Here is a 236,647-nt window from a genome sequence, read left to right as displayed (position 1 = left end):
GTTGCTAAAGGGCAAATAGTGGGTATTCTGCCAGTCATGGTAAATGTTTACTATGTGGTCGGAGGAGCGGCGCTCCCTATTTTTTTTCTAATTGAGAATATACGGAGCTGGTAAAAATATTTCTGAAAAATTACCTCAGTGTGCCCAACTAGGCAGGATATAGGCCTATGTTTTGATTGAAACAAAAATTGGCCTAAAAGAAAGACTAATAGTTTGTTAACACCATAAGCTGTAGACCTTTCCTGAAGTCATATGTCAAATCGCCCACTAGTGGCCTCATGGGTGGAATGTTTTTTTATTATTATTTTTTTACAGAATTTCATCATTAATAAACATTTAAAAAATTAAATGCCTTTGTGGTTCCAAACTTCTTCCATTTAAGAATGATGGAGGACACTGGGTTCTTGGGGACCTTCAATGCTGCAGAAATGTTTTGGTACCCTTCCCCAGATTTGTGCCTCGACATAATCCTGTTTCGGCGCTCTACCGGCAATTCCTTCAACCTGATGGCTTGTTTTTTTCTTTGACATGCACTGTCAACTGTGGGACCTTAAATAGACAGGTGTGTGCCTTTCCAAATGATGTCCAATCAATTAAATTTACCACAGGTGGACTCCAATCCAGTTGTAGAAACATCTCAAGGATGATCAATGGAAGCAGGATGCAACTGAGCTCAATTTCGAGTCTCATTGTAAAGGGTCTGAGAATACTTATGTAAATAAGGTATGTTTTTTATGTTTTTGTACATTTTCTAAAAATTCTAAAAACCTGTTCTCCTTTGTCATTATTGGGTATTGTGTGTAAATTGATGAGGAGTTTGTTTTATTTCATCCATTTTAGAATAAGACTATAACATAACAAAATGTGGAAAAGGGGAAGGGGTCTGAATACTTTCCGAATATACAGTATATAAAGTTTAATATTGGGATGCAAACTCTAAATTGAATACATTTTAACTCTATATCTGACATGATAAATGTGTCTACTTTTTTAAAGCTCATAACCGTGTGTGAAGTGTATACCTTTGTTTCAAAGTACATATGTTTAAGACTACCAATAAACACTCTGTGTGACCCTGATTTAGCCCACTGAAGTAAAATATCTAAATGCATATTCCCATGAAACTGACTGAGATCAAATGATTGGCATGCAGTTTGGACATTTCACCGGAAAAATTTAAAGAAATATATTTCATGAATAACCATGTGCTCCGGATTAAAAATATACATCTTTCTTCTGACAATACAGTTGAAGTCAGAAGTTTACACCTTAGCCAAATACAAATTCCCTGTCTGAGGTCAGTTAGGATCACCACTTTATTTTAAGAATGTGAAATGTCAGAATAATAGTAGAGAGTGATTTATTTCAGATTTGATTTCTTTCATCACATTCCCAGTGGGTCAGAAGTTTACATACACTCAATTGGTAAAATTGCCTTTGAATTGTTTAACTTGGGTCAAACATTTTGGGTAGCCTTCCACAAGCTTCCCACAATAAGTTGGGGGAATTTTGGCCCATTCCTCCTGACAGAGCTGGTGTAACTGAGTCATGTTTGTAGGCCACCTTGCTCTCACATGCTTTTTCAGTTCTGCCCACAAATTCTCTATAGGATTGAGGTCAGGGCTTTGTGATGGCCACTCCAATACCTTGACTTTGTTGTCCATAAGCCATTTTGACACAACTTTGGAAGTATGCTCGGGGTAATTGTCCATTTGGAAGACCCATTTGCGACCAAGCTTTAACTTCCTTACTGATGTTTTGAGATGTTGCTTCAATATATCCACATAATTTTCCTACCTCATGAAGCCATCTATTTTGTGAAGTGCAGCAGTCCCTCCTGCAGCAAAGCAGCCCCACAACATGATGCTGTCACCCCCATGCTTCACGGTTGGGATGGTGATCTTCGGCTTGCAAGCCTCCCCCTTTTTCCTCCAAACATAACGATGGTCATTATGGCCAAACTGTTCTAGTTTTGTTTCATCAGACATGAGGACATTTCTCCAAAAAGTACGATCTTTGTTCCCATGTGCAGTTGCAAACCGTAGTCTGGCTTTTTTAGGGCGGTTTTGGAGCAGTGGCTTCTTCCTTGCTGAGCAGCCTTTCAGGTTATGTCGATATAGGACTAGTTTTACTGTGGATATAGGTACTTTGGTACTTGTTTCCTTCAGTATATTCACAAGGTCCTTTGCTGTTGTTCTGGGATTGATTTGCACTTTTCACACCAAAGTACGTTCATCTCTAGGAGACAGAACGTGTCTCCTTCCTGAGCGTTATGACGGCTGCGTGGTCCCATGGTGTTTATACTTGAATACTATTGTTTGTACAGATGAACGTGGTACCTTCAGGCATTTGCAAATTGCTCCCAAGGATGAACCAGACTTGTGGAGGTCAACAATTTTTTTTTTGAGGTCTAGACTGATTTATTTTGATTCTCCCATGACGTCAAGCAAAGAGGCACTGAAATAAATCCACAGGTGCCCTTCCAATTAACTCAACTGATGTCAATTAGCCTATCAGAAGCTTCTAAAGCCATGACATAATTTTCTGGAATTTTCCAAGATGTTTAAAAGGCACAGTCAACTTAGTGTATGTAAACCTCTGACCCACTGGAATTGTAATACGGTGAATTATAAGTGAAATAATCTGTCTGTAAACAATTGTTGAAAAAATAACTTGTGTCATGCACAAAGTAGATGTTCTGACTTGCCAAAACTATAGTTTGTTAAAAATACATTTATGGAGTGGTTGAAAAACAAGTTTTTATGACTCCAACCTAAGTGTATGTAAACTTCAGACTTCAACTGTATGTGTGGGCATATGAAAACTTTGCAATTGGAGGCTGCATTTTATGCATAGGCTTATTCTACAATGATATTCAATAGGCTGCATCCATCAGTACAAACTTTGATTGAGAAATGACATCATAAAAAAAGTGTGCTCTACTTAGGCTCATTTAGCTATTTGACCCCTGTATTGTATCCCCCCAAAATATATTGAAATGCGGTGAAATGAATGGAATAACACATAAATGGTAAAACCGACAGTCAAAAAATGTATTGTAATGAATAAGATTTTGAAATGTCTGTTCTATATCAAGAAAATATATGAAAGCTCAGGAAATATTTCCATTTTTTGGACACATATTTAACCCCTATTTTTGTTTGCACAAAACTACCTCCATAATTTTTTAAAACAGGTTACTTTCAGACGAGTCACGTGATGTAGAGCAAAATGGAGAAAACCATTGTTGTTCATGAGTCTCCCCTTTCCATAGTGGGGTTTGTAGCCCAAACAGTTTGGACGCTACAGGCGTGTACACAACATAAAATAGATCATATATGTATTTAAGATTAGATCTGATGAATCATGTATCGATTTGTTACATTGCTGGCGTATGGGCTTCCTGACTACCAAGCTCTTATGTGATGATGCTCGGCATATATTCATCAACATCACATACATTACACAAATAACTCTGGATTTATTCTAGCCTCAGAAGCACAGGCTTGACTCCCATTTTGAGCTGAGCATTGTAATAATGAGTAATGACCACTAATGGGTGCTCTACACAGTGGAGTTCAGAGGTACTGGAAACCACCAGACCTTTCAGTAGGATAATCAGTAGGATGATACTTTGGTTGTTAGTTTAATGCAACAACAGTAATTCACTGCACACTGTTTCATTTGTTTGAAATGCAGAGGAAAGAGAGCATTTTAATTGGGACCCTTCTGAAAAATGCCCTTCCATACTAATGGCGTATGTTATTTAACACCATGGTAGAACAATAGATACATTGGAGACAACAGAAGAAAGACATTGATATCTGAGGTAAGACACATCAATAAGGAAAAGATCCTCACAGGGTGGAGATACTGGGAAATCATTGTCTGTTTCCTTGTGTAGCAAAGCATACGGTCACAAACAGCAAACAGTTATCAAGGCACATCATGTGTCAGTTGTTTTACAATGTTATATTATGGGAATTAGAAAGAAGAGCGGAGTTGATGACTGAGTTCGTTTGACTGAATGTTTTATTTTGTGGGAAAAATCAAGAGCATTTCCTTGCTTTAGCACAGCTGTCTTTAGACAGTTTGTTTGACAGGAAATGGTACATTGGACTGAAAATGAAACTGTGTGGTCAGCGAATGGTTAGACTCATAATGATTATCAAACAGCATAAAATCCTTGAGGTACTGTAAATAACTGCATTAATATGAGCAATACTAAAACTGTGGCTGAAATCACTCATTTGCTTTCTGGAGTTTCATGGTGAGCATGGAGTTGAACTGGTTTTTCAATATCATCCCCCAACATGGGACATCTCTGCATAAACATGTCATTATCTCTGTATTATACATAGTAAAGGTACAGCACATACAGCAAGTAAATGTGGTATAAGCAGTGGCGACCCATCATCCAGGGCAGGAGGGGGCAGAGCCCCACCTGTTTTGAGCCCCACCTGTTAAGCAATTAAAAACTTTTTTTGTCATTCATTCATTCATGTCACAGAGTAAATAAAGCAGCCTACAAACATGGTTTGTTTCTTGAGTAAGGCAGCTCCAAAATGCAAGTATTTCAGCCTAGCTCAGTGCTTTCTGTGGTGGAGGGGCAGCCAGAGGAATATACAAAGCGTAGGCATTGACAATGTTCTCTAGTTGCGCCGTGATTGGTTCAGTGTTCTGTCACTCATGGGGACACTACGTCGCTGCGGAATCTACAGGGAGAGCTAGGCAGTTCTAGCCCCCTTGGGTGCTGCCATAGATTTACATTAGAAGTGCCCATCCAAGAAGGCTCAAGGTCATTGGCCACAGATAAAATTCTGTTAAATCATGTTATAGCTTTGATTGAACTGATGTTACGTTCAAAATCTTAGCTAGTTGCTAGACAAGCAGTTATCATCATGAATCACTTCGACAATGTACGGTCAAATCCTTTTCATATGAAGATAAATTATAGATAAAAGGTATCGGTGCTAAACGGCCATTGGACATAAACAATATACAGCAAGTCGGAAATCGCAAATTCAACGAGTGGTTGGGAAGGAATCAGTGGCTAACTGCAAGTGTTGCAAAGCAATCCCTATTTTGCTTCCCCTGCCTGCTATTCAGTGGACAGGGTGTATGGTCCAAGTCTGGGTTTAAGGATTTAAAACATCTGTCTGAAATTGTGTCTTTTCCAAGCTTAAAAGGATAAACATTCACTTGCAACACCATGGGCCAGAAAAGGTTGAATACATTGGCCATGCTGTCAATCCAGCATGACTTCTGCCGCATTCAAAACAACTGGAAACTCGGAACTGGGAAATCTCAGACTTCAGTGAGTTCAAGACAACTGGAAACTTAGAAAAAAAACATGCTCAAATTGGGAAAACACGTTCTGAACGGTCATCCAACTCAGAATTCCAAGCCGGGAACTAGAGTTCCGACCTGAAGATCACTGAAGTCATGATTCAACCTCGTTTTTTTTCAGTGTTGCCAGTTGTCTTGAAAGCACCTTTGATTACAACATTTTCCCACAAGAAGGAACACCGTGCCACCTTCCTGTTCAAGTGAGCATAGCACAACAATCAATGGTGAGTCCAAAAACATCATGTATGCTTCTGCAGAAATGAGCTCATGTGCTTTTCTTCACGAGGAGGGGATACTATATAATGTTTTTCGGTCTGTAAACGCTGTTTGCCTGTGACTGGCTCTTCCCATTCAAATATTTGTTTTCAACAAAAAAAGTTGATATTGCAAGGGTCATTTTGTTTGCACTGTCAGTGTGTCGGTATATTGTCTATGATTGTATTTTCCTTCCTTTTTAGACCACATAGCCTAGCATTTGAAGTATTTTATTTGGCCTAACTGCATGTCTCGCACGGTCTGAATTTCTGTTGGTGTCCATTTTGAAAGTGCTGAACTGAAAGGCTTACCTCGTCGCAGCTCGTTTGCTTGCACTTAGAATGAAGTGTTAATGATAAGAACAAACATTATGAGTTTACTGAACATCGATGTCATAATGTTTGTGTATGGTTCAAAATTCAACACTCATGTTGGAGTTCGTTACTATTAGAAGGACAATGAGGTTCTTATCGACTTACGCAAATCCACAAGGGGTGAGTAGACACCACATTTGTTTAAGAAAGTCAGCCATATCAGCTAAGTTTTTAAAAAGTCAGTAAATGGGGCTGAATGAACTGTTTCGCTGCCAGAAGAGGCTGCACTGATAGCCAGGTGTGGTAAGGATTCACTCCATGGTGCAGAAGCAAAGCTCTGCTGTCGGGACAGCTTTATGTAGGCCATAACCGTTTGTGGGCACCGTTTGTCACCGTTATAGTGCAATTAATGTATTGTTTAGTGTTGTGTATCATTGTGGCTTTGCTGGCATGCATTAAAAAAAATTGTGGCATTTGCCCCACCAAGATTTACATGCTAAAATCGCCACTGGGTATAAGCACAATTATCAGTGGTTTGTTGTTATCAAAACAAATGTGAAATGTGTTAACATAGAAACGTAAAACATGTCCCTTGAGGTATCAGTAAATGTAACATGATTCAACTTTATCTGACAGAGTCAATGTGAGTGTACGTGCGTGCATGAGTCCTTTTGTGCTCTCAGTCCTTCGCACACAGTTTACAGTCTCAATGAGGAGCTTCAGCACAGTCCTGACAAGCTCCTTCTCTACGACCTCCTGGAGCAGGTCATCTGTGTGACCCTCTGACAGTTTATCCCCAGGGCCAGTTGAAGCTGCTAGACACTAAAAGGGGTCCAGGTCCCATCTCTGCTGAGCCAGGAGGGTGTTAGTGCTTGGGATGCTGGGATCCCCGGGCCTCCCTGTGAGCAGAAAGATAAAGCAGGGTATAGTTTACAATAGTTTATATTCTGTTCCATTCCATGTTGCAAGAGATATTTTGCTGTACCTACTACAGTTATCACTTACTAAGTAGTAACTGGATTTGTCAGTGTCTCGTATTTACTGTCAAAGGCAGTTTGGGACTTTCCTGAGTCTAACTCGTTTTAACACGCAGTCTTAAAATACTATGCAATACCGTAAAGATATAACCAAAAGATTGTTAGGGAACTATTCTAAATATAAGGAATGACTAGTCCTATATTGAGAAACCACCCACATGACTTTACAACACGTAAAATCCCCCTGACACAAAAAGAGAAAGCGTGTCTGTGGGGGTGTTTTCACACGTAGCAGTTCGGATGGGTTTAGAATGTGCGCACACATGTTCTCACATGCTAAGTCAGTGTCACAAGATCATGAGTCAGAAAAACACCATCTCATTGATTCTTCTGGTCTCAACAGCATCTCTACACCTTTAGAGGTTACAGTACATCCTCTAGTCTCTCTCTCAGCAACCAACAAACAGTGGAAACTCTTTGTAGTAAACCTGAGACAGAAATGTGTGCAAATCAAGTAAGAACAACAGAAAAGTTACCTCTCTGTCTGCAATAGCCAAAGATGGCAGCAGCAATGACCATGGCCACTGTCAGTGATGTGCCCAATGCAATAGAAAGGGTGTCACATTTACTATGCATTGCTGGTGGTAGGTCTATTTCATCTGTGAAGAAAAAAGATTGAGAGGCTAACAATGTTATTTTGCATCATCAAACAAATATATTTGGCTGATCTAACACATAATACATAACAAGAAGTTGCAAATGGTCTCAGTGAGAAGTTCAAAACACAAACAAACATTTTGGAAATAACCCGATATTACACCAGACAGGCCGGTGCGAACAGAACTTCCCCAAATCTTAACCAACAGTGAAATGTGAAATTTGGTTTTCATGGAAAGATGGATGCTCTTTATCTCCACCATCTCCATTGCCATCTTTAAAGCCTTTTCTCTCCCGCGTTGACGTAGAACTCCTACAAATGTGTTTTGTTGAATGGAAGGGTAAATATTACGCTTTGACACCATGATCATTGAGGAATGCACCCATTTATAGCACCTTTTAAATCAACAACACATCTACACTCAACGGTAAAATAAATAAATAGTGTAGGCCTCACCATAACCTCCTAGTTTCCATTACCTTGTGCAGTCAGTACAATGTCACGGAGTCTCATTTCTAGGGTATCGGTGTCAAGCAAGAGGTGTGAGGCCAGACATTGCAAAGTGAAAATAAAAACAGGAGTTAACACATTTTGACAGGTACCTACATAAGGACTTGATAACACATTTATAAGCAGTGCATAAGCAGCTTATTCATGTGTTATGTATGAGTTATGAATGTGTTATGAAGTCCTTATTGAGGTACCCTTCAAATAAAGGGTTATCAAACGTGATCAAAATTCACGTCATACCTGGGATGTCAAACCTGGCTGATGGACCCTTTGGAACTTCCCCTTCCTCCATCAAGGCACAGGTGTAGTTGTTTTTGTCAGAGGATTTCACTGTTATCGTGCTGGTGACTTGGAACAGCTGGTCTGGAGTTCTAACAGTGGTGTCATTGGACTTTATGTTCCCGAGACTCCTGTCTTTCCAGGTCATAGTGGCCAGAGGATAGCCCTCAGACTCACAGACCAGCTCTACCTCATCTCCCCGACGTCTCTTCATGCTTTTAACAATAGTTTTATAGGAGGCTAAAAGATAGATGATCGTAAAAACTTTACTATGCAACAACATGAACATAGTGTAATTACAGCATTACTACTTAGTTTTACGAGCAACTTAAAGTGTTACCACAATTATTTTAAAAGTTCCTTAAATGTTTCTTACTCAATACTGAAAGACTGGAAATTAGAATTAGCCTAGAGTAATGTTCTGTTACACTGACAGATTCACGACTGACCTTTAACAGTCAAAGTTGTCTGTTTGTAATCAGCTCCCGCCATTTCCACGAGGCATTGGTAGGTCCCAGAGTCATTGATCCTCAGCATGGACACCTCTAGCTTGGCCCACCCATTGGTCATCTCTTCTGTCACCAATCGTACCCTGCCACGGTACTGGGGATTCTGGGAAGTGAGGTCTTCCTGTCTGTTCTCCAGCCTGTACACCTCCACAACTGGAGGAGGCCAGATGCGATGCCATATCACTGACAAGTCTGGGACCTGGCCCCCAGGTTGGAACCTGCAACCCATGGTGACTACACCGCGGAACTCTGCCACGTGGAATGGACTGTCCACCTCCACTGTGAACAAGGCTGTGTGGAAAGAGAGAACGAGAGATGTGTGTGTGTGTGTGGGGGGTGGGGGTGGGGTTCTATGAACTAAACAAACAAAAAACTTTAAAAATGTGGCCCTGAGTCTCTATTGTATTGTATTTTATTAAGTACTTAAAAACATCAATAACATACCTGCAAGAGTGGGCCATAAGATTACTTGTAAAACCAAAAGAAAGGCCTGCTCCATTCTAACTAGAGAAGAGAGAAAACATTTGAAATGTTGCAACCACAACCTTTTGTAAGTGGAATTATGAGTCAGTCTATTTAAATAGAACACACCAAAATGACTGTACAGATGTCGGACCTTAATTGGAGCCAGTTTGTTACAGCAGGAAAATAATCCTGCAGCAACAGGAAATGTGAAGTATTATGTGGATTGTAATGAATGGACATTTTTGTAGGGGTTGACACATTTTTCATTAGGGCAAATAAAGTCTGAAATTTCAAAGTGGAAATTAAACTTTAGAAGCCTTTAAAAAACTGAAATACACTACAAGTTTTCATTTCCTGCTGAGCAGGAAAATGCTCAGCAACAAGAGTGATCGAATGAAGATCCTACATCTTTATAAGGCTGGTCTGAGCTTGTTCTCTAGCGAGTCAGCAACTGGTGATCCAAAGGAAAAAGAACATGGGCCTACAGTGCATTCAGAAAGTATTCAGACCACTTGACTTTTCCACATTTTGTTACGTTACAGCTTTATTCTAAAATGGATTAAATTGTTTTTTTCCCTCATCAATCTATACACAATACCCCATAATGACAAACATCCCCACAGCATGATGCTGCCAACACCATGCTTTACTGTAGGGAGGGTGCCAGGTTCCTTCCAGACGTGATGCTTGGCATTGGTTTCATCAGACCAGAGAATCTTGTTTCTCATTGTCTGAGTCTTTTAGGTGCCTTTTGGCAAACTCCAAGTGGGCTGTCATGTGCCTTCCGTCTGGCCACTCTACCATAAAGGCCTGATTGACAAAGGAACTCTGGAGCTCTGTCAGAGTGACCATCGGGTTCTTGGTCACCTCCCTGACCAAGGCTCTTCTCCCCGATTTGCTCAGTTTGTCAGGGCAACCAACTCTACGAAGAGTCTTGATGGTTCCAAACTTCTTCCATTTAAGGATGATGGAGGCCACTGTGTTCTTGGGGACCTTCAATGCAGCAGACATTTTTTGGTACCCTTCCCCGGATCTATGCCTCGACACGATCCAGTCTCGGAGCTCTACGGACAATTCCTTCAACCTCATGGCTTGGGTTTTTGCTCTTACATGCATTGTCAACTTTGGGAACTTATGTAGACTGGTGTGTGCCTTTCCAAATCATGTCCAATCAATTTAATTTTCCACAGGTGGACTCCAATCAAGTTGTCGAAACATTTTAAGGATGATCAATGGAAACAGGATACACCTGAGCTCAATTTCAAGTCTCATAGCAAAGGATCTGAATACTTAAGTAAATAAGGTATCTGTTTTTTATTTTTTAACATTTCTAAAAACCTGTGTTCACTTTGTCATTATGGGGTATTGTGTGTAGATTGATGAGGAAAATGGGTATTTAATCAATTTTAGAATAAGGCTATAACGTAACAACATTTGTAAAAAGTCAAGGGGTCTGAATACTTTTTGAATACACTATATGTATGAATCTCTTGTTATGTTGCAAACATTTAATGCACAGTCTTCATTCGAACTTTACAGACAACCAAATGATTAGACCATACTGGTATGAGTCAGCATGCCCGCACACACACACTTGGTCAAGAATAGAGGATGAAAACAAATGGAACACATCAGGCTTAGTGAATTGCATAAATTCAACTTTTAAATCAATACAATAAACCCACGTTCAAAAATATGTTGGGGTGTGCTGACATTCTAATTGTTATTTGTCCAATGATTTATTCTGCCTTTTGCGTGAACATATAATAAAACAATTGATAAAAAAAATATTATATATATATATATATAAAATCTGGATAAGAGATATAGTCGATTTGAAGACTATATCACAGCACAATAATATACCATGGAAAATATATATGTAGAAAAACATGAAAAAGATTTGTGCAGAGCAGAGGGGATATTGAAACTTAACAATAGTATTTCTGTATTTAACCTGAGAATTGTGGATTTGGGAACGCCTTTGAGTAAAAGTCATCAAAAAATGTAATGGATTTAAAAAAAAAAGATACTAGACCATTATTACCCTACTTGCATACACTTAAAGATAACTTTAGAAGCATCTCAAGAAACTGCATAATCTACCACCACCTTTTAAAATAAAAGCAATTAAGCCAAATATGTTGGCATATAAACGAAATGAAGTTCAGCACTCACTAAATGCAGTACATGCAGTCTTCTACCTTAATAGAAGTATTTCTTGTTCCTTCAGAGGCTCTTTCATAATCATATCACAGCTGTAACATATATTGTTATGTAGAGCAGTATTTATATTCCTATCTACTTCCCGTACTGTAATTCTCCTCCCCCCAAGCCATGCAGTTTCCTGATAGTGACTGTGCATGTGAAATGCCTTCACTTTGGCTGGACACAAAGTTGGCGAGTTGCCTAGTAGTTGCTATGATCAAATCCCTTATTTCCTTTACAAGGAAAAATTCTGAATTTACAGTGATGGGGCAAGCCCAGCAGTCTACTATGAATAGCCTGAACAGGAAGTGAGCCAAAATAACCTATTGCAAAGGAACACCCGCCCAGACAATTTCGTTGTTTATTGCCAAAGTTACTAATTAACCTAACCTAAACTACAATATCCATACCGACCCTCCCTTTACAAATAAATCCTAATTGTATGAGACTGGAGATACATTTTCCTTGATATAAAACAGTAACGTCTCAGCTCTCTGGTCACCATAGCAACACCCACCCATAGCACGCGCTCCAGCAGGTATATCTCACTGGTCAACCCCAAAGCCAATTCCTCCTTTGGCCGCCTTTCCTTCCAGTTCTCTGCTGCCAATGACTGGAACAAACTGCAAAAATCACTGAAGCTGGAGACCCATATCTCCCACACTAGCTGTCAGAGCAGCTCACAGATCACTGCACCTGTACATAGCCCATCTGTAAACAGCCCATCCAACTACCTCATCCCCATACTGTATTTATTTACTTATCTTGCTCCTTTGCACCCCAGTATCTCTACTTGCACATTAATCTTCTGCACATCTACCATTCCAGTGTCTAATTGCTATATTGTAATTACTTCGCCAACATGGCCTATTTATTGCATTACCTCCCTTATCTTACCTCAATTGCACTCACTGTATATATTTAATTTTTTTCTACTGTACTATTGACTGTGTTTGTTTATTCCATGTGTTACTGTGTTTTTGTATGTGTCGAACTGCTGTGCTTTATCTTGGCCAGGTCGCAGTTGTACAGTGCCTTGCGAAAGTATTCGGCCCCCTTGAACTTTGCGACCTTTCGCCACATTTCAGGCTTCAAAACATAAAGATAGAAAACTGTATTTTTTTGTGAAGAATCAACAAGTGGGACACAATCATGAAGTGGAACGACATTTATTGGATATTTCAAACTCTAACAAATCAAAACTGAAAAATTGGGCGTGCAAAATTATTCAGCCCCCTTAAGTTAATACTTTGTAGCGCCACCTTTTGCTGCGATTACAGCTGTAAGTCGCTTGGGGTATGTCTCTATCAGTTTTGCACATCGAGAGACTGACATTTTTTCCCATTCCTCCTTGCAAAACAGCTCGAGCTCAGTGAGGTTGGATGGAGAGCATTTGTGAACAGCAGTTTTCAGTTCTTTCCACAGATTCTCGATTGGATTCAGGTCTGGACTTTGACAAGGCCATTCTAACACCTGGATATGTTTATTTTTGAACCATTCCATTGTAGATTTTGCTTTATGTTTTGGATCATTGTCTTGTTGGAAGACAAATCTCCGTGTCAGGTCTTTTGCAGGTTTTCTTCCAGAATGGTCCTGTATTTGGCTCCATCCATCTTCCCATCAATTTTAACCATCTTCCCTGTCCCTGCTGAAGAAAAGCAGGCCCAAACCATGATGCTGCCACCACCATGTTTGACAGTGGGGATGGTGTGTTCAGGGTGATGAGCTGTGTTGCTTTTACGCCAAACATAACGTTTTGCATTGTTGCCAAAAAAGTTCCATTTTGGTTTCATCTGACCAGAGCACCTTCTTCCACATGTTTGGTGTGTCTCCCAGGTGGCTTGTGGCAAACTTTAAACAACACTTTTTATGGATATCTTTAAGAAATGGCTTTCTTCTTGCCACTCTTCCATAAAGGCCAGATTTGTGCAATATACGACTGATTGTTGTCCTATGGACAGAGTCTCCCACCTCAGCTGTAGATCTCTGCAGTTCATCCAGAGTGATCATGGGCCTCTTGGCTGCATCTCTGATCAGTCTTCTCCTTGTATGAGCTGAAAGTTTAGAGGGACGGCCAGGTCTTGGTAGATTTGCAGTGGTCTGATACTCCTTCCATTTCAATATTATCGCTTGCACAGTGCTCCTTGGGATGTTTAAAGCTTGGGAAATCTTTTGTATCCAAATCCGGCTTTAAACTTCTTCACAACAGTATCTCGGACCTGCCTGGTGTGTTCCTTGTTCTTCATGATGCTCTCTGCGCTTTTAACGGACCTCTGAGACTATCACAGTGCAGGTGCATTTATACGGAGACTTGATTACACACAGGTGGATTGTATTTATCATCATTAGTCATTTAGGTCAACATTGGATCATTCAGAGATCCTCACTGAACTTCTGGAGAGAGTTTGCTGCACTGAAAGTAAAGGGGCTGAATAATTTTGCACGCCCAATTTTTCAGTTTTTGATTTGTTAAAAAAGTTTGAAATATCCAATAAATGTCGTTCCACTTCATGATTGTGTCCCACTTGTTGTTGATTCTTCACAAAAAAATACAGTTTTATATCTTTATGTTTGAAGCCTGAAATGTGGCAAAAGGTCGCAAAGTTCAAGGGGGCCGAATACTTTTGCAAGGCACTGTAAATGAGAACTTGTTCTCAACTAGCCTACATTGTTAAATAAAGGTGAAATTAAAAAATAAAACGTAAATCATAAATGAATAAAATACACTGCTCAAAAAAATAAAGGGAACACTAAAATAACACATCCTAGATCTGAATGAATGAAATATTCTTATTAAATACTTTTTTCTTTACAATGTTGAATGTGCTGACAACAAAATCACACAAAAATGATCAATGGAAATCAAATTTATCAACCCATGGAGGTCTGAATTTGGAGTCACACTCAAAATTAAAGTGGAAAACCACACTACAGGCTGATCCAACTTTGATGTAATGTCCTTAAAACAAGTCAAAATGAGGCTCAGTAGTGTGTGTGGCCTCCACGTGCCTGTATGACCTCCCTACAATGCCTGGGCATGCTCCTGATGAGGTGGCGGATGGTCTCCTGAGGGATCTCCTCCCAGACCTGGACTAAAGCATCCGCCAACTCCTGGACAGTCTGTGGATGGACAGTTGGTGGATGGAGCGAGACATGATGTCCCAGATGTGCTCAATTGGATTCAGGTCTGGGGAACGGGCGGGCCAGTCCATAGCATCAATGCCTTCCTCTTGCAGGAACTGCTGACGCACTCCAGCCACATGAGGTCTAGCATTGTCTTGCATTAGGAGGAACCCAGGGCCAACCGCACCAGCATATGGTCTCACAAGGGGTCTGAGGATCTCATCTCGGTACCTAATGGCAGTCAGGCTACCTCTGGCGAGCACATGGAGGGCTGTGCGGCCCCCCAAAGAAATGCCACCCCACACCATGACTGACCCACCGCCAAACCGGTCATGCTGGAGGATGTTGCAGGCAGCAGAACGTTCTCCACGGCGTCTCCAGACTCTCACGTCTGTCACATGTGCTCAGTGTGAATCTCCTTTCATCTGTGACGAGCACAGGGCGCCAGTGGCGAATTTGCCAATCTTAGTATTCTCTGGCAAATGCCAAACGTCCTGCACAGTGTTGGGCTGTAAGCACAACCCCCACCTGTGGACGTCGGGCCCTCATACCACCCTCATGGAGTCTATTTCTGACCGTTTGAGCAGACACATGCACATTTGTGGCCTGCTGGAGGTCATTTTGCAGGGCTCTGGCAGTGCTCCTCCTTGCACAAAGGCGGAGGTAGCGGTCCTGCTGCTGGGTTGTTGCCCTCCTACGGCCTCCTCCACGTCTCCTGATGTACTGGCCTGTCTCCTGGTAGCGCCTCCATGCTCTGGACACTACGCTAACAGACACAGCAAACCTTCTTGCCACAGCTCGCATTGATATGCCATCCTGGATGAGCTGCACTACCTGAACCACATGTGTGGGTTGTAGACTCCGTCTCATGCTACCACTAGATTGAAAGCACCGCCAGCATTCAAAAGTGACCAGAACATCAGCCAGGAAGCATAGGAACTGAGAAGTGGTCTGTGGTCCCCACCTGCAGAACCACTCCTTTATTGGGGGTGTCTTGCTAATTGCCTATAATTTCAACCTGTTGTCTATTCCATTTGCACAACAGCATGTGAAATGTATTGTCAGTGTTGCTTCCTAAGTGGACAGTTTGATTTCACAGAAGTGTGATTGACTTGGAGTTACATTGTGTTGTTTAAGTGTTCACCTTCATTTTTTTGAGCAGTGTATAATAGAATCTTTACTAGTGGGCGCCATTTCCTCAACCAAAGCTATCTGACTAGCCCTATGAACCTTCCTCTATAGGAGGGCCCTGTTCTTATTATACCTCAGGTGGGCCGTATCAAGCTATCTGCTTTAGTTTTTAGATGATCGATCTCTGTCAAGGGAGGAGCTGTTATTTATATATTGTGTATATGTATTTGAAAACATTTGTTTGTTGGCAGTGTCAATTCTTGCACACTTTTTCAAATTACTGTATGTGGCTGGACAGGCAAACGCCGCTGAGTATTAACCTGTAAACCAATCAAAACTCGTTTACTATCCCCGGTACTATCAAAGACAGTACAGTAAGAAGATGGACAGAAACGTCATTGACAGAAAAACTTTTAATAGTTGCCTCTCGTTGTGTTGTTGTTCTCCGGTGGCTAGCAAGCCAGTTAAAATGGTCCCTTTCCTAAATTAGCTATGTATAGGACAAGTAGTGTAAATCTAATACAGTCATCAAGGCGTAACCCACTGATTTCATTCATACTGCCAAATATGAAATTACACATTATCCCAACAGTAGGATGAATGCAGTGCAGCCTACCTCAGACTGTCAGGATGTTCATTTTCTCGCTCACAAGCTACATTGATGATTTATTTGATAAATTCTTGTCTCTCACTATCTATTCAGCTCTCCTGTGTCCCGCTCCCAGAGATCAACCAAGTGCTATTCACCAAGCATGGGCTGATTCACTCACCTGTGAGGAGAACCATCCTACTGCAGTTTGAACTAGCCTTGCAGTCACTATTTAGGTATTAGGATCAATAAAATGATTCTCAATCTACACACAATACCCCATAATTACAAAGCAAAAACAGGTTTAGACATTTTTGCAAATGTATTAAAAAAAAACAGATACCTTATAAGTGTTCAGATCCTTTGCTATGAGACTCAAAAGAAATTGAGCTCAAGTGCATCCTGTTCCCATTGATCATCATTAAGATGTTTCTGCAACTCAATTAGAGTCCACCTGTTGAAAATTCAATTGATTGGACATGATTTGGAAAGGCACATACAAGGCCCCACAGTTGACAGTCCATGTCAGAACAAAAACCAAGCCATGAGGTCGAAGGAATTGTCCATGGAGCGCCGAGACAGGATTGTGTCGAGACACAGATCTGGGGAAAAGTGTGAATAAATGTCTGCAGCATTGAAGGTCCCCAAGAACACAGTGGCCTTCATCATTCTTAAATAGAAGAAGTTTGGAACAACCAAGACTCTTCCTAGAGCTGGCCACCTGGCAAAACAGAGCAATCTGGGGAGAAAGGTCTTGGTCAGGGAGGTGACCAAGAACCCAATGGTCACTCTGACAGAACTCCAGAGTTCCCCTGTGGAAATGGGAGAACCTTCCAGAAGGACAACCATCTCTGCAGCACTCCACCAATCAGGTCTTTCTGGTAGAGTGGCCAGGCGGAAGCCCCCCTAAGTAAAAGGCACCATGACAGCCCACTTGGAGTTTGCCAAAAGGCACCTAAAGACTCTCAGACCATGAAAAACAAGATTCTCTGGTCTGATGAAACCAAGATGGGACTCTTTGGGCTGAATACCAAGCGTCACATCTGTAGGAAATCTGGCACCATCCATACAGTGAAGCATGGTGGCGGCAGCATAATGCTGTGGGATGTTTTTCAGCGGCAGGGAGTGTGAGACTAGTCAGGATCGAGGGAAAGATGAACGGAGCAAAGTACAGAGAGATCCTTGATGAGAACCTGCTCCAGAGTACTCAGGACCTCAGACAGAAGTTAAGGTTCACCTTCCGACAGGACAATGACACAAAGAACACTGCCAAGACAATGCAGGAGTGGCTTCGGGACAAGTCACAATGTCCTTGAGTGGCCCAGCCAGAGCCCGGACTTGAACCCAATCGAACATCTCGAGAGAGACCTGAAAATAGCTATGCAGCATTGCTCCCCATCCAACCTGACAGAGCTTGAGAGGATCTGCTTTGAAGAATGGTAGAAACTCCCCAAATACAGGTGTACCAAGCTTGTAGCGTAATACCCAAGAAGACTCACGGCTCTAATCGCTGCCAAAGGTGCTTAAGCAAAGTATTGAGCAAAGGGTCTGAATACTTATGAAAATGTGATTCGTTTTTTATTTGTAATACATTTGCAAAACTGTCTTAACCTATTTTTGCTTTGTCATTGTGGAGTATTGTGTGTAGATGGATGGGGAAAAACAATGTTTTAATCAATTTTTGTACAAGGCTGTAATGTAACAAAATGCGGAAAAAGTAAAGGGGTCTGAATACATTCCGAATGCACTGTACCTTGATTGCTAGGTTACATTATATTTAGATACTTAAAATACTGCCTGAGACACCTTTTGCTATTTGTCTCCGTACTCAAATGTATATGCATGTCTATTACATTATAGAACGGTTTGTTTGGATCCTGGATGCTGATTGGATGAGGATCGTTCCAAGCCTTGCTGTAACAGACAAACCTATGCCTGCTAACAGTTCCATCTAAAAATGAACACTGCACCTCCATTAGAATATCATGTTCATGTTGCTGTCCGAATCTTCTCTTGTATTTATCTCAACTCGCACATTATTTCTCCTTGCTTCTAGCCTAGCATTTTGTTCGGTACAGCAGGGGTTAATATAGGCCCTGCTGTCTGCCTGTCTGACCTCAAACAATGTTTCAATTTCAATCTCTGTAGTACCATAAATACGTGACAACTTTTTTCGCATCAACGTTATTATCATGGACATATCCAAGTAAATGCCAAGAGAAAAAAAGTTCAAACAAACGAAAATGTAGCTAGTGTACTGTCATTTCAGGTTCAATGTTTGACGTGACAGTTAGCCGAAGTTGGTTAACTAGCTAGCAAGTGACATAAACAAGTGACGAACACTTATTTTGAATAGCAACCACAGAACAATGAGCCAGACATTTCACCGGGTGTATAAATATGAAGCATTTGGTTGGCGTTTCCACTCACTATCATATTTGGTGATGAGAGAAAGCCCAGTGGCCGGCAGCGGGAGAATATGCCAAAAGATGGATTTTGGCCGATATTCTGCAATTTTATCTCCAAACAGTTTTCTGTTTCCAAAACTATAATCTGTAACACAGTGGACAGCGTTTTGTAGACTTTACCCAGTTTCTAAAAATGGCGTTGTTTAGGAGCGCAAGGGCGAATTGAATTATTGCATACGCGCACTTCACAGAGTAGGCGAACCGGAGTGGAGATATTCAAATTGATGCTAGAACCCGCCAATAGGATCTCGCTAGGCTACCTGCCGCCCCATATTGGGCAGCTGCTATTTGAGAACTCATCTGGTTTAGGAATCAAACTCTGGTTATTTTATTGTAAGGCCCATTGTATAATTCTACAACTGTTTTTAGAGAAGTTTGTATTGCAAGGTATACTTTGTGTTCTGGGCTCCCGAGTGGCGCAGCAGTCTAAGGCACTGCATCTCAGTGCTAGATGCTTCAATACAGACCTTGGTTCGATTCCAGGCTGTATTTTACAACCGGCCGTGATTGGGAGTCCCATGGGGTTGAGCACAATTGGCCCAGTGTCGTTAGGGTTTGGCCGGAGTAGGAGTAGTAAATATTAATTGGTTCTTAATTCTTTCTGGTTAAAAATGTGTACAGTAAACTATGCCATATGTATTGGCGCATATGCAGCTGTCATTTTTAAACCTCCATTCTAGCCTACATGACACACACACATCGTTCTATCTACATGCTTTTATTTGGGTTTCTATGCAAAGTATATCATTCAATGTTTCTTTAAGCCTGCAGCTAGTTACTTGAAATAAGACAAAACATGATTAAAAATGTGAATTCACTGACAAGAGAGAGAGCTAGTTAATGAAATACAATACAACATTGACATGTACAATAGCTGGCTAGTCAAACTACCATTGTCTAGCTTCATATACATTGGCTAAATGAAGTTACCGCTTCATACGATCCAAGGCAATTCATATTGCATGATGAATATTTCAAGTGCACTCGAAAACAGATACAGTGGCAAGAAGAAGTATGTGAACCCCTTTGTAATTACCTGGATTTCTGCATAAATTGGTCATAAAATTGGATCTGATCTTCATCAATAACAATCATATTTTATGCAAAAAGCGATGCATCATGTTGCCTTCTCCTCCCTCCCCACGTTCGTGCTTTTGCCCGGTTCAATTCCGGACAGCATAAAATAAGTCCCTCAATGTCAAAATTCTGACCAATGAGTGAGACGCCTGTGTGTTGTGGGCAGCGCATGCTTGCTTGCTTCCGTGAACATGCCAATTGAACTTGGGAAAAGGAAACTTTAGCGGAGCAGCACACATGAATCATAACTAACTAGCTAAATACATTTATAGAATAGCGACATAAAATAAAAGGTATGTTTTTCACTGCCACAGTGAATCGACGTGGCTTTTCAAGACCGCATGCAATAATTTCAAATGTGGAAATGTTTGCCTTAAAGCGCCAACTACTACTAGTAGCTAGCTGACTTTGCTAGCTAATAATGATTCAATGCACCACTAGCTAGCCGCTTACTGTAAGCAGGCGTCGAGTGTCACACGTTTATTAACAGTTTTAGCTAGCTATAAATTTAACAAACGTATTTTTGCACCCATGGAATGTCATTCATTGAGCAGTGCTCTATAGCTACATATATTGTTTAGCTAGCAGCAGTTGCTACCATAGAAATCCTCATTGTTTTGTTGGTGGCCCAGCCACCTACAGTAGAATGCACATCTTGCTTTAATAGGGCCCTGAGTTTTTCCAGGCCAGGATAAACCCAGAGCCCTGACCCTTGCTTTATCTCATAGCATGTGGCTTCATTTTATTATCTAAACCAGCACCATGGGTTTTATGCTGTCTAAATCTATGGACCAGAACTTCAAGAAGCAGCAGGAGTTCATGCTGCACAACGCACGGCTCCAGGTGAGATGCTTATACATAGCCTACCAAAGATTCCAATGAATTTCCCCATGTGAGAGGATAATACACTTGTACAGATTATACACAGGAGTCTGAATCATCTCTACTGACATGCCGGTCATACGTACCAGTAAAAATGTTAACATTACAATTATGGTCATTATTTAGAGAATATTTACATTATCTAAGATGTTAAGTCATCCTATGTATGTTTTCTACTTCTGGGAGGCAGTGCCGCCGCACATAGCAGTAAATACAGCCAACAAAAATAGCCTATGATGCTACACGTGTTGTAAATAGGAATTTGTTCTTAACGGACTTTCGTAGGTAAATAAAGGTAATTTAAAAATGTACTTGTCAATTAGACCAGTGGTTCCCAAAATGGGGGCTTGGGTGTCTCCCCCTACCCCTCCCTCCTGAAGTTTGAGAACCCCTGAATTAGACTACCTCACCAGTTGGAAGCCAAGGAGATGATTTTAGTTACCGTTATGTAGGCCGATGAATTGAGAAACATTTGATATGCATGGGGCCTATAAGAAGTGTGGTTCCAGGGCTTTTCAAAATAAGGTAATTATATAAAATGTCTGATTACATTCCCATGGCCTCAACATTAGACTTACCTGAAATGGGGATATAGCAGTTTATAATCAATTTAATGTTTGATGTGTTATTAAGTTAATTGATTTGACGTCATAGGCTACTCAACCACTTACCACTGATTGCCCCCTATTGCAGTGGTTCTCAAACCTCTCCTCGGGGCCCCCAGAAGATTCACAATTTTGTTGTAGCCCTGAACTAGCTCACTTGATTCACTTACACACTACCCAAATGCGTCGTGAGCGCTGCAAAATACATTTACACATACATGTTGTTCGATCATTGCACCCACACTGCTCGTGTGTGCCAATGAGCGTCTGCATTGCCAAGCAACTAGAAGTCTATCGCGATGCAAGTCCTGCCTTTCCCATCTCCTCATTGGCTTTTAGAAGCATATACCCACGTGCCATCTCCTCATTGGTTATACCCACGTGGGTGATTGAAAGATGAACTGAGGTCAGTCGTTTGTGGTAATACACCTTGTTACATACAAAATTGATATGCGTCCAGTTTGGGCATGGTGTTAGTCAAGGGCTTGATGTTTAGTTGACAAGTTGAATCAGCTGTGTTAGCTTTAAAATTGATCAAATGCATGGAACAGGTGCGGGTCCCCAGGAGAAGTTTGAGAACCACTGCCTTATTGATGTTAGAAAAGTGTAAATGGCTCAAAGTGCTTACACCCCTGGTCTGTTATGTCTTCACGAATGCAAAAGCCATTACAAAGATTCATATATAAACCTATACAATTTGTGGACATTATATATTTATGTATCTTGGAGGGAAGGTATAGACGTTTCAGGTGTGCCTGCCTACCCAGTGGGTAAAACTGGTTGAAATGACGTCATTACAACGGTTGTAATGGCATCTTCTCAACCAGTTTTGCCAGGTTTCTGGTTGTAAAGATGTATTTTAAACGAGTTTTGCCCACTGAGTAGCACACATTTTATTTGTGCTCAGTAGTTTCCCCTAGATTCTAGAATATCACAGCAACCGCAGTCTCTAAGATGAAGTGAGGTGCTTCCATCCTCTCGGGGCTAGTTTAAGCAGGTTGTAAAACAACGATTTTATTGCAATCGTTAGAGATGGCTTTTTGCAACAAGTTAAAAAGCTTTTTCCCTCCATTTTGTGGAAGAATACATTTTGCATTTTTGCCTGCGAGGCCATTAGCACCTGTGATCATTGTTTGTAGCAGAACAATGTCATTATCAGTGCCCATAGGTGGTGACAAACTTATTAACGCCAGGCATCATCGTTGTAAAAATACATACTGTAAAACACGCATTGTGTTATGTGCCTAATGCAATTTTTATTTTTATTTTTTACATTCTTAAAGGTAATGTGAGGACAGAATCACCTAGAAATAGAACATTACTGTACTGTAGCCATCTCCTTGTCGATGTAAATTACTATCTGACACTTGGTAATGAATGGAATCGACCTGGCAATTTTAAAAGTATAGCTGGTGTATCTAGCATATGTCTTCTCCCTCTCTCCTGCATTAAGATGTCAAACCTACGTCACTGCTCATTGTAGTAGAATCTCAAAAACGTTTTATGTTATTGTCCATGATTTAATTATTAAATGGTCATTTTTTATGGTGTGTCGTGCATGATTGAAGGCTATGACATTTTTATTCATCATTATCAAAATATGGGAAAAATAGCCCTCAAATTATAGGGGTGTGTGTGTGGCCTGATGTTATGAGGAAGGTGGAACAGCATTGAATCTAGATGATTATTGCTCATAATTTAGTATTTGAAGACAGTCATTCACACCCGTCACTGTCTGGTCTTTCACAAAGCTCAAATTGTTTCCCTGCGTATGACGATAAAACCTTATCACCATCAAAGTTATCTCCTAACTAGGCTCAACACACTAAAAATAAAAGTTGCTTTAGAAACTTGTCTTAATTATTTGAGATGGTCTCTCTTGTTTGCGTTTGGTTTAATGCTCAGTCAAGAACATCCCTCCACACAGCCTTTAGGAAATGTCAGTGAACTTCCACCACCAATGTGCCGGGCAGCACATTGGTGGTGGATTAGGTGAGTTTCAACCTATGTAAAGCGCTAGGAGTACCTCAGTTGGTAGAAAAGCGCTATATAAATCCAATCAACTATTTATTATTAGGATGCCATTTGGGACACCTTCACTGGATTACTTTCTACTCTGTGACCCGGCCCAGTGAGAGGCCTCCTGACTGGATGGAGGAGGTGATCTATTCGGGCTGGAACTACCAACGAGCTCCACCCTTCTCACGTCACAACACCTCCATCTCCCTCCATGCTCTATTCAGCAGCACTCCGTTAATGACACTCGGGCAATCAGGCAGACATGATACTTCCAGCTTCTTGAGGACACAATGGCTTTCAAGATTGAGTGGTCATGTAACTTCTTCACAATGGGTTGTGTGACTCTAAAATCAATTGAGTAATGACTAATGAGTCTCAAATTGAGCCAATCAGTCTCACTCTCTCGTCATTCAGATCACCACATGAGAAAGAGTGGACGAAACGTCTGTTTGCAGAAATGTAAAGCTTTATGTTTTTATGAAATTCCATTTGGAATCTAACAGTTGTCTGGACTAGATTAAGCCTAGTCCTACACTAAAAATAACTTTCAATGGCGATCGCCGTTGAGCTTGTTTTTTAACCATTCCTAAATGTTCAGACAATGTCAGTGATATTTTTTTTTGTCATTATATGTCCTTTACCATGTCTAGTGCTCTGTCAATTCTGGCCCACTTACCGTTCCAATATTCAATGTTGCCACAAATGACCCAAAAAATATAAATTGTCATAATTGATGTCCTTTTTACAGTGGGGTCTGAAATTGACACCCTTGATAGAAATGAGCAAAACTGTATAACATAAAAATTCTAATACAGAGCTTTATTGTATGCTCAAATGTTTTACAATTCTATTTTATGCTAATACAATTGGTCAGAGAAAGAGATTTTGTTAAAGTAATATATGTTTAACCCCTGTTTTCAATACATTTCAATGCCTCACCACGCGAGGATAACGGCACAGCCTTTTTCTAAAATGTTTTATGACATGGGAGTCATTCCACCTCAAAAAGCACAAGAGGATTTTGACACCATCTGATTGTTCTGAAATTGTTTCTGTAGTTAGAAACAGATAAGATTAGCGTTCCTGAAACATTATTTTGTTGAAATATTATTTGATCTTTGAGAAAATAAGCTAATAGACTCCACCCAAATTGGCCATTTGTAATTTATAGGATTCATATAATCTTCAATAAATATAGTACCTAACATCCGATTTGGACCATAATTCTTCTTAACAATGAGTAAGACATGAGGAATCCAATAACATTTTAAAAAGCCACCCACTGATCCCACTTCAACAACCAGAATACAGTATCAGTTCTCTGTCTGACAAGTAGTTTGGAGCTGCTGCTTGGAGTATTGCTTCAACCTTTTGTAATGTACTCCCTGTGAATCTGGTGATGTTTTTTTCCACTGTTCAGAGAAATTAGCCATTGAAGTTGATTTCATTATTTACCATACATTTGTGTGAAAGTACCAAGTTTTGCCCACTAGATGCTGCTGTTCCTGATATTTATTTCCATTTTGCTGGTCTTTTGTGTTTATAAATAGATCACATTTTATTTAACCAATAGCTTTTGTTAATGGTGAAAATAAATTGTGCTGTCAACCTCACAATTCAAGCTAGTCCTCCATGATAGCAATTCAGTTTTCAGTTTAATTTGCCTCCAGGAATCAGACCCTCTGTGTGTGTGTGTGTGGTTTATTCCCTTTAAAAAAGCTATGGATTGCCTCCCAAGTGGCGCAGCGGTCTAATGCATTGCATCAGTGTTGCAGCATCACTACAGCCTGGGGTTAGGGGAGGGTTTGGCCGGGGGGGCTTTACTTGGCTCATCGTGCTCTAGCGACTCCTTGTGTCATGCCGGTGCGCCTGCAGGCTGACTTCGGTCGTCAGTTGAGCGGTGTTTCCTCCGACACATTGGTGCGGCTGGCTTCCGGGTTAAGCGAGAGGGTTTTAAGAAGCACGGCTTGGCGGGTCAGGTTTTGGAGGACGCATAACTCGACCTTCGCCTCTCCCAAGCCCATTGGGGAGTTGCAGCAATGAGACAAGATTGTGATCATGAAATTGGAGAGAAAAGGGGGGTATAAAATAAAACATGGCCAGATTCACAGGATATACATTACCAAGGATGAAGGAGCAATATTCAAAACCACATATTTATACTACTTGTCAAACAGAGAACTGAGACTGTATAGTGGTTGTTGGGGTGTGGGTGGGTCTGTGGATGGCTTTTGACCATTTTATTGGATACTCATTGTTAGGAAGAATGATGGTCCAAATCGGATGTTAAGTACTCTATTTATTAAAGATCATATGAATTAAAATGGCCAATTTCAGTGTAATCAATTAGCTTAATTTAGAGATCAAATACAATTTCAATAAAATGTTTCAGGAATGCTAATCTTATCTGTTTCTAACTACAGACACTATCTGAGATGGTTGGTGTCATGGCTTGTTGAAATGAGATGGAACAACCCATGGAGAACACATTGGGAGGGATCTTTATACTTAGCAACCAGACATACTTTGGGTTGTAATTTTTGCTGTCTGCTGCTGGAAAACTTCCTTTTGCGCCATAATGCAGCCAGTTTTGCCTGCTCAGTTCTGCTGCTTAACAAAACTTATTTTTTACTGAGTGTAATGTCAATGTCATTGCAACCAGTTTTGCCCACTCTTAGCTCTGACAAAGTGTATTTCTGACCTTCCTGCCCGACCCCAGATGGAGAGACAGATCCTGATGCAGAATCAGATGAGAGAGAGACAGATGGCCATGCAGATAGCCTGGTCCAGGGAGTTCATCAAATACTACGGCACCTTCTTCAGCCTGGCCGCACTAGGTCTCACCATCGGGTGGGTTCTCCGTAGTGTTAACTAGGCCAGTAGGCCTACAACATGTTTGTTCACATTAAGTCTGTGCTTCAATAGTTATAGATAGGACATGGATGAGGCCATTTCGATTCATAAATATTTGTATTAAGCTGGCACTTTATTTTAACTGTACGTCAGTGTCACACTATTGGCATAAGCATGACATGACAAATGACATCTTGACTTATTACTTATGTCGTTATGATGTACAGTTCAAATGAAGTGTTAATAGATGGTTTGATTCTCAGAAACGTACAACGGCGCACTGCTGCTGCCACAGCTTGCAGACCCGAGTTGCTGCATTTCCTACATGTTAGGTGTGAGAGGCTCACTGATCTAAAGGGTCAGGGGGTAACTGAATGATGTGAAGTGCAGTGGCCTTTAAAGCAACAACACTGTTTTATTTACAGCTGTGTCAAGGCTGTGTTGTATGCAGTTCATGACCTGTTATTCACATGCAGGTTGATGTAGATGGCAGATATGTTCTTTGTCAAAACACACGAGTCATATACAATGCCGCCTATCATGTTGTGTAAAGCAATATAATTTGTTTGAGCATATCAATGATTGTTCTAAGTATTTGTTGATCTGTCTTTGGCCATCATCAACGTAAAAGGCATTGCATCGTCAATCCGACGTCTGCAGTGGCCGTACAGCATTTATTGCAATACGGCCACTGCAGAAGTCAGTGCATTCATTCTTCTTGCGCTTCACAGAGCAGAGCTGTTGTCAAGGAAGTGAGTTTGTGTGTATGCAGGCTTTAAGCCTTGGCCAATGTTGATAATGTCAGCTAAACTGTGTGCCCCCTCGTTGCAAAAATGAACATCTAGTGGTTTGAGAAAATGGCGGCGATAGATGGGGAAGCCATACTTCTAGCCCCTAGGCAACTTTGCAGTATGTTTTTTTTAAATGTATTATTTCTTACATTATTAGCCCAGATTTTTTTTTGTGTTATTACATACAGCCTGGAAGAACTTTTGGATATCAGCGTGGCGGTAACTCACTAGCATCCCGAATCAGATCCTTTGTTCGCATCCCCCAAGGCAATTTAACTTATTCCAGAGGCTGACCCAAAACACCGCCGGCGGAGAAGAGGTATTAGGAGTGGACTTCCAGTCCGACTCAGGAGGTGCACACATCATCCACCGCTTCCGAGTATATTATTATTCCCCCTTAAGCCGATACAACGATGACCTTCGAACTTCACTGGACTTTATGCAAACTGGAAACCACAAATTCTGAGGCTGAAAGCAAATTAGAGGAAAATGCTACCAAATTTCTATCAACACATTGACTGTAGTACTCGCGCTGCTAAAACATTGGACCACTGCTACTCCATCTTCCGGGATGCCTACAAGGCGCTCCCCCTGGCAAATCTGATTACGACTCCATTTTGCTCCTCCCTTCCTTATAGGCATAAACTCAAACCGGAAGTACCTGTGCTAAGGACTGTTCAACACTGGTCTGACCAATCGGAATCCATGCTTGATGATTGTTTTGATCACGCGGACTGAGAAATGTTCCGGGTAGCCTCCGAGAATAACTTTGACGAATACACTGATACGGTGACTGATATCATCAGGAAGTGTATAGGAAATGTTGTACCCACTGTGACTATTAAAACCTAGCCGAATCAATAAACTGTGGAAAGATAGCAGCATTCGAGCAAAACAAAGCATGAACCACCGCATTTAACCATGGTAAGGTGACTGGGAATATGGCCGAATACAAACAGTAGTTATTCCCCTCCGTAAGGCAATCAAAACAGGCAAAATGTCAGTATAGTCAAAGTGGAGTCGCAATCCAACGGCTCAGACACGAGACGTATGTGGCAGGGTCTACAGACAATCATAGACTACGAAGGGAAAACCAGCCACACCGCGGACACTGACGTCTTGCTTCCAGACAAGCTAAACACCTTCGCCCGCTTTGAGGATAACAGAATGCCACCGACACGGCCCGCTGCCAAGGACTGTGGGCTCTCTTTCTCCGTGGCTGACGTGAGTGAGACATTTTAAGTTTGTTAACCCTCGCAAGGCTCCCGGCCCAGACGGCATCCCTAGCCGCTTCCTCAGAGCATGCGCAGACCAGCTGGCTGGAGTGTTTACAGACATAATGCTGCTGTCCCCAAATGCTTCAAGATGGCCACCATTGTTCCTGTATCCAAGAAAGCAGTTAACTGATTAAAATAACTATCAGTGCTACTATCAGTAGCACTCACTTTTGTCATCATGAAGTGCTGTTTAGGGTATCTATCGTCAGCTATGCTAGTGATGACAGTGATAATGATCAAAATATACAGTTGGAGTCATTAAAACTCGTTTAACAACTCCACAAATTTCTTGTTAACAAACTATAGTTTTGGCAAGTCTGTTTGGACATCTACTTTATGCATTACACAAGTAATTTTTCCAACAATTGTTTACAGACAGATTATTTCACTTATAATTCACTGTATCACAAGTCCAGTGGGTCAGAAGTTTACATACACTAAGTTGACTGTGCCTTTTAAACAGCTTGGAAAATTATGTCATGGATTTAGAAACTTCTGATACGCTAACTGACATCATTTGAGTCAATTGGAGGTGTACCTGTAGATGTATTTCAAGGCCTACCTTCAAACTCAGTGCCTCTTTGCTTGACATCATGGGAAAATCAAAAGACATCTGCCAAGACCTAGTAGACCTCCAAGTCTGGTTCGTCTTTGGGAGCAATTTCCAAGTGCCTGAAGGTACCACGTTCATTTGTACGAACAATTGTACACAAGTATAAACTCCATGGGACCACTCAGCCATCATACCGCTCAGTGCAAATCAATCCCAGAACAACAGCAAAGGACCTTGTGAAGATAATGGAGGAAACGGGTACAAAAGTATCTACAGTGGGGCAAAAAAGTATTTAGTCAGCCACGCAAGTTCTCCCACTTAAAAAGATGAGGCCTGTAATTTATCATAGGTACACTTCAACTATGACAGACAAAATTAGGGGGAAAAAATCCAGAAAATCACATTGTAGGATTTTTTATGAATTTATTTGCAAATTATGGTGGAAAATAAGTATTTGGTCACCTACAAACAAGCAAGATTTCTGGCTCTCACAGACCTGTAACTTCTTTAAGAGGCTCCTCTGTCCTCCGCTCGTTACCTGTTAATATAATGGCACCTGTTTGAATTTGTTATCAGTATAAAAGACACCTGTCCACAACCTCAAACAGTCACACTCCAAACTCCACTATGGCCAAGACCAAAGAGCTGTCAAAGGACACCAGAAACAAAATTGTAGACCTGCAAGTGGGAGAACTTGCACAATTGGTGGCTGACTAAATACTTGTTTTGCCCCACTGTATATCCACAGTAAAATTTGTCCTATATCGACGCTCAGCAAGGAAGAAGCCACTGCTCCAAAATGTGAAAAAGCCAGACTACGGTTTGCAACTGCACATGGGGACAAAGATAGTACTTTTTGGGGAAATGTCCTCTGGTCTGATGAAACAAAAATTGAACTGTTTGGCCACAATGACCATCGTTATGTTTAGAGGAAAAAGGGGAGGCTTACAAGCCGAAGAACACCATCCCAACCGTGAAGATTGGGGGTGGCAGCATCATGTTGTGGGGGTGCTTTGCTGCAGGAGGGACTGGTGCAGTAAACCAAATAGATAGCATCATGAGACAGAAAATTACGTGGATATATTGAAGCAACATCTCAAGATATCAGTCAGGAAGTTAAAGCTTGGTCGCAAATGGGTCTTCCAAATAGACAATGACCACCACAAGCATACTTCAAAAGTTGTGGCAAAATGGCAACAAAGTCAAGGTATTGGAGTGGCCATCACGAAGCCCTGACCTCAATCCTATAGACAATTTGTGGGCAAAACTGAACAAGCGTGTGCGAGCAAGGAGGCCTACAAACCTGACTCAGTTACACCAGCTCTGTCAGGAGGAACGGGCCAAAATTCACCTAACTTGTTGTGGAAAGCTACCAGAAACATTTGACCCAAGTTAAACAATTTAAAGGCAATGCTACCAAATACTAATTGAGTGTATGTAAACTTCTGACCCACTGGGAATGTGAATTAAGAAATAAAAGCTGAAATAAATCACTCTACTATTAGTCTGACATTTCACATTCTTAAAATAAAGTGGTGATCCTAACTGACCTAAGAGAGGGAATTTTTACTAGGATTAAATGTCAGGAATTGTGGAGTTCAAATGTACTTGGCTAAGGTGTATGTAAACTTCCGACTTCAACTCTACAAGCCCTTAACCTACAATACAGATCAAATAATTCAAGGCCAATTTAACCAGCATGGCTACCACAGCATTCTGCAGCGATACCTCATTCCAAGTGGTTTGCGCTTGGTGGGACTATCATTTGTTTTTCAACAGGACAATGACCCAACACACCTCCAGACTGTGTAAGGGCTATTTGACCAAGAAGGAGAGTGATGGATTGCTGCATCAGATGACCTGGCCTCCACAATCCCCTGACCTCAACTAAATTGAGATGGTTTGGGATAAGTCGGACCGCAGAGTGAAGGAAAAGTAGCTAACAAGTGCTCAGCATATGTGGGAACTCGTTCAAGACTGTTGGAAATGCATTCCAGGTGAAGTTGGTTGAGAGCATGCCAAGAGTGTGCAAGAAGTTCATCAAGGCAAAGGGTGGCTATTTGAAGAATCTTACCCTCCCTAAATGCTTGAAGAAAAAAGTGACCCTCCCCTGTACCCAAAATAATAATAAAAACATAACGTGGATGGCCGAGAGTATGCCTACTGTTTACCCTCACTCCTAGGACAGATCATAGCCACTGATCATCCCTAAAGCCAACACCTCATTTGGCCGCCTTTCCTTCCAGTTCTCTGCTGCCTGTGACTGGAACGAGTTGCAAAAATAGCTGAAGTTGGAGACTTATCTCCCTCACCAACTTCAAACATCTGCTATCTGAGCAGCTAACCGATCGCTGCAGCTGTACATAGTCCATCGGTAAATAGCCCACCCAATTTACCTACCTCATCCCCATACTCTTTTTATTTATTTACTTTTCTGTTCTTTTGCACACCAGTATCTCTACCTGCACATGACCATCTGATCATTTATCACTCCAGTGTTAATCTGCAAAATTGTAATTATTCGCCTACCTCCTCATGCTTTTTGCACACAATGTATATACTCTTTTTTTCTACTGTGTTATTGACTTGTTTATTGTTTACTCCATGTGTAACTCTGTGTTGTTGTCTGTTCACACTGCTATGCTTTATCTTGGCCAGGTCAGTTGTAAATGAGAACTTGTTCTCAACTAGCCTACTTGGTTAAATAAAGGTGAAATTAAAAAGATATGCAGTTTAGTAAGCATTACAAGTAGCCAGAAGGTTGTGGATTCGCAGACCACCGCAGACAAATGCAGGGGTGAAAAGTCCAAAGAAAAAAACTAATTTTATAAACGCATTTCATGCAATTCTAGGTCATTTTACATGACTAGAAGCAAGCAGACTCTTTTTAATACCACAACAGAGCACAAGTGAGCGCATGCTACAACACCGGAGATTTCTATACAGGCAATTGTTTAAAATGAGGATAGTCTTAAGCTTGGAACAGTGCTAAAGTTGTCTATCAACTGTAAAGATGTAGTGCAACAGAACCAGTTACAACTGAAGTATCTGATTATCAATGAATTTGCGAAAAAGCCATTAGTTTTTTTAACATAGCGGCCACATATAATCCAGTAGGCCTATATGCGCTTGTAACTTAACTATCCTTTTTTAAATAATCGATTTTATTCCATGATATTGTTGTGTTGCGTGTGATAAGGGTATGGGAGTATAAGAGCATATGCTAGGCTAAATTAACAAACTAGGCATGCATAGCTCACCGCATAATCCTCAAACCAAAGACTGTCCAAACTTGTTTCTAAAAGTGAATTCAAAAAGGCACTGTATAGCCTAGTAAGCATTTTTCATTTCATTATTATTTAATTCTAAGTAATAATTTTGTAAAATGTATTTTAATACAGTCTAAATATGAAATGTATAGGGATGCTGTTGTGTTGTCGAAATGCTGAGCGTTCCTTCTAGCCTGTAGTGCAGGGGTGTCAAACTCATTCCACCGAGGGCTGGTTGTCTGCAGGTTTTTTTTTCTCTCTCCCCCACTTAATTAAGACTTATACAACCAGGTGAGGGGAGTTCCTTACTAATTAGTGACCTAGTGGAGCGAAAACCCGCAGACACTCCGTGGAATGAGTTTGACACGTGCTGTAGTGTCACAAATGCTTCACAATTTCTTAAAATGGCAGGCAATAGCCTCGAAATAATAATATAGCCTAAATAATTAGGCTACCTGGCTTGCTCCTGACTGATTTAGAGTTTAGTATGTTGTTTAATAGCCTGTTGAAATGTTGGACATCAATTGAGTGACAAAATCACACATTACTTCCAAAGCAAAGTGCATTTTTTGTCTTCTCGGCTATAGAAGGTTGCTGCGCAGCCTCTGAATGTCAAACCAAAGATGTCCCATATGCATCGGAGTCTGGCATTTTGCCGCTTGCTTCTAGCATAAAGCATTGCATACTAAGGTGTTATAGATCACTTTATATAATCAGGTCCATAAATGTTTTTTCTACAAGCTAACAAGGGTTAGGCCTATGCTTTTAGCCATTTTCTTGAACAAAACCACAATACCCTCACAATTCGAGCCCTGGTTTTAACTTAAACACACCAAGCCCTTCACTGACACTGATATTTAAGGAGTGCATGGTGGCTGAAGGAATTTGCTGACAAAATCTACGGATAGTGGACTATAATTTTGTCTGTCAAACATTTAATTTCAAGTCAAATTAAAATGACAACTGTTTAAACTAAGGCCTGCCTCGAATTAGCCTACTTTCAGCACACATGCGCTGTCCGGCTTCGCGGCTACCGCTCCATAGTAATGTAAGTTACTCAACTATTGCTTATTGCGAGGTCAGTAACTGATAAATAGCTTCATTATGGGCAATGTTTTTATTCAAATCAATTATAGCAGTAGCAAGCTTACCTCCGGTCCTCCTCATTTTCGGCCTCTCAAACTGAACAGGACATCAGTTGGCCTAGTCCGCAGGCACAGGTATTGCATTTCTGGGACAAATAAAATAAAATAAATTCCGGGAGACACGTTTGAGACTCGCCTGCTGAAGTGCCACCGGACACAGCACAGCTATTGGTTAGGCAGCACAAAAGGGTTTACATCAGCAAGAGCAGGGCAGGCCAGGGCTTATAATTGGGTTAGCCTATCCATTGCAGTGTGTAATGCAATGTAGCCTAGTTTAGTATACACCATACCAGCAGCACAAAAACTTGAAGTACATTATCTTAGAAATATAACTTTGCCATGTGCTTCTCCAAGCATGCTCTTTGTATAGCCTAGGCCTATTGTACAGGCTTTGGATCATTTGATTGAGATCACACTAGGAGCACTTGATATTGCGTGCCCAGTAGAGAATTAGGGATGGGGGGCAATATCGGGCACACATCGAGATATAATAAGCAACTCATTCTCAAACACTGAGCAATATGACATTTAATCTATTACAAATTAAATTACCCTCTGGACTAAATAAATTATACTAAACCCTCCCCCATTTTCCCCCGGGTAACAATTGGGTAAATTTCGACCGCTCCCAAACTGCCATTGGTAATAAGAACAGTGACTGTGTTTGTTCACAGAAACATGTAGGGAGCCAGCACATGGAGACTTGCAAGATGTGATGAAGTCCAGACTGACTTGATACTGATGTCTTTGAATGGAGAGACCTGGCACTCGGCATAAACATTTTACTAGACAACTTTTACTTGTATCGTCTTCTTTTATTATTGAATTGAATGGTATCAGTCAAAATGGGGAGGGAGAAACCCTGTGTATTCTGCACCAGGATCATGGAACTCCTGTTGTATATGGGACACCACCCAGGAAGGTATGACCACTGACATGTTGGCCAAGGTGGCCCCATTACCACCAGACAAAATGACGATAAGCACATTATCTGTATCGGCTGGGAATGACAAAGGTGCACATTGTTATATTAGCATGACACTGCTTCTATGGTATGATGTAAAAGGTTGCTTATACTACATGAACCTGTTACATTTGAAAGTTATCAGAAAAACAGTTCAGAATATCTAGATAAGTTCGGCAATTGCATTCTTCTCGTATTACTCTGTAGGCTACTGGCCTATTCAAAGTTTTCTCCGGCATCTCACCATACATCTAGCCTGTAGTTATTGAACTCAACCCGCAGGAGATATATTTGTTTTGATTGAGTGTAGGGAAACAGCTGCGGGCAAGGTTCTGACAGATGGGTGTCTTGGTGGTGGAAAGGACACACCCACATCAAACCACACCCCTAAGCCAACTCACGTTTGGCTTCTGTCATGGCCTGCCAGCATTTCTTGAGGAGCAAGCCAAAAAACGTAGCCCGGCGGGTGCAGTTCCCTTTTAATTGTTAGTTTATCTCTGTGACAGTCTAATGTTCCACTATCTCCCACTCTTGCAGTGCCATTAAGAAGAAGAAGCCTGTTCTCTTTGCCCCTGTCGTGCCTCTCAGTTTTGTCCTGGCCTATCAGATGGACATGGCGTATGGAACGCTAATCTACCGAATGAGGGGTAAGTACTTCTCCCTCTAGAATGTGCACAGACAGCTGACCCAAAACATATTTTGAAAACTCATATTTTATTTTCATTGTCCTTTCACCGTGGATGCGTAACCAGGTCAATGCAGTACAGCTCAGCTCGGTAATGTGAAAGGGGTATTTTAGCTCACAATCACATCTGTTAGTGATTTCACCGAGACAGGGTTGTCAATCACCTAATTTCAGGATAAAAAAATCACCTTAAGAAGAAAAAGACAGATCTTGCTTTGATTTGTGCGACTTCTCTCTGTCAAACTTCAAACATTCTGGGACATTGGTTATTGGGTTCCATGCTCATTAGGTATGGAGAAAGCCATTTGGATACCCAGGGCTGCTTTTAAAGTCACTTCCGAAAGCTTCACTGCTTCACAAAAATACTTGGGTTTGATTTTCTTTCAGCCAACCAGAAACCTTCCAAGGCATATCCACCCTCAGATAAATTGAAAGATACATTAAATGTGGGAAAACCAAATTCTTGCTGTAGTCAGTTACTACAGTATAGGGTAGATGTGATTTCAACAATACCCACAGCAGACCACCACAGTTTGATATCAGTGTCTTGGATGAAAGCAATAACCTAATTTCTGTGATCTGAAAAGAAAATGAACAATAAAGTATTCTTTGCTTTGCTTGATGTCACTTCCTGCCTGTGTGGGTCCCCAGGAGAGGCGGAGAGCATCATGGTCTCAGAACACGACCGATTGGACCTTCCACACGGTGTGCCCAACTTTGAGAGCATTGAGAAGGCAAGAAGAGCCAAGACCGCCCTCGGCTCCCTCTTTGAGAAATGACACTGTCATGATGGGTGTGTTGTCCAGCGTCACACCCCTCTGATCTCCACCCCTGGAAGTGAGTGAGTGATGCTCCTCGGTCCCTAAGATCAACGTTCATCAGGTCTTCACATGCTATCGAAATGATCGGAAACTCTGTAAATACAAGTACCTAGTTAGATATTTTAGCGTTTCTGATCATTCCGATAGCACATGAATACGAAATTACACAGCCAGCCATGCACATAGGACACTTATTGGGCTGACCTAGGAATGACTGTTGTGATCAAAATCTGCCTTGTTTTAGAATTATCTACACCAGTGGTGTTCAGATATATAGTTAATGGAAAATGGGTTTGTTTCATTTTAGCCTTAGAATTTGTGGCCACATTAAAATGGACTTCAAATGCCTAAGATGTATGGTAAGCAGTCACTACTCAACCCTGCACTACTGTCAAAAGTTTGTAAACGTTGTGTAAAAGAAGTCGACACTACTAATAAAATATTATTGTCTGTACGCAGGACCATGTGGATATTTCTCATGACAAAGTTTACTTTCTGGAATAGAAAAAAATCATATCAATTTCCACTATCACAGTACCGGTCATCATTTACTGCAGATGAAGATTTGATTGGAAGCAGTCGAGTGTATAGCTCTGAGCTGTTTCCAAACACCAAATCTGAACAGTGACATTTCACTGTAATTCTGCTACATAAAAGGACTTATACCCAGAATATGTATATATAAAAAAACAAACATGAATTCATTAATTATTATGTATCTAAAGTGTGTCTGGAATCCTTTTCTACACATTCTTTGTGTGTGAGAGAGAGAGCATGCACACGCGGCTAGGGAAGTAGGGGTTCTGAGCGTGTTGCAGCACCCCCTGATGAATCAGAATTTCAAGTTGTACAAAAAAAACAATTGTGGGGGGGATATATATATTTTTTCTTACAAAAGTAGTGCACTAGGACTTTACTAATCGTGTATGAGAGTACCAAAAAATGTAAGCACCCCCACCCCTAAACTTCTTCCAGGGCCACTCTTGCAAGCCTGTGTGCAATTGTTGGGAGTTGTTATCAGGCGGAGGTGGATGGAGTGTAGAGTAATATGACTCACACCCAGGATGGTAATGGTGTGGGGTTAGTGACTATAAAAGATGGACCAGTAGCAAACAGACCACAAGAAGAATCACGGGATAGTGAGAGGTACCTAATGACATCCTATTGAAGTCTACATTGACAAGAGAACGTGGACTCACTGAACAGCATAGCATCTCAGAACACACCTGCACCAGGACCACACACACTGTAGGGTAACTTTAGTTCATCTCTCTCACAAGGAAACCAGCTCTAAACTGAAAATGCTACCAAAGCTTTCCTTTGTCATCCTTGTGTGTGTTGGTACTTTGTCAATGTGTACAAGCACTCAAAGCCTATCGCGAGACAATGGGATGAAACTGTGCGGCAGAGAGTTCATAAGAGCCGTTATCTTCACGTGCGGCGGGTCCCGTTGGAAACGGTCCTTAGATGAAGATTTGGGTAAGTATCTACATCTAAGGTTATTCATGCAAACACTTGTCGATGATGTTGAACTGGTCAAACTTGTACTTTTCTCCGCAGCTGCAGTAAGACGTATTGTGTAAATCTCATGTGACTTGGGCACCGCATTAAATCGTGTTGGTGGGCCTACTCAAGTCTTATTTTCGATTTTAAAAGATACAACAAGCTATGGTCTAAAAATCCAAATTTGCAGTCTAGGTTTTTGAAAGAAAGGCGCATCTATTCAATCAAGATTTTGGTACATTTGGTCAATTCTGTCCCAGAGAACGATGGAGAGACGTTTCAGCGTGATAGTGATAGCCTACTTCAGAACCACCGACAGTTTATTGGTTGGAGAATTAGAAAATAGTGAGCGCTGCTTTTTCCTCTGTAGAAATATGGTTCCCCTTTGGACTGATTACTGAGAAGTATACTAATTGAAACGCAATCAACATTATTTTGTAATTTTCTATGTAAAAGTTGTTAAGAGCGCTTTCAATTATTAGTACGGTGGACCTGCAATGTACTCTGCACGGTTTCTGACCGTGATAGCTGTCCGTGCAGTAACCTCTGATTTTTAAAAAAGAACCCAGCATTTTGGGGGTTTTTCACTGTCATTGTATGCATTAAAGTGTAGATTTAAAAATAATAATGAGTGTCTCACCAGTCTCGTTTATACCTGGCTCTAAAATACTCTTGTTCTCTTGTTCACATTCTGATTGTGCCGATAGACAATCAAAATATTAATTGTGAACTGATTTTGATAAGATCTTTCTGACCACCTCCGGAGGTAGCCAAGACGCATATAGTAAGGATATACTCGAAGTGTAAACAAATCCTGACAACAAAAGCATAGCCTATAAATGTGGCCAATTTCACGGTTGTCCCGCCCTCATAAAATACATCACACCGGCCAGTCGAGGTAGTAAGTATGGACAACGACAGGTTACCTCTACAAATCCTCCAGAATTAAGATCATGGTCTTCAATAGAAACCAAGTGCCTTCTGGCACTGTGGTCGGATGCCATAGTCCAATCGGAATTAGATAACACGTATAGAAAGACATTTACGAAGATATCGTTCCGAATACACGAAAAAGGGTTCACATGTCCACTGCCAGCGCAACATAAAATATTTGAAAACATCTTAAAGGTCAATAGTAGCAGGAATGGGATAACCCAGAGCCCATTTTTATTTGGAGCTGGATGCAGTATTGTGGCCATCCCATGATCCCACCGTTCATTCTGGACAGCGCTGTGGATGATGGGAGATGCTGACCGTTTAATTAACATTTTTGTATTGTGGGCTGTATTCGAACCGCATCTCGGAAACGCAGCTTTGCAGCGTGGTTGAAATGTAAATTTATGTTCCCGCTTTAGCAGTAGACTTTACTTATATCGGTTCATTATGAAATTACCTTTACATTTATAGGCTATAGCGGAATATTGTAACTCTTCATCGTTACAGATTGAACAGAGCCCTAATTAATGTTGCTATTATCAGATATTAAAAAAGTGGTATTTATACTGAACGAAAATAAACTCAACATGCAACAAAACGATTTGATTGAGTTTTCTTTAAATTATTAAATTAGGCCCTAATGATGTATTTCACATAACTGGGCAGGGGCGCAGCCATGGGTGGGCCTGGGAGATCATAGGCCCACACAAAAGGGCTTTATTACAGACAGGGGGCAGGTGTCCACATACCTTTGGTCATGTAATGTACCTTGCCATACACTTGTCAGGCACTGGCACTGTGCTCTTCTACTGCGACTCCATCACATCATCCCCAACACATTTGTAGTAGGCCTATATCAGTCTATCAACCCTCGATGAGTGAAAGTGACTGTTTCGGAATTAACACTGATCAATGATTTGGAAGGAACCACAGTCATTCTCCCAGCATGTTACATTTCTGTTCCTTTGGGAGAACTGTTTAGGTCTAGTATAGGCTAAGGCAAAATCTTTATATAATTCTGTGAATCTCTGAGCATTTTCCAGACTAATAGCTAGCAATAAAGTGCAGAAGATGTCCAAACTGATTCGTAAAGGCGCATAGCTTTCTGTAAGCATGAGCGAGGCCACTTCCACAATTACAAATAATTTGGAATAAAAAAAAAAGTGCATGAGCTGATGAGGTTATCGGGACAGTGTTAAGCCCAGTATTAAATTGTTGGGTAACAAAAGTAGGCCGTAATTATGTGAGTATAACTATTGAGTATAAAAGTATGCTTTTTTTCCTGTTGATTTACACAGCTTGTGTCATAAGGGAAGGTCCCAAGGCAGGTTGGATTAGTTTGCATACAGGGAGGGATGAGGGAATTTGGTCACAATGAAGAGGCAGTCGGCAGATAGGAGACATTTTAAAACCTTCTATAGAAGCAACAATACTTGATCAGATAGTTATCGGCTCATCTTGATTCGATGATGACAACCAAAAGGTGTACTCACCCCTACTGACTGTCCCTCCTCCCCCTCCCTATGCTCTGACCTCTTCCAGATCGCTCCCATAGTGATGTCCGAGAGGGCGAGGACAGCAGACTCAACTGGCCTCATGGTCTGGACCAGGCCGCAGTAGCAGACCACCCTCTCCAGCTCTCCTCCTCATCCCCCACCTCCCTGGCTGAACTCCTCTCACTCCTGGGTGGAGTGGGATACCATAGGGGGTCCGCGGCCAACCTTGACCCCAGTGAAGAGCTCCAGAATCATGCATCGGTGTTGGGAGGAGTGGGGGGAGCCAGAGAGCTGGCCAGGAGCCCAAGCATCAATTGGCAACGCCGCAACAGGCGAAAGAGCAACTTTTCCTTGGGCGTAGCTGGCATGTGCTGCAACCAGGGTTGCACTAAGAATGACATTGGGCGTCTGTGCTGAGACTGGGGCAGTGGGCAACAGGATGGTGGAGGTAGAGCTGCCCTAGCCTGGGTTTATCATCTGACCACACACCTCTCTGTGTTATTGGAGTGTGGGTGAAAGGTTAGCTGTTTTCTTTTAACAGTGTTTGACTAGGTTGTTGATGAGAGAAATTTCAACACAGGCTGGCTCAGGGGTTCCCAAACTCGGTCCTCAGGACCCCAAGGAGTGCACGTTTGGGTTTTACCCTAGCACTACACAGCTAATTCAAATAATCATCAAGCTTGGATCATTCAAAATCAGCTGTGTAGTGGTTAGGGCAAAAAACTAAATGTGCACTCCTTGGGGTCCCGAGGACCAGGTTTGGGAAACGCCGGGCTAGCTGTTTAAATGGCTTCGTACGCTTTTCTGTATAATGTGCAAGGCAAATAGTTTGCAATTGCAGTTTGCATGTGTTATTGCTCAAATGTTGTTTCATCATTAAATGAATTACTGAAGCAAGAGCACTTCCCTGAGAAATACAATTGTTTGAATGACTTAAAATGCATCCCCACCAAGAATACCCCATTGAAATACTGTGAACATATGTTAAGTGTATGTAAATGTGCAACTCATTGAACATCAATATAAAGTCTATTTTGGAAATCACGTCTCATCCACTAAATGGAAAAGCAAAAAAATGTGCTCGCTATATAATTACACATGGGTATTTATTAGGTTCATCAAAAATAAATAATTTCATGTCTGCATTCGACCTGGGGTAAAACCACATTGTTAGCCATTACGCCATGGTAACAGTCAGGCATTAAGGAAAAATAAGCTCTTAGCTCCCCCCCCCCTCTACTACTCTCCTGGTTTACCATGGAAACAATAACAGTTAGCTGGTGGCCCAGACCTGCAGCTAGTTGTGCTAAGCCAGCCATGAGGACAGGAGGATCCAGACACAATAACGGTTATTGCAATGACTACCATACCTCCACAGAACATTACTCTTACTATCACCACCACTACCAAGGTGTACCCAAGAGGGATTTCACACAGCTACTCACACAGCTACAGGGACTCACTGGTTTACGAGGATCCTACCCCATTTAGCCTAAAAGCAATAACAACACATCACCACAGTTTTCTCCGTGGGAGACCATTCCTTGACTGTAGAACTACTACACCTGAGTAATTGACAAGTCACCAGTCAGAGCCTTAAATAGATACAAGTTTCTCTGCGGTGTGTGCGCGTCCATGTGTGCGATTACTTTTCAATACATTTCAAAACAAGTATTTAGAGCATCTTAATTTGAAAGAACAAGTAGTTGAATTTTGGAATGTATTTGGAAAGATTTGCATGTATTTACAACGACTTAAAATACATATCATATGAAAGACTGTTTTCAAATAAATATTTTAATTATTTGGTGTGAATGTAGTTAAGTTTAGTTTGAAATCAAAGCTATGCAGGTCTCATTAAATCGCAATATGCAGCCCATACTTTACATTGGTGTCTCATGATAGAGGGACAAGATGCCATGTTATGTTTTAAAAACCATTTCTAAAAGCTCGTTGGACACGGAGCAGCAAAGTATTTGAAAAGGGGTTCAAATAGCGTTCCAGGAAAGTTTTGAATAAGTAATCGTTTTGTTCTGTGTATTTTGAAATAACAGACACTCAAATACACATGTATTTGAACCCAGGTCTGATGTGCAAATTGCCATGTGTATAAGTGACCTTTTTTGAGGGCTGACGGTGTGGATGGAGATGAAAGAGCCACTTTCACCAACGTTCCACTCAAGAGGATGAATACAACCAAATAAAATGCCCGTTAAACTTTTGTCTCTCACAAATAAATAAAACATGCCACTAAAGCAATAAAATCAATTTCTGACCAGTTTTGCAATAACATACCCTTTAATACTGTACAACTGCTTTGATATAAAATAGCTGATATTTTACAATCAATTTAGCCTAAGCATTATAACTCAAATGCTCGCAAACAGGTAAACACTGGCCTGTATAAAACAATTAAATAAATACATGTTAAAACCCTTTCCTCGCCATGATCATAGATTATCACTTGTTTTTTTGAATGAAAAATAACAAATATGTTCACTCAAAACACTTTAAACTTCGAAGTTTTGACATTGACATCATCTACGACAGTCAGCACGGCTGCCATGACAACCTAAAATAAAAAGGAAGACAGACAACCTAAATATACTGACAGACAAAACAGTCTCGTCCATGTTCTTATACGTACTACTGATCCGGCAGAAGTGCATATTCATATTCCAGTGGAGGTCAGCAGGTCAGATGACGGCACATTAACACAATGTGGATTACCGTGGCAAAGAGAAAAGTGGTTTGACATAATCCACTTGAGTTGAGGAGGGAGGCAGATGGAACAGTCTTAACGTCTTTACTAAATGCACGTCTTCTGCATTGCGATCCTTGACCTGTTTCTGTGCTGCCATTAGCATATACAACAGCTGAGTGTGTTCTGCCTGTGCTGGAGTCTGAAAACATCACAGAATGGAGAAAAGACAACAGCAAAGTAAGAGCATGTGGTAATTTCCCTTCCCCAAATCAGTGGAAAAAATGGTCTAGGTTCACACACAAAGACAGACTTCAATATTGTCTTTTTGCGATTTCTCCCAGAATGCCATTGGTAATCCTCCCCGTTTGCTCCTCCTATCTGCTCCAGAAGACTGTTGGCTCAAGTGACTCCATTGTTGTAGTCTTTGAGAGTTAAGGCGTCGTCAGGGTTGTATTGATTAGGGCACACCGTAGCAAAACGTTTTACAATGGAAAATGAGCGTTTCTTACTGGACAAGGTGATCATGTGGGCTGGGCCAGGTCACCTCCAGTAGAGCCCTCCAGGAAGGGTTCCTCAGCCCTCTTCACTGTCCCGGAACGTGTCCACACTCTGGGCTAACTTCTTGAAGGTGGGCCGCAGACCTGGGTCACCATTCCAGCACTCTGTCATCATGTTGTGGATCTGAGGAATAAATAGATACATTTGACAATTTAAAACGCAATACAAGCATACAAGTGGATAATGCACTTAAAATCATTGAGGATGACGCACAAAAGTCCTCTTTAATAAATGGTTAAAAAAATGTAACATTGTAGGTACAAGCTACACAGTAGACGTAGCCTACTAGGCAGAATTGGGTTACACATACAGTATAACATAACAAAACAAAAAAGGACAGGACGACATTGTCATAGCCACAGAGCAGGACTCCCTCAGCAGATCAGCGATCTCTGGCTCCTAAACAGAGTTAGATGATGGTGATGTCAGTTGATGCCATAGAAATATAATGACGCAATTGGCTTGCGGCCCTGATGTCGTCCACAGCTCAGCCTCTCTGTAGCCTGGAATTCGTATTCCACCACAACTAACGTGTAGCACCCACTTGGGTGCTGCTACAGCGCAGAAAAAAGCCCACAACACATCAGTCCAGAGCAGCAGTCCTCCTCGCTACGAGCTCGCTGCCATTTCCATACTGCAGTCAGGTCACCACTGATCCAGAAACAGCCGGTGTTGAAATGCATCTTTTAAAACGCAAATATTAGCCAGCTAGCTAAACCTGACAAGTCATCCTGCCATCAGTCCTGCAACTCCATGGGTGAAAACAACCAGATATATCCAATCAACAACTCAATTACTAATCAAAAACTAAAAAGAGTATAAAAAAAATATTTAAAAAAAACAGCTAAAAACATCAAATATGTAAAACATTTACAGAGCTCTCCGTTTAGGCTGCCTTACAATTTTGTTTAGATGGCAATCAGATATACACAAGACACAGAAACAGACAGAGACAGACGGTCAGCCTCACCTCCTCAGGACAGCCCTGGGGAGCAGGGAGTCTGTATCCTCTCTTCAGGAGATCAATGAGGTGATACACTATCATCTGACCCTGCTTGTCACGGCCCATCTTATCCATGAACACCTGGGGGGGGAGTAAGAGCTAGGTTAATTACAGCAGTTTAAGGATGGTAGGTAAACTAATCAAATTAGCTCATTTCAATTAACCATATACAGAGACACCACATGGTACAAGATATAGTCTTTAATGGTCATAATGACGACAAGTCTTAATCAAGCTCTTTGCACTTTTGTACAAGTTGGCAGTATCAAAAGAGAGAACGGTTGAGGGAGACAGTTGAGAAAAGTGATGAGAGAAGAAGAATGACCGTGTGAGGTAGAAGAGGAAAACTAAAAAGAGGTACAGAGACGTACGGCTGGAGGACTGCAGTCCTTGTCGCTGTGGGTGTACAGCTCGTATAGGACCACTCCAAAGCTCCACACGTCAGAGCCCACTGAAAACTTGCTCTCAGTCAGCGACTCGGGGGCATACCTTCAACACAACGAAGCAACATGAACTTACAAATGCAAATAAGCATACACACAAATGAGCTTACAAATATATATAAAACATACACACAGCGGTGATATAAAAAGCACAAAAAAAAGAGACCCTTTAAAAAGGGGTTATAAGTAAAATATACAGTCAATCAGTCAATAGTTTCCACAACATTAATAAACAGTCAATCCTTTTTTTCAAATTGTAGGATTGGTATTTTGGTGCTTGCCAATTAGTGAGCTCAATTGTGACTAACTTCATTAATAAAAGTAACAATCGACTACTGTCTTAACCACAATTCTCCCACTGCCTGTTAAAGAAGTTGCAGTATTATTTCTCACCAGAAGATGGGGCTCTCTCCCGGCTCTCTGACAGTGTAGTAGTCCTTGTCCTGAGGCAGGACCTTGGTGAGCCCAAAGTCTCCTATCTTCACCCTCAGCTCACTCTCTACCAGGATGTTACGGGTGGCCAGGTCTCTGTGGATGTAGCGCTTGGTCGCCAGGTAGTCCATGCCCTGCAGGAGCACACAAGTAGAGTTCAGTGAGTTCCTGTGAAGTCATAAAAATGACAGTCCACAGTAACAAACACCAGTCTCCTGATGAGCAAGGGGCCGCCTGCATTCAATTTAATCAAGTAGTAGAAACAGAGTTTAACAACATTTTTGTCAGTTCTTCTCCATTGGTTTTAATGGAAAATTGCTCTTCGCTGCAAAAGTTTGCTGGACATCGCAGCAGTAAATGGGGAGGGCAGGACTTGAAAAAAGGTCAATCGTCTTTCTCAAGTATTTGCACAGTATTACAATGTACTGTGCTGTAACAGTCCTGTACCTTGCAGATCTGTGAGGCGTAGAGCAGGAGTTTCTTGTAGTCGAAGCGATCCTTGTTCTTGACGAGGTAGTCTCTCAGACTGCCGTAGGGGAGGTACTCCATGATCAGATGCAGGTTCCTCCGACCTAGGATATGGTTAGAATTGAATAAACAGCACAGCAGTCAGATGCATAGCACTACAACACTTTAGCTTGCACTCATTTCCAGTGATTGAAAGTTCTTGTTATGATGGTCATGTACCGTACAAAGCTGGGACATAGTAGCATGATTCATCTCAACAGTTGAATATTCAAGGAACAATGACCCGAGAGAAGATTGTGGTCATCACACTTTGAAAAACATACTGATCTCACCAGCGCTGTAGCACACTCCCTTGTACTTGACGATGTTATCATGCTGGAGGGACTTGAGGATCTCGATCTCCCGTTCAAAGTCTCGGAGGTGTTCGGCTGTGCTGTGCTGCAGCTTCTTGACTGCCACCACCTCCCCTGTGTTGTCGAGCAGAGGATCGTACCTACACATCTCCACACTGCCAAAGTTACCCTGAGAGAGAGAGAGAGAGAGAGAGAGAGAGAGAGACAGACAGACAGACAGACAGAAAGAGGGAGAAAGAGAGACAGTGTGAGTTATTCATCTCGGTTAACCCAGAACTTAACCCTTGTGTAGTCTTAAACATTCTGTACACTCCACTTGTCCAAAAGTTCAAAAATTACATGCCTTCACTAGACCCCTAAAATAAAGCAGCTTAATTGAATTTTAAACCCCAAATCTATTTAGCATGAAGAAAAAAACCTGTCATTCATCAAACTTTGTGAATATCTGGGTTTTCCCTCTTCACAATGCAGAAAGTAGAAGAAATGTGCAGAAAGTAGTTTTGAATGCATTTTATTGAAGGGAAAAAGTATTTTTTGGCAACATAGTGATATATTCTTATATACTGTACAATGAGGAATTCAACTACAAAATACTATTCTTCTCCCATTTTTTGAACCATTGTCCACACCCACAAGGTGCATAAACAACAATAAGAAAATAAGATAATAGATACAAAACAAAAACGTGAAGAACATAAATCAATCAACTTTAATTAGCACATGCAGGACAGTATGCAAGTGTGTGTGCATGGACTTTGCAGATATATTTCTCACATGTGCAGCACATAGTATTTGTTTTACAGTCCTTCTTTGGGGGCTGAATTGGCATCTCCTCCACTTGCCTGCCCCAGCTGCAGCCTCAGGTTGATCAGGACCAGATTCAGCCCCCTGAACAGCTTTCACAAGCGCTGCTGTGCGAGGGAGGCGCTCTTTTCTTTGAATGTGTGTGGTTACAAGTGCCTTTCCCAGCTGCTCCAGGAACACCCTCCTCTTGTTCCGCTTATCAGGCATCCAGGTAGGGTTGATCTTGTTCCCATATCACAAAGACATTGTACGATGACACATCAATGACGTTATAGAAGATGACCAGGGGCCAGCGGGCAGTCATCCTCCTGCAGCTGTAAATTCCAATCACCTTGTCCAGGTTGTCCACACCTCCTTTGTGGTTGTAGTTCCGGATGATGGCTGGCTTCCTGTCCTCACGATCACTGATCTCAGCCGTTTTGTGCAGTGTGCTCAAGAGGACCACATTCTTGTTCCTCTTTGGGAGGTAAGAAACTAGAGTGGCGGTGGAGGTGAAGGCAAACTTTGATGAGAAGGCCTCTCTCCCCCTTGTTGCGAGGAGTGCAGGAGGGAGCTCATCAGGCTTGTTCTTCTAACTGTGCCAACCATGGTGATCTTCCTCTTCAGGAGCTGCTGGCTGAGTTCATAAGAAGTAAAGAAATTGTCACATGTGACATTGTGCCCCCTCAGTCCATCTGTCACATCAAGCACAACCTGGTTCTTCTCCGGGCCTCCTCTGGTCCGCTTCCCTGTGTCATATAAATCAATGATATTACAGCAATACATAATAGAATTAACAGTGAAAATCACTTACATTAGAGAAATAAAAATTGAACCTCTGAATGGTACCAGTTGCTTATCCACTGTTACTTCAGGCCCAGGGTTGTAGACATATGGCAGACGCTCCACCCACTTCTCCCAGACCTCTCTTATTGCCGCCAGTTTGTCTCTCGCACGTCTTGCAGGTCTTAACTCACGGTGATCAAATCGTAGCCTTCTTGAGAAAGTGTGAAAGACTTTCAGTGGCATTGCGGCACGGAAAAAATCACCCTTCCACTCTCTGCATCCCAGAGACTACATGTAGCCTCGCCTCGGGACCTATACACACCCGCTAAGATTAGCAGCCCTATGTAGGCACGCAGGTCAAACTCATCCTTTCCCAGTTGTCTTGACACTTACAGAAACCCTCCAAATTTGTCATCTCCAGGAAGATTTTTCCAATGGCTGGTGTGATGCACATGTAGAATGTTGAGGCGATGTCCTGGGCATGGTCAACTGCATGTCTTGTGGGCCCTGGGGTCATCCTTATGACATGTTGTGTTGCCATCCTGCCCTGGTTGTCATGTGGTGACAAGGACCATGTTATTTAGCTGTTCTTTGACAAAAAAAACTGTCTCTTTCAGCTTGTGTGGATTTCTTCTTCATCTGAAGATTATGTATCTGCTCTGGGTTGTATTCTTCCGCATCTTCTTCTTCAGATACCTCCTCCTCTTCTAAATCACTGTTCTCCTGTTCCTCCTGGACATCTGAAAAAATCTGATCTATGACCTGTTGGGCACTGAAACGTGCCCTCATGGCTTCAGTTTTGTCTGAGTTCAATCAGTAGCACACAATCTCAATTTCTCATTGTGTGTGTGTGTGTGTGTGTGTGTGTGTGTGTCTGATTTTTGTGGTGTGTAATTGATGTTATAACTGCCGGGTCAAAAATGACCCTGAGACAATCTTTATACCCTGGTGGTGTACAGCTTTCATGGAAATATGAACAAAGACAATGTTTCACTTTTTTCTAATGTTGGGGTCAGTCTAGGAAAAGTCAACAAATTTCAAGTTGAAAAAATATAATTTAGGTGGTTCTCTCTGCTATTAAACATAGTGGCGGGTCACTTTTGACTCGTAGACAACACAAGGGTTAAGTCTTGTGTAATTGGTCAGATTTTCTGGGTCCATATTGGTTAAGAGAAGGATTGGGAACCAGAAGGAAGAAGCTCTACCCTCTCTCTTTGCAAGTTACGGGCAAGTCTATGGGCTCAAATGTCCCCTCCCCTTCCGAAATTCTAAAGTTGCTAACACTACAAAAGAGAGGAAAAACTACAAAAGAGGGAAAAAACTACAAAAGAGGGAAAAAACTACAAAAGAGGGAAAAAACTACAAAAGAGGGAAAAAACTACAACCACAGACGGTGCATAAACTAGCATAATGGAGAGAGAGAGAGAGAGAGAGAGAGAGAGAGAGAGAGAGAGAGAGAGAGAGAGAGAGAGAGAGAGAGAGAGAGAGAGAGAGAGAGAGAGAGAGAGAGAGAGAGAGAGAGAGAGAGAGAGAGAGAGAGAGAGAGAGAGAGAGAGAGAGAGAGAGAGAGAGAGAGAGAGAGAGAGAGAGAGAGAGAGAGAGAGAGAGAGAGAGAGAGAGAGAGAGAGAGAGAGAGAGAGAGAGAGAGAGAGAGAGAGAGAGAGAGAGAGAGAGAGAGAGAGAGAGAGAGAGAGAGAGAGAGAGAGAGAGAGAGAGAGAGAGAGAGAGAGAGAGAGAGAGAGAGAGAGAGAGAGAGAGAGAGAGAGAGAGAGAGAGAGAGAGAGAGAGAGAGAGTGTGTGTGTGTGTGTGTGTGTAGCTGCACGCATCTAACCTTCCCCAGCTGCTTGAGGAAGATGAGATGTCTCTCTTCAAACAGAGCGGGCTCCTGGTTCTCAAAAGTCCCTGGGAACCCAAACCCTCTGGTCCTGTTGGGCACCATGTCACTCTCCACCAGCAACTCATAGTCTGAAACAGGAGACAGGACGGAACACAATCAATCCACGAGACCTTCTGTAAATCAACTAAACAACAATAATAATATGCTACCCAAAATGACCCATTGCCTATATTCAGTATAAGTAGTCCACTCGAGAATCGAAACCACACCCCTAATGTTGCCAGCACCATGGTTCAACACGCTGAGCCATTGGAACATCATCAGGTTTTAGTAAAATGACTAGAATGACATCTTTGTCTGTCGGCAGAGCAGTAGAAAGATGAGGGCTACTGACCAGGAGTGAAGAGGCTGTTGAGGTCTCTGATGACAGCTCTGAAGGAAGGTCTGTTGGAGGGCTCATAGTCCATACAGCTGTTGATGAGATTGGCCAGCTCTGTCCACTTCGGAGCAGGCAGCTGGTGGCGGTCCTCATAGAACAGGCATTTCTACAGAGGGAGATAATAAAGATCAGAGCGAGTACACAATGTTGGCATTATATAGTATCCACGATGTCCCTTCTCCTTGCCCTCATAGAACAGGTATTTCTAGCAAGGAAAATACATTGTGCCAAAACATGTTGGTTTCAATAATAGATTTGATTCATTATACACATTTTCAGAAGACCACAAACTATGGCCCTCAAAACATAACACAACAGAGGAACGAAACCCTACACAGCTCAAACGCTTTTCATTTCCTGCCTTTTATTTGACTTCCTGCTTGTGAACTACCTTGATATTTGGGTGTAATTTACAGTGTGCTATACAAACAACGCTACAGAAACAGGAGATAGGCTCCTGTCCTATGGGCCATTCTGGCTCGGACATGACTTTCAAACTAAATGAACTATTTATTATTGCTGTGATTAATATGAATTGCCCAACAACAACACTTCCCCCAGTCTTTACCTTGGAGCAGTCCAGTGTGCTGAGTGGTTTGTCTCCTCCACTACAGATCTCCCACAGGGTTGTGCCGAAGGCCCACTTATCCGTGGCCAGAGTCAGGTGTCTAGGCACCTCTATACACTCTGGAGGCACCCAGGGGATACGCTCCACCAAGACTAGAGGTTATAAAGAAGAAGTATGAGTTTCCCTGTGACAATGGACTATACAGTAGTCAGCTTTAACCTACCGTTCTTCAGGTGAGGGTTGAGAGGGAGCGAGGAGTGGGTTGAGAATCAATCGGAGAGAGAAGAACTGTATAAGTTCAGGGATATTTATTTTTCTTTCGTTTTTATCATTGCCGCTGCAATAGCCACAGAAATAGCCGACATTACTTAAAGAAAAGCGCTTTGAAAAATGTCTGGAGTTTCTACCTTTGCATGCTTTCTGCATGGTTATACCCCTTTTTTGATATATTTCCTAGTATCTCCTCTTGGTGGAGGAGAGAGGAGGGGTGGCAAAGAGAGGAGTGTCCTCTAACAACGCAGTATTTGTTTCCTTTGAAATATTTCATACGTGGTGAATACCTTGCGTCAACACCGCCTGAGGAAGACTTGTTTGGTTCTAAATGCCCTGTAAATGCACTGTAAAGAACATGCATAAGTTCAGTAAAGTATCATTTCTTAGTAATAACTGATACAAGAGCTGGTGCCCACCATCTTTGGGCAGGACAGTGATGCTTATTCCAGGGTCACTCAGTTTGATGAAGGGAGGGTTCCCAGTCTTCTTGTCCTCCTCTCGGATCAACAGGACGTTCTTGGCACACACGTTTCCATGGATCAGGTTCTTATCCTCCTGTTACACACAGAATATGACAGACTGCAAATAAAAGTAATACCATTACGGTGCCACACACACACACACACTTGTATTTTATATGTTGCATTGGACAGAGAGGAGAGAGAAAGTGGGAAAGATAGAAGCGTGCATCACATACAGTAGACCAGGGTTTCCTAAACTCGGTCCTCGGGATCTTAAGGGGTGCACGTTTCGATTTTTTGCCCTAGCACTACACAGCTGATTGAAATAGTCAACTAATCATGAAGCTTCACAGTGGACTGTAGGTCAGATTCGAACCCATGTCAACTCTGGTATGGGTGTTGTAGGCAGCGGCACTGACTGCTAGACCACCCAGGTCACATAGCGGACACTGAGCCGAAGCGATTTACAGTGATTGCATACATTTAGTGTGTGTGTGAACCCTGGAGGTTCTTCTAGGAGATGAAGATTAGGGTCTTACTAGGTCATTGTTTGCACCTATGTGGTGTATGTGGCAATGAAACTTCTTAAATGTGTTACTGTATAACTGATTGGATTGGTCGTACCAGGTAATGCATAGCCCAGGCTAGCTGCTTGGCCACCTCTAGCTTCCAGGTGATGTTCACAGAGCTCTTATTCTTCTTCAGGTATGTATCCAGGGAGCCAAGCTTCACATACTCCTGAACCATCATGTCTGAAAAGCAACGGATTATAATTCAACAATCACAGCTGTACTACCGCAGCACAATACAGTGATACGTGCCAAATTGTACAAAAAGGGGACTTCAAACTGCCATAGAACTCCATGTTGCCGCGATGAGGGCAAGCCATTTCCAAGCTTCTAATGGTTAATAAGGACTGTTGGGTAAAAGCATCCAATCTCCATCTCTATCTACCCACAGGGATGCTGGCCCATGTTGACTCCAATGCTTCCCACAGTTGTGTCAAGTTGGTTGGATGGTGGACCATTAACACACACGGGAAACTGTTGATGGTGGAAAAACCTAGCAGCGTTAAACCTCTTGACTCAAACCGGTGCGCCTGGTACCTACTACCATACACCATTCAAAGGCCCATTCACCCTCTGAATTGCACACATACACAATCCACGTCTCAAATGTCTCAAGGCTTAAAACACCTTCTTTAACCTGTCTCCTCCCCTTCATCTATACTGATTGAAGTGGAGTTAACAAGTGACATCAATAAGGATATCGATTTCACCTGGTCGGTCGACGTCATGGAAAGAGCACGTGTTCTTAATGTTTTGTAGAGTCATGGCCAAAAGTTGAGAGAATGACACAAATATTAATTTTCAAAGTTTGCTGCCTCAATGTCTTTAGATATTTTTGTCAGATGTTACTATGGAATACTGAAGTATAATTACAAGCATTTCATAAGTGTCAAAGGCACTTTTATTGACAATTACATGAAGTTGATGCAGAGAGACAATATTTGCAGTGTTGACCCTCTTTTTCAAGACCTCTGCAATCCGCCCTGGTATGCAGTCAATTAACTTCTGGGCCACATCCTGACTTATGGCAGCCCATTCTTGCATAATCAATATTTGGAGTTTGTCAGAATTTGTGGGTTTTTGTTTGTCCACCCGCCTCTTGAGGATTGACCACAAGTTCTCAGTGGGATTAAAGTCTGGGGAGTTACCTGTTTTGTTCCCCGACCCACTTAGTTATCACTTTTGCCTTATGACAAGGTGCTCCATCATGCTGGAAAAGACATTGTTCGTCACCAAACTGTTCCTGGATGGTTGGGAGAAGTTGCTCTCGGAGGATGTGTTGGTACCATTCTTTATTGATGGCTGTGTTCTTAGGCAAAGTTGTGAGTGAGCCCACTCCCTTGACTGAGAAGCAACCCCACACATGAATGGTCTCAGGATGCTTTACTGATGGCATGACACAGGACTGATTGTAGCGCTCACCTTGTCTTCTCCGGACAAGCTTTTTTCCGGATGTCCCAAACAATCGGAAAGGGGATTCATCAAAGAAAATGACTTTACCCCAGTCCTCAGCAGTCCAATCTCTGTACCTTTTGCAGAATATCAGTCTGCCCCTGATGTTTTTCCTGGAGAGAAGTGGCTTCTTTGCTGCCCTTCTTGACACTAGGCCATCCTCCAAAAGTCTTCGCCTCGCTGTGCGTGCAGATGCACTCACACCTGCCTGCTGCCATTCCTGAGCAAGCTCTGTACTGGTGGTGCCCCGATCCCGCAGCTGAATCAACTTTAGGAGATGGTCCTGGTGCTTGCTGGACTTTCTTGGGCGCCCTGAAGCCTTCTTCACAACAATTGAACCGCTCTCCTTGAAGTTCTTGATGATCCGATAAATGGTTGATTTAGGTGCAATCTTACTGGCAGCAATATCCTTGCCTGTGAAGCCCTTTTTGTGCAAAGCAATGATGACAGCACGTGTTTCCTTGCAGGTAACCATGGTTGACAGAGGAAGAACAATGATTCCAAGCACCACCCTCCTTTTGAAGATTACAGTCTGTTATTCAAACTCAATCAGCATGACAGAGTGATCTCCAGCCTTGTCCTCGTCAACACTCACACCTGTGTTTTAACGAGAGGGTCACTGACATGATGTCAGCTGGTCCTTTTGTGGCAGCGCTTAAATGCAGTGGAAATGTTTTGGGGGGATTCAGTTCATTTGCATGGCAAAGAGGGACTTTGGAATTAATTGCAATTCATCTGATCACTCTTCATAACATTCTGGAGTATATGAAAATTGCCATCATACAAACTGAGGCAGCAGACTTTGTGAACATTTATATTTGTGTCATTCTCAAAACTTTTGGCCACGACTGTACACTCAGTTTATAGTGCCCTACAGACACTTATTGTACACCTTGTATATGTGGAAGGGTTTCTTATGCCACAGAATGTGGAAAAGGCCATCCTTTCTATCCTTAGGTTTTAAGTATTAATGTCACATGCCCAAGTACAGTGAAATGCCTTTCTTTCAAGCACTAAACCCAACAATGCAGTAATCAATAACAATGTAATACTAAAAATAACATAAGGTAGGTGTTCTTAATGGTTTGTACACACCGTGTATAGAGCAAGGCCTGCTTTATATGCTGTGCCAGCACTTGATGTATTAGCTGCCTGCTCCAGTCATTACATCATAGGATTAACCCAGGGCATCAGTCTATTCAGTAGTCACAGGTCACAGCTACTGTAAGCCTTTTAGTCCAGGCAGACAGTGTGGTGACCAATGCTGGCCCTGATGCTAACCCACAGTGAACACGGACCATGTGGCCAGGGTCATGTTCATTAGGCACCAAATGGAAGAAAACTGAAAAAAAGGGAGGGACTACCTGGACTTGTCCAATAAAAAAAACACCTTTTCGTGTTCTGTTACGTGCCTTAATGAACATGACCCCGTTGTGTTCAATCCTGCCTCAGCAGGACTCCATTAGAAAAACACCCTTATCCCATCATAATAGACACCTTCACTGATCCTCAGACAGATGACACTGACTGCAGAGACAGACATAGGTCAACAGTGTTGTAGAGAGGGCAGGGAAGTAGGGAGAGTTCAGGGGCTATGGTTGGGAGGGAGAGGTAGGCTATCAGAGGAAATGGCGGGAGGAACAGAATGTCTGAATTGTGGGATGTCACTTACTTTCCTCCCCGCAGACACACACGCCATAGTTGAGGAGCATGTGCTTATGGGACAGCTGGCTCATCATACTGGCGGCTTCAAAGAACGACTGGTGAGAGACACAATTGAAAATGCAAACATAGCAAATTAACAAATTCCATTTGCAAAACAAAATTTTCCGGTCCCTTTCAACAGTGGTAGGAAAAGTACACAATTGTCATACTTGAGTAAAGGTAAAGATTCCTTAATAGAAAATGACTCAAGTAAAAGTCGGCCAGTAAAATACTACTTGAGTAAAAGTCTAAAAGTATTTGGTTTGAAATATATCAAAAGTAAATGGAATTGCTCAAATATACTTAAGTACCAAAAGAAAAATTCAAAATAATTTTCTTTTTTTCTTTAGCCAGGGCCACACTCAGACATAATTTGCTAAATGAAGCATGTGTGTGTTAGTGAGTCCATCAGATCAGAGGCAGTGGGGATGACCTGGGATGTTCTCTTGATAAGTGTGTAAATTGGACAATTTTCCTGTCCAAGTGTAACGAGTACTTTTGCGTGTCGGGGAAAATGAACTGAGTAAAAAGTCCTTTATTTTCTTTAGGAATGTAATGAAGTAAAAGTAGGCAAAAATATTATTAGTAAAGTACAGATACCAAAAAACTACGTACAGTTGAAGTCGGAAGTTTACATACACCTTAGCCAAATACATTTAAACTCAGTTTTTCACAATTCCTGACATTTAATCCTAACTTCCTGTCTCAGGCCTCCCGGGTGGCGCAGTGGTTAAGGGCGCTGTACTGCAGCGCCAGCTGTGCCATCAGAGTCCCTGGGTTCGTGCCCAGGCTCTGTCATTACCGGCCGCGACCGGGAGGTCCGTGGGGCGACACACAATTGGCCTAGCGTCGCCCGGGTTAGGGAGGGCTTGGTCGGTAGGGGTGTCCTTGTCTCATCGCGCATCAGCGACTCCTGTGGCGGGCCGGGCGCAGTGTGCGCTAACCAAGGTGGCCAGGTGCACGGTGTTTCCTCCGACACATTGGTGCGGCTGGCTTCCGGGTTGGATGCGCGCTGTGTTAAGAAGCAGTGCGGCTTGGTTGGGTTGTGTATCGGAGGACGCATGACTTTCAACCTTCGTCTCTCCCGAACCCGTACGGGAGTTGTAGCGATGAGACAAGATAGTAGCTACTACAATAATTGGATACCACGAAATTCAACAACAACAAAAAATATAAATAAAAAATCCCCGTCTTAGGTCAGTTAGGATCACCACTTTATTTTAAGAATGTGAAATGTCAGAATAATAGTAGAGAGAATGATTTGTTTCAGCTTTTATTTATTTCATCACATTTATTTCATTCCAAACAATTGTTGGAAAAATGACGTGTGTCATGCACAAAGTAGATGTCCTAACCGACTTGCCAAAACTATAGATTGTTGTTAACAAAAAATTTGTGGAATTGTTGAAAAACGAGTTTTAAATGACTCCAACCTAAGTGTATGTAAACTTCCGACTTCAACTGTAAGTAGTACTTTAAAGTATTTTTTACTTCAGTACTTTACACCACTGCTTTCAAAAATGGATGCAGACTTGTATTCAAGTCAAATCAAGACTAGCTCCTGAACATTACAGCTCTCTTAGGGTCATATCCTAACTTGGATTTGGATTGAAAGAGTTTTCACTTTTTCATGCATTGATTTCAATCAAAGACTAAGTTAAGATGAATCTCTTACTGATGTGAGAGTCATTTTCTTAACTAACCTCGGAGTAGTTGCGATGGGCCTTGTCCAGGATCTTGACAATGACATCCATCTGGTGAATCTCTCCATAGTCCCCAAGCTCCTTCCTCACGCCACAGAAGATCTTAGTGAATGTTCCCTGACCCAGACTATCTTTCTGTAACACACAGGGAACACAATCAATTCCCTGGTGGATAAGTGGCAGGTCTGTTACTACCCCCAACCTACACAATAATCGCCTCTTCAGAAGTATTTTTTGTACGTGTGTGTGTGTTTGTACAGAACCCAGTGGCCTCTGCTCTCAACCTAATTGACCAGAGCGATTCATTTTTAGTAATGAGTGAGGAGGAATACGGATAGGTAGAAAAATAGTGTTTGAGAGAGGTATCTTACGATGACAAGGTCCTCCTTGCGTATCTTGTGGAACACCATCTGGCTAATGTGTCTGTGGAGGGAGGGGGAGAGCGGTACCTCAGCACCCTGGTTACCCCTGCAGACCAACAGGTTAGACTTGTCTGCAGAAAGATGGGACAGAGATGAAGATGTAGAGTTAGGGGTATATAAAGAGATTGTCTTTGTCTCCCCCGTAACTCCTTAAGTAACCTGTGAATATAGTGTAGAACGCAACTAGTGGGTTACATACATTTTGTTATTGTATGTGAGTCAAGACCGGGAGGGGGACAAGAGGTCAGAGACCGAGCCAAGACCAGAAAAATGCAAGTCCAATTCAAGACTAAATGTCACCAGTCACATTTTGACTTAATGGGTGGGACCGTTTTTACAAAAACGTATGGAAACAGGTCACTGCGCAACAGCGAACAGTAGTTTTCCCACAGTCTAGCTAGCTTTTGTTGTTGGCTAGTTTGCAGCGGTTGCAGCAGGTATCAAAGACGATGTTGTTGCTAATTTGTTAGCTTCTTCCTTTCAAGAATAACTTTGAACAAGAAGTTCCAAATTATCATCATCTGGTGAGCGGAACTGTGTTTTGTATTGCAGCGCTTGCTGTTAGCCATCTCTTTGAAAATAACTTCTGTGCCTTAACCATTGTTGCATTCAAAGTGGAACCGACAGCATTTTAGCAACATGAAATCTTATTAGAATCGGTTCATATAAATCGCACTTTAGAAAGTATTCAGTATTTAGGGTCGTTGCCCTGATGGAAGGTGAACCTTCTCCCCAGTCCGAGGTCCTGAGTGCTCTGGAGTAGGTTTTCATCAAGGATCTCTCTGTACTTTGCTGCATTCATCCTTTCCTCGATCCGTGTGTCACGTCTCCTTTTGAAGGATAGTGCATTATTTGTTTATTAAACTCCTGTGAGAATATAGATCGAGAGTCAAGTGTGGCTGGAGAGCGAGCCCAAACGTTTCCCCAAATTGCTAACATTGGTCAATGAAATCAAGTAGGACAGTTTATGTTATTGTTATAAACACAAAAACACAGCTATGACCCATTGTTGCTCCTTATCCCCTGACCTCTCACCTTTGTCCTTTGGCGGGCAGCACTTGGTGAACTTGAAGATGTATCCGTCAGAGCGCAGCGCCTCCTTCTGGTAGCAGTGGAGCAGCTCCCTTAGAGAGCTGAAGCTCTTCTTAGCCCCAGAGAGGACGTACTCTCCCTGGTCTGTCTTCACTATCTGGCAGTGCTTAAACTCCACCAGGCTGTCACTCTGCTTCAGAGAAGAGAGGGGGAACAGGTTAAAGACAGATACACACAGAGACAGACATACACTTTTGACAGTAAGGTTATATAATGTACACATGAGGAGAAAGGCTACCATAAGTCTGTTCTGGACTAAACATGAATAGTTTTAGTTTTAAAGTTAGAGCAGTTGGTCAGGGGACTCTGGGGCCACTCAATCCATCAGGTCACACAGCACCAGTATCATGCATTGTACTCACCCCCACTACAAAGGTCAGGAAGTATTTGTTGTAGTCCTTAGGGCTGCTGCGGAGGATGTACAGACCCTTATGATTCCCAGACCGTCGCAGCTTACTGGTCGCAAACTCCACCCTGAGGACAGAGATGGAGAGGACAGATGGGTTCAGTCATGGTTGAGTGTGAGCGTGAGCGTACGCACACACACTTGACTTACGAAACCGGGCCGTGACAGTAGCTCTGAATGGCCTCCAGCAGCTTAGGGGGCGCCGTCTCTTTACACAGGTAGTGGTGGGAGTCTGCTATGAGCCGGTAGTAGCCATCCACCAAGGACACAAAGGACAGAGCCTCGGACAGGGAACGGAACTCCAGCTCCTGTGTAGTAGGGGAGAGAGAGAGAGAGCGAGAGCGAGAGAGAGGAGAGAGACAGTTTAAAGAAGATGGAGGAAAAGAGAGGGTTGGGTCAGTACTCTGACATGCTTTTCTACGGAAAAGGCCTCGTTGTTCCTTTGTGCCAGATATGAACCAGCAACCTGACAAGGCCGACGTAATTAATCTGGTCAACACTAGGGCTGTTTGTGGTAACCGTATTTACCACCACACTGGGTAGCTGCAGGAACAGGTTTGGAGAGCCCGTGGCATACAACGTTTGGGCGAAATATCAACTGTCCCGCAACGTGAGGCTTCATGCTCCTCGAACAGTGGTTGATGTGTGGAGTGAAATAACTGGAGTAGCCTACCCAGCATGACTGAAAAAAATACAAATAAACTTCTTTTTTTTTTTTAACTGTGGAAAAGCAGCCTCCATTCACTGTCTCAGTATGTGTAGACCATGTATCTGATGCTGTCTGGACAAAAGGAGTATAGCATGTCATACTTTTTTCTGTCCAGACAGCTTCCGACACATGGGCTACATATAGTAAGAGAGGGGCTCTGTTTCGCTCGCTAGTTTCAGCAGAGAGGAAGAGGCGAAGCGAGAGGGTTCCCTCTTGCAAAAATCTTCCCTGAATAAGCCCAATGCGTTTCTATGGGCATACTGTAATATGCACACCTAAGATTGTCGCCTGCACTCCTGCCTTTGGGACGACGACTCACATTGCTAGGGTGGAGACATGCGTATTTCATCATTATATACAGATCTCTGGTTTCAGCCACTTTCGAATTAGAAAGGGAAGTTGGCGGGTGCATAGTGCACTGTTCAGATGCGGACTTCCCCTAAAGTAAATTGACGTATTCTATAATTACTCCTGTCTAAATAAAATCATTCCAAATACTTTATCAGAGAGCTTGACTTAGCCACAGAGGATCATAATCTTCTTTGAAACAAAATAGCTGTGGGTTGTTTTAAAAATCACAAGCTCATAGGCCTATGCCTATTTTGGAAGCTCACAATTTGGGCAGCGCATGTGGCAATAGGCCTAGCTGATTATTGTGTTTGCGGCTGTCAGTGAAAAGCATCTAAAATGTGTTTAGATAATGTGTCTTGAGTATAATTTTTTAAAAATTAGACAAATATATGGCCTTCCCTCTCCAGAATGCAAGCACTCGGCTCTCCAGAATATGCTTCGCTCTCTCCCGCCTATTCTTGCACATTCATTGTTTCATTGTGTGAATTGTTTTCCCTTTGATTGTTTATTCAAGGCTGTTGGGTTGACGGTTTCATTAATCGCAATAATTAATCGATATTAAATAAAGAGATGATTGTTTGAAGAAATGACGTCTCTCTCAGTACTGAATTTCCAAGACACCCGTAGGCCTAGTAAATTTCCCCGTTAATCCCCGTCATTTGGTTACATTCATTTATGTTATTGCATGTACTACAGTAATTTACCGTTCTCATTCCCAGAGAGGAAACGTTGAATGCAGAGTTCACCACCTGCTACACTTGTGAGAAACAAGTTTTGGTTAATTTCATAACCATCATTTTTTTCATTGCCTTTTGTTTGGAGTGCCCCATGTGAGCAATGAGCATGTGTGTGGTTTCTCTGCGCCTGAGCACGCCAACCTGCTCAGTTGATACATAGTTGCACTTCACTAGCGATAGCTCAAGACAGGTCAGAATGAAAGGGAGGCAAACAGGAGGAGTAGAAAGATTCATGTGATTGAAAGAATCTAGATTTTAATCTGGAGATTTCCTGTTTTTATTTGTCAGCTTTAGGCCGATGTATTTGACTTAGTTGACGACGGAAGTTATAGGCCTACTGCTGCATTGTAGGCTCTCTTGAGTTTCACGCCCTAATTCCTTTAGCCGCGTATCAATGTGTCCATATGGCAAAGACTGATTGCTCCTGCATTAGTTGAATTTGAACTTTTAGATTTATATCATTTTAATTCAGATTATGATTAACCACGTGACAATAATGTTGAGAAACAATGATATTATTGAAATGAAATTGTTCCACGGAAATGTTTCCACTAATTATGACTGGCACACAGATACAGTAGGTAGAAATGTTAGGAGAAATTGTAAGCTTTCCTAAACTTGAAACTCACGCGCTGCTTATGGTCTTCATTATGACACCCAATAACAAAATTAACACACACAAAAGGTCCCGTGGGGGAAAAAAAAAAAAGAGTCCCTCTTATAGAATCAAATGCCGCCCAAATGATTTGTTCTGGTGCAGGCCCTGGAAAAGTCCGACGGGCGAAAATATGATCACTTGATGATCACAGCGTGTGCAGCCTGAGACAAAGAACAGAGCGCAACTTGTTTTGGCTACTTTCTCAAACGCATCAATAGCCTATAGTTGCACTATGCAGCCCATTTACGTTCTGATTTGTAAGACATTCTAAGACTTGTAAACATTCACAACTAAAGTCGATAGCCTATAGGACCGGTTTCAAATGATCACTTTTATGCTCAACATAGCCGCTTCGGAATGGGAAAAATATCCTTCACATTTTATCTCGCCAACCTCAATTCTATTCTTCTTACTATACAATCATAGATTTGGCACGGGACATAAGCATATCATGTCTGCTAAATGAACAAGCCTACAGCCTATGAGATGGCGCATAGCAAGATAACATACAGTAGGCCAACTCATATCCTGTTCTTCTGAAACACATTTTCTTTATATTACGTTATACGTTATTACGTTATATTATATTATTTATTGTGATGGTATATATTACATTGATTTATTAGAAAGTTTTCAATATGTAAATGTTCCAAGTGCGCAGATGAGCAGCTTGTATGCATGGAGGCCTGGAGATGCTGAATGTGTTTGTTAGTTAACGGTAAATTACCGTAAATTACCGTAAGATGATAACTGGCTGACAAAATGTAATGACCACCACAGTCCTAGTCAACACCCACAAGGCTGTGTGGCTCAACGGTATTCCAGGGCACAGCTGGAAGGGATATTCACGGTCATTTTCAACCTCTCCTTGTGCCAGTCTGTAATCCCCATGTTTCAAGATGACCACCATCATTCCTGGTCCCAAGAACTCTTAAGGCTTCATGCCACAATGACTACCGCCCTGCAGAACTCACATCTGTAATCATGAAGTGCTTAAAGAGGCTGATTATGGCACACATCAACACCCTCATCCCAGACACCCTAGAGCCACTCCAATTTGCAACCCCCCCGCAACGGATCAATAGACGACACAATCTCAATTGCACTTCACACGGCCCTAACCCACCTAGAAAAGAGGAACACCTATGTGAGAACGCTGTTCATTAACCACAGCTCAGCGATGAACATTATTGTCCCTTCCAAGCTCGCCACCAAGCTTAGGACACCGGAACACCTCCCTCTGCAACTGGATCCTGGACTTCCTGGCGGGCAGATCCCAGGTGGTGAGGGTAGGCAACGTTACCTCCGCCACGCTGACCCAAGAAACTCTTCCACACATACAAGGTGTACAAGTGGCTGTAGGGTAATAAACAGCAAAAAACGTCCTCTCACTGTCAACTGCGTTTATTTTAAGCAAACTTAACACGTGTAAATATGTGTGTGAACATAACAAGATTCAACAACTGAGACAAACTGATCAAGTTCCACAGACATGTGACTAAGAGAGATGGAACAATGTGTCCCTGAACAAAACCAAAAGTAACAGTCATTGCAGCTGGTGTCCACACCAGATACTAAGTACTGCAGTGCATCTCCTCCTCATGGACTGCACCAGATTTGCCGGTTCTTGCTGTGAGATGTTACCCCACTCTTCCACCAAGGAATGGCCCTAGCCCTCACCCTCTGATCCAACAGGTCCCAGAGGTGCTCAATGGGATTGATATCTGGGCTCTTCGCTGGCCATGGCAGAACACTGACATTCCTGTCTTGCAGGAAATCACGCACAGAACGAGCAGTATGGCTGGTGGCATTGTCATGCTGCAGGGTCATGTCAGGATGAGCCTGCAGGAAGGGTACCACATGAGGAAGGAGGATGTCTTCCCTGTAATGCACAGCGTTGAGATTTCCTGCAATGACAACAAGCTCAGTCCGATGATGCTGTGACACGCCACCCCAGACCATGACGAACCCTCCACCTCCAAATCGATCCTGCTCCAGAGTACAGGCCTCGGTGTAACGCTCATTCCTTCAACGATAAATGCGAATCCGACCATCACCCCTGGTGAGACAAGACAGTGACTCGTCAGTGAAGAGCACTTTTTGCCAGTCCTGTCTGGTCCAGCGACGGTGGATTTGTTCCCGTAGGCGACGTTGTTGCCGGTGATGTAAGGCAGGTCCTCACCAGACAACAGGCCTACAAGCCCTCAGTCCAGCTTCTCTTAGCCTATTGCGGACAGTCTGAACACTGATGGGGGGATTGTGCTTTCCTGGTGTAACTCGGGCAGTTGTTGTTGCCATCCTGTACCTGACCAGCAGGTGTGATGTTCGGATGTACCGATCCTGTGCAGGTGTTGTTACACGTGGTCTGCCACTGCGAGGACGATCAGCTGTCCTGTCTCTCTGTAGCACTGTCTAAGGGGTCTCACAGTACGGGCATTGCAATTTATTGCTCTGGCCACATCTGCAGTCCTCATGCCACCTTGCAGCATGCCTAAGGCACATTCACGCAGATGAGCAGGGACCCTGGGCACCTTTCTCTTTAGTGTCCTAAGTTTTCATAACTGTGACCTTAATTGCCTACTGTCTATAAGCTGTTAGTGTCTTAACGACCGTTCCACAGGTGCATGTTCATTAATTGTTCATAACAAACATGGGAAACAGTGTTTAAACCCTTTACAATGAAGATCTGTGAAGTTATTTTGATTTTTACAAATGATATTTTAAGGACAGGGTCCTGAAAAAGGGACATATCTTTTTTAGCTGAGTTTATAAACAGTGTACAAATCTTTCCATGACATAGACCGACCAGATAAATTCAGGTGAAAGCTATGATCTATTATTGATGTCACTTGTTAAATCCACTTCAAATCAGTGTAGATGAAAGGGAGGGGACAGATTAGAGAAGGCTTGTTAAGCCTCGAGTTAACTGAGACATGGATTGTGTATTAGTGCCATTTAGAGGGTGAATGGAAAAGACAAAAGATTAAAGTGCCTTTGAACGGGGTAGGGTAGTAGGTGCCAGGCACACCAGTTTGTGTCAAGGACTGCAACACTGCTGGGTTTTTCCACATACAACAGTTTCCCGTGTGCATCAAGAATGGTCCGACGGACATCCTGCCAACTTGACAACGATGGGAATCATTTGAGTCAACATGGGCCATCATCCCTGTGGAATGCTTTCAACACCTTGTAGAGTCCATGCCCCAACGAATTGAGGATGTTCTGAGGGCAAAGGGGGGGTTTTCAACTTAATATTAGGAAGGTGTTCATAATGTTTTGTACACTCAGTGTATATCGGGAATAGGGTCATTATCATTTCAGATAAAGCAGGTGTTCTTGTCCCTCTATGAGTTAGGTTAGCAGGGTGGTCGTACCAGAGTCTGATGGTCCTGTCTGTTGATGGTGACGATACGACTCTCGATAGCACCGCCCTTGTTGGCCTGCTTAATGCTGATGTCTATAACCTCGGGGAAATCACAGTACGTCTGGAAACCCTGAGAGACACCGGTAGAGAGAAAGAGATAGTGAGCGAGAAAGAGAAGTCACATACAGTAGCAGCAATCCTGAATGCACAACATTCAAACGCCCTTCCGCTTACTCTCTATGAAACTATCAAATGATTGCATGAGACAATTGAAACACATAACTAATCATAGCCATTTTGTGGTCGTTTCAGCACGGCATATGCCGTTTCCAAGAAGAGAAGAATAGAAAGAAAGGACAATAAGAGGACAAGAAACAAGAAGAGAAAGAAGAGAATGCTACTTCTCCCTACCTTTTCTATCTCCATATCCTTCCCCTGGGACCACTGAATTCCATTGTTACCCGTGACGACGATGGTGACCTCTCCAGCCGAGGACTCTGTGACCCGGAAGCACTCGGAGTAGAGGGCTGGCTGCAGCATCTCCAGATTTGCCAGGTATTTGAGCTTGAGATCGCGAGCGGTGGCATTACACTGGCAGAACTGCTGGATGAACTTCTTGAAGCGATGGCGGATTCTCTTCCGGGTCACAAAGTGGTACTCCTGAATACGGGCACGTATGTCCTTGGGCAGGAATGACTTATAGCTGTGGGGGGGGGGAGACAGAATGGGATTGGTTTAGTTACAATTGGGTGCATTAAATACTAGTATCAATAGCAGCCAAGAGATGAATTATGTGATACAATATCATGTTTTAAGAAAGGACATTTTTCAAAATGTGAAAATTAGCAACTAACATAAAATAATATATATTCTAAATACATGGGCTGGGTTGGATTGGAGGGAGGTGTGGTGTGATGGAGTGAGAAAAGGAGGCCCGGGTGAGTACAGACACCGTGTATCAGGAAATATTTAATGACATGGGTTTATTATGTTCTGTAAAGGATGTCATGAACACGTTTTCAATACTGATAATCTCACACACACTAAGAGTTTATATGTTCATTGATTTGCATGACCAGTGCCTTCCGAAAATATTCATACTTTACTTATTCCACATTTTGTTGTGTTAAAGCCTGAATTTGAAATTGATTTAATATATTTTTTTTTTTATCTCACCCATCTACACACAATACCCCATAACGACAAAGTGAAAACATGTTTTTAGAAGTATTTGCACATTTATTGAAAATGAAATACAGAACTCTCACATTTTCATAAATATTCACAACCTTGAGTCAATGTTAGAATCACCTTTGGTAGTGATTACAGCTGTGAGTCTTTCTGGGTAAGTCTCTAAGAGCTTTGCACACCTGGATTGTGCAATATTTGTTCCACTATTATTTTTGTAATTCTTCAAGCTTTGTCAAGTTGGTTGTTGATCATTGCTTGACAGTCTTGCCATAGATTTTCAAGACGATTTAAGTCAAAACTGTAACTAGGCCACTCAGGAGGTAATCTTGATAAGCAACTCCAGTGTATATTTGGCCTTGTGTTTTAGGTTACTGTCCTGCTGAAAGGCCAGTTCATGTATCTCCTAATTTCTGTTGGAAAGCAGACAACCAGGTTTTCCTCTAGGATTTTGCCTGCGCCTAGCTCTACTCCATTTATTTTTCATCAACAAAAAAATCCCAATCCTTACCGATGAAAAGCATACCCATAACATGATGCAGCCACCATCATGCTTGAAAATATGAAGAGTGGTACTCCGTGATATGTTGTTGGATTTGCCCAAAACATAATGCTTTTTTATTTAGGACATACATTTGGTAAAAAGCTTTTCATATGTAATTAATTTGAAAATGAATAGAAAAATCTAAAAACATAATTCCGCTGGGTCATGTGCTGAATGCATGGACAGCACGGTTAGTCTTCTAAAAAGTGACATTTGGAAAAATACCTCTTGAATTTTGAGTTTTTGACAAAGTGTCACAGAAACTGCAGAATATGCTCTTTCAGATACTACGTAGAAATCAAAATGTTTTACCTGCATGTGACCGAAGAAGGATTTGATAAAGCAATGCTCCTTTCCCTGCATCTGTCAATTACAAGATGCGCCCATCTCTTCATGTACAATTTGAGTACCGATAGGCCTAATATTGTCACTCATCAGATTATTGTCAATTTAATCTGGTCTATAGGCTAACTCTTATTACGTGTGAAATTCGTTTTGGTATAGTTTCGATGGGCCAGCTGTGCAGGCTGACTGGCATTGTTGGTTTCCCGCTCATCAACTTGGATCGAGTCAAGGATATGTTTTGCGTTATTCTAAAGGCCTACTGCAACACACAGCATGTTTTCATTTCCTGTACAATACATTTGATTAGTAATAGAGTCCTAGTAAATCAAACAGTACCATAACAGCTAATTTTTACAAAGTAAAACGTAAATGAGAATGTATCAACCTGCAAGGTGCGTGGTCAAATTATTAACATAAGCCAACACTGATAAATAGGCATAACAAACTCCTCGTTACACCACTATTGCTCTGAATTAAATCAACCTCTTCATCCTCATCATTCAGTTAGGCCTCATTTAAATTTGATTGTGAAGTAACTTGCATAATTATTGCCCATTCATTCATTTGTCATTCATTCAGTGAGAGAGAAAGAGAGGCGCATTAGCGCCTGGCTAGGTACCAACGTCCTACAGCACATTGTCTTGGCGGAATGAATTGGGAATAAGTGTGAGAAAAAATTTACGGGTAAATTAATGGGTAAAAAGGTTCTATATACTTTTCTGTTTGTGATTTAAAAATTCTGACAAGTGAGCAGTGTAAAATACAAACATTTAGGAAAAGTCAGGCGAGGAACAGGACATGGCGTTTTTTTTTTGGGGGGGGGGGTTATTTTAATATACAGTACAAAATCAAACGTCAGTGGCCGTTGGCCTATGGTGGTTCTAGCGTTAAGAGAATAAAATGCAAATGTTTGAAATGAGCATTTATATTGTTTAGGAACAAAACTCAAAGATATCATTTCGGATCCGGTTGGTATTTCACCTATTTTCACACAGATCTGAGGTATGTGGCCACCGGGCGAGATCCAACCTGGGATCCAAGGGGTTAACTACAAAATGTTGGTCAGATCTCAGGTAATTGGGTAGATCCGAAGACCTCTAGAAGAGAGAGAGCGCCGTCATTATACCATATGTCATATGCCAAAACGTGCAAGTTATATTTAACCCTAACAGTGATGTGTTCACCCAGTTCATTCCTCTCTTACAGCAACACCTCAGGGGAAGAGTTGCAGGGGAGAGGGGTGCAACTGAATAAGCCAATTGGAAGCTAGGGATTTAGGGATGATTAGGTGGCCAGGAAGGAAATACAAATGTCAGGTTAATATTTTAGCCAGGACACAGGGTTAACATCCCTATATCTTTAGTGACCACAGCGGAGGCTATGCATTCCACCTGGTTTGACCGTTGTGAACGCCGCTTTGTTTACCAAACGATTCCCAATACATTTTTAATTTGCTTTGAGGTTCAATATGCTCCATCTTCCTCCGGTGTACTCGCCTGGTGTCGTTGAAGATGTCCACAGGAGCCTGGCTGCTCTCCTTAGCCATCCTCATCATATCCAACACAGCCATGCCAAGACACTCCTCCTGGGCCTCATGGTTTACTGGGATACTGACCCAGCCATCCACAAAGTCACTACGCCACTGAGGGAGGGAGGTACAAGCCAGAAAGGAAGAAGTGGCAGAGGAAGTAAATAGGCAGGGAGATACAGGGTACAGGTGGCATAAGGTGAAAACAGAAAATGGAAAAAGGGGAGAAGAGAAAGAAAAAAAAGGGGGAGAGGGATAGATAACGTTTACATGACATGAGAGATGAGAAACGGCAGACAGACCATCTGATTAGGCACAACGCAGTTGTTCAAGCCTCAAATCTGTAGTTATACAGCCCTATCAGTGTCATGCCTCTCTCTGTCCCCATGGGCCCTCACGGTTATTAAAACCCTGGCCAGTACAGTTTCACTTTCTAAATTCTCCGTGGATAACATCAACTAAAACCACAGACACCGGCCTCGACTAGATAACTAATGCACTAACCAGACAGAACATCTTGAGGAACATCACCCAACTTTCGAAGATACGTGGAAACCAGGTACCTCAGTTCTCAGAATGTGTACTAAAGAGTCAACACCCCTTTCCTTACAGCAACCCAGGGCCTAACTTGTCCTAAACTACTGTCGGAAAGTGACTAATTGACTTGAGCATGTTTTAGTATGTTTATAATCATATAAGCATCCTAGCAATAGTGAATAACATGTTATGGGTTTGATAGATGCCCCTGTGAGACAGGAGTCAAATGGTAGAGATAATAGATTGCGAACACCTGCCCTGTGACACTGTCTTATAGCTTAACTGTGTTATATCATATTCACTCATTATGATTTGCATCATGGTATCCATGAATACATTGCTTTTTCTCAAATAGCCCTCTGTGTATGAGAGGATAATTAAGAATGGACTGCGGCAAGGTGCAGTATACTCCCTACTGATAAGAAGACCGGGAGACTCGTGGAAGAGTACCAAAGGTTCTGGACTCGGGCTGGGATGACAACACCACCTGCCTAACCAGAGATTCATTGTACCTCCTAAACTCAGGAGGGGGAGGGCTTGTCCGGGAAAACAGAGGTGATAAATATATGTTCTGAGATTCTGTAACTTGTCTTTTGCAGCTGTATGACCCAGTGTGGTTTAATTAAATGTAGCTTTCTTTGGAGTCCGACAGGAATTTGTCCCAGAAACTTAGAACCTAACAATTGGCGTTGTCGGTAGGATTCACCACGATTTACAGTTGGACGAGTCTGAATCAGTGGAACAGGAGACGGCACACAAAAACGAGGTTGGCAAAGTTCCTAGAACCATTCCACTCATTCTGACATCTTGGGGGGTCGGTCGTAGGCAGAATATGAATTTTGGGAAATGGACTTCGAAAGCCTGGATTTATTCATTAGTCCCACTGTCTTGACGTGGATGATTGTCATTTTTTTTAGGTTTGTGGCCTAGATTACTATTTTCATTTGAGCATCCCCTACTGGATCACTATGTCATTTGAAGTCTGAGGCTTAGATCAGGGGTTCCCAAACTTTTTCACTCGGGGCCCCGCTTCCAGCATTGGGGAACACCCCCTCCCCACAAGCCACATCTATTTCTATTGAGACAAGCTCTGTTCATGATACACAACTGTTCACACCCTTCTTGTTGGTGGAGAGAATTTTGCAGGTTTAAAGCTCATTTCCTGCAATTCTACACATTTTGCCATGGGGGGTAAAGAGAGTTTTACAGTTTTAAAGCACATTTTATTGCAATTCTATACATGTCTTGTGTATTCATGTGAATACATTACAACAATATTTATGGGCTAAAAAAACTAAGTAAAAAATGTTAGCTGACTTGGGCTAAATGATCTGGACATTTCTGACAATATAGCTCTGTAAGGTATGCCATTGACTAACATGACAAGAGGAACTGATGAAGCACTACCCAATTTCAAAATTGCACCTTGTGCGTTCTACTATTACAGCTTTCAAGAGTACGTTTAAAACCGGACTGAGTCCCCCCTGCCGACCCCCCCGGCCTAGACGACTATTTATATATGTTTTCCCTAGTGGATGATTGGCATTTTTGCAGTTTGTGGCAGAGATGACTATTTACATTTTTTGCCCTACTGGATGATTGCCATTTTTGAGGTTTGTGGCCTAGATGAAACATTTTTTTTTAGTTCCTTGCCCAGATGACTATATTAATGTTTGTCTTATTGTGTGTCATTGTCTGTTCGTTGTATGGATAAATTGTCATTTTTATACCAGTACGTTTGATTGTAAGAGAAGGAGTTCATGTTGAAAGAATCTTCTTGGGTACCATGAATTCATTGAACATGGACGGTTCCTGTTAATAGCATCCAATCTAGGAGGAGGCGTTGTCAGTAAGTAGTAATGTGTATAGTGTTAGAAGGTTGCATGCAAGTTCTGGAGGAAGTTCACCTCCGTGTATAGCAGTATGAAGACGTTATTTGTAAGTGATCTGTGTGTATTGGCTGTGGAGATGCTGTAAGTCAGGAGGTTGGTTTGTGGGCTATTGGTGCTAATAATAGAGACCGATTGTGTGGCATTTTTTAAAAACTTGTGTTGTCAACAACAGTGATACTTGAGGAGTGACACTGGTATAAAAGACCTTATGTCTCCTGGGTTCTCCAATAGTACATTTGCAGACGCTTCAGTGTCGTTCTCAACAAGATATCAGGTCCAGTTACAAATGTATTAAGCACGTACCCCGTGAATAGTGGGTGAGAACATCTAAACATCGTAGATACCGGGAGAGGCAGAGAAATAATAACCATTGAAAATGGCATCTGTGGGTTCTGACACTTCTGTAAAAGGGGGAATAGAAGAGGAAACATTTTGTAAAGCCATGGGTGTGCTGAAAGAGGCGCGCAAAGAATCTACCAATTCGGTATGGGGAAAATTGTGCAAATTGGAATCAATTGGTCAGCATTTCCCTGCTGACGGAAAATTCCAATCTAATAGAGATGTAGTGGTATGGCACGGCACAATGACGTCAAGGACAAATCGCAAGCTCAATATACACGCGTTTTGATGGCGTTGTTTTATCAACAACAAGGTAGAACCGATACATCTCATATTAAAGATATAGAGAGTCAGCTTGTGCAGGCGAGTAGTAGGAGGCGACTAGAGAAACATTTTGAAATCAACAGAACCAGGACCTCGAAGGCTCTGGAAAATAATACAAATCAAATCCAACATAGTAGTCCTGGGCTGGATTGGACTGGAAACCATAGAGAGGTGAGCCCGGTTCGTACCAGCTGCCAAGTATTGAGGAAATGCATTGCATAATGAAAGAAGTTAAATAGGGTCAGGAATTCGTCAGCTTCATTAGAAAAGAGGGTTGAATTTTTGGTTTCCATGCGGGCGCTTATGATCCCGTTGTCTGCGCTCTCCTGCCTAGAGCAATTTTGGCACAACTCCTAGCACCTCATCAAAAACCCTGCTTGGTCTTACAGCCGCGAGGCATGTGATCCAACAACCTCACATGTAGCGGGGGAAGGATTCTTAACCACTGCAGGGACGAGCGATAAGGATGGAAAAAACATAGGGCACAAAAATGTGGCTCTGGCTGGCAATTTTGCTGCTAGAGAAGGAATTTATGACAGGTTTGAAACCCACTATTAAGTCAACACACCAGCTGGGAACAGATAGTGCAAGCTGCATTGAGAGCGGAATCAAATTCAGCTCACGGTGCTGCAGTGCGTGTTGTCGCTCCTACCCATACCCCAAGCACTGGTAATGGATTTGAGAGTAGGGAGAATAAAAGCACACTGATGCCGCGCACTTGGCCATTGGATGAGAATGTACGGTGGTGCCTGGGCTCTCTGCGTCGACTCACTTTCTTCACTGACTAGTGAGCAGCAGCAAACTCATGAAAATGTCCAGAGTTGGAAGCAAAGAAAGCATAGGGATATTTGGCCTCAAAATGGCTACCTTTACACTGAGAAAAATCATTACGTTCAGTCAAGAGCAATGTAACTACTACCCATACAGTTTACAATCGGTCCAGTAACAATACCGGGCTTATTCTTTATTGTAGCTGGGGTAGAACCGATTTTGTGTTTGGATAATCTGTTGGCATGACCAAACACTCCTCACACGCTCAATCTGAGACTTTATTCATTCTTATTCTGAAATAGTTTAACTTCTGTCAGAATGGGGTAAATTAGCCTTCAACATTTTTGTTTTTGTGCGGTATCTGGCTCGAAAAAAACACTACGTTTTAATTTGGTGAACATTGGTATCTGGCTGATGTATTTTATAATTTGGGTACAAAACCTATTCATCTCAGAATAATACACAAGGAGTGTGAAGCAAATAGTGAATATCCAATAGTGATAGTACATTCAGTAAAACTTTGGGGTAGATTAAAACAATACCTTCCAGTAAAGTGAAAGTAAAGGGGGAGAGTGGCCTCCCTGTGAACAGAAGTTGTGTTTTGTTTACTCAGTAATTAAAACCTTTTTGTTACTGATTAAGATTAAGTATAGTGATTTAGTATAGTACCCATCTCTCCCTGTGAAGGCTGTTGACTTGGTAGAGCAGTTAGTTAAATTCTGCAGTTCTGAAAAGTATCAAATGTACCCGGATCTGGCCGTTAAGGGAGCTTCCAATTACACTGAACAAAAATATAAACGGAACATGAAAAGTGTTGATCCCATGTTTCATGAGCTGAAATAAAAGATCCCAGAAATGTTCCATATGCACAAAAAGCATATCTCTCAAATTCTGTGTACAATTTTTTTTACATCCCTGTTAGTGAGTATTTCTCATTTGCCAAGATAATCCATCCACCTGACAGGTGTGGCTGGGGACAATAGAAGGTCACTCTAAAATGTGCAGTTTTGTCACACTTGATGTCTCAAGTTTTGAGAGAGTGTGCAATTGCCATGCTGACTGCATGAATGTCCAGAGCAGTTGCCAGAGTATGTAAAGCTAATTTCTCTACTATAAGCCACCTCCAATGTAATTTCAGAGAATTTGGCAACCGGCCTCACAACCGCAGACCACATGTATGGCTTTGTGTGGTCGAGCGGTTTGCTGATGTCAACGTTTTGAACAGAGTGCCCCATCGTGGTAGTGGGTTATGGTATGGGCAGGCATAAGCTATGGACAACAAACACAACTGGATTTTATCGATGGCAATTTAAATGTAGAGATACCGTGCCGTGCGAATTTACCAGCTACGTCTATCAACAGTTGTTGTAGTTACATCATGAACATTCTATTGAAATGGTTACTTGCATAGAGGAGTCTTTTGTTTAGACATGTAGCTTGCTAAACAATGAACCATAATCAAAACTCATAATGTATGAATCTGCAGGTAGCTAACCAACAAGGTTCAATGTTAGCAAGCTAACAGATAAAAATATTACTACACAGATCAAACATGTAACGTTAGATAGGGAGCCAGCCAGCTAATGTTAGCTAGCTAGCTAACAGTACACTAACTTAAAAAGAAATTACTGACGAAATTAGAAACATGTAATATCTGAAAAATTTAGCTAGCTAGACTATCTTACCCTTATAAATGGATGGACGCTTCTCCCCCTCTGTCACAGATGCCATGTTTGCCCTTAGTTTGAATATGTAATCCGGAGGCAGGTCTTTTATACAACAGCCTTCTGTGTGATATCTTTTCAAAACGGCAGAATGTTCTCAATCTCCTTAACTATCATACTCTATTTCCACAGATTTCAAAACTCGGTCATCCAGAAAGTGGAGAGCAGCACTTACGCAGTTCTACTACATAATACCTTTCAGAAAAGCTGCGTTAGAAAGGATCACCTACACATTATAGGAAATAACGGTAAATGTACTACTGGTGATATAGTGGGGCAAAAAAGTATTTAGTCAGCCACCAATTGTGCAAGTTCTCCCACTTAAAAAGATGAGAGGCCTGTAATCTTCATCATAGGTACACTTCAACTATGACAGACAAAATGAGGGAGAAAAAAAAATTGTACGATTTTTTATGAATTTATTTGCAAATTATTGTGGGAAATAAGTATTTGGTCAATAACAAAAGTTTCTCACTACTTTGTTATATACCCTTTGTTGGCAATGACAGAGGTCAAATGTTTTCTGTAAGTCTTCACAAGGTTTTCACACACTGTTGCCGGTATTTTGGCCCATTCCTCCATGCAGATCTCCTCTAGAGCAGTGATGTTTTGGGGCTGTTGCTGGGCAACACAGACTTTCAACTCCCTCCAAAGATTTTCCATGGGGTTGAGATCTGGAGACTGGCTAGGCCACTCCAGGACCTTGAAATGCTTCTTACGAAGCCACTCCTTCGTTGCCCGGGCGGTGTGTTTGGGATCATTGTCATGCTGAAAGACCCAGCCACGTTTCATCTTCAATGCCCTTGCTGATGGAAGGAGGTTTTCACTCAAAATCTCACGATACATGGCCTCATTCATTCTTTCCTTTACACGGATCAGTCGTCCTGGTCCCTTTGCAGAAAAACAGCCCCAAAGCATGTTTCCACCCCCATGCTTCACAGTAGGTATGGTGTTCTTTGGATGCAACTCAGCATTCTTTGTCCTCCAAACACGACGAGTTGAGTTTTTACAAAAAGTTATATTTTGGTTTCATCTGACCATATGACATTCTCCCAATCTTCTTCTGGATCATCCAAATGCTCTCTAGCAAACTTCAGACGGGCCTGGACATATACTGGCTTAAGCAGGGGGACACATCTGGCACTGCAGGATTTGAGTCCCTGGCGGCGTAGTGTGTCACTGATGGTAGGCTTTGTTACTTTGGTCCCAGCTCTCTGCAGGTCATTCACTAGGTCCCCCCGTGTGGTTCTGGGATTTTTGCTCACCGTTCTTGTGATCATTTTGACCCCACTGGGTGAGATCTTGCGTGGAGCCCCAGATCGAGGGAGATTATCAGTGGTCTTATATGTCTACCATTTCCTAATAATTGCTCCCACAGTTGATTTCTTCAAACCAAGCTTCAAACCTATCTGTCATAGTTGAAGTGTACCTACTGTATATATATATGTTACACACACACAAACAAACATACATACACACACACACACCACAGTTGAAGTCGGAAGTTTACATACACTTAGGTTGGTGTCATTAAAACTAGTTTTTCAACCACTCCACAAATTTCTTGTTAACAAACTATAGTTTTGGCAAGTCGGTGAGGACATCTACGTGACACAAGTCATTTTTCCAAAAATGGTTTATTGACAGATTATTTCACTTACACTATCACAATTCCAGTGGGACAGAAGTTTACATACCCTAAGTTGACTGTGCCTTTAAAAAGCTTGGAAAATTCTAGAAAATGATGTCATGGCTTTAGAAGCTTCTGACAGCTAATTGACATCATTTAAGTCAATTTGAGGTGAACCTGTGGATGTATTTCAAGGTCTACCTTCAAACTCAGTGCGTCTTTGCTTGACATCATGGGAAAATCAAAAGAACTCAGCCAAGACCTCAGGAAAAAAATTGTAGCCATCCACATGTCTGGTTCATCCTTGGGAGCATTTTCCAAATGCCTGAAGTTACCACGTTCATCTGTACAAACAATAGTACGCAAGTATAAACACCATGGGACCACGCGGCCGTCATACCCCTCAGGAAGGACACGCATTCTTTCTCCTAGAGATGAACGTACATTGCTGCGAAAAGTGCAAATCAATCCCAGAACAACAGCAAAGGACCTTGTGAAAATGCTGGAGGAAACAGGTACAAAAGTATCTATATCCACAGTAAAATGAGTCCTATATCGACATAACCTGAAAAGCCGCTCAGCAAGGAAGAAGACATTGCTCCAAAACAGTCATAAAAAAGACAGACTACGGTTTGCAACTGCACATGGGGACAAAGTTCGTACTTTTTGGAGAAATGTCCTCTGGTCTGATGAAACAAAAGTAGAACTGTTTGGCCATAATGACAATCATTATGTTTGGAGGAAAAAGGGGGAGGCTTGCAAGTTGAAGAACACCATCCCAACTGCTGCAGGAGGGACTTGCACGCTTCACATAATAGATGGCATCATGAGGTAGGAAAATTATGTGGATATATTGAAGCAACATCTCAAGACATCAGTCAGGAAGTTAAAGCTTGGTCACAAATGGGTCTCCCAAATGGACAATGACCCCTAAGCATACATCCAAAGTTGTGGCAAAATGGCTTAAGAATAACAAAGTCAAGGTATTTATTTATTTATTTTTATTTTACCTTTATTTAACTAGGCAAGTCAGTTAAGAACAAATTCTTATTTTCAATGACGGCCTAGGAACAGTGGGTTAACTGCCTGTTCAGGGGCAGAACGACAGATTTGTACCTTGTCAGCTCGGGGGTTTGAACTTGCAACCTTGCGGTTACTAGTCCAACGCTCTAACCATTAGGCTACCCTGCCGCCCCCACCCCTGCCCCCTGCCCCCTGCCGCCCCCACCCCGTATTGGAGTGGCCATCACAAAGCCCTGATCTAATCCTATAGAAAATTTGTGGGCAGAACTGAAAAAGCGTGTGTGAGCAAGGAGGCCTACAAACCTGACTCAGTTGCACCAGCTGTCAGGAGGAATGGGCCAAAATTCACCCAACTTATTGTGAGAAGCTTGTGGAAAGCTACACTAAACATTTGACCCAAGATAAATAATTTAAAGGCAATGCTACCAAATACTAATTAAGTGTAGGTAAACTTCTGACCCACTGGGAATGTGATGAAAGAAATAAAAGCTGAAAGAAATAATTATTTCAACTATTATTCTGACATTTCACATTCTTGGTAATCCTAACTGACCTAAAACAGGGAATTTTTACTCGGATTAAATGTCAGGAATTGTGGAAAACTGAGTTCCAATGTATTTGGCTAAGGTGTATGTAAACTTCCGACTACAACTCTATGTGTGTGTGTGTGTGTGTGTGTATGTGTGTATATATATAAAAACAATCTCGGTCGACCAACAGTCGAATCACTAAACAATCGACTAACTGGGGTCGGCCCTAATCTATATAGTGCAAACTAATGAGGCGAACTCAGTGAAGTTCAATCTCTTGCGTCTCTGCATGACATGGCACTTCTTCTGTGCAGCAGTCCTGGAGGCGCATGGCAGCATACGCGCGTAGCTTAGAGGGAACATTGGTAGTAAGTACACCATCATGCTTTTGGGTGTCTTTTCAGATTCCAGAATAATTATTTAGTTGTGGACATTACATCACTTCACTCCCTCTCTTGGTCCTCATCTTTGTAAGTCACCTTGATTTTGCAACTGTGTTTTACTAGTTTCTTCATGACATTTGTTAGCGAACTCCATGACAGTAGCTAAAGCAAAGGGCTATAGCAGCACACAAGTCGACTACAAATGCATGCTGGGCATGCCCTGAACTTGTGAAGTGAGGGCTACTGGAGCGCTATTTGAGCAAAATTGGAGAGGGCGAGAAGGCTAATGCTCCAGCCTTTGGGAATCACGCTCTGCACTCCAGTCAAATTGGGCACGCTCTGCTCCTCACTCTGCTCCAGCTCCGTTCACATACTCGGATTAGAACTACGGACAGTCCAGTTTCACTTTCTATATTCTCTGTGGATAACATCGACTAAAACTGGAATTCGTACCAGAAACGTAGAACCTAACACTTGTCATGACATTGGCCTGTGGGTAAGGTTTATGACCCTCCCATAAATACCTTTCTCCCTTCCCTCTCTCTACTGGAGTACTCTTGAATAGCCTTTGTTAAACATAGAGAGTCTGGGAACATCATACAAGTGGGGGGAAAGGAACCATATTTCGGTAATAGAACCAGTTGAAAATATGCGTTGGTACTTAATGAATATGATGTCAGTTCAGTTGTCATCTGAGACATTATGACTGATGACAGGACGACAAACTGTATCTGGGAAAGTCTACACATTCTAGTTATCAGATTCACATGTAATTGTTGAGCAATTTAAAATGTTTAAATATGACACTATTTGTGAAAAGATTAAATGTAATTTTAGCTTCCAAATGAGAGAATTGTGTTTTCAAAAAGTTAGAGCTCTGCTCAATCAGTGACCCAGCCCTGTAAAGAGACATGGGCTATAAAACTATGAAAACACACCCTTCTCCCTCCTCTATATAAAGCCTTGACGAAAATGTAACCTCTTGTTCCGGGTACATTAGGATGACGATCCGATGTCAGAATGGTTCAGATAATAACTACAGAATGAAGCCAACATCAGCGTGAGCTTTGGTTGCGAATGGTATGAACTTTGAACTCTTATTCACTACAGAAGTGATACCTCCTAGCCGTTGAGTTAGCAGCGGCCGCTGTAAACGTGGGCTAGGAAAGGACGGACGACGTATCCAGCCTAACACACAACGACGATACTACAACGTAGCCAATTTACCGCCTCGGACATTCTTCTGAGGACAGGAAGATCTCTGTTGGCTAACACGGCCAGCATCTAGGACCAACCTACCGAAGCGCAGATCAGAGTAAATATTTATTGCTTTTCCCTTTTCCAAATGGGCGGTAATTTAGAATGCATAAGATACTGTATTTGCGATAGCATGGCTTCTCCCTTTGTTCCTCAGTCTTCCCGCTCTTTCACTCAAACCCAACCCCCTTTCCTTTGTGTAGCTAGCCGTCATGTCGGCTCCGTCCACCAGGGACGTTTTCTGTATGACATAATTTGCATTCTGTGTATATGTAATTCTGTGTGATTAGTTAGGTATTTAGTAAATAAATAATTAAACCCAATTTTGTATTGCTGATTCAACTTGTTAGCCAGGGTTCGTGAAGATAACCAAGAATTTACAACTTTCAGACGAGACTGAAATAAGGTGACGATTAATATTGACTGCTATTGATGTAAAATATGACTAGGTCTTTAAGAGTTTATTCGTAAGAATACAGCTCTATAAAAACACTCTTTCGTGGTGCACCGATTTTCTAGTTAATTACATTAACATGATTAGCTCAATCAGGTAATATTAATTACAGAGAAAAGATTTTATAGAATAGCATGTCATATCACTTAATCCGGCATAGCCAAAGACACTACAGACTTAAGGGGAAATTCGCAGTTGAAAAGATAAAGCACATCCCACCTCTGTTCTGGTAAAAAAAGGCCAGGAGAAATGTAACCACTTAAATTCATAGACAGTGTAATTGATGCAACGACTGCCTATCCAAGGTAATCAGAATTATAGTTTCAAGCATATTTTGAAGCTATACCGTGTTTATTTACATTTTTAATTTTGACAAACATTGGGTAAAACAAGCTAATATTTTGGGTTCTGATGTATGAAAGTTTAACTAAGCTCATGAGGCATCTCTAAGTTATATTCTTCAAGAATCAATGAGTGTATATAATTTATTTATAAGTCCAAAATTGGGATGCAGCAATTGCGTATTGCCCCTTTAAATGACAGCATATTCTCTCATAGTAAAGTGAAAAGGATAAGCGTAGATAAAGTCAAAAGGATAAGCGTAGATCAAAAGAGCCCCCTGGTTCACAAATCTTCACATAAACATTGTTAAAACGTGAGATAGAGCACACACATACACACAAAAACATAAAAAACCCACCACTGTGCCTCTCACACTGCCTCCCAATATCACTTCCCCTTTCTTCAGTACCCTACCACCCTTCCACCCAATGGGTGGATTAAGCAATGATTTACACATCACAAGCTCTACAAGCCTTGCTGATAGGTGCTTTGCTTATAGAGACCATTACCCCAAATGCAGCCTGTGGTCTGGTCAGAGCCCATATTTACACAGCAACCCTGAGTAGAAGAGCCGATTAATTTAAAGCTGAACCTAGATTAGCACTCCTACCCTGAGACTCTTTATGAATTTACATCTTGCTCTCTTGAATTTCACTCTACCAGACTGAAAACAAACCAGGCAAAAATAATGACAAAGTCGAGACTAACCTGAGCAAAGAGGTAGGACATGACGGTGTCGTCTAAGACGGGGCTCTCCAGCCCTTTGTTGACCCCATAGCGGTGGGCACAGGAGGCTCGGTTGTTATACCAGCCAGGGAAGTAGTACCTAGAGAGAGAGAGGGGAAAGAAACAGGGTTGTGGCACATGAACACCTAGCAACTAGTGGTTAGAGTGACAAATAAAAGCAGCCAATTGATAGCCTGCCATGCAAAGGATGACTAGCCTGTACAGGTGGCAGTAATAGCTTTCCTTATATTTCTTATGCAACAAATACGTACTTACCGTATCAGCAACAAATGAGAACAGCAAAACTACAAAACTGCCAGGACACGTCCTCTGGCTGTGGTTCAATGTGGAGAAGGACTTTCATTCCATAATAGCAGTTTGACATGTAACAGTCACATTTCCTTCATACAGGCATTTTCTGCCTGTACGAACAATTAAAACCACTGTTACTGAACTGAACTAATATTTATACCTAATGTTTTAGGGTCCACACACAGATCGGCTACACATCCATAGACCTGTCTTTTTATCTGCAATGCACTTTAATGACTCAAAGAAGAGTATTCAACTATGTGCTTTTTTTTTTTGGAGCTCTCCTAGCTATGACGTTGAGAAACTATAGCAAGCACACTTGTAATTGTTCTGTTTGGAACACAACCCCGCGTCCCCGCCATCAAACAAGTACGGTTATTGTTCACGCAATCCCAAAAAACAGCCCATTATAAACAGCTATCTGGGTCAGGTGGGCATCATTTGAAATCTTGTTCTGTTGCCAACATGACTAGGTGAGTTATAAAATAGGATCTTACAGTGCTAGGCATTCACAGGGCGAACCAGAGAACCAGACGGTCATTTCACTGCACATAGAATGGAGTCATGCGTGCATTCAGGTGCGAGTTCCGTGGCAAATTTTCATCACAATAGACATAGGCTCATTCTGTTCAGAACAACCCAGGGTATGACGCCATGTCATCTTGTAACTGCACATCAAACAGTGATCGTAAACGGTGACTGTTAATGACATAAGTTTTCATGTGAAGTGCATATTTGGACTCAAGTTTTTGGCTTGCTTGTATGACATCAAAGTGGTATTTACTATAATCCTCATCGTCTCATCCTTTTAAAATACATAGTCTCTTCCTGAGCCAGAGGCTGCTAGCTAGGACACCAGTACAGTGTCCTTCGCCCCCCACCTGACGAGCACTGCTTTCCCAGTTATTTTAATGTTATGGCGAGGGTAGTGCAACGCGAGAGTTGGATTGGCTACACAAGCTAACTACTTCCCTTGCCTTAACGTTAAAATAACTGCGGGAAAGCAGCGCTCGGCAGGCGGGGGCGAAGGACACTGTGTACCGGTGTCCCCTATCTAGCTATCAGCCTCGTTCGGTGGGTTTTTGGTGCATTACCGCCACCTATTGTGCTGCAGTCTGGGACAGAAACCGCGCTAGCAGCCACAATGGCAGTGGCCGCGGCATTTAGCGAGGCATAGTACGCGCCATGTAGTAACATCAGTCCGCAGATGGACATTATTGCGGTAGGAAGTCAGCAACTCGATTCACATTGTTTGGAGGGCCAACTAGAGGACTGAAAAGGCACTACACCTCGCTACAAGTTGAATTGGGACACCACTCCCACGCCATACCACGTGCGGGATAGGGCAAAACGGAGGGGAAGGGCTAAGGGGGTGGGTTATTGGAATTGAGCCAAAGAGTAAGATGTCATAGAAGATAAAAGAACATTGTATATAATTGTGTATACCACAGTACAATGATACTTTGATTAAACTTCATTACCACTGTAATTTCACACTTTAATTCCTCCATTTTTTAATAAATCTATTCCAACTAAATATTTCCTTTTCAACAGAGAAATAAATTGTGCTAGACCCCTGATCCCATGCCACTTCCTAGTTCCTACCTCACTCTGAAGAGGAGCATCTCATTGGCTGATTCATCCAGTTTGAGGATGTGATTGGGTGGGAACCACATGCGGTCGCTCTCCCTCATCAGGCCAAATAGGCTGCAGTACATTGGTGACAGGCCTGGGACACAGGAGAGAACAGAAAAATTTAAAAAATTGACACTAAAGATATCCATAGGCGTCGATCCCCGGTCGAGTCTCACACGAAAACACTAGAAAGTGGGACCGGATGCCTCTGCTTGGCACATACAGCATTAAGGAGATGGATTGGGGCTAAGGCCCATCGATAGACTAGTGTAGGGCTGGGCGATATGGCCAAAATATTATATCACAATATATGTCTAATTTTTGATGGTATGGCGGTATATGTTTATTAATAATACAAGTTCTAAATATGCTTTGAGTAGTGTATGACCCTATGGTTTGGTTTTAATGGGGCTTTCTTCTGATTGAATCGTATAAAACAAATCACCCAAAAATGTCAGCATTTTTTACCAATTTCTGCATTTCCTTAACTCAATTGTTATCATTTCCACACTTTGCTACATTTGTCTTTGTATGCCTATATTGTCAAACAGTAACTTTCCTTTATCAGAATAATTCATATCTTCTATGACTATGTATTTGCAATGTATTTGGGCCTCCCGAGTGGCGCAGCGGTCTAAGGTGCTAGAGGCGTCACTACAGACCCTGGTTCGATTAAGGGCTGTATCACCTTGATTGGGAGTCCCATAACACGGCGCACAATTGGCCCAGCTTTTTCCTGGTTCGGGTTTGGCAGTCATTGTAAATAAGAATTTGTTCTTAACTGACTTGCGTAGTTAAATAAAATATTAAATAAATCAAATAAAAATAACGTGCAAATGTATCTCATGGCAGTTCTTAATTTCACCACAAGGGGCAGTGTGCAGATTTTGAAGGTCCTTTTGGCAAGCTTTACACCACTCCAGCCGACACTTGGCTAATTTGAAGGGATGTCCATATACTTTTGTACACACACACACACACACGGTCAAGAGTTTGGACACACCTACTCATTCAAGGGTTTTACTTTATTTTGTAATATTTCCTACATTGTAGAATAATAGTGACAACATCAAAACTATGACATAACACATATGGAATCATGTAGTAACCAAAAGTCTTAAATCAAAACATATTTTGAGATTCTTCATATTTTGAGATTCTTCAAAGTAGCTAACCTTCGTCTTGATGACAGCTTTGCACAATCTTGGCATTCTCTCAACCAGCTTCATGAGGTAGTCACCTGGAATGCATTTCAATTAACAACTGTGCCTTGTTTAGTTAAATTGTGGAATTTCTTTCCTTCTCAATCATTTGAGCCTATCAGTTGTGTTGTGAGGTAGGGGTGGTATACAGAAGATAGTCCTATTTGGTAAAAGACCAAGTCCATATTATGGCAAGAACAGCTCAAATAAGCAAAGACAACCCATCATTACTTTAAGACATGAAGGTCAGTCAATCCTGAAAATTTCAAGAACTTTGAAAGTGCAGTCGCAAAAACCATCAAGCGCTATGATTGAACTGGCTCTCATGAGGACCGTCACGGGAAAGGAAGACCCAGAGATACCTCTGCTGCAGAGGATAAGTTCATTAGAGCTAACTGCACCTCAGAGTGCAACCCAAATAAATGCTTCACAGAGTTCAAGTAACAGACACATCTCAACATCAACTGTTCAGAAGAGATTGTGTGAACCAGGCCTTCATGGTCGAATTGCTGCAAAGAAACCACTACTAAAGGACACCAATAAGAAGAAGAGACTTTCTTGGGCAAAAAAACACGAGCAATGGACATTAGACCATTGGAGATTTTTGGTTCCAACCGCCGTGATTTTGTGAGAAGCGGTGTGGGTGTACGGATGATCTCCGCATGTGTGGTCCCCTCAGTGGAGCATGGAGGAGGTGGTGTAATGGTGTGGGGGTGATTTGCTGGTGACACTGTCAGTAGTATATTTAGGATTCAAGGCACACTTAACCAGCATGGCTACCACAGCATTCTGCAGCGATATGCCATGCCATCTGGTTTGGATTATCATTTGTTTTTCAACAGGACAATGACCCAAAAGACACCTCCAGGCTGTCTAAGGGCTTTTTGTCCAAGGAGAGTGATGGGCTGCTGCATCAGATGACTTGGCATCCACAATCACCCAACCTCAACCCAGTTGAGATGGTTTGGGCTGAGTTGGACCGCAAAGTGAAGGAAAAGCAGCCAACAAGTGCTCAGCATATGTGGGAACTCCTTCAAGAATGTTGGAAAAGTATTCCTCATGAAGCTGGTTGACACCAAGAGTGTGCAAAGCTGTCAAGCAAAAGGTGGCTACTTTGAATAATTTTTGGGTTACTAAAGGATACCATATGTGTTATTTAATAGTTTTGATGTCTTCACTATTATTCTACAATGTAGAAAATAGTAAAAATACAAACTTGAATGAGTAGGTGTTCTAAAACTTTTGACCAGTAGAGAGAGAGTGTGTGAGTGTGTGAGTGAGTGAGTGTGTTAAAATACAGTTGAAGTCGGAAGTTTACATACACCTTAGCCAAATACATTTAAACTCGGTTTTTCACAATGCCTGACATTTAATCCAAGTAAAAAATTCCCTGTCTTAGGTCAGTTAGGATCACCACTTTATTTTAAGAATGTGAAATGTCAGAATAATAGTAGAGAGAATGACTTATTTCAGCTTTTATTTCTTTCATCAGATTCCCAGTGGGTCAGAAGTTTACATACACTCAATTAGTATTTGGTAGTATTGCCTTTAAATTGTTTGTCTTGGGTCAAACTTTTAGGGTAGCCTTCCACAATCTTCCCACAATAAATTGGGTGAATTTAGGCCGATTCCTCCTGACAGCTGGAGTAACTAAGTCAGGTTTGTAGGCCTCCTTGCTCGCACAAGCTTTTTCAGTTCTGCCCACAAATTTTCTATGGGATTGAGGTCAGGGCTTTGATGGCCACTCCAATACCTTAACTTTGTTGTCCTTTTTCATTCGGAAGACTATTTTGCCACAACTCTGGATGTATGCTTGGGGTCATTGTCCATTTGGAAGACCCATTTGCAACCAAGCTTTAACTTCCTGACTGATGTCTTGAGATGTTGCTTCAATATATCAACATAATTTTCCTACCTCATGATGCCATCTATTTTGTGAAGCGCACAAGTCCCTCCAGCAGCAAAGCACCCCCACAACATGATGCTGACACCCCCATGCTTCACGGTTCCCTTTTTCCTCCAAACATAACAATGGTCATTATGACCAAACAGTTCTATTTTTGTTTCATTAGACCATTTCTCCAAAAAGTACGACCTTTGTCCCCATGTCCAGTTGCAAACTGTAGTCTAGAATTGTTATGGCGGTTTTGGGGCAGTGGCTGTTTCCTTGCGGAGCAGCCTTTCAGGTTATGTCGATATAGGAATCGTTTAACTGTGGACAGAGATACTTTTGCACCGGTTTCCTCCAGCATCTCCACAAGGTCCTTTGCTATTTTTCTGGGATTGATTTGCACTTTTAGCACCAAAGGAGGTTCATCTCTAAGAGACAGAACGCATCTCCTTCCTGAGCGGTATGACGTCTGCGTGGTCCCATGGTGTTTATACTTGTGTACCATTGCTTGTACAGATGAACGTGGTACCTTCAGACGTTTGGAAATTGCTCCCAAGGATGAACAAGACTTGTGGAGGTCTATAATTTGTTTTCTGAGGTCTTGGCTGAGTTCTTTTGATTTTCCCAAGCAAAGAGGCACTGTTTGAAGGTAGGCCTTAAAAAAACATCCAGAGGTACACCTCCAATTGACTCAAATGATGTCAATTAGCTATCAGAAGCTTCTAAAGCCATGACATAATTTTCTGGAATTTTCCAAGCTATTTAAAGGCACAGTCAACTTAGTGTATGTAAACTTCTGACCCACTGGAATTGTGAAATAGTGAATTATAAGTGAAATAATCTGTCTGTAAACAATTGTTTGAAAAATTACTTGTGTCATGCACAAAGTAGATGTAATAACCGACTTGCCAAAACTATAATTTGTTAACAAAAATTTGTGGAGTGGTTGAAAAACAAGTTTTAATGACTCCAACATAAGTGTATGTAAACTTCCGACATCAAATTGTACATACATAGTATTCCTTGAATAGCCTTGAATAGGAAGAGTGAAAGAGACTGGGTTGTAAAGTCAGAAGTTAATGGTTCTCTGTGGGAAGACCGATAGCTTTGGAATGTGTTGGGGCGAAGGGAGGAGAGCAACGGTTGAGATAGGAGAGACTGATGGACATCTGTGGACTAGGGGAAGGAGGGGTTGAGGTCAGGAGGTGAGGTCAGTTCCCCTTATTAAGGGAGTAATCAGGGTTTAGTATCTGGTTACCTTCTTTCTGTTGAACCATAAGATGTAAGGATTGGAGAGAGAAGGAGGAGTGTCCTAAAGTGGGATGTTGAGAAATGTTTTGCTGTCTGAATTACAGAACCTGTAATACACAAGTATATATTTTTAGACCTGCATATTTAGTTAAAAGAAATTCAGGTTAGCAGGCAATATTAAACTAGGGAAATTGTGTCACTTCTCTTGCGCTCATTGCACGCAGAATCGGGGTATATGCAACAGTTTGGGCCGCCTGGCTCATTGCAAAATAATTTGCCAGAATTGTACGTAATTATGACGTAACATGGAAGGTTGTGCAATGTAGCAGGAATATTTATATATATATATTTATATTATATTTATATTTATCTAATATATTTATATTATATATTAGATAAAATACGGAAATAATCAACTTTTTTTTATTTTTAAGGCTCGTAATTTCTGTGTGTTATTATGTTATAATTAAGTCTATGATTTGATAGAGCAGTCTGACTCAGCGGTGGTAGAAAGCAGCAGGCTTGTATGCATTCATTCAAACAGCACTTTCGTGCGTTTGTCAGCAGCTCTTCGCAATGCTTCAAGCATTGCACTGTTTATGACTTCAGGCCTATCAACTCCCGAGATCAGGCTGGTGTAACTGATGTGAAATGGCTAGCTAGTTAGCGTGCTAATAGCGTTTCAAACGTCACTCACTCTGAGACTTGGAGTAGTTGTTCCCCTTGCTCTGCAAGGGCCGCGGCTTTTGTGGAGCGATGGGCAATAATGCTTCGAGGGTGGCTGTTGTCGATATGTTCCTAGTTCGAGCCCAGGTAGGGGCGAGGAGAGGGACGGAAGCTATACTGTTACACTGGCAATAGTAAAGTGCCTATAAGAACATCCAATAGTCAATGGTATATGAAATACAAATGGCATAGAGAGAAATAGTCCTATAATTCCTATAATAACCTCAACCTAAAACTTCTTACCTGGGAATAATGAAGACTCATGTTAAAAGGAACCACCAGCTTTCATATGTTCTCATGTTCTGAGCAAGGAACTTAAACGTTAGCTTTTTTTACATGGCAAATATTGCACTTTTACTTTCTTCTTCAACACTTTGTTTTTGCATTATTTAAACCAAATTGTATGTTTCATTATTTATTTGAGGCTAAATTGATTTGATTGATGTATTATATTAAGTTAAAATAAAAGTGTTAATTCAGTATTTTTGTAATTGTCATTATTACAAATAAATAGATAAATAATAATAAATCGTCCGATTAATCCGTAGCTGCTTTTTTTGGTCCTCCAATAATCGGTATTGGCATTGAAAAATCATAATTGGTCGACCTCTAGTAAAGACAGAATACAACAAGCCAGAGAATGGATGAAGTTCAGATGTCCTGGGCCAGGCCTCAGCAACACTATTTCTCTGCAGCTCAACCTACAACAACAACAAACTCTATAAGACAAGTGTGTTACACACATAAGGAAGAAGAGAAAGTAGATGACAGAAACAGGAAGTGAGAGTACAGTGCCGAGTGACAACAGGAAGAGAAACCTAGCAGAGCATATTGTGTGGTGGAGGTTAGTTGGGTGATTGTCATGAAAACAGTTTTAACCATGGTAGTAACAAATTGAAATAGTAAGACTGAAATTATAAAACCATGATGCATCTGCAACACTCAACTATCATTCGGAAGACTAAAATGCCTAGTGTAAGGTACAGTGTCTGATTTGAATTATGTAACTTCAACCAAATTCTCATTACTGAAATACATTTGGATAAAATTGGGTAAATTTGATAAAATTGTACTTTAGATTTTATTTTTTTATTAAACTAAATATGTTGCTGTAGTTTGTCCATAAAATCATAAAAATGGTATACTAGTTGAAGTTCACAATTTTGGTTTTATTCACCTATGATGCATCATCTAGGAGTAGTAGTCCTTAGATTAACAAATACACTTAATTCCTTCAGAATGAGGTTCTTATTCTCAAAACACCCCCTTTACACCAACCTTATTACCGAAATGACTAAAAAGTAAAAAAATTGGGAAAAACTTAGAAAACCATTACCTTACCAACATGGAGGCATGAATGGGCTTTAGTGATGTGTTCAATTGTTTGCCGACTCACAATGGCTGTCTAAGATTACTTGCATATTGAGCTATAATTATTGTCTATTTTATTAACGAGAACCTTAATTTCGGTCATGGTAATAAGCTAATTCTAATGTATGGGTGTGCTGTGCTGTGTGTGCTGTGCTGGTGCTATTCCGGGATTCTGGACTTCTAGGCAGAGTTCCTCTGTCCAGTGTCTGTGTTCTTTTGCCCATCTTAATCTTCTCTTCTTATTGGCCAGTCTGAGATATGGCTTTTTCTTTGCAACTCTGCCTAGAAGGCCAGCATCCCGGAGTCGCTTCTTCACTGTTGAAGTTGAGACTGGTGTTTGCGGGTACTATTTAATGAAGCTGCCAGTTGAGGACCTGTGAGGCGTCCGTTTCTCAAACTATACACTAATGTACTTGTCCTCTTGCTCAGTTGTGCACCGGGGCCTCCCACTCTTTCTATTCTGGTTAGAGCCAGTTGGCACTGTTCTGTGAAGGGAGTAGTACACCGCGTTGTACAAGATCTTCAGTTTTTTGGCAATTTCTCACATGAATAGCCTTCATTTCTCAGAACAAAAATAGACTGCCGAGTTTCAGAAGATCTTTGTTTCTAGCCATTTTGAGCCTGTAATCGAACCCACAAATGTTGATGCTCCAGATACTCAACTAGTCTAAAGAAGGCCAGTTTCATTGCTTCTTTAATCAGAACAACAGTTTTTAGCTGTGCGAACATAATTGCAAATGGGTTTTCTAATGATCAATTAGCATTTTAAAATTATAAACTTGGATTAGCTAACACAACGTGCCATTGGAACACAGGAATGATGGTTGCTGATAATGGGGCTCTGTACGCCTATGTTGATATTCCATTTTTTAAATGTTTTTTTAAATTAAAAAAAAATAATAATAATAATAATAATAATAATAATAATAATCTGCCGTTTCCAGCTACAATAGTCATTTACAACATTAACAATGTCTACACTGTATTTCTGATCAATTTGATGTGTTTTTTTTAAATTGTATTTTAAAATTGTACCCCCTTTTTCTCCCCAATTTCGTGGTATCCAATTGTTAGTAGCTACTATCTTGTCTCATCGCTCAAGAGACGAAGGTCGAAAGTCATGCGTCCTCCGATACACAACCAAGCCGCACAGCTTCTTAACACAGCGCGCATCCAACCCGGAAGCTAGCCGCACCAATGTGTCGGAGGAAACACTGTGCACCTGGCAACCTTGGTTAGCACGCACGGCGCCCGGCCTGCCACAGGAGTCGCTGGTGCGCGATGAGACAAGGATATCCCTACCGGCAAACCCTCCCTAACCCGGACAACGCTAGGCCAATTGTGCGCCCCACGGACCTCCCGGATCTCGGCTGGTTGCGACAGAGCCTGGGCGCGAACCCAGAGTCTCTGGTGGCACAGCTTAACCACTACGCCACCCGGGAGACCCATTTGATGTGATTTTAAAAATTGACAAAACTGTTTGCTTTTCTTTCAAAAACAAGGACATTCCTAAGTGACCCCAAACTTTTGAACGGTAGTGTATATTATCATCGAAACCGTATTATTATTTTTGCGCTAGTTGGCTGTACCTGCAGCAAAATTCCAGTATGATCCTTCATAGCTTGTTCTCCATATTTATAAATAGGAGGGTCAATTTGCTCTCAGCACTTATTTCCATGACTGATCAAAATGAGTTGTCTCTCTTGTCCCTCTGCAGCAGAGAATATGGTGACCAATATGTTTGGAACATTGAATTGCAATAAAATGTCAGTGTCGAATCGCAATACATATCGTATCGGCATCAAAGCGCCGTGATAATCATGAGGTCCCTTGCACACACGGGCGACTACTCACTGCCCCATGGAGGAGTTAAACGTCAAAAGGAAAAGTGAGAGACAGAGATAAAGCGCGAGAGTGAGAGCAATAGAGTGAGAAAGAGAGCTGCAGGGTGCTTATCAGTGTGAGACATTCCGAGTGTGTTTGAGAGAGATAGAGCCATAGAGAACACAAAAGCAACAAGTCGACAGCCTGCCGAGGTCGGTGTAAAGTGTATGAACACCCGGGACTGAGGTATAATTTACAGTGCCTTCAGAAAGAATTCACACCCATTGACTCCTTCAACGTACATTTTAAATTGTGATTTTTGGTCACTGGCCTACACACAAATTAATTAAAAATGAAAAGCTGAAATGTATTGAGTCAATAAGTACTCAACCCCTTTGTTATGTCAGGCCTTATTTCAGGAGTAAAATGTGCATAAGTCACATAATAAGCTGCATGGACTGTGTGCAATAGAGTTTAACGATTGTTTAATTATCTCTGTATCGCACACATACAATCTGTAAGGTCCTTCAGCAGTGAATTTCAAACACACGTTCAACCACAAAGACCAGGGAGGTTTTCCAATGCCTTGCAAAGAAGGGCAACTATTGGTAGACAGTGTAAAATGAAACAAATTAAAATAAAGGCACACGCCCCCTTTTCCTTCTGACGTTAAACTACTCCATACTGCAGTGTAAACAGATATGTAGCAGTGAGTAGTCTCCCGTGTGTCATAGGGCTGGGAATTGCAAGGGACCTCGTGATACGATATTATCATGGCACTTTGATGCCGATAAGATATGTATTGCGATTTGACACTGACATTTTATTGCAATTCAAGGGTTATTATTTTTATATGTATATATAAACCCCTTTGAGCATGGTGACGTTACACCCAGACACTACACAGATACAGGTGTCCTTCCTAACTCAGTTGCCGGAGTGGAAGGAGACCGCTCTGGGATTTCACAATGAGGCCAATTGATACAGTTAGAGTTTGATGGCTGTGATAGGATAATACTGAAGACGGATGAACAACGTTCTAGTTATTTCACAATACTAACCAAATGTAATGATCCAAGGAGAATTATGGTAGAAAATGGGTTTCTTCTTTTTGTCATTTTAGTGAGATAGTTGTATTATTTTCAAGCATAGTGGTGGCCGCATCATGTTATGGGAATGCTTGTAATCGTTAAGGAGTGGGGAGTTTTCCAGGCTTAAAAAAATACACGGAATGGAGCGAAGCACAGGGAAAACCCTAGAGGAAAACCTGGTTCAGTCTGCTTTCCACCAGACACTGGGAGATGGATTCACCTTTCAGCAGGACAATACCCTAAAACACAAGGCAAAATGTACACTGGAGTTCCTTACCAAGACGACAGTGATTGAGTTACAGTTTTGACTTAAATCTACTTAAAAATCTATGGCAGGACCTCAAAATTGTTGTCTAGCAATAATCAACCAATTTGACAGAGCTTGAATCATTTTGAAAATAATAAATGGGCAAAAACTACACAATCCAGGTGTGGACAGCTCTTAAAAAGACTTACCCAGAAAGACTCAAAGCTCAAATCGCTGCCAAAAGGTGCTTCTATAAAGTATTCACTCAGCGGTGTAAATATTTACAGTGCCTTCAAAGTATTCAGACCCCTAGACTTTTTCCACATTCTGCTGTTACAACCTTATTCTAAAATGTAAATAGTTTTCTCCTCCTCAATCTACACACAGTACTCCATAATGACAGAGCAAAAACAGCTTTTAGAAAAAAACGGAAATATCACATTTACGTAAGTATTCAGACCCTTTACTCAGTACTTTGTTAAAAGCACCTTCCGCAGTGATTACAGTATCGAGTCTTCTTGCATATGACACTACAAGCTTGGCACACCTACATGTGGAGAGTTTCTCCCATTCTTCTCTGCAGAGCCTCTCAAGCTCTGTCAGGTTGGATGGAGAGCGTTGCTGCACAGCTATTTTCAGGTCTCTCCAGAGATGTTTGATCGGGCTCAAGTCCGGGCTCTGGCTGGGCCACTCAAGAACATTCAGAGACTTGGCCTGTCCCAAAGTCACTCCTGCGTTGTCTTGGCTGTGTGTTTAGGGTCATTGTCCTGTTGAAAGGTGAACCGTCGCCCGGTCTGAGGTCCTGAGCGCTCTGGAGCAGGTTTTCATCAAGGATCTCTCTGTACTTTGCTCCGTTCATCTTTGCCTCGATCCTAACTTGCCTCCCAGTCCCTGCCGCTGAAAACATCCCCACAGCATGATGCTGCCACCACCATGCTTCACCGTAGGGATGGTGTCAGGTTTCCTCCAGACGTGACGCTTGGCATTCAGTCAAAATAATTAAATCTTGGTTTCATCAGACCAGAGAATGTCATTTCTCATGGTCTAAGAGTCTGTAGGTGCTTTTTGCCAAACTACAAGCGGGCTGTCATGTGCTTTTTGCTGAGGAGTGGCTTCTGTCTGGCCACTCTACCATAAAAGGCCTTCAGAGATGGTTGTCCTTCTGGAAGGTTCTCCCATCTCCACAGAGGAACTCTAGAGCTCTGTCAGAGTGACCATCAGGTACCTGGCTCACCTCCCTGACCAAGGCCTTTCTCCCCCAATTGCTCAGTTTGGCCAGAAGCCAGCGCAGGGAAGAATCTTTGTGGTTACAAACTTCTTCCATTTAAGAATGATGGAGGCCACTGTGTTCTTGGGGACCTTCAATGCTGCAGAAATGTTTTGGTACCCTTCCCCAGTTCTGTGCCTCAACACAATCCTGTCTTGGAACCCTACAGACAATTCCTTCGACCATGGCTTCGTTTTTGCTCTGACATGCACTGTCAACTGTGGGACATTATATAGACAAGTGTGTGCCTTTCCAATCAATTGAATTTACCACAGGTGGAATCCAATCAAGTTGTAGAAACATCTCAAATATGCTCAATGTAAACAGGATGCACACTTGAGCCCAATTTCGAGTCTCATAGCAAATTGTCTTTCATACATTTGCAAAAATGTCATTTTTATTTGTCATTATGGGGTAATGATTGTAGATTGTTAAGAAAAAATAAATATTTAATCCATTTTAAAATAAGGCTGTAACTTAAAACGTGGAAACAGTCAATGGGCCTGAATACTTTCCGATTTTCAAGAATTTTGCTAAGATTTCTACAAACATGTTTTCACTATGTCATTGTGGGGTATTGTGTGTAGATGAGAGAGGAAATCTAGTTAATCCATTTTGAATTCTGGCTGTAACAAAATGTGGAATAAATCAAGGGTTAGGAATACTTTCTGAAGGCACTGTACACGAGCGGTTCCCAACCTTGTCCGTTCTGTGGACCAACAAATTATCGTCAAAAACTCGAGGACTACCATTTGTGGAGTCGCAGATTTAAAAAATTACATTTAAATGTAGTCTATTTTAGCAGTGAATGTCACAAAGGCCTATTTTTATAAACAATTTCCATTGTGAAAAGTAATGTAAAAAAAATATAATAATGTAAATTTGCTCATAATACCACCAACAATTATTTTGCGGCGTTAGGTACTCTAAGCCGGGTGAAACAGCAGGTTGACATTCACTGAGTAGACCAAACATTAGGAACACCTTTCTAATATTAAGTTGTAACCCCCCTTTTACCCTCAGAAAAGCCTCAATTTGTCAGGGCATGGACTCTACAAGATGTCAAAAGCGTTCCACAGGGATGCTGGCCCATGTTGACTCCAATGCTTCCCACAGTTGTGTCAAGTTGGCTGGATGTCCTTTGGGTGGTGGACCATTACTGATACACAGGGGAAACTGTTGAGCATGAAAAACCTAGCAGTGTTACAGTTCTTGACACAAACCATTGCGCCTGGTACTTACTACTGTTGGGTTCTAGCTTGAAATATACTTATGTCACAATACTAGAACTTATTGATTACTAGACATGTATAAGGGAGGTTGGGGTAAATGAAGCGCGGCTAGGAACGTGGTGTATGGAAAGTTACTGAGTGAGAAAAGGGGAGTGCAGAAAGTTAACATTTTGCCAAACATGTTATTGTTGAATATGAAGGCTCCGAAGGAGGGAGGCAAAGGACAACAGTCTGGTTTCATTTGGGAGGAGCGAGGGATTCTGCCCGAGGTCACATGAAAGTGAGAAGAAACAGTCCTATTTCACACACATATACTTCCACACCCACGAAGGTTCTAGCATAAGGCAAGGGCCATGACTACACCAGTGAGAGGAGCCAATTAAAATCCTGACTAGTAACAGAGATTTATTGGCTGCTAGATGTGCAAGGATTTGACTCCGCTTATTAGGAGGGTATAAATATATGTGCTTGCGAAATCATACCTTGTCTTTGCAGCTGTATGACCCAGTGGGTGAATAAGCTTGGTTTATGCTCGTCTGTTTGAGTTTACACTGTTTGGTCAGAACCTAACACTCCCACACACCATTCAAAAGGGACTTAAATATCTTGCCTATTCACCTTCTGAATGGTACACAATCCATGTCTCAATCGTCTTAAATAACCTTATTGAACCCGTCTCTTCCCCTTCATCTACAGGGATTGAAGTGGATTTAACAAGTGACATCAATAAGGGATCATACTGTAGTTTTCACCTGGATCCACCTGGTCAGTTTGTGTCATGGAAACAACAGGGGTTCTTTCTGTTTTGTGTACTCCGTGTTTTATGTACACTATATACAGTTGAAATTGGGAGTTTACATACACTTAGGTGAGAGTCATTAAAAATCATTTTTCAACCACTCCACAAATTTCTTGTTAACAAACTATAGTTTTGGCAAGTCAGTTAGGACATCTACTTTGTGCATGACACAAGTCATTTTTCCAACAATTGTTTAAAGACAGATTATTTCACTTATAATTCACTGTATTACAATTCCAGTGGGTCAGAAGTTTACATACACTAAGTTGACTGTGCCTTTAAATAGCTTGGAAAATTCCAGAAAATGATGTCATGGCTTTAGAAGCTTTTGATAGGCTAATTGACATCATTTGAGTCATTGGGATGTATTTCAAGGCCTACCTTCAAACTCAGTGCCTCTTGCTTGACATCAGGGGAAAATCAAAAGAAATCAGCCAAGACCTCAGAAAAAAATTGTAGACCTCCACAAGTCTGATTCATCCTTGGGAGCAATTTCCAAATACCTGAAGGTACCACGTTCATTTGTACAAACAATAGTACGCAAGTATAAACACCATGGGACCACGCAGCCGTCATACCGCTCAGGAAGGAGACACGTTCTAACTCCTAAAGATGAACGTACTTAGGTGCGAAAAGTGCAAATCACTCCCAGAACAACAGCAAAGGATCTTGTGAAGATGCTGGAGGAAACAGGTACAAAAGGCTCTATATTCACAGTAAAAACGAGTCCTATTTCGACATAACCTGAAAGACCGCTCAGCATGGAAGAAGCCACTGCTCCAAAACCACCATAAAAAAGCCAGATTATGGTTTGCAACTGCACATGGGGACAAAGATCGTACTTTTTGGAGAAATGTCCTCTGGTCTGATGAAACAAAAACAGAACTGTTTGGCCATAATGACCATCGTTATGTTTGGAGGAAAACATGACATTTCACATTCTTAAAATAAAGTGGTGATCCTAACTGACCTAAAACAGGGAATTTTTACTCAGATTAAATGTCAGGAATTGTGAAAAACTCAGTTTAAATGTATTTGGCTAAGGTGTATGTAAACTTCTGACTTCAACCGTGTGTGTGTGTGTGTGTGTGTGTGTGTGTGTGTGTGTGTGTGTGTGTGACACCCCTTAAAAATGTGTGGATACTGCTATTTCAGCCACACCCATTGCTGACAGGTGTATAAAATCTTGCACACAGCCTTGCAATCTACACAGACAAATATTGGCAATGGAATGGCCTTACTGAAGAGCTCAGAGACTTTCAACGTGGCACAGTCATAGGATAACACCTTTTCAATAAGTCAGTTGGTCAAATTTCTGCCCTGCTAGAGCTATCCCGGTCAACTGTAAGTGCTGTTATTAGTAGCAAGTGGAAATGTCTAAGAGCAACAGTCGTGAAGTGGTAGACCACACAAGCTCACAGAATGGGAGCGCCGAGTGTTGAAGCACGCAAAAAATGGTCTTTCCTCGACTGCAACACTCACTGCTGAATTCCAAATTGCCTCTGGAAGCAAAGTCAGCACAATAACTGTTTGTCGGGAGCTTTATGAAATGGGTCGCCATGGCCGAGCAGCCTCACACAAGCATAAGATCCCCATGCGCTATGCCAAGCACTGGCTGGAGTGATGTAAATGTCACCGCCATTGGACCCTGGAGCATTGGATACAAGTTCTCTGGAATTATGAATCCTGCTTCACCATCTGGCAGACCGGCGGACGACTCTGTGTTTGGCGGACACCAGGAGAACACTACCTGCCCGAATGCATAGTGGCAACTGTAAAGTTAGGTGGAGGAGGAATAATGTTTTGGTGCCATTTTTCATGGTTCGGCCTAGTCCCCTTAGTTCCAGTGAAGATACATTTTAACGCTACAGCATAGACAATTCTCTGTTTCCAACTTTGTGGCAACAGTTTGGGGAAGGCACCTTCAGCACGACAAAGGCCCCATGCACAAAGCGAGGTCAATACAGAAATGGTTACACCCCCCCAGCCTTTAACCACCTCTCCCACTATCCTAGTCCCAAACATGTGCCACTTGTGGTAGACCTTCTCTTTGCCTTATAAAATCCCCACAAAAGAACACAAATGTGCTTATATGTGGGGGGCTGTGCTTTGGCAAAGTGGATGGGGTTATATCCTTCCTGTTTGGCCCTGTCCAGGGGTATCATCGGATGGGGCCACAGTGTCTCCTGACCTCTCCTGTCTCAGCCTCCAGTATTTATGCTGCAGTAGTTTGTGTCGGGGGGTCTAAGGTCAGTTTGTTATATCTGGAGTACTTCTCCTGTCTTATCCGGTGTCCTGTGTGAATTTAAGTATGCTCTCTCTAATTCTCTCTTTCTCTCTCTCGGAGGACCTGAGCCCTAGGACCATGCCTCAGGACTACCTGGCATGATGACTCCATGCTGTCCCCAGTCCACCTGGCCGTGCTGCTGCTCCAGTTTCAACTGTTCTGCCTGCGGCTATGGAATCCTGACCTGTTCACCGGTGCTACCTGTCCCAGACCTGCTGTTTTCAACTCAATATCCTTTCCTTTCATGACGCAGTTTATTTTTTGTCTCCTAGGAATTCCTGCGTCGCATGACTGGATGGTTGGTGGACAAGCACTCATACACACATGTTGAATTAGCTGTATTAATAAAGTTGACCTCTTCAATCTGAGTCTTGATGCAGTGTTGTCTTTTCCCCCCATCTATATAAAAGTATACTGTATATAGGCCTACTGCAGAAATTACAAGTAGGTGTCATGCAGGACACATTTGAGTTTGAATCCTGTATAATTAAAATTGTGCAGTATTGCTCCTGTAGGCTAGTCCTACAAGAAAGATGATCATACTGCAGGTAGTATGAGTAGGATTTATGTTTGGAACAGTAAGATCCATGCAAGACCGTTCCTGCAGGAAATGTCTAAATTAAATTCTGAGCTACTTCCTGGAGGAATTATAAGAATCCTGCAGGATTGGTCCTGCAAAACCATTCCTGCAGGAATCCTGCTGGTTGTCCTACAGGAAAATGATCACAAAAATCCTGTGGGATTTCCTGCAGAAGAATAATCTTCTGTAATTTAGTGCTTTTTTATTTTAAAAAGTCAAATAACAGCATACCGGCATTTCAGGTTGATGACAACAGCCACGCGAATACAACAGGTTTGTTAGCAAATCACTTTTGTGAAATCGACACATAATATTGTTGGAAAAAGAAGGCCGCTCGTTGCCGCTATAGTAATTTAAAGAGATGCCACTTCGGGTTCTAAACGATTAATGAGCAAACTTCAAAACGAGGCCAAATCAGGAAGTCCAGCCCCCCTTTAAAAATACACCAGTGGCACTTAACAACAACTGCTTAAAATAAGAGTAATTCTAAGACTTCCAAGAATAAAGTGTGATAGGAGGAGAGATACACTAGGTCTAAGTATACTGCTCTATATTTTACGAACAGACCACACTTCCCAACTCTCATGTATACAACTTGTCACCGCCAGTCACGCACATTGCACACCACGACTGGAAAGAAGCACAACACTGCTGCGTCAGCATTCGCCTAATCAAATAGCCGAATGGAATAACTCCTTCATTAATTCATCTGTGTTTACATAGCCTCTCTTCAGGCACAGATTTGACCCGTCACAATACAGTGAATAAATCATACCAAGGAGGAGATTAAGGTTATAATGATTTAATCCCACGGTGGCTAGGCTGGGTCACACGAGCTGAATCCCAAATCAACCCTTAGCTTGCCCATTGTCAGAATCCTACGCGTCGACTACTGGATTCGACAGATTCTTATACTAAATGGAGGTGTGGAATAGTCCCATATCAGAATCAAACACACAACCTCAGTGCTGTTAGTGTCATTATACTTAAACTACCTGACCTTAACCACCATAACGAATACATTATCATCGTCCTCATGGTTTAATGAAGTGGGTTCCCACACAAAGTTAAGACAGACGGTCTTCCTTTAGTGATGTTTAAATCTTTTTGTCTTGCAGCAGCAGGGGAAATTTCACACGGACGTTTCAGACAACACTTTGTTCTTGTGTCCGAATTGGGTTCACCCTGGGGGTTAGTTTAAATAAAGGCCAATATACAAAAAAATGACTTCCTACATTGAATAAATGTTCCGCCCGATGATGTAAAATGGCTCTGTATCGTCAAATGAGAACTTGGCAAACTGCCGTTAACAATGACTGTAGTTATAGCTAGACAAAGCCCTTAGAAAAAGTAAACCGGAGTCAGACTCGGTGCTAGTGAAAAATAAGGCAGAGGAGAGATGTGTGTGGATAGATATCTTTATTTTATTTTTTTACACTTCCTCCTCACAGTGAGAAAGTCTGGTTCTGTCTGTGCTGCTGTCTGCGCTGAAAGATTAAATCATCAACTGTTAGGGGTATGGGCTTGCCCTACAGGGCCTACAGTACATCTCGTTTGCTCTTATTGCCCCTAAAACAAGCATTAAAGGACACTTTGGTATTTTGGAAATGAGGCCCGTTATCTACTTCCCCAGAGTCAGATGAACACGTGGATACCATTTTTATGTCTCTGCGTGCAGTTTGAAGGAAGTTGCTAACTGGCACTAGAGCAATTGCTAACTAGCGTTAGCATAATGACTGGAATGTCTTCCATAGAAAAGTTTGTGGTCATACGTACATCCTTAAAAACATAGGTGCTGGGCTAATCAAGAATAAGGCCCGCACACTCAAAGCTTCCAATTCATCCCTTCATTGACTACGATTCAATCCGAAACGGATCTTCGTCAGGTCAAACAAACAAACTGAGTGCTCGCTTCCCAAAATATACACATTTCACCTCGCATGACCATTACCCACATGACAGGGTTTGGAAACCATTCAATTCACTTTTGTGCATAAAAATCATCATTAAAATCACATAAATACATATGGTCAGAAAGAATTATATACATACAAATGGGTTCAAGTTTTTAAAAAACCTAGGCAACCGTAAAAAAAAGTTTATGGAAACTTTTGGAATACCTGCCTACATGACCATTTCGCGCACTAGGCGTGGTGGTCGTAGATATAATTCCAGTTACAGAATCTAATATATGTACAAAATGACCAAGTAGGAGACCTGGAAGCGAGGACAAATGAACGTGACACATTCGTGTAAGAAATGGTCTGATATCAAACTCCTGGTTCAGACCTTTATGGAGACACGGTACACAAACGGTGAATTCAATACAATTCCCTTGTCAATAATAGATCTCCCCCCTCCTAGGAGTCGTAACACGTTCTATATCAATGTGTCCCAGAAGAGATAATGTTGTGACGAGCCGCCATGAAATGTGCAGCCACAGGATTTCTCTCAAATATCCTGATATTACTCTGGTGTTCCGCTATCCTTGTTTGTGGAACACGTAATGATGCCCTTAATCTTAACGGCCTTGCCAGTCATTGCGCTGACGCTAAGTTAGCATTGGCTCACAAAACTACCTCCAACTTCCTTCATACTGGACACAGAGACGAGTACATCTCCCTCTGGGGAAGTAGATCAAGAGCATAATTGTCAAAAATCCCAAAATCCCATCTCTTTAATGCTTGTTTTAGGGGCAATAAAAGCGGACATCACTGTAGACCCTGTAGGGCAGGCGACTGACTGTCTGTGGGTCAGACCCGTGTTTGGAGCCCATGTAGGTTCTGATGGCAGTCTATGATATTGGTATCTCTAGTTCGCAACACTAACTCCCAACTTCCTCCATACTGGACACAGAGACATATAAATGGTATCCACGAGTTCATCAGACTCTGAGGAAGTAGATAAAAGGGGAAAATCCCAAAGTATCCCTGTAAGCTTTATCAAATAATCATCTTTGGGAACAGAAAAACATTGAGCAGACATTCGCTTTTTTTCTATGCACCGTCTCACTCACCGCATGCCATGGCCGCATCGATGCACAGATCCTCAGCCACATAGTTCCCTGAAGGATAGGTGAGGTCTGGGCTATTGGTCCCGCCCCTGCCCAGGTTGTACAGGTGTACCGTCAGACAGGGAGGGGCTACTACCTGTTTGGGCTCGGCGACATGAAGTGGGTCTAGGACACAGCCATTCTGATTGGACGAGGGACATACTGGACACTCCATGTCCATGTGTGGCTCAGCAGATACATCCACCTAAAGGGGGAGATTGGAGGAGAAAGAGAAGAGAAGGAGAGAGGAGACCGAGTGTAGGAGATAGAAAGAAGAGCGTGAGGAGAGTTAGAGGCGAGGGGAGAAGACAGCAAGAGCAGAGAGAAATAGGGGGGAAAGCGCAAAAGAAAGTAAGAAAGGGGAAGATGGAGGGGGGGCAGAGGGGAGTCAGTTAGCACAGTTGACTTTATCTGCTCTGCTTAGTTTACAGTTATGCTATAGCAGGGGGGCGACAGGTAGCCTAGTGGTTAGAGCGTTGGACTAGTAACCCGAAAGCTTGCAAGATCGAATCCCCGAGCTGACAAGGTAAAAATCTGTCGTTCTGCCCCTGAACAAGGCAGTTAACCCACTGTTCCTAGGCCGTCATTGACAATAAGAATTTGTTCTTAACTGACTTGCCTGGTTAAATAAAGGTCAAATAAAACATTTAAAATAAATAGCTGTTTCTGAGATTAGAATAACTAACCAAGCTTACCATACACTTCCAAGTGTGAATGCCTGTCAGGTAGGGCTGGGCCATATGTCCAAAATATATCACATTATTTAAAAAAGAATAATAATAATAATAATTACAGTAAGACACTTGTGTTTTTGAATAATAAAAGTTCAAAATTGACTTTGAGTAGGCGTGACCCTAGGGTGGCAACACATACATGCCAAGTGATTTCAATGTGCCAAATGTCCCCTCACAGAATTAGAGAGATGCAAACACCGGCGAAATCGTGAGCTCAGGAAATAATGCTGCTCGTTACCTCCCGCATCCCATTGTGTCCACAAGAGACTAGACGCTGGCAGATGCATTCCCTTGGGGGAAAGGAAATGGGTTAACCACGTACAGTGTGTTTACAGTGCCTTGCGAAAGTATTCGGCCCCCTTGAACTTTGCGACCTTTTGCCACATTTCAGGCTTCAAACATAAAGATATAAAACTGTATTTTTTTGTGAAGAATCAACAACAAGTGGGACACAATCATGAAGTGGAACGACATTTAGTGGATATTTCAAACTTTTTTAACAAATCAAACTGAAAAATTGGGCGTGCAAAATTATTCAGCCCCTTTACTTTCAGTGCAGCAAACTCTCTCCAGAAGTTCAGTGAGGATCTCTGAATGATCCAATGTTGACCTAAATGACTAATGATGATAAATACAATCCACCTGTGTGTAATCAAGTCTCCGTATAAATGCACCTGCACTGTGATAGTCTCAGAGGTCCGTTAAAAGCGCAGAGAGCATCATGAAGAACAAGGAACACACCAGGCAGGTTCGAGATACTGTTGTGAAGAAGTTTAAAGCCCGATTTGGATACAAAAAGATTTCCCAAGCTTTAAACATCCCAAGGAGCACTGTGCAAGCGATAATATTGAAATGGAAGGAGTATCAGACCACTGCAAATCTACCAAGACCTGGCCGTCCCTCTAAACTTTCAGCTCATACAAGGAGAAGACTGATCAGAGATGCAGCCAAAAGGCCCATGATCACTCTGGATGAACTGCAGAGATCTACAGCTGAGGTGGGAGACTCTGTCCATAGGACAACAATCAGTCGTATATTGCACAAATCTGGCCTTTATGGAAGAGTGGCAAGAAGAAAGACATTTCTTAAAGATATCCATAAAAAGTGTTGTTTAAAGTTTGCCACAAGCCACCTGGGAGACACACCAAATATGTGGAAGAAGGTGCTCTGGTCAGATGAAACCAAAATTGAACTTTTTGGCAACAATGCAAAACGTTATGTTTGGCGTAAAAGCAACACAGCTGAACACACCATCCCCACTGTCAAACATGGTGGTGGCAGCATCATGGTTTGGGCCTGCTTTTCTTCAGCAGGGACAGGGAAGATGGTTAAAATTGATGGGAAGATGGATGGAGCCAAATACAGGACCATTCTGGAAGAAAACCTGATGGAGTCTGCAAAAGACCTGAGACTGGGACGGAGATTTGTCTTCCAACAAGACAATGATCCAAAACATAAAGCAAAATCTACAATGGAATGGTTCAAAAATAAACATATCCAGGTGTTAGAATGGCCAAGTCAAAGTCCAGACCTGAATCCAATCGAGAATCTGTGGAAAGAACTGAAAACTGCTGTTCACAAATGCTCTCCATCCAACCTCACTGAGCTCAAGCTGTTTTGCAAGGAGGAATGGGAAAAAATTTCAGTCTCTTGATGTGCAAAACTGATAGAGACATACCCCAAGCGACTTACAGCTGTAATCGCAGCAAAAGGTGGCGCTACAAAGTATTAACTTAAGGGGGCTGAATAATTTTGCACGCCCAATTTTTCAGTTTTTGATTTGTTAAAAAAGTTTGAAATATCCAATAAATGTCGTTCCACTTCATGATTGTGTCCCACTTGTTGTTGATTCTTCACAAAAGAATACAGTTTTATATCTTTATGTTTGAGGCCTGAAATGTGGCAAAAGGTCGCAAAGTTCAAGGGGGCCGAATACTTTCGCAAGGCACTGTATGTACCATATTTAATTAAGGGCGTTTTCACATTTGAAATTCATTACCCTGTTTCGGTTTCCTGGAGCGTTTGAGAATTCTATAGAATACAGTGCATTTGGAAAGTATTCAGACCCCTTCCCTTTTTTCACATTTTGTTACGTTAGCCTTTTTCTAAAATGGATAAAATAATTTTGCCTCAATCTACACACAAGACCCTATAATGACAATGCGAAAAGGTTTAGTTATTTATTATAGATTTAAAAAAAACAGAAATACCTTATCTACAGAAGTATTTAGACCCTTTGCTATGAGACTCAAAATTGAGCTCATGTGCATCCTGTTTCCATGGATCCTCCTTGAGATGTTTCTACAACTTGATTGAAGTCCACCTGTTAATTTTTCTACCATTACTAAAATATCAAAATATATGGATATGATTTGGAAAGGCACACACACCTGTCTATATAAAATGTCACAGTTAACAGTGCATGTCATAGCAAAAACCAAGCCATGAGGTTGAAGGAATTGTCCGTAGAGCGAGACAGGAGCCAAACTGAGTAAATCGGGAGAAGGACCTTAGTCAGGGAGTTGACCAAGAACCTAATGGTCACTCTGACAGAGTTCCAGAGTACCTCTGTGGAGATGGGAGAACCTTCCAGAAGGACAACCCTCTCTGCAGCACTCCACCAATCAGGCCTTTATGGTAGAGGGACCAGATGGAAGCCACTCCTCAGTAAAAGGCACATGACAGCCCGCTTGGTGTTTGCCAAAAGTTACCTAAAGACTGAGAAACAAGATTCTCTGGTCTGATGAAACCAAGTTTTAAATCTTTGGCCTGAATGCCAAGCGTCACATCTGGAAGAAACCTGGCAGCATCTCTATGGTGAAGCATGGTGGTGGCAGCATCATGCTGTGAGGATTTTTTCAGCGGCAGGGACTGTGAGACTAGTTCGGATCGAGGGAAAGATGAACGGAGCAAAGTACAGAGAAATCCTTGATGAAAATCTGCTGCAGAGCGGTCAGGACCTGACTGGGGCGAAGGTTCCCCTTCCAACAGGACAATGACCCTAAGCACACAGCTAAGACAACGCAGGAGTGGCTTCGGGATAAGTCTCTAAATGTCCTTGAGTGGCCCAGCCAAAGCCCGGACTTGAACACGATTGAACAACTCTGGAGAGACCTGTCAGTCAAATGACCATCAGCTGTTATATGTCAACTAGGCTTACTTTTACTTTGCTGCTTTTTGGGTGAAGTTTGTCGACGGTCATTTTTTTTCATGACGGACTTCACACATAATAGGCGGTTACACGATTATACAATTACTGTGCCAGCCCTACAGCTTCCCTATGAATCAGGGCTGAACCTGAGGACGGTGTAGATGTCACGGACTCTGCAAAGCAGTATCTACCTACCTACCGGCAGATAATTGTTGGCATTCTACAGTACATGGCATCAAGATGATAATGAGCAAATCTGATCAGATACCATTATGTATGAAATCAATAAAGAATATAAAACAAGAGGCTAAAAAAAACAAGTACACCATAATTAGGCTCCATTTTTAGTAGCTAAAACATTCCCTGGCCTTGGTCAGATATTTAGATCTCTCTCGTAATGTTTTCCTTATTGACATCTCCGCCTGAGGAAGTCTTACCCCGTAATCTATGGATTTCACGACTGGGAATACAGCAACATTATCTCTGCGGCCAAAAGGAAGGCCTCTAAAAATGTTGGCCCGAAAATATGGCGCCATTGGCCACACACACTACCCCAAACTAACTTTGCCACCGCTGCTGAACAAAAATCCTATGGGAAGCACTAGAATTGGTGACGTGAGAATAGTCTACACTTGTAGCTGACTTCTGAAAAGCACTCGGGCACTGCCATTATGCTAGTACATCACGTCATCAGTAATAACGATGGAAAGTAAGTGCAAACCAAAACGTATGCTAAACAAGGTCCATATTAACCAGCAGTCAAAACATGTTTCAAGCTATCATTGCGTCACACAATGGACTGCTTATTGTGCTTCAGTTCTTCAATGTGTCATTTGGGGAGTCCCTGCAGACCGATACCAGGAAAAAGGAAGTGAACATAAAAGTAGGTCGACACGTAACGTATAGCTTCGGCCTAACTGTGACTATTTACACAGATTGCTAGACGTGACACACTTCCTCTATTAGAATCCTTGCATTTCTCTAGAATTTTCAGCATACACAGCTCCGATCATATAGGTAGTAGCCCAGGCAGAGCTGAAAATGACAAGAGAAGCAAAAGTAGCTGTGGTCAACTGATGTAGGCTACTAACTCTACATCACGTGGTTGCTCGGTCTCACACATGAACAATTGTCATGGGCTAAATTCATTTCTACAGCTGTTTGAACTCCAACAGGTGGGAAAAGTTAAGTCACATGTGCATCCCAAATGACACCCCATTCCGTTTATAGTGCACTACTTTTTGACCAGAGCACTAAGGGGAATAGGGTCAGGGAGATCGACTTCGAAATTGGAAGTCTACCCATGTACTGAGGACCTCGGGAAATGCCTTCAAAACCAGCCCCTAGGTGCAAAAGTGAGCGTTATTACCATCAAGAGCGCTTGGGTTTGCTACGGTGTTGTGGACAGGAATGGTGTCCATAATATATCTGTATTAATAGTGGAATGATAGTGTTTCACAGTATTACTTGCCCACCAGTGTTGTGACTGGCTGTGACTCGCCTATTGATTTCTCCCGCCGGAGTGGTATCCGTAGTCAAAGCTATTTATTCTGACTGTGATATATTGTGGAAATTGCTCTGTTATTTCCTGGTTGCTAAAATTCGCTCAATTTAAGTTTGTGAGAAAACAAGCAATGTGTACATCAATGTGTGCATATCATCTAAATCTCTTCTTTTTTTTTTTTACATTTTATTTACAGCTGTTTGAAGCTGGTAGACCAAACCTGAAAGTAAAAAGACTGGAGAGCTAATCTGCCATGTTAAAGGGAAATGGGATGCGGGGAAGACTAGTTTTGAATGCACTAGGCTGCATTCAAAACATATCTCCCTGTGAAACACTATCATTTCACTATTACTGCAGATATATTATGGATATTTATTGAAATCACAAAAATAAAAATAAAAAGCATCCCCAGTCTAGCACCTTTAACAATTCAGAATGAGGGCTTGAACTAAACGCTGAAATTTGGAGAAATGGAACGATACAGAGAAGCAGGAGCAACCCAGCGTATCAAAAACACTTTGAAATGTGACATTTGGAGCAGAGTATGTGAGCGGAGCTGGAGAGGAGCGTGCCCAATTTGACTGGAGTGGGGAGCGAGATTCGCAAAGGATGGATTTTTGGCCTTCTCGCCCACTCCAATAGCACTCACTTCACGAGCTCAGGGAGTACCCGGCCCAGCATGAATTTGTAGTCGACTTGTGTGCTGCTTTAAGCCCCTTGCTTTATAGCTACTGCCATGGAGATCGCTAAATATTTTCATAAAGAAACTGATAACACAGTTGCAAAATCAAGGTGACTTACAAAGATGGACCAAGAGCAAGAGGGAATGCGTGGATGTAGTGTTCACAACTAAATAATCATTGTGGAACCTGAAAATACACAAATCCCAAAAGCATGACGGTGAAGGATACTTACTACAAGCTAAAAGAAAGGAACGAGGTGGGTAGCTAATTAGGTGTCATTGTAGCAAAGTATTAATAATAAAAAAATCGGATCTTTCAAAATTTTTCATTTTTGTTAAATTATCTATACAATAAGCCATAATTGACTTTGGCTAAACCTGGCATATTCCAACTTTCAAGGAGCTTTCACTTTTAAAATTGGGTTGTTTTTGCCTAAAAACCTTTAAGCCTACCTATAGAACCCTCTTAGGACTCACTTCCCCCATCTGAGATATCTACTGCAGCCCTCATCTTCCGAATACAACACCCGTTCTGACAGTCTCATGCTGTTAAAGGTCCCCAAAGCACACACATCTTTGGGTCGTTTCCAGTTTGCTGCAGCTAGCGACTGGAACGAGCTGCAAGAAACACTCAAACTGAACAGTTCTCAATCTCTTCATTCAAAGACTCAATAATGGACACTCTTACTGGCAGTTGTGGCTGTATTGAGTGACGTATTGTTGTCTACACGTACAGTGCCACTGACACGGCCTGCAACGAAAACATGCAGACTCTCTTTCACTGCAGCCGAGGTGAGTAAGACATTTAAACGTGTTAACCCTCGCAAGGCTGCAGGCCCAGACGGCATCCCCAGCCGCGCCCTCAGAGCATGCGCAGACCAGCTGGCCGGTGTGTTTACGGACATATTCAATCAATCCCTATACCAGTCTGCTGTTCCCACATGCTTCAAGAGGGCCACCATTGTTCCTGTTCCCAAGAAAGCTAAGGTAACTGAGCTAAACGACTACCACCCCGTAGCACTCACTTCCGTCATCATGAAGTGCTTTGAGAGACTAGTCAAGGACCATATCACCTCCACCCTACCTGACACCCTAGACCCACTCCAATTTGCTTACCGCCCAAATATGTCCACAGACGATGCAATCTCAACCACACTGCACACTGCCCTAACCCATCTGGACAAGAGGAATACCTATGTGAGAATGCTGTTCATCGACTACAACTTGGCATTCAACACCATAGTACCCTCCAAGCTCGTCATCAAGCTCGAGACCCTGGGTCTCGACCCCGCCCTGTGCAACTGGGTACTGGACTTCCTGACGGGCCGCCCCCAGGTGGTGAGGGTAGGCAACAACATCTCCTCCCCGCTGATCCTCAACACTGGGGCCCCACAAGGGTGCGTTCTGAGCCCTCTCCTGTACTCCCTGTTCACCCACGACTGCGTGGCCACGCACGCCTCCAACTCAATCATCAAGTTTGCGGACGACACAACAGTGGTAGGCTTGATTACCAACAACGACGAGACAGCCTACAGGGAGGAGGAGTGATTAAGGAGATGATTGTGGACTTCAGGAAACAGCAGAGGGAACACCCCCCTATCCACATCGATGGAACAGTAGTGGAGAGGGTAGCAAGTTTTAAGTTCCTCGGCATACACATCACAGACAAACTGAATTGGTCCACTCACACAGACAGCATCGTGAAGAAGGCGCAGCAGCGCCTCTTCAACCTCAGGAGGCTGAAGAAATTCGGTTTGTCACCAAAAGCACTCACAAACTTCTACAGATGCACAATCGAGAGCATCCTGGCGGGCTGTATCACCGCCTGGTACGGCAACTGCTCCGCCCACAACCGTAAGGCTCTCCAGAGGGTAGTGAGGTCTGACACTGACACTGACTCAACTCCAGCCACTTTAATAATGGGAATTGATGGGAAATGATGTAAATATATCACTAGCCACTTTAAACAATGCTACCTTATATAATGCTACTTACCCTACATTATTCATCTCATATGCATACGTATATACTGTACTCTATATCATCGACTGCATCCTTATGTAATACATGTATCACTAGCCACTTTAACTATGCCACTTTGTTTACATACTCACCTCATGTATATACTGTACTCGATACCATCTACTGTATCCTGCCTATGCTGCTCTGTACCATCACTCATTCATATATCCTTATGTACATATTCTTTATCCCCTTACACTGTGTATTAGACAGTAGTTTTGGAATTGTTAGTTAGATTACTTGTTGGTTATTACTGCATTGTCGGAACTAGAAGCACAAGCATTTCGCTACACTCGCATTAACATCTGCTAACCATGTGTATGTGACAAATAAAATTTGATTTGATTTTGATACCTTCCTTCCCTTTGTGCTGTTGTCTGTGCCCAATCATGTTTCTACCATGTTGTGGTGCCACCATGTTATGTTGTGTTGTCGTCATGTGTTGCCGACTTAATATGTTGTCGTCTTAGGTCTCTCTTTATGTAGTGTTGCGTGTTTAGTTCAATATTTTTATTCGATTTTTAATCCCAGCCCGTCCCCGCAGGAGGCCTTTTGGTAGGCCGTCAATAAGAATTTGTTCTTAACCTTTATTTAACTAGGCAAGTCAGTTAAACACAAAAACAATCATATTAATAGAAAAATTATAATAATCTGTGGCTCTCCTCTCTCTGGAGAGAGGATATTCTCCACCGCTGGCCTGCTCTGCAGACAATGAGCAGACTCTGGCCAAACTCGTGTTTCTAAAATTGAATTGAAAGGCACTGTAGACGGACCCTAATAATTAAAAACATGTTTATAAGTAAGTCAAAGCCTATATGTGCAATTTATAGACTACAATGATTCAATACAACAAAATGTTGTTTAAATGCTGAGCGCCAGGGCCTCCCAGGTGGAGCAGTGGTCTCTGGGTTCCCGCCCAGGCTCTGTTGCAGTTGGCCGCGACTGGGAGGTCCCTGGGGTGACGCACAATTGGCCTAGCGTCGTCTGGGTTAGGGAGGCTTTGGCCGGTGGGGATATCCTTGTTTCATCGCGCACCAGCGACTCCTGTAGCGGGCCAGGCGCAGTGCGCGCTAACCAAGGTCGCCAGGTGCACGGTGTTTCCTCCGACACATTGGTGCGGCTGGATTCCGGATTGGATGGCGCTGTGTTAAGAAGCAGTGTGGCTTGGTTGGGTTGTGTATCGGAAGACGCATGACTTTCAACCTTCGTCTCTCCCGAGCCTGTACGGGAGTTGTAGCGATGAGACAAGATAGTAGCTACTAAACAATTGAATACCACGAAATTGGGGAGAAAAAAGGGGGGTAAAAATTCAACAAAAAAACACTGAGCGCCTAATGTCACGACTCCTTACCAACCTAGTCCGTCACACCCGCAAACGCTTCACAATGCATTTCTTTGTACACTATAGACTTGAAATAATATTGCCTAAATAATTCATTTTGGTTCCTTCTTAGGCTCCCTGTCTAGCTACGGAAACATTTAGAATGTTTACAGTGCATTCGGAAAATTCAGACCCCTTTGACTTTTTCAAAATTGTGACATTACAGCCTTACTCTAAAATGTATTCAAATCTACACTCAATACCCCATAATGATGAAGCAAAAACAGGTTTACAATTGTTTTTAAATGAAATATCACATTTACATACAGTACCAGTCAATGGTTAGGACACACCAAAACTTTCGAGGTTTATTTTTTATTTTTACTATTTTCTACATATAAATAATAGATATAGAATAATAACGAAGACATCAAAACAATGAAATAACACATACGGAATCATGTAGTAAACAAAAAAAAGTAAAAATATATTTTAGATTCTTCAAAGTAGCCAGCCACCCTTTGCCTTGACAGCTTTGCACCCTCTTGGTACTCTCAACCAGCTTCATGAGGTTGTCATCTGGAATGCATTTCAATTAACAGGCGTTCCTTGTTAAAAGTTCATTTGTGAAGTTTCCTTCCTTCTTAATGCATTTTAACCAATCAATCAGTTGTGTTGTGACAAGGTAGGGGTGGTATACAGAAGATAGCCCTATTTGGTAAAAGACCAAGTCCATATTATGGCAAGAACAGCTCAAATAATCAAAGAGAAATGACAGTCCATCATTGCTGTAAGACATGAAGGTCAATCAATATGGAACATTTCAAGAACTTTGAAAGTTTCTTCAAGTGCAATCGCAAAAATCATCAAGCATTATGATGAAACTGGCTCTCACGAGGACCGCTACAGGAAAAGAAGACCCAGTTACCTCTGCTGCAGAGGATAAGTTCATTAGAATTACCAGCCATAGAAATTGCAGCCCAAATAAATTCTTCAGAGTTCAAGTAACAAACATTGTAAAATAAACTGTTCAGAGGAGACTGCGTGAATCAGGCATTCATGGTCGATTTGCTGCAAAGAAACCACTACTAAAGGACATTAATAATAAATTAGAGACTTGTTTGGGCCAAGAAACACAAGCAATGGACATTAGATCGGTGGAAATCTGACCTTTTGGCTGATGAGTCCAAATTTGACATTTTTGGTTCCAACCTCCGTGTCTTTGTAAGTGAACGGATTTACTCCGCATGTGTGGTTCCCACCGTGAAGCATGGAGGAGGTGGTGTTTTTCTGGTGACACTGATTTATTTAGAATTCAAGGCATAGTGGGACTTGAGGGAAAAATTATGTATTCACCTTATTTGTTGAATATGTAACAATTATTTACTTAAAGAGTAAGATATTTCGGTCCTGCTAATGCTGAGTTTTATGGTGTCCACTCTAGCTTCCTGCAGCTAGTCTGGGTGTCGTGGACATGGGTTTTACTAGAGATAGCTGGAGCTGGCAATTGATTGACCTGGTGATAAAACCTACAGATGGCATTCCAGTGACAGAATGTAGGGTGATTGTAACTGGGTTACAGAGGAGTAGAACAATGCTTCATTGTCTCATATTCCTGGCATCTGGGGAACTAAGTCAAACACCATCCTACGTAGAAAACCAAGGTGGCTTATGGGAAGGTTAGAAATGACTGACTAAGTAATCTTGGTATGAGCAATTTAAAAACTGTGCATCGTCTGTAAAGGCTCTCAGCCTAACAGTCAGAACAAGAATGTTGGGCTGACTGTCTCATTACTGCAATAATTCATCGATATTAAATAAAGATGATTGTTTGAAGAACTGACCAAGTCTCTCTCAGTACTGAATTTCCACGACAGACTATCAATTGTTTTTCAACAGGACAATGACCCAAAGCACCTCCAGAGTGTGTAAGAAGTGATGGAGTGCTGCATCAGATGACCTGGCCTCCACAATCACCCGACCTCAACCCAATTGAGATGGTTTGGGATGAGTTGGACCGCAGAGTGAAGGAAAAGCAGCCAACAAGTGCTCAGCTTGTGGAAAATCCTTCAAGACTGTTGGAAAATAATTGCAGACGAAGCTGGTTGAGAGAATGCCAAGAGTGTACAAATTATTTGGTTACTAGATGATTCCATGGGTGTTATTTCATAGTTTTGATGTCTTCACTATTATTCTACAATGAATGAGGAAGTGTGTCCAAACTTTTGACTGGTACTGCAAATTTTCAGGCCCTTTACTCAGTACTTTGTTGAAGAATCTTTGGCAGCAATTACAGCCTTGAGTCTTCTTGGTATTACGCTACAAGCTTGGCACACCTGTATTTGGGGAGTTTCTCCAATTCTTCTCTGCAGATTCTCCAAAGCTCTGTCAGGTTGGATGGGGAGCTCTGCCTCTGGCTGGGCCACTCAAGGACATTCAGAGACTTGTCCCGAAGCCATTCCTGCGATGTCTTGGTTGTGTGCTTAGGGTCATTATCCTGTTGGAAGGTGAACCTTGGCCCCAGTCTGAGGTCCTGAGCAGGTTTTCATCAAGGATCTCTATACTTGGCTCCATTCATGTGACTAGTCTCCCATCCCTGCCACTGAAAAACATCCCCACAGCATGATGCTACCACCACCATGCATCACCGTAGGGATGGTGCCTGGATTCCTCCAGATGTGACACTTGGCATTCTGGCCAAAGTGTTCAATCTTGGTTTCATCAGACCATAGAATCTTGTTTCTCATGGTCAGAGTCCTTTCGGTGCCATTTGGCAAACTCCAAGCGGGCTGTATTTTACTGAAGAGTGGCTTCCGTCTGGTCTCACTACCATAAAGGCCGGATTGGTAGAGAGCTGTAGAGATGGTTGTCCTTCTGGAAGGTTCTCCCATCTCCACAGAGGAACTCTGGAGCTCTTTCAGAGTGACCATCAGGTTCTTTGTCAACTCCCTGACCAAGGCCCGTCTCCCCCGAATTGCTCAGTTTGACCGGGTGTCCAGCTCTAGTTAGAGTCTTGGTGGTTCCAAGCTTCTTACATTTAAGAATAATGGAGGACACCGTGTTCTTGGGACATTCAATGCTGCAGAATTTTATGGTACCCTTCCCCAGATCTGTGCCTCGACACAGTCCTGTCTCGGAACGCTAGTTGACAATTACTTCGACCACATGGCTTGTTTTTTTCTCTGACATGCACTCTGGGACCTTATATAGACAGGTGTGTGCACCTTCCCAAATAATGTCCAATCAACTGAATTTACCACAGGTGGACTCCAATGAAATTGTAGAAACATTTCAAGGATGATAAATGGAAAGGATTCACCTGAGCTCAATTTCAAGTCCCATTGTAAAGGGTCTGAATTAGAGGTCAACCGATTATGATTTTTTCAACGCCGATACCGATTATTGGAGAACCAAAAAAAAAAAAGCCAATACCGATTAATCGGCCAATTTATTTATAATAATGTCAATTACAACAATACTGAATGAACACTTACTTTAACTTAATATAATGCATCAATAAAATCCATTTAGCCTCAAATAAACAATGAAACATGTTCAATTTGGTTGAAATAATGCAAAAACAAAGTGTTGGAGAAGAAAGTAAAATTGCAATATGTGCCATGTAAAAAAGCTTACGTTTAAGTTCCTTGCTCAGAACATATGAAAGCTGGTGGTTCAATATTCTCAGTTCTTCAATATTCCCAGTTAAGAAGTTTTAGGTTGTAGTCATTATAGGAAATATAGGACTATTTCTCTCTATACCATTTGTATTTCATATACCTTTGACGATTGGATGTTCTTATAGGCACTTTAGTATTTCCAGTGTAACAGTATAGCTTCCTTCCATCTCCTCGCCCCTACCTGGGCTTGAACCAGGAACACATTGAAGCTTCCACCCTCGAAGCATCGTTACCCATCGCTCCACAAAAGCCGCGGCCCTTGCAGAGCAAGGGGAACAACTACTTCAAAGTCTCAGAGCAAGTGACGTTTCCAATTGAAACACTATTAGCGCGCACCCTGTTAACTAGCTAGCCATTTCACATCGGTTACACCAGCCTAATCTCGTGAGTTGATAGGCTTAAAGTCATAAACAGCTCAATGCTTCAAGCACAGCGAAGAGATGCTGGCAAACACACAAAAGTGCTGTTTGAATGAATGCTTATGAGCCTGCTGCTGCCTACCACCGCTCATTCAGACTGCTCTATCAAATATCAAATTATAGACTTAATTGTAACATAATAACACACAGAAATACGAGCCTTAGGTCATTAATATGGTCAAATCCGGAAACTATCATTTCGAAAACAAAACGTTTATTATTTCAGTGAAAAACGGAACCGTTACGTATTTTATCTAACGGGTGGCATCCATAAGTCTAAATATTCCTGTTACATTGCACAACCTTCAATGTTATGTCATAATAACGTATAATTCTGGCAAATTAGTTCGCAAAGAGCCAGGCGGCCCAAACTGTTGCATATACCCTGACTCTGTTGCACAGAGCGCAAGAGAAGTAACAATTTCCCTAGTTTAATATTGCCTGCTAACCTGGATTTATTTTAACTAAATATGCAGGTTTAAAAATATATACTTCTGTGTATTGATTTTAAGAAAGGCATTGATGTTTATGGTTAGGTACATTCGTGCAAAGATTGTGATTTTTTCGCAAATGCGATTGTGTTAAATCATTCCCCGTTTGGCAAAGTTGGCTGTCTTTGTAAGGAACAAATAGTCTTCACACAGTACGCAACGAGCCAGGAGGCCCAAACTGCTGCATATACCCTGACTCTGTTGCACAGAGAAGAGAAGTGATACAATTTCCCTAGTTAAAATAAATTCATGTTAGCAGGCAATATTAACTAAATATGCAGGTTTAAAAATATATACTTGTGTATTGATTTTAAGAAAGGCGTTGATGTTTATGGTTAGGTACACATTAGTGCAACGACAGGGATTTTTTCGCGAATGCGCTCGTTAAAACCCGTTTGGCGAAGTAGGCTATGACTCAATGATAAATTAACAGGCACCGCAACGATTATATGCAACGCAGGACAAGCTAGATAAATTAGTCATGTGTAGTCAACTAGTGATTATGTTAAGTTTGTTTTTTACAAGATATGTTTAATGCTAGCTAGCACCCTACCTTGGCTCCTTGCTGCACTCGCATAACAGGTAGTCAGCCTGCCACGCAGTCTCCACGTGTAGTGCAATGTAATTGGCCATGATTGGTGTCCAAAAATGCCGATTACCGATTGTTAAGAAAACTTGAAATCGGCCATTCCGATTAAATCGGTCGACCTCTAGTCTGAATACTATTTTTGTTCTTTTATTTGTAATAAATTAGCTACATTTTGCTTTGTCATGATGGGGTATTGCGTGTAGATTTTTTGGGGAAAAGAATTAAATAGATTTTAGAATAAGGCTGTAACGTAACAAAATGTGGAAAATGTCAGGGAGAACACTTTCTGAATGCACCGTATATACTGTTTAATATGACATGTAGCCTACTTGAAATGAGCACCTTACATTCACCTTCTCATGTTGATTAAAATACTTTTCATTCCAATCATATGGTTTGGTTTCAACACTTCAAAACCAATGGTAGGTCCCGGTAGTCAAAAAAAAATAGATGTTGGTTAAATTGTGATTTTAATGAATGGAGCAAATTTGGAGCTCAACAATCCCCTAAACTCTGCTCAGCCACCCCTCTAACTCTAGATTACACACACACACACCCTCACTGGCGCAACCACACACACACAGAACTACGTACATAACCCTGGTTTGTCCATGGTGTTACCGGCTTATCAGGGCTTTGGGGGAAGCTGGGGAGAACCACTATCACTGCAGCCAGACTGTATCCTGTAGACTGTCCTGTACTGTCTACTCTGCCTTAATGTCACAAGGCTTGCTCCATCTACTCTACTGGGTCTGCAACTCCTAAAAACACTCCTGACCTCTGAACTGATAATGTCAAAAGGGACATCATGCAGCTAGCATGCGGCATATTCACACTAGAGTTCTACAACAGTTCCACCAATGGACAGTAGTATTCATGAGCAGGATGTCTAAGTCGCAAAGCTTGCGTAAAGCTACTGTGAGCATGCTGCTTACCCAACATTCCATTTTTGTGAACTCAAGTGCAGTTCGCTTACATTTTTGTGCAGTGTGAACATTCCAAAGGAACTCAGACCCCTCAAAAAGAGCCCCCCCCCCCCCCCCCCCCCCAAAAAGCGAACTGAACTGAGACCATCTTGTGAGTTTGATTCGCTTGAAGTCTGTAGTCCAGTTCCCTTTTTTAGGGCATTGTGAATACAAAGAGAATAGTTATTTTGCTTATTTTTACCACAGAATTCATTTTAAAGAAGACTACATGTGAAAACACCCTTAGGGGCTTTCACACCAAGTTATTTTGGAGCGTTTTTTCCAAACTCTGGTGTGTTTACCCCCTTAGTTTGGTTCATTTGGAATGGTGTGAACACAATCCACACTCGAGAGAGCACTGAACAACACACCTTGGTTAGCTCAAACAAGGGTAGTTTCGCCAGATTATTTTCGTACCGTGGTGCGGTTCGCTGCAGGGGAGAACACAGTCCGGAACAAACACAGCAAAAGAACCAGGGTCACGCAGTATTATTGTTTGACCATTCTGTGAGTATAGCGGCGAATTTAGGAGCACATGCTATGCAGATTAGGGGAGACGGGGGGCTATACAGGGAATATAGGCTACTGAATAGTAGGGATGTAACGGTACACATTTGTACTAAAGATTGTTTACCCAACTTTTTAAGAAAGCCGGTTAGTTTTATATTGGATATTTTTTCATGTCATTATCTATTGAACCAAGCATGCCATGACAATGAAAATGTTATATTCTGAATCAAATGAGGAGAACAATCCACATGCAATATGAAACTAATTTTACCTTGGCACTTATCGGCTCTGTAAAATGTTAGGTCTCAAATTTTGAGCACAGACAACCGGTAGAGTAAGTTTAAATTGAATTTTATTCAACATTCTGGCTTGTAAGGAACATTTACATGATTTTGCACACACGTCTCAGGCTGTATATACCAATTATTTGTGTATTACAGCCTGATTAAATCAGACTAGGTTCATTCTTGAATGAACTAGGGCAGGTGTTTTAAAACTGGTGTCCCGGGGTACTGCAGGGGGCCGCACTTTTTAAAATACGTTTTTGGGGAAAATATTTGGGGGGAATTTTTGGTGATTTTTTTTTTTTTATGAATATCATTTGCTGGAAAACAATACCATTGCAGATACCATTTTTATTTCTCTGCGTTCAGTAGGTAGGCAGTTAGAGATAATTTCACAATCCAATGCTAACTAGCGTTAGCACAATGACTCAAACTATCCTTTTAATCTGGAGGAAATTACAGTCATTGGAGCTATTACTGGGTTTTTCCTGTATAGAAAATTCTTAGACAGGCAGTCTAAGTGGTAATTTTTGGGATGAAAAAACAGTTTCGGTGTAACCTTAAATTTACAAAACCAGATAGAAAACTACATACATTTTTAAATAATACCATCTTTGAGAAATAACAATCAAATAAAAGCTACACAGTCAGGGAGAATCTAAAAAAAAAAAAAAAAGAGGAACGAAGCATTGGAAAATTTTGATTTACAACAGCAAACTTTCCTTTATGGTGCCAAAATACAGTGTACCTTTATGTTTCTAGCTAATAGACTATGTTAAGAGTATACACTTCATAGACCACACAGTGGCGTTACAACTGCCACATTTTTATCTCTCTTGGTCGGTTTGACTCCGAGTGATGAAATTTGGCACACATGCTCAAGGATGAGTCTAGCTAACCTGTAAACGTATGGTTAAGTTTGACCACATTGTGGCGCTGTTGGGACAGGAAAAAACATTATTGCAAGCTCATTGGCCATATTGTTTCAGCTAGAGTCTTAGAAAATATTGGGTTTTACGATGTGCAACCAGATTATATACACAACATCGGTCCAGCGGTTCTGGAGAAGACGTTTATAAAGTAGTCAACTTCAAATGGTCCAAAATACATCAAAAGCATATTATATTGATTTTGAGTTCTGATATTTGGCAAGCGTTGTAAACTGTACAGAGGTAGCTTATCTTAGGCCAATGTATAGAATTTGTCCTGATGGTGGCACAGTGGGCACTAGGGATGAGACAAACTGACAATTTGCTTAATGTTTAAACTACCATTTTTTTTTTTACGGTTTTCAGTTAAAATTCTAAGAAAATTCATACAATTCCATGTTAATTTACAATGCCGAATACTGGCCTTATATGTATAACCGCTAGGACCGGGCAGTTAAGTTATATCTACCGCAACCCTCTACAGAGAGAATGCAGCTACAGTAACATGTCGATAGCAACAATTGATCAATTCTCAGGAAATAAAAGTGCATTAGGTCTGTACCATTTCATACTGTAGAATTATGCTCAGCCTTTTTTTTAAAGTATATAATAAACGTCGCTGATTGATGTGCTGCTGTGTTGTTATTTTTATGCAGTTTTTTATGATGTGGTAGCTAGATGCGTTTTATTTATACTAAATGTCTTGGGAAATCACGGTATTTAACTAACTTAAAAGTAATGTTTTAGGAGAGAGTGGTCTGTTTTAGGAGAGAGTGGTCTGCGCGCAGGCAGCAGACAAGCAGGCTGCCCTCAGCAGCTCGACATTATTTGATTTACAGTTCTGATAGCCTTGATGAATTTTAGTCCCGTTTCAGAAACGGCAATCCTTTACAGACAAGTAAGATGTCCGTTCATATCACCGGAGGTTTCGAGTAAGAAATTGAAAAAACGTAGTGTAGCCTACCCTAACAGACAAACAAACATTCCGTAGCAGGGGGAACATTAAATTCCATCTGAAAAACGTCATCGATACAGACTTAACCTGCCAGTAAAACGGTGCGGCAGGTGGTTAGAGCGTTGGACTAGTAACCGAGGGGTCGTTCTGTCCCTGAACAAAGCAGTTAATCCACTGTTCCCCTGAAAACCGTCATTGTAAATAAGAACTTGTTCTTAACGATCTTAGTTAAATACAAATACAAATAAAACAAATAAAAGACTGTCCCGAAGACATCTGTGCCAGCATATTCTACACGCAGAAGACTTGCAGGCAGAGACAGAGCGAGGGAGAGAGGCAGGAGCGTGCACATATATTTAGGTAATCTGCATCTAACAATTTGATCTATTTTGAAGTTCGTCTCTGGTTTTGAATTATGAATTGCACAACTTCCCCGGGCTTTTATAGCGTATCGGCTATAACACGGAAAACAGCAAGATGGCTAAACTGGTCTGCTAAATGATTGACAGCATAAAGTAATTTACCTGGACGTTGTCCGTTCTGAATGTTGTAGCTACCGGGAAGTAAAATTTTCCGAATGACAGTTATGACTGTTGCAGAAGTCAAAACCATTAACGTTGCAGTCCGCGTGCTTCCCCATTAATTTCGTGTCTGGTTCTTGTTCCGATTCATTCTGGGTGCGAGATAACTCCGTGTAGAACGCTAGTTTGACATTTGACAGCAATCTAAATAGATTTCTAGAAAACTTTATCTTGCACAAAGTTTTCACTCTATAGCTGATCAATTAGCACGCAAACGTTGACAGTAGTATGCAGTATATTACTCACGGCTGGACCGTGACAAAACCAAGCAAAGTGTAATTTCAAGCCACTGTAGTCTGTAATACCGTTGGGGGGGGGGAGACAGACACACGACTTCTTCTATTATGTAATGGCAGACCTCAAACGAACGTTAAAGGTAAATGCCGCCACCTACTGTACTGGAGTGTGTGGTCAATCACGGTTTATAACATTAGCTCCACATTTTTAAATGCCCCTTCAGAGAAAATGTAAAAAAGAGTCGATCTGAATTTCTGTCTTTATCCATTTTGAAAGTGCTGAACGAATAGGCCGACCTCGTTGCAGCTCGTTTGCTTGCACTTGCTTATAGATAATGATATGAGAACAAACATTATGAATTTTCTGAACATAAAATGTAATAATGTTGGTGCATGGTTCAAAAGTCAAAACTCATATTGCCGTTCTTTATTATTGAAGCACAGTGGGGTTCTTATCGACTTACACAAATCCACAAGGAGTGAGTAGAAACCACATTTGTTTAAGAAAGTCAGCCGTATCAGCAAAGGTTTTAAAAAGTCAGTAAATGGGGCTGAATGAACAGTTTCGCTGCCAGACGAGGCTCTACTGATAGCCAGGTGTAGCGGTGGTAAGGATTCACTCCATGGTGCTGAAAGCTAAGCTCATCTGTTGGGACAGCTTTATGTAGGCCATAACAGTTTGTGTGCACCGTTTGGCACCGTTATAGTGCAATTGTTGAGTTTGCCCCACTAAGATTTACATGCTAAAATCGCCACTGATACAGTGGTTTGGTATATGAAACTATAACCTAAAGTTAGTTATATGTAACTTTATAAATAAGAATTCAGAAAGTATTCAACCACCTTGACTTTTTCCACATTTTGTTACATTACAGCCTAATTCTAAAATGTATTAAATTGTTTTTCTTTCTCATCAATCTACACACAATACCCTATAATGACAAAGCAAAAACAGGTTTTTCGAAATTTTACCAAATGTATGAACATTTAAAAAAACACGAAATATCACATTTACATAAGAATTCAGACCCTTTACTCAGTACTTTGTGCACCTTGGGCAGAAATTAGAGCCTCAAGTCTTTTTGGGTATGTATAATACTATGATGCTACAAGCTTGGCACCCCTATATTTGGGGAGTTTCTCCCATTCTTCTCTGCAGATACAGTACTCTTAGACTCTTTCAGATTGGATGGGGAGCATCGCTGCACAGCTATTTTCAGGTCTTTCAAAAGAGATGTTAGATCGGGTTCAAGTCCGCGATCTGGCTGGGCCACTCAAGGACATTCAGAGACTTGTCTCGAAGCCACTCCTGCGTTGTCTTGGCTGTGTGCTTAGGGTTGTTCTACTATTAGAGGGTGAAAGTGACCCCAGTCTGAGGTCCTGAGCTCTCTGGAGCAGGTTTTCATCAAGGATGTTTCTGTACTTTGCTCCGTTCATCGTATCCTCGTCCCTGACTAGTCTCCCAGTCCCTACCGCTGAAAAACATCCCCACAGCAAGATGCTGCCACCACCATGCTTCACCATAGGGATGGTGCCAGGTTTCCTCCGGACGTGACGCTTGGCATTCAGACCAGAGTTCAATCTTGGTTTCATCAGACCAGAGAATCTTGTCTGATCATCCATTCACCTACTCTGCGTCTCACAAATACACGGTGGTTGGAACCAAAAACCTCATATTTGGACTAATCTCACAACAGGTCTAATGTCCATTGCTCGTGTTTGTTGGCCAAAGCAAGTTTCTTCTTATTATTGGTGTCCTTTAGTAGTGGTTTCTTTGCAGCAATTCGACCACAAAGGCCTGATTCATGCAGTCTCCTCTGAACTGTTGATGTTGATGTATACGCTGATTCAGTGAGCGAGTTTATTAGCAAGTGTATCGGTGACTATTAAAACCTTCCCCAACCTGAAAGTGTGGATTGATGGCAGCATTCGCGCAAAACTGAAAGAGCATTTTTAATCAGGGCAAGGCGACCGGAACCATGACCGAATACAAACAGTGTAGCCATTCCATCCGCAAGGCAATCAAACAAGCTAAGCGTCAGTATAGAGACAAAGTAGAGTTGCAATTCAATGGCTCAGACACAAGAGGTATGTGGCAGGGTCTTCAGTCAATCACGGACTACAAAAAGAAAACCAGCCCCATCGCGGAACCGATGTCTTGCTCCCAGACTAAACAACTTCTTCACTCGCTTTGAGGACAATACAGTGCCACCGACACGGCCCACAACCAAAACCTGCGGACTCTCCTAAATGTAAAACATTTAAATGTGTTAACCCTTGCAAGGCTGCCGGCCCAGACGACATCCCTAGCCGCGTCCTCAGAGCATGCGCAGGCCAGCTGGCTGGTGTGTTTATGGACATATTCAATCAATCCCTATCCCAGTCTGCTGTTCCCACATGCTTCAAGAGGGCCATCATTGTTCCATTTCCCAAGAAATCTAAGGTAACTGAGCAAAGCGACTAGCACTCACTTCCGTTATCATGAAGTGCTTTGAGAGACTAGTCAATGATCATATCACCTCCAACATACCTGACACCCTAGACCCACTCCAAATTGATTACCGCCCCAATAGGTCCACAGACGATGCAATCGCAATCACACTGCACACTGTCCTAACCCATCTGGACAAGAGGAATACCTATGTAAGAATGCTGTTCATCGACTACAGCTCAGCATTTAACACCATAGTACCCTCCAAACTCGTCTTTAAGCTCGAGACCCTGGGTCTCGACCCTGCCCGGTGCAACTGGGTTCTGGACTTTGACGGGCCACCCCTGGTGGTGAGGGTAGGAAACAACATCTCCACCCCACTGATCCTCAACACTGGGACCCCACAAGGGTGCGTTCTCAGCCCTCTCCTTTACTCCCTGTTCACCCATGACAATCATCAAGTTTGCAGACGACACTACAGTGGTAGGCTTGATTACCAACAATGACGAGACGGCCTACAGAGAGGAGGTGAGGGCCCTCGGAGTGTGGTGTCAGGAAAACAACCACACATTCAACGTCAACAAAACAAAGGAGATGATCGTGGACTTCAGGAAACAGCAGAGGGAGCACCCCCTATCTACATCGATGGGACAGCAGTGGAGAGGGTGGAAAGTTTTAAGTTCCTCGGCATTCACATCACGGACAAACTGAATTGGTCCACCCACAAAGACAGCGTGGTGAAGAAGGCGCAACAGCGCCTCTTCAACCTCAGGAGGCTGAAGAAATTTGGCTTGTCACCAAAAACACTCACAAACTTTTACAGATGCACAATCGAAAGCATCCTGTCGGGCTGTATAACCGCCTGGTACGGCAACTGCTCCACCCACAACCGCAAGGCTCTCCAGAGGGTAGTGAGGTCTGCACAACGCATCACCGAGGGCAAATTACCTGCATTCCAGGACACCTACACGGACAACAACCACCCGAGCCACTGCCTGTTCACCCCGCTATCATCCAGAAGGCGAGGTCAGTACAGGTGCATCAAAGCTGGGACCGAGAGACTGAAAAACAGCTTCTATCTCAAGGCCATCAGACTGTTAAACAGCCATCACTAACATTAGAGGCTGCTGCCAACATACTGATTCAAATTTCTAGCCACTTTAATAATTAAAAATTGGATGTAATAAATGTATCACTAGTCACTTTAAACAATGCCACTTTCTATAATGTTTACATACCCTACATTACTCATCTCATATGTATATACTGTACTTTATACCATCTACTGCATCTTGCCTATGCCGTTCGGCCATCGCTCATCCATATATTTACATGTACATATTCTCAATATTCTCATATTCCCTTTACACTTGTGTGTCTAAGGTAGTTGTTAGATTGTTAAATTGTTAGATTACTTGTTAGATATTACTGCATGGTCGGAACTAGAAGCACAAGCATTTCGCTACACTCGCATCAACATCTGCTAACCATGTGTATGTGACCAATAAAATTTGATGTGATTTAATTTGATTTGTTGAGATGTGTCTGTTACTCTGTGAAGCATTTATTTGGGCTACAATCTGAGGCTGGTAACTCTAATGAACTTATCCTCTGCAGCAGAGGTACCTCTGGGTCTTCCTTTCCTGTGGCAGTCCTCGTGAGAGCCAGTTTCATCAAAGCGCTTGATGGTTTTTGCGACTGCACTTGAACAAACGTTCAAAGCTCTTGACATTTTCAGAATTGACTGACCTTCATGTCTTAAAGTAATGATGGACTGTTGTTTCTCTTTGCTTATTTGAGCTGTTTCTTGCCATAATATGGACTTGATCTTTTACTAAATAGGGCTTCTGTATACCAACCCTACCTTGCCACAACTGATTGGCTGAAACGCATTAAGAAGAAAATTAATTCCACGTTTTAATTGAAATGCATTCCCGGTGACTACATCATGAAGCTGGTTGAGATAATGCCAAGAGTGTGCAAAGCTGTCATCAAGACAAAGGGTGGCTACTTTGAAGAATCTCAAAAATAAAATATATTTAGATTTGTTTAACACTTTTTTGGTTACTACATGATTCCATGTGTTATTGCATAATTTTGATGTATTCATTATTATTCTACAATGTAGAAAATTGTCAAAAATAAAGAAAACCCCTTGAATGAGTAGGTGTGTCCAAACTTTTGACTGGTGCTGTAAGTAATTGCTTGGCTTCAATGTCAAAATATATGCATAGCATTCACACATAGGGGCTAGGCCTATTGTAAATTGCATTATGGCTGAGCATGGACATGCCAAACATAGTCAATAAGCAAGATTAAATTCATTATTGATAAGGCCTAAAAAGAGAGTAAATTATTATAATCAAATTCTAAACTTGTTTTAATAGGCTGTGTCGAAATACACTTTCAGGCACCATTAATTGCTCCATTAAAGGCATATAATATTAAAATGCAGACTATGGAAGGTTTTATACAACGGGTGGGTCTAGTCCTGGATGCTGATTGGTTAAAACTGCATTCCAGCCTGTGTCTATTCCACAAGTTACCACCGGCTAAATCTATGACGATGAAATGCCTACTTACCACAGGAGATTGGTTGCACCTTAATTGGGGAAGACGGACTCGTGGTAATGGCTAGAGGGGAATAAATGGAATGGTATCAAATACATCAAACACATGGTTTGATGCCATTCCATTCTCGCCGTTCCAGTCACTATTATGAGCCGTCCTCCCCTCAGCAGCCTTCACTGCTATTTACTCTGTTCTATCTGACTGCTCAATCCACGATCTCATCAGCTCAGTCAAGCAATTTATATACTAGATCTACACTGTAAAAAGCATCTAGACATTATCTCCCATTTCTTTTAGATTGGCATTTTATTTTTTTTTAAACGCTGATTTTTGTAACAGTGTTTCAATATTGAATTTCAATCTCCATGTGTCTTATGGTAATGAACATGTCGAGAGTCGGGATGGGACAGATAGGCTGGCAGCTTTTGTCATCCAGTCGAAATCATGAAAGCATCATTTTTATGGATACAGAATATACAAAGAAATGTCGATAGAAAAACAGGAAATGCAGCTAGTTTGCTGTCATTCCAGCTTCAGTTTGAAGTGAATGTGTTAGGTGTGTAGTTAGCCATCTGTTCTGAGCAGTGGACTGGGTAGAGAGCAAACGTTCTATGCCAGGCGAAGTATAGTGTAGTATATGAATTAGGCCTTTTAAAATTAGCCTACAGTCCATCTCTGCAGCTGCCGCTTCCTAGTAATGTAAGTTATGTCGATTACTTGAATATGGTTTATTGTGAGGTTAATAACTGATAACTAGCTTAATTATGGGCAACAAAACATATTGTTTTCTGTCACGTACTGACCTTTATTTCCGTTGTTTTGTATTTATTTAGTATGGTCAGGGCGTGAGTTGGGTGGGTAGTCTATGTTTGTTTTTCTATGTTTTGGGGCATTTCTATGTTTTCGGCCTAGTATGGTTCTCAATCAGAGGCAGGTGTCATTAGTTGTCTCTGATTGAGAATCATACTTAGGTAGCCTGGGTTGCACTGTTTGTTTGTGGGTGATTGTCTATGTTGATGGCTTGTTTCAGCACAGTCCATATGATTAGCTTCACGGTTGTTATTTTGTTTACTGGTTTTGTATAGTTTTCAGTGTTCACTACTTTCTTTATTAAAGATTGACCATGGACACTTACCACGCCGCGTATTGGTCCTCAGATCCATCTCGCCTCTCCTCTTCAGATGAAGCGGAGGACGGCCGCGGACAGAATCACCCACCAACCAAGGACCAAGCGGCGTGGTAGAAAACAGCGACGACAGCAGCAGCAACAACAGCGGCCGGTATCACAGGACTCCTGGACATGGGAGGAGATACTGAACGGAGAGGGACCCTGGGCACAGGCTGGGGAATATCGCCGCCCCAAAGCAGAGTTGGAGGCAGCGAAAGCTGAGCGGCGGCGATATGAGGAGGCAGCACGGCAGTGCGACAGGTACGAGAGACAGCCCCAAAAAATTTTTTGGGGGGGCACACGAGGGGTGGAGCTGAGCCAGGTAGCAGACCTGCGCTCACTCCTCGTGCTTATTATAAGCAGCGCGATACTGGGCAGGCACCGTGTTATGCGGTTAAGCACACGGTGTCGCCAGTACGTGTCCATAGCCCGGTGCGCTATAGGACAGCCTCCCGAGAGTGTCATGCGAGTGCGGGCATCGAGCCAGGGCGTATGGTGCCTGCTCAGCGGGTCTGGTCGCCGGTACGCAGTTTTGGTCCAGGGTATCCTGCGCCGGCTCTGCGTGCTGTGTCTCCGGGGCGCTGGGAGGGTGCAGTGCGTCCTCTGCCTGCGCTCCGCTCGTGCCGGGCGAATGTGGGAGTGGAGCCTAAGGGAGAGGTGCGTGTAGTAAGCACTAGATCTCCCGTGCTTACCCACAGCCCGGTTCAACCTGTGCCTGCACTCTGGAGGGTCCGGGCTAGAGTGGTTATCCAGCCTGGGGAGGTGGTGCCAAGGTTGCGCACCAGAGCTCCAGTGCTCCCCCACAGCCCGGTCCTTCAGGTGCCTCCTCCTAACCCCAAGCCTCCTGAAGGGCTCCCCAGCCTGGTGGTTCCTGTGGCAGCCCCACGCACCAGGCTGTCTCTCTGTCTCCTCCCTGCCGGAGCCTCCCGCCTGTCCAGCGCCGCTGCCGGAGCCTCCCGCCTGTCCGGCGCCGCTGCCAGAGCCTCCCGCCTGTCCGGCGCCGCTGCCGGAGCCTCCCGCCTGTCCGGCGCCGCTGCCGGAGCCCCTCTGCCCCGAGCAGCTGCCCCTCTGCCCCGAGCAGCTGCCCCACCTCTGTCCCGAGCTGCCCCTCTGTCCCAAACAGCCCCTCTGTCCAGTGGGGTCATTGAGAAGGGTGGCCATGGTGAGAAAGCCACGGAGGCGGACAATAAGGCGGACTAAGACAATGGTGAAGTGGGGTCCGCGTCCCGCGCCAGAGCCGCCACCGCGGACAGACGCCCACCCAGACCCTCCCCTATAGGTCAAGGTTTTGCGGCCGGAGTCCGCACCTTTGGGGGGGGTACTGTCACGTTCTGACCTTTATTTCCGTTGTTTTGTATTTATTTAGTATGGTCAGGGCGTGAGTTGGGTGGGCAGTCTATGTTTGTTTTTCTATGTTTTGGGGCATTTCTATGTTTTCGGCCTAGTATGGTTCTCAATCAGAGGCAGGTGTCATTAGTTGTCTCTGTTTGAGAATCATACGTAGGTAGCCTGGGTTGCACTGTTTGTTTGTGGGTGATTGTCTATGTTGATGGCTTGTTTCAGCACAGTCCATATGATTAGCTTCACGATTGTTATTTTGTTTACTGGTTTTGTATAGTTTTCAGTGTTCACTACTTTCTTTATTAAAGATTGACCATGGACACTTACCACGCCGCGTATTGGTCCTCAGATCCATCTCGCCTCTCCTCTTCAGATGAAGAGGAGGACGGCCGTGACAGTTTTCATTATAGCAATAGCAAGCTTACCTCCGGGTCCTCATCTTCACACTCTCCCTCTAAAACTGGGCAGGACATAGTCTGTGCGAACAGATATAGCATTTTTTAAACAAATAAATAAATACATTTGGAAGAAGCATTTGACTCGCCTCTTTAGGCAGCACAGAAGGGTTTACATCAACAAGAGCACGGCAGGCCAGGGCTTACGATTGGGATAGCCTGCCCATTGCAGTGTGTAATGCAGCGTAGCCTAGTTTTATATACACCATCCCAGCAGTGCAAAAACTCGGGAAGGAAGTACATTTTTCTTAGAAATACAACTTTGCCCTGTACTTCTCCGAACGTGCTCTTCATATAGCCTAGGCCTATAGCCTATTGTACAGGCTATGGATAATTTGATTGAGAACACACTAGGCACACTTGATATCGCGTGTCCATTAGAGAATCAGGGATGAGGGTCAGCATCGGATAGAAGAGGTCCGCTAAGCTAGATGCTGCAGGGTATAGGTGGTTGTCTGCACTCTTAATCTGTGACATCAACATACAGGTCAAGGAAAACAAACATTGACGCTGATGGCCTTTCCATGTCCGGCCATGGATGATGAAGATTTTCAGAAGTGTGACGAGAGAGTGGCAAGACTGATGTCCAGGACAAAGGAGGCTCCTGATTGGGATGCGGTAACCCCTGAAGTTTGGGCAGCAGCCCATCGAAGGCATCACGTAAAGATAAATACACTCCGTGTCTTGGGAATAGAGGAAGACGGCGTGGAAGATCATGAAGAGCCGTATGGTGTCATTTATATAATACTCTGCAGAGAAAGTGCCATCCCAGATAGATTCGAGATGCCGGAGCCTTGGCAGCCAGCCTTACCAGGACTTATGCTGGAAGATTGGACCCGTCTTCAGCAGGAGGGCATGACCTTGAGGGGTCACCAGGGTCATCCAACTGGTGGAGGATGGACAGAGACTTGACGAGCAGGGAAGGAGAATGGAACAACCAGAAGTCAGAGTGCTTCTCTGAGTGTGGCCAAGTTCAGTCTGAATAGAAATGTCCTCCATCGCAGAGGAATGATGAAACACGTGATCAGCTGGTGATTCCTTACAGTAATAGCGCTCAAGCTCTACAGGGTATCCATGATGAAGTTGGGGACATGGGTGACGAAAGAACCTTGGATCTGGCCAGAGCTCACTTCTACTGGCGAGTGATGTGTAACTTAAGTGCAAAACCTGCAAGAGACGTGTGTTACCAAAGTCCAGAGTGCAAAAGGCTGCCAAACTTGTGAACAAAAATGTTTCTTGTCCAATGGAGCTCTTGTGCATGGACTTAACAGTGGAACCAGGCTCTGGAGACGTTCTGAACATTTTGACATTGACTGACCACTTTACAAAGTATCCTTTCGTCTATCCAACAAAAGATCAGACAGCTAAAACTGTGGCAAACGACCTGTGGGAGAACGCGATATGCAACTTCGGTTTTCCAAACAGAATACATACTGATCAAGGAGCAAATGTTTAATCAGAACTGATTTCAGAATTGTGCAATATATCAGGAACTAAGTTTCGCACTACACCATATCGTCCCAGGGGCAATCCAGTGGAGAGATTTAACAGAACTCTGCTAGATATGTTAGGCACTCTCTCGGATCAAAGAAAGGAAAACTGGAGGAAGTATGTTTGCCACCTTGTCCACACGTACAACTGTGCACGTACTGACACCATAGGTTAAACACCCTTCTTTTTTATGTTTGGGAGGCAGCCTAGAGTCCTGATCGATCTTTGCTTCGACATAGATCCAGCGGGACACAACCACAAGACTCAAAAGTATGTACAGGTTCTCTGTCAAAGACTGAAACATGCTTACAAGTGCGCCATGGAGGAAACCGAGAGGTCACAATCCGCCAACAAAGGTGGGATTGTGGCATCAATGGAAGGAGATCGCTTGCTGATACGAAATGTAAATCTGTGTGGGAAGCAGAAGCTGGCAAACCGGTGGGAGCCTAAAGTTCACATTGTAGTCAGACAGATCGGAGAAGATCTTCCTGTGTATATGGTCCACCCTGAAGATGATGATAGTGGACCAGAGAGTTCTGTTCATCGTGATTTACTCCTGCCTTGTGGTTTTATATCCAGTCAGGCAGATGATGCTAAAGTTGCTCCAGCACAGCCTGAGAGAATGAGTACAAGACAGTCGGCAAATGAGGAGAGCAAAGATGAGTTTACTCATCTTACAGGGTCCAAAGATTCCATATTTCCACAGACATTGTCAGGAGCTGATACCATGGAATGTCCCAATGAGTGACACTGAAGAAGCTGCAATGGAAATGAACCAAAGCAACGCTGGTGAAGAGAGAGAGGTGACACCAGCTACTCCAGTATGTCGAAGGTCAACGAGAGTGAGGAGACAACCTACTCACTTGAAGGATTTCCATGTGTTCTCTCAGATGGTCTCCAGAGAAGGGACAAGTACTGTAAATGCAGTTCTTGTGAAGAAATAAGAACATGCATTCAGCAACTGCTTAATGCATTAACAACAAGCTGTGAATGCATTACCCTTTTTTATGAGCTTATAATATAAACCACAACGTGAAAGGTGCTGTTTACTTGACTTTTAATCATGTCAGCACATGTAACAGCAGTTTACAGCACTTTTTTTTGTTCCTTTTGCTTCCTCTCCCCTATTCACTTAAATGATATTTCTTTATTTCCTATGGGCTTCACCAGAGTACCCCCTAGTGGCTGGAATGCAACTGTATTAAGCCCCTTACAACACCCCCCCTGCAAAAACGAAATGTTGTCCCAAACATTTCACTGGCCTCAAAGGTCATGGGTGACCCCAATGAATCCGTGTCCACTTCATCATGAGATTATTGAGTCCCTGAGCCCTCAGCTGTTTCCATATTTAACCCTGTCCTCGCTGAGCTCTCCCTGAGGACTGTTTGGCACTCCTTCACAGTGAAGTTTCTATCAGTCTGGCCCCGTTCCTCACTATTGTCTGATACTAGCTGTGTGCTACTCTGTTTGCTCTCTTCATCCCTACGTGGCCTATTAATGAATACTGGATAAGAATCCTCATCTCTCAGACTCAGCCTCTCCCCATTTTGCTGCTTTTGCTGGGGTGGTTCCCAGGTTGTTTCAACAGGTTCCTCAAATGGTAGGGAATTACATGACATATTGGCATATTGCGATGCAGAACCTGTGCCCTGCCTGTACCCCTCTCGGGTTTGACCTCATAGACAGTGCTGTCATCACCTTTCCTGGTACCACCACGTGGATTTGGTCTTCCCGGTGTGATCTTAGCTTTCCCGGCCCCCCACGTTCTGACATGTTCCTCACCAGTATACGATCCCTGAGACCAGAACCGAACTAATTTTCTTCCGATCGTAGTAGGCTTTTCCCTTTGCCGTTGATTTCTCCATGTTTCAAATGGTGATGTCATAGGCTTCCGCCATCTTTTGCTGCCACTTCTTAGCATAATCCTGGTATGATTTCTCCTGTTCCTTTATCTGTAACCCAAAGACAAGGTCAACAGGTAGCAGTGGAGCCTTTCCAAATAGCAGGAAATACAGTGAGAACCCAGTAGCATCACTGGTGGTACATTTAAACTCAGCAAAAAAAGAAACGTCCTCTCACTTCTCAACAACACTGTCAACAATTTCAGCAAACTTAACATGTATAAATATTTGTATGAACATAACAAGATTCAACAACTGAGAGGAACAACATAAACTGAACAAGTTCCACAGACATGTGACTAACAGAAATTGAATAATGTTGATTTTGAGGGGGTCAAAATCAAAAGTAACAGTCAGTATCTGGTGTGGCCACCGGCTGCATTAAGTACTGCAGTGCATCTCCTCCTCATGGACTGCACCAGATTTGCCAGTTCTTGCTGTGAGATGTTACCCCACTCTTCCACCAAGACACCTGCAAGTTCCCGGACATTCCTGTAGCGCCATCTTAGGCGTCTCACAGTACGGACATGCAATTTATTGCCCTGGTCACATCTGCAGTCCTCATGCCTCCTTGCAGCATGCCTAAGGCACGTTCACGCAGATGAGAAGTGACCCTGTTCATCTTTGTTTTGGTGTTTTTCAGAGTCAGTATAAAGGCCTCTTTAGTGTCCTAAGTGTTCATAACTGTGACTTTAATTGCCTACTTTCTGTAAGCTGTTAGTGTCTTAACGACCGTTCAACAGGTGCATGTTCATCAATTGTTCATTGAACAAGCATGGGAAACCGAGTTTAAACCCTTTACAATGAAGATCTGTGAAGTTATTTGGATTTTTATAAAGTATTATAATTATATGGATGAATGACCTTGTTCAGATAATTCATCTAGTGTGCGCAACATTGACAACAGTGTACGGTTAAATCTTTCCACCGGATTCCCCTGTGGATGATATGGAGAGGTTCTGGAATTGGCTCTTCCCGTACAGTTCTGCAAGGCTCTGAATAACTGATTTTCAACCTCTCTTCCCTGATCATGATGGATTTTTAACACAAAGCCAAACTTTGGGAAAAAATTAGCGAAAAGCTTTTTTTGCTGCAGTTTCCCCTGACTTATTTCTGGTGGGGTAGGCTTGTGCAAATTTTGTTAAGCCTATCTAAAATAACTCAAATGTCCTCGTAGCCCCTCTGCTCTTCTCCAAATGCACATAGTCAATTGAAATCATCTGGAAAGGAGCTGTAGCTCATACATGTTGCATTGGGGCCCTAGCTATTACACTGGGTTTCTTTTGTTTGATACACATACACACTTTAGTGATAGTGTCCAATGTCATGTTGCATGCGCGGCCAATTAAAGCGGTCTCATGCTCAACACTCTTTCTGTTCCTATATGGGCCATTTCAGTGTGTAAGTACTTGTAAATCAGTGTTCTATACTGACTTGGAACCACAACTTGTGTCCTTTTTGCTGTTACAGTCGGTCTGTAACTGTGCCCCCCCACCATGACAGCTCATCTTGCACTGATGGCCTTGGTGTGACCGTGGATATTCACGTTACACAGTCATTCTGTTGACTCTGAACATTATTGAGGGTTGCTTTTACCATCTCAGGTGAGTGTTTCTCTGTGCATTCTTCCACGTAATGTTCAGCATGCAAAGGTGAGCGTGACACAAAGTCTGCGTCAGTGTTTACCTTTCCAGGACGATACTTCAGTGTGAGATTAAAGTCAGACAGCTCCGCCACCCAGCGATGGCCGGTTGCAATTCAGCCTTGCCGTAGTTAGTACATTTGTCAAGGGTTTATTATCACTGTACACTGTCACAGAGGGAGTATAAAATAGGCACTCAACACCGCTCAGTCACTGCCAGTTTGAGGGCCAATAATTCCAGTTTCCCTGAGTGTCGGTCATAGTTTCTCTCTGCTTGTGTCAGGGTGAGGGAGCCGTATCCAATGACCCCACTTTGTCGTTGGTATAACATACCCCCCAATCCCTCTTCGGAGGCATCAACATGCAGGATAAAAGGGTCCTTGAAATCTGGGTAAGCAAGCACAGGTGGATTAGTCAACACACTCACCAAGTGTTCTAATGCTCTTTGGTGAGCATCCTCCCATATAGCTTTCTGGTGGGGCAGAGCCTGTCCCGACTGCATAGCTACCTTGGTCCTTCGTTTCCCGGATGCTGGGGTCTCCGACTTCACTGCTAGTAAGTCATAGAGACATTTAGCATGTTGTGAAAAGTTCTGTACATAACCCCTATAGTACCCTAGAAACCCCAGTAGTTTCCTCAGCTCTCTCACATTTGTTGGTGGCCTGTTTACCAGTTCTTGCACTGCTATAATTTCTTTAACATACATTCTGTAACCCTCAGCAGACATGATTTTTCCTAAATAACGGACCTCATTCTTGAATAGGTCACACTTATCCGCCCCGAGTTTAATACCCCATTTATTTTGCTGCCTGAGTACCTGACAGACATCTTCCACATGTTGTTCAAATGACTGACTAAAAATAAGAACATCATCCAAATATGGTATACAGATTCTACCTCTTATACCCTCTAAACTTTCCTCCATGCTTCATTGGAAGGCAGAGGGACTGTTTGATAAGCCAAATTGAATTCTATTCCATTCCTATAAGGCCCAAGGGGTGCTGAAGGCAGTGTGTTTTCTGGACACCTCTCCCACAAAGCCTTGGTGGTAGGCCTTTCCTTGATCTAAAACTGTAAACCATGAGTTTCCTCCCAAACCATCAAGTATTTCCTGTATACGGGGTATGGGATGCCTTCTTGTTCAATCCCCTGTAATCAACACAAAGTCTTAAACACCCATCCTTTTTTCCGTACACAGACCAGAGGTGATGCGTATGATGACGTTGACTTCCTGATTACGTTTTTGTTCAGGAGCCCCTGAAGGTGGCTTTTCACCCCAGCATACAAGGGGCGTGGCACACCGTTGTATCTCTTTGCCACTGGTATGTTATCAGTCAATGTTATCTCCATTCTGAGATTTTCAATACACCCTATGTCCATGTCATCTTTGGCAAAAACAGCTGATTCCTCTCTGAGCATCTGTTTGACTAATTCGTGTTGTTCTTGGCTCAAGTGCTGAACCTCTACAGGTGGGTCCCACCACTCTATGTGACCGTTGTCAGGGCCAGGCTCCGGTGGGGATCTGTCCTGAACCTGTGCCGCAGTAACCTTTTCTCCATTCCATTTTCAATCTGATGTTCTAGGCTGCTGAAGCTGAGCTTATCTTTCTGATTCTGATCGATCTGTCCATGGATTTTAAAGTCTTTATAACTGGACATATTCACTCCACTCTCTCTCTGTGGCGTGTGCCTTTCTGGAGCTGAGACAACTTCTCTGCTGGTCTGAGGAGCCCCTCCCTCCTCTTCTTTTCGTTCTGCCGCAGCTCCCGTCTGGGTTCGCTGTCCACTTTTGCTCCTCCCTTCCAATAGGCAGAAACTCAAACAGGATGTACCCGTGATAAAGACTATTCAATGCTGGTCTGACCATTCAGAATCCACGCAGACGGGGACATGTTCCGGGTAGCCTCAGAGAATAATATCGATATATACGCTGATTCGGTGACTGAGTTTATAAGGAAGTGCATAGGAGACGTCGTACCCACTGTGACTATTAAAATTTAGCCTAACCAGAAACCGTGGATAGGTGGCGGCATTCACGCAAAACTGAAAGCGCGAACCACCGCATTTAACCATAGAAAGGTGACTGGGAATATGGCCAAATACAAACAGTGTAGATATTCCCTCCGCAAGGCAAACAAACAAGCAAGATGTCAGTACAGAGACAAAGTGGAGTCACAATTCAACCGCTCAGACACGAGACGTATGTGGTAAGGTCTACAGACAATCACGGACTACAAAAAGAAAACCAGCCACATCACGGACACCGACATCTTGCTTCCAGACAAACTAAAAACCTCTCTTTGAGGATAATACAGTGCCACCGATGCGGCCCACTACCGATGCGGCCCGCTGTAGGCTCTCCTTCTCTGTAGCCATTGTGAGTAAGACATTTAAATGTGTTAACCCTCGCAGGGCTGCCGGCATCCCTAGCTGTGTCCTCAGAGCATGCACAGACCAGCAGACTGGTGTGTTTACGGACATATTCAATCTCTCCCTATCCCAGTCTGCTGTCCCCACATGCTTCAAGATGGCCACCATTGTTCCTGTACCCAAGAAGGCAAAGGTAACTGAACTAAATGACTAATCGCCCAGTAGCACTCACTTCTGTCATCATGAAGTGCTTTGAGAGACGAGTCAAGGATCATATCACCTCCACCTTACCTGTCAACCTAGACCCACTTCAAATTGCACACCGCCCCAATAGGTCCACAGACGATGCAATCGCCATCACACTGCCCTATCCCATCTGGACAAGAGGAATACCTATGTAAGAATGCTGTTCATTGACTACAGCTCAGCATTCAACGCCATAGTACCCTCCAAGCTCATCATTAAGCTTGAGGCCCTTGGTCTCAACCCTGCCCTGTGCAATTGGGTCCTGGACTTCCTGACGGGCCGCCCCCCAGGTGGTGAAGGTAGGAAACAACATCTCCACGTCGCTGATCCTCAACACTCGGGCCCCACAAGGGTGCGTGCTCAGCTCCCTCCTGTACTCCCTGTTCACCCATGGCTGCGTGGACATGCACGCCTCCAACTCAATCATCAAGTTTGCAGACGACACAACAGTAGTAGGCTTGATTACCAACAACTTTAATAAATTGATCATGAGTCACTTTAATAATGTTTACATATCTTGCATTACTCATCGCATATGTACAGTTGAAGTCGGAAGTTCACATACACTTAGGTTTGAGTCATTAAAACTAGTTTTTCAACAACTCCACACATTTCTTGTTAACAAACTATAGTTTTTCCAAGTCGGTTAGGACATCTACTTTGTGCATGACAAGTATTTTTTCCAACAATTGTTTAGAGGCAAATTAGTGTGGGTCAGAAGTTTACAGAAGTTTACATACACTAAGTTGACTGTGCCTTTAACAGCTTGGAAAATTCCAGAAAATTGTGTCATGGCTTTAGAATCTTCTGAATAATAATTTGAGTCAATTGGAGGTGTACCTGTGGATGTATTTCAAGGCCTTACCTTCAAACTCAGTGCCTCTTTGCTTGACATCATGGGAAAATCAAAAGAAGTCAGCCAAGACCTCAGAAAGAAAATTGTAGACCTCCACAAGTCTGGTTCATCCTTGAGAGCAATTTCCAAATGCCTGAAGGTTCCACGTTCATCTGTACAAACAATTGTACGCAAGTATAAACACCATGGGACCACGCAGCCATCATACCGCTCAGGAAGGAGATGCGTTATCCTAGAGATGAACGTACTTTTGTGCGAAAAGTGCAAATCAATCCCAGAAAAACAGCAAATCAAATCAAATCAAATCAAATTTTATTTGTCACATACACATGGTTAGCAGATGTTAATGCGAGTGTAGCGAAATGCTTGTGCTTCTAGTTCCGACAATGCAGTAATAACCAACAAGTAATCTAACTAACAATTCCAAAACTACTGTCTTGTACACAGTGTGAGGGGATAAAGAATATGTACATAAGGATATATGAATGAGTGATGGTACAGAGCAGCATAGGCAGATACAGTAGATTGTATCGAGTACAGTATATACATATGAGATGAGTATGTAAACAAAGTGGCATAGTTAAAGTGGCTAGTGATACATGTATTACATAAGGATACAGTCGATGATATAGAGTACAGTATATACGTATGCCTATGAGATGAATAATGTAGGGTAAGTAACATTATATAAGGTAGCATTGTTTAAAGTGGCTAGTGATATATTTACATCATTTCCCATCAATTCCCATTATTAAAGTGGCTGGAGTTGAGTCAGTGTCAGTGTGTTGGCAGCAGCCACTCAATGTTAGTGGTGGCTGTTTAACAGTCTGATAGCCTTGAGATAGAAGCTGTTTTTCAGTCTCTCGGTCCCAGCTTTGATGCACCTGTACTGACCTCGCCTTCTGGATGATAGCGGGGTGAACAGGCAGTGGCTCGGGTGGTTGATGTCCTTGATGATCTTTATGGCCTTCATGTGACATCGGGTGGTGTAGGTGTCCTGGAGGGCAGGTAGTTTGCCCCCGGTGATGCGTTGTGCAGACCTCACTACCCTCTGGAGAGCCTTACGGTTGAGGGCGGAGCAGTTGCCGTACCAGGCGGTGATACAGCCCGCCAGGATGCTCTCGATTGTGCATCTGTAGAAGTTTGTGAGTGCTTTTGGTGACAAGCCGAATTTCTTCAGCCTCCTGAGGTTGAAGAGGCGCTGCTGCGCCTTCTTCACAATGCTGTCTGTGTGAGTGGACCAATTCAGTTTGTCTGTGATGTGTATGCCGAGGAACTTAAAACTTGCTACCCTCTCCACTACTGTTCCATCGATGTGGATAGGGGGGTGTTCCCTCTGCTGTTTCCTGAAGTCCACAATCATCTCCTTAGTTTTGTTGACGTTGAGTGTGAGGTTATTTTCCTGACACCACACTCCGAGGGCCCTCACCTCCTCCCTGTAGGCCGTCTCGTCGTTGTTGGTAATCAAGCCTACCACTGTTGTGTCATCCGCAAACTTGATGATTGAGTTGGAGGCGTGCGTGGCCACGCAGTCGTGGGTGAACAGGGAGTACAGGAGAGGGCTCAGAACGCACCCTTGTGGGGCCCCAGTGTTGAGGATCAGCGGGGAGGAGATGTTGTTGCCTACCCTCACCACCTGGGGGCGGCCCGTCAGGAAGTCCAGTACCCAGTTGCACAGGGCGGGGTCGAGACCCAGGGTCTCGAGCTTGATGACGAGCTTGGAGGGTACTATGGTGTTGAATGCCGAGCTGTAGTCAATGAACAGCATTCTCACATAGGTATTCCTCTTGTCCAGATGGGTTAGGGCAGTGTGCAGTGTGGTTGAGATTGCATCGTCTGTGGACCTATTTGGGCGGTAAGCAAATTGGAGTGGGTCTAGGGTGTCAGGTAGGGTGGAGGTGATATGGTCCTTGACTAGTCTCTCAAAGCACTTCATGATGACGGAAGTGAGTGCTACGGGGCGGTAGTCGTTTAGCTCAGTTACCTTAGCTTTCTTGGGAACAGGAACAATGGTGGCCCTCTTGAAGCATGTGGGAACAGCAGACTGGTATAGGGATTGATTGAATATGTCCGTAAACACACCGGCCAGCTGGTCTGCGCATGCTCTGAGGGCGCGGCTGGGGATGCCGTCTGGGCCTGCAGCCTTGCGAGGGTTAACACGTTTAAATGTCTTACTCACCTCGGCTGCAGTGAAGGAGAGACCGCAAGTTTTCGTTGCAGGCCGTGTCAGTGGCACTGTATTGTCCTCAAAGCGGGCAAAAAAGTTATTTAGTCTGCCTGGGAGCAGGACATCCTGGTCCGTGACTGGGCTGGATTTCTTCCTGTAGTCCGTGATTGACTGTAGACCCTGCCACATGCCTCTTGTGTCTGAGCCGTTGAATTGAGATTCTACTTTGTCTCTGTACTGACGCTTAGCTTGTTTGATAGCCTTGCGGAGGGAATAGCTGCACTGTTTGTATTCGGTCATGTTACCAGACACCTTGCCCTGATTAAAAGCAGTGGTTCGCGCTTTCAGTTTCACACGAATGCTGCCATCAATCCACGGTTTCTGGTTAGGGAATGTTTTAATCGTTGCTATGGGAACGACATCTTCAACGCACGTTCTAATGAACTCGCACACCGAATCAGCGTATTCGTCAATGTTGTTGTCTGACGCAATACGAAACATGTCCCAGTCCACGTGATGGAAGCAGTCTTGGAGTGTGGAGTCAGCTTGGTCGGACCAGCGTTGGACAGACCTCAGCGTGGGAGCCTCTTGTTTTAGTTTCTGTCTGTAGGCAGGGATCAACAAAATGGAGTCGTGGTCAGCTTTTCCGAAAGGGGGGCGGGGCAGGGCCTTATATGCGTCGCGGAAGTTAGAGTAACAATGATCCAAGGTCTTTCCACCCCTGGTTGCGCAATCGATATGCTGATAAAATTTGGGGAGTCTTGTTTTCAGATTAGCCTTGTTAAAATCCCCAGCTACAATGAATGCAGCCTCCGGATAAATGGTTTCCAGTTTGCAAAGAGTCAAATAAAGTTCATTCAGAGCCAACGATGTGTCTGCTTGGGGGGGATATATACGGCTGTGATTATAATCGAAGAGAATTCTCTTGGTAGATAATGCGGTCTACATTTGATTGTGAGGAATTCTAAATCAGGTGAACAGAAGGATTTGAGTTCCTGTATGTTTCTTTCATCACACCATGTCACGTTAGTCATAAGGCATACGCCCCCGCCCCTCTTTTTACCAGAAAGATGTTTTTTCCTGTCTGCGCGATGCGTGGAGAAACCTGTTGGCTGCACCGCTTCGGATAGCGTCTCTCCAGTAAGCCACGTTTCCGTGAAGCAAAGAACGTTACAGTCTCTGATGTCCCTCTGGAATGCTACCCTTGCTCGGATTTCATCAACCTTGTTGTCAAGAGACTGGACATTGGCAAGAAGAATGCTAGGGAATGGTGCACGATGTGCCCGTCTCCGGAGTCTGACCAGAAGACCGCCTCGTTTCCCTCTTTTTCGGAGTCGTTTTTTTGGGTCGCTGCATGGGATCCACTCCGTTGTCCTGTTTGTAAGGCAGAGCACAGGATCCGCGTCGCGAAAAGCGTATTCTTGGTCGTACTGATGGTGAGTTGACGCTGATCTTATATTCAGTAGTTCTTCTCGACTGTATGTGATGAAACCTAAGATGACCTGGGGTACTAATGTAAGAAATAACACGTAAAAAAACAAAAAACTGCATAGTTTCCTAGGAACGCGAAGCGAGGCGGCCATCTCTGTCGGCGCCGGAAGATGCTGGAGGAAACGGGTACAAAAGTATCTATATCGACAGTAAAACGAGTTCTATATCGACATAACCTGAAAGGCCTCTCGTCAAGGAAGAAGCCACTGCTCCAAAACCGCCATAAAAAAGCCAGACTACGGTTTGCAAAGATCGTACTTTTTGGAGAAATGTCCTCTGGTCTGATGAAACAAAAATAGCCGGGGACAAACTACCTGCCCTCCAGGACATTTACAGCAACCGATGTCACAGGAAGATGTCACTAATAATGTCACCAATGTCCCCAATAAGTTTTCCATAATGACCATCGTTATGTTTGGAGGAAAAAGGGGTATGCTTGCAAGCCGAAATACACCATCCCAACCGTGAAGCACAGGGGTGGCAGCATCAAATTTGACCCAAGTTAAACAATTTAAAGGCAATGCTACCAATTACGAATTGAGTGTATGTAAACTTCTGACCCACTGGGAATGTGATGAAATAAATAACAGCTGAAATTAATAATTCTCTCTACTATTATTCTGACATTTCACATTCTTAAAATAAATTGGTGATCCTAACTGACCTAAAACAGGGATTTTTTACTAGGATTAAATTTCAGAAATTGTGAAAAACTGAGTTTAAATGTATTTGACTAAGGTGTATGTAAACTTCCGACTTCAACTGTAAATACTGTATTTTATTCCATCTTGCCTATGCCGCATGTTCATTACTCGTCCATATATTTATATGTATATATTATTATACCATCCCTTTACTTAGATTTGTGTGTATTAGGTAGTTGTACTGAAATTGTTTGTCACGACTTCTACCGAAGGTAGCTCCTCTCCCTGTTCGGGCGGTGCTCTGCGGTCGACGTCGCCGGTCTACTAGCCATCACCGATCCCTTTTTCCTTTTCTGTTTGTTTTGTCTTTGGTTCCTTTTCACACCTGGGGCCTGTTGCACAAAAGTAGAATTAAGACATCCGGGATAAATGACTCAGCTGAGCTCAATGAAGCCAAAACATGTGCGTCCAGGCTTAATTGGTTGCACAAAGACCAAGCCAGGATGAGCAGACACGGATTCATTAAGCCAGGTGAAACCAATCCTGGATAGGTGCGCGCTCACGGCTCACTCAAATAGACCCCGCCACAGATCACAGATTAACTGATTTACCATGGCAACTAGAGCCGCGTACTTTTCCCCGTCGGAAGCACAAATCCTCATGGAGGCATACGAGGAGGTAAAAGATATAATTAAGAAGAAAGGCAACACCGCCACAGTGATAAAGCAAAGAGAAAAAGCGTGGCAAAGTATTGCAGACCGCCTGAATGCGTAAGTAGTGCACAATTACACACTCACCGCTCCGCTGAAACATCACAATTACAATTCAAATATTTAATTCACATCTCCAAAAATGCAGTTGTACTGTAATTATGAAACGGTTAATTTTTTTTATTGAAATGCACTGCAGATATGAGTGAAATTGTGTAAAGTAACTCCATCACACTGTATAAAGCTATGATAAAATTTTTGATATTTTTACTGAAAACAAGACAAAAATACCAAGTAATTTTTTGCAGTGTGACTCCATTAAGTGTGTGTGTGTGTGTGTGTGTGTGTGTGTGTGTGTGTAGATTAAACATGAACGGGCCAAAACGGACATGGCAGCAGGTCAAAATCAAATACAAGAACATTCTGCAGAATGGTATGGTCCCTGACTAATATTTAACAAAGCACAAGCATATATTGTACCCAGAAGGTGCCTGCTCACACATTGTCTGTACTGTTTTAGCAGTGAAAAAGAATACCCACAGACAAGGCACGGGTGGTGGGTCACCAAAGGCTGACCTTACCCCAGCCTTGGAGCTAAATAAAGGCAGGCCCGTCTTAGAGGGGATCCCTGGGGGGAAAGAGACGAGCATAGGTTCCTCCCAAGATGCCACCCGCTTCATTCAAGGTATGTCCTTCCATCTCTACATGGGATACAACCACATTCATATTGAATCAATTTGGACTGTCTGACTTTGGTTTACCTATTGCCTTGCAGTGTCTGGCAGCACTGTGTTCCTGTTAGAGCCACCAGCACAAGCACCAGACGATGCTGATCCAGTGAGTACTCCATCAAAGGCATACTGTAGGCCTGGCATGTCTTGTCTACTAGCTTCAATATGAATCCGATTAAATGTGATAGGGTGAAGGCCCCAGTGCAGCAGCAACAGCACATGATGGAGACGATGATGAGGAGGAGACCATCTCTCTGGATTCCAGAAGGCATGAGGTATCATGTTAAGACTGTGAAAGTACTATTTACTCTACAATGGTGAGGAGTCCTCATCAAAATCAAAAAATCTAATTTCTTTTACAGGACCCAGATGCTATACAGTGGGAAAACCAGCCTGGCAACATAGTGCGTATTAATAAAAGGACACCACATCCTGCCAAATTCCAGCTGCGCTAATTGTATTGTGTTCACAGAGCTCACAAGCTATCAGAAAGTTGTATGGCAACCACCTCCGGTGCCAAATAGAACTGGCAGACATAGACATTCAGTACAAGAAGAAAAAGATGGAAAATCTTGCACTGGAGTTCGAAATAAAAAAGAGGACAATTAGGAAACTGGACCTTGAAATAAAAAAACTTGAGAGGGAGGTGAGATATGCCTTCAATGTACACTGTATGCTAACTGTAACACAAATGTATTAATCATTATTTTTCTTTCCTCCCCCAGCTCCAAGAAGATGACACAGCTCAAAATAAAAATTAGGTATATTCTCGTAAAGTCAAGTGAGCCATGACATATGAGCTCTTATTGTGAGCACACAGGACGGTGGCATCTTTCTAAGGTTTTTTTTATTTTCCCAGCAATCAGTACAACCAAGTCATCGTTATAAGGCATCGCCCTCTTTTGCCCACCCCCCCCAGCACCAGGTGTGGCCACTAGCCTATATGAAGGCCCAAAATTGTGTGTTCCTTTCTGCTCTGACAATGGCATGCCCATTCGTGCGAGATGTGGTGGATGAAGAAGCACTTGTGCTGAGGAGAGCCTTCAGGTGAGAAAGGGTCTTCAGGGACCGGTTGGACCCACTGGCCTTCCCTGATGACCATCTATATGAAAGATACAGGTTTTCTGCAGATGGCATCAGGTATCTATGCAGACTACTGGGTCCCAGGATTAAGCACCGCACTGCACGGAGCCATGCACTGAGTGCGGAGCAAATGGTTTGTGTGGCCTTGCGCTTTTTTGCTAGTGGAGCCTTCCTGTACTCAGTGGGGGATGCAGAACAGCTGAACAAGGCCACAATTTGCCGCACAATAAGGAGTGTGTGTCTGGCTATCAAAGCATTAGCAGATGTCTTCATCTCCTTCCCTGGCCACAGAAGACTCTGTGACATCAAAGAGGAGTTCTATAGGATTGCAGGTAAGAGGATCTACAAATTACAGGACAACTGTTAACACATAGTAGGATACTCATTACTTTGTGTGACAGGTTTCCCCAATGTCATTGGTGCAGTGGACTGCACACACATAAGGATAAAAGCCCCCTCAGGTGCCCATGAGGCCGATTTTGTGAATAGGAAATCCTTTCATAGCATTAATGTTCAGGTGAACATAACTTTTTGATATTGTCCATTGACGAACACTCTGCATTGCCAGTGATGTGCATTGATTGGTGTAATATTCCTCATCTTATGATTTCAGATGGTCTGCAATGCTGACTGTGTGATCAGCAATGTTGTGGCAAAATGGCCTGGCTCAGTCCATGACTCCAGAATCTTTCGGGCCTCTGAAATCTATCAGTGCCTATCACAAGGTAAGCCACACAACCCCTATTTATAACCATCATGGCTGTGTCAAGAATATCACTGTGTTTATGAGGTAGTAATGATGAGATTTTGTGTTGACAGGTGAATTCTCTGGTGTGTTGCTGGGAGACAGGGGGTATGGCTGCCAGCCTTTTCTCCTGACACCTTTCACAGACCCCCAGGAAGCACAGCAGGCCTACAACCATGCCCATGCCAGGACCAGGGCCAGAGTTGAAATGACCTTTGGCCTCCTGAAGGCACGCTTTCACTGCCTTCACAAATTAAGGGTCAGCCCTGTTAGGGCATGTGATATTACTGTGGCTTGTGCTGTCCTCCACAATGTGGCCTGCCTGAGGAAGGAGAGGGCCCCCAGAGTGCCACCAGCCATGGACTGGGACAATCCGGCAATCTTCCCTGATGACGACAGTGGTCGGCTGCTGAGGGACCAATATGTGTTGAATTATTTTAGTTAGTATGTGTGCTTTCAATTTTGGTTAAATATGTCCTGCGGTGGCAGAGGAATTTGGGTTTTTTTGGGTTCGTTTTTTGACGAATTTGGCCTCTTATGATGTTTGTGCGGTATACTGTGTGTAATACAAGGCTGCAGGGAGGCTACTGCATCCATTCATTTGTCTGTTCAGTTGATGTGTATGGATTTGTCCTGCATTTATTTTAGTGTGCAGACATGCAGGGTGTGTTATACACATTCAAAGGTCTGTATATGTATCATTTTGTATAATATGCTTAGATTCTGTGCTTTCCATCTTGTAGAGTCACTGTGACTTCAGTTTTGAAAGGAGCTGATGGTTTACCTGCTTTGTTTTGTCCTTATTCAATAAAGGAACATAATGTTACACATTGTGTTTTTATATTCATATGGAATGTGTATTTGTTTATATGACAGAGTACTAGGGCCACACTGAAGAAAAAGGATAAAGTCATAAATTTATGAGGCTGGTTCTTTCTGCAGAAAAGCTACATATTGTTTTTACAGTTTTGATACTTATGACAATGTGATACTTAATATTCTGGCACATCAGCATGTCTTTGTTTATGAAACCATACTGAAGTACAATTTCACGAAATGCCCCACATCTGTCATTTTAACAACTGTCCTCCTTTAAAACAACTGGTTACAATATTATGACTTGTGTTTTTTTCCCCTCTGTGGCCCTAATATTCTAGCATTTTATATATAGCCTTATAGTCTATGGGAAACTGTAAATTATCTAATGATAGCAACATCATCTAAAAATCATTTTTTATCCAAAATCATTGAAATTAATGATCACAAACGTTTAAATAACAGTGGGTCTAGTTATATGTGATAACAATGTATAGTGAGCAGTGAAATAACTATTGGTTTCCATTTGTGGTGACTGCTGACTGACATTAGGGATGAGATTAAATAGATCCTGGAATTTAGCCTGGTCTGGAGCAGGCTAGCTCCACAGAATAAATCTCCATGGTAATTTATACCATAACATATCCTCCTGCCCCCTATCCATCTTTAGTGCAACCGGATTACGGATCAATTGAGCCAGGATCACCAAGATATCCTGGCTTAATCCCTTATCCTAGTTTTGTGCAACAGGCCCCTGGTTTCATTTGCGTTAATTTCTGTGTGTATAATTATCACCTGTTGCCTGCCTAAATTTATGCGGGATTAGTATTTTATAGTGATGTGCTCGGTTAGATTATGCCGTTATTTGTTTTCACGGATTCTTAAGTGTATGAGTGTCGGAACTTTGTTTGTTCCTCCGTACGTTTGTACGGGTTCTCTGTGGTCGAGAGCGTTGTACCTTTTCGATTGTGCCATTCCTGTGTTGGTGGACTTTCTTATTGAAACACGCTTCTCAGACATCCCAGCACCACATTCCTGTAAAGATTATTGAGGATCTCATGTTAAATACTGTTGAAGTCTTGAAAATAAAAGAGAGCCGCACACTCTAGGAGCTCAGATGCAAAAATGTAATTACCAACGTTTCGACAGCCAAGCTGTCTTCATCAGACTTTAAACGTAGACTTTGATCTGAAGCCACTCTTGTGATCATTGTGACTTTGCCATTGTAATTGTTTGTAAACTTGTGTAGTCAAATTAATATATGATCTGTATGCTATCCATTTGTTGTTTGTATGCTGTTCTTTGTATGACATTTTAATATTTGATTATTAACCAATGGTGTTAGGCCACTCTTGGCCATGATTACAGACACCTGTGTCTTTTGACACTATATAAACGAGTCATCCCGCAGTGTTTGTGATTATACCATGATGAAGACAGCTTGGCTGTCGAAACGTTGGTAATTACATTTTTGCATCTGAGCTCCTAGAGTGTGCGGCTCTCTTTTATTTTCAAGTTTTATACTCCGCTAGCCAGCACCTCGTCTTAATAGGTGGGCGTTTCTTTTTCTTCTAAAATACTGTTTAAGTAACATGGCTACAGGTTCATCTGCCTCATTCTTGTGGGAAGCTGCTATAGACCACCAAATGCTTACAGTCAACATAGTTATATTTTCTGGGTAATTTAAATATTTTTCTGGCTTTCATCAGGCTGCCCACTCAAGAAAAAGCTTCAAACTGTAACTAGTGCCTGCAACCTGGTTCAGGTTATCAGACAACCTACCAGTGTAGTCACAGACAGCACAGGAGTGAAATCAACATGTATTGATCACATCTTTACTAATACTGTAGAAAACTGCTTGAAAGCTGTATCCAGATCCATTGGATGTAGTGATCACAATAAAGTAGCCATATCTAGGAAAACCAAAGTTCCAAAAGCTGGGCCTAATATAGTGTCATACAATACTTTTTGTAGTGATTCCTAAGTTGTTGATGTAAAGAATAATTTGTTGGTCTGTGGTATGTAACGAGGAAAAAACAGACGTTGCACACATTTCTGAAATTGCTTATCCCAATTACCAATAAGCTTGCACCTATTAAGAAAATGACTATAAAAACTTTTAAATCCCTGTGGATTGATGAGGAATTGAAACATTGTATGGTTGAGGGGGATGAGGCAAAAGGAATGGCAAATAAGTTTGGCTGCACAACTGATTGGCAAATGTACGGCAAACTGAGAAATCACGTGACTAAACTGAAGAAAATGAAGAAAAAACTACAGTCAAAGTTTGGACACACTTACTCATTCAATGGTTTTTCTTTATTTTGACTATTTTCTACATTGTAGAATAATAGTGAAGACATCAAAACTATGAAATAACACATGGAATCATGTAGTAACCAAAAAAGTGTTAAACAAATCTAAATATATTTTAGATTCTTCAAAGTAGCCACCCTTTGCCTTGATGACATATTTGCACACTCTTGGAATTCTCTCAACCAGCTTCACCTGGAATGCTTTTCCAACAGTCTTGAAGAAGTTCCCACATATACTGAGCACTCGTTGGCTGCTTTTCCTTCACTCTGCGGTCCAACTCATCCCAAACCAAACCGTCACTGTAAATAAGAATGTTCTTAACTGACTTGCCTAGTTAAAAAAAATGTATTATTATTTCACCTTTATTTAAGTGCAAACCAGATGGGATGGTTTATTGCTGCAGAATGCTGTGGTAGCCATGCTGGTTAAGTGTGCCTTCTAAATAAATCACAGACAGTGTCACTTCCTCCTCCGTCCTTCATGGTGGGAACCACACATGCAGAGATCATCCGTTCACCTACTCTGCGTATCATAAAGACAGCGGTTGGAACCAAAAATCTCAAATTTGGACTCATCAGACCAAAGGACATATTTCCACCAGTCTAATGTCCATTGCTTGTGTTTCTTGGCACAAGCAAGTCTCTTCTTCTTATTGGTGTCCTTTAGTAGTGGTTTCTTTGCAGCAATTTGACCATGAAGGCCTGATTCACACAGACTCCTCTGAACAGTTGATGTTGAAATGTGTCTCTTACTAGAACTCTATGAAGCAATTATTTGGCCTGCAATTTCTCAGGCTGGTAAATGTAATGAACCTATCCTCTGCAGCAGAGGTAACTTTGGGTCTTCCTTTCCTTTGGGGGTCTTCATGAGGCAGTTTCATCATAGCATTTGATGGTTTTTGCGACTGCACTTAAAATAACTTTCAAAGAAACTTTCCGTATTGACTGACCTTCATGTCTTAATGTAATGATGGACTGTCGTATCTCTTTGCTTATTTGACTTGTTCTTGCCATAATATGGACTTGGTCTTATACCAAATAGGTCAATCTTCTGTATACCACCCCTACCTTGTCACAACACAACTAGGCGAATCATGACGTCAGTGATCTTCAGTTCAGAGCTCTAGAAAGAAGCTTGAGTCCCCGACTTGGAATTCCGAGTTGGATGACCGTTCAAAAATGTATTTTCCCAGTCTGAGCAATTTCTTTTTCCAGAGTTGCCAGTTGTCTTGAACTCACTGGAAGTCTGAGATTTCCCACTTCCCGAGATTCCAGTTGTTTTGAACATAGCAGAAGTCATGTTGGATTGACAGCATGGCCAATGTATTCAACCTGTTCTGGCCCATGGTGTTGGGCGTGAATGTTTATCCTTTTAAGCTTGGAAAAGAGACTCTTAAACCTAGACTACAAACCCTCTCTACCGAATAGCAGGCAGGGGAAGCAAAATAGTGATTGCTTTGCAGCACTTGCAGTTAGCTACTGATTCTTTCCCAACCACTCATTGTTGAATTTGAGATTTCCAACTTGTTGTGTAATGTTTATGTCCAATGGCCGATGAGCACCGATACGTTTTATCGATAATTTCTCTTCATATGACAAGGGTTGAAAAGGTTTTGCCAGTAGATTGTCGACATGATTCAGAAGGATGACTGCTTGTCTAGCTTGCTAGCAAACATTTTGAAAGTATGATGTTGACATGATCAGTCCAATCAAAGCGACGGTAGATATAACGCTCTGCTCCACCTGCCCTGAATGACGGGCTGCCACTGAGAACATCGTAAATTTACTAACATAGTTATGCTATGTGCATGTTCATTAAGTGAGTCTGGTAGTGAGAAACCAGGCCTGTGTATCAGATATAGGCCCCTTTTTACACAACACAATGAGTCATCACAGTGGGTATGTGCACCAAATGTACAGTTGAGTTCGTGGGAACCTGTGGACAAACTGAAACTGCTTTACTTTGAAAAGACATGGTGAGATCGGTTAGTGAAGCAATACTGGTGTGGTTTCCACGGCAGAGTCGTGTGAGAGGAGCAAGAACACCACACAGAATTGCATCAGTTCGGTTCTCACGGTACCTATGCTGCTGCGGAACTGCAGCAAAAAGGAAGTCGCACGGGCTTTTGCTATTTGTTAAGTTCCATTGCTTCTTGTCACTTTAAAACAACTGGAATATCCACGTTGCTATTTAGGCGGCTCATTAACGCATCTCTTGGCTTTATTTTATGGAGGGAGGTTAGAGGCTAGACTTGTGCTCCGGTCTCATTTGCTTTATAGAAGTGGCCATTTGTTGTCTCTGTCCAATTTGAAACTTCTTATTGCCAATAAATAAGGCCATGTGTCATGTCCTAAAGTAGGCCTGTGCGTTTTTAATTCCACAAATTAACTTAAGACACACCTGTTATTTGAAATGCATTTCAGGTGAATACCTCATGAAGCTGGTTGAGAGAATACCAAGTGTGCAAAGCTGTCGTCAAGGCAAAGGGTGGCTATGTGTTATTTCATGGTTTTGATGTCTTCGCTTTTACTCTACAATGTAGAAAATAGTAAAAACAAAAGAAAAACCCTTGAATGAGCAGGTGTCCCAACTTTGACTGCTACTATATATACCCAAAAATATATATGGGGTATTGTAAATGATAGACAATTACATTAATGGAAGAATCAATCTTTCTTATAGAGTCTGTGTCTCGACGAATTGAGGCTGTTTGGAGGGCAAACGGGGGAGGTGCAACTCAAAAGTAAGGTGTTCTTAAATGTTTTGTGCTCTCTGACGTCATTATTTGGCAACAGTTAGAAGACATGAATTAACATTTGTCAATGATGCACGTTTGTTCAACATGGTATATGTGGTGTAGATTTAAAGACCGATAAGAGTTCTATTTGAGATGCTCAGCTATATAGAATGAATACTGAATTTATGAACATAGTGGAAATGTGGTCATTATTCATGCTCAAGAGGAAGTCCTACAGATTCCCGTATTTTAATTAGATCCCTTGCAACCATACAAAAACACTAATAGTTAAACATCATACATGGTTCTGTTTATATTGAACTGTTTATCAATGATCAACATAAACGCAAAACCTAGCTTACGTATTGTTAAAATCTACTTTGAGTGTGCAAATTGTCTTGTTCCAGTAGTGACGAGTAACGTAGTGACATGTTTTGGGGATTTCGAGGTATCTATTATTTTGAAAGAAAGTGAAAAAAATGTATTTAATATATTGTCTCAATCAATAAGACTATTAAAATACTTACTGTATAATGTCTGTCCCTCAGTAATATGTAATTGGGGTTACTGCCTTGAAATTCTAAGATAAGTTCCTTGAGTATTCCCACCAGTGGCAAATTTCTCAGGGGAGGAGCCTATTAAAGAAACCCTTTTAGGACGTCATCAGTTTGAGGATACCATTGATAATTTGGTGAGTTTAAATCCAAAAACTCACTTGGTGTTAGTCAATTTAAATGGGAAATAATTGATCACATCATTTAAGGGTTAATCGTGACCTTCGATTTGAGCACGTGACCTCCATTTACAAATATCCTCAACATAAAATGTCTTAATGGTGTTACTACTCCTACTGCACAATGTTATCCAAATGGCAAAAAATATTTAAAATCATTAAGCTGACTTGATTTAGAACGTGCCCAAATACATTTAAATAAAAATCTAGAAAAAAAATGATTTATCCAAACACCCCCGCAATTCAAGAACGACACAGGTAGAAAAATACTGTAGTCTTTATTTGATTGATTTGCTGATGTTGGTATAGCCGGCTCCAACACAGGTCATCAGTACTTTGTCTCCTCCTTTCCTCTCGTCCTCCGATGGTTTTTGAGTCTCGATCTTGAACATCGTCTGGAAGAAGTCTCTCATGTGTCTGAGGAACTCAATCCTGAGAGGAGAGCGAGAGTTTAGGTGGGTTGGGCTACTCAAATACAGCAATACAACACAAGACAGGCTAACCTCAGGGAGATTATTTGTTATTTTACAACAGAGTCAAATACAAAACACCAGAGCATCCTAGAAAAAGGCCAGAGGGAACATCAAACACTGGAATACTGAGAAGCACTGTGACCCCTGACAAGGGTGGCAGAATTCCAGGAACTTTTAATAAATTCCCCTTTCCCGAAATCCCTGTTGGAGGATTCCCGAAATTAGGAGGGAATAAGCAGGAAATCTGGAATCCTCCAACCAGGATTTCTAGAACAAAACATTCCCAAAATTTTGCAACCCTACCCCTGACCCGGTGTGTGATGTCAGAGTAGATGACGGGGGACAAGCACTGACCGAGGACAGTGTGTGCTTTGGAATGCCTTCAAAAACACCAAACAGCAGCTCAAAGGTCTTTATGATCACCCATACACAACAACATATACACACACAAAACAGGAAATGGATGGACCGTCCAAACATACTGTAGAACATCAATACCTAGAACTCAGAATCCAAAATTGGACGATCCACACTCACAGAAAAAAAAAAGCACAGAGAGCTGTAGTCCTGCCTAGCTGCCTCAGAAGGTGATCAGAGAACCATTGAGATGGCACTGCCAATCTTCAGTTATCATAGTACTGTACTTGACAGGGACACAGCACCGGTACCATGATAACTGAAAATGGACAGTTCATAGTTCATACTCTGAGAGGACTGGAACCCATTCATCACTTTGGCAAAGTGGGTGGGGTTATATCCTTCCTGTTTGGCCCTGTCCGGGGGTGTCCTCGGATGGGGCCACAGTGTCTCCTGACCCCTCCTGTCTCAGCCTCCAGTATTTATGCTGCAGTAGTTTATGTGTCGGGGGGCTAGGGTCAGTTTGTTATATCTGGAGTACTTCTCCTGTCCTATTCGGTGTCCTGTGTGAATCTAAGTGTGCGTTCTCTAATTCTCTCCTTCTCTCTTTCTCTCTCTCGGAGGACCTGAGCCCTAGGACCATGCCCCAGGACTACCTGACATGATGACTCCTTGCTGTCCCCAGTCCACCTGGCTGTGCTGCTGCTCCAGTTTCAACTGTTCTGCCTTATTATTATTCGACCATGCTGGTCATTTATGAACATTTGAACATCTTGGCCATGTTCTGTTATAATCTCCACCCGGCACAGCCAGAAGAGGACTGGCCACCCCACATAGCCTGGTTCCTCTCTAGGTTTCTTCCTAGGTTTTGGCCTTTCTAGGGAGTTTTTCCTAGCCACCGTGCTTCTACACCTGCATTGCTTGCTGTTTGGGGTTTTAGGCTGGGTTTATGTACAGCACTTTGAGATATCAGCTGATGTACGAAGGGCTATATAAATAAATTTGATTTGATAATGACAATAGCATCTTCTGTTCGGGGGGAGTTTTACATGTTTTTTTTTTTTAAAGATCCCTGATGCTCGTTCTGAATGTTAAAATGCATCGCTTGCGATACGGTTTTGGAAACATAACGCATCTTTCATTTAACTATGCAAGTCAGTTAAGAACAAATCTTATTTACAATGACAGCCTACCCCGGACGACGCTGGGCCAATTGTGCACCTCGCCCTATGGGACTCCCAATCACGGACGGATGTGATACAGCCTGGATTCGAACCAGGGACTGTAGTGACGCCCCTTGCACTGAGATGCATTGCCTAAGACTGCTGCGGCACTCATATCAGAGAGAAATCATTTTACTACACACCTTTTTAGGGTTAGGGCCGGGACGATACCAGTATTGCGGCAATGAAACAAAACAAAGCGTTTAGCTTCTTTAGGAAAACAGCCCTAAAATGTTGGAAGCAAACATCATTATGCTGTCATTATTTTCCAAGCTATAGCACACGGTTTTACATACAGCAGGTTTTTAAAGGACCAATGAATTTGGTCTGCGTCACATGTTCATTTTTGCCATGGATTTTTTTTTGTTGATTTGCTATCGAGCTTGTTCTGAACACGCGTGTGTACGCGTAACTGGGGAGGAAGTATATTTCGTCAAATGAAGGTGCAAAACTGTGACAGAAAGTGTATGTTTTATTTGAATGATTCTTTCTTGCTGATAGGGAAGGGTAGTGCGTACGGCCCAGTACATCACTGGGGCCAAGCTTCCTGCCATCCAGGACCTCTACACCAGGCGGTGTCAGAGGAAAACCCTAAAAATGGTCAAAGACTCCAGCCACCCTAGTCATAGATTGTTCTCTCTGCTACCGCACGCCAAGAGGTACCGGAGCGACAAATCTAGGTCCAAGAGGCTTCTAAACAGCTTCTACCCCCAAGCCATAAGACTCCTGAACATCTAATCAAATTGCCCCCCCCCCCATGATGATGCTACTCTGTTATTATCTATGCAAAGTCACTTTAATAACTACCTACATGTACATATTACCTCAACACCGGTGACCTCGCACATTGACTCTGTACCAGCACCCCCTGTATATAGCCCTGCTATTGTTATTTACTGCTGCTCTTTAATCATTTGGGGGCGGCAGGGTAGCCTAGTGGTTAGAGCATTAAACTAGTAAGGTTGCAAGTTCAAACCCCCGAGCTGACAAGGTACAAATCTGTCATTCGGCCCCTGAACAGGCAGTTAACCCACTGTTCCTAGGCCGTCATTGAAAATAACAAAAAAAGGTTCTTATTCTCTTAAAAAAAAAAAGTTTCTTAATTCTTAAAACTGCATAGTTGGTTAAGGGCTTGTAAGTAAGCATTTCACTAATACCTGTTGTATTTTGATCACGGGCATATGTTTCGAAAACCAGTTTGAAAGCGATGATTGACATTTCTAAACAGAAAAATATTGTTGAAATTGTAGTTGACATGGAGCCAACCGTGGGCGAATGTGACCGGTAAAAACCCTGCGTGAGAAGGAGTAATGAACCCGTTGTCCCCGACAGCCACATTATCACTGCCATGCTATCAGGGGATCGAAACACACAACGACAAACATGTACAAATGTCAACACACATGTACAAATGTTAGACAGAAGGATACCAGTTATTTACCTTTATGGCTCAGTCTTAACTTTCTCTATTACAGATGCAGTCAAATAAAGTCATCCTTGCACGATTCACTATTTCTTCTAAAATATATTGAAATGTAAAACTGTGTTCACATGTGTATTTGTTTTATATATCCTTTTTTTTTTTAGATCCAAACAAACATGTATTATTTTCACTTTAAAGTAAAAATGGCCTGGACGAAATCATTCAACACTAATTAATTTGGTTGGAGGAAAATTCTTGTTTACTGTGTAATTTCTCACCTGTGGTAAGTTGCAGGTGCCTTTTACAGGGTAAAAAAAATAGCCATTCAACCAGTTTTGAAAAGAGAAATCAGAAAATGTTGCTCCATTCGAAAGGGCAAGGGTGCCAATATTCTCGACCGCATCTGTAGGATATTAATGGATTGGATTTCATTTCTCAAAATGTTCTCATAAAATAATTAAATACAACATTAAAACAGATGTACCAATAAAACATTATTTTGAAGTTCGTAGAAGAACCAGAAGCATTCACCCTAAATTTTTGCACAAATCGTCAAACAAAAGATTCAACAAAAATGTGGCCAAAGGTTTACCGTAAATGACAACAACTATTGTAAATAACAACTTGTTGGCTTTCCACTGTCAGGTTAGTCCCTTTTTGTTTGACCACAGCCGGTTTAAATTCCAGCTATAGGAGAGAACTTTGGATCGCAGGTCCTGCCAAACAGCTTACTGTAAAAAAAAAAGATATAAATAAATAACTTACGTGTATGGAGAGAGGTGGCCGAGCAGCACTTTAGATACATCTTGTTGACCCAAGGTCATGTACACGAGAGCCAGGCTTTGATTGGCTGAGTCGATGCAGCCGCCCTGAAAGAGAGAGCGCAGAGTGGTGGGGGGGGGTGAGTGCGTCAGAAACAACAACATAACACACCGACATCACAAGGGGAGAGGTCCCAAAAAGCTCAATCCCCTCTAAGATAAGACCAAATGTGGCGGCACGGCCTTACTTAGAAGATAACAAAAAGCAGATTAGACTGATCATTCTATTATTCAAAAATAAGAATTGACATAACCCAACTTGGAACATGAACAATCTTAACATGGTAGAGACAACAAATACACCAACTCTAATACTGAAGTGTACTCAGTACTCAGACTTCCCAGACAGACAAGGTTACAGTCCAATCATCTCTGTCAATCCCCTTGTAGCTTCTCGACATATGACATTTTAGTACGGTTGGGCGATAGCATTGTCTATCGACGATAATTGACAGCCATCGTCGATGGTGATGACATGAGGTGACAGATGGTTTGAATTTGACTGATGCCGCACAGTAAAAGTCTTGCAGGGCACACAGCAGAGCTGCCCAACCCTAGAAAAGAAAAAGAGTTGCCCAACATCTTAGATTTACTGAAGAGCACAGAGGTTAGTCTGGTCGACAGAGAGGCTAGTCTGGCTGTGAATCCCGTGCTATGTGAGCATGCAGTGTCAGTGGCCTTCTTTATGCCCAACATCTGGTCATCAGCGTGAATATGATTCAATCACTTAAATCGGTTTTTCAAATAACTAAGGCAACATTGTCTCCAGTCATTATGTGTTCCATGATACTACTGTGAATCCAAACAATTCACTGTTTGTAATCTCCAGACAGTCAGTCTGACCCGATGATCCGTCTAGGAAAGGTATGTCCTGACTCCTGATGAAAAATGTAACAGAATAAGGACATAAGATAAAATGTTGAAATCATATAAGGCATGGTCTGGACCTACCATTTAAAACAGTAACATTGCATCATGGGTAGGGCTGTGGTGGTCATGACATTTTGTCAGCCGGTGATTGTCAAGCAAATAACTGCCTGTCTTGCGGTAATTGAATGTTAATTAACCTAAACACGTTTAGCATCTCCTGGCTTCCACATTCTAAAACGTCTAATAAATCCATTTAATATAGCCTACACAATCACAATAAATCCATAATTTATCTTAGACAGGTCTAAAAGAAACACGACGTGAAGAAAATGTATATTTCAGAAGAACAGAAAAGCATACTCTGAGTTGTCCTGATGTTAGGCCCTGATCTGGCTACGCCATATGGCTGTGGGATACACTAGTTCATTTAGAAGACACGATTTTATTACAATTCCACGTCATTATTTTTTTTTTTGCGCTCTATCGACTACTTGTGGCGGGCCCAGGCGCCTGCAGGCTGACTCTGGTCGTCAGTTGAACAGTGTTTCCTCCGACACATTGGTGCGGCTGGCTTCCGGGTTAAGCGAGAGGGTGTTAAAGAGCGCGGTTTGGCGAGTCATGTTTCGGAGGACGCATGACTCAACCTTCGAATCTCCCGAGCCCGTTGGAGAGTCGCAGCGATGAGACAAGATTGTAATTGGGAAGAAAAAGCCTCAGTGCCATTATCTTCGCGAGGTGATTGAAAACAGGTATGTGAATTTTAAGCCATACCTTTGAGATTTTTTTTAATTACTTGAACAAAATATATTTCTCAGAGCAATTGTATTTGAATAAAATATACATTTCCCCCTTTTAAGCATACAATATAGTTCAGCATTTGTATTATTTATTTTAGTCATTTTGCTCGTCTTTATCAACGGTGTCAATAATTTCAGACCCCAGTGTATTTGGCATCTCATCAACTGGTGGAAAAGAAATGGTCAAATTGAATTATAGTAACCTAGGTCCAGAAAAATACCTTGAATGATTTTGCCTAATATTTTGAAGAAGGGAAAGGGAGTGCTACAATCCACTGTCTAATATGCGTAGGCGTAGCCTGCCTCAACCACACAGAATATGAAGTTTAAGACATTCTGACATTAAGGTAACATATGGGTGAGTTACTGGACGAATACTATCAAATCATCTAAAAGCGAGAGGTTCAAGTGTACCTACTTCATTTCATATTTAACAATTTGCCAAATGCATTGTATTGATTTCAACTCTAAAAGAGATGAATAACTATTCAAATATTAAAAGACCACTACTTACAGCCGCTCTCCTTGTCCCTCATCTCACCAGGGGCTCCAAAACATCTCCCGTTTACTACGACCACTACGCTTGCTGCCTGCCAGCCAGCACTACTGATTAGCCACTGAACAAACACAGGTGTGCATCGCATGTCCTCCAAAATAAACTCAACCACCCTTATATGCTTCAAACAACCATTCCCAGGAGACACCAGTGACTCTTCTATCTCCTAGTCTTACCCTTCCCTCCTCTTGGCCAATGAGGAGATTGAAGCAGTCACTCTCCACGGGCCTAGCTTAGTAGAGAAGTGAGCAACAATATTCACCATTCAAAACAAATCATCAAATTCTTCTGGCTAACTGGATTCACATGCTCTTATGAAAAGGGGGTGACCAGTGTGAGTCAGGAGGAGAAAAGTGAAGTCAGACTCCGCAGCTTTTTTTTGTTGTTGATAATTGCCTTTTTCTTTGGGGGAGTTGTGCATTCTCAAAGACGTGAGGCGAGTTTTGCATCACATCGTTATCATATTACCACTTATAGATAACATTCACAATGACATAGCGTTAACCTCAATTTATAATCCATCGCCTTAACCACTTACCAAACATTAACACTTCTAGAATTGCGCTGGTTAAAGACGTGGAACATATTTATTCATGAAACCATCAACTATAAAATCACTCTCGCTACATAAAGCACTTCAGTGTAATGTTGTCTAGATTGGTACAGTCACTTTATAGACAGACTGACATAAGTCAGATTTTTTGTGTCTCTGACTCGTGCATGAAAACCGACCAGGCACGGGTAATCTCATACAAGTCCAGGCTCATTTTCACAAAGCGTCTTGAAGGAGTGTTGATCTAGGATCAGTTTAGTCTTTTAAATCATAATGATTTAGAGGGGGAACCTGATCCAAGATGAGCACTGCTAATCTGAGACGCTTCGCAAATACGGGCCCAGATGTCCACAGCACATTAAGGTCTGTCAGACACATACAGTGCCTTGCGAAAGTATTCGGCCCCCTTGAACTTTGCGACCTTTTGCCACATTTCAGGCTTCAAACATGAAGATATAAAACTGTATTTTTTTGTGAAGAATAAACAACAAGTGGGACACAATCATGAAGTGGAACGACGTTTATTGGATATTTCAAACTTTAACAAATCAAAAACTGAAAAATTGGGCATGCAAAATTATTCAGCCCCCTTAAGTTAATACTTTGTAGTGCCACCTTTTGCTGTGATTACAGCTGTAAGTCGCTTGGGGTATGTCTATCAGTTTTGCACATTGAGAGACTGACATTTTTTCCCATTCCTCCTTGCAAAACAGCTCGAGCTCAGTGATGTTGGATGGAGAGCATTTGTGAACAGCAGTTTTCAGTTCTTTCCACAGATTCTCGATTGGATTCAGGTCTGGACTTTGACTTGGCCATTCTAACACCTGGATATGTTGATTTTTGAACCATTCCATTGTAGATTTTGCTTTATGTTTTGGATCATTGTCTTGTTGGAAGACAAATCTCCGTCCCAGTCTCAGGTCTTTTGCAGACTCCATCAGGTTTTCTTCCAGAATGGTCCTGTATTTGGCTCCATCCATCTTCCCATCAATTTTAACCATCTTCCCTGTCCCTGCTGAAGAAAAGCAGGCCCAAACCATGATGCTGCCGCCACCATGTTTGACAGTGGGGATGGTGTGTTCAGCTGTGTTGCTTTTACGCCAAACATAACGTTTTGCATTGTTGCCAAAAAGTTCAATTTTGGTTTCATCTGACCAGAGCACCTTCTTCCACATGTTTGGTGTGTCTCCCAGGTGGCTTGTGGCAAACTTTAAACGACACTTTTCATGGATATCTTTAAGAAATGGCTTTCTTCTTGCCACTCTTCCATAAAGGCCAGATTTGTGCAATATACAACTGATTGTTGTCCTATGGACAGAGTCTCCCACCTCAGCTGTAGATCTCTGCAGTTCATCCAGAGTGATCATGGGCCTTTTGGCTGCATCTCTGATCAGTCTTCTCCTTGTATGAGCTGAAAGTTTAGAGGGACGGCCAGGTCTTGGTAGATTTGCAGTGGTCTGATACTCCTTCCATTTCAATATTATCGCTTGCACAGTGCTCCTTGGGATGTTTAAAGCTTGGGAAATCTTTTTGTATCCAAATCCGGCTTTAAACTTCTTCACAACAGTATCTCGGACCTGCCTGGTGTGTTCCTTGTTCTTCATGATGCTCTCTGCGCTTTTAACGGACCTCTGAGACTATCACAGTGCAGGTGCATTTATACGGAGACTTGATTACACACAGGTGGATTGTATTTATCATCATTAGTCATTTAGGTCAATATTGGATCATTCAGAGATCCTCACTGAACTTCTGGAGAGAGTTTACTGCACTGAAAGTAAAGGGGCTGAATAATTTTGCACACCCAATTTTTCAGTTTTTGATTTGTTAAAAAAGTTTGAAATATCCAATAAATGTCGTTCCACTTCATGATTGTGTCCCACTTGTTGTTGATTCTTCACAAGAAAAATACAGTTTTACATCTTTATGTTTGAAGCCTGAAATGTGGCAAAAGGTCGCAAAGTTCAAGGGGGCCGAATACTTTCGCAAGGCACTGTACGTCTCTGTAACACAGTTGAGGGCTTGACTCAATCACAACATGCAGGACACTGTTTGTTTACATGTTTACCCACATTCCCTGTAACGATGAGCTGAGTCTGAACTCTATCTGAGAGACGGATGTCTCACTCGCTCTGTGAGAGTAAACGTGTCTGGTATGTCTGGTATGTACTCAACAGCTGTAATGACTGTTAGACATGATAGTCTGTTTGCGTCACTGAGGGTAAATACCGCACACTGAGAATAGCAAACATTTAGCCTTAAAACAGATGGTGATTTGAATGTGTGAATTAACAAGTCCAGACACTTAATGTCCGGTATGTACTCAACCGCTGTAATGACAGTTAGACATGATAGTCCAGGTGTCCCTTGGGAAAAAGGTTTTCTGATCTCCATGGGACCTTATGGTTAAATAAAAGGTTAAATAGTACATTTAAAGTCAACAAGAGCTTCAACTTGACTTGAGGGCTACAAGTCGATTTAAAACACATTTTACAGGAGTCCTGAGTGGCTCAGCTGGTAGAGCATGGCGCTTGCAACACCAGGGTTGCGGGTTTGATTCCCAGGTGGGACCAGTACAAAAAAAGTGCACCACGCCCTTTGGCTTGGGTTTCGATTGATGGTGTGTGTGTGTGTGTTTGTGTGTCACCCACCCTGTAGATCTCCTCCAGCAGTAGCTTGGCACAGTTTCTTCCCAGGTCCTCAGGCAGCACAGGGTCTCCCTGCCCCTGGGGGGTGGACACCTGCTCTGCACTAAGGAACGTCCCGTTCAGGGTCTCAGCCACCAAGGTCAGGCCAAAGCCCGGAGACCTGAGGGAGAGAAATCGTCCGTGATTGAACGGTTTTCTGGGGAAAACAACCTTATCAATGCGTGTATGCGTCACTAAGTGAAACGCTAGCTACTATTTGCTACTCGAAACAGTACCCTTGAAGTGGACTAAAACCACTTTTGTTAGTGCGACCATTAGCGCTGAGCGATTAACCAACATTTCTGTGATTTTTCCATTTTTAAAACGAACTGACCCGACATCTGTTCCATTATCGTAATTCCATCTCTAGATTAATCAGATCCTACAATTTTCTACCTAGTTTAGCGCAGAAAATATGGTAATTAACTACAATGACCATAATCCATGACCATAATCCACACCTGCTGGTCTGAGAGAAGGGCCAGAAAAATGCACAATCGCGAGGGAGAGAGCAGTTGTTTTGTGAGGTGCCTCTACCCGAAAATACATGATCTCAGATCGATAGTTGGTATTCAGCAGTCATAAACGTATGCCTTATTTACGTTAAGAACTACTAAAATAGTGGTTGTCAGACAGCACAGTCAGCAGCTCTATAGAGATGAGGACTTTGCTATTTCGTTCCAAGACATCAAATAGGCCTAAAACAAATGTAATATACACAACAAAAACATTTTAGTAAAGTCATGTGAGTAGTAGTACTGGGCAGTCACTACCATCATGGGACTTTAATCATTTTATTCTGTATTGTTACATCACTCAACCCACAATGCATTTAAATGTAAAAAAAATAATCATTTATAACCCAAATCAAAAAACTATTATAATCGCTCAGCACGAGTGATCAACATGACTGATGACAAATGTTTCCTATGATAAACAGATTGTGCCTCATCAGACATGTATGCTTTGGCAGTTGATTAAGCAGTGAAAACTAAGATCATCAAAGGGGAACATTGTTAATCGATTTTGATTAGGGATGCACATTTTGGTCAATTGTAGGTACTGTTTGTATGGAGTGAAACGTCTAGGGAAGCCAACGGCTCAGCCGCAAAGTGGTAGGCCACACAAGACTACAGAACGGGACTGCCGAGTGCTGAAGTGCATAGCGCCCAAAAATTGTCTTTTGCAACACTCACGAGCGAATTCCAAACTGCCTCGAAGCAACGTCAGCACAAGAACTGTTCGTCGGGAGCTTCATGAAATGGGTTTCCATGACCGAGCAGCCGCACACAAGCCTAAGATCACCAAGCGCAATGCCAAGCGTCGGCTAGTGTGGCGTAAAGCTCGCCGCCATTGGACTCTGGAGCAGTGGAAACACATTCTCTGGAGTGATTAATCGCGCTTCAACATCTGACGGACAAATCTGGGTTTGACGTATGCCAGGAGAACGCTGCCTTGCCCCAATGCATACTGCCAACTGTAAAGTTTGGTGGAGGAGGAATAAATGGCCTGGGGCTAATTTGACATGGTTCGGGCTAGGACCCTTAGTTCCAGTGAAGGGAAATCTTAACGCTACAGCATACAATGACATTGTCTTCACCTCAACCCCCTCGAACACCTTTGGGATAAATTGGAATGCCGACTGCGCGCCAGGAATAGTCGCCCAACATCAGTGCCCAACCTCGCCTATGCTGAATGAAAGCAAGTCCCTGCAGCAATCTTTCAACATCGAGTGGAAGACTTCCCAGAAGAGTGGAGGCTGTTAAAGCAGCAAGGGGGGGGGGGGAACTAACTCAATATTGATGGCCATGATTTTGGAATGAGCAGGTGTCCACATACTTTTGGTCATGTAGTGTATATTATTTAACAACTACTAATGATGCAGGCAATGTAAAACATTTGCCAAAATGCAATTCACTGGAAAACACAGTTCTAAACAGCACACCTGATGCGAGAGGTTCCACATGTGACAGAGATGAAAAGCTCCGTTAGGAACTTAGAGGGTGAATCGAACGATGCGGTGGATGGGTTGATAATGTTACTAGGATTGCGCCTTTGGCTTCTGGACAGCGAAAGAAAGTTTATATGAAAACCAATAGAACGGGAGAGAAATCCTGTTTTCAATGGCATATGGAGGAAGTCCTTATTAAATAATTGCCTCCATGTTTCTATGGTCGGATTTTGGCTAGGCTACTTTGAAGCGGGTAAGACATTGTCTCATAATTTGAGGTCAAACTTCCAGGTTTCAAACAGTGAAGTATATGTTTCGAAAATGCACACTGCCTCTAATTGCACGGTGGCAGGTAACATGCCGAGAGCCTGCCAAACGTATTGCCTCTGCACTCGAATGCAGGACGGGCTTCAATTAGGAGATGAGAAATAAAAAGAATGTATCAATAGAAAGCTGGGATCCTCCTTTTCATCAAGGCCATCAAAACTACTTTTAACTTGCATCTTGAATGGTTGCGCAATGACTGGGCTTATAAGAGCACGTTTCACTCCAGCAGCAATTGGCTGCCGCTCTCGCTGTTCCGACAGGTGATATTATTCCACTGGATTTCCACCGTCTGGTGTGCATGTGATAAATAAGATACTAGACAAACTAACAGAAATACACACGGTCCAATTTCATTCCACTAAACTATACAAATTAACCTATAGACCAATAAGCATGACCGGTCAAATGGATTTTCGGCAGCTAGCCAATTAACATCCCTAGTTGAGTAGTTTGCCGCCTCCTTTCTTGAAAAGTAAATCTTCCAGCGTCTCTTAACTATAGCCCCATCTAGTGGCCAAAGTCACAGCACCAGAGAAAGACCACGGTTGACTGAAACGGAGAGGGGTTACCTTCGTTTTCCTACGCTATGGACGAATGAATATGACACAGGCTGGGAGGTGACTTACTTTCCAGACTTGTCCCCCTTCATGTGGTCTGTGTAGATGTAGATATCAGGAATGAATTTATTCAGTATGCTTCTGGCAGAGTCCACTATTCTGTTGGCCATCTGTGGAGAGACTCTAACAGAGTATCTGTACGACCAATGTCAAGGTGTGTAACAATTTCCGTTGTCTCCGTATAACGGATCAATAAAGTTGTGTTATATGAGCCAGGTAAAGCAAGGTGGCAATGACAGAAAAATACAAGAACGTAAACAAAGACAAAAAGACCTAACTGCCAGACATTTTGCTGGTGTCAAGACTCTCGACAACACCATAAGAGAAAGGACAAAAGATTCAAAACATTTAATTAAGAGACTGAAAAAGATACGCTATTCCTCTGATCCGCTTGATCTTGCCAGGCTCTGACAGTTGGACGGGACGGAGAGTCTTGCGAACGGGACACGTAAACAGTACCTCGCCTCCCCCACCTGGAGCCATCCCCCTTTTCACTACCTGGACACAGGAAACACAATCGTCTTTATTTATTTAACCAGGTAAAATCATTCAGAATCAATTCTTCCAAAAGCCTGGCAAGTTTCAAAAAAAGTCTCTACAACAAAACATTATACCAAGAACACATTCCACCACATACCAACGAAGAGTCCCAGACAAAGATAGCAGTTATACTGTATGTCCTATGAAGACAGGTAAACCCATACACAGTAATGCTAGGAATGTTCTCTAAAAGCCTCACCTTCAGTTCCAGCCCCTCTCCATCAATCCCAAACCTCTTCATCACAGGAATGGACGTATACTTGAGTTGGTCAACCTGGAAGAAAGGGCGAGAGAAGAGGTTTGGTTTTCCACTTATACAACGTTTACGAGCACGTCTCCATTCAGCATGTGTGACCGAGTGGAAATCACAACCCCCTGCATCAGAACAATTTAAAGGACAATTCCGCCAACTATGTTTTACAAACAAAAACAATGCGCCCTCCCCCTCCCCCTCATTGAATTAACTTGTGGCACAGTCAATGCCACGCATGGCAAGAAGGCTGAGGGATTGCCGACCACCATGGACAAGCTCACTCTCCCCAACTGTTGCATTATTTTACGACCAAAGCCGGCTGTAGACAATGATCAGCTAGGGGAAATCCTATTTTTTTTATATTTTGATGCTAATTGGCAGCATCTTGTGGTGCTTTTCATGACAACTGGGAACTCTGAAAAATACTAGGTCAAATCATGAAGTCAGTGATCTTCAGGTCAACAAGTCAGACCTCTAGAAAAGAGGCCCGAGTTGGAATTACGAGTTGGATGACGGTTCAAAGCGTTTCGTCCCCAGTCGGAGCTCGTTTACTATAAATAATAGTTTATCAACATTTTAAGCTAAACGTTCTGATCCGTTGTATCAGACGTCCCTTTTTACATTTTGATGTAACCTACGCCTACTGGTTATATGAATTTGGGATCCATTGTCCCACGACTGTCCCAGAGTCTGTTGGGAATAGGCTATTACTTTAATCGACAAGCTGACCAATATCACAGGTAGCTTAAAGTTTTCAACTATAGCAGATTGACATAGGCTAGTGATTTCGCACTTCGTTACTCATCTTGTTGGCAGAGGAAGAGTAAACGTGGACAGTTATTCTAACATGTTCAAAGTGCACGTCAGCATTTCGCTAAGTTCTTTGTTTCTGGTCATTTTGAGCCTGTAATCGAACCCACAAATGCCGATGCTCCTGATACTCAACTAGTCTAAAGAAAGCCAGTTGCATTGCTTCTTTAACTAGCACAAGAGTTTTCAGCTGTGCTAACATAATTGCAAAAGGGTTTTCTAATGATCAATTAGCCTTCTAAAACGATAAACTTCGATTAGCTAACACAACATGCCATTGGAACACAGGAGTGATGGTTGCTGATAAATGGGCCTCTGTACGCCTATGTAGATATTCCATTAAAAAAATGTAAAAGCTGTTTCCAGCTACAATAGTTATTTAAGTACACTGTATTCCTGATCCATTTGATATTGTTAGAATGGTCAAAATGGTTTTTCTTTCAAAAACAAGGGCATTTCTAAGAGACCCCAAATTTTTGAACGGTAGTATAAAATGGAAACAGCAGATGGGAGACATTTTCTAAAGATCGACAACATTTGTATTCGTTCGACAGGGGCGGATCTTTCTTTTGGCTAACATTATTGCGACAAGGTGTTTCGAATAAATTATGATTGCAGAATAAGTTTGAAGGTACGCAGGGCACACGATGTCATCATGTAACGAACTATTAGCTCCACTTTTAATTCTAAATGCCTACTGCTTGCAAAATCATTCCCCCCCCCCCCTTCCCAACTATAAAAACGAGGGTTCTTTACAGGACACGGATTGTCCCGACCTGACTTTTAAGAACGCCCAAAACGCTGGCAAGTTTCCCCATGGCACGGACCGTGGCGATACATTGGCTCATGGGAATTATTTGAATATTAGTCAATTATTGCATTCTATCCATGCTGGCTTTCACAGGCTACTCGAGGCATGAAACAAGATAGGCGTTTGGGCATATAGGCTGCCGCCAATTTATTTGATGCGCAGTTGCCCTAAATAGGTCATGGAAACACTTCAACCCCTACATTTTGACTCGACATTTAATTAAGTTTAAGCGAAAACTTGTTTAAAGTGCGACGTCATTATGTCCAGCGGTTTTTCAAGATACTTAAATGGAAACGCAACCTAGCAGGCAATTGTTGCATCTATTTTCTATGCGAACTTTCTAAACGTCTACAACAACAAACTCACTGGACAAGTAAATGGAAACATAGCCGTATGGCGATACTCATTAATATCGTGGCATGGAAACAAAACACATAGCGGATTTAACTTCTTCAGAAAAACTACCCTAATGTTGGAAACAAAAGTCTCGTCAGCCAGTCTCACGTATTATTTTCCAAACTATAGCACAGAATATTTTACATAAAGCAGGTTGAGGACCAAAGCATTTGATCTGCTTCATGTTTTCATTTTTTTGTCATGAAAAACATATTGCGATACTGGTATTGTCACAGCCCTAAAAACATAGCTACTTAAAACCTTGACAAACAGAAAATTCATCCCTCCCCATCTTGTACCCAGTTTTTGAAGGCTTGACAATCTCATTAAACTTTTTGGTGCTTTGTAACAAAATGTCTTTCCATTCCTCAAAATGACCAGTGCACAGATGCTGGAATTAAATGTTGGACAAACGTGCGCAGGTAACCTACAGGAGACTTTTGAAGTAGCCTAATCAGATTAAAACATTGTCACTGGTTGTGTTTATGCCAAACATAAAAAGGTAATACACTTTAAATTTTAAATATTTTGGCTATATTGAAATGTTCTAGAAGTGCGAGGAACAGATGCTCGGATGGTAGAGGAGGCAGAGCAGACGGAGTGTTACTGGGAGCATGTGTGGCCACATTATTATATATTTTACCAGATAAGTTAACTGAGAAAACACTCGTTTACAGCAATGACCAGGGGAATAGTTACAGGGGAGAGGAGGGGGGATTGATGAACCAATTGGAAGCTGGGCATGATTAGGTGGCCATGATGGTATCAAATCCAATAAAATGTTATTTGTCACATGCGCCGAATACAACAGATAGACCTTACCGTGAAATGCTTACTTACAAGCCCCTAACCAACAACGCAGTTAAAGAAATACAGTTAAGGAAATATTTACTAAATACACTAAAGTTAAACATTTTTTAAATAAAAAGTAACAATAACGAGGCTATATATGGGGGGGGTACCGGTACTGAGTCAATGTGCGGGGGTACAGGTTAGTCAAGGTCATTTGTACATGTACTGTGGGTAGGGGTAAAGGGACTATTCGTAGATAATAAACAGTGAGTAGTAGTAGTGAAAAGAAAATGAACAAAAAAAAGTATTAGGGAAAGATTGGGAATTTAGCCAGGACACTGAGGTTAACACCCCTAATCTTACGATAAGTGCCACGCGATATTTAGTGACCACATATTTAGTAAACACCCCATCCGTAAGATGGCACCCTACACAGGGCAATGTCTCCAATCACTGCCCTGGGGCATTTGGGATATGTTTGTTTTTTTAGACCCGAAGGAAGGGTGCCTCCTACTGGCCCTCCAACACTACTTCCAGTAGCATCTGGTCTTCCATCCAGGGACCGACCAAGACCAACCCTACTTAGAACCAGAAACAATCCAGCAGTGGGATGCAAGGGGGTTAGGCTGCTGGAAAGGACGACTTGAGAGAACGATGACCCGCCACATGCGGGATAAGACTGCTAATTAGCCTATTGCAGTTCTGAACAAATTATCTACCTACCACTATTGTCACCATGAATGGTGGATAGAGAGCAGGATAGACAGTCAGACAATATTGACAGGTGGTATTGTTAGCGCGAGGGAAAAGCATAGTGCATAAGGGAAGTACCAAAACACCTTGATCTGCAAGCAGATGAGGAAATGTGGCTAGGGTGGAAGAAATAATATGGTAAAACTTGCAAAAAGGTGAATGTAAATCAGGGAAAACACACATTACCTTCCCCTGTGCCCAATGAATACATTTAAAAAACACCCACACAAAGCAAAAATAAATACGTTTGTCAATCCTCTGCTATTTTGGACCACTCCCCCACCCCACAAATCTTTTTAACTGCCCCTTAGCCAGCCGCTACACATGTATATATAAGAAAGGGAACATGGGTCTAACCGAGGGGTCAGTAGGGTCATTGGTGACCCCCTTCAGCACAGCCTTCAAAGGGTTCTTCATGAAGGGAGCCAGCATGAGTAGAGCTTCCAGGTAGTAACCCACAGACCGCTGGGTGTTACACTCATGTTCCACCACACCACCATAGAGCAGGCCCGGCTGGTAGAACAGCACCGTACCTACAGGGCAGAGAGAGGAGAGGGTTGTTTTCAGTGCGGAAAGAATGTTTTCAAACTGGATGGTAGTACATACAGTTGTCCAATTGAAGCACAGCTTGTTGTTTTCTGTTGTAGTGTGCCCTGCTACGATGTGCCCTTATAAACATGGCCCAGGACAGGGATATCAGTCTGGCCTGCCTGGTCTCTGGGTCTAAGGAGTTGAAAAATGGACGCAGAAACGCCTAGGAACAACATCAAAAGCAGACATTCGGAGCATGTACACATATGCAACTACACCCACGCTAGCATGTGCATCTCACGCCTCGCAAATGCTGCGTTCCAACATCAATGACACTGTCGGGGGTGCCGCGGCGCCACGGTCTCCAAAACATATGGAAACATTTCGCAACATATAAAAAAAAAACATTCAAGAGCTGAACTGCAACATTCATGTTACAACCAGAAAAGAAAATCAGGCTCAGGATTACAAAATATGACCTGTTTTCGGTAATACCATGTTCATTCTCCTGGAAGGGCTGATGAGTTCCTTCCTGTTTTCCCACTGTCAATAACTTTCAAACATGTGCTGACCTGTGTGTGTGTGTGACGACGACTGAAGTGTGTGTAAAACTGAGGTCCTGCCAAGGACAGTTGTGTATATGCATGCATCATGCATTCAAAAGTTAGGTGGCTGCAGAGTACAAACAAACCCAATGACATTGGAATTCAGTAGTGCGCACGACAGACGCTGGGGTCTGTGTATCCATCTGCCCATGGTTTACCTGTTTGGTTGATTTCTATTCTGGTCCCATTGGTTACCTTGTCCAGAAGCCGGATGAAGCTGGCTTCAAAATCTAGAACATACACAAAAAAAACATGTCAATAAAGGTGTGCTCAACCCCAATTACAACCTTATCTATTTATTAGGCACATGCAGCATTTACTTGACTGTCTACAAACAGCTATGGGATATTTTGCAGAATTAAGGGTGTGTGTTTATAGAAGCATGATTTTCTATAGAGCTGAACCAAAGGAGTGTTAAGTCTTTGGTTGAACACAAATGCTAGCTGGGTAGTGACTGCTGCCTAGCTAATGTTAACTAACAAAACCCTCAAAAATGATCAATGAATATTCATTGTTATGTAGCTATGATCCTACTGTATCATGCATTAGATGTTGTCCAATAACTTAGCGGGTTGATTAAGTTATATGGCATTTGTGCCAAAAAGCAACAATTCAGTCTACTTGGGCGTACTGTAATGGATGAACTTTAACTGCGTAGTAACAGCTAGCTAGGTAATGCTAGCCATATGTAATAATGCGACGCCACATTGGTGTTTTGCAGTCCACTTACCTCTAAGTCCTGGGTTATCGTCTTTAGATCGTATGTTTCTGATTTTGACTCTTTTGCCACTTAGAGTTGACAACACTAGTCGTTGTCTGAAAAAATTACAACCATCGTAAGTGAGTCCCTGGCTTGCCATGCTGTTGTTATTTCCACACATGTGTTCAATACGGGGAGTCGAGAGAGTAAAGGGTTGACTACGGGACGCCACGAGGGACATAAAGGGCATTTTAAACGTGGTATTCGTATTAACCACCAGATGGCGCCCTAGCATTGCTTTAAACCCGTTATCTCGAGCTTTATCTAACACTACAGGACACAAAGTTCAGTAAGAGAGTGTTAATGGCTCACACTGTGACAGAAATACATCACACCGTGATGAGAAACATTTTGACCGTGGGTAAATATCAGTAATTATTCAATTATTTATTTATTCTCTGACCAAAGGGTCTTTGGTTAAAATAAAAGCCTATGTAAAAAAACACATACCCTTATGGCACATTTCCATACAGGATATTCCATTGTTCTCGAGAACCAAAGACATTAAACAAGGCATTCTGCCTTATCCCAAGGATTCTCAGCTTTAATAAGCACTGTTTTAACATTTAGAAACTTCAATAATCATCGGTTGCGATACGGTTTTTGAAACATATGGAACTTTCATATCCACAAAAAATCAGTAAAAATTAAACATATACACTTACTGTATCAGGTTTGCACAGATCCATCAGGTTGTGTGCCTCCAGCCGACAAACTACACTTCAAGCACGTTAGATAGGTAATTAGCACAGGTAATTAGCCTCTGTCTTCTGTAAACAAGCGCTGTAACATGGACATATCCCCGTGTGGGAACACTAACCCTATAAAGGTGTGTTGTAATTTAACTTTTTACATTTTTTTGTTATTATTTCTCACTGATATAAAAGATGTTTCCAAAACCGTACCGCAAGCGATGCGTGTTAATGTTCAGAACAAAACTCCCCCGGCCAGAAGATACCATCAGGAATAGATGCTAAAGGTAGTTAGCGTCTATGAATGGGATAGATTTACCCCAGTGTTTTACCCAAAAGGCTCAGACTTTTCTGTTTCCATCTATGCGGGTCGAGCTCCCTGGTGTCAGAGAGAGGCCCCCCAAAAATGTCAAAGACTCCATCCACCCAAGCCATAGACTGTTCTCTCTGCTACCGCACAGCAAGCGGTAACAGTGCACTAAGTCTGGAACCAACAGGACCCTGAACATCTTCTACCCCCCCAGGGCATAAGACTGCTAAATAAGACTTCTAAATAAGACTGCTAAATAAGACTGCTAAATAAGACTATTCTAAATAAGACTTCTAAATAAGACTGCTAAATAAGACTTCTAAATAAGACTGCTAAAAAATACTTCTAAATAAAACTGCTAAATAAGACTTCTAAATAAGACTGCTAAAAAAGACTGCTAAATAAGACTTCTAAATAAGACTTCTAATTAAGACTATTCTAAATAAGACTTCTAAATAGCTAATGAAATGGTTACCCGGACAAACTGCACTGACCCTTTTTTTGCACTAACTCACTTGTACTGACTATGCACACTCCCACATACTTACACTGACACCCCAAAACACACATGCACATACTACATACACCCACACACACATAAGCGCACGCATGCATACTGATGCTACACACACATTCACACACACACACACACACACACTGCTGCTACTGTCTATTATCTATCATGTTGTCTAGTCACTGTTGTCTACCCCTACCTATATGTACATAGCTACCTCAATTACCTCGTACCCCTGCACATCGACTCTGTACTGATACTCCCTGTATATAGCCATGATATTTTGACTCATTATTGTTAATCGCCATTCATTGTGTATTTAGGCCTATTCCTCATTTCTATTATAATTGTTTATTTATCTTTAACTGCACTGCTGCATAATATTTTTGTCTGATGAGTATTTGTCTCTGCTAAAACAGGAGTAATACAGGCCTAGTGCACTAATTTAGTAGATTTTTGTCTTTATTTTTTAAAATTAAAATGTCTTTATATATAATATATAAATATATACTTGATCTATCAGTGGGTGCTGCAGTACCCTCAGCACCCTTACTTCTGCGGCTATGTATCCAGGGTTTATTTCACGGTCATTGGTTTATATTATTCATCATTGGTCTTGATGGATGTGATGTGTGGATTGAAGCGTCCTCACGTACCCTCGGTGCAGCGCAGCCAGCCGTGCAGCGCAGCCAGTCGAAGCTGTTTTCTCATTATGAACTACCTCATCTATCCGCGTGAAGGTTTTCAGGAAAAAAAGGCTCATTTGAAGGGACAAGCTTAGACTACTGTAGGAGACGCCCACAGTAGGCGATTGCACGATTGCGCACAGTGGAAAGACTTAGACATCCAAGGCCGCTTGAGCGGAAGTTTCCTTGTGTAAATGCACAAATAACAGTTTCATGGGAAGGACAATACTTGTCTTTATATGGTGGTTACAACATTAACACAACATTGGAAAATGCTTCTACAAAGGATATTCCGGGCGGTTATCATGGGACCTCCGGGCTCGGGGAAAGGCACTGTGTCGGGGCGCATAGTAAAAAGTTTCGGATTAATGCACCTTTCAAGTGGGGACCTTTTGAGGGCCAACATTAAAGCCAAAACAGGTAAGATTAGATCAGGGTGCAGTTCTAAACCAATCCACCTACGCAGATAACGGAAATGGCTGCTGTGGCTGATTTTGAAGTCATGCATAATGCATTAGTCAGTTTCCTCGACGTAGTCAGAATGTTCTAACTTGCTTGTGTCGTTCTCATGCATGATCGAAGCAGTTGTCACATTAGATAGGATAGATGTTGCTATCATGTTCTTACGTTTGTGTGATTGGCTATTAATAGGGTTACTTTCAATAACCAAAATCATAAATCTAAATCAATATGAATGTATGGTTTAAAGCCGCAATCAACAGTAGAAACAATAACAACGCGTTTTATCGCCCGTTTCAGTAAAAAACTGAGGGATTGGGGCTGGAGAAATTTAACCAAGAGCTATCGATGCAGGGCCGGCACTAGGCTTTTGGGGGCCCTAAGGTGAATATATATATATATATTTTATTTAAAGTAGATTTCCTTCAGTTCTACACATTTTGACATGGGAGTTGAGAAAATGTTTTTGCATTTTAGCATGGGGTGGAGATACATTTGAGCAGTTTAAAGCTATTTTTCTGAAATTCTACACATTTTGCCATGATTTATGCCATGTTAATATGATATCTGAGTGGAGACAATCAATGGGGGCCCCCTGGAGGTCAGGCCCTGGGCAAGTGCATTTTTTTTTGTCACTGGCAATACCCCATAATATACAGATACACTATATACCCAACAATATATACCATATAATGTAAATAATAATGTCAAAGTGAATGTCTTTTGACATTTTAATGAATGAAAAATGAAAACCTGAAATGTCTTGAGTCAATAATTATTAAACCCTTTGTTATGGCAAGCCTAATTAAGTTCAGGAGTACAAATTTGCTTAACAAGTCACATAAGTTGCTCTCTGTGCAATAATAGTGTTTAACAGGATTTTTTTGAATGACTGCCTCATCTCTGTACCCCACACATACAATTATCTGTAAGGTCCCTCAGTCGAGCATTGAACACAGATTCAACCACAAAGACCAGGGAAGTTTTCCAATGCCTTGCAAAGAAGGGCACCTATTGGTAGATGCGTAGGAGAAAAAAAAGCTGACATGGTATGGTTGCATCATGTTATGGGTATGCTTGTCACTAGGGTGGTATTTATGATAAAAAGAAACGGAATAGAGCTAATCACAGGCAAAATCCTGTAGGAAAAGCTGGTTCAGTCTGCTTTCCAACAGACACTGGAAGTCAAATGAACCTGTCAGCAGGACAATAACCTAAAACACAAGGCCAAATTACCAGGATAACGGTAAGACCAGGAAGTAGATTGTGTCAAAGTAACAATGTTTATTACAGCAACAGGAGCAAAGGTACAGTACGGCAGGCAGGGTCGGGGGCAGGCAGAGGGATCAGGTGGGCGGGCGGGCTCAGGGTCAAAACCAGGAGGACGAGAAAAGAGAGACTTGGGGAAAACTGGAGCTGATACAAAAAACGCTGGTTGACTTGATAAACAAGACGACCTGGCAACAGACAAACAGAGAACACCAGTATAAATACACATGGGATAATGGGGAATATGGGCGTACTTGGAGGGGGGTGGAGACAATCACAAAGACTTGTGAAACAGATGAGGGTGTGACACAAATATACACTGGAGTTGCTTACCAAGACGTCATTGAATGTTCCCGAGTGGCCAAGTTACAGTTGTGACTTAAATCAGCTTGAAAATCTATGGCAAAACCTGAAAATATTTGTCTAGAAATGATCAACAACCAATTTGACAGAGATTGAATAATGTCCTAGAGACATTAACGACACTCAGTTGTGTCCTATATACGCATGATGATTTCCCTGTTAAAAGAGGTGTGTTTTCTGTTGTCCCTGGCAGAAGCGTCAATTGTTTACCATGTGAGGCGGTTGTTTCCTGAGTGAGTTTTTGAGACTTCGTGTTTGTTTTTCAAGTGTACTGTGATCCTGCGGTGACTGTTTCTCAGTAAAGCATTATGTTTATCCTTAACCACTGATTCCTTGTCTGGTCTCTTCTATGCACCTGGGTCCCTCCTCACAACTTCCAGGCAAATTAAACAATTTCTTTGAGTGCTTTGAAGACAATACAGTGCTACCGACGCGGCCCACTACCAAAGACTGAGCTCTCCTTTGTGGCCGACGTGAGTAAAACATTTAACCGTGTTAACCCTCGCAAGGCTGTCGGCCCAGACGGCATCCCTAGCCGCGTTCTCAGAGCATGCGCTGACAGGCTGGTGTGTTTACGGACATATTCAATCAATCCCTATCCCAGTCTGCTGTCCCCCCATGCTTCAAGATGGCCACCATTATTCCTATTCCCAAGAAAGCCAAGGTAACTGAACTAACATCCGTCATCATGAAGTGTTTTGAGAGACTAGTCAAGAGAGACTAGTCAAGGATCATATCACCTCCACCCTACCTGTCACCCTAACCCACTTTAATTTACTTACAATAGGTCCACAGACGATGCCATCGCACTGCCCTATCACATCTGGACAAGAGGAATACCTATGTAAGAATGTTGTTCATTGACTACAGCTCAGCATTCAACACCATAGTACCCTCAACTCCTCATCCAATAGGGCGACGCACAATTGTCCCAGTGTTGTAAGTAAGAATTTGTTCTTAGCTGACTTGCATAGTTAAATAAAATACAAATTTAAGCTTGAGTCCCTGGGTCTTGACCCTGCCCTGTGCAACTGGGTCCTGGACTTCCTGGCGTGCCACCCCCCAGGTGGTGAAGATAGTTAACAACATCTCCACTCTGCTGATCCTCAACACTGGGACCCCACAAGGGTGCGTTCTCAGCCCCCTCCTGTACTCCCTGTTCACCCATGACAGGAAAGGGAGCACCCCCCCCCATCCACATCGAAAGGGACAGCAGTGAAGAAAGTGGAAAGTTAAAAATAAAAAATAAACGTTTTTAATTTCCTCGGAATACATACCACCGACAAACTGAAATGGTCCACGCACAGACAGTGTGGTGAAGAAGTCGCTACAGCGCCTTCAATTTGGCTTGTCACCGAAAACCCTCACTAACTTTTACAGGTGCACAATCGAGAGCATCCTGTCGGGCTGTATCAGCGCCTGGTATGGCAACTGCACTGCCCACAACTGCAGGGCTCTCCAGAGGGTGGTGCGGTCTGCACAACACATCACAGGGGGCAAATTACCTGCCCTCCAGGACACCTACAACACCCAACGTCACAGGAAGGCAAAAAATATCAAGGACAATAACCACCACTGCCTGTTCACCCCGCTTCCATCCAGAAGGCGAGGTCAGTACAGGTGCATCAGAAGCTGTTTTTCATTCTGTCCCAGCTTTATCTCAAGGCCATCATTGTTAAACAGCCATCATTAGCACAGAGGCTGCTGCCTACTTACAGACTTGATATCATTGGCCACTTTAGTAACGGCACTTATCTCGCGTTACTTATCTCATATGTGTATACTGTATCCTACACTATCTATTGAATCTTAACCGCTCTGTCAGTGCTCATTCATATATTTTATATATTCTTATCCCATTCTTTTACTAGACTGTGTGTATTGTGGAGTTGTTAGATACTGCTGCACTGTCGGATCTAGAAGCATAAGCATTTCGCTACACTTGCAATAATTGATTTGATTGATTGATTTGACCAAGTCACACTCACAGCTGTAATTGCTGCCAAAGGGAATTCTAACATGTATTGACTCAGAGGTTTGAATGCTTATCTAATCAAGATGTTTTAGTATTTTGTGTAAATCGTTGATAAATTACAATTAAATCAATTTTAATCCCACTTTGTAACATAACAATGTGGAAAAAGTCAAGGGGCGTGAATACTTTCTGAAGGCACTGTACATGGGTCTTCTATAAATAATTGGGCCAATGTGTGACATTGGGATCAACATTTGAAAATGGTTTGAAACACAAGATTGTCATGCAGTTTCACATGTGAGAATAAATTGGATTATGCCGATTATGTATTTTTCTGTAGCCTTTGGCCGACTCAGGCGCACACAAACCATGAATAGTGATAGCATTAATCTCACCATTTGAATCTCCCCATTGCTGTTTTGATGATGAGAAAGTGACCAAAAACATTTTTTTTTAAATGGAATGATTAAAAGAAGCCAACATTAAATGTTGTCATAATAACCGCACACGGTTTTACCGCGACAGAGAAGCGCAACACCCTTCAAACGAAAGTGGACAAATCTCTTACAAAAACAGATAAAAAATGAAATCACATTTCATGGGAGCAGGAGAATGTATACATTGGCTACAATTACAAGAACCTTTCAAGCACCAGATTGAGGAAATGTCTGATTTTCAAAGTACTCCTATTCCAGTACTTGTATTTCTGAGCTCCAAGTTCATGTAGGTTACTTGAAGCCCCTTGTAATTGTTTAAAATTGCAGGTGTAACATGGACAACCAAAACGTATTTGTCATGTTATTTCATTACCAAATCATATTGCGAAGTAGCCCACTATGCTATGTCATTTGTTATAATATACAGAATAATTCATAGGAATAGCATTGGGTGTTGCACAATAGTCTTTCCTACACAATTGCGCATGGTAGACTGTGTCCAATCCGAGGCACAAAAAACATGTGAAAACATGAACGCATTACTTTGATGCTTTCTCTGTTAAATATAATAGGACCCTGCTGTAAATCAAGCAGACAATACCAGATGCTCAACATCAATTCGCTAGGGATATTGGATCCAACGTGGATCCAGGCACAACTGTCTTCACCAATCCTCGCAAACACCTTTCTTCCAGCACTTGGGCTGTTTTTGCATTGCATTAGCTATCACCAAAGCTGTTCATCACTTGACTTCCATTTGGCAAATTTCTTCCCGGATCAGATGTGTGAAAATATCATGGCGTAGCTAATCAGCTGGACACCAAATGCGCAAGTATTATGCATTATTATGGAAGAACCATGTTCATGACAGTATCGAATTAGGTTTTAAGTATCAAGGTAAGGGGACTCAATTAGAAGCATTCAATTTTGCAATGCATAAATTATTATGGATTTGTGTGCCCATGAAAACTGTTTTCACCCCGTAACATAAGGAGAAAATAAATGTTAAGTAGTTACACTGCATTTCTGAGATCTCTATACAAAAAACTGTCTGACAGCTTAATTCAGGGTTCTTACAAGGTTCAAGTTCAATGTATAATTTAACCGCCGGTGTAAGTGCTAAACTGCTTACTGACTGTACACTGTAACATTACTGCATGATTGTAGCAGGTTTACTAACGTGTTAGTTCTATTAGTTATGTTAACTATGACGTTACTTTAGCTAATATGGTGACAACGATGTATAGGCTGTGTGTAGCGGTTATGATATGGTTTGGCTTGGAAAGTTTTGTTTTGCCTGGTCACATACAGCTGATGTGTTGTGCATTGAAGTCAACAAGTGAAGGGAACAGGTGAGAGGAGGAGAGTGCATAGCTGCTAGAAGGAATACAACTTGGCTGCTATGAAAGTGAACTTTGTTAATTCGTGATCAGCTGTGTATTCATTCTGCCGATTCTGTTGAAAAACTTTTCTTTAATGGAAGCATACTGAACTAAACATGATAAACATACGTGAATTTGTCCAATATAAACTCTTGTTTGCAACAGACTAATGATTACACCCTATATCAGCTAGATGCAGGCAAGAGTGTAGAAGATGGTATTGAATGTGTCACTGTCTGTCTATGTGTCTGTCACCTCAAATTTTTATTTTGAACTCTGTGACCTACGTTGTAAACTTTCATTTATAGGCTAGGTTGTAGCAAGCTCATGGGTATAGGGGAAGTATAATTTAGTAGCCTAAACCTATCACTGTTCCATTGAACTGGGTGAATGGAATGTGAATGACAGTCATGCAATATGCTGTAATAGAAATAAGGCCATGCTCATGGAATTTTAAATGGCACTGACCCCATTGGCTATTATCACCACTATATCTTAATGTAATGACATGAAACAAAATGGCTGATTATAATTAATGACTTATCAACAGTTGTAACAAGTTGTCCAATGTAGAAAATCCTCACTGGTACCCTCTTTTATAGAAATACCCTAAAATAGATACATGATCAGGGGCACCCTAGTGGCCGGGGGCCCTAAGCAACCACTTATCAATCAATCAAATGTATTTATAAAGCCATTTTTACATCAGCAGATGTCACAAAGTGCTATACAGAAACCCAGCCTAAAACCATAAACAGCAAGCAATGCAGCTGTAGAAGCACGGTGGCTAGGAAAAGCTCCCTAGAAAGGCAGGAACCTAGGAAGAAACTTAGAGAGGAACCAGGCTTTGAGGGGTGCCAGTCCTCTTCTGGCTGTGTCAGGTGGAGATTATAACAGTACATGGCCAAGATGTTCAAACGTTCATAGATGACCAGCAGGGTCAAATAATAATAATCACAGTGGTCGTAGAGGGTGCAACAGGTCAACACCTCAGGAGTAAATGTCAATTGGCTTTTCATAGCCGAGCATTCAGAGTTAGACAGCAGGTGCGGTAGAGAGAGAGAGAGAGAGAGTTGAAAACAGCAGGCCCTGGACAAGGTAGCACGTCCGGTGAACAGGTCAGGGTTCCATAGCCGCAGGCAGAACAGTTGATACTGGAGCAGCGGCACAACCAGGTGGACTGGGGACAGCAAGGAGTCATCAGGCCAGATAGTCCTAAGGCATGGTCCTAGCCCCCCGACACAAACTATTGCAGCATAAATACTGGAGGTTGAGACAGGAGGGGTTAAGAGACACTTGTGTCACATAGCTAGGGGCCAGCCCTGTATGGATGCAAGGGCTGACCATCCATTATATCAAAATTATAGTTTAAACCATGTTTTGAGGCTATAATGTTTACATTTACTTTGTTCACAAACATTGCAGTTAAACAATCCTATATTTTGCGTTCTGATGGGGTATGACAAGGACTCTAAAGTTCGACCATATGCTCCTAGATATTTTGCCGTGTGACCTGACATTTTATTTTGGGATCAGCAGTGCGACCAGAGAAAAACATCACCCAGATGATAATTCTGGAAATAATGTTGTGAAATAATGTTATGTTGTGCTCCTGTGCAGTTGTGCCTAGAGAAAAAAGTGAGCGCAGATTCGTTCAATCCAAAGACTACCTGTAAAGAATGCATCAGTGATTTTGTATTACTTCCAACTTTCAGAATACTTAATGGTATGGGAATGCCTGTGTCTACCACTTTGTCTCGCCAGTTAACGATGCCAAAACAGTCATTTCTAAAGGATTTCCCAGAAAACTTTCCAAATGAAATGTTAACTGCAAAGTAGGCTTACCTGACAGAATAATATCGACCATCATGATGATTTCTGTTAAACAGGTGGTCTTTTGTTTTGTAATCTCTGCTATTGCGCATGCAGTACAGAAACACCGGCAGCCAAACACCAGTCTATTGAGGTGTGCAAGCGAAAATATATATATTTTTTTTCCCCAGACCTGTGGTTTAAGCATGGCTGTGGACTTAGAACAAGAAATGTAGTTGTTTTCCTATTAGAAAAAGTGAGATTTTGAGTGTGAAAACCTGAAAAACACTAGGGAAAATCAGGAACCTGGAAAAACTAAATAAATGTATTGGCTGGTAAGAATTGTGAGTGGCTGGCAAATTGTTTCATCTACCTGCCACAGTGGCTGCTGGACCAACACGTTTGTTTTTAGGCCATGTTCGTAAACCATGTCACGGGTCGTTCCAAAACCAGACATTTGTTTACACCTTGTTCAGTCATTTTACTTCATTAGTTCTCTATCTAAACATCTGGGGGCACAGAAAGAAAGGAAAAGGGATAGCTTCTTCAGAAGATTAATGATCATAGAAATGAATGACTTATCCCTTGCAGGTCTTCACTCACACATTTGAGACCGTGTAGAATGTTCAATGTAATGCATCCTCAATAGGTAGTGCTTTTACACAATGTAAAAACCACCTAATATTCCACAAATTACTTTCTAACTTTAATTACAGATTTTTGTATCAATATTTTAGCTTTTTACAATAAATAAATGTATTTACAGGTTTAAATATGAGTTTCTAGAGCACAACCAGGCCCCCAAGTCATGAGCTCTGCTGATTGGCTACTGCGTAGCAACCTAGTGGTGCCAAAAAGCCCTGGTCTGCCCTCGCAATTCTACATTTTTGGGCTTTCAAATTAGTTTGTTATGATCAGGTTTGATTCCAACGACAAATTATTTAAAAGTTTGCTACAAATCTAGATATTGAATTAAATAGTGATCTATTCTGACTACTACATTTGTCGTCACCAATCACAGGCCAGCAGGCTAGGAGGAGGCTCCCGATTGACTCTCTCAGGCAGGATGAAAACGACTACATCGACCATGATCCTTTGCTAGTTACGGCCACTTTCACCATGATCTTCAGCATATTTTTTTTTGTGCCACTCGGCCCCATTCGTCTTCAAAATCAAATACATAGGAATAGGTGAATGACATCCACTCTATCACTATCTACTGGTTCTAATATCTATGAGAACAACATGTGCTTCAATAGTACCTAGAATTTATATAGGCCCAATATGCTATATCTCAATCAATTAAAAAAAATTAATCTTCTGGTGCTCCTAGATTTTATGTTGTGCTCCTAACTTTTTTAGGTTGGGAGTGCCAGTGCTGCCAATTTTCATTTTATTTAGAGCCCTGGGTATGGCAGTTGAACTAAGCTATTGAAACATTTCTACGTTATATTCTTCAAGAATATTGGGTATATATCATACATTTACAAGTCCAAAAATGAATGTGGCATCTGCCACTTTAATAGTGATGCAATTAGATTGTTTTGTATGTAAGCACAAAATGCAACATACAGAGAAAGAGAAAAAAAAAGAAAGAATGTGTCACCCACAAGATGATGCAATGAAGCGTGCAATGAAAGTCCTGGAAAAAAGCTCTGAGTTCGCACACTCCTACTATTATGGTGTGGTGGTTGCTGATCAACCGACCGCTGGGGAGAAAGATGCAGATCAACAGTTAAAAAAAGTTCAACGTTTTTCTAATGACCCCTGGCCTAAACCCCTGGAATTTCCTGTCTAAGTACTTGTTTTGTTGAAGTTTCTCTTGACAACTATTACAGAGATAACAATAGACCAACACCTTGGAAATAAAATACTCCCCCCTACAGTAGCCAATAGTGCGTTTCTGCTCGGACTATGATAAGAGAAACAGTTCAGTCCAGTTCCACAATCATCCTGGTATCTTACTGCAGTTAGGTCGAGCCTGAAGAGGAGTGACGAGACCCCCATCACATATCATTAAGTGGAAAGAGCAGTCATTGTGACAAAGAACCACTTTAGTTTGAAACAATTCACACACCTGTATTTCATATAGACCTACAGCTAACGTAAACCCGTGCCACAGGTAACCTGATACATAAACAAGCTGCTACCTGAGCTTTTTACAGTGAAGTTCAAGGTAGTTCTGTATGTAACTGCAACATGTTATCACACTGCTCCAGCTCTTACCTTGGCTGAAGTCCCATCAGATGTGAGGACATCATAAACTGAAGAGTAGCCTATAGCGGACAACTGACTTCAAGGACTTCACTCCCACTCTCCCGAGCACCTTTGTATTACACTGGAATGATAAGAAGGACATAAAAGGCAATAGAGTTTTATTTCAGAACACCCAAGTGAAAACAGGACGAAAAGACTCTGTTTTATTGCCCGTACCATCTTCCACAAATCTGTGATCTAGTTAGCAGTTAAATTGTAAATTTTGTAAGTACACACAAGCACAGCAAGCCATGTGCCAAGTCCTCAAAGAAGGCCAATAGTTCACATAATGCAAGCCTGTATATCCAAAGCACATATTTTCAGTGTGGCGTGTGCAGCCTCTCTGCTCTAGACTGAGATGAGATCCACCGTAGGCTATATTAGCATGCATATGGGTCATGCTGCACCGTCTATGGCTCTGCACAACCCTCTGCCCTGACTGTCAGGCAATTCCTTTCTGCTGTTGGACAAAGACCAATTAAGTGAAAGGCTGAGGGGGAAATGTATTCCGGCCTAAATAGGAAATTATCTACTGAAGTTTTTCTAAACCTATTAGAAATATATAGGTAACAATAAAGGAAACACTTGAGTAAATGAGGGATACAACGTATATTGAAAGCAGGTGCTTCCACACAGGTGTGGTTCCTGAGTTAATTAAGCATCCCATGCTAAGGGTCAGGTTTTAAAAGGCCCAGTTGCCCATTATTTTGGCTACCGTGGCTAGAATAAGAGATCTCAGTGACTTACCATGGCTAGAAGATTTCAGTGACTTTGAAAAAGGGGTCTCAAAGGAGCATAAGGGGTTTAAGGTGTGTGTCTCAGTCACCAGAACCCAACCCAATTGAACACTTATTGGGAGATTCTGGAGTGAGGCCTGAGACAAGGTTTACCACCGCCATCAACAAAACACCCAATTATGGAATTTCTCATGGAAGAATAGTGTCGCATCCCTCCAATAGAGTTCCAGACACTTGTAGAGTCTATGCCAAGGCGCATTGAAGCTGTTCTGGCTCGCCCTATTAAGACACTTTATGTTGGTGTTTCCTTTATTTGGGTAGTTACCTGTAGTTTATTTGAGTACGGTACATACTGTAATCAATTGGGGAGATTTAGTCTTTTCTCGACTTGGTAAAGATACAGGATGTTTTTGTCCTTAGTGTACAGGTTATGTAAGATACATAACTCTGTTCTGGACAAGATAGGATTTGGTAGAATATGTTGTTAGTAGAGAATACACGGTAAAGATGACAGCTCTGAGCTGTGTGTGTTCCTGTGTCTCTCCTTTTGGCAGAACATATAAAGAGTTGGTCCCATGTTTCATGAGCTGAAATATACGATGGAGTTTTGTCACACAGCTAAATGCCACAGATGCCTCTAGTTTTGAGAGAGCGGGCAATTGGCATGCTGACTGCAGGACTGTCCACCAGAGCTGTTGCCAGACTATTGAATGTTAATTTCTCTACCATAAGCCGCCTCCAATGTCATTTTAGAGAATTATGCAGTACTTCACAACCGCAGACCACATGTAACTACTCCAGCCCAGGACCTCCACATCAGGCTTCTTCACCTGCGGGATCGTCTGAGACAAGCCACCATCCAAAGAATTTGAGTACAAACTGTAAGAAACCGTCTCAGGGAAGCCGATCTGCATGCTTATCATCCTCACCAGGGTCTTGACCTGACTGTAGTTTGGCATCGTAACCGACTTCAATGGGCAAATGGTCCCCTTCAATGGCCACTGGTATGCTGGAAAAGTGTGCTATTCACGGATTAATCCTGGTTTCAACTGTACAAGGCAGATGGCAGACAGTGTGTATGGCATCGTGTGGGCGAGAGGTTTGCTGATGTCAATGTTATGAACCTTCCACAGGACACAATCAACAGCCTAATCAACTCTTTGTGAAGGAAGTGAGTCGCGTTCCATGAGAAAAATGGTGGTCACACCAGATACCGACTGGTTTTCTGATCCATGCCCCTATCTTTTTTAAGGTATCTGTGACCATCATATGAACGTCTATATTTTGCAAATGTATATAAAAAAACTGATATAACATTTACATAAGTATTCAGACTCTTTACTCATTGATGAAGCACCTTGCACCTGGCAGCGATTACAACCTTGAGTCTTCTTGGATATGATGTTACAAGCTTGGCACACCTGTATTTGGGGAGTTTCTCCTATTCTTCTGTGCAGATCCTCTCAAGTTCTGTCAGGTTGGATGGGGAGGGTCGCTGCACAGCTATTTTCAGGTCTCTCCAGAGATGTTTGATTGGGTTCAAGTCCGGGCTCTGGCTGGGCCACTCAAGGACATTTATAGACTTGTCCTGAAGCCACTCCTGTGTTGTCTTGACTGTGTGCTTAGGGTCGTTGTCCTGTTGGAAGGTGAACCTTCGCTCTGGAGCAGTAAGCACCTACACAATTATAACATGTTGTCTTGTTTGGTGGCAGAACTCATTAAAATATTAACCATTGTGTAGAATTATACCCAAATATATTCAAATATATATTTCTACTTTTGTGTACCTATTTAGGATACATCACCATGAAGAGAATGACATTCATATCCATAATGCACAGTTCTTCCAGAAATGTATTTTTGTCAAATGTAAATTGTTAAAAGTAGTCCTTGTGTTAGACCATGGTTTGTTAAACTTTGAAATCAATGGTTTTGGTTTGGCATATATTTTAAGTGAAATATCTTGAGTCTCATCGCAATTCTGTTATCGTGGAATTGCCCATGACAGCTTTCTGTTTTATCCTTGCAGAATTGGTTCTTCTGAGATAATAAATAGTAAAGATGACAGCTCTGATCCTTGTGTTTTTCTGTCTCTTCTCCGGACTCCTGCAGAGCTGGGTCGTCTGATGAAGTGCATAATGTGTATATGTGTAAATAGTGAAGATCACAGCTCTGAGCTTTAACTTCCTCCCGTGTCTCCTCTCCCTGCAGAGCTGGGTCTTAGCTTTGTGTTGCTCTGTGTGTCTGTGTCTCCTCTCCTGGCAGAGCCGAGTCTTCTGATGAAGTGCATAATGTGTACATGTTTTAAATAGTAAAGATCACAGCTCTGAGCTTTATTTCCCCACTGTGTCTCCTCTCCTTGCAGAGCTGGGTCTTCTGATGAAGTCATGCATTGACCAGGGTCAGCTGGTACCTGATGATGTCATCTCCCGTCTCATCCTGACAGAGATGAGGAACATAGACCAGAGCAGCTGGCTGCTGGATGGTCAGCAATAAGCACCTGCACCACACTCATTACTGCGACCGATAGAGGGGATACAAATGGGGAAATATAGAAAAAGGTTATAATAACAAATATAGCTCTGAGCACCAATGAACAGGGTTCACGGGGTGACAGAAAGGACACGAGATCAGGTGGATAACAAAGCAAGCACTCTATCGTGTGAAAGCATTACCATGTTTATCTCTCAACACCACAAGGTTGACACAGGTGACGTTTGACTAGTACAGTAGGTTGGTTATCTTTGAATGCAGCATCTAATCATTGTCCATTTCCTTAAGAGGCTAATTCATTGAGTCTATATACCAAATCTGGAGTCAATCTGATTTATGGTTCACGAGAAGAAGATTTTTAAGCAGTAGCATATGTGCTAACATGCATATATAGATAGAATGCAGCCATATTTGAATGCAGGTATGTAAACCATTAAAGACTTATGTATTGAGTCTAAATGAAAAAACTGGAGTGAATCTGATGTATGGTTCATGAGGCGAAGATTATTGCAGATGATTTTGAGCATTAGCGTTACATATGCAAAGAATTAGCTGTTAATAGATTCCTTGTTTTTTGAGATATCAATACCAAAGTCAGTGAGGTTCATCTTAGGGACATCCATGATAGCGATGACAAGCTTCAAGTTGATAGGCCATTGTGGAGTGGAATTACAGTGGTTTAAATCCCATAGATTCTGGGTTACAGTTATTTTAGCTAATGTTCCACTCCTGTCATTTGCCAAAGAGACTTTTGGCAAATGAGCCGGGTTTACGGCACAGTTGCTGATTGGTAGTTGGAAGCATTAATGTTAAACACGAACATGCGTGCAAATTTGGCGCAATATAGAATTTTAAGAACAACAATAAACGATACCGTTACGACCTGCTGCGGTCTCTCCCTTGTGAGAAGGTAGTGTCAATGGAGGATCATGTTCAAAGTGGCTAGAGAGGACTAATGAGAGAGAGAAATAATGATAAGGAAAATATTAGCCTACAAGTTTCAATCAAGCCACTTTTGCTTCAGTTGCATCCCATTAAAACTGGAAAAAATTGATTTAGAAATTGACACACCATCCAAAGTGTAATTAATAACTTCACCATTCTCAAAGGGATATTCAATGTCTGCTTTTGTTTTACCCCTCTACCAATAGGTGCCCTTTGTGAGGCATTGGAAAACCTCCCTGGTCTTTGGGGTTGAATCTATGTTTGAAATGCACTGCTCGACTGAGGGACCTTACAGCTAATTGTATGTGTGGGGACATTTGTATTTTATTATTTAGACTTATTAAGGGGTTGAACACTTATTGACTCAAGACATTTCAGCTTTTCATTTGGAATTAATGTGTAAAAATTTCGAAAAACAATTCCACTTTGACATTATGGGCTATTGTGTGTGTCAGCCAGTGACAAAAATGTCAATTTAAAATTTGGGCTGTAATGTGGAAAAGGGGGTGTGAATATTTTCTGAAGGCACTTGAACAGCAAGCTGATGAACAGTAAGTTGCACCTGCATTCATTAGACTACTGGTCTTTAGACACACAGACACAGACACACACACACACACACACCACACTTATTATGCTCATCTTTAGGCACAGCAGAATCACCAGATCTCTAGAAATTAGCCTGGGAACTAGGTTACACCAACACAGGCTTAGGTAAAAAGGCATACACTCCAAAAACCTTCAGATGAGTAAGAATAAGCTTTAGATGTGACATTGATGTCACGCCCTGACCATAGAGAGCTTTTATTCTCTATGTTGGTTAAGTCGGGGTGTGATTTAAGGGTGGGTTATCTAGGTGAATTATATGTCTATATTGGCCTGGTATGGTTCCCAATTAGAGGCAGCTGTTTATCATTGTCTCTGATTGGGGATCATATTTAGGTAGCCATTTTCCCATTGTGTTTTGTGGGATCTTGTTTATGTATAGTTGCCTGTGAGCATTATTCTAGCGTCACGTTTCGTTCGTTTGTTTTGTTGTTTTTGTTCTTTGAAGTTTTCTATTTCGAAATAAAGGATGGAAACATACCACCAGGGGTGGCAGGGTAGCCTAGTGGTTAGAGCGTTGGACTAGTAACCGAAAGGTTGCAAGTTCAAATCCCCAAGCTGACAAGATACAAATCTGTCTTTCTGCCCCTAAACAGGCAGTTAACCCACTGTTCCTAGGCCGTCATTGAAAATAAGAATTTGTTCTTAACTGACTTGCCTAGTAAAATAAAAAATCCCACGCTGCATCTTGGTCTACTCCTTATGTCGAACGTGACAGAAGATCCCACCACAAACGGACCAAGCAGCGTGGCCAGCAGGAGAAGACATCCTGGACTTGGGAGGAGATAATGGCAGGAGACGAAAGCCTTCCATGGAAGCAGACGCAGGAGGATCAACGGCGACGTCGAAGTTCACGACCATGACGGAAGCCCGAGAGGCACACGGGTTGGTTGGCGAAGCCGAGGGGTGAGTCTGAGAGCGAAGAGGAATATTGGGATAGACTGAGCGAGGAGTATTGTGAGATAGTTGAGGGGAGTGATGAGGTAGAGTGGATGGTTTGGTGTCTGGAGCAAGACAATCGGCGTGAGGAGCGTGGGACCAGTCAGGCACCATGTTTTCCAGAGATACGCAATGTGTCTCCAGTGCGCATCCACAACCCGGTACGTTCTTTGGCAGCTCCTCGCACTTGCCGTGCGAAAGTGAGCATCCAGCCAGGACAGGTTGTGCCGGCTCAGCGCTCCTGGTCTCCAGTACGCCTCCTCGGTCCAGGATATCCTGCGCAGGCTCTATGCACTGTGTCGCCAGTGCGCCTTCACAGCCCAGTGCATCCTGTGCCTCCTCCCCGCACTCGCCCTGAGGTGCGTGTCATCAGCCCGGTGCCACCTGTACCAGTCCCACGCATCAGGCCTCCAGTGCACCTCCAAAGTCCAGAGCTTCCGGCGACAGTTCCCAGTCCAGAGCTTCCGGCGACAGTTCCCAGTCCAGAGCCTCCAATGATGGTCCACAGTCCGGAACCTCCAACGACGGTCCACGGTCCGGAACCTCCTACGACGGTCTACGGTCCGGAACCTCCTACGACGGTCCACGGTCCGGAACCTCCTACGACGGTCCACGGTCCGGAACCTCCTACGACGGTCCACGGTCCGGAACCTCCTGCGACTGTCCACGGTCCGGAACCTCAGGCAACGATCTACGGTCCCGATCCTCGGATGACGATTCACGGTCCCGTTCCTTCTGCGCCGATTCATTGTCCGGAGCCCCTGGTGACGATTCACGGTCCGGTTCCTCCGGCGACGATCCACGGTCCGGAGCATCCGGTGAGGATTCATGGTCCGGTTCTTCCGGCAACGAGCCACGGTCCAGTTCCTCCGATGACGTGTCCACGAGCGGAGTGGGCACTTCGCCCCGCACCGGAGCCGCCCCCGACGGTAGATGCCCACCCAGAGTCCGCACCTTTGGGGGGGGGGGTACTGTCACGCCCTGACCATAGAGAGCTTTTATTCTCTGTTGGTTCGGTCAGGGTGTGATTTATCTAGGTGAATTATATGTCTATGTTAGACTAGTATGGTTCCCAATCAGAGGCAGCTGTTTATCATTGTCTCTGATTGGGGATCATATTTAGGTAGCCATTTTCCCATTGTTCTTTGTGGGATCTTGTCTATGTATAGTTGCCTGTGAGCATTATTCTAGCTTCATGTTTCGTTTGTTCGTTTTGTTGTTTTTGTTCTTTGACGAACGTGTCAATTGAACAGATCTTGATTGCTTTCGTGCTTTTTATGACAACTTTATGATGTTTTTATAGATGAATAGATGTATGCTTTTTGTGGGAAAAAGCCACTATGACTAAAAATGTCTCTCAATGGGTTAAAAACCTTAGGCCACTAATATGACAACTGATATTGTATGTGATGAAGGGGAATGGACTATCAGATCAATTTATGTTCAGCCTGGCTCTAGGCGGTTTTCCATTTCAAAATGGCTGTCCAAGTGGAAGATATTGACAAATTGTACAGTCATACATGTATCATGTTTAGGGTACTATAAAGAGTTAGAATGATTTGACCTTTTACAAAGCATCTCACCAACGGAACTCTAAGCCTGGTTGTGTGGTACATGTAAATGCATGATCCTTAGCAGTTAGGCTTGGCGAGCTCGGCTCCTGGTAGGGTATTCTGTTATAAGGTGACCTATCTTCTCTCAATTAATCTTTCCATGATTCCTCGCCTCCTTTCTTCTCGGGTTCCATGTCATCTCATTCTCTTACGCATTGGAGGAAAAGGTCAGAGGGAAGGAACTTTGGAGCTTCTCACCATATATGGTTAAGAAGGAGGCAAGGAGAGATGATGCAAAGAATCGTGGAAAAATGTATTGGAAAAGAGCCTGACTCTCCTCCTTTCCTGTCAGGGTTTTCGAACTATGAAGATCTATAACATCAGCCACGCTAGTGTATTATACACTGAGTGTACAAAACATTAAGGACACCTTCCTAATATTGAGTTGCATCCCCCCCTTTTGCCCTCAGAACAGCCTCCATTCGTCGGAAGAATGGACTCTACAAGGTGTCAAAAGCGTTCCACAGGGATGCTGGCCAATGTTGACTCCAATGCTTACCACGGTTGTGTCAAGTTGGCTGGATGTCTTTAATGTTTTGTACACTAGGCGTATATCTCCAAGGTTATGACTGGGTCTCTCCTGTCTGGCAGGGTTCCCCCGTACCGTGTCTCAGGCAGAGTCTCTGGACAACGTGTGCAGTGTGGACACAGTTATCAACCTGGACGTGCCTTACCAGACCATCAAACAGAGACTGACTTCTCGCTGGCTCCATCTGCCCAGCGGACGTGTCTACAACATAGACTTCAACCCACCCAAGATCGCTGTAAGTTGGGTCAATGAGCCACAGATGTATTTGACAGCTAGATAAAGGGTGGCAGCTAGTCTAGCCGTTAGAGCATTGGGCCAGCAACTGACTGTCATAATTCTGTCGTTATGACCTTGAGCAAGGCATAAGAGCATCTGCCAAATGACTGAAATTTAGATACTACTGAGTTATAGTGAAGCTTCTGCTCTAAATGTGAATGGCCACGTTTTACACAGGTCTTAGAATGTGTAACTACACTGTAATTAGAGTGTTATTACACATGTAATAACCATGTAACAGGATAGTAAAAACTCTGATATGGCAGCTATGTCTTGTTCCATCTCTCCCAACACACAGTTGCTCTTGTCGTTAGCTAGCTTTATATGAATATACAGCTGCTCTTTAAAAGCTCTTAATTGTCCTAATCCACCATGCAACCATCTAACACTCACGTTATCAAAATGTGTGTATTCATATAAAAATGTCCTTGAACGTTATTGTACTCGTTTCAGACAGAAGATGTGGAATATGATAAGAATGGTGCCAGAGGGGTGTTTTTTCGCATTGTTTGTAACTTATTTTTTACGCAATGTTGATGCTACCGTCTCTTGTGACATAAAAATAGCTTCTGGATATCAGAACAACGATTACTCACCTCGAACTGGACAAAGATTTTTTCTTTAATGAGTCTGACGCAAAAGATACACATTTGAAGTCGGAAGTTAACATACACCTTAGCCAAATACATTTAAACTCAGTTTTTCACAATTCCTGACATTTAATCCTAGTAAAATTCCCTGTGTTAGGTCAGTTAGGATCACCACTTTATTTTAAGAATGTGAAATGTCATGTAATTTATTTCAGCTTTTATTTCTTTCATCACATTCCCAGTGGGTCAGAAGTTTACCTACACTCAATTAGTATTTGGTATCATTGCCTTTAAATTGTTTAACTTGGGTCAAACGTTTCGGGTTGCCTTCCACAAGCTTCCCACAATAAGTTGGGTGAATTTTGGCCCATTCCTCCTGACAGAGCTCGTGTAACTGAGTCAGGTTGTAGGCCTCCTTGTTTTTTCAGTTCTGCCCACAAATGTTCTATAGGTTTGAGGTCAGGGCTTTGTGATGGCCACTCCAATACCTTGACTTTGTTGTCCTTAAGCCATTTTGCAACAACTTTGGAAGTATGCTTGGGGTCATTGTCCATTTGGAAGACCCATTTGCGACCAAGCTTTAACTTCCTGACTGATGTCTTGAGATGTTGCTTCAATATATGCACATACAGTGCCTTGCGAAAGTATTTGGCCCCCTTGAACTTTGCGACCTTTTGCCACATTTCAGGCTTCAAACATAAAGATATAAAACTGTATTTTTTTGTGAAGAATCAACAACAAGTGGGACACAATCATGAAGTGGAACGACATTTATTGGATATTTCAAACTTTTTTAACAAATCAAAAACTGAAAAATTGGGCGTGCAAAATTATTCAGCCCCTTTACTTTCAGTGCAGCAAACTCTCTCCAGAAGTTCAGTGAGGATCTCTGAATGATCCAATGTTGACCTAAATGACTAATGATGATAAATACAATCCACCTGTGTGTAATCAAGTCTCCGTATAAATGCACCTGCACTGTGATAGTCTCAGAGGTCCGTTAAAAGCGCAGAGAGCATCATGAAGAACAAGGAACACACCAGGCAGGTCCGAGATACTGTTGTGAAGAAGTTTAAAGCCGGATTTGGATACAAAAAGATTTCCCAAGCTTTAAACATCCCAAGGAGCACTGTGCAAGCGATAATATTGAAATGGAAGGAGTATCAGACCACTGCAAATCTACCAAGACCTGGCCGTCCCTCTAAACTTTCAGCTCATACAAGGAGAAGACTGATCAGAGATGCAGCCAAGAGGCCCATGATCACTCTGGATGAACTGCAGAGATCTACAGCTGAGGTGGGAGACTCTGTCCATAGGACAACAATCAGTCGTATATTGCACAAATCTGGCCTTTATGGAAGAGTGGCAAGAAGAAAGACATTTCTTAAAGATATCCATAAAAAGTGTTGTTTAAAGTTTGCCACAAGACACCTGGGAGACACACCAAACATGTGGAAGAAGGTGCTCTGGTCAGATGAAACCAAAATTGAACTTTTTGGCAACAATGCAAAACGTTATGTTTGGCGTAAAAGCAACACAGCTCATCACCCTGAACACACCATCCCCACTGTCAAACATGGTGGTGGCAGCATCATGGTTTGGGCCTGCTTTTCTTCAGCAGGGACAGGGAAGATGGTTAAAATTGATGGGAAGATGGATGGAGCCAAATACAGGACCATTCTGGAAGAAAACCTGATGGAGTCTGCAAAAGACCTGAGACTGGGACGAAGATTTGTCTTCCAACAAGACAATGATCCAAAACCATAAAGCAAAATTTACAATGGAATGGTTCAAAAATAATGATTCTTGATTCTTTACAAAAAAAGACAGTTTTATATCTTTATGTTTGAAGCCTGAAATGTGGCAAAAGGTCGCAAAGTTCAAGGGGGCCGAATACTTTCGCAAGGCACTGTAATTGTCCTACCTCATGAAGCCTCTATTTTGTGAAGTGCAACAGTCTCTCCTGCAGCAAAGCACCCCCACGACATAATGCTGCCATCCCCGTGCTTCACGGTTGGGATGGTGTTCTTTGGCTTACAAGCCTCCCCCTTTTCCTCCAACCGTAACAATGGTCATTATGGCCAAACAGTTCTATTTTTGTTTCATCAGACCAGAGGACATTTCTCCAAAAAGTACGATCTTCGTCCCCATGTGCAGTTGCAAACCGTAGTCTGGATTTTTTTTATGGTGGTTTTGGAGCAGTGGCTTCTTCCTTGGTGAGCCGCCTTTCAGGTTATGTCAATATAGGACTCGTTTTACTGTGGATATAGATACTTTTTTACCTGTTTCCTCCAGCATTTTCACAAGGTCCTTTGCTGTTGTTCTGAGATTGATTAGCACTTTTCTCACCAAAGTACGTTCATCTCTAGGAGACAGAACGTGTCTCCTTCCTGAGCTGCGTGGTCCCATGGTGTTTATACTTGCGTACTATTGTTTGTAAAGATGAACGTGGTACCTTCAGGCATTTGGAAATTGCTCCCAAGGATGAACCAGACTTGAGGAGATCTACACATTTTTTCTGAGGTCTTGGCTGATTTCTTTAGATTTTCCCATGATGTCAAACAAAGAGGCACTGAGTTTGAAGGTAAGCCTTGAAATACATCCACAGGTACACCTCCAAATGACTCAAATTATGTCTATTAGCTTATCAGAAGCTTCTAAAGCCATGACATAATTTTCTGGAATTTTCCAAGGTGTTTAAAGGCACAGTCAACTTAGGGTATGTAAACTTCTGACCCACTGGAATTGTGATACAGTGAGTTATATGTGAAATAATCTGTCTGTAAACAATTGTTGGAAAAATTACTTGTGTCATGTGTAACGGATGTGAAACGGCTAGCTTAGTTAGCGGTGCGCGCTAAATAGCGTTTCAATCGGTGACGTCACTTGCTCTGAGACCTTGAAGTAGTGGTTCCCCTTGCTCTGCAAGGGCCGCGGCTTTTGTGGAGCGATGGGTAACGATGCTTCGAGGGTGACTGTTGTTGATGTGTGCAGAGGGTCCCTGGTTCTTGCCCGGGTATGGGCGAGGGGACGGTCTAAAGTTATACTGTTACACATGCACAAAGTGGATGTCCTAACCAACTTGCCAAAACTATAGTTCGTTAGCAATACATTTGTGGAGTGGTTGTAAAACGAGCTTTAATGACTCCAACCTAAGTGTATGTAAACTTCCGACTTCAACTGTAATGTTGCTCCCAGACAAGGTCCAAATCCCAGTCATTCGTATGAAAACAATAAGGAAATACAAGGGGCGGAGATCAGGGTGCCTTGTGAGAATTCGTCAGCGAGTGTGTAAACCGCCTTTACTATCCGTTCTATTGGCCAACGTGCAATCACTGTACAATTAACTGGATGAGCTCTTACCAACGGGACATTAAAAACTATAATTTCTAATGTTTCATTGAGTCGTGGCTGAACAACAACACGGATACGTTTGAATCCTCCTACACAGGCTCTGACGCTTGTCGGATGTGGCAGGGCTTGCAAACTATTGCGGACTACAAAGGGAAACCCAGCCGCGAGCTGCCCAGTGACGCGAGCCTACCAGACGGGCTAAATGCCTTTTATGCTCGCTTCGAGGCCAGCAACACTGAAGCATGCATGAGAGCACCAGCTGTTCCGGACGACTGCGATTAGGCTCTCTGTAGCCGATGTGAGCAAGGCCGCGGGGCCAGACGGATTTCCAGGACATGTACTCAGAGCATGCGCGGACCAACTGGCAACTGCCTTCACTGACATTTTCAAACTCTCCCTTATTGAGTCTGTAATACCTACACTACTGGTTTTAGAACACCTACTCATTCAAGAGTTTTCTTTATTTTACTATTTTATACATTGTAGAATAATAGTGAAGACATGTAGTCTTGTAGTAACCAAAAAAGTGTTAAACTAAATATATTGAATATTTGAAGATCTTTGCCTTTTGCCCTTTGCCTTGATGACAGCTTTGCACACTCTTGGCATTTTCTCAACCAGCTTCACCTGGAATAGATTTCCAACCATCTTGAAGGAGTCCTCACATATGCTGAGCACTTGTTGGCTGCTTTTCCTTCACTCTGCGGTCCAACTCATCCAAACCATCTCAATTTGGTTGAGGTCAGTTGATTGTGGAAGCCAGGTCATCTGATGCAGCACTCCATCACTCTCCTTCTCTGTAAAATAGTCGTTACACAGCCTGGAGGAGTGTTGGGTCATTGTCCTGTTGAAAAACCAATGATAGTCCCACTAAGCAGAAACCAGATGGGATGGCTTATCGCTGCAGAATGCTGCGGTAAACATGCTGGTTAAGTGTGCCTTGAATTCTAAATAAATCACAGACAGTGTCACCAGCAAAGCAACCCCACACCCTAACACTCCCTCCTCCATGCTTTATGGTGGGAAATACACGAGGAGATCGTCTGGTCACAAAGACACGGCGGTTGGAACCAAAAATCTCCAATTTGGACTCCACATTTCCACTGGTCGAATGTCCATTACTTGTGTTTCTTGGCCCAAGCAAGTCTCTTCTTATTATTGGTGTCCTTTAGTAGTGGTTTCTTTGCAGCAATTCGGCCATGAAGGCCTGATTCACTCAGTCTCCTCTGAATTGTTGATGTTTAAAAAATATATATATATTTCACCTTTATTTAACCAGGTAGGCCAGTTGAGAACAAGTTATCATTTACAACTGCGACCTGGCCAAGATAAAGCCAAGCAGTGCGACACAAACAACAACACAGATTTACACATGAAATAAACAAACGTATAGTCAGTAACACAAAATAAAAAATATATATACAGTGTGTGCAAATGAGGTAAGATTAGGGAGGTAAGGCAATAAATAGGCCGTAATGGCGAAGTAATTACAATTTAGCAATTAAACACTGGAATGATAGATGGGCAGAAAATGAATGTGCAAAATTAAAAAAACAAAAACAATATGGGGATGAGGTAGTTGGATGGGCTATTTCCAGATGGGCTATGTACAGGTGCAGTGATCTGTGAGCTGCTGTGACAGCTGATGCTTAAACTTAGTGAGGGAGATATGAGTCTCCAGCTTCAGTGATTTTTGCAATTCGTTCCAGTCATTGGCAGCAGAGAACTGGAAGGAAAGGCGGCCAAAGGAGGAATAGGCTTTGGGGGGTGACCAGTAAAATATACCTGCTGGAGCGAGTGCTACGTTTGGGTGTTGCTATGGTGACCAGTGAGCTGAGATAAGGCGGGGCTTTTTCAAGCAAAGACTTATAGATTACCTGGAGCTAGTGGGTTTGGCGACGAATTTGAAGCGAGGGCCAGCCAACAAGAGCATACAGGTTGCGGTGATGGGTAGTATATGGGGCTTTGGTGTACAAAATGGACTGCACTGTGATAGACTGCATCCAATTTCCTGAGTAGAGTATTGGAGGCTATTTAATAAATGACATCGCCGAAGTCAAGGATCGGTAGGATAGTCAGTTTTACAAATGTATGTTTGGCAGCATGAGCAAAGGATGCTTTGTCGCGAAATAGGAAGCTGATTCTAGATTTCATTTTGGATTGGCGATGCTTAATGTGAGTCTGGAAGGAGAGTTTACAGTCTAACCAGACACCTAGGTATTTGTAATTGTGCACATATTCCAGAGTAGTCCAGAGTAGTGATGCTAGACTGGCGGGCAGGTGCGGGCAGCGATCGGTTGAAGAGCATGCATTTAGTTTTACTTGCATTTAAGAGCAGTTGGAGGCCACGGAAGGAGAGTTGTATGGCATTGAAGCTCGTCTGGAGGTTTGTTAACACAGTGTTCAAAGAAGGGCCAGAAGTATACAGAATGGCGTCGTCTGCGTAGAGGTGGATCAGAGAATCACCAGCAGCAAGAGCGACATCATCGATGTATACAGAGAAAAGAGTCGGCCTGAGAATTGAACCCTGTGGCCCCCACATAGAGGCTGCCAGAGGTCCGGTCAACAGGCCCTCCGATTTGACACACTGAACTCTGTCTGAGAAGTAGTTGGTGAACCAGGCGAGGCAGTCATTTGAGAAACCAAGGCTGTTGAGTCTGCCGATAAGAATGTGGTGATTGACAGAGTCGGAAGCCTTGGCCAGGTCGATGAAGACGGCGAGAAAGGAGAAATGGGGAGGCTTGGGCAAGTAGCTGTGGGGGTGCAGGGCTGTTGACCGGGGTAGGGGTAGCCATGTGGAAAGCATGGCCAACCGTAGAAAAATGCTTATTGAAATTCTCAATTATCGTGGATTTATCGGTGGTGACAGTGTTTCGTAGCCTCAGTGCAGTGGGCAGCTGGGAGGAGGTGCTCTTATTCTCCATGGACTTTACAGTGTCCCAAAACTTTTTGGAGTTTGTGCTACTGGATGCAAATTTCTGTTTGAAAAAGCTAGCCTTAGCTTTCCTAGCCGCCTGTGTATATTGGTTCCTAACTTCCCTGAAATGATGCATATCGCGGGGGCTATTCGATGCTAATGCAGTATGCCACAGGATGTTTTTGAGCTGGTCAAGGGCAGTCCGGTCTGGAGTGAACCAAGGGCTATATCTGTTCCTGGTTCAACATTTTTTGAATGGGGCATGCTTATTTAAGATGGTGAGGAAAGCACTTTTAAAGAATAACCAGGTATCCTCTACTGACGGAATGAGGTCAGTATCCTTCCAGGATACCCGGGCCAGGTTGATTAGAAAGGCCTGCTCGCTGAAGTGTTTTAGGGAGCGTTTGACAGTGATGAGGGGTAGTCATTTGACCGCAGACCAATTAGGGACGCAGGCAATGAGGCAGTGATCGCTGAGATCCTGGTTGAAGACAGCAGAGGTGTATTTAGAGGTCAGGATGGTGCCTGTGTTTACAGATTTGGGGTTGTACCTGGTAGGTTCATTGATCATTTGTGTGAGATTGAGGGCATCTAGCATAGATTGTAGGACGGCCGGAGTGTTAAGCATGTCCCAGTTTAGATCACCTAACAGTACGAGCTCTGAAGATAGATGGGGGGCAATCAATTCACATATGGTGTCCAGGGCACAGCTGGGGGCAGAAGGTGGTCTATAACAAGCGATAACAGTGAGACTTGTTTCTGGAAAAATTGATTTTTAGAAGTAGAACCTTTAAATTGTTTGGGCACAGACCTGGTAACTCTGCAGGCTGTCTCTGCAGTAGATTGCAACTCCGCCCCCTTTGGCAGTTCTATCTTGTCGGAAAATGTTATAGTTAGGGATGGAAATCTCAGGATTTTTGGTGGCCTTCCTAAGCCAGGATTCAGACACGGCTAGGACATGTGTGTGCTAAAGCAGTGAGTAAAACAAACTTAGGGAGGAGGCTTCTAATGTTAACATGCATGAAACCAAGGTTTTTACGGTTACAGAAGTCAACAAATGATAGCGCCTGGGGAATGGGAGTGGAGCTCGGCGCTGGAGGGTCTGGATTAACCTCTACATCACTAGAGGAACAGAGGAGGAATAGGATAAGGGTACGGCTAAAGGCTATAAGAACTGGTCGTTTTGTGCGTTCAGAACAGATAGTAAAAGGAACAGGTTTCTGGGCGTGGAAGAATAGATTCAAGGCATAATGTACCAACAAGTGTATGGTAGGATGTGAATACAGTGGAGGTAAACCTAGCATTGAGTGACGATTAGAGAGGTTTTGTCTCTAGAGACATCATTTAGACCAGGTGAGGTCACCGCATATGTGTGAGGTGAAACAAGCGGGCTAGCTATGGCATATTGAGCAGGGCTGGAGTCTCTTCAGTGAAATAAGACAATAATCACTAACCAAAACAGCAATGGACAAGACATATTGACATTAGGGAGAGGCATGCGTAGGCGAGTGATCATAGGGACCAGTGGGAGGCTAGGCGAGCTGGAGACACGGCGATTCAGACAGCTAGCGGGCCGGGGCTAGCAGGCTAGCAGAAGGGCCTTCCATCGCGACGGAAGAAGTCTTTTGTGGCCCCCTCGGACGGTTACGTCGGCAGACCAGTCGTGTTGGATTGGCAGGGCTCCGTGTAGGCAGTAAAAGGGTCCAGGCCAATTGGCAAAATAGGTATTGTGGCCTAAGAAATTGTCTGATGGTCCTCTTCAGCTAACAGTACGATATGCTCTAGACAGCTAGCGGGCCGCGGATAGCAGGCTAGCGGATGGGCCTTCAGGGGACGTCGCGACGGAGGAGCCTATTGAAACCACTTGGGCGGATTTCGTTGTTGATGTGTTGAGATGTGTCTGTTACTTGAACTCTGTGAAGCATTTTTTGGGCTGCAATCTGAGACTGGTAACTCTAATGAATTTATCCTCTGCAGCAGAGGTAACTCTGGATCTTCCATTCCTGTGGCGGTCCTCATGAGATCCAGTTTCATCATAGCGCTTGATGGGTTTTTACAACTGTACTTGAAGAAACTTTCAAAGTTCTTGAAGTGTTCTGTATTGACTGACCTTCATGTCTTAAAGTAATGATGGACTGTTGTTTCTCTTTGCTTATATGAGCTGTTTTTGCCATAATATGGACTTGGTATTTTACCAAATAGGGCTATCTTCTGTATATCCCCCTACATTGTCAAAGCACAACATGAAGCTGGTTGAGAGAATGCCAAGTGCGTGCAAAAATGTCATCAAGGCAAGGGTGGCTATTTGAAGAAACTCAAATATAAAATATATTTTGATTTGTTTAATACTTTTTTTGTATGCGTTATTTCAACATGTATGAAATAGTAAAAATAAAGAAAAACTCTTGAATGAGTAGGTGTTCTAAAACTTTTGACCGGTAGTGTACATGTATCAAGCAGACCACCATAGTCCCTATGCCTAAGAAAGCGAATGTATCCTGTCTAAATGTCTACCACCCGGTAGCACTCACGTCGGTAGCCATAAAGTGCTTTGAAGGGCTGGTCATGGCTCACATCAACAACATCATCCCTAGACCCACTCCAATTTGCATACCACCCCAACAGAAACACAGATGACGCAATCTCGATTGCGCTCCACACTGCCCTTTCCCACTTTGACAAAAGGAACACCTATGTGAGAATGCTGTTCATTGACTACAGTTTAGTGTTCAACATCATAGTGCCCTCAAAGCTCATCACTTAGCTAAGGACCCTGGGATTAAACACCTCCCTCTGAAATTGGATCCTGTACTTCCTGACAGGCCACCCCCAGGTGGTAAGGGTTGCCAACAACACGTCTGCCACGCTGATCCTCAACACGGGGGCCCCTCGCCTGGTATGGCAACTGCTCGGCATCCAACCGTAAGGCGCTACAGAGGGTAGTGCGTACAGCCCAGTACATCGCTGGGGCCAAGCTTCCTGCCATCCAGGACCTATATACTAGGCGGTGTCAGAGGACTGTTCTCTCTGCTACCGCACGGCGAGCGGTACCGGATCGCCAAGTCTAGGTTCAAAAGGCACCTTAACAGCTTCTACCCCCAAGCCATAAGACTGCTGAACAGTTAATCAAATGGCCACCTGGACTATTTACATTGACCCCCTCCCTTTGTTTTTACACTGCTGCTACTCAGTTGTGGAAAAAGTAACAAATTGTCATACTTGAGTAAAAGTAAAGATACCTTAATAGAACATGACTCAGGTAAAAGTGAAAGTCACCCAGTAAAATACTACTTGAGTAAAAGTCTAAAAGTGTTTGGTTTTAAATATTCTTAAGTGTCAAAAGTAAATGTAATTGTTAAAATATACTTAAGAATCAAAAGTAAAATGTCAAATTCCTTATATTAAGCAAACCAGATGGGACAATTTGCTTATTTTTTTTAAATGTATGGATAGCCAGGGGCACACTCCAACACTTAGATATAATTTACAAACGAAGCATTTGTGTTTAGTGAGTCTGACAGAAAAGAGACAGTGGTGATGACCAGGGATGTTCTCTTGATAAATGTGTGAATTAGATCATTTTCCTGTCCTGCTAAGTATTCAAGTACTTTTGGTTGTTAAGGAAAATGTATGGAGTAAAAAGTACATTATTTTCTTTAGGAATGTAGTGAAGTAAAAGTTGTCAAAAATATAAATACAAAAGTACAGATACCCCCAAAAAACGACTTAAGTAGTACTTTAAAGTATTTTTTACTTATGCATTGTAACTTTACCCCTATCTACACGTACAAATTGCCTCAACTAACCTGTACCCCCACACATGGACTTGGTACCGGTTCCCCTGCATATTTCCTCATTATTGTTATTTTATTGGTTTACTTTTTCTTTTTTAGTTTAGTTTATTTAGTAAATATTTTCTTAACACTATTTCTTGAACTATATTGTTGGTTAAGGGCTTGTAAGTAAGCATTTCACGTAAAGGTCTATTCGGCACAGGTGACTAATAAAATTGTATTTCATTTGATTTGATTTAACATGACAGCTTAATGTCTTAAATTCCTCAATTTAAATTGAGACCTTCCAATGATTAAATTTCTTCACATTCACAACAGTAAGTAAGAAGCTGACCATAGCCTACTTGTAAATCATTTGTGAATTACCTTGTATTTTCCTGTTACGGTGAATTAAAGTTGGCTACTCAAAACCTTGTCAGATAGGCCTATCAGAACATTTTGCTAGCATGTTAGCTACACTACATGAACAAGTATGTGGACACCCGCTCGTTGAACATCTCATTACAAAATGATGGGCATTAATATGGAGTTTGTCCCCATTTGCTGCAATAACAGCCTCCACTCTTCTGGGAAGGCTTTCCACTATGTTGGAACATTGCTGTGGGGACATTAGTGAGGTTGGACACTGATGGTGGGCGATTAGGCCTTTCTCGCAGTCGGTGTTCCAATTCATCCCGAATATGTTTGATGAGGTAGAGGTCAGGGCTCTGTGTAGTCAAGTTCTTCCACACTGATCTCAACCAACCATTTCTGTATGGACCTCGCTTTGTTCACGGGGGCATTGTCATGCTAAAACAGCCAACTTTAATTCACCATAACAGGAAAATACAAGGTAATTATTTACAAAATATTTACAAGTATGCTATGGCAAGCTTCTTACTTACTGTTGTGAATGTGAAGAAATGAAAAAAGTGGGAGGTCTCAATTTAAATGGAAGGATTTAAAACATGTTAAATGCCGAATAGACCTTACCGTGAAGTGCTTACTTACAGTTGAAGTCGAAAGTTTACATACACTTAGGTTGGAGTCATTAAAACTTGTTTTTCAACAACTCCACAAATTCCTTGTTAACAAACTATAGTTTTGGCAAGTCGGTTAGGACATCTACTTCGTGCATGACACAATAATTCTTTCCAACAATTGTTTACAGACAGATTATTTCACTTATAATTCACTGTATCATAATTCCAGTGGGTCAAAAGTTTACATACACTAAATTGACTGTGCCTTTAATCAAGTAATTTAAGTTCTGCTTTTCTGATGTATCAAATACTTATGTCATGCAATAAAAAGCGAATTAATTACTTAAAAATCATACAATGTGATTTTCTGGATTTTTGTTTTAGATTCCATCTCTCACAGTTGAAGTGTACCTATGATAAAAAATTATAGACCTCTACTTTGTAAGTAGGAAAACCTGCAAAATCGGCAGTGTATCGAATACTTGTTCTCCCCACTGTATATACTGTACTCTATATCATCTACTGCATCTTTATATAATACATGTATCACTAGCCATTTTAAACTACGCCACTTTTACATACCCTACATTACTCCTCATATGTATATACTGTACTCTATACCATCTACTCCATCTTGCCTATGCCGTTCTGTACCATCACTCATTCATATATCTTTATGTACATATACTTTATCCCTTTACACTTGTGTGTGTATAAGGTAGTAGTTTTGGAATTGTTAGGTTAGATTACTCGTTGGTTATTACTGCATTGTCGGAACTAGAAGCACAAGCATTTCGCTACACTTGCATTAACAATTGCATGTGACAAATACATTTGATTTGTTTGATATTTTTTTTCTCTGACATGCACTGTCAATTGTGCAACCTTATATAGACAGGTGTGTCTTTCCAAATCATGTCCATTCAATTGAATTTACCATAGGTCGACTCCAATCAACTTGTAGAAAAATCTCAAGGATGGAACAGGATGCACCTGAGCTCAATTTTGAGTCTCATAGCAAAGGGTCTGAATACTTATGTAAATAAGATATTTCAGTTTTTTATTTTGCATATATTTGCAAACATTTCTAAAAACCTGTTTTCACTTCATCGTTATGTGGTATTGTGTGTAGATTGATGAGGAAAAAATGTATTTCATCCATTTAAGAATAAGGCTGAAATGTAACAAAATGTGGAAAAAGGGAAGGGGTCTGAATACTTTCCGAATGCATTGTAAGTGTTATGATATTGGAATTGTACACACTCAACCACAAAAAAAATAATAATCTGTGATGAATTGAAATTGACTCAAAAAAAACAACCAACATGTACTTAATATAAATAATGCAATTTGTTTTAATGATTTTATTAATTTAACCAAAAATGTTAGGAATAAATCAAACGTAATATGTTTCTCAAATTGTACTGAAAGTATATTTTATATGATAACCAGAGAGAACATTTTGTGATTGAACTAAAATATGTATGTTTTTAGAGGATTGTGGGTAGTACATTTAAAAATATACATATTTTACACAATGTTATATGTGAAGCACATGGGGATGTGTGAAACTTACCCTTCAGCATGAAGCGTATAGCTAGCTTTTTGTGTGGCGTGTGACTGCTAAGAAGATTCATTAGGGCGGTCAGGTGCTAGCAAAGCAGAGGCCAGGTTTGGGCCAAATTGGGAGGAAGGGGTACTCACTAAGCAAGCAACGTGACGTCCTTTACATATGCATGTATGAAATTAAAAAAGTATACTTCTATATTAGCAGCTTGTGCCATGATGTGTAATGGATCATGATGAATGGATATCAAAACTGTCCGGCAAAATGAAGTTCAATAAGATGACCCACTCCCACATTTCCAACTTTTAATGGTAGAGGAAAATACAGTATCCTGCAATGCTTGCTGCTAAACATCCAGTTACTGCTGGCGGATTGAGCACTGTGCTCAACAGATCCTGACAGAATTGGTTAAACTGGCAAATGATCAGATACCTTCTTCCGGGGGTATTTTCATTGATTTATGTATCTAATTCAGCATTAAACAGAACTTGAAACACCAAAATAGTGTTTAACATTTTCCGGTAGTGCTCCCAGTCCCTGGCAAGGTGTTGCACAATACTTGATTAAAGTGGGGTACCAACACACTGCGTCATGTTTCGAAACATCTCAGGATGATGTCTTTCAATACTCCAGCCAAGTTAAGGTTTTGTCTCCTTTGCGTTGGTGGCAGCTCAGTTGCCACTAGTTTTGGTGTTTCAAAGCACTTTATTTTAACAGTGTGGTCTATTCACGTCTTCGAGGTGTGGGACAAATCTTGTTCAATGTGATCACTTGTTTTGAGTGTTTTTTGTCGTCATGGTCACACGAGGAGTTGAAAGTTTGTGGTCATTTTTTTGAGAGCTCAAGGTTAAAGCAAGGTCATCATAGGTCATGTTTTGCTACTAACTATAGGCATACAGGTTTTCCCCCTCCCTCCATGTCTCATAATAGGCAACACAGGCTTGGGATGTGGTGTTTACAATTTACATACTATGGCAGTACGTTGGACACATTGACAATGGCTTAACAGCTGACTCGTTTGTCCTGGACTTGTCGCCTCTAAAGTTAATTGAAACTTTCTTTAAATACAGACCTTCACTGCATTATGTTGTGCTACTAAATCGTCCAATATACCTCTTCTATACACACTCATGGACTGTTTTGGTTTGCCTACAGGGCCTTGATGACGTCACCGGAGAGCCTTTGATTCAGAGAGATGATGACACACCAGAGACCGTCACCAGGAGGCTAAAGGCATACGAGAACCAGACACGACCTGTGCTGGAGTACTACAGGTGGCGTTGAAAACCTGAGCCATATAAACTCAGCAAAAAAAATAAACGTCCTCTCACTGTCAACTGCGTTTATTTTCAGCAAACTTAACATGTGTAAATATTTGTTTGAACATAACAAGATTCAACAACTGAGGCACAAACTGAACAAGTTCCACAGACGTGACTAACAGAAATTGAATAATGTGTCCCTGAAGGGGAAAAAAAAAAAAAAGGGTGGGGGGGGGGGGGTTCAAAATCAGAAGTAACAGTCAATATGTGGTGTATCAGCTGCATGAAGTACTGCAGTGAATCTCCTCCTCATGGACTGCACCAGATTTGTCAGTTCTTTCTTTCTACCCCTCTTCCACCAAGGCACCTGCAAGTTCCCTGACATTTCTGGGGGGGGGGGGGGTGGATGGCCCTAGCCCTCACCCTCCGATCCAACAGGTCCCAGACGTGCTCAATGGGAATGAGATCCGGGCTCATCGCTGGCCATGGCAGAACACTGACATTCCTGTCTTGCAGGAAATCACGCACAGAACAAGCAGTATGGCTGGTGGCATTGTCATGCTGGAGGGTCATGTCAAGATGAGCCTACAGGAAGGGTACCACATGAGGGAGGAGGATGTCTTCCCTGTAACGCACAGCGTTGAGATTTCCTGCAATGACAACAAGCTCAGTCCGATGATGCTGTGACACACCACCCCAGACCACGACGGACCCTCCACCTCCAAAGTAAAGGCCTCGGTGTAACTCTCATTCCTTCGACGATAAACGCGAATCCAACCATCACCCCTGGTGAGACAAAACCGCGACTCTTCGGTGAAGAGCACTTTTTGCCAGTCCGGTCTGGTCCAGTGACGGTGGGTTTGTGCCTACAGGCGACGTTGCCGGTGATGTCTGGTGAGGACCTGCCTTACAGCAGTCCTACTACAAGCCCTCAGTCCAGCCTCTCTCAACCTATTGTGGACAGTTTGAGCACTGATGGAGGGATTGTGCTTTCCTGGTGTAACTCGGGCAGTTGTTGTTGCCATCCTGTACCTGTCCCACAGGTGTGATATACCGATCCTTTGCAGGTGTTGTTTCACCTGGTCTGCCACTGAGAGGACGATCAGCTGTTCGTCCTGTCTCCCTGTAGCACTGTCTTAGGCGTCTCAGTACAGACATTGAAATGTATTGCCCTGGCCACATCTGCAGTCTTCATGCCTCCTTGCAGCATGCCTAAGGCACGTTCTCGCAGATGAGCAGGGACCCTGGCCATCTTTCTTTTGGTGTTTTTCAGAGTCAGTAGAAAGGCCTTTTTGGTGTCATAACTGTGACCTTAATTGCCTACCGTCTGTAAGCTGTTAGTGTCTTAGCGACCGTTCCACAGGTGCATGTTCATTAATTGTTTATGGTTCACTGAACAAGCATGGTAAACAGTGTTTAAACCCTGTACAATGAAGATCTGAAGTTTGGATTTTTACAAAATATCTTTGAAAGACAGGGTCCTGAAAAAGGGACGTTTCTTTTTTGCTGAGAATATATATATATATATATATATATATATATATATATATATATATACATACATACACACACACACATTTGATTTCTGTCCCAAACATATCAGTCTAGTACAACACATTTGATATACCGTTATATTAGTTAACTGATATAAGCTGTAACTGTATAATAACGTTGTAGTGGCTCTTCTCGGGTCATTATAATATATATCTGCCCTTTCAAAGCTGGGACATAAGGTGGCATAACAAACTGACATTCATCTCAATTAGATAGAAATTAGAATTTAAATGCATAGCTAAGTGCATTGCGTGGCGGTCAAGATGAAAATCACATCTACATATTTCACTGGCCAATTAAAAAAGCAAAAACAGTAGGCAGAGCTCCCTGTGTACATAGGATGTTATAGCGTCCAAGTTATTGATAACATAGATGTTGGGGTTCTTCGTCACTGGTAAATTGATGAAGATGAATAAACCCTACTACAGAGGCCAGTCTGAGACTGAAATATCTTGGGACTGTAACAAAGGATTCAGGTTCAGAAATGAGACCAGACCGTGCATGCATTACACTGTACAGTACTGCCTGTCCCTTTGTTAAACAGTGAATGATCTATGTTGGCAACCTTGAAAGTATTATGTAGTTAAGAACTGGGTTGCATTCAGTAGAGCATACGGCAGCAAAACATTTAGCGGAAATTTGTTCTCATTGGAGAAAAATGTAGTAGTACCTCCCCATTTCAAAACTTTCTTTTTTTTTTACCTACTGAACATGACCTGGTTCACTGCTTATGTTTGTTGTGATAACTTTCATGTCTGTCATGAGGTACTAATGACTGTTTCTGACAACAGGAGTAAAGGGGTGTTGGAGACATTCTCAGGAACGGAAACCAACAAGATCTGGCCTCACATTCAGGCCCTCCTGTCCAAAAAACTCTCCCTACAAAATTAAAAAGGATGTTGGGAAAGCATAGAATGCACTCCCGGGAAAAGAATGGATCAGTTTACCACAACTATAATGGGACTCAACTCTTTGGTCCAAAATGTAACAGTATCTCAGTGCCTATATAAGACCATGTTATTTACTACTACAACATATGTGGATGAGGACCACACATTCAACTAATGTCACATTCTATCTCTGTTCATTCCATATGTAGCCTGGTCCCAGATCTGTTTATGCTCTGGCCAACTTCTATAGCCATGCCAAACAATGACCATAGAAGTTGGCAGAACAGCACAAACAGACCTGTATTGTAGCTTGTTCCCAGGTGATGTGGTTTTGTATCCAATTCATACCAGTCCTTGGTCTGTCGGTGTACAGGACAACTATAATGGGGTAAATGGAAAAGTGCCATTATATTAGGTGAAGTTGCCTTGAATTCATCTTTAGGGCCAAGTGCCTATTGTTGACATGAAAATATATCGTGTCTCTTAAATTATAAAAACAAAAAAAGTGAAAAAAATGCAACTAATGAATGATAAAAACACAGTGCCAATGATTTCAGTGAAAGACGTGTCACCAGAAATGCAGTAGTTTAGAATAGCTGTCATTTTAAGTTGTTAGCCTGGTTAAACCAGAGTGAACGTTGCACTCCCGTGAAGTGAATCGTCATACAATCTATTTGGATGCCAGGCTCATAAGTTATCACGGGAGTGATAACATATTCTCAAAAAAAGCTGCAATTAGTAGTTTTAATTACGATATTTGTATATTTTCTCTGACTGTGGCCATGCCTTGAGAGTTTAGATTTGTAATCTGATTAATCTATACTGACAAATGTATGCTGAATGTTTTACCAGCATATTACATGCAGTATTTTTGTAGCACATTATCTGTACTTTGATGATCAGTCAAAGGAATAATTACATTAGTAAATGTGTATACTTTTATGAACCTTAAACTTCTATTTCATAACAAGTGTATTATTTATTATCAAGTCTCACTTGCTGGAAGAGACTGTATTCAGGCGAACTGTTTAAAAATGTAAAATAAACTAATATAATAAAAATAAATTGTGAAAAGCAACTAACAGCTTTCCATTTAACGTTGACCTCGGACGCTCTGCAGAAGTCTTAAGTACCCAATATGGCTGGTAGGCCTGAAGTATGAAAAGCATTTCCCCTGAACACAGTTGTTTTAAAGCTGTTCCATTTCAAAACAGAGCATCGAAGCAGAACCTAACACAGGATGTTAATCACGCTACGCCATTTCTTTCTATTCCACAATCAAGTCTGTGAGCAGGTTTAGCAGCCAAACACATATGTTTGACAAGCTTATTCTTCTGTGATGGACATAGACGGACAATTTTTTTTGGGAGGGTTGGTTGATGTGGAGCGACGAGCAGTAGCAAAAACAAGAATTCGGCACAGCAGTCAACTGATCACTTTGCATCGTTATGTCACCGTGGTAGTATCAATGTTTGGCCTAATGATGACAAACGGGACACACGGGAGTTTCAAGGAAAGTTTCTAGGAGAGTTTGGACCACATAGCAGTTTTAGACAGCATGTCGGAGACGTCCACTGCAGAACCACGAGTCCAGGAACAGGCCTTTTGTTTCTTCAATTAAAAAAACTAAATGTGTACTTTTATTTACAACAAGAACGTGTTTTATTCTAATGCTCGGGTTTCCCCCCCTCCCCCCCCTGCTAGGGAAGGACTGCGCCGGGTCCAGTCAAGTCTACTGTAGATGAAAACCGTTTTAAACTCCCTTCAAGATACAGTGCCTTGCAAAAGTATTCGGCCCCCTTGAACTTTGCGACCTTTTGCCACATTTCAGGCTTCAAACATAAATAAAAAAATACAGTTTTATATCTTTATGTTTGAAGCCTGAAATGTGGCAATAGGTTGCAAAGTTCAAGGGGGCCGAATACTTTCGCAAGGCACTGTATGACATACTTTAGCGATATAAGCAAAGGTACAGTAAAGCGCTTCAAAATACCTACCAATCGTCTTCCCTTAAATATTTTTGTGTGTTTGTTGTTTTGAACCAAATATAAAGTGCAGGACACATTCCAGCGCAGATTTTGCGGCATACAAAAATAAGTCTGTGGGAGCTCAGCCCTTCTCCCCTCCATTTTGTAATATTTCTTATTGAGTGTCATGAACTGATGGGGAAATGACGGGGAGGGTGGAGGGCGCTTGCGCCACATTCGTTATGTCTCCATCATGCGCAGATCGTCTGTTTCTAAAGTAGCGTCCTCCTTGGACCATCTCCCTTCTCGGTTGGTCCACAAGCCAGCCTCCAGACAGCGCTTCACATGGTACTCTGCCACCTGGAGGTACAAACAGAGACCGAACGTAAAGGGCAACTTCCAACTCCCGAGAGAATTCAAAAATAAATCATGCAAATGATTGCAGTACAGGTAGGCATAACTCGTCTAAAGAAGAAAGCAGACACACTTGTACAATATGACGAGTTCATTTCTATGGGTTGGTGCTAAAAGTTGACTGTTCCAAAAGCGTTGCTCCCTGGGAAGTGTAGTTTGCGACCCTAATCCACCTGCTCTGTGGGGCATCTGATAGCGAACACTGATAACTCCCTATCGCCAAGTTCCCTGTAGTAACACCTTTCAGCAGCACTCAATCTAAAAAAGGAGTCTGCCATGGCCCGTATTTAACAAGCATCTCAGAATAGAAGTGCTGCTCTAGTACCAGGTCCAACCCTCTGCCCATATAATCTCATATGCATTATAGGGGGGGGGGGGGGGGGGGGCTTGGAGAGTATGTACAAATAACACCCTATTCCCCTATAGTGCACTACATAGGGAAAAGGGTGCCATTTAGGATGCATACAGGGGTTAACACACTGATGCTCAAGCAGATTATAATGCCTATGTAACAGGAGTGAAATTGGCCCACATCTAGACTTCCAACTAAGCCCTTGCTGCTAACCAAGTATAATTTGTGGAGGAGAGGACATTTGTTGATTTCCCCTCCGTCTGTTAGGATTTGGCAGGAAGTCAGACTTTAGGTGGCCAGTTGCGGGTGATCTCATTCTTTAACTCGCACTCCCTCCCCCGCGCTCTCTCTCACTCTCCAGAAAGTAATTCTGTTCTAAAGCAACACACTGACTGTTAAATTACCTTCGGTTTCACACAGCTTGAACTTGAGCATGAATTTGAGTTACGGTATCTTGGGATATTTCCATCGGTTATCTCAATCAATGTTTACATAAGATTTTTTTTTTTTTTTTTAAATCAACACAAATAGTGTGGCTGAATAAACAGATCTGACAGGCCTATGGTACGTGTCTGACTCTGTGGAAACTGTAGTGAGAAGTGTAGCCAATACCTGTGGATTCATGGTGCTGAGAACATTCTGGAGAATCTGCATGTCTTGCAGCTGGAACCCTGACTTCAGTTCCTGTTCCAGAATAATAGGAATAGAATCATTCATATAGTACCATATATATATATATATATATATATATATATATACACACACACATATATACGTGTAAATGATGTCATTTGGAATACTTACAGGGGGTAAAGATTCTAGAACTTCCCCGGGGTCCGGGCGACAGCGTGCTGTGCTGCTCTGGTGCTCTGTAAAGTTTGGGAGTGTCTCTCCTTTGCACTTGACAGTGTGCTCTTTTACTCTCTGCTTAAAGGCCTCTAGCTCAGTATGGAATACATCCAAGTACCCCTCTTGTCCTGCCTTACATAGAAAGAAAATGTCAACAGCATTAAAGTATATTCCCTTGATCATCCTCTGTTGACAAGAGGAACTTGGAATCATAACGGATGCAACAAATGTCTTCTAAAATGGCATATATTAAAAGTGTCAGTTATAGATAAATGTTTACAGATGAGAAATGCAACATATTTTGGCATGAAACCACAGTTTACAGAAGGAACTTGCAATCACATCAACATGTCAGACTGGAAATCATACAGAAATGCTTACAATGTTTTCACATGAATGCAATAGTGTGTTGGCATGAAATCATGTAGCTGTATATCATTGCCTTGTTGTGTTGTAGGAATCTTTGTCTTGACTCCTGTCACTCTAGTGGTCATCTGACCACATTACATCACACAGTACACCTTCCTTCCTCCAGCAATTTTTTTATTTGTGTTAGTTACATAATAACAAAAAACACTGAAAAACAAGTTTGGTCATTAAATTACAATACAAAAAGTTGAATAATTCCTTAACCTAGCTTATCAATAACAACTGGTTAGACGGTGGGTAAACCATTTTTCTTAAAATTACTTTGTGGTATAATGACTCGACAGTGACTCAGCAGACAGACCAAGGCTGATTTACAAGCCGTTTCCCCAAAACCGTCTTCTCCTCTTCATCTACACTGATTTTTAGTCGATTTAACAGGTGACATCAATAAGGAATCATAGCTGTCACCTGGTCGGTATGTCATGGAAAGAGCAGGTGTTCCTAAGCTAAATATTTTAGCTGGGTTGTGACAGTGAAGAGAACAGTCTTGTGCTTTAAAAGTTCATTTCCTGCAATTCTGCATGTTTTGCCATAGGGTGGAGGCAAATTACACACCTCCAGGCTGTGTAAGGGCTATTTGACCAAGGAGAGTGATGGAGCGCTGCATCAGATGACCTGGCCTCCACAATCACCTGACCTCAACCCAATTGAGATGGTTTGGGATGAGTTGAACTGCAGAATGAAAGAAACGCAGCCAACACGTGCTCAGCATATGTGGCAACTCCTTCAAGACTGTTGGAAAAGCATTCCAGGTGAAGCTGGTTGAGAGAATGCCAAGCGTGTGCAAAGCTGTCATTAATGCAAAGGCTGGCTACTTTGAAGAATCTAAAATATATTCTGATTTGTTCAACAATTTTTTGGGTTACTATATGATTCCATGTGTAATTTAATAGTTTGGATGTCTTCACTTTTATTTTACAATGTAGATTATATAAAGTAAAACCCTTGAATGAGTAGTTGACCAAACTTATGACTGGTACTGTACGCACAATCGATATACCTACCTAGTATTAAGCCATTAGGCTACATCTGAGCCGCTTCAATATTCGTATCTATTATGCCTATAGGCTACTATTATCTAAAAGCTCACGCATTTGACAAAGCTTAACTTGCTACCTCAGGTTTAATGATTTGAATTGTTTAAAATTGTGGAATATTTGTAGGCCTACTTGAAGCTCAATTCCTGCCTGCCGTTAAGCTACAATGATTTGTTGAGCAATTATCAAAACTATTGTTATCATATCCTATTTTTTAGGTCACATTGATATTTTCTATAGCGAACGTTTCTATATTCATTTTGGCTCACAATTCACACAAACTGAAGAAATGCTGAATTTACATAAACATTGCATACAAAATAGCACAAGAAAACAAAAATACATAACACAAGGCAAACATATGATACAAACAAATACATAATAAGTTACAGAACACTTCTTCTCTTGATGGGGAAAACTAGTGTAATTATTATTATTTTTACATTTAAAGATGACTTTGAATAGCCATTTAATAGCTACAGCAAACTCTTACGCCGATATTCTATACTAATTTTCAGCACAGAAAAGCTCCTGTAACGACACAGTTCGGTTTCACGTCGTAACGAGTGTACTGCGTGGTCATTTGGGAAACCGCTGCGACTTCTTTGGCCGTTATTTTTTTATGGTGCATTGTTAAAAAACACCCGTGTGCCTACGTTCCAATCACTATCAAAAACAGTGCCCGGGATAGATAGAGGCTTACTTTGGCTTTGTGGAAGAAGTGACGGAAGCAGCCTCTGGGGTCCTGCTGGGAGGTGCTGGCCATCTCCAGGATAAACTGCATAACAACAGCCTGGTGAGCTACCTGCTCCATCAACGCCTCTTTCTGTGGTTGAATAAAAACAAGAAGAAAAAAAAAATCTGTATAACATAAATACAATCTGTGTAGGATATGCTATAAAGTAAATGTTTGTAAACCTGAACTGTAAAAATTCAGGTTTATATATATATATATATATTTTTTAAAGGTCTCTTTCTGGCAGGGGAAAGTGGACAGGATGGAACCTTTCACTGTTACAACGACCTCTAACATTGGGCGGCAGGGTAGTCTAGCTTGTTAACAGTGTTAGGCCAGAAACCGAAAGGTCGCGGGTTCAAATCCACGAGTTGACTAGGTGAAAAATCTGTTGATATGCCTTTGAGCACAAGGGGTGGGGGTAGGGGAGATGAGGCCTTTTGCCAGACTCTTGACACCCTATTCCCTTAAACAGTGCACTACTTTTGACCGAGGCCCATTGCACTATGGGGAGTGGAGTGAAAGGCACATGCCCCAGTGGCCAACTGAAACACTGTGGTTGATATTAAAATATGGAGTTCTACTCTGCGTGTGAGCTTGAGGATAAAAGAAGGGAATGGTTATTAGACATTAGGAACAACTGACCGTATTCAGAGAGTGAGTTCAACCTAGTTTCCTGACATGTTGTTGCCCCCCCCCCCCCATTATTACAGGGAGTAGCTGTCGAGGTGGGGTGAAAACACCTTGATAATGGCGCTAGACATTCCTACTTAGACAGCAGCAATTAAGATGGCAGAACGAATAGAGGGCAGCCGGAACTCCGGGCCTGATCCACTCCACTGATGAGGCAGGACTTCCTACTTAACTTCCTATGAATACATATGGAATAGCGCCCTCTGGTGGGCCTTATTGATGAACCCTCATACAATTTCAAGGCATTTATACAAATCTTACACTGAAAATAAATGCTAATTGTAAAACAAACAACAAAAACGTTTATGCATCAACTCTGAACAGGAAACACAAGGGTGATATTGGCTGTTAGATAACATATATTGTATCAACTATTGTACACAGAACAGGACAGTGTGCGTGTGTGATTGTTCTGACCTCTTCAGCCTGTAGTCTGAAGCACCAGAGGATCAGGTAGTTGGCAGTCTCCTCACAGACGAGGTGAGGCAGGTCAGACAGGAACCGCTGGCTGTCATCCCACCTCCGCAACATGCCTGACCAATCACAATAGACCATTGGACCAATACCACTTCCTCCCCCAGCCCCACTAGAGGGACAACACCAGCAATGCATTGGATCTGCATAACTCAATTCTGAACTATGACAAGCTGTAGATTAAACATTTCACTCACCGAAATATCTAAATTCCTGTTCATACTTCTGAACAAAGGTTTTGCTCTGGTCATGATCCTCCAATTCAACGTTTTTACTTCTTGAATTAATAATACTCTATAGGGGGGAATTAAAAAAAAAGAGAAACACTTGAGTCCGTAACACTCCTCACATCCTATTCAGAACCTAAGGTGTCAAGAAGAGAGCACACAAGAAATCAAGGAGATACAATTGAGATTCCCCTCGCAGTACGTGGAGAAAGATTGCATGTGTACTAATCAGGTAGGTCGCTTTATCATGGATGCAAACCTGCGAGGGTCCAAAAGAGTAAAAAAAAATAACTGTTGCATATTTTCAGAGAATAACAAGTACATAAATACATATTTGGACAAACTCAATAGTCTGGAAATGTGTTTGGTGTAGGCTGGCATTGCTTAGTTGATTAAGTCGGTCGAATTTGATCCACAGAAGTGTAGTTGTACTACACGTGTTGCTGTACTCATGAGCGGCATGGTTCTCCATGTTTGAAGCGAGCCTATAGGCCTATTTGTTTGCCGAGACAGCATCTCACTGTAGTAGGCTGTGTTTGTTATTTGGATCTCCATTTGCCTTTTTGTTTACTGCGTTTGTTTACTGTTAATGTAACCATCTTAAATATAGATTGCGTCATGCCTTCATCGATCTGATATTTTGTTTACTAGGCCTACTTTCTACCACTGTTCTGTTTTGTTTGCATTCGCAGTTGTGTCAGTATTCTAAGCCAAATGGCTATTTAGTATTTTTGGGCTTAAGGGTAGGCCTTGTCAAAGGCTTAAGGGTAGGCCTTGACAAAGAGGTGAGGCTTTAGGAGGGACTGAAATATATTGATGGACTCAAGTCACAGATGGCTGGAGGGAGGGAGTTCCAGAGCAGAAGGCCCTGTCGCCTGAGCTCTAACTTCGACTGGGGATGACAAGGTGGCCTGCTGTGGTGGAACGGAGTGCGCGTGTGGGTTGGTAGGGGAGAAGGTCTGAGGTAAGGGTGGGGTGGTGAAGGGCTTTGTAGGTCAGAAGGAGGATCTTGTAATCAATGCACCGGGAGACAGGGAGCCAGTGGAGTTCACAGAGGACAGGGGTGATGTGCTGCCAGAACTTAATGTGGGTGAGGACTTCAGAGTTTTGAACCATTTGGAGCTTATGGAGGGAGCTTGAGTTGATGCCGAAGAGGAGCGTGTTGCAGTAGTCAAGATGGGAGGAGATTTATTCATGTATGAGAGTTTCCGCGGCTGGACGGGATAGGGAAGACCCGATTTTGTCAATGTTGCGGCGGTGGAAGAATGAGGATTTGACAGTGTCTTATGTGGTGGTCAAAGGACAGGGAGGAGTCCAGGATGACGCCAAGGTTGCGTGCATGGAGGGAGGGAGAGACATACAGTGGTGTTGTCAATGGTGAGGTTGCCAGCTTTGGTGAGGGTGGATTTGGTGCCTATGAGGAGGAGTTACGTTTTATCACTGTTTTGTTTTGTAGCATCCATGTTTGTATTGCAGGGAGGCAGGATTCAATGTGGGTCAGAGGTGGTTTGACAAAGCAGTGGAAGTCAAGGTTGAAGTGACGGAGGATATGATTAAGGAGGAGGAAGTAGATGATGAAGAGTAAGGGACCCAGCACAGGGCCCTGGGGGACACCATGTATAATTGCAGCTGAGTCGGAGTTGAGGCCATTGAGGAAAATGTAGTGGGTCCGGTTTGTGAGATACACTATATATACAGAAGTCTGTGGACACCCCTTCAAATGAGTGGATTCTGCTATTTCAGCCACACCCGTTGCTGACAGGTGTATAAAATCAAGCACACCCCCATGCAATCTCCATAGACAAACATTGGCAGTAGAATGACCTTACTGAAGACCTCTGTGACTTTCAACGTGGCAACGTCATAGGATGCCACCTGGACAAAAAAAATCAGTTTGTCAAATTTCTGCCCTGCTAAATCTTCCCCGGCCATCTGTAAGTGCTGTTATTGTGAAGTGGAAACGTCTAGGAGCAACAACGGCTCAGCCGCGAAGCGGTAGGCCACACAAGCTCACAGAACGGGACTGCAGAATGCTGAAGCACGTAGCGCATAAACATCATCTGTCCTCGGTTGCAACAGTTACAAACTGCCTCTGGAAGCAACGTCAGCACATTAACTTTTTCTCTGGAGCTTCATGAAATGGGTTTCCATGGCCGAGCAGCTGCACACATGCCTAAAATCATGTGCAATGCCATGCATCGCCTGGAGAGGTGGAAACACGTTCTTTGGAGTTATGAATCACATTTCACCATCTGGCAGTCCGACGGACAAATCTAGGTTTGGCGGATGCCAGGAGAACACTACCTGCCCGAATGCATAGTAAACATAGTTTACAGTGCCAACTGTAAAGTTTGGTGGAGGAGAAATAATGGTCTGGGGCTGTTTTTCATGGTTAAGGCTAGTCCCCTTAGTTCCAGTGAAGGGAAATCTTAATGCTACAGCATACAATAATATTCCAGACAATTCTGTGCTTCCAACTTTGTGAAAATAGTTTGGAGAAGGCCCTTTCCTGTTTCAGCATGACTATGCCCCCGTGCACAAAGCAAGGTCCATACAAAAATGATTTGTCGAGATTGGGGTGGAAGAACTTGACTGGTCTGCACAGAGCCCTGACCTCAATCCCATTGAACATCTTTGGTATGAATTGGAACGCCAACTGTGAGCAAGGACTAATCGCTCAACATCCGTGCCTGAGCTCACTAATGCTCATGGCTGAATGGAAGCAAGTCCCCACATCAATGTTCCAACATCTAGTAGAAAGCCTTCCCAGAAGAGTGGAGACTGTTATAGCAGCAAAGAGGGAACCAACTCTATATTAATGCCCATGATTTTGGAATGAGATGGTCGACAAACATACACTGCTCAAAAAAATAAAGTGAACACTTGAACAACACAATGTAACTCCAAGTCAATCACACTTCTGTGAAATCAAACTGTCCACTTAGGAAGCAACACTGATTGACAATAAATTTCACATGCTGTTGTGCAAATGGAATAGACAACAGGTGGAAATTATAGGCAATTAGCAAGACACCCCCAATAAAGGAGTGGTTCTACAGACCACTTCTCAGTTCCTATGCTTCCTGGCTGATGTTTTGGTCACTTTTGAATGCTGGCGGTGCTTTCACGCTAGTGGTAGCATGAGACGGAGTCTACAACTCACACAAGTGGCTCAGGTAGTGCAGCTCATCCAGGATGGCACATCAATGCGAGTTGTGGCAAGAACGTTTGCTGTGTCTGTCAGCGTCGTCTCCAGAGCATGGAGGAGCTACCAGGAGACAGACCAGTACATCAGGAGACGTGGAGGAGGCCGTAGGAGGGCAACAACCCAGCAGCAGGACCGCTACCTCCGCCTTTGTGCAAGGAGGAGCAGGAGGAGCACTGCCAGAGCACTGCAAAATGACCTCCAGCAGGCCACAAATGTGCATGTGTCTGCTCAAACGGTCAGAAACAGACTCCATGAGGGTGGTATGAGGGCCCAACGTCCACAGGTGGGGGTTGTGCTTACAGCCCAACACCGTGCAGGACGTTTGGCATTTTCCAGAGAACACCAAGATTGGCAAATTCGCCACTGGCGCCCTGTGCTCTTCACAGATGAAAGCAGGTTGACACTGAGCACATGTGACAGACGTGACAGAGTCTGGAGACGCCGTGGAGAACGTTCTGCTGCCTGCAACATCCTCCAGCATGACCGGTTTGGCGGTGGGTCAGTCATGGTGTGGGGTGGCATTTCTTTGGGGGGCCGCACAGCCCTCCATGTGCTCGCCAGAGGTAGCCTGACTGCCATTAGGTACCGAGATGAGATCCTCAGACCACTTGTGAGACCATATTTATTTATTTTATTTTTTATTTTACCTTTATTTAACCTGGTAGGCTAGTTGAGAACAAGTTCTCATTTGCAACTGCGACCTGGCCAAGATAAAGCATAGCAATGTGAACAGACAACACAGAGTTACACATGGAGTAAACAATAAACAAGTCAATAACACAGTAGAAAAAAAAGAGAGAGTCTATATACATTGTGTGCAAAAGGCATGAGGTAGGCAAATAATTACAATTTTGCAGATTAACACTGGAGTGATACATGATCAGATGGTCATGTACAGGTAGAGATATTGGTGTGCAAAAGAGCAGAAAAGTAAATAAATAAAAACAGTATGGGGATGAGGTAGGTAAAATTGGGTGGGCTATTTACCGATAGACTATGTACAGCTGCAGCGATCGGTTAGCTGCTCAGATAGCAGATGTTTGAAGTTGGTGAGGGAGATAAAAGTCTCCAACTTCAGCGATTTTTGCAATTCGTTCCAGTCACAGGCAGCAGAGAACTGGCGGCCAAATGAGGTGTTGGCTTTAGGGATGATCAGTGAGATACACCTGCTGGAGCGCGTGCTACGGGTGGGTGTTCCCATCGTGACCAGTGAACTGAGATAAGGCAGAGCTTTACCTAGCATGGACTTGTAGATGACCTGGAACCAGTGGGTCTGGCGACGAATATGTAGCGAGGGCCAGCCGACTAGAGCATACAGGTCGCAGTGGTGGGTGGTATAAGGTGCTTTAGTGACAAAACGGATGGCACTGTGATAAACTGCATCCAGTTTGCTGAGTAGAGTGTTGGAAGCTATTTTGTAGATGACGTCGCCGAAGTCGAGGATCGGCAGGATAGTCAGTTTTACTAGGGTAAGTTTGGCGGCGTGAGTGAAGAAGGCTTTGTTGCGGAATAGAAAGCCGACTCTAAATTTGATTTTCGATTGGAGATGTTTGATATGAGTCTGGAAGGAGAGTTTACAGTCTAGCCAAACACCTAGGTACTTATAGATGTCCACATATTCAAGGTCGGAACCATCCAGGGTGGTGATACTAGTCAGGCGTGCGGGTGCAGGCAGCGAACGGTTGAAAAGCATGCATTTGGTTTTACTAGCGTTTAAGAGCAGTTGGAGTCCACGGAAGGAGTGTTGTATGGCATTGAAGCTCGTGCGGTTGGGCCTGGGTTCCTCCTAATACAAGAAAATGCTAGACCTCATGTGGCTGGAGTGTATCAGCAGTTCCTGCAAGAGGAAGGCATTGATGCTCTGGACTGGCCCGCCCGTTCCCAAACCTGAATCCAATTGAGCACATCTGGGACATCATGTCTCGCTCCATCCACCAACGCCACGTTGCACCACAGACTGTCCAGGAGTTGGCGGATGCTTTAGTCTAGGTCTGGGAGGAGATCCCTCAGGAGACCATCCGCCACCTCATCAGGAGCATGCCCAGGCATTGTAGGGAGGTCATACAGGCACGTGGAGGCCACACACACTACTGAGCCTCATTTTGACTTGTTTTAAGGACATTACATCAAAGTTGGATCAGCCTGTAGTGTGGTTTTCCACTTTAATTTTGAGTCCAAATCTAGACCTCCATGGGTTGATAAATTTGATTTCCATTGATCATTTTTGTGTGATTTTGTTGTCAGCACATTCAACTATGTAAAGAAAAAATTATTTAATAAGAATATTTCATTCATTCAAATCTAGGATGTGTTATTTTAGTGTTCCCTTTATTTTTTTGAGCAGTGTATTTCCACATGCTTTTGGTCATGTAGTGTATGATTGTAGCCAGAAAAGTGTAGTGCCCTCAACACCCAGACCCTCAAGTCGTTTCTACACGATTCACACGGATGACCTATTTTGAGATAATGTCGCCGAGAAGTAGCAAGTTCGCATCCCTTTTATTATTGTCAGGGACATCTAACTTGGTATTTTTATCTTGTGAAAGCGCAAACCACTGCTTTTAAATCAGGGCAAGGTGACCGGAAACATGACCGAATACAAACAGTGTAGCTATTCCCTCCGCAAGGCAATCAAACAAGCTAAGGGTCAGTATAGAGACAAAGTAGTCGCAATTCAACGTCTCAGACACAAGAGGTATGTGGCAGGGTCTACAGTCAATCAAGGATTACAAAAAGAAAACCAGCCCCGTCGCGAACCAGGATGTCTTGCTCCCAGACAGACTAAACAACTTCTTTGCTCGCTTTGAGGACAATACTGTGCCACTGACACGGCCCGCTACCAAAACCTGCGGACTCTCCTTCACTGCAGCCGACGTGAGTAAAACATTTAAACGTGTTAACCCTTGCAAGGTTGTAGGCCCAGACGGCATCCCCAGCCACGTGCTCAGAGCATGCGCAGACCAGCTGGCTGGTGTGTTTACGGACATATTCAATCAATCTTTATCCCAGTCTGCAGTTCCCACATGCTTCAAGAGGGCCACCATTGTTCCTGTTCCCAAGAAAGCTAAGGTAACTGAGCTAAATGACTCACTTCCGTCATAATGAAGTGCTTTGAGAGACTAGTCAAGGACCATATCACCTCCACCCTACCTGACACCCTAGACCCACTACAATTTGCTTACCGCCCCAACAGGTCCACAGACGACTTAATCGCAACCACACGGCACACTGCCCTAACCCATCTGGACAAGAGGAATACCTATGTGAGAATGCTGTTCATTGACTACAGCTCAGCATTTAACACCATAGTACCCTCCAAACTCGTCATCAAGCTCGAGACCTGGGTCTCGACCCCGCCCTGTGCAACTGGGTACTGGACTTCTTGACGGGCCGCCCCCAGGTGGTGAGGGTAGGTAACAACATCTCCACCCCGCTGATCCTCAACACTGGGGCCCCACAAGGGTGCGTTCTGAGCCCTCTCCTCTACTCCCTGTTCACCCACGACTGTGTGGCCATGCACACCTCCAACTCAATCATCAAGTTTGCAGACAACACTACAGTGGTAGGCTTGATTACCAACAACGACGAGACGGCCTACAGGGAGGTGGTGAGGGCCCTCGCAGTGTGGTGTCAGGAAAATAACCTCACACTCAATGTCAACAAAACAAAGGAGATGATCGTGGACTTCAAAAAACAGCAGAGGGAGCAGCCCCCTATCCACATCAGTAGTGGAGAGGGTGGAAAGTTTTAAGTTCCTCGGCGTACACAACACGAACAAACTGAAATGGTCCACCAACACAGACAGCGTGGTGAAGAAGGCGCAGCAGCTCCTCTTCAACCTCAGGAGGCTGAAGAAATTTGGCTTGTCACCAAAAACACTCACAAACTTTTATAGATGCACAATCGAGAGCATCCTGTCGGGCTGTATAACCACCTGGTACGGCAACTGCTCCACCCATAACCATAAGGCTCTCCAGAGGGTAGTGAGGTCTGCACAACGCATCATCGGGGGCAAACTACCTGCCCTCCAGGACACCTACACCACCCGATGTGACAGGAAGGCCAAAAATATAATTTAGGACAACAACCACCCGAGCCACTGCCTGTTCACCCTGCTATCATCCAGAAGGCGAGGTCAGTACTGGTGCATCAAAGCTGGGACCGAGAGACTGAAAAACAGCTTCTATCTCAAGGCCATCAGACTGTTAAACAGCACCACTAACATTGAGTGGCTGCTGCCAACATACTGACTCAACTCCAGCCACTTTAATAATAGAAAAATTGATGTCAAAAATGTATCACTAGCCACTTTAAACAATTCCAATTAATATAATGTTTACATACCCTACATTACTCATCTCATCTCATATGTATATACTGTACACGATACCATCTACTGCATCTTGCCTATGCTGTCCTGTACCATCACTTATTCATATATTTGTATGTACATATTCTTATTCATTCCTTTACACTTGTGTGTGTATAAGGTACAGTGCCTTGCAAAAGTATTCGGCCCCCTTGAACTTTGCGACCTTTTGCCACATTTCAGGCTTCAAACATAAAGATATAAAACTGTATTTTTTTGTGAAGAATCAACAACAAGTGGGACACAATCATGAAGTGGAACGACATTTATTGGATATTTCAAACTTTTTTAACAAATCAAAAACTGAAAAATTGGGCGTGCAAAATTATTCAGCCCCTTTACTTTCAGTGCAGCAAACTCTCTCCAGAAGTTCAGTGAGGATCTCTGAATGATCCAATGTTGACCTAAATGACTAATGATGATAAATACAATCCACCTGTGTGTAATCAAGTCTCCGTATAAATGCACCTGCACTGTGATAGTCTCAGAGGTCCGTTAAAAGCGCAGAGAGCATCATGAAGAACAAGGAACACACCAGGCAGGTCCGAGATACTGTTGTGAAGAAGTTTAAAGCCGGATTTGGATACAAAAAGATTTCCCAAGCTTTAAACATCCCAAGGAGCACTGTGCAAGCGATAATATTGAAATGGAAGGAGTATCAGACCACTGCAAATCTACCAAGACCTGGCCGTCCCTCTAAACTTTCAGCTCATACAAGGAGAAAACTGATCAGAGATGCAGCCAAGAGGCCCATGATCACTCTGGATGAACTGCAGAGATATACAGCTGAGGTGGGAGACTCTGTCCATAGGACAACAATCAGTCGTATATTGCACAAATCTGGCCTTTATGGAAGAGTGGCAAGAAGAAAGACATTTCTTAAAGATATCCATAAAAAGTGTTGTTTAAAGTTTGCCACAAGCCACCTGGGAGACACACCAAACATGTGGAAGAAGGTGCTCTGGTCAGATGAAACCAAAATTGAACCTTTTGGCAACAATGCAAAACGTTATGTTTGGCGTAAAAGCAACACAGCTGAACACACCATCCCCACTGTCAAACATGGTGGTGGCAGCATCATGGTTTGGGCCTGCTTTTCTTCAGCAGGGACAGGGAAGATGGTTAAAATTGACGGGAAGATGGATGGAGCCAAATACAGGACCATTCTGGCAGAAAACCTGATGGAGTCTGCAAAAGACCTGAGACTGGGACGGAGATTTGTCTTCCAACAAGACAATGATCCAAAACATAAAGCAAAATCTACAATGGAATGGTTCAAAAGTAAACATATCCAGGTGTTAGAATGGCCAAGTCAAAGTCCAGACCTGAATCCAATCGAGAATCTGTGGAAAGAACTGAAAACTGCTGTTCACAAATGCTCTCCATCCAACCTCACTGAGCTCGAGCTGTTTTGCAAGGAGGAATGGGAAAAAATGTCAGTCTCTCGATGTGCAAAACTGATAGAGACATACCCCAAGCGACTTACAGCTGTAATCGCAGCAAAAGATGGCGCTACAAAGTATTAACTTAAGGGAGCTGAATAATTTTGCACGCCCAATTTTTCAGTTTTTGATCTGTTAAAAAAGTTTGAAATATCCAATAAATGTCGTTCCACTTCATGATTGTGTCCCACTTGTTGTTGATTCTTCACAAAAAAATACAGTTTTATATCTTTATGTTTGAAGCCTGAAATGTGGCAAAAGGTCGCTCAAGGGGGCCGAATACTTTCGCAAGGCACTGTAGTTGTTGTGAAATTGTTAGGTTAGATTACTCGTTGGTTATTACTGCGTTGTCGGAACTGGAAGCACAAGCATTTTGCTACACTCGCATCAACATCTGCTAACCATGTGTATGTGACAAATAAAATTGGATTTGATTTGTGTTTCATTGAGTGTGTGTAGGTTTCCATAGTTACCTTGTCAAACACATCCTGGCTGCTGTCAGCACTGAGCACAGGGCTCCTGCTGCCTCCCAGCATGTTCTCCTTCCGGCGCCACTCTCGTTCCGTCTGGGAGAGCTCTGATTGGCTGGCAATGGCGCGGGCATGCTCCTGCTCAACACTCTCGGAGCCGTGCAGCTCCAGCCCACACAGCTGGTCCTGAGCCTCCACCAGCTGCCAGCTGGACACGATGGAGGCCTTCACACACTGCTGCTGACTCTGGCACAGGGACGCCATACTGTCTTCTGATGCAGAGGCCATGCACTCTTTAACGAAAACACCCTGGTCACAGAGAGGAAAAAGAGTTGTTTGTTATGAACAACTGATGGAGGCCTTAACCCACTGCTGCTGGCAGAGATGCCATGGACATGCAGCTGCACCCTGGGGTCACAGAGGGGAGAAGAGTTCATTAACAACTGATATCTTGACTAGAACCAAAGAAATATGATCATATTACTCTGGTGCTAGCCTCTCTACACTGGCTTCCTGTTAAGGCTAGGGCTGATTTCAGGGTTTTACTGCTAATCTACAAAGCATTACATGGGCTTGCTCCTACCCATCTCTCCGATTTGATCCTGTCATATATACGTACGCTACGGTCACAAGACGCAGGCCTCCTTATTGTCCCTAGAATTTCTAAGCAAACAGCTGGAGGGAGAGCTTTCTCCTATAGAGCTCCATTTTTATGGAATGGTCTGCCTGTCCATTTGAGAGACGCAGACTCTGTCTCGACCTTTAAGTCTTTACTGAAGACTCATCTCTTCAGTAGGTCCTATGATTGAGTGTAGTCTGGCCCAGGGGTGTGAAGGTGAACGGAAAGGCACTGGAACGACAAACCACCCTTGCTGTCTCTGCCTGGCCGGTTCCCCTCTCTCCACTGGGATTCTCTGCCTATTACGGGGGCTGAGTCACTGGCGTACTGGTGCTCTTCCATGCCGTCCCTAGGAGGGTTGAGTCACTGATGTGATCTTCCTGTCCGGGTTGGCACCCCCCTTGGATTCGTACAGTGGAAGAGATCTTCATGGGCTATACTCAACCTTGGCTCAGGGTAGTAATTTGGTGGTCAGATGATATTCCTCTAGTGGTGTGGGGGCTGTGCCTTGGCAAAGTGGGTGGGGTTATATCCTGCCTGGTTGGCCGTGTTTGGGGGTATCGTCGGACGGGGCCACAGTGTCTCCCGACACTTCCTGTCTCAGCCTCCAGTATTTATGCTGCAATAGTTTGTGTCGGGGGGCTAGGATCAGTCTGTTATATCTGGAGTATTTCTCCTGTCTTATCCGGTGTCCTGTGTGAATTTAAGTGCGCTCCCTCTAATTCTCTCTCTCCCCCTCCCCTACTGGAGGACCTGAGCCCTGGGACCATGCCTTAGGACTACGTGGCCTGATGACTCCTTGCTGTCCCCAGTCCAAGTGGTAGTGCTGCTGCTCCAGTTTCAATTGTACTGCCTGCAGCTATGGAACCTTGACCTGTTCACAGGACGTGCTACCTTGTCCCGGACCTGCTGTTTTCGACTCTCTCTCTCTACCTCACCCGCTGTCTAACTCTGAATGCTCGGCTATGAAAAGCCAACTGACATTTACTCCCGAGGTGCTGATCTGTTGCACCCCCTACAACCATTGTGATTATTATTATTTGACCCTGCAGGTAATTTATGAACGTTTGAACATCTTGGCCATGTACTGTTATAATCTCCACCCAGCACAGCCAGAAGAGGACTGGCTACCCCTCTGAGCCTTGTTCCTCTCTACGTTTCTTCCTATGTTCCTGCCTTTCTAGGGAGTTTTTCCTAGCCACCGTGCTTCTACATCTGCACTGTTTGGGGTTTTCGGCTAGGTTTCTGCATAGCACTTGGTGACATCGGCTGATGTAAGAAGGGATTTATAACTAAATGTGAATGGATATCAATCAATTATCTTTCTATTATATTTTGCTGCTGGCTCTGGGACAGAGATGGCATGAACTCTACACCACCATGGTCACAGAGGAGAAAAACAAAATAGCTTATTATGACTGATATCAGAAAATCTGTTACATTACATTCTGCAGCAGAATATTAAAGCTACAATCATCAGGGCCTGTATTCAAAAGTGTCTCAGAGTAGGAGTGCGTATATGAGATATGGTCCTCCATGTAATCTTATTCGTTGTGATTTTAAAGGCAAAACTGAACCTTGAGCAGCAGTCCTAGTTGGAGATGCTTTATGAAAACGGGCTCTGGTCGGAATGAAAAGTGGATCCGTGCTCCCAATACTGCCTGTCCTCCATTGCAGCTGAAATCTCATCCTCCTTGATGATGCAATGCAGTAACTCTGTTAGGGTGATGTGTGTACAATGGATGTGCAAACGGACATGTAAAAACACAGGTTGTGTGGCTTTGCATAACACGCTAACAATAACAACAATATGTACCACCCCACTAGCTACAGCTGTCAAGACAATACTGTATGGATACTTCCGGCAAGAGGTGACACACATACTAGTTATGGGTGCTTATATCATTCATGGTACCTGAGATAGCTAAGTAGCTAGTTACTGCTTGACTGGCTAAAGCAACAATACAGCAAGTACTTCTAACATCTGCTAAACATGTGTATGTGACCAATAAAATTAGATTTGAGAAGTATATGGTGTAACGTTAACTAGTGTTCTATGCACCAATTCGCCGTGCAATATTGGTAAGCATCTACATTACAATGGCGAAAACTGGCTGTGTGTCGTTTGCTGAGCTAGCAGACTCAGCTAGAGCTAGCTAGTGGCCTCTTTCGAATCCCAGAATGGAAATCTACAGAGGTAACGTTAGCGATCACACACAGTCTGATTTACTAGGCAAGCTAGGTAGCTAACGTTAGTAGCTAACCCAACACAGTACTGTAAGATCAGTCGTTACAGATTGACTCAATACCAACTCAGACTCGTTTCCATTGTTGACTTTATGAAATTGAATTGTTAACTAGCCAACAGCATACTGCAGCTAGTATTATCAGAAATCATTCGGCAAGGGTGTCGAATAGCTAGCAGCTATTGAGAAGGGGGGTGCCTAAACTAGCGTGCTGGGGCTTTTTTTCCTGGATGACTGACGTAACGTTAGCTCCGTTGCTACCCGTCTAGTACGAATCAATTGGTAAAGTGTATTGGCCTTTAGCCCCACAATACCTGCAGTGGAGTGCTGTAAAAGCTACCGTTACTTGGTACAGCAAAGGCACTGCAGCTCTCTTCTTCGTCTGCTAACATGGGGAAGGTTATAGTCCCGAACCCCTCCATCGCTGCTGCTGCTGCTGCTCCTCCTCCTCCTCGAGCCGCTCCAAAACACCGCCACTGAGTTCTAGAACCTGTCACACTAGAGAAAATATACTGCCTAAATTCTTCCCAAGACAGGCAATGATCTAGCCAAACAAACAGCTGTGATATTTGGGTAAATCAGAGCACAAAAATACAGCAGCCTCTTCAATCAACTTCATCCTCCATGTTTTTTTATTCAAGTACCACGTGTTGTGGAACTTTGATCACGTGGTAAATCTGTTTTTGGTGTTGTTAAAATGTGTATTTGATGACCACGATTACTATACATTGTGTAAGGGATAATCAACGATGGGGCTATGCGTTCTATGGGAAACAATGAACAACGTGGAAGGTTTGTTCCATGACGTGCTACTGGAGTGGAACTGACCTTCCACGGAATTGCATTATTTTTCAGTGAATGCATAGAGCCCCGAGTTGATTATCCATTTTATACCATGGCTATACATTAACACATTTTCTGCTATAAAAATGTGTTAAACATCCACCGAAGTAGCTGGCAAGTTTACTAGATAGCTACAGTGGTTGCCGTGGTAACCAAACAAACAGACTTGCTAGTTAAACGAACCAAACCATAATCAGTCCTCGCTTGCCGTTATGAAAATCGAATTCAACAATGCCAATAATGTTTTCAATTTGACTTTTGCGTTCAAAAAGCAGCTCCAACATAGAATATGTAAGAATTAACTATAGCCATTGAACGCTACAGTGCAAAAATACTGTGCGTTATAGGGAAACAATGCACGATCTATCGTATGTTATGAACAGTGTGGAATAAGTTTTGTAGACTTTCCCCTTTGCAATAATTGTTTTTTAAATGTCGCGTTGTTTATAAGGAGCGCAAAGGAGATGCGTTCCCTAACGGAAATATGCAACGCGGAAATAGAGTCTCGCTAGCTCGGGCTTGTCTCTGCCCACCATCACTAATTTGTTCCCATTGGAAACGACAGGCTGTGGTCTAGTCTTAAAACCCTTTGAATATACTGTACCACCGTTAAGGGCTGTTCTTAGGCAGGACGCAATGACCCTTAACCTGGAATGTTTCGTTCCATAAGCTTTCAAAAATATAGAACAAGTCCATTGTTTCGCTTTCCATTAATGAAACCTTTAAAACATTGTAAGATAACATATGACACCTGTTGAATTCGGTTAACATTCAACCCATGTAAAAACATGGCAGATCTAACATTCACACATGACATAAAGGCTATAAACGCAACCTAGTAGCTAGTTAGCAGCAGGCTGGGCTATCTATCGAGACATGTTCGGGGATCGCTCTCAAACTCTAGGTGGCATTCTACCTTCTTACAGTTTCAGCCATTAGCTTTGCCCATGACTACTTCATGTGAACCACAATCCAAACGCTGTGTTTTAACATTGTGAATCGTAAATAATCATTGCTTTCGAAACATTCATCAGCGACAAAAAATAATTCACATTAAAAAAGACACTGTAGTAGTTTTGCACAGATCCATACAGCTAAGGGGGCCTCCATCCGACGAAACTACACTTCCGCTACACTTCCTGAGTTACCAAAGGTTATGAATATACTGACAAGATACATGTCTCTCCAACCTAACAATGGGAGTCATTGCCCATGTAATATTCATATGTGTAAACATACTGAATTGTAAATTGGATGCATTTTACCGCCATATCATACTGTGCTATGATTGATGGTTAAGACCACCCAAATGGTTAGGTCATGGTCAGTTTGATCCTGGTTGGCGATACGTGAACATGCCAGTTATAGCTAGCTAATAAAGAGCTACGTTAAGAAATATCCTGTAGTACTGCATTTTATTATTTTGTACAAAGTGTCCACAAAGCGGAACCGCATGCTATCTAGCACCCGCAAATCCTTTCTTTGGATTGGTGGATACATCTCATTATTACAATCCTTTTTTTAAATATTTGATGAAGGTTGTTGACAAATGCTATGCTGCTAGCCTGATGTCATGAATATGCATAGCCATCTCGAGACAACTCATAAATAAAGTGATTTTTCTCAATGTTGCCGGGATGTCACAGGTCCTACTAATATCAGTACAGTTGTAACAACTTAAGCATTACGAAAATTCTATTCAATCAAATAAACCTCACGTAGCAAATAAGCCATTCATTTTTTTGTTGACCAAATTCGAGACACTCATCGACCTCCATAAAACCTGCTTGGTGGGCAAAACGAAAAAATGCCACCTGCTGGAGGGAGACAGATTTTCCCAGAGTCGGGCCTCTCTCTTCCTCTCTGGGGTTAGGTTTACACACAAGTGTTTGGAGTACGCTAGATAGTTAATTAGCACAGGTCGCCTCTTGTCGCCTCTTGTATTCCGCAAACAAGCGCTGTAACTATGGCGACATGGCTTGTGGGGACACTAAACCCTAACGAACAAAAGCTCACCGCAAAGAACATACTTTCGTCCATAGGCGCTAAAGCAGTTAGCGTCAATGATTGGGTTGGTCGGGGACAGAGGGAACAATGAATGAATGGAGCCAAATACAGGCAAATCCTCGACTAGATCCTGCTTCTGAGTTCAAAAAACCGTAGACTTGGACAGAAATTTAAGTTCCAACAGGACAATGACCCCAAGCATACAGCCAAAAGGAACTCTGGAATGGCTTCAGAACAAGAATGTGAAAGTCATTGAGAGGCCCAGACTTGAATTCCATTGAAAATCTGTGGAAAGACTTGAAGATTGCGGTTCACCACCGCTCCCCATCTAATTTAACAGAGTTTGAAAAAATCTGCAAGGAATAATGGGAGACAATCCCCAAATCCAGATGTGCAAAGCTGCAAAGTGCAAATACATACCCAAGATGACTCAATGCTGTAATCACCGCCAAAGGTGGTATAAAGTATTTACTCAGGGGTGTGAAAACGTATGTAAATGAGATATTTCTGTATTTCATTTCGTATTTATTTTTTATTGGAAAAAATGTAAATGTTTTCACTTTTTCATTATGGGGTATTGTGTGTAGATGAGTGAGAAAACATTTTGTAATGAATTTTGAATTCAGGCTGTAACACAAGAACATGTGGAGTAAGTCAAGGGGTATGAATACTTTCTGAAGGCACTGCATTATTATACACTTTATTACCTCACCTAGGAGGACCTCACCATGCTGTACTGCTCAATAGTTGCCAATAGGTGGTAGCAGAGTACAGCAGAGCGCCCTGCAGAATCCCCCACTGCTGTAGAAGTGAGCAGTGAGAGCCAAGAACCTCCCACAGGGACCAGGGAGAGAAAGGGAGAGAAAGGGAGAGAAAAGTCCAGACTCCAGACCTAAAAAAAACATCCTCAGCCTCAAAAGCATGTCTCATAGCCAGCTGGCAGCCTGCCCTTTCTTGGGCTGCTGTTCCCACAGGGAGGGTGTGTGCGTGTGTGTATGCGTGAGAGAGAGTTAGACCTTCAGGCTTAAGCACCGGTTAATAACTTGCTCAAGAGTGAAATGATGAAATATGTAAGATGAGAGTTAAGTTAATAAATAAAAGTCTGGGGTTTTATGAGTCCGTCAGTATTTTAGTTTTATACAGAGCCATGTACAGTGCTTTCGAAAAGTATTCCGATCACTTCACTTTTTCCACATTTTGTTACTATACAGCCTTTATTCCTCATCAATCTACACACAATACCCCATAATGACAAAGCAAAAACAGGTTGTTAAAAATTTTCGAACAATGTATTAAAAATAAAAAACAGAAATACATTGTTTATATAAGTATACTAGTATACTACTTTGCTATGAAACTCTAAATTGAGCTCAGGTGCATCCTGTTTCCATTGATCATCCTTGAGATGTTTCTACAACTTGATTGGAATTCACCTGTGGTCAATTCAATTGGACTGGACATGATTTGGAAAGGCAAACACCTGTCTATATAAGGTCCCATGGTTGACAGTGTATGTCAGAGCAAAAACCAAGCCATGAGGTCAAAGAAATTGTCTGTAGAGCTCAGAGAAAGGATTGTGTCGAGGCACAGATCTGGGGAAGGGTACCAAAAACATTTCTGCAGCTTTGAAGGTCTCCAAGAACCCAGTGGCCGCCATCATTCTTAAATGGAAGAAGTTTGGAACCACAAAGACTCTTCCTAGAGCTGGCCGCCCGGCCAAACTGAGCAAATGGGGGAGAAGGGCCTTGGTCAGCGAAGTGACCAAGAACCCGATGGTCACTGTGACAGAGCTCCAGAGTTCCTATGTGGAGATGGGAGAACCTTCCAGAAGGACAACCATCTCTGCAGCACTCAACCAATCAGGCCTTTATGGTAGAGTGGCCAGACGGAAGCCACTCCTCAGTGAAATGCAGATGACAGCCCGCTTGGAGTTTGCTTAACGGCACCTAAAGGACTCTCAGACCATGAGAAACCAGATTCTCTGGTCTGATGAAACCAAGATTGAACTCTTTGGCCTGAATGCCAAGCGTCACCCCTGGAGGAAACCAGCACCGCTCATCATCTGGCCAATACCATCCCTACGGTGAAGCTTAGTTGTGGCAGCATCATGCTGTGGGGATGTTTTTCAGCGACAGGGACTGGGAGACTAGTCAGGATCGAAGGAAAGATGAACGGATCAAAGTACAGAAAGATCCTTGATGAAAACCTTCTCCAGAGCGCTCAGGACCTCAGACAGGGGCGAAGGTTCACCTTCCAACAGGACAACAACCCTAAGCACACAGCCATGACAACGCAGGAGTGGCTTCGGGGCAAGTCTCTAAATGTCCTTGAGTGGCCTAGCCAGAGCCCGGACTTGAACACAATCAAACATCTCTGGGGAGACCTGAAAATAGCTGTGCAGCGACGTTCCCCATCCAACCTGACAGAGCTTGAGAGGATCTGCACAGAAGAATGGGAGAAACTCCCCAAATACAGGTGTACCAAGCTTGTAGCATCATACCCAAGAAGACTCAAGGCTGTAGTCGCTGCCAAAGGTGCTTCAACAAAGTACTGAGTAAAGGGTCTGAATACTTATGTGAATGTTATTTTTTGTATACATTTGCAAACATTTCAAAAAAAAAAAAAATTTTGCTTTTTCATTATGGGGTATTGTGTATTGATGAATTAATCAATTTTATCATAAGGCTGTAGCTTAACAAAATGTGGAAAAAGTGAAGGGGTATGCACTGTAAATGCAGCTCTTGAGAGGCTCTGGAATTATACTAGCAACTATGCGGTTTAAATGAAAAAAACAATCAGAAATGTGAAAATGATTTGATGAGACACAAATCAAAAAAAGGCTGAATTTCTAATGTGGATGAAAGTGTTATAGTTTGGGATGCATTACCAAACTGAAGTCCATAACGAAACAAAAGTCCTTGGAGCCAGGAAGTGTCTACTCATTATTATCACAATTCCCACCAATCAGGTGTGGTTAATATTGCCTAAAATGCCAGTCAAGGTGTGTCCCCAGTTGCCTTGGATGTTTGTATTCCACAGACCTGAGCAAGTGTTCCCGTTTTTTGCGGAACCGAACTACCGGTATGTTTTTTTTTCACAACTCTAAGTTGACGTGCTTGTCTCCCCCCCCTCACTTTGTATCCCCTCCTCCCCCTCAGGGGCGTGAGACCCCTCAGACTGACAATGCAGCGCCACCCACGGGAGAGGAATGAGGCAGGCTATGCAACCAGTGGGTCAGTACTAGTAAAGCCAAACAAACACTTGTCTGGGACCTACACACATCAGTTCAGAGTCAGACACCAGGCTCAAATACACAATGTTCTGGTATGTATTTGCCTATGTTGGCGAGACAGAAAGGATAGTCATGGCAGGTGTAAAGGTCTATGAGTGGAATGACACACACACAAATAGAGGTCGACTGATTATGATTTTTCAACGCCGAAATCGATTATTGGAGGATCAAAAAAAGCCGATACCGAATAATCGGCCGATTTTTTTAAATATTTTTTATTTCTTTATTTGTAATAATGACAATTACAACAATACTGTTGTACACTTTTCTTTGAACTTAATATAATACATCAATAATTTAGCCTCAAATAAATAATGAAACATGTTCAATTTGGTTGAAATAATGCAAAAACAAAGTGTTGGAGAAGAAAGTAAAAGTGCAATATGTGCCATGTAAAAAAGCTAACGTTTAAGTTCCTTGCTCAGAACATGAGAACATATGAAAGCTTGTGGTTCCTTTTAACATGAGTCTTCCATATTCCCAGGTAAGAAGTTTTAGGTTGTAGTTATTATAGGAATTCTAGGACTATTTCTCTCTATACCATTTGTATTTCATCTACCTTTGACTATTGGATGTTCTTATAGGCACTTTAGTATTGCCAGTGTAACAGTATAGCTTCTGTCCCTCTCCTCGCACCTACCTGGGCTCGAACCAGGAACACATCGACAACAGCCACCCTCGAAGCATCGTTACCCATCGCTCCACAAAAGCTGCAGGTTTTGCAGAGCAAGGGGAACAACTACTTCAAGGTCTCAGAGCGAGTTGACGTCACCGATTGAAACGCTATTAGCGCGCACCCCGCTAACAAGCTAGCCATTTCACATCGGTTACACCAGCCTAATCTCGGGAGTTGATAGAAATGAAGTCATAAACAGCTCAATGTTTGAAGCACAGCGAAGAGCTGCTGACAAACCCACGAAAGTACTGTTGGAATGAATGCTTACGAGCCTGCGGTTGCCTACCACGGAACCGTTCCATATTTTATCTAGCGGGTGGCATCCCTAAGTCTAAATATCGCTGTTTACATTGCACAACCTTCAATGTTATGTCATAATTATGTACAATTCTGGGAAATTAGTGACGGTCTTTGTTAGGAATAAATGGTCTTCACACAGATTGCAACGAGCCAGGCGGCCCAAACTGCTGCATATACCCTGATTGCTTGCACGGAATGCAAGAGAATTGACACAATTTCCCTAGTTAAAATAAATTCATGTTAGCAGGCAATATTAACTAAATATGCAGGTTTAAAAATATATACTTGTGTATTGATTTTAAAGAAAGGCATTGATGTGTATGGTTAGGTACACATTGGTGCAACGACAGTGCTTTTTTCGCGAATGCGTTTGTTATCATCCGTTTGGCGAAGTAGGCTGTGATTCGATGAGAAATTAACAGGCACTGCATCGATTATATGCAAAGCAGGACAAGCCAGATAAACTAGTAATATCATCAACCATGTGTAGTTAACTAGTGATTGTGTTAAGATTGATTGTTTTTTACAAGATAAGTTTAATGCTAACTAGCAGCTTACCTTGGCTTCTTGCTGCACTCGCGTAACAGGTAGTCAGCCTCTATGTGGAGTGCAATGTAATCGGCCACAATTGGTGTCCAAAAATGCAGATTACAGATTGTTATGAAAACTTGACATCGGCCCTAATTAATCGGTCGACCTCTACACACAAACAAACTCACTCACTCCCAGGTGGAGTCTTCTGCTTACCTGTCACTCAGTAGCTCACCCACGCAATTCAGAAGCTACATGTTCCACATTCCTTAGCCCCCCCCCCCTTTTTTTATTTTGTGGGATTGGGATGAATGGTTGGGGGGGGGGGGGTGTATAACTGGTAGAATAGCAACATAGAAAGGAGATTTCTGTGAAGTATGCAATTCTCTACCGCCATGCATTGTGCTGTGCTTTGCTCTGGGGAGTCAGTGAGAAGTGTCTTTCCTTAGTGCAATTGTGCTTCCCAAACCTGTTCTGAGCTATGTTACAATACACACACTGTCTCTCTGCTGTTAGGCATGCTTTAGCCAGCTCCGATCTGTGAGGACCTGAGAGTTAAAGTGTGGCGAGAGAGGGAAGAGAGAAACCCTTTTGTCTGCTTCCCCAGGCTGTCCGTCAAGGAAGGCTGGATGTTTTACACCATGACCACTGCGTTGCCCTTTCCTGGGGATATCCGACAAACAGATAGCGGTGGGGAGAGGGGAATAGGAATACTCGGCCTGGGAAGGAGGGAAACGGGGTGGGGTGGAGGGGGGAGTCAGAGCCCACACAGCATGAAAGAGAGAGAGAGCGAGATAGGCAGGAGCATTTGGGAATGTTTAGGAACATACCCGGCCTATACCTCCCCTTGTCTCCCTTTTGTTAACAGGCCTTTTTTTAAACTCACCCCAGCCTTCCAAAAATGTGCCCTGTCTTCTCAGTGGGTATTAGGGCTTTAAATCAAACCAAAAGCTAAGCAGAACTAGTCCAAACAGTCAGTAACCCTCAACAACTGCTGTTAATCCTATCTCACTCTTTTGAGTTAATGATAACCCAGCTATTCTTAGCAGTGATACAAACTTTAAGGTTTAGTGACACACGTTGTGAAGGAGTAGTTAGTGAGGAATAGGCTAATGTGTGTGTGTGTATGTTATTTGTTCAGTTTGCCATGCATCAAGATTTAGGTGTATCTAGTGTGTGTGAAAATGGGGGGGGGGGAAGGAAAGTGAGAAACAATAGGATGGGTGGATTTTTCTAGCATTGGGTGAAGGATTAGGCTGGTAACCGCATAGCCGTTGACAGGTTGGGGTGAGAGGTCAGTACTGGTCCGTGTAACCCCATATCACCTGTGTGACCTACAGGTGCTGACCCCACGGCACTGAAAGAACAACGCTGTCCTCTGGACCAGAAAAGAGTTGGAGGCGGTGAGAACGAGATGCAATTACATCAACTTCACAGTCAGGCCCTCTGTGTGTGTCAGTGGAGGCTGGTGACTTGAAAAATGGAGGATGGGAGACCCATAGGTATAGGCGCAGACAGCATGGAGACGACAATGCGCGTTTCAAAAACATGTTATTTTAATAAAAAACATTTAATAAAGACATGGAGGCCAACCACACAACTCTCAACCAACGTGGAACCACAGGGTAAGGGAAAGCAGGTCTTCTGACATCCGGGTGCCCAGGCCGTGATTTCCATCCTTGACCAGGAAATGGTGGGGTCGTGGAGTGGGAGCCACGGGAGGCCGAGGACGACTTTGTGTACGGGTGCCTGGATGATGAGAAAAGGTTCTTGGTGCTGGGGTGCCACGGTGATGGGGAGTGGTGCTGTGATGTGTGTCATTGTTCCAGATCCCCGTGGTTGGTTATCCAGCGCTTGAACCGGAAACGGAGAGGAGAGCGGGTATGATCTTATGTTCAGGGAGGAGGCAAGGGCCTGGTCAATAAAATTCCCCACGGCACCAGAGTCCACTAGAGCTGTAGAAACAACACAAGGGACAGCCAGCTAGTGAAAATGGTACTAAAAAGGTTTTGATGGAGAGTGATGATGGAATACTCACACCTACCCCAGGAAACGGATGATCACGGGGCCGTTCCTCTGCTCTGGTGGCTCCCATGTTGGGACGTAGCTGACACCGTTGAAGCTGGTGCCACTCTTGACCACAATAGGGACAGAGCCCCAGCTGTCTCGGAAGACGACGCTCAGGCGCGGGAGGCGTGGGGACCCTACCTCCATGGGTTCAGACTCGGACTCAGATTGGTCGACGAATGAGGGAGAGAGTTGATGGGAGTGCTGACGCTCCCGAAGGAGGTTATCCAGATGGATGGCCACCGCGATGAGTGCGTCCAATGAGAGGGTGTCGTCTTTGCAAGTTAACTTCGTCTGGGCCTCTTCGCGCAATTCTCTTCTGAATAAGGTGCGGAGTGCCGGCTCATTCTATCCGCTGGATGCTGCCACTGTACGGAAGGTGAGGCCGTACTCTGCATCAGTCTGGTCCTCCTGCCGTAGTTGGAGTAGGTGCTCAGCCCCCCGGTTGAAAATCGAAGACTCCTCTGAACAGAGCAATGAACCTCCCATAGGATCCCAGCTCTTGCTCTCCTCTCTCCCAGACGGCCTGGTCAGCAGGGAAATAACCATGGAAACCTTAAACCTCTCGACGATGGGGGCTCCCGTTTGATGAGAAAAATAGAGGGAGCAGTGGAGGAGGAAGCCACAGCATTTGGATGGAGTCCCATAATATTTGTCCGGAAGGGACAAACGGGCATCACTGACCTGGGAAGACTGCTGAATGGGTTGGGGTGCTGGCTCACTGGGTCGACTCATGGTAGAAGGTCCTCGTTGGGGGTGACGTCCTTTGAGGAAGATCTAGATGTTGAATAACGCAGAGGACCTCATCCATAGCCATCCCTAGTTGTGCCTGCTGGTTGTGGTGTTGGCGAAGTAGGTCCCCCGGTTCGCCAACCATCTGGGAGATGTCTCAGTTGGCTGCTGCTTCCATTCTGTGAGGTAGTATTCTGTAACAGAGAGTCAGGAAGCAGGTGCAGTCAGTGAGTTTACTAGGAATAAACATGGAGTGAATATAAACCAGGAGTAGAGTCTAAACAAGAAAACAGGAAACAATACTACCTAATGTGTGATACAACTGGGTGCTAGATAAAGGGGATGTAATCAGGGAGTGATGAAGTCCAGGTGTGACTCATGATGTAGCGCAAGTGTGAGTAATGATGGTTGCCAGGTGTGCATAATGATGGGTTATCAGGACCGGTGGTTAGTAGACTGGGGACAGGGAGCGGGAGTAGACGTGACACATAGCCTACAGCCATGTGTGCATTGATGCAACAGTCTGATCTGTTGCATCAGCCTCATTGCTTTTTAAAATGTTTTAATGTGCAGTGGTTGTATGAATTTTG

The 236,647-nt window shown here is 42.6% G+C and overlaps 6 protein-coding genes and 1 long non-coding RNA gene across 19 annotated transcripts; 2 read left to right on the top strand and 5 right to left on the bottom strand.

The window, feature by feature from the left end:
- Positions 1-4,013: 4,013 nt before the first annotated feature.
- Positions 4,014-21,706, bottom strand: LOC110523955 (programmed cell death 1 ligand 2). 7 transcript variants are annotated; one of them, XM_036977683.1, is made up of 6 exons: positions 21,466-21,706; positions 9,296-9,355; positions 8,792-9,142; positions 8,304-8,582; positions 7,432-7,554; positions 4,014-6,817 (listed from the first exon to the last, which is right to left on the bottom strand). In XM_036977683.1, the coding sequence occupies exons 2-6, from the start codon at positions 9,348-9,350 to the stop codon at positions 6,741-6,743; spliced, it is 885 nt and encodes a 294-aa protein (XP_036833578.1). In that variant the 5' UTR covers positions 9,351-9,355; positions 21,466-21,706; the 3' UTR covers positions 4,014-6,740. The 7 variants fall into 7 exon arrangements, with proteins under 7 accessions (XP_036833578.1, XP_021458801.2, XP_036833577.1 ...); XM_021603126.2 differs by lacking the exon at positions 21,466-21,706 and adding an exon at positions 19,872-20,003; XM_036977682.1 differs by lacking the exon at positions 21,466-21,706 and adding an exon at positions 19,872-19,990 and having other exon boundaries at positions 9,296-9,351.
- LOC110523954 (plasminogen receptor (KT)) lies at positions 20,049-40,755 on the top strand. 2 transcript variants are annotated; one of them, XM_021603122.2, is made up of 5 exons: positions 20,049-20,205; positions 20,671-20,755; positions 34,808-34,917; positions 35,607-37,255; positions 39,758-40,755. In XM_021603122.2, exons 4-5 carry the CDS (start codon positions 37,078-37,080, stop codon positions 40,126-40,128), a joined length of 549 nt encoding a protein of 182 aa, XP_021458797.1. In that variant the 5' UTR covers positions 20,049-20,205; positions 20,671-20,755; positions 34,808-34,917; positions 35,607-37,077; the 3' UTR covers positions 40,129-40,755. The 2 variants fall into 2 exon arrangements, with proteins under 2 accessions (XP_021458797.1, XP_021458798.2); XM_021603123.2 differs by lacking the exon at positions 39,758-40,755 and adding an exon at positions 26,138-26,268 and having other exon boundaries at positions 20,058-20,205; positions 35,607-36,230.
- Positions 40,756-41,990: 1,235 nt separating this feature from the next.
- On the bottom strand, positions 41,991-119,413 carry LOC110523953 (tyrosine-protein kinase JAK2). 4 transcript variants are annotated; one of them, XR_002473508.2, is made up of 25 exons: positions 119,052-119,413; positions 100,256-100,496; positions 81,442-81,565; positions 79,507-79,624; positions 67,561-67,706; positions 64,399-64,690; positions 63,998-64,117; positions 58,319-58,476; positions 58,125-58,236; positions 57,706-57,895; positions 56,620-56,741; positions 56,249-56,383; positions 54,514-54,601; positions 51,445-51,572; positions 50,776-50,914; positions 50,087-50,238; positions 49,474-49,624; positions 49,074-49,207; positions 45,652-45,841; positions 45,299-45,423; positions 44,813-44,985; positions 44,348-44,465; positions 43,944-44,057; positions 42,925-43,096; positions 41,991-42,614 (listed from the first exon to the last, which is right to left on the bottom strand). XR_002473508.2 is itself a non-coding variant. In XM_021603119.2 (24 exons), the coding sequence occupies exons 2-24, from the start codon at positions 100,470-100,472 to the stop codon at positions 42,989-42,991; spliced, it is 3,354 nt and encodes a 1,117-aa protein (XP_021458794.2). In that variant the 5' UTR covers positions 100,473-100,496; positions 119,052-119,413; the 3' UTR covers positions 41,991-42,988. The 4 variants fall into 4 exon arrangements, 3 of the variants coding, with proteins under 3 accessions (XP_021458794.2, XP_021458795.2, XP_021458796.2); XM_021603119.2 differs by having other exon boundaries at positions 41,991-43,096; XM_021603120.2 differs by lacking the exon at positions 41,991-42,614 and having other exon boundaries at positions 42,704-43,096; positions 57,706-57,892.
- Positions 119,414-150,249: 30,836 nt separating this feature from the next.
- On the bottom strand, positions 150,250-169,015 carry rcl1 (RNA terminal phosphate cyclase-like 1). Its single transcript, NM_001160621.1, is given in 9 exon segments — positions 150,250-150,420; positions 154,230-154,333; positions 159,713-159,869; positions 162,653-162,778; positions 163,017-163,141; positions 163,383-163,457; positions 167,356-167,531; positions 168,293-168,364; positions 168,865-169,015. Coding segments are annotated over 9 exon segments (1,140 nt in total). The 3' UTR covers positions 150,250-150,266.
- A 2,034-nt stretch (positions 169,016-171,049) lies between these two features.
- On the top strand, positions 171,050-207,155 carry LOC110523952 (GTP:AMP phosphotransferase AK3, mitochondrial). Of its 2 annotated transcripts, XM_021603116.2 has the most exons (5): positions 171,065-171,516; positions 184,152-184,271; positions 188,974-189,146; positions 203,527-203,645; positions 205,979-207,155. In XM_021603116.2, the coding sequence occupies exons 1-5, from the start codon at positions 171,336-171,338 to the stop codon at positions 206,076-206,078; spliced, it is 693 nt and encodes a 230-aa protein (XP_021458791.1). In that variant the 5' UTR covers positions 171,065-171,335; the 3' UTR covers positions 206,079-207,155. The 2 variants fall into 2 exon arrangements, with proteins under 2 accessions (XP_021458792.1, XP_021458791.1); XM_021603117.2 differs by lacking the exon at positions 184,152-184,271 and having other exon boundaries at positions 171,050-171,516.
- A 774-nt stretch (positions 207,156-207,929) lies between these two features.
- On the bottom strand, positions 207,930-227,004 carry LOC110523951 (hsp90 co-chaperone Cdc37-like 1). Of its 2 annotated transcripts, XM_036977680.1 has the most exons (8): positions 225,924-227,001; positions 222,748-223,053; positions 213,226-213,322; positions 212,972-213,087; positions 211,829-211,951; positions 209,615-209,791; positions 209,423-209,494; positions 207,930-208,404 (listed from the first exon to the last, which is right to left on the bottom strand). In XM_036977680.1, the coding sequence occupies exons 1-8, from the start codon at positions 226,029-226,031 to the stop codon at positions 208,285-208,287; spliced, it is 1,119 nt and encodes a 372-aa protein (XP_036833575.1). In that variant the 5' UTR covers positions 226,032-227,001; the 3' UTR covers positions 207,930-208,284. The 2 variants fall into 2 exon arrangements, with proteins under 2 accessions (XP_036833575.1, XP_036833576.1); XM_036977681.1 differs by lacking the exons at positions 212,972-213,087; positions 213,226-213,322 and having other exon boundaries at positions 225,924-227,004.
- A 7,792-nt stretch (positions 227,005-234,796) lies between these two features.
- LOC118964525 lies at positions 234,797-236,349 on the bottom strand. The gene is made up of 2 exons (XR_005051580.1): positions 235,303-236,349; positions 234,797-235,213 (listed from the first exon to the last, which is right to left on the bottom strand). It is a non-coding gene; the product is annotated as an uncharacterized LOC118964525 (long non-coding RNA).
- Between the last annotated feature and the right edge of the window lie 298 nt (positions 236,350-236,647).

The sequence above is a fragment of the Oncorhynchus mykiss genome, chromosome 5 (assembly GCF_013265735.2).
Source record: "Oncorhynchus mykiss isolate Arlee chromosome 5, USDA_OmykA_1.1, whole genome shotgun sequence".
In the NCBI taxonomy this organism is placed as follows: Eukaryota; Metazoa; Chordata; class Actinopteri; order Salmoniformes; family Salmonidae; genus Oncorhynchus; species Oncorhynchus mykiss.
This window is presented reverse-complemented; position numbering and strand designations above follow the sequence as displayed.

Coding starts and splice junctions, on each gene's coding strand:
- LOC110523955 (XM_036977682.1), bottom strand. CDS start 19,930: ATGATTGTTATTGATGAAGATCAGATCCAATTTTATGACCAATTTATG. Junction 9,352..19,871: donor CAATTTATGCAGAAATCCAG/GTAATTACAAAG, acceptor TTCTCTAGTTAG/AATGGAGCAGGCCTTTCTTT. Junction 7,555..8,303: donor AGCCAGGTTTGACATCCCAG/GTATGACGTGAA, acceptor TTTTCTTCACAG/ATGAAATAGACCTACCACCA.
- LOC110523954 (XM_021603122.2), top strand. CDS start 37,078: ATGCTACCAAAGCTTTCCTTTGTCATCCTTGTGTGTGTTGGTACTTTG. Junction 37,256..39,757: donor GTCCTTAGATGAAGATTTGG/GTAAGTATCTAC, acceptor GACCTCTTCCAG/ATCGCTCCCATAGTGATGTC.
- LOC110523953 (XM_021603119.2), bottom strand. CDS start 100,472: ATGGACATGGAGTGTCCAGTATGTCCCTCGTCCAATCAGAATGGCTGT. Junction 79,625..81,441: donor ATGCTCCTCTTCAGAGTGAG/GTAGGAACTAGG, acceptor CTCTCTCTCTAG/GTACTACTTCCCTGGCTGGT. Junction 54,602..56,248: donor CCCATCGCAACTACTCCGAG/GTTAGTTAAGAA, acceptor GTCTCTCACCAG/TCGTTCTTTGAAGCCGCCAG.
- LOC110523952 (XM_021603116.2), top strand. CDS start 171,336: ATGGTGGTTACAACATTAACACAACATTGGAAAATGCTTCTACAAAGG. Junction 171,517..184,151: donor CAACATTAAAGCCAAAACAG/GTAAGATTAGAT, acceptor CTCTCCTTGCAG/AGCTGGGTCTTCTGATGAAG. Junction 203,646..205,978: donor CCTGTGCTGGAGTACTACAG/GTGGCGTTGAAA, acceptor TTCTGACAACAG/GAGTAAAGGGGTGTTGGAGA.
- LOC110523951 (XM_036977680.1), bottom strand. CDS start 226,031: ATGGAGGGGTTCGGGACTATAACCTTCCCCATGTTAGCAGACGAAGAA. Junction 213,088..213,225: donor ACAGGAATTTAGATATTTCG/GTGAGTGAAATG, acceptor GTGATTGGTCAG/GCATGTTGCGGAGGTGGGAT. Junction 209,792..211,828: donor ACTTCTTCCACAAAGCCAAA/GTAAGCCTCTAT, acceptor TTTCTATGTAAG/GCAGGACAAGAGGGGTACTT.